Source organism: Epinephelus lanceolatus, chromosome 11 (genome assembly GCF_041903045.1).
Source record: "Epinephelus lanceolatus isolate andai-2023 chromosome 11, ASM4190304v1, whole genome shotgun sequence".
NCBI classification, from domain to species: Eukaryota; Metazoa; Chordata; class Actinopteri; order Perciformes; family Serranidae; genus Epinephelus; species Epinephelus lanceolatus.
Window position 1 is genome coordinate 18,182,494 of NC_135744.1, and position 253,632 is coordinate 18,436,125.

The 253,632-nt window shown below is 41.1% G+C and overlaps 9 protein-coding genes and 2 long non-coding RNA genes across 24 annotated transcripts in view; 7 read left to right on the forward strand and 4 right to left on the reverse strand.

The window, feature by feature from the left end:
• Positions 1-9,754, reverse strand: part of LOC117265484 (rho GTPase-activating protein 24-like) — a 10,770-nt gene extending 1,016 nt beyond the window's left edge. The window contains exons 1-9 of the mRNA XM_033639999.2: positions 7,475-9,754; positions 6,757-6,870; positions 5,999-6,206; positions 5,776-5,908; positions 5,217-5,290; positions 4,762-4,883; positions 4,047-4,281; positions 2,713-3,675; positions 1-2,589 (exon numbers count right to left, since the gene is read on the reverse strand). The exon at positions 1-2,589 is cut by the window's left edge and continues 1,016 nt beyond it. Coding sequence (XP_033495890.2) covers positions 2,349-2,589; positions 2,713-3,675; positions 4,047-4,281; positions 4,762-4,883; positions 5,217-5,290; positions 5,776-5,908; positions 5,999-6,206; positions 6,757-6,870; positions 7,475-7,526 — 2,142 coding nt within the window. The 5' untranslated portion in view covers positions 7,527-9,754 and the 3' untranslated portion in view covers positions 1-2,348. The remainder of the gene's footprint in view (positions 2,590-2,712; positions 3,676-4,046; positions 4,282-4,761; positions 4,884-5,216; positions 5,291-5,775; positions 5,909-5,998; positions 6,207-6,756; positions 6,871-7,474) is intronic.
• A 994-nt stretch (positions 9,755-10,748) lies between these two features.
• LOC144464582 (uncharacterized) lies at positions 10,749-11,620 on the reverse strand. Its single transcript, XR_013492269.1, has 3 exons — positions 11,524-11,620; positions 11,094-11,260; positions 10,749-10,998 (listed from the first exon to the last, which is right to left on the reverse strand). It is a non-coding gene; the product is annotated as an uncharacterized LOC144464582 (long non-coding RNA).
• Positions 11,621-19,473: 7,853 nt separating this feature from the next.
• Positions 19,474-35,833, forward strand: LOC117263180 (dual specificity protein kinase CLK2-like). Of its 5 annotated transcripts, XM_033636382.2 has the most exons (14): positions 19,475-19,632; positions 26,152-26,257; positions 27,949-28,060; positions 28,429-28,490; positions 28,782-28,938; positions 30,705-30,771; positions 30,907-31,020; positions 31,106-31,272; positions 33,432-33,526; positions 33,653-33,782; positions 33,876-33,958; positions 34,037-34,116; positions 35,179-35,269; positions 35,354-35,833. In XM_033636382.2, the coding sequence occupies exons 3-14, from the start codon at positions 28,024-28,026 to the stop codon at positions 35,504-35,506; spliced, it is 1,236 nt and encodes a 411-aa protein (XP_033492273.1). In that variant the 5' UTR covers positions 19,475-19,632; positions 26,152-26,257; positions 27,949-28,023; the 3' UTR covers positions 35,507-35,833. The 5 variants fall into 5 exon arrangements, with proteins under 5 accessions (XP_033492282.1, XP_033492273.1, XP_033492255.1 ...); XM_033636391.2 differs by lacking the exon at positions 26,152-26,257 and having other exon boundaries at positions 19,474-19,632; positions 35,357-35,833; XM_033636364.2 differs by lacking the exon at positions 26,152-26,257.
• Positions 35,834-37,789: 1,956 nt separating this feature from the next.
• gpr119 (G protein-coupled receptor 119) lies at positions 37,790-42,318 on the reverse strand. The gene is made up of 3 exons (XM_078172326.1): positions 42,171-42,318; positions 41,437-42,049; positions 37,790-39,939 (listed from the first exon to the last, which is right to left on the reverse strand). Exons 2-3 carry the CDS (start codon positions 42,002-42,004, stop codon positions 39,254-39,256), a joined length of 1,254 nt encoding a protein of 417 aa, XP_078028452.1. The 5' UTR covers positions 42,005-42,049; positions 42,171-42,318; the 3' UTR covers positions 37,790-39,253.
• Positions 42,319-45,930: 3,612 nt separating this feature from the next.
• LOC117245794 (uncharacterized) lies at positions 45,931-50,165 on the forward strand. Its single transcript, XR_004500629.2, has 3 exons — positions 45,931-46,096; positions 46,944-47,060; positions 47,856-50,165. It is a non-coding gene; the product is annotated as an uncharacterized LOC117245794 (long non-coding RNA).
• Positions 50,166-50,542: 377 nt separating this feature from the next.
• slc25a14 (solute carrier family 25 member 14) lies at positions 50,543-70,821 on the forward strand. 4 transcript variants are annotated; one of them, XM_033643337.2, is made up of 9 exons: positions 50,543-50,695; positions 51,256-51,400; positions 52,258-52,396; positions 53,907-54,001; positions 59,624-59,709; positions 59,943-60,038; positions 61,275-61,399; positions 61,682-61,895; positions 63,615-70,821. In XM_033643337.2, the coding sequence occupies exons 2-9, from the start codon at positions 51,337-51,339 to the stop codon at positions 63,654-63,656; spliced, it is 861 nt and encodes a 286-aa protein (XP_033499228.1). In that variant the 5' UTR covers positions 50,543-50,695; positions 51,256-51,336; the 3' UTR covers positions 63,657-70,821. The 4 variants fall into 4 exon arrangements, with proteins under 4 accessions (XP_033499228.1, XP_033499220.1, XP_033499211.1 ...); XM_033643329.2 differs by having other exon boundaries at positions 51,299-51,400; XM_033643320.2 differs by lacking the exon at positions 50,543-50,695 and having other exon boundaries at positions 50,738-51,400.
• A 3,478-nt stretch (positions 70,822-74,299) lies between these two features.
• On the forward strand, positions 74,300-78,032 carry btg4 (B-cell translocation gene 4). Its single transcript, XM_033640568.2, has 4 exons — positions 74,300-74,810; positions 75,496-75,633; positions 76,110-76,401; positions 77,499-78,032. The coding sequence occupies exons 1-4, from the start codon at positions 74,638-74,640 to the stop codon at positions 77,709-77,711; spliced, it is 816 nt and encodes a 271-aa protein (XP_033496459.1). The 5' UTR covers positions 74,300-74,637; the 3' UTR covers positions 77,712-78,032.
• Positions 78,033-84,157: 6,125 nt separating this feature from the next.
• On the reverse strand, positions 84,158-92,246 carry LOC117261500 (heterogeneous nuclear ribonucleoprotein A/B-like). 3 transcript variants are annotated; one of them, XM_033633925.2, is made up of 10 exons: positions 92,129-92,200; positions 91,258-91,331; positions 90,810-91,029; positions 90,288-90,456; positions 89,595-89,753; positions 88,992-89,123; positions 87,713-87,818; positions 87,096-87,242; positions 85,546-85,636; positions 84,158-85,106 (listed from the first exon to the last, which is right to left on the reverse strand). In XM_033633925.2, the coding sequence occupies exons 3-9, from the start codon at positions 91,004-91,006 to the stop codon at positions 85,566-85,568; spliced, it is 981 nt and encodes a 326-aa protein (XP_033489816.1). In that variant the 5' UTR covers positions 91,007-91,029; positions 91,258-91,331; positions 92,129-92,200; the 3' UTR covers positions 84,158-85,106; positions 85,546-85,565. The 3 variants fall into 3 exon arrangements, with proteins under 3 accessions (XP_033489816.1, XP_033489807.1, XP_033489822.1); XM_033633916.2 differs by lacking the exon at positions 91,258-91,331 and having other exon boundaries at positions 92,129-92,246; XM_033633931.2 differs by lacking the exons at positions 84,158-85,106; positions 85,546-85,636; positions 91,258-91,331 and adding an exon at positions 86,374-86,874 and having other exon boundaries at positions 92,129-92,246.
• Positions 92,247-93,920: 1,674 nt separating this feature from the next.
• Positions 93,921-104,861, forward strand: LOC117247184 (protein spinster homolog 3-like). Its single transcript, XM_033611518.2, has 13 exons — positions 93,921-94,216; positions 94,722-94,953; positions 95,060-95,125; positions 95,301-95,437; positions 96,987-97,138; positions 98,130-98,196; positions 98,288-98,430; positions 98,637-98,789; positions 98,874-99,063; positions 100,914-100,979; positions 101,073-101,171; positions 101,254-101,425; positions 103,372-104,861. Exons 2-13 carry the CDS (start codon positions 94,743-94,745, stop codon positions 103,440-103,442), a joined length of 1,527 nt encoding a protein of 508 aa, XP_033467409.1. The 5' UTR covers positions 93,921-94,216; positions 94,722-94,742; the 3' UTR covers positions 103,443-104,861.
• A 7,717-nt stretch (positions 104,862-112,578) lies between these two features.
• On the forward strand, positions 112,579-124,797 carry LOC117247174 (SPNS lysolipid transporter 3, sphingosine-1-phosphate (putative)). 3 transcript variants are annotated; one of them, XM_033611495.2, is made up of 13 exons: positions 112,579-112,712; positions 116,603-116,834; positions 116,931-116,996; positions 117,182-117,318; positions 118,444-118,595; positions 118,733-118,799; positions 118,893-119,035; positions 119,183-119,335; positions 119,420-119,609; positions 122,156-122,221; positions 122,313-122,411; positions 122,515-122,686; positions 124,317-124,797. In XM_033611495.2, exons 2-13 carry the CDS (start codon positions 116,624-116,626, stop codon positions 124,421-124,423), a joined length of 1,563 nt encoding a protein of 520 aa, XP_033467386.1. In that variant the 5' UTR covers positions 112,579-112,712; positions 116,603-116,623; the 3' UTR covers positions 124,424-124,797. The 3 variants fall into 3 exon arrangements, with proteins under 3 accessions (XP_033467386.1, XP_033467395.1, XP_078028453.1); XM_033611504.2 differs by having other exon boundaries at positions 112,597-112,708; XM_078172327.1 differs by having other exon boundaries at positions 112,626-112,712; positions 116,581-116,834.
• A 21,450-nt stretch (positions 124,798-146,247) lies between these two features.
• Positions 146,248-243,426, forward strand: spns2 (SPNS lysolipid transporter 2, sphingosine-1-phosphate). 3 transcript variants are annotated; one of them, XM_033640843.2, is made up of 13 exons: positions 146,248-146,805; positions 173,779-173,844; positions 197,006-197,142; positions 203,936-204,087; positions 207,411-207,477; positions 210,941-211,080; positions 212,413-212,565; positions 212,860-213,049; positions 216,613-216,678; positions 218,184-218,282; positions 222,774-222,937; positions 227,253-227,289; positions 238,094-243,426. In XM_033640843.2, the coding sequence occupies exons 1-13, from the start codon at positions 146,574-146,576 to the stop codon at positions 238,106-238,108; spliced, it is 1,518 nt and encodes a 505-aa protein (XP_033496734.1). In that variant the 5' UTR covers positions 146,248-146,573; the 3' UTR covers positions 238,109-243,426. The 3 variants fall into 3 exon arrangements, with proteins under 3 accessions (XP_033496734.1, XP_033496742.1, XP_033496751.1); XM_033640851.2 differs by having other exon boundaries at positions 146,249-146,805; positions 227,253-227,299; XM_033640860.2 differs by lacking the exons at positions 146,248-146,805; positions 173,779-173,844 and adding an exon at positions 193,380-193,535.
• Positions 243,427-253,632: the final 10,206 nt, after the last annotated feature.

A 253,632-nucleotide genomic window follows, 5' to 3' on the forward strand; every position in this document is an offset into this window, starting at 1 on the left:
TTTTGCATCTGGCCACAGTTATCTATGTGGAAAAGTGTAAATGTTGCCTTTGTGTCCAGAGCACAGCAGGCAGAGCGATGGCAGAGAGAAAAAGAAGACATTTTCAGACCGCCAAATACAGTCTGACCAACGAGGTTCAGAGGCATTCCTCAAAACTTCAGGCAAGGAACTATATTTGGGTCAGCGCTGGGCATAACACCTCTCATAAATGCCCTTCAGTTAACACCATCTCTTTTAAGACACTAATAAGTTCACTGTAACTACGAGTGGTGCTGATCTTTGTGAATTGGACTGTTGTAGCAGTCTGGCTCATTTGCATAGAAAGGGACCAAGTTTGCACCGAATGAATGCAGGTAATTACCTAATTCAAATATGTGCAAGTAGCACTGTAGCACTGAGATACTTTGTTTGGCAGCGCAGTCCGCGGTGCACTTCACCCTTTGTGGGGCTTATCGAACTCTCTTTTTGTCTAATTTTAGATTTAGTGGGCACGAAAATAGTACAATCATTTTGTGAATTCACATAATTTTGTATTTTGGCATTTATCAACATGTAAAAAGACTGGAGTTTACAGTGTGTCTATGCCTCTATGAGATGAGTCAGGTAAATCCAATGCCTTAATTTCCAACCCGGTCTCACTCCGAAGCTGTCGCAATCCGACGCTCAGTCAGTGACTTCCAGCATCAGACACCACCAAAAAAAGCCGTCCTTTCACATCGGTGTGATGCACAGCCGGTTGTGCAGCATCAGTGGGAAACGTGATGGGACAACAATGACAGTTAAGGTGGCAGAAGTCTGAGTAGGGCAGGTGGGAGGGGTGGTGGGTGGGTCCAACAACCACTGACTTTCACCCGGGAAGCCAGTGTTTGCTTCCAGTGAGATAGTAAAGCCAAACCCTGTTCTTTTTTTCTTCAACCCAACCACGTGCTTTTGTTGCCTAAATCCAACCACGTGCGTGTGCCAACATGTGTATTTTGAAAACAGACAATACATGTAACAGGCAGAAGTTGACATGGCATCCCAGAACATCAACAACCAATGCATCCAGGGTACCTTGCACCTCCTATCTCGACGTAGAAAGTCCATGACCAAACGTGGAGATGTGATGAGGTAGGAGTGAGAATGTGTTGGAATTTTCCATGTGGAATTCAAACTTGAAGGGTCATCCTTTCTATTTAGATGACAGAAACTGAAAAACTTCTCTGACATCTCTCGAAGATACTTTTTAATTTCTCTAAAACCTAATGCAGACTACACAGCTTTGGCTGTGCTGTCCCAGATAAACTTTTGAGATCTGCAACCCTTGTGTCATAAAGGAATCCATGCTTTGCCCCGTCATAACAGTTTGTCTTGTCTGAGCCATTCTAGGATGCATCTTGACCTAGTTATGAACTGTTCAAGACACTACAACAGTAAATGACCCAAAAAGATTGTCAGGAAAACAAGGGTGCGGAAGGAGGGAGGCAGCAAACACTCCAAAACAACACAACATGGCTTTAAAGAAGGCAAAGACCAGCAATGGTGTTTTCCATGTCATGTGGACACAAGAGATGGACTGATGGACTCTGAGCTGGCATTCTGGCATCATGCACTTCAGTCAAAGTTCTCTACAACTGGAATAATTTTGTAATCAGTAAACGTCATCTGAGATCAGTTTATGTAGGTTGTGGATGTCAACATTACGACAGTCTGCAACAAAACATCTTGTTGTGAGCAATATATAGTCTGGACAGGCTTTGAGTTTGCTTCCTCTTCTAGATCTTTTAGTTTCCAGTTCTTTTCTAGACCTTGTTTGTCCATGGTTAGTTCTGAATATTTGTTTGTCAAAGGAAACCTGGGTTTATGTTAAGTAATGCCTCACCTCAGGCTCCCCATAAAGACACAGTTTGGTGACTTTGCATAAAGCAGGAAGACACTTATAGTGTCCATCAGTTGCTCGGCTAAACCGATCCAACAGTCAGGTCCATTTATTCACTGCACAGGTGAAGAAGCTCGCCTACATCCAAAACTGTTCCTCAAATTCAAGCTGTCTAGCCATCTTCTAGAAACTGTGAACCAACTCAGCCTGGTTAAAATGACACACACGATCTTATTTCTTTAGACTGTCCAATGGATCAGACAATAACTCATTACATTTCTTGCCCTGACTGTTTCCTGTCAGGGTTTGATGCCCTCACGGTCTTCCTTCAGAACCAACTCAGAGGAGTTGTATCTCTCGTCAAGATCATCTCTGTCCATGCATCCCTTTCATCAAGCTCTGTGCAACAAACCCTCCCTTCCTCTTTAATATCCTCTGACCTATCTGTATACTTCAGAAGAATTCCTCTATTTTCTCTTTCTATCAATCTTCAGAGACTCCCTCCTCCTCTTGCTCCTTCACCCCCTCCTCTTCTTTTGACGTCTCCATACATCTGAAAGAACAGCTCCATCTCTCTTTGCAGCGTGTTGTTTCGGAGGTCGGCATCGGCTTTGGCTCGCTCCATGTTGCGGATCTTGATCTCAGCGACACTTCGACTGCGCCTCTGCTGCTCCAGGCTGACCCGCAGTATGGCAACCTGCCGCTCCAGGACATCATTACAGCGCTCCAACCTGCAATACGCATATATACCATACAGTGTATACACTTATACAACAAACACTTGCTAGATGTCATACTTTTGAAATATCAGTTAAAATAAGGGCCACTTTGAGTATTTATATATATTGTCTCACCTCTGTATCCTGGCCTGGTATTCAGCCTTCTGCCTGGCCATCTGGAGCCGCAACTCGGCCAGGAGTGAGTTAGCATCCCCGGGCTGTGATTGAGGCTCAGGGTCCTGGAGATCTGGAGGACCAGAGGGTAGGAACACATCTGAGCTGCCTGTGCTGAGAGGGCTGTCACTGAGTGCACAACCGGAGGCTGGGGAGTTAGGGTGGTGGACATCATCATCATCATCATCGTCTTCATCACTATCATCATCGTCATTGTTGTCTTCATGAGCGTCATTATCACTGCTTTCCTCTTCTGCTACCTGACTTGATGGTAACCTTTCAGGTCTCTTTGGTGACACATCAGGACTAACCCCGCCCACGGCTTCACTGCCTTCATCCAATGGTAGACCCTCGTAAGAAGACCATGAAGAAGATGAGTCCCTTCTCGGCCTCGCCTCCTCTAACCTCACCTCCTCCTCACAAGCTCCAATATGGCCTCCTGGATCATTGGTTTCTTCAGTGACACCTTCCATCCTCTGACATGGAGACACTCTGTTCAGGTTGTCATAGGCTGAAAGGTTGCTATCCTCCTGATCCTCACTGCTGTCCCTGCTGGCTGTTCCTGGCACTGAACCCTCTTCCTCTGCAGCACCACAGGTCCAGAAACCAGGGCTTGTCTCTGCAGGGCCAGGCCAGGCCTTTGCCCAGCCCAAGAGCATCGGTCTGGGACTGGAGCCATCTGGCAGTGGGTCTTGTAACTGGAGGCTGGTTGTAGAAGATTGAACATTTGCAGGGGACAGTCCTTGGCCAGCGCGGTGCTGGTGATAATCTAGGTTCTGTCTGTCAGAGTGGTGCTGCAGGGGCTGACTGGAGGAAGGTAAAGGGTAGAAGCAGTTCTCTGGGTGAGAGGAGGTGTAACGATGCCCAAGAAATTTCTTCTGGCCAGAGGAAAGGTCTGATTTGGCAGCAGCAGAGTAAATGCAGCTACAGAAAGAAAGAAAAGGGAAATTAATTATTTCAAGATGATCCACTCAAAGATTTTCTCTCGACTAAAGTCATTTCTCTAGAAAGGACCACACTAAAACAGCATGTGATTAGAGGTTTTGTCATGTAAGGTAGAATTGGGCATTGAGGATGGATGTGTGTCAGAAAAGGAGTGAACATTGGAAGAAAAGGTGCTTCACTATGTGTGTGAACAGTATCCTGTGACCAGTATGTGTAGTCTATCCTTTTTCAGGTCTCCATGGTGGAGTTGCCAGAGCACCAAAACAGAACGTGAGTCCATGGGGTGTTTGCATGAGATCGTCTGAGATCGTCGTCTGTGGAGAAGCTTTGTTAGAGCAGGTCTGCTGTACCTGGGGTTCTGTTCATCTGCAGCAGGCTGTCCTGCCTCTCTGGAGCGCTCTACAATCAGAGGCATAGAGAGCTGGCGGAGGCAGGGCGACGGGTGGAGATGAGGCTGCCTCAGAGCACTTGGTGATGCGTGCGGACCTCCAAGTGGACGGGCAGAGATGGGTGGGGGGACTTTAGCAAACAGAGACTCGTGCTCTCTGATCAGCTCCAGCATTAGCACCTGGACCAGTCCTGCACCTAGAACATGGATAGAGAGATATTCTTGACAAAGAAGATACTCGTCAAAGACACATTTTGTTCTTTTAGGTTTTTTATCATTCACTAAACCAACACTGAAAACCCTGACCCATGCATCACTAGTGGAGGCTATGGTCAGCTTGAATTGATACATCTCTGCAGCATGGTCCAATATTGCTAAATACAATGCTTGTGTATCAAGTCTCATTTCTCAACTTCTAGAGCTAATAGGTAAGCACTTAGGTTGTTTTCAGCCAAGGCCGCCTTGTGTACTTCTCATTAGAATATTGCTCTAATGAGAAGATAAAAAGACATAAATCAAAACTACTGTGTAGCTTCTTCTATTTGGGTAAAACATCTTTCATATCATTCCAATGAAATTATTTTTTTTTAATGTTTCCAAAAAAAAACATTTTTACATTGACATCACAGATGCTACACAAAACACAAAAGAGAAATGAATCACTCTGTGCTTTCTACCTCCCATGATGCTTTGAGGATCTTCAGCTTTGCCACGGAGGATGTTTGGCCCGAACACTGTAGCCAAGTTCTGGCCACTCATCTTGTTACTGCTGGAGTAACTCTGGACCTCATTTAGAAACCTGCACACATTCACAGGAGCCTTATTAATACTCTCTGAATGTTCTTCCTGTCAAGGCTGGAAAGCCTCTGAAACATTAATAGTCCTTTACAGGATTAGAAGAAACCCTGTTTTTGAGGTGATAGATTCTGCATTTAATCTATAAATTTGGATTAACCTTCTTACTTGCTGTTGTTTTGAACGCATTTACAGCAGCCACGTAAAGCATAAACAAACATTCAGGAAGTCTCAAGTTTACCCATTTACATCCACTGTTTCCACCCAGTATTCCATAGAACGGGACAAATGATTGAATGAAAACCTGGCTATATAATAAGGTAGAAGGGAGTCTTACTGGCAGATAAAGTTGAGTAGGTTGAAGTTTGCAACTGGCAACTCATGAAGAAGATTCCTCAACTCCCCCAAAACCTGAGAGAGGAAGCAATGGGGAAAAATAAGAGGATGTGAGGATGGGAGCCAGGAAGGGGGGAAGAAAAGAAGCATTGGTGCTACCATACTAAAAGTTTTTTATATGTTTACTGGAAGGATGTAAGTAGCAAAAAATGTTGCACAGAACCAGCAGAAGCCAGGATGGGGATAACATGTAAATAAAGCAAAACACTTTTATAAAAGTGGCTTTGCAATTGTGTTTTGTTAGTCCTGCAAAATATACCAAAGGTAAAGATGACTGTACCATTAAAGAATGACTTAACACCAGGCTGAAACAGTGTTTTGTTGCACCTGTAAACACACTTAACAGTGATGTCACAGGGCCCCGCAGTGCACCTACACATCACTGCAGTCAGGTGAGAAGTTAAACCACTGATGGTCAGCAAAGACACGATTTTCAGGGGGTGTTATGTTGCTCTAACTAATGAATTGTTTGACAGCATTGTGGACAGAGCTGCAGTTACCAGTGTGCGGTTGCTCGACAGCTTCTGGCCACAGAGCAGGAAGTCCTGGTAGCGGCTGTAGGGAACCAGAGGCTCTGGCAGCTGTCGGAGGTAGAGCTTCAGTAGTGATGCTACTGTGTGGACGTCTGTACTACTGCAGGCAGAAGAAACAGCAAGCTAACTACTTTCACAAAACCGACTGAAGAACAAGTGAGTGGAAAACAGTACAGGCCAAATATTGTACCTGTCAAAAGACGGTCTTTCCCCTGCATCAAAAGCCTCCTGCAGCTCTTTGACCAGACTGGCCCGTCCGGGCTGGCGAAACAAGCCCACTTCATGTAGGCCACGCTGCCGAATAAAGGTCACACACTGCTCCACCACCAGAGGAACCAAACGCACCCCATAACGTCGCTCATACAGCACCGTCTCCTCCAGTCGCTGACCAAAGACCCCTGCGATGCAACTGTCACAGTTATCCTCATAATGGACATTCACCACAATCAAAAAATATACAAGTAAAGATACTAATTATGCAAAATTGTCTATTTCTGAATAGTATATACTATATAACTGGGTTATAATTATGGATGCATTAATATGTTTGTAACTTTAATGGTGCACCTGGATAAAGGTGGAGTTAATATAAGTATACTTAATATATTGCTGGGGCGGCATGGTGGTGTAGTGGTTAGCACTGTCATCTCAAGGCAAGAGGGTTCCTGGTTTCAACCAGGAAGGAGCCCTTCTGTGCGGAGTTTGCATGTTCTCCCTGTGTTAGCGTGGGTTCTCTCGGGGTACTCCAGCTTCCTCCCACAGTCCAAAGACGTGCAGGTGACTCTAAATTGTCCGTAGGTGTGAATGTGAGCGTGAATGGTTGTCTGTCTCTATGTGTGTTAGCCCTACGATAGTCTGGCGACCTGTCCAGGGTGTACCCCGCCTCTCGCCCAATGTCACATTTTAGGAAAGCATCTGAGCACCATGTGTGTGTCAGTGTTTGTGTACCTGTGAAAGGGATCCAGACTCCTTTGTTGAGGCTCTTTAGCCACTCGTCACCCTGACCAGCACTGTTAGATAGAAAGAAATACGAGCCTGGGCTGGCCAGCACATCTCTGTTACCTGCGTATAGACAAACATGGAGGGGGCTCATCCAAGTCTCAAGCTTTTATAACCAAGTCACAATGCAAGTCAACATGCAAGTCTGTCACCTCGGACCATAACAATGACATAATGCTAATTTCTTTTTTTTTTTCTATTCCTTTAAGAAAGTGACAGTAAACCCTTAAGTTGTACCTGAACAAAGAACAAAAAATGAACATGGGAACACTCAGCACCTATCAAACGTATTTTAAGCCCCACTATCAGCTACCATTAACACATTCACACACACACACACACATACAGTACATTTTCTTCCTCACCCCTTCTCCCTATCTTCATCTCGTTAACACACTTCTCCACCATGTCCCATAATGCTCTGCTGTCTGTCCTCCGCAAAGTCACATCAAACGCACACAGACATGTACAGCACATGTATGTATGAAACACACACACACACACACTGTCACCTCAGATGGAAGATCCTGAGTCAGCATTTAACAGATGTCACTGAAGGGCAACACACACAACTCGAGTTCTGGAGGGATTAACAATTAATATGTTGATGGTTTGTGTGTGTGTGTGTGTGTGTGTGTGTGTGTGTGTTGGTGTGTGTGTGTCTCACCTTTGTGGCCTGTACTGTCATGTTTCCAGGACTTGAAGCAGCTGAGTCCCATGCTGCAGCGCTCCTGCTATGGTTGCTACGTTAATGGTTGTAGATGCTCAGTGCAAATTACACACAATAATGTGAACTTTTTTCTTTTGATGCCAACATTTCTTTAAGATAAGAGGACAAGACAGCAGCGGTGCATAAAAACCACATCAGTCATGGTTTTTCTTTTTTATCACCCTTCAGTTTTAGGTCCTCATTACCACCCAGAGTCTCAGTTTCAGCTTGTAGCATTTAGACTGAGTGTGGAAAGCTCCTGGTTTCTTAAAATCCTGGTAGATGTATGGCCACAAAGAGATTTTCCTGGAGGGGGAGGCCTTAAAAAAGAGATTTTCTCAGTGGATATGGACCCTTTAATACAGGTTCCTGGGTATTTCACCTTCACGGATGGATTCAAGTAGATACTGTTGGTGGATAGAGAGGTCCTTGGTAGATATTTAACCTCAAGTTCCTCATGGATATTGTCTTAGAAGAACTTAAAGAGGTTCTTGGTTGATAGTCCCTTAAGTATAGTGTATCTCAGAGGTTAAAAACCCTTAAAAAGAGTGAGAGGAGAGCATATAAACCTGAAAGAGAGCTTCCAGGTAGTTATACAGTTCCTGGTGGGTATTTGAGATAAAAATACAGTATCGTGTAGGACATTCAGACATTAAAACATTACCGAGAGGACCCAGAAGAGGATTTCCAGTCGGAAAATGGTTCTTTGCAGATGTGTAGCCTTGCAGAGAGGTTCCTGGTGTTCATGCTAACCTCTAGTTAGCCTAGATGGACAAAAAGTGTTAAAGAGAGGATCGTGGTAGATACAGAACCTTAAAAACAAGCTTTTTTAAAGGTTTCTTATCATTAAAAAGAGGCTCCTTGTTGATAAAGAGAACTTTCTTGTGGATATGAGGCCTTACAGGAAGATATTAACCTCAAAGGGAGGTGTGTCTGACGGACGCCGAGCCTTAAAAGGAGACCTTTGGATTCAGGATCACACCTTCAGGAGCGATTCCTGGTGGACAAATCCTTTATGCGAAGTTCCTGGGTGATGTAAAGTCTTTAAAGGGGGTTCTGTGTGGAAATGCACTGTAACAAGACGTTCCTGGTGGATATGGGGAGAAAAGTCCCAGGATGCTGCAACCTTTCCCAGCTTAGCAAACACACAACTCTTCTCAAACCATTCTTAAAACATTTTTCCCTTCTCTCCTTGGAAATCTCCATTGGCCTCGGATGCACAGACAGTTTCTGATTTATTAGGTAGAGTCAACATTTGATTTCCAGCATGTGTTTCCAGCCTCCTCCTCACAGGACCCATCTCTCCAGGTGCACCGCGAACACAAATGTCCCTCTGGTTTCCAAATAGTTCCTGACAGAAAGTACGAAGAAATGGTCTCAACATACATGTGCCTTCAAAATGTTCCAAGTTGCTCGTTGTAGGAACTTCTTCAGACTAAATGCGCCGGTTCTTCTTAGTACAACTTGGACAAGGTACCTCAAATAATTTTGGGTGCATCAGTCCACATCCACTACCCAAGATACCCAATCTTCATTTGTCCTTTAGGTGTTTTAAAGGGGACAGACTTTGTGGAGAACACACCCATGAACTGAAAACTGTCTCTGGTCCGCTAAAGCAGCAGGAGTGAGATGTCTGACTTTGGCATCCTATCTTTGGAGTATATCATGATGGCTGTCTCAGCATAATTCCACCTGTCTGTTTCTCTTTATTTCTGTCTTTTCAAATTATACTTCTTCTCAGCAGCTGTCAAAAAGTTCAACCATCCTGAAGGAACATTATTCTTTTTCTTGTCTCTTCCGCCGGCCATAGAGTCAAGCTACTCCATCCAGAGAGACATTCGTAGCACTCCCTCCTGCATCCTTGTCTCCCTCTCTGTCCTTTGCTTTATTAGCTCTCTAAATGGACGCCCTGCTCCATCTCCAGAACACAGTCTACACATCTGAATGTCCACATCTTCGTCATCCCCATCCCTCTTCTTCCTCTCCTCCTTCACTCCGTCCCTTTTTTCCTTCCTATATGTCTCTCTCCGGTTGTCCCTCCCTTTGTCCCCGTCTAGCTCGTCCTTCTGTCTCGTTCCTACTATCCTCACCCTCTCTCTGTCTCGCTCTCCCTCTCTCTCCATTTCCCAGCAGTGTGTGTGCCCCCTTGTTGCCCCCTCCCCATTTACCTCATCAATAACCATGCTGTGTGTGTGTCCGTGTGTGTGTGTGTGTGTGTGTGTAGGCTGTGCATTAGGAAAATTGGTTCTCTGCGACGGAGCGCTGTTTTACCAAAGTAATCACAGCTGATGGTGAGAGAGGGAGAGAGAGAAAGAGAGACAGAGAGAGAGAGATGATCTGGCTCAAATTCTGCTGCTGAAGTATGGTCTGCTGCTGCAGCGTGCGCGCACACACACACACACACACACACACACACACACACTGTCACCATGATTCAAGTGGACATAAAAGCAAGAAAGGCTGGTCGGCCCAGTCAACTTTTGAACTCAATTAAAGTATGAGGAACCTCTCCCTCAGTACAGTCTAATTCAATAAACCTCATTGCCCTACAGTATATTGCTAAAGCTTTGATAGTAATCAACATATGCAATCAAATATTACAGTAACACCTGTTCCGCCTACATGCTAAAATACTTACCAAACCAGTGGTGGAAGAAGTACTCACATCTTCTCCTTCAGTAGTAGTGTAGTAGTCGAGTATTTCTAAACTGTGACAAAAGTAGTGTTGTCACAGTTTAGAAATACTACAAGAAAAACAAGAAAAAGTGCTATTGCCATGCTGACTGCAGGAATGTTCGCCGGAGCTGTTGCCTGTGGACTGAATGTTCATTTCACTACCATAAGCTGTCTCCAATGCCATTTCAATGAATTTGGCAGTACATCCAACCAGTCTGCACAAGTCAGCAGACGAGCTTCCCTGAGATGGCTTTTGACAGTTTGTGCAAAAATTCTTCGGTTGTGCACGAATTGTTGCATCAGCTGTTTGGGTGACTGGTCCCAGAAGATTTTGCAAGTGAGGATGCTGGATGTGGAGGTCCTGAGCTGGTGTGAATAAACGTGGTTTGTGGTAGTGAGGCCGGTTGGATGTCCCGCCAAATTAACCAACAACATTGGAGATGGGTTATGGTAGTGACATGAACGTTCAGTTTATGGGCAACACCGCTGGTGGACAACCCTGCAGTCAGCATGGTAATGGCACGCTCCCTCAAAACTTGTGCAAGAGGGGGTGTGCTGGTGGAGGAGCTCAGACAGGTAGGGGGGAGCCAGGTCATGGAGGGCTTTAAAAGTGATGATGAGAAGTTTGAAGTGTATACACTGGGGGATGGGGAGCCAGAGGTTATGAAGCACTGGGTTGATGTAATCACGGGTGCGGGAGAGTGTGTGTGTGTGTGTGTGGGAGTCTGGGGGTCCATGTGGAGGAATGAAGGTGAAGGGAATTGTGTGGAGAGCAGGTGAAGCTCGCAGACAGGTGAATGGTGATCCTGGAGCACAGGAAAACACAGGTCAATGGCACAAAAACACAAAGATGCCAAGTTACAAGAATAAACTTAGTCAACAGTGATGCGTAGCTAGCTACCACAAAAAGTTGAACCACAATCTGGTGGTTGAAGAGCAGGGATAGAAATGCGGCATGTGGATGAACTGATGAGAGGCAGGTGTGCTTGATGAGCTGATAGCATACAGGTGCATGTGATGAGCAGAGCCAGGAGCCAGGGAAATCACAGAGGGAGACCACGCCCACACCTGCACACACAGACAAAAAACGTCAAGATGATGTTGGCATGACACATTTGGAAGATGTTTTATTTCAGTCACTCAACAACACAACTTAAAACCAACAAAATATAAACGTCATCGGTCGACAGTGTTCTATGTCATATTGACATTGGCATTAGATGTTGTCCTGACATTGAATTTTGGTCACCAGACATCACAACCTAAATTCAACCAAGTATCAATGTCTAAGAATGTTGGTGGCCAACTGGGTAGAGGATGTTTTTACTTACAACCCTGGAAGAAAACCTGGAAGACAAAAAAAAAAAGACCTGTTTCAGAACAGCTATAGATGATTTAGCCAAAATGGAAGCCAATGTTGACTGTTGGTAGGAGACTAAATGCAATGGCAATCTCTGGTGTCAAAGGCAGACGCTATGTTAGCCTGACTCAAAGGGTTTGCAGTGATGTAACAATGTCTGACAGACAACCAAAGGTCATTGTCAGGTAAACAAAAAAAATAGGTCATTTTAAAAGTGACAGACTCACAGCCCACTAAATATCAAGGCTGTTCTGTACGTCCGCTTGTTTGTGTGTGTCTGATAGACTGAATTCTAATCACAGCTGAGAGCTTTCACATGTGTCTGTCGATACAACTGGCATACTCTTCATTACAAAGTGCTGCGTGTGTGTGTGTGTGCTCTCCGCTAAATGAAATCCGTCACCTCCTCTCCTCTTCACCGTGACTGCACGTCTGTAATGAATCACATGCATGGAAATATTGCTAACCAGGAGCATTCACTTTGTCTCTGTCAAGAAAAATTGACCTCACTGTCTGCAGCTTGGAGAGAAAACACAAAATCCAACAGCAACGCCCCCAAGTGGTTACACACTATAACTACAATATGAACCACTTGAACTATCCAGTGGAAACAATGGATAATGATGGAAGACCTACTCTGATCTGTTACTCATAATACCACATTGTAAAAATACCCTATTTACAAGTAAAATCACTGCATTCAAAATCATACTTTAGAAGGTATTAGCATGAAATGTACTTAAAGTATTAAAAGTGAAATGCAAAATTAAATGTGTATGCATCCACACAAATGGGTATGTACATTATAGGGTGCAAGAGGGTAGTTATACGCACGTCACTTAGGTGCAAGGCTGGCACAAAAACATGAATGAAAAAGAGGTAAAGCCTGCACACTTACGCCATGCCACAAAGCAAACAACGTTTCAATCCCAGAGGGATCTTCGTTAGGTCTGAATGTACATTATATAACCATGACCACATGCACACATATATAGAATGATCATAATCTCAACAGTGCATGCCAGAGTTTGGGAGCCCTGACAGCAAAAGCCTGAGCCCCTCTAGTTACAAAATTTGTCCTGGGAACAGCGAGAGGTAGCCGTCTCAGAGCATGTTCAGGCTCATAGGGTGTTAAAAGATCCATTATGTTCTCTGGAGCTAGTCCAAGTTGTGCTTTAAAGGTGGGTAATAAAATTTTAAAACTAATTCTAAATTGTAGACGAAGCCAGTGCAGTGAAGCCTAGGACAGGTGTAATGTGCTCTCTTTTGTTAACAGGGTGTGTTATATACATGGAGTTAATTTTAACAACTTAATATATTGTTATGTGCTTAATTTACAAGAATGCATACTATTTTATACACTGATATGATGTTTTACATGTTAACTTTACATGTTAAATACAGCTGTCAGATAAATGTAGTGCAGTTAAAGTACAATATATGCCTCTGAGATGTCGTGAAGTAGAAGTATTAAACAGCATAACGTGGAAAGTACAAGTGCCTCAAAATTCTATGTACTTAGTTACATTCTACCACTGGCACTGAACCAGGTACAGCTATTAAATTGTACCTAGTGTTAATACAGGTAAATACAGCATGTGCAGTAAAAATGCAATAAATGTGGAGTTTTCCTTTGTTTTCATGGAATTTTCTGGTTTCATTTCACTCAACATTAACTGTGACGACAGTAGTGGCTCATATGTATTTGGCTCCTGTAAAAAAAAAAAAAAAAAAAAAAACCCTCTTCATCTGCTAAACATTGACTGCACCATTGAAAAACAGTTGGACATAATTTAACGTTCATTATGAGGACTCTTCTAGTCTCTTGGTTGTTTTGCCTGGCCTGGCTCTCTGTCCCAATCATCTGAATTCCTCCTCTACCTGCACACCTGTTTCCACTTCTCCTCATCAGGCCTGCAGTTTACAGCATTGACACTCCATGTGCTTTGGCTTTAAAGCTTCTGTAACCTGAAGCTGAACTTTAACCTGGACGTGTATCTGCCTGACCCTCTGCCTGATCCATGTGCTGTAGTCAAACAGTCAGAAAATATATACAGTACAGGCCAAAAGTTTGGACACACCTTCTCATTCAATGCGTTTTCTTTATTTTCATGACTATTTACATTGTAGATTCTCACTGAAGGCATCAAAACTATGAATGAACACATGTGGAGTTATGTACTTAACAAAAAAGGCGAAATAACTGAAAACATGTTTTATATTCTAGTTTCTTCAAATAGCCACCCTTTGCTCTGATTACTGCTTTGCACACTCTTGGCATTCTCTCCATGAGCTTCAAGAGGTAGTCACCTGAAATGGTTTTCCAACAGTCTTGAAGGAGTTCCCAGAGGTGTTTAGCACTTGTTGGCCCCTTTGCCTTCACTCTGCGGTCCAGCGATCCCCAAACCATCTCGATTGGGTTCAGGTCCGGTGACTGTGGAAGCCAGGTCATCTGCCGCAGCACTCCATCACTCTCCTTCTTGGTCAAATAGCCCTTACACAGCCTGGAGGTGTGTTTGGGGTCATTGTCCTGTTGAAAAATAAATGATCGTCCAACTAAACGCAAACCGGATGGGATGGCATGTCGCTGCAGGATGCTGTGGTAGCCATGCTGGTTCAGTGTGCCTTCAATTTTGAATAAATCCCCAACAGTGTCACCAGCAAAACACCCCCACACCATCACACCTCCTCCTCCATGCTTCACAGTGGGAACCAGGCATGTGGAATCCATCTGTTCACCTTTTCTGCGTCTCACAAAGACACGGCGGTTGGAACCAAAGATCTCAAATTTGGACTCATCAGACCAAAGCACAGATTTCCACTGGTCTGATGTCCATTCCTTGTGTTTCTTGGCCCAAACAAATCTCTTCTGCTTGTTGCCTCTCCTTAGCAGTGGTTTCCTAGCAGCTATTTGACCATGAAGGCCTGATTCGCGCAGTCTCCTCTTAACAGTTGTTCTAGAGATGGGTCTGCTGCTAGAACTCTGTGTGGCATTCATCTGGTCTCTGATCTGAGCTGCTGTTAACTTGCGATTTCTGAGGCTGGTGACTCGGATGAACTTATCCTCAGAAGCAGAGGTGACTCTTGGTCTTCCTTTCCTGGGTCGGTCCTCATGTGTGCCAGTTTCGTTGTAGCGCTTGATGGTTTTTGCGACTCCACTTGGGGACACATTTAAAGTTTTTGCAATTTTCCGGACTGACTGACCTTCATTTCTTAAAGTAATGATGGCCACTCGTTTTTCTTTAGTTAGCTGATTGGTTCTTGCCATAATATGAATTTTAACAGTTGTCCAATAGGGCTGTCGACTGTGTATTAACCTGACTTCTGCACAACACAACTGATGGTCCCAACCCCATTGATAAAGCAAGAAATTCCACTAATTAACCCTGATAAGGCACACCTGTGAAGTGGAAACCATTTCAGGTGACTACCTCTTGAAGCTCATCGAGAGAATGCCAAGAGTGTGCAAAGCAGTAATCAGAGCAAAGGGTGGCTATTTTGAAGAAACTAGAATATAAAACATGTTTTCAGTTATTTCACCTTTTTTTGTTAAGTACATAACTCCACATGTGTTCATTCATAATTTTGATGCCTTCAGTGAGAATCTACAATGTAAATAGTCATGAAAATAAAGAAAACGTATTGAATGAGAAGGTGTGTCCAAACTTTTGGCCTGTACTGTATGCTATATCTTTTCTTTGTCCATGATGGAAAACGTCATGGAAAGATGTGAAGACTTAAATAAAAGACGTAAATAACCACCATGCTAAGACAATCTGACTTCACTTTGGCTACATAGATATACGATGACTGATGTTACTGAAGTTTGTCCGGCATGGTGAAACTATAATATTTAAAAGAAAAAAAATATCTTACAGTGCATCTTAGATACCGGTTGGAATTGAAATTATAAAACGAACATAGGCTACCAGCCGTTACATTGAGAATGGTTGCTCATGCTCACCTACCTTTCTACTCATATGTATAGACATGAATTTCAATTAGTATGATTGTTTGCAATTAATTGTTAAATCTATGCAAGATAAGATGTTAGGAAAACATGTTTTGCTAATGGCTGAATTGTGTGTCACTTTAAATGTTGCTGCATCAAGGAACTGTAGGACGGCATTATCTCCTTTCCTTTCATAAACAATGGTTCGAGTGTACCCTATGATAAACAAGTTAAAGGAATGGAGGCTCCTTTCTTTGGCATTTTAAGAATTCAGCTAGCTCTTATTATGGCTGTCACCATGAGTCATTTCACTCAGTTAGGAACCTTCCTGGTTTTGACCCATGCCCATTCACTCTTGTACCCTTTTATTTGATTAATAAAGCCCTGAACTCTATCAATCTGCAAAGTAGTCTGCATTCTGGTCCTCCTATCTGTTAACCTGCTTCCTTCAGCTCGGACACTGTTTGCTGTTTAGCATGTAAGAAGAGGACATTATTCTGCAGGAAAAAGTCAAATAAAATTTTTAATATTATTATTATTATTACATTGTAAGAATGAGAACTAAGTCAGAAATCTGAAAAACTCTGAGTCAGTAAAATTCCTTTTCGTCGGAGAAGAACACGTGTGCTTGTGACGGTTTAAGCATCTAGTTTCAGAATTTGAACTATGGTAGTTAAAGATGGGGGTATTTTTATTTTTTATGTTTAGGACAGAAATACAAACACGTGTTGGTAATGGATGTGCGTCAAAGCCACAGTAAATACTCCAACTGTCACGTCCTAATACCAAACACCTGGCTGTTGGATAAATTGTATGCTAAATATATGGAGAGTTCTTCATTGAGACAACATTAAAAAAATGCCACAATTTGATTTTATGTTCTTTGCTTTCCAAACTGACTGCTTTGCTCAAAAGAATTTGCAATTTAGGGCCTTACTACAACATGAATATTAGAAGCTACTTACTTAGAAAAAAAATCAAATTGTACTTGTTTTAACCCAGTGAATGAAGCCTGACAAGTCTGTTCCAACACCTGAGGGAAATATCTGCCTCTTTAGCTGCTAAATGCTCCACTATGCTCACCAGCTTGTCTCTAACTGTGTCTCTCTGCTGTCTGCTGCAGCTGAAATTGAAGCTAAGTGTGAGAGTGAACCACAACAGTAAAGTTGCAGCCCGACAGCTGAATTTGAAACTCAATTTAAGGCTCTGTAAAGCCGAGAAGAGCTTCAGGTTCAGGTGATAATTCTCTGGGGGCTCATTATTACAAATGACCCCTTTTACATTTCAACTTGACACACTGTTGTTCTTAAAATATAAATTATGGTTTTATTATGCAATCTTTTATGTTTTTAATTTTTAAAAACATTTCCCACTAAGAGAATTAATTCCTTCTACAGTATGGGGAGCCACAAGGTCCCCAGGTAAGCAGCTCAGCCTCGTGTTCGATTTTACCCAGTGGCCTCTTGTATTGCAGCGAAAAATCCCCTGGAGCACAAAACCCATTTTCTCCATTGACCACCATTAAAAAAGAGATGTCTATAAAACTGTTGACAGGACACCTCGAACTGCAAGGTCAATTAGGACTCCCTGGATTTTGCTCCAGGATGGTATGTTTCCAGGGTGCCATGTTTCCAGGGCACCATGTTCCCAGGGTCCCATGTTTCCAGGTTTCTATGTTCCCAGGTTATTTTCCCAGGGTCCTATATTCCAGGGTGGTATGTTCCAGGGCGCTTTGTTCTCAGGGCCCCATGCTCCAAGGGTACTGTGTTCCCAGGGTCCTATGTTCCAGGGTGCTTTGTTCTCAGGGACCCATGTTCCGAGGGTACTATGTTCCCAGGGTCCTATGTTCCAGGCTGCTATGTTCCCACGATTGGTGCTTTGTTCCCAGGGTCCTATGTTCCCAAGTTCCTATATTCCCGGGGTCCTATGTTGCAAGGGTGCTATGTTTACAGGGTCCTATGTTGCTAGGGTGTTTTGTTCTCAGAATGTTATGTTTCCAGTCCTATGTTGATAAGGTGCTTTGTTTCCAGGGTTAGGGTTAGGTTATGTTCCCAAGGTCCCACATTCCCAGGGTGCTATGTACCCAAGGTCTTATGTTCCCAGGAAGCAATATTCCCAGGGTTCTATGTTGCTAAGGTGCTTTGTTCTCAGGATGCTATGTTCTAAGGGTGCTATGTTCCCAAGGTCCTATGTTCCCAGCGTGCTATGTTTCCAAGGTGCTATATTCCCACCATCCTACGTTGCTAGGGTGTTTTGTTCCCATGGTGCTATGTTCCCAAGGTTCCAAGTTCTCAGGGTGCCATAGTTCTCAGAATGCTATGTTTCCAGGGTCCCATGTTCCCAAGGTTCTATGATCCCAGGGTGCTATGTGCCTAAGGTCCTATCCCAGGGTGCTATGTATCCAAGGCGCTATATTCTCAGGGTTCTGTGTTGTTAGGGTGTTTTGTTCCCAGTGTGCTATGTTTCCAAGGTTCTACGTTCTCAGTGTGCTATATTCCCAGGGTCCTATGTTACTAGGATTTCCAGAGCTATGTTTCCAGGGTCCTGTGTCTCCATGGTGCTATGTTCCCAGGGCACTATGTTTCCAGTTAATTGTTGGAGGTCTCTTGATCTAATCTTGATTTCCTTACCCTAAAATGTTTTGTTTTTCTCCCCTTCTTTTTTAATTGGTTGACTAATTGCTGTTATTTTGAACTGAAGGCTAAATCATGTACAAAAAGAGTAACTATTGCGGTAGCTCACTGGGCAGAGCATATACGTTAGAGTGTATGGAAGTATGCCCATTTTCAAAAGTCATACATATCATTCCTATGGTCAAAGACAGTCCAAAAATACTAGTAAACATAAAAAAAACTCTCTCCAGAAATTAGAGTGCTAAAACTCAAATCACTGATGTCATTGGTTATAAAGTCTAAAACTGCTCCTCTGACAATGAATGAGAAAGGTGACACTAAGAGCACCCTGAGACATGTTCTTGGTATATGGGCACATTTTCTGTTTCAGAACCAAGAGCATTAGAGTAGAATAAAGCTCATTTGGGTAAAACAAAAACAACAAACATTCTGCGGGTCCACAAAATCAGACTCCCATTCATTATCTAAGGAACAGCTCTAGACTTTACACCTTATGACATCACAAGTTTGAGACTTACTATTCTTGTTTTTGGCTTTGAGAGAGAGCAACTCATGTTCACAAATATTAACTGAACTTTATCAGGCCATGGAAATAACATACTGAAATTATTAATTTAGGTGGTGTTCCCCTTTAAGGTTCAGTCCAGTACAATTTCATGACTCTTATGTAACTCGTGATTATAGTACCCCAATCTAACCCGAGCCTATGTCACATTAAGAAAATACAAAGCTGGGCAACATCTTCATCAGGTTCCTGTTACGTCCTATATAGAGCTGGGGAACATATGAACCTGGGAACATAGAAATGACCCCTGTTTGGGCATGTGCAGCAGAACACTCCAGAGCTTAAAAATAAAGCTGTTACAGAATGAGCATAGGATCCAGCCTAAACATTTCATGACCAAATAAAAACAAGAAATCATTTGATGTTATACCACATTACAGGTTGTATCTCAAGAATGAAAACAACATTGCTCCAGCTGGTTTTGATGACACTGACATGGGGTATGGATGTCCAGGCTCTTGTATGAACTGTGATTACACTGTGTTCACATGTCTTGTGTCCTATAGCGTACATCATGCAATCTCCTTCATCATTTTGCATCGACGGTTCCAGATCAGACATGGTACACTATGTTTTCTCCTGCGGGATGAAAGAAGAGCTCCTCCTGGGTCAGGCCAGGGGTCGAGGTTGGAGCAGTTTCCCGTGTCTCTTTTCACTGCAGCTGGCTGAGGATTTTACAACCTAGAAGTGTGTAGGAATGTTCACGTCTTGGTTTTCTGTGGGACATTATGTTTTATTGCACCACGGACGCCATATCTGTCTTTCCTTGTTTGGCAACTATGCAGCGTGACAACAAGTGTTTGCATTACCCCTGGGGACACTGGCAGAAGGAAGCTGACGAAGAGGAGGGAAAGTTGCTCAAATAGGAGACCAAACAGTAGTGAGCCAGAGAAGAGAAGCAGGACACGTCACAGCTTCAATAACAGACAGGTAAGCAAAAAGAAACTCTTGCACTAAATACAGCAATACACCTGAACGCCACCAAGAGCCGAAATCACTCTGGCTGACATCAAGGATTTGAGTGTAAACTTGGTTGTCATTTATTTTTGCATAGCATTTCAAAGCTGCTTTTTCTTGGGATGTCTGTGTTATAATAAGCATGCTTCATGAATTAGAGCTGCACCGAAGAGTATGCATTGTGGTCAGCAGGCATAGTGCTCATCATTAGAGCTGTGTGGGCTGTCATTAGTGTACTTTAAGCCATATCGGATAAACTGTTAAACTTAAAGTGATAGGGCCAAATAATCCCCTTCAATTAAAAGGTATCAGGGACCTATCTCAACCATCTGCATTGGAATTAGATCATACTCCATTCAAAGTACAAAACACATGGAGCCAAAGCGTGATCTTAGACAGTCAGTTAGTTTGTCCCACACTTTGGTCTAGTGTTAGTATTTCCCATGGTGATAAACAATTTATAAAAGACAGTAACATAAACAACAGTTATAAAGGAGAGCATAAGAGTGTGGCAGAGAGACTGGGCTGTGTTGTAGTAGTATAGTTTACATATGCCGATAAAAAAAAACATGTACCCGAACATTTTGATGCAATGGATTCAGGAAAAGGTAGAATAAAATTATGAAAGAGTTGTGGGAACATTGTGAAACGTCAGGAGCCAAGTCAATAAATAAATCAACCAGTGAGAGAGACATTTATTTGAGAGGTAGAATTTGATGCAAAGTTTTCTATAAATCTGTTGTATAAAGCATCTCAATCACTTTGAACTTTGGCAGCTACATTGCAGAGTTGTGTTATGATTACAAAAACAAAACTTTCAGAAAGGATTAGAGTGCTGATTTTATGGTTCTGGTTCCTTTGCAGTGGCAGAATTTAGCGCCATTCAATGTAGAAAACAATGTGATTTCCCAGTGATGAGGTTCAGACATTTAACAGCTCTAACTAAACCTGACCAATTTGTTTTAACCAGTGTTGGTGAAGCTACTTTGAAAGCAGCGTTTTGTAAGCTACCAATTACTTCATGATGGAAAACGTTGAATTGCAGTAAAGCTACCTAAGGGAGAAATCTAGTTTGGTTAAAGCTACTCTGAGAAAGTAGCTCAAACTACTTTGTAAAAAGTGCTCATATTGACAATTGACAATCTAATTTTGTATGTAGTACAAAAAAGTCACATACCAGTATAAAAAGCCCCTCATTTTAGTTTATTACAAAAAAAACCTGTTCACAGGTTTTACATGAAACAAAATTCATGGGCAAGTGCAGGAATGTTAGTTTTGTTTCTGTATACAATGTCCATCAGTCCGACACCAGCCTTTCAGAGTCCAAGTGGGGTTGTTGCACCAAGCAGGATTACTCAGTTAGCCAGGCAGGGATGCAACACCAGATTCTGGGCTTCATGCACAAGCAGTCCCTGTGGGCCCCCTGCCCCTCCTCTTTCTTTTCTTTTTTTTTGTAATTCCAATTTCCCTTTCTTCATTTAGCTTTGCTGCTTTTAGAGACCAATGCTAGTGCAAGGGTGGACCAAACCATTTTGTTGCCTTAAGGGGTAAGAGGAGCCTCAGAGAGCTTCCACTGTTTTTTTATACAACTTGATTATTTCAGCCAATTTTAATCAAGTTGATACACTAATAACTTAGAAATAAAAGACTGCAAACAAAAATAAAGTTTCCAAACAAATCCGATAGGGATGAGGCATAGGCAGAGTTAATTAACAGGGTAATTCCAGAAAAAAGAAAGAAAAAGACACAGGGAAACAAAAGGCTGGAATGCTAGACACACAAGGAGCTAAGGCGATCTGAGAGAAAACAAGACACACTAAATACTCTTGTGAGGGGAAAGATAACGAGACACAGGTGAGGCTAGTCAGGATGGGACAGACAATCAGACACAGGTGAGGACATCAAAAGAGAGGGAAAACACACAAGGGCAGGAAGTGAAGTGATCTTAAACGAGAGGAGATGTGAGTTTCAAAGTAAAACAGGAAACAACATGAATGAATGAAATAAAAAAAACATAACCTAAGAAACTTGAGCTGTGACAGAGTTCAATTACAGTAGAAAGCAATGTTTAAAAATATCACTCCTTTCCTTTAATGGCCCAAAATTGTTTGTAGTTTCAATAGATAACTAAACAAAAAAAGGCACTAAAGTAAGTTAACTACTTGAATCGCTACGCAAATATAACTGTAATTGAACTATCCACTAGCTACTGAAAAGGTTTAATTACATGTGGTTCACTACTCTGCAACACTGACTGCTATGTTCCTGTGTTGAGTTACAAATGTAATGGATCAAATTTCAAATAAACTTTAAGCTAAATGCTAACATGTCCACAGTGACAATATTGACATGCTGATGTTTACCAGGTTTAATGCATAGACTGCATAAATAATGGATGTAGCTACCGTGACGTCACTCCTTGGTTTCTAAACCGCTGTTTTGAAACATCGAGTTTGGCATTTCGGCTGTCGCCATCTTGGTTTTTTGTAGCCAGAAGTGACCATATTTGGGCAAGAGGCTGGCACTATGGAGAAGTGAGAGGTGGATCTGACTGAGAGCTGAGGACACTATCAGCATACAGCCTGTCACTCAAGCAGCCCACCCTTAAATATGTACCAGGCTGTAAACATGTTTATTTCTGCTGCAAAGTTGGGCATTTTAGCATGGGGGTCCATGGGGATTTAATCTGTTTTGGAGTCAGCCTCAAGTAGCCATGCGACGAACTGCAGTTTTGGGTACTTCTGCATTGGCTTCTTTTTCAGCTTCAGGGTCAACAAAAGGGATCATTAAAGTTATTACAGCTCATCCTGAGGGGAACATGTGTATTGAATGTCATGGCAGTCCTTCAAATAGCTGCAGAGACATTTCACTCAAAACCACAAATGTCAACCTCATGTTGACACTATAGAGAAAAATGTCAGTATCACTAAAAGTCATGTGGATAAGTTTGCGAACTATAGATAACTGTACAAAATGTTCTGCCTACATATCTTTAGATATTATTAGTGAACATATGGACCTGCCTGTTATTATGATAGTAATGCTCTTCCCTCTTTTCCACTCTATAAAACCAAAATATCACAGGGACCAGCATTGATCCCTGAGGAATACCAATCCATTTTTTTAGTATCCAGTATCCATAGCCCCCCCATGTTCTGCCTATCAGGTTGTATGCAGAGTGAAACCTTTTACACTCCTGGCAGAGGCTGTTGAGTAGTGTGGACTGGTGGATCTTAAGTGAGTGACAACGGTCCTGCATGTTGTCAGCAGCAGTGAGTCGTCCTCAGCGCTGATTTACTGTCGTTCAGGGACAGCTGAGCCGGGAGGCATGGAGACACAGATCTGCTCGGGAAGGTCTGACACTCCTTCACATTGTTGGCTATAAAAAGCAAAGCCCCTCGGCATTTACAGTATAGGCCAGTCAACCAAAACATTTAAATATTTCAATAACAGCACAGCAAAAAGAATTTATTTAAAAGGCATGTATTTAAAAAAAAAAAAAGTTTTCTTAAGTGGATTTCAATGTATTCATCTGTGAAAAGAAAATTCTTGCTAATTGTTTAATTCCCCTTGGAAAAGTGTGAACAAATCCAAATTTTACATCAGGCAATCAATGCAGGTTCTAGGTGGCACTGATGCTGAAACATCTTATCTGAAGGTACAAAGATAGCAAAAGCAATATACTGCAGGGGCGGCAGAGGAGATGATGAAAAGATAAATAAGAAATAACGCAGAGGGCGAGAGAAACCCCCCTCTGCTAATGGCATGTCTGCTATTTGTGGAAGAGGGACAGGGAGAAGTTTTCATTGCATGAAGATACAGTAGAAGCAAGCTGTAAGCTTGTGGACATGCTGTTGTCAAGATGTCCATCATCTACTGAAAACCTGATTAACCTACTTGGATTTTAAAGACCCAGTTTATAAGATAAGGGCGGCAGTATTGTAGTCATATTAAAAAAAAAAAAAAAAGTATTGTCTGTGTATCTAAAGCCTGACGTGTGTTCCTCCTCTGTGTCATAGTTATCCATTGTTGTCCAAGAACATTGAAAAATACAGCACTTAGCCACACTGTTGTCCTGGGTCACATGTTCCAGGAACGTGGTCACACTAGTTTATTTTGAGCTGATCCCACACACACTGTCCTGTTGCCGGGGAAACTAACCAGAGCACTAAATGCTAAAAATAGTCCCCTAAAATATGCACTCTTTACTAGTAATGTTTGCCAAAAACTACCCAACTGAATAAGAAAATTACGTTTATAAGTGAAACTTCATATTTGTGAGCTTTTTTCTGTCAGTATTTTTCTATTTTAAACAATAGCAGGGTGATGCAATACAAAAACCCACAATGACACACATGAAACACATGAAAATAAAAACAAACAAACAAAAATCAGCGATAGCAGTAATCATAATCGGTGGAATTTACAAAATGTTGTCTTTTCTATACTTATTCTTATACTGGACTCTGGGCGGCAGTAGCTCAGTCCATAGGGACTTGGGTTGGGAACTGGAGGGTCGCCTGTTTGAGTCCCCGTCCGGACCAAAATATGGAGCGTGGACTGCTCGTGGGACCTCACCAAGGGCAGCCCCCTCACTCTGACATCTCTCCACTTTGTGCATATATAGGTCCTGTTTGTGCATGTGTGTGTCTTTCAGACCTGTGTGTAATTGACAAGCAAGAGTGAAAACATTGAATTTCTCCTCAGGGGGATTAATAAAGTAAATAAACTTAAACTTTCAAGTATATTGATATTGGGGCCCAGTCTCTAACAGTTCCTCTCAGCACATGTGATAATCTCTCCAGTGGCAAGATAGACAGTTTTACATAGTTTTACATACCACATCGTAATATCAGGGGGCTCTTCATCCAGCCATCTTTGTAAAGCTGTATTGCATGCAGCATACAAAGCTGTTCTAAGGATGTATCTGTACCTATGTTCATAGCTGTAATCTAATCCCAGAACAAAATGATGTGGATTTATTGGCATATCAATCCCAAATATTTTCTTAAACTCTCCTTTGACTGACAGCCAGAAATTATTTGTGAACTTTTAAAGTTTTACAGGAGGAACCGATAGGCATGGAGCTGAGTGCCACAGTCAGTGTTAATATTCTCATTTAGTGAAAGAGTTGCATATTTTAATGGTAGCTAACTTTAAATCATCAAATCATTTAATCACCAGTTTTTGAATGTAAGTAATAGGGATGAGAGAGTACTCCATAATCTGTGGGGGGAGTTTAAAGTGGAGGTGGGTGGGACATAGCTACCATGACATCACCCATTGGTTTGTGGACTCCTGTTTTGAAGCTGGCATTTTGGGGGGGTTTTTGGAGCCTGAAATGACCACTTTTGGACAAGACACTGGAACGAGGGGTGGATCTGACTGAGAAGTCAAGGACACAATTGACAGCGTGTCACTCAAAGTGGCATGCCCTTAATTATGTGTAACTCAAAGCCTTAATAAATGTAAACAGGTGAGTTATATATAAATTCACCCCTGTGCAGTTGCCGTAATTGGGAAAATTAGCTATAGAGACCAAAACCATTTTTTGTATCATTTTAACATGGGGGTCGTTGGGGCTTGAATCTCCTCTGGAGTTGGCCTCAAATGGCTGTTCAAAGAACTGCAGTTTTTGGGACTTCCAAATTTGGCTTTATTTTTCAGCCCCAGAAGTTACCGCTTGGTGGCACCTTAACAGAAGTTGTTATTTTAAGTCTGGAACCGATATGGGTTGACCAGAGGTTGATATATTTGTTATTCACTGGATAACTTTTCACAGAACGATCTCAGAATTGAGACAAGAGTAAGAGATTATTCATTAATTTATATTTATTATTCTGAAAAGGGCCTCTCTGCATAATAAGTACATTTAATTTTGATACTTCAAGTTTATTTTGATGCTGATATTTTTTAGTAAGATTAAATGTTGGACTTGTACTTGTGTTTCTTCACTGTGGTATTATTACTTTCTGATTGGAGAACTTCTTCCACCTCTGCAAATCACATGAATAAATCAACATCAAATCAACTCTATCAAGAAAGAAAAAAAAAGTTTACTCAGTGTTTTTATTTGTGTTCCATTTTACTTTGCCATATCCAATGGCTGCTCTAAAAACCTAATTTCCCCACTGGGACCATTATGGTTTCATGTTATCTTCTCGCCTGTGGAAGGTGACCTGCTTGCTGGGGGGTCGTAACTAAGCCTCCTCCAAAAGGCCAGGGAAAGATAGATTGAGAGAGGGAGCCCCGGAGACAGAGAAACAGTAGGTTTGTAGGTTGGAGGGATGTCACACTATGTATAGCTCTGGAAACAGAGAAGAGGACATCAAGGGACGAAGGAGACAGGAAAATATTTGCCCCTGTAGATAAAGGGCTGTGGAGGCAGGAGGGTTGGAATACCACAGCAAAGCCCAGAGGGCGAGCTGTGTGTTTCTCTGCAGCCACGACACATTTAGTTGGTTTTAAATGAAACATTTCCACCTTTTAAAGTGTGGCAGAACAGCAAAGAAGAGGGAAAACACCAGAGGAAGAGACTGAAGAGTTTTTGACCTCCTATAGGAAGCAAGTTCTTTCTTCAGCTGCAGCAACAGATCTTGTAAGTTATAACGCTCCCCTGACTATTTTTAGAAGTACTCAGCTTGTACCAGTATGGAACAGCATGACTCTAATCCAACTGTGTGTTAAGATATTCAAGCAATGCTTTTTTGTTTGTTTTCTGAGCCAGGGTTGGCAATAAAGGCCAGTCGTTGAGTCTGTTGGTCCAGTTTGATCCAGAATGAAATATTTCAATAATTACTGGATGGATTTCAGTGATATTTGGTACAGACATGTTGTTGCCAAGAGGAGGAATCACAGTGGCTTCCTAGCTTTTTATTTGTTGTAAAAAAAAAAAAAAAAAAAGATGATGCAGTGCCATATACTGTAAGCTGGTCCCCTTTTTATTGTTTTCACAGACAGCCTGAGTCCGCTACTGATTTCCATTAAGATCCAGAGTGTTATGTTAAATACAAAAAGTTAGCATGCTCAGGGTAACTCTGTCTTTGGAAAACGCCAGCCTATTTAAGCTGATAAACTATATTAGCTTACATTATGTTAGCATTATATCTCTTATATGTAATATTTGCCGGTGTAGGTGGGCGTGTGTAGTGTCCTAGAGCTCCCTCAGTCAGATCCACTTATTGCTCCTCCACAGTTCCACCCTCTTGTCCAAATATTTGCATTTCTTTCTCCAGACTTTAAGAAGCTGCTCTCATTTCCTCAGTCTTTCCATGGGAAGCACTCCAAAGATTCCTTTGAACCATTTCATTACGGATGGGTTTTTTTTATTGGATCTAGTTAAATGCATTTATTTGGTAGGAAATGAAGTTTACCTGGCAACTTAAGATTTCCAAGGCTCTTAGACTCCTGCTTTGAAGGGCAATCCAGATTAAAACTAACCAGGATCTTTACAAATATTACATTTACATGACCATAAATACTGTTTTTAGAACAAGTTACGTTTTCTATCAACATAAAGAGGAAATGTTGCTAATTAACACATCTGGCAAGCTGCAAAAATGATGACACTAGATGTATAAGCGAAATATTTACTGACAACATATTTATTTTTATGTATTTTAGGTGATTTTTGCCCAATATGTGCAATCTTGAAATGCAGTGTCCATTTTGCCATTTTTCATTAACTGAAAACTGAAATCAAAATCTTTCCCCAACAGCAACCAAAATGCCTTTTTGCTTAAACCTAAGACAGGAGTCTCGATGTGAACCTGAAGCTCTGGTGACAGGGTCCTGCACTTTGTACACCTGCCGTCCTTTTGAAAGCTTACATTTAATGAACGTAGGTTTTCATTACCTGAAAGAAGCGTTGTCTCTAACCGTAATCTTAGAGCATAATTTCTTGGAGACAGGGTTGGTAATGCTGCTGCAACGAATAATGAATTAATTACTTTTCTGGCATGCTCATTATCAGATAGAAGTTCAGCCAAGTCTTATATATCACACGGATATGGAGTTTCCTCTGGCACCGCTCTCAAGCCAAACTGTACATTTATTGCTCCACTAGTTATAAGAGGGGTTATCCTTATGTTCCCCAGAGTCCTATGTTCCCAGGGTCCTATGTCTCTTGATATAAACTGAGAATAAATTAAAGAATTAAAACAATCTCAAAGTTATCTGCCCATGTTTTATTATGCATCCAGCCACTTAATCAGCTGTAAGAGTTGCCAGAGTTGCTTTCAATTCTAGTGTGGACTTGTTGCATCACTGAATCTCTTCTGATGTGTTCAGTAATCACCAGACCTGCAGAGACTGGAGCAGAGGGAGCACATTGGGGTTACACAGCCCAGCGTGTACAGCAGTACTATGGGCAAGGAGGACAACGGATATGGGTCTCGGAAAGGTAACCTTATATTCCACTAGTGTTTTGGTCGTTTAACTAATGCTATAACTTAAACTATATATCATAAGCTGTGTGCAGAAAGAACTTTTACTCAAGGACATGTCAACAAGATATATGAGAAGAAAACAGTACGGGTTTTTCCTTACAGATTTAAATTGTGCATTTTTTTCTCATTGTAAACCCGCTGATTCTGTGCATTTACTGTTACCCATACCTGCTCATAGGGTTAGGGTTATACTGACATTTAAAGTAAATCATTCAGTTATACAGCAAGAAAATTAGGCATAAGCTCTGCTAGTGTTTACAGTAATAGTTTCAAATGTATTCACAGCGCAGTAAATCAACTCTGTCTTTCTTTCTGCTGGTAGACGGCGATGACCCTGAAACAGACACTGACACTGGAAGCTTCAGCCAACACACTGGTAACTCGGTATGAATCTCGTACTCCTGTTTATCCTCCTCTTCTTGTTTTGATTTTTTGTCACAGTTTGGATGGAAATATATCTTGGACCATTATTCGGATTGTGCATATAAAGTAAAGTACAAGTATCTCGAATTTGTACTGAACTTAGTTACATTCCACCACTGTTGTTAAACTGTCTTCTCTTGCACTGTCTTGTCCATTTGTCTTGTCAACCTGAATGTCTCAAACACAACCACCAACACCTGCCTTCATCGCTTCATCTTCCATTTGTGGCACGCGTGTCAACACTAAACTCAGACTGACGACAACTCACTCCAGCTCGAATCCCCTTTTCTCGATGACAATGCTGTCAGTGCTGACGATGATGGAGTGAAAAAGAGTCGTGAAGGAAGGGACTACGATGACGAAGAGGGACACCTGGTCTATCATGTTGGTCTTGTGATGAAAGGAAGATGTACGTGACACCAGCCTTTGTCTTTACTGTCTTTTCTGTCCTTGTCATAGCTTTGATCCTGTGAACAACATTAAGGTGATTGTGCACTCACACCACAAGCAACTTCAGAACCGATTTCTAGTCACTTAAGTTCCTTTGTCTGTGCAGAAGTCAGTTCTCATGCAAACTGTCAGTAGCTCAAGCTTTATCAGTACTGATGAGGTTGCCTTTGGTGTGAAGATATTTTCCATAACCGCTTATTCTGTTAGGGGATGTGGGGGGTCTGACGTGCTGACATGCTCACACATGACATGACGTGCTGACATGCTCACGCTCACATTCACACCTACGGGCAATTTAGAGTCACCAATTAACCTGCATGTCTTTGGACTGTGGGAGGAAGCCGGAGTACCCAGAGAAAACCCACGCTGACACGGGGAGAACACGCAAACTCCACACAAGGGCTCCACCACCCTGGGTGCTGACACCCCTCACTGGGTTCAAACCAGGGACCCTCTTGCTGTGAGGCGACCATGCTAACCACTGCATCACCGTGCCGCCATGTAGTATAACTGCAAGAAAATTTCCATCATTTGTAACCATGTAAAGGAAACCTGCATTCATGTGCTGACGGAAAGTGTCTGAACATGTTTATCCACCACAAACTGGATTGTGTGAGACTTTAAATTTTCTTTTGACAATTGTTAAAATCAGGTTAATTGATCAATTTGGGTAAGAGTGTGAAAGTTTCCCATCTTGCACCAGACATCGATATGACATCAGAAAGGTGCTGGCCTCTTACACTGGACAGACGTTAAATATTGATTGAATGAAAATCAGGTTAATGATATTTTAAATGTCTAATGATGGTAGAATTTCATATTGTGTGGATGTTAAAATTATGATGTTTTGCAGAGGTTGGGTTTTGTTCTCCATACCTTACAACCAAATATCTTTATTCTACATCAAGATGACACTAATATGAGAGGTTTGGACGTCATTGGAATCAAGTATCAATGTCATTTGTCATCGGTATTTCACCTCAAATTGACGTTGGCAGTCGACATCCTAAACAGAACAAAAGACACACACATCCAAACGTCCAGCGGAGCGGGTGCTGGACCAAAGAAACATCTGGCAAAGTAGAATACAAATATGTCCACACATCAAGCAGCTCCTGTTTAGAAGGATTTTAATGCAAACTAACGTTTCAAGCCTACGGCTCTTCCTCAGACTTTTAATAAATGACAGTAGAGCACCATCTTTATATATATGTGAGATATAAGTGTACATGCTGGTATTTTCCCCTTATATATTTAGCAAAAGTAGCTCTGGTACGATACTGGGGTACACATTTACATGGTGTGGCACATCACATGACTGGCTCAGGCACTATGGGTACGGGAAGAACGATAGGCCCGAAACACCATTCTGCATTAAAATCCCTCTAAACAGGAGCTGCTCAGTGTGCCGACTTGTTTGTTTTCTACTTTGCCAGTAGACACCCTGACACTGAATTTTGGCCACCAGACATCACAACCTAAATTCAACTAAATATCACCATCTATCAAAGTTGGTGGCCAGCTGGGAAGAGTGAAATGAGAGTCATTTGCTGACCACAATAACTGGCTAGAAATCCTCTGAAAAATATAAGTCCTTGTTAATGTTTGGCCTCTTTTACCTAAACCTTTTGTGGTGGGTAGAATATTCTCAATTTTCTTTTGCACCAATATTTGCCTTTTAAGATATTGGCTGACCCAAAATAAATGTTTCTCTCTCCTCCCCAGATGAGATAATACTTACTCTGGGTGAAGGAGCCTTTGGAAAAGTGGTGGAGTGTATTGATAGAGACAAGTAAGCATGCTTGCGGAATGAACCTTGAACTCCTAACTGTTGGGTGCTGCTTGTAATGAGATTCTCAAATCCAAAAAAAACTAGAATACAGAGAATTCATTTTTGTCTGTGTGCACTTGCTGTTTGTGTGTTCAGACAGGAGCATGTGGCTGTGAAGATTGTGAGGAACATTGAGTGTTTCCGTGAAGTAGCCAAGTCTGAGATTGCAGTGCTGGAAGAGATCAACAGCCTGGATGATGACAACAGATTGTGAGAGTAAATCCTCTTTGTCACTGTTTTACCTAATGGTGATACTATAAGCCTCGTGTTTATGGATTTCTGACTCTCCTGCCAGTGCCTGCGTACGGATGCTGGACTGGTTCGGGTATGAGGGTCACATCTGCATCGTGATGGAGCTGCTCGGCCTTAGCACCTTCGAGTTCCTCAGACAGAACCATTTCCTGCCGTTCAACGTGGAGCAGATCAGGCACATGGCCTTCCAGCTCTTCAGAGCCGTCTGCTGTAAGTCATGTGTTTGTTAACTAGTTTCTACCAGCTCTGCACCCTCTGACCCCTGACCTCGTCATTATTGGTAACTTTACATGATGGGGATCTTGGAATTGGAGCTTCTTGTACTAAATGAAGGTTGTTTTTGGTGAGAGAATCAACAATATGATTACAAAATGTAGGGTCAAGATGTCTCACTCACTGTTTACAGCATGAAAGGGTCAGTTTGGTATTTTTCAACTTGTTTACATATACATATTTTTAGTGTGTAAGTGACTAATGGGAACAACATTTTTTAAAACTGGTCCACAGCGAGACTGCTGCAAATGGCAGTGGTGAAGCAGGCTGCAATGTAACCACTCAAGGCAATTACGCACAGTCAATTTACATCCACTAGAGGTGCTTGTTTTTGCCATTAACAGGCGCCGATTATTAACCCAAGTGTCTAAAAATGTAAGGAAAATATCCTTACAGAGATAGACTTTTTGTTAAAGAGTAAAATCTGTCATGTTTAACCAGAGAAGCCCCAACATTGTTATTGCCAAACCCAGACCCCCAGACTCTATTTAAACGAACAGTTATTTTATCACTGTAAAACACACTTCACTCAAAGTTGACAGAAACAAAATAAAACTCACAAAAACTGTCTTGGTTCATCTTCCACTGTTCCAACAATCACCAACTCTGATTCGGTTGAAATAAACCCTTACCAGCCCAGTTAGATGTGAAAATATGCTGACTCTATACACGCTAAAATTACTGTTTATTTAAATGGAGTCTGGTGGAATTGGTGAAGGTGATTTCTGGGCGGTTAAAGATAAAGGATCTTACTCTTTAACAAAAACATCTATCTCTGTAGGGATCTTTCCATAATGTTGTCAGACACTTAGGTTAACAATCTGAGCCTGTCGGTGGCAGTAACAAGCATTTTTACTGTGCGTTCAGACCGGAGAGGCCAAAGAGGCAAAGTCTGTGGCGGACGCCCAAGAAGCACAAGTGTCAAAAATATTTGTGGCAGCTTTGGTCGCTCTAGTCGCTCATCACGTGAATCATTGGCATTCGATCGTGTTTGTCAATTTAAAGGAGCCGCAAAGTGGACTACTGGCTTGAAAGCAGTGTAGTTGCTGCTTGCTGTTGTCCAGTCAAAAAGCTCATAGTTGGCCTACAGAAAAGCTATGTTTGGTCAATGAAAACAGAAAACGTATGTCATCCCATTCAAACCAAGCAAGGAAGACTTGCATGCCACGTTGCAACATTAGCCTGCAATTATCTCCTCTATGACTAACATTACACACTTTAAAACTTAGACCAACCAACTACCTCCGCAACGCCGTCCCAAGCCTCATTTTTTTTATTTTGGTCTCTGTAACCGAACAGCGACACATTATACAGGACTGAGTGGGCACGAACACAAATAATAGACTTGTCGATATCCATTGTCGGAACAAGTGTGCTGTAGGAACCAAAGTTACATGGCTTTTTCTCTGGGACCTGCTTCATCGAAGCACGTCAGCACGTCAGAGCTCATAACCATAAAGTTAAACGAGTTTTAATTCGGACCCCTCGGTCACTTTGGTCGCCCAAGACCCGTGGCTGACAACCAGGTCACCCAAGTTGCCCAAGTCGCCGGGCTCTCATTGAAAATGAATGACCTCTACCACTTTCGAAGCTCTGGTCGCTTTTGGTGTGAACGTACAGTTAGGGACATAAACTGACAGTGCAAACATGCCCTGAGTGGTTACATTGCAGCTTGTTTTGCTGCTCCTGTATCTACCTGTTTTATTGCAGCACCAGAAATTACCAAAGTTGAATTATCACAAAAAAACTGAAGTGGAAAGTTTTGTACTGGTTAAAACATAAATGTTGTATTTTCATCATGTTTTCCACAGTTTGAGGTGTGACTGTTGCTCTTTTAATTATTTCAGTATTTCAAGTGTATGGCATCATAGCGCCCTTTTTTTCTGCAGAGCTTTAATGGCACCCAACTGGAGCATTAGTGCCACCAAGTGCTCAGTCTTTATCTCGATGCTTCTACAGTCATGGATTAAAACTTGCCCTAATTCACATAGTCTTTTTATTCAATTAACTTGACCCAATCCTGAACTGTGAGAGGACGGAAAAACTTTAAACAAACACACAATTACAGTGTGTGTGTTTTTGTGTGTGTGTTACAGTCCTGCATCGTAACAAGTTGACCCACACAGACCTGAAGCCAGAGAACATCCTGTTTGTCTGCTCCGACTATGACCTGGAGTACAACAACGAGACGGTATAAGTTTTGTAAAGACAATTAAAACATGTCATGCTGCTGTTTCAAGGTGTGCCAAGTGGTGATAGGTGTTTAGCAGTGTGTGTGTGTGTGTGTGTGTGTGTGTGTGTTGTGTGTGTGTTTCAGAAGTCTAAGAAGAAAAAACCAAGGAGTCTGGATGTGAAGGTGGTGGATTTTGGCACTGCCACATTTGATCATGAACACCATGAATCCCTGGTGTCAACACGCCACTACCGAGCTCCAGAGGTCATACTGGGTACACACACACTCCCCCATGCACACACAGAAATACTAAAGCTGTGTGTCAAATGATCCATGTAATTTGTGTTAACTGTTTGTTTGTGCACAGATTTGGGCTGGAACCAGTCGTGTGACGTTTGGAGTCTGGGCTGCGTTCTGATGGAGTTTTACTTGGGCCGCACACTCTTCCCGGTAAACACATACAGACACACATACACACTCAGAAAAAAAAGTAATGCTTTTTCTTACCCTGTCCGTCTTTTGTTTCAGACTCACGACAGTAAAGAACATCTGGCCATGATGGAGAAGACTCTGGGGCCGATTCCCCCTCATCTGCTGAAAAAGACCAGGTAACCAGCTACCTTGAAGAGACAGTTCAGCACACTGTATGTAGTGTTCACCGCCCTTTGGCTTTCTGTGGTCCCAGAAAAACGTTTCTATCAAATGGCATCAAGGAGGGCAGAGTGCCTGAAAAATAAAAGCATATCAGTGCGAACAGACTTCAGTGGAGTCCAAACAACAGACAGCAAGACAGGTTACTAATTAAAAACACCTGTGCTGCTTTATCCAAGTGTCTTGTATCAATTTGTAATAGTTTAGCAAAAATAGTTGTATCATATTGAGAAACAGCAATAATATCTATATGAATGTGCTGATTATATTTTGAATTATTAATCTGAATCTGCAAAGTGACTGAAAACGAAAGCATTCAAATAAATTTAGTGGAGATAAAATGATAATGTTGACTTCCAAAATGTAGTGAAGAAGAAGGAAATGGGGGAAAATGGAAGGTAAGTTCAAGTACCTCATAATTTTTACTTACTTTCGTAAGTGGGCTTTCCACCACTGCTGGTTGGGAGGAAGTGAGTTGAAAACAGACTGTATAAAAATAATGGACGTAGACGTAGTCATCATGATGTCATCCACTGGTCTGTGGACCCTCATTGTAAAGCCTTGAGTTTTGCATTTTGGCTGTTGCCATCTTGGATTTTTGAAGCCAGACAAGATCATATTTGGACTGAGCTGAGGAATAGCAAGACCGTTGTGTTGCCTCACAGACAACCTGTCACTCAATTTTGTGTAACTTTAAGCCTTAATAAAATATAAATGTGTGAGTTATATAAAAGTTAACCTCACCTACAGTTTTCATGAAGGGGGGAAATTAGCTTTAGAACTGTAAACCTGTTTATTGCTGCTGTAGAGTTGGGCAGTTTAATATGGGGCTCAATGGGATTGACTGGCTTTTGGAGTCAGCCTCAAGTGGCCATTTGAGGAACTGCAGCTTTTGGCACTTGGCATTGGCTCCATTTTCCGCCCCAGAGGGTGTTGTTTGATTGAAAGAAGCTGTGTCTTCTATCTCACCGACAGCTAACTCCTATATGACTCATGTGTATGTGCTGTATTTTGTGTAGAAAGCAGCATTACGTGCACAACGAGCGTCTGAACTGGGATGAGCAGAGCTCCTCTGATGATTACATCAGAGCAAACTGTCAACCTCTCCAGGTAAACACAACACTCAGTTTCAGCCAGTCAGCTGCAGCCGTGATGTGGCAGCAGAAAAGTCACAGTTTACTGTCCATCTTTCAGCAGCACATGCTCAGGTGCAGCGAGGACGAGAGGCAGTTGTTCGACCTGCTCGGCTGCATGTTGGAGTACGACGTCTACAGACGGATCACCCTGGAGGAGGCGCTGTGGCACCCGTTCTTTAGCCCGCTGAGGGTGCAGAAGCAGCGCAGCTAACACACACGCGCGCACACACACACACACACACACACACACACACACACACACACACACAACATACAGTATACCTCAGACTGTAATGTAACTGTTTGGGTTTGTAGTTCTGCGTTGATGAGTTGGATGATTTTGTGTTTTATACAGTCACAACAGTTTCAGAGAGCATTCCTGTCTACTTGAAATTATTTTTTTTGAAACATCCCATCATGATCTAGCAGTCCGCATGCTATTGTAAAAAGTCAAGTGTAATACAGAATATTTTCGTGTTTTCCTTTATTGATTTTTGTTGGCAGTTTGTTAATAAATATTGTGCATTTTGTGTCTTTATTTTGTTTAATATCATGCATTTCTACTGCTTTTTACTACTGCTCATTCACCATCAGAGGTGGGTAAAGTAGCCAAACTCAAAAATATTATTGCCATTACATGAAGTCATTTTGACGTTGCAGTGTCAACTAAATACCTAGAAAATACATACAATAGAAGAACAAGAAATCATTTTTGTCATTTATGATAACAATTTTCTCACTGACGTTATTTCTTTGATCTACATGATTACATTGCTACAACCATCTGGCGTGACACCCAGGCCGAGACTCCTGTTCAAGACCAACAAAAGCGGGTATTTCTTAACGAGACATCAGGACATTTCCAGATATGTTTGTGGCAACAAAGGCAGGTGTTTTTAATGAGGCATTTCCAACTGTGTCCGTGGCGTCAAAAGTGAGTAATTTTTAGTGAGACATCGGGACATTCCAGCCATGTTTGTGGTGACGAATGCAGGTGTTTTTAACGAGACCATGGGACATTTTCAGCTGTGTTTTTGGCAACAAAAAGGGTGATTTTTTTAAGAATACGTCAGGACATTTTCAGCCATGTTTGTTGCGACAAAGCAGGTATTTTAAATGAGATGTTGGGACATTCCCAGTCATGTTTGTGGTGACCAAAACCAGGTATCTTAAGCCAAAATAGTCTTTCCTAACTGAATAGTTTTTTTGCCAAAACAAAACCACATTAACCACAGCACTGTCACAACATACAGTAAAAATGTAAAGTATCAACATATTCGCTAATGAAATGTATAGATTTCTATATCCATGGTTTGCAAAGAAAGCAGAATGCCAAAATTTATTCTGGCAACTGGTGAGGGATGGAAAAACATCTCTTTTTCCACCTTGGAAGTGTTCATGCATTAGTCCAAGGTGGTTAGACACAGTTATATGTTCCAACCACAGGCCTTTTTTAGGTACATCCACAGACAGCATTATCCTGCAGGGAACTACTAAAAGCCTGCTTGTTACAGCATGACGAGACACATGACGAAAGACGTGAAGGTACATTAACTCTATTTCCAGTTCAGCTGATTATGCTTCATGTAGACACGGCAGTCTGTTAACTATCTAACCCCATGTGGAAATCCCTGACATCACCGGACGTAACTGCTTTGTTGATCCAGACTGCTGACACGTTAAGTGGACGTTTTTATATCAAGATTTAAACAGCTGAGGAAGTGTCCATGACTGAATAGTTATCCAGCTATGAAACATTACCTGCTCGGATACACAACCTGCTCTCATTTGCTATCTGAGAACCATCGCTTTTAAGCTACTAAATCACATGCATGCTATAAAGCAGGATAAAACAAGCAGGTCCGATGGCTAAAGCACGCAATTTATACAGGTTCCAGTCTGTCTTGTGACCAGTGCTGCACGTTATCTTTATATCTGCCTCAATGTACTTAGCAAAGGAGAGATAACATAACAAAATACAATAACTTATTGAGAAAACAATTTATAACTTTATGAAAAGATGTGGCTTACATGACTGCAGTTTTTGTCTCTATGAGATTATGGGTGGGAGATTTAGGTATGTCTGTTTCTTGATGAGTGTTGGATGCTCTATAATTTTGAAATGTTTTTTCTCTGTGTAGGATGTGTAAGATATCTCTTTAATCAAAGAGCACAACCAACCAAATTCCTGGAAGCTGTCAATTCAGCAATTCTAAAAATTTCCTGTTGCATTGTCTGTCAGCGAGACAGTGGCCCATATCAGTGAGCAGCCAATAACGTGAGTCCTGAACAGTGTTGCCAGATTGGACTGACAAAAAATAGTCTCAGTCACAGCCTAAAACCCATCAAATTGTCATAAAAGTAGCCTAATTTTAATTTCACAAAAAAAATGAACGCAAACAAAGTCAACTTCTTCTTTTCATAGTTACAGTTTTTACCAACAAAAAAGTAAACAAGTCAAACACAAAGGAAGCATATACTACTGATTCTACCACAAATCCTTTATTTTGAATTTCACTTTCTTCAATCATCCGTTTATAACACAACAGCCAAGTGCCTTTTGGGTTTTCTCCTCCAGCTGCACACAGGCAGTGTCCTCGACAAGTCTCTGAGGGATAGCAGACTTGCAGTAAGTGTGCATAAAGGGTTCAAAAAGTCAGTGAGCACCCCTCGGGCACTTATTCCACAGTGGGACGGGCCTGAACCCTTGCAGACTTATCAGGAGCTCATGTCAAAGTCTGTGAAACTGGACCGCTGAACTCTGTTCCTGCTTCCTGCTGCCTTTGACCCTCCAGCTTCACTGGGAACTGTGAAGCAAATCTTTAAATGACACAGTAGTGCTGTCACTGTTATGTACGGGGGCGTAATGAATTCACTTGAGAACAAAACAATCAAAATTACTCTCTCAGAATTATGAGAAAAGTTTTCATGGGAAAATAATTTCCGAATTACAGCTGTTAATTTGCAATAACAAGCATGAAAATTTATTAGAATTCTAAGATAATAATCTTGCCATAATAATCTTGTTCATTCTGAAAAACATGGCAAATATACATACATTTTTTTCCTCAAATGAATGCATTATGCTTATGTAGTTATGAGTCTCCTTCCTTCTGTCACTCAAACAGCAGACAAGTATTACCCTTACACAGAGCCATGTCACTAGCATGGCTAAAAAGCGGGCCGTAATAAACCAGAATTATGATATTTGTTATTTCTTTACTGCCACCATATAGATTACTAGGGGAGACCGGGAATGGTTGTAACATTTGTGACATTTCTGTCTGTATCTTGGAGCTCTTATAAACCAGTGTGTTCAAAATGATGCAGCTATTATCTCCGTTACACAAACAAAAAATGCACACTTCAGTCTCAAACACAATGAGTAAAATGTTAATATTCATGCCATAGTCCGGGTTAGCTGTGACCAGTGCTGGGCAGTGACTGCAATAATATTGTTTTTTCAATAACAGGTGGTGAAACTAATTTATCATTACTTTTGTTGGATCAGTGGATTCATTTTCGTAATCATCACACTGTGCATGCACGCCACAGAGCAGTAAGCTAGTTTGGAAGATGAAGGCGATTGGAAATATTACGATTACTTGAATTTTGTTGGAAGGAAAGATAACAAGAGCATTATTGTTCCAGGTAACGTTAGTGGTACTAAGTGAATCAGATGTGTCATAGCTTGTTCCTGGTTGGAGAAATTGAAAGTGTCACAGCTATCCCGTGTTACAACCGTCCCTGGTCTCCCCTACTGAATATATCATGTGGAATGAGTAAAGAGTAACAAAATAATAAGTCTACCATTGAAAATTTAATATTTAATACTTTATATTAAATATAATTTTATTTTTGGCTTACAGACCTCTATTCCAGAACATCACATTGACTAAACAAAAAAAAGCACCACCTTTTTATTGTTGTTGTTGTTGCCTCTATTTCCAAGTGTCTCTCACAGGCTGGTTGTGGCAGATCGTGGCACAGTGTGAACCTTATCGTTGCTGATAATTGGCCGCAGCAGCGAAGGGTTGAGGGTGCCTCCAGCAGAAGCACCAACTGGAGTCAGCACAGTTGGCTGCGGGTCACATGTTTCTGTGACACCTGGTGGTCCAGCAGCCAATGACCTGCCTGTAAAGCAAGAAAACATGGCTGCCAACTTCAGCCGTACCTCCCTTTGCCAAAAGGCGTACACCAGTGGGTTGATCAGCGAGTTGGACAGTCCCAACAGCCACAGATAATTCTCCAACACGTTGGTGAGTTGGCAGCTTTCACACAGAAGGTGCACAATGCACGCCACAAAGAACGGGCACCAGAGGACCAAGAAGCAGCCCACAAGCACCCCCACTGTCCTCAGGGCCTTGACGTGGCTCCAGTAGTGGCTCCTCAGCTGCTGGTGATGATGCTCATAATGTTGATGGCTATGGCGGTCAGCCGTCCTGGAACCAGCTTGTCTGACTTGGCAGATCTGCTTCTGGTGGCTGCAGGCAATCTTCAGGATGTCCAGGTAGATGTAAATGAATACAGAGAGCACGGGGAAGAAGCACGCGCTGAATAACACAATCATGCCCACCTTGTGAATGACGGAGAAAAAGGCGCAGAAGCCGCCGTATCCTTCTGTCTGCAGCTGCCGCACCATGACTGAGGAAAAGAGGACATGGGTTATCTGCCACATGACACTCCTGCTACTTACACTCTTAAACTATAAAGAAAATACTCTAAAGCCTAGTTCACATTACACGATTTTCACTGCGATTTGGCGTCACAGAGGATCTTGAGAGCCACCTTGGGTCGCAGGTGAGTCGGCAGATAGTCTGCCATGGCGAGTCCTCATGTGTGAACAAGCCTACGAGCAAGTCGCCCCCTCGTCTGTGACTGGGACTGGATATCTGGCATGCTAGAAAACTGGAGAAGTCTGACACGACTGACAAAGAGCATCAGCCAATGAGAGGCGGGATACGTCCCACGTCAGCACACAGGAGGATGGAAGAAATGTGAGGAGGACAAGCCGCAGGGTTACCAGGTCCGCTTATTAGCCGTGACTTTGGGCTTGTTTTTTTGTAAAGTCGCTTACAAATATTGGTAGTCGCAGGTTGCGGTATTTTGGGTTTGTTTCTAAAGTGGAGTTGCTTATTTGGGCTTGCTCTCTAAACGTCGCCTTTCTCTATATATATTCGTTGCTTCTTTTGGGCTTGTTTCCATAGCCCTGGTTGCTTGTTTCTCTCCCAAGATCTGGCAACACTGATGAGCCGGCAAGCAACAACAACAATGGCGGCGTCCACAGGATCACAGGGAGCGTGATCCATGCCTTTACGATGTGCCATCTCCAAGTTAAAAAACGTAGTTTGGTGACGTCATCGCGTTATCTGGGGCTCTGTCTGCGAGGGCTCGGTGGAGAAATCTTGTGGTGTGCACACACAGGTTGTAACGCAGTTGGCGAGACTCCCGATGACAGAAACACACGTCGCCAGGTATGAACACTCAAAAGATTACGATAGTCTCCACAGCGCAAAATCGGGGTGAAAATCGTGTAATGTGAACTGGCCTTAAATTTGTTCATGGCACCAGTAAATCCTCTCTGAGAAACCTTAAAAATCACAGATATATTACTCATAACCTTTTGAATATGGCATGCCACAACATTATTTTATGCAGTATGCAGTACTATTTTCTTTTACTCTAATACATCAGAATTAGTGTTGGCATTGAACATTTCTGCAAACCACAACTATGTTACTCTTACATGTTTATATGTAACAGATACATTACACTTTTCAACAACGCCGAAGTGAAGGCATGGTGACGTTATGCACAAAAACCACTTGGTTATGGTTAAGAAAGGATCATGTTTTGGCTTAAAATACTCCATTTGGGAGTCATAATCCTGGCTAGAAAAGCAGCAATGTCTCGGTAAAAAACAACCGCTTTTTGGGCCTAAAAAGCTGCAGGAAAATCAGCAACACGTTGCTACAAAACACCTACATTTGGTGCCTAAAAAGCCACTGAAGATCACTTAAGAAACAATATGATACGTATGAAACCGATGTAACATATTCATGATTTGCAGAAATATACAATGCCAACATTTTTTTCTGCGACTGGGCTGTAATACGTTAAAAATTTGTTTTTAAGTCTCACCTGGCAAGAATCCCACAGTGAGGGAGCTGATCCACAGAGCCAGCAGTGACCCAAGTGCTGTCCCCTTCCCAGACAGCTGGGAGTACCGCAGGGGCATCTTGATGGCTGCGTAGCGGTCAAGTGAGATCAGGAACATGGACATGATGGAGGCTGTGCAGGGCGATGTCACAAAGGCCATCCGCATCAAACACCGGGTCTTGCCCTGAGCAGGAGGGGTTGTGTTTGTGGTAGGATCAGAATTAACGTAGCTCAGCTGGCTCTGACTGATGTTGTTGTTGTTGAGGTCCTCTGTGGCCAAGCCAGTGATGGCCACACCCACCAGGGCATCGGCCAGTGCCAAGTTGAGGACAAAGCACCAGCTCTGGCTTCTCTTCTTCAGGAGTAGCTTAAGAAGAGCAACTGCCACCAGCAGGTTGGTGGAGATGATGAGGCAGGAGGCGATGCTCAGGATCACCCCCATCACCCGAGGCCTCACCTCGCTTGGGGTTCCCGGCTCGCTGGAGTCCATGCTGTCAGGTGTCATCCTCACAGTGGCCTCAGCGTTCACATGTCCACTCAAATATGACATGGTGATAACAAGAATCTGATGATTTTAAGGTAAAATTCACAAAGCCTGTGTGCAGTTGAGATGGGATAACATTGTTGCATTCAGAAATTTGTTTTATCCTTTATGGCCGTATTTGAAAACCATTAGAAACCATTAGAAAAAATGCACAGAAAATAAGTTTGATTACCACAAGAAGAAGAATCTTATCAGCCAACATTGTCCAGTTACATCCAGTATCGTGTAATGTTTCCACAGTGCCTCATAGTAGAGTTAAGAAAGTTTAACTGTTGCTAAAACATCCAGCTCGATCTCTCTGTTCTCATCAGTGTCCTTAAAATGCCTTCAACTAATGCAGAGGGGCAGAGACACTCACAGTGTTATCAGGTCTCGCTTGTCCCTCCCCCTAACACACACACACACACACACACACTTACAGTCACACATGAGCCACTGCTCATCCGTTGCTGTTGTTGCCTCTCTGGGATTGACCCATGTCCCAGCTGCCTGCCTGCTGGCTCACTGCCGAGAAAACAGGAAGATAAATTACTGTATTTATCATTTTTAATCAAGAAGAATTTCTAAACTAAGGCTTGATAGGGGTTGATGTCCCAAACCTTACATAATTAGGGAATAAATAAAAAAACATAGATAAATGAACTCAGCTTTAAATGGCTCAAAAATGAAGCCGAGACAGAATTTCAAAAACTGCAGTTCCTCTGATGGCCAATTGAGGCTGGCTCCAAGAGTGAGTCAATCCCAACCTTACAGCTGAAATAAACATGTTCACAGCATGGTACAAAAACAATTTTAGTCTCTTTAACCAATTTCAACATTAATGCCAGCAGTACAGGGGATGGCTTTTTAATAACTCACCTTTTTCAATTTTATTAAGGCTTAAAGTTATCCATAATAAAGGGCATGGCAGCTTTGAGTGACAGGCTGTTTGCGAAGTGTTAACTCAGTGTCTCAGTCAGATCCACCCCTCGCTCTTCCACAGCTCCACCCTCCAAGCCAAATAAGGTGACTTCTACCTGGGTCACTTGGCTGTCAAAAAGTCCAAGCTGGCAATACTACCTTTAAATAACATGTTTCCATTAACTCCTTTAAAGCAAACAAATTAAAGAAAAGATTATCTTATCAATCAAGCACAGTCATCTCTGATGCATGATGGGATTTGAAGTCCCTGTGAAATGGAAGTTAGAGCACCTTTAGCTACTGTACTGTTACCAGGCCTGCTCAGCTACGCAGCCAATTTTTCCCAGTGGTCACTCATGGTATTGCAGTGAAGAACATCTCCTGCTGCCCAAGAATCATTCTTTCTATTCTGAATTTTTGGGCCATGGTGGCTATATTTTTAAAACTTTACTCAAGCTAAGAAAAATTATTTAAAAATCTGTGACGTCATCACAATGTAAAGTCTATAAGTTGAGGGAGAACTTGCAGGCTGGGCCAGTGGGAGAAACACTACTGCACATATTCAGTGGGACTGTTATAATATTATGATCTCATTAAATTATAATTGCTCATGCATTAGTTGGTTGAAGGGGAGCTCATTTTGAACTATTAATTAATGCTTATTTTTATTATGGATTAATCTGCTGATTATTTCCTCCATCGTTTGATTGTTTGGTTTCTATAAATAGTAAAAAATAGTGAGAAATCCCTCTACAATGACCCAGAGTCCAAAATGACACTTCACAATGTTTGTTTTGTCAAACCAATAGTTCAAACCTCAACATTATTACTTCAATTATTACAATTATTAAAAGGAAAAAAAAACAGTAAATCTTCACACAAGTTTATCAAAAATCTATACAGTAATATAAGACACAAGCAGCTAAGCTGTGTCTATGTACTGTACAGGGCTAAATGGGTTTAGTTAAACTCTAACCCTGCTGGCTGCTGTCCCGCTCCGGCCCCAGAGGCCCTCAGGAGAGACATCTGGCGTGGTGGGACCATTTTCCACTAAGATTCACACGCAAATAGATTTGGCTAATGACGCTTTCTCGATGCACACACTCGAGACATCACCTGGTATCACGTAAGCGTCTAAAACCAGTGAGGAGCTGCCAAGTCGTTGACCAGAGACATCCCTGCCTAAATTTAATCTGGTTGCCAAAGCAAAATGTTGGCATTGTACATTTCTGCAAACCTAAGATAAGTTACATTTGCAAATTTTATATGTATCATATCAGCATTTCTAAAGTGATGTAATATTTGAACTGACTAAGGTGGAGGGGATGGTGGATGGTGTGTCACCTACAGTGGGGCGAGAGCCTGCAAAGCTGCAGACCACTGTTAAAGACCAACAAACAACAAAACCAGTTATGATTTAGTGAGTCATTGCTGTGTTCCCACAAGGGATTATTTCACAAAAAAGTGGTTGTTTTTTTTACTGAGACGTCCCTGCATTCAACACATTCTTGCTCCGAACTCATCACACATAACCGCATAACAGCTCTATTTCCTTTTTTTTAGCCTATTTTTTATGCACAGATGGAATTGTATGCATCTTACATGTTGTAGTTGCACACACAAAATATGGTGAACTGGGTTTTCATTATTGTTGTGTTTACAGACATGATTTATAACTGTTGTTAACTTGTTACACTTCCTGACCACTATGTGTCACTGTGAGACTGTGTGCACTAGATAGATGCAGGTGCTGTGTGGTGGAGGGATATGCTGAAAGAGAAGTACAGAGGTTGAGATGTATGCCACAAGTGTTGAGCGGTGTTAAATAAAGCGTTGAAAAGAGTACGCCCACTCCTTATTTCAGTTATCACTGTGACCACGTTTACAAGATGATATCACTATTTAAAGGACTTGTGTGTGGGGGTTTAGGGCAATATATTAACAGAAATGGAATATAATACATTAAATATGTTTTCTTTATAAACACCTGAAATTAAGAATTGTTGTGTTTTGTTATCTTCAAATGTGCTTTTTATATCTACATATGGAGGAGGTCCTTGTCTATGGACTCTACAGTAGCGCAAAATGGACATACCAAACAGTGGCTTTAGATAGGGTGATGTGTCATGTTGGCTACCATTTGCAGCCTCTGCAAGACGAGCTGAACAGCATTGGAAAAACACAGATTTTTAACATGAAACTGCTTAATTTAGTGTTTTTACCAGTTTAAACTAGAAGGTCCATTTGTTTTGGAGTGTAAGAGACCTCTGCAGATAATTGGGCTCCTGGTAAAAACCTCCTGAACACCTGGATCTGAAGTTATCAGAGAAAAAAGGTAAGCACACATTAGCAGGTGTTGAGCTAGTGGCCCGTCTGCAATGAGCCAGACAGCATTGGAGAAACACTAATGTGTAACATAACTACTTTATTTTGAGTTTTTACTGGTTTAAATCATCTGACATGTTTGTTTTGGAGAGGAGGAGACCTCTGGGGATAATTCTGTTCCCGGTAAAAACCTCTTTAACGATCAGCACTAAAGGAATCCTAACCAAGGGTTCATGTTCGGCACATGGTAGAAGTGTCAGTTGGTTGCAATCTGCAATCCTCACCACTAGATGCCACTAAATTCCACACACTGCTCATGTAACATTTATTTTGCGTACCCCCTCACTGAGTTGCTAACATGGCTGTAGACTTTCAGTCTTGGTAGAAGATTTTGATGCATTAACCCAGCATCCCATTCAGTCACACAAAGACATCCTCAATCCCTAACAGCTCTAGCCAGCCTGGAGCAGCAGAACAGAGTTTCACCGGGTTCAATATGAGTCCAGAGCAACCTGAGAGGAAAGATCCTCTTTTTAATACCTCTGCCCCCCTCTCCCTCCCAACAAACCAAAATAGCTCCAACAGACACACAATGTAGGAATGTTATTCACCCCTGCTAGACCTTTCAGGACCTTTCAAAACAAAGCGTGGGTCAGCAGTAATTGTGCCCAGTGCCCAGCAGCACCCAGGGAGCCGGGATCCTGTTTACACCTCTGCCAACGCCATCCTCCAACTGCTGTGACCAATTCTTGTAACTCCACCTGGGCCTGGGATCTGTTTCGAAGAAGCCTCAGAGGGTATTTTTATTCAAAAGTGAAGAGTTCTGGAAGATCAGTCTGTCAGGAGAGAGTTCTTCTCGAGAGGATTGTTAAGGTGATGATCGTGACGATGTGTGAGTGATGATTTCAGGGTGATGTGTGGAGCAGGGATTTGGCTTTTGTCTCCCATTGTTGTCACATGTCACTGTGGCCTGCAGCTGAGTTTGAGGTATATCCGAAGTCTTGGGTCTTGTGTCTGTTTTGTGACAAACTGACAAGAACAAAAATGGTTTTATAGATCTCCTATTTCACATGGAGTGGATTCAAGTTTCATAACCCAGATCATGGTGATTCATGACTGAAGTCTGCAGTTCTGCACTATGTATTCTGGAATAATGTATGAGACAAATGTCAATTTGAAACAATACATTAATACCAGGCATTCACACGGGTCCCATGTCAGTGCGCTATGTTAATGTGAATGTTTGTTAACTGCACTCCACACTGTCATTTTGGCCTTTTGTTAAAGAGATAGGGCATCTCAAAAGATTTCCTGGTTTATTAAGGGTTAGAGAAATAGCTTCCTAGCCAGCTAAAAACATAATTTGACAAGCTGGAAAACTGCACTTTGTTATAGTGCTTGGAACTTTTCTGAGGACAATGAAACTCTCCCAGGACTCCTTCAGTCTACGTTTAATTTAGATCTGAGACTCTACTCCCAGATCTTTTAAAAGGCAGTAGTGTGAACAAATCTTACAAACTCATAGTCTGTGAAGAGCAAGAGTTTTATATTTCATAATAAGTTTGTGTACTAATGAGATCTCAGGATCTTGAAGTTCTTGAGTTCAAGAGAGTGTGTTGTTCCTTTCTGCTTTGTCTGTGCGTACCAGCCACCAATGTACACACAGAAAGTGTTCCTCATAGATGACTGTCAGAGTGGTTTGCATCTGTGTTTCTATCAGACTGAAGATGTCTTTAAAGAGACGGCTGCTGTCCATGTTGTTGTGCTGTGTTTACTGCGTGGCCTCGCTCTTCTGCCTCCACCCAAACCGCAACAACTGCTTCTCTCTCGGAGCTCGGTGAGTCTCTTTATATCGGTTTAGTATGTAGACATCAGTACATTTAAAATGCTATGAATGCATAGAAGCTGTTAATCCAAACTTTTTGCCCTCGTGTCCCTTCAAATTGTCCCACATGCTCTATTAAAAGTTATAATTGAACCGATCTCAAAAGCCCCGTTTCCACCAGGCAATACGGTACGGTTCAGTTCAGTACACTTTTTTTCTGTTTCCATTGTGAAAAGTTGTGGATGGTACCAATGGAACCATCCGTACTGTCCCCATTTTTGGTCCCCACTCTGTTGGGGTACCTAGCACACAGATCTGGTACTAAAAGGTGGAGCTGTGAACACGGCACTGATTGGTCAAAGGTTATAGCTAACATTAGCTACATAAACATGAACTTGAATCAGAGGCAACCATGAGCCTTTGGCGACAGTTAGCAGTAGGGTTAATGCTACACGTTTTAAAACCTTTTCTGTTGTCTTTCATTCGTCCTCCATCAAAGTCTGTTTGCACTGATATGCTTTCATTTCTTTGGTGCTCTGCTCTCCTTTCTTGGACCATTTCTGGGATCATAGAGAGAGCCCAGGGAGGTGAGTACTATGTACACTGTATATTGTTCAGGGTGAACTATTCCTTAAAGGAGTTCCAGGACCTTGTATTGTGCATGCTGGCTCACTTGAATGGCTTTTCGGCACAGCCTCTCTCTCCTTTTCCCTCTCTGCTGTTTTAATTCTTCTTCTTTATTCCCATTATTCTTTCTCGCTCTATCCTCTTCTCTCCCCATTCTTCACTCTTCTTAACTTCTCTCAGGAATATGGTGTCAGTCGTGCAGCAGCTTTACCAGCGTGTCATTCGACTGCTGCGCCCCACCCTCTGATCAACAGCCTTTTAAACCAATAACTCCGGACCTGTCCTGCCACTGCGGCCAGTCTGGCTGTTATCAAGCATGCTCTCTGGAAGCGCATTACCAACTGAAAAGAAGAAGAAACAGAGGAAGAGGAATGGAGTGACTCCATTCTCGGACTGTGAAGTTTCCACCAGCTCAGTTTTCTCTGCACTGGACTCCAGTTGCTGTGCTGTGTTCACTGCTGCAATCCTTTGACTATATTTAAGATGAGGAGACAAAGAGTAGGCCAGTCTAAAAATGTTTATTTTTTTACTGATGTGGATTACTATTGTGAGTATCTGCTGTGTGAGATGTGAGTGAGGTGAAAAGGATGGTCATCTCTTAAATGCATTTTGAGGGTTCATTGCGAGCTTGGCTGCTGTGCTGTGTCCTACAAGAGCAGAACATTGAAGCTTAAAGAAACAGGCTCATTACCAGGAGGTCACTGGTTGAAATTCCTGGGCGAGATGGCATTATTGTTGTAGTGTGTGATGGTGCAAATCTTCTTCCCTCCGTTTACAACCACCACAGAGCACGGCAAAAAGTTTTCATTGGAGCTGTTTTGTAGCAGGCAGTAGCAGCTGTGGTGTTAGTGAAGTTATAACAAACTTATTCGAGGTCCAGAATTTAAGAACACCTACCTAAAGCCAACCTGCAAAGATCTTAAAAGAGACTGGTTTCAGAAAGGGACCTAAGATCCAATCCAAAAAGACCCAAACACAGAGAGTAGGATGCTCCACTAATTAAGGTGCAGCTGTTGTCGAAAAGAGTAGCAATGTCATTTCCCATGAAACACCATGTGATCAGAGTTTATTGTCCTCTTACAGACCTGAGACCTGCGGAAATACCACCGGGCCCTATCTTGTCCAAGTTAGACCCTTAATCTACTTAAGTACACATATGCCACGTCAACACTTGGCTTGTACTTTGCAAATATGTGGCACAGTTGTATAAAACAAGTATTTACTTCTTTGTGGAGGTGAAAGAGCTCTACAGGGGTAATACAGCAAGAGACATGTCAAATTCCATGACCTTGTTGTTGCTGCAATGCCCTTAACTACTATTGTATGAGTGAAACCGGTGACGAGAGTATATTGAGACGAGATCAAGACTTTGAAGGGTTGAGATCGGGTCAAATCTAACACCAGCACAGTATGAGTCCCACACGGGGAGATCCACATTCCCATAAAGACAGCCACAGAAAACAAATGAAGGTTCTTCTTCATTCACCTCTTATATTGCCTTGTGCTGTATTTGTGTTTGTAGACGTTTACCATGAGAAAAAGGGTTTCAAAAGTAAATTTTATGTGTTGGAATTTTCCTTTGTTTTCTATGAGCAAGCAAATGGAAGACAAACCCTATGGAGCCAAAAACAACTTTGCCATCTTTATTATTATTTTTTTTTTTTTTTTTTTTTGCACTGGCAATTAAGTGATAACCCTGCAGTCTTTGTCTTGACTGGTCCTAAAATAAAATCCAGAGTCCTCTTTTCCTGAGACAAGGACAAGACTGAGTAAAAATGCAGTCGATTCCAAGACCGAGACCTTCAAAATGTGGTCTCGAGACCGGTTCTCGAGTGCTTCAACAATGTGTGAAACTAAACAGCTCTCGGTTGCATCGTAACAAGAATTTCAGGTGTCAAATTGCTGCACGCAACATTGTGTACTTTTACTTTTTCTTAGCTACATGCTTTCATGCTTTGGGCTTAAAAAGTATTTTGTTTTGCCAAATCCAACAGATACAACAGGAGCACACCGCAGCAGAAAAAGATGAAAACTGGCTTTTGACAGTGCAGCAGAAATGTGTATGACAGTGAGGTGACAATGCAAAGGAACTGACTGATTAGGTAATATTTTATAGCCTTAACTCTATAAACAGTACTCTGCTGCAGTGATTTGTTGCACATTTGAGCATGACTCTGGTCAGGCTGTGTGACTTTTTCCCATGTGTAACGTTCCCTCCATCACTATGATGGAGGGAACGTTACACATGCTTGGAAAAAAAAAATTAAGAAAAATCCTGTGGCTGGTGGATGATGGTGAATAAACAATTGTCTGTTGAGGTGACATGATTGATGACTTTAACTTGAGGTTCTATTTCTCACTGCAGTCAGTCATTGGGCAGTAGGCTATGTAAGGACATGCAGCAGGTGTGTCTGGATCCCTTATAAATTACCTGATGATGCAGATCTACTCTGATATTTAAGAAAACTAATAAAATAAAACAAGATTAAATTTCTTTCAAAGCCCATGTGTCATTTTATTTACCCCATTTATCTGACTGTCTATCTAGGTTGTACTTTCTCTATAATCTGTACTTATTTCCATCCCTGTGACGCTACCAGGGATCAGTGGAGGTTTTAATCTTGTGTAGGCTATCTCAGTATGATACAATTTAAGTCAACAGAACCACAAACTACAGAGTGAAAAGACATAATGTAAGAAATGAGAAGATTTGGGCTCACAGGAGCAGAATTAAAGGTGGAAGTGTCTGTACTGTTGGGGAAAATCTGATAAAGCGGATCCTGTAGGAGTTAACTGAGTCCACAAGATGGCGGCATTGCAACACCAAGGATGTCAGCTGCCGTTAAATCTCAAAGGAGAAGAAGAAGCTCGTTTGTGGCGTTTGACATTAGCTGAAATGGGAAGCTAACAGCGGGCGAGAAGTTTTCTGCTTGCACTTTGATTAAGTCAAGCTGCGGATATTTATTAAGTCATGGAAGACCAAGTGAAGTAGCAGGTTTCGGATTTTATCGACACTACAGGTACGTGACTTTTCGGCTGACTAGTTGCTAACTGATAAACTCGCTTAGCTGGCTACTAACGTCTACAAGTGTTAGCTGACTAGCCGTTAGGCTAGCAGGAGCCATCTGCTGTAAGCTAAACGTCAGGAGGAGTTGGGACGGCCATCTCTATGTAATAAATTAAAAATTTCTTCTTTTTTTTAAAAATGTACATCATAACTAAAAATGATTATTTATATATTGTTAATAAAGTGGCGTCTCTGTTGATCATATGACAAGCGTTAACGATTATAAATAACTTAATTTAATTCTCGTGACACTGTTGCTGTCACAGAGCTGTCAGTCATGGCTTGCCCTCCCGGCGCACCAGCCAATAGAATCGCTGAAGCATTTGATTGACAGAACTCACAGCCAATAGCAACGCCACAACAAAACACGATAGCTCCCTGCTCCGAACTGTGCACAGGGCGTCTCTTTCCGGCGCAGTATGCTGGGATGCTGATGCTGAGGAGCCTCGTTGATCTGTAGCCCCATTTGGATCTCAAATGTTTATCGCCATGTTGTATTGTCTGAGGTTGCAGCACTGTGTTGACCTCTGTCTGGGCTGCCTGCTGTTGTTTCTAGCGGGGCTGCAGCAGGTGGAAGCAGCCGCCGCCGCGGAGATGGCAAACTTGAACTGGAAGCCGTTCATCTACGGAGGGATGGCCTCGATTGTCGCAGAATTTGGTAGGCTACGTGATGCACCACGACATGCATAGTCCATACCGTTTTGTAGTGTTACTCTACATGCATTGTAATGCCATGGCAGAACATGTTCTTGCGCAGTCTTTTGAATTGAATGTATTTTCAGACATAGGAAAATTCTGCATCAGCACCTGCTCAGTGATGGAGGCTTCATAAAGGGGGCGATGCATCCAGCTGAATACATATCAAAGCTCTTTTTGTGCACATTATATTTGCTGCCCTGCAACTACAGATAAGTTAGGATTCAGACAGGTTGTGGGTACACATCCACACTGCTTACTTTATATTTTGCACAATAGACAGCTAGTTTCACAGGAACACAGTAATTAACCTGGCAGTTTGCCCCAGTTTGCACCTCTTAGGTACAATTATTACATTTCAGTCACAAAGCTAGGATCAGTTATAAATTATGATTATCTAGATTGCCTGCTGCATGATGAAAAAGCTATTTTACCTATTTGTTGTGACTCTTTTTGGTAACCGGGGCCCTAAGCCAAATATATATTCATATGGTTTCTATTTATGTGTCATATTTGTCATGTTTTTTACAAATTAAGAAAGGCATAATGTAATTTCCAGTACCTGAATAGGAGCTATAACTTGGCAAACAGGTTAGAATATTTTTATTTTATTATAAAATGCATCATTCTCTGACTCAAATTTAATGATGATACATAGGAGGTCAAAACTGGTGCTGCCTGGCAGTGTGAATTTGACTGTAGTGCTAAATTTCCTCTATACCTAATCACTGTACTCAAACATTTCTATAACTCTAATCACTTCATTTTCTTATTTCTAACCCAAACCCCCCTCATATTTACTTATATTTTAATCCCTAGGGACATTTCCCATTGACCTGACTAAAACCAGACTACAGGTCCAGGGTCAGTCTCAGTACACGGAGGTGCGTTACAGGGGCATGTTTCATGCCCTCTTCAGGATTGGCAAAGAGGAGGGCATCCGAGCACTCTATTCTGGGTAAGGATATTTTTATTTAGACTCTGTATCAACATGATATTCGACGTGTACACACAATTTGTCACTGCAGCTTATTTTTTAAGATCAGATCAAGTGTCTTTGGACTTTGGAGCACAGTAGCAAGATACAGTGTGTAAGGAAGTGAAAGTGTGTAAAAAAAGTAAGTAAGATAAGCTTTATTTATTTGGCACTTTTTAAAACATACAGTCACAGAGTGCTTCACACACATACATGAAAAATATAAATAAATGAATAGAGCAAGTAAACATACCATACTAGAACAAACAAAGACATAACACATAAAGAAGCTCTATAGAAAGTCTTCCCCATAAAGGTGGGTTCTTCATAGCTGTTTCAAACAGTCCGAAGATTCGGTAAATCTAATGGACTAGGAAAGATGTTCCAGAGGGTTGGAGCTAAAGCAGCAAATGCATGATCACCCTTTGTTTTGCGATTTGAGCAGAGGATGGATAGAAGGCCGAGATTTGAAGAAGAATGACCGCTCTGAGAATGAGGAACAAGAAGATCAGAAATGTAACTGGGGGCAAGGCCATGCAGTGCCCATACAGGCTTAAATTTCCTATTAGTGCGACACTAAATGGAGATGAATTGCTGCTGTATTCGCTGAACTATTGCTGTACTGGTAGATTTACATGAAATAGACGGTATGGGCATGGGTGGCATCAATAGCACCAGTACAGTTCAGTTGATGTGCTTGTTAGACGGAGTAATGGTGTAAAGTTAATACAGGACAACATGGTTCAACCTTGCACAATCTGCTCTGGACCACCACTCATGATACTGTAATAATAACTAATAATAAGATTGCCGTAGCTACAGGAAAGGCTGCCTGTCTACTCTTCACAGTTTACCTGTGGATCTTTGTCAATGGCTTTAAACTAGATTCAGTCATAAATTTTAAGGGGGGATTCTTAGAAGAGGTCATTAGGATTTCATTAGACTTTCAGCAGTAGGAACTCTTAGTTCCAGGAAGGAGTGTGAATATAACCCCAGATGCCGTGCCCCCAGAGGGAGAGAGCCTTCAGTTAAACACCTGTTAGGTAAATCTAGCGACTTCTGTTTGCTACAAGCTTGCGGCATGCTCCATGCTGATGGAGACAGCATGTGCTCAATATGATATGCAGTAATAAGCTTTGCAAAGAGAGCTGTTACACTTTGTGGGTGGCTGAACTGTGATATTGCCGAATCCAACTTGAAAGGAGCCCAGTGGGACAGGAAATGTATTCCAAAGCTTCTCTTTGACTTATAAAGCAGCAGGTGTGATTCAAGTGTTTAGCGTCTACAGTTATTAAGATTAATCTCTGCTTTTTAGGTAATAGACAATAAGCCGGGATTTCATGCTCCTCACTAAGACTGACATTTTGCATCCTAAGCCACATGAACATAGGCAGGTGAGGGAAGCAAATGATGAGCACTCCTTCCTCTGCACCTGCCTTCAGTTTTACCCCTAAGGGTAAAGACTACTAACATATTTTACCTCTCCTCTCAGGATTTCTCCTGCTCTGTTGAGACAGGCATCTTATGGGACAATCAAGATAGGAACCTACAACTCTCTGAAGAGGCTGTTTGTCAGTCACCCAGAAGGTGAGTGTTGACCATTTCTGCCTCTGACACCCTGTCTTCTACCTTTCTGCTAAACTCTTTTTAAGGCTCTAAACTTACAGTCAGCCTTTTTAATTCACAGGCTTCAGTTAGTTAGTGTCACAGAAGTCCTGTGAAACCTTGAAAGCATTTTAACTACAAGATATTTGTCTGTAAAAACAGTTGAGCTCAGCTCATATTTGCATTGTGGCTTTGACTGGTTTGAGGCCGTCTCCTGCAAACCACTCCTGGTCTTTAAGCATCGATTAAAGCCCTGACCCAACTATAAAACCCTCGTGGCCCTCCAGCACCACAATGAGCAAAACTCTTTCAATCCAGCTCAATTACAGTCGAAGAACCAACCCCAAACAGCTGAGGGAAGAGTACTGTAGCAGCAACAGCAACGAATTTGGCAGTAGTAGCCCCTAAGTCATTTTCTCAAATTTACATTTTAGTGTGTTAACTGATGCTGTTATCTAGAGTGAAGTATCGTACGAATATTGTTGAATACTTTGACAAGTAGCCAATTGTGCAGTGGTGAATGGTGCACTGTTGATTGATGGCTCTATCATGCAGTAAAGGTGGCAGATAACTGTCAGCACTGCTATATACTGCACTACCTTTATTTTGTACTGATGAATGAATGCATGGGGGGTGGGGAATCTACCTTTTTTGGTCCTGCTGAAAATGAAAACAAGTTAGGATGTACTTCTCAATATAGACTGACACTTATCAGGACTCACTGCAGTCAAATATGCACAATTTATATCCAGCCAAAATATTTTAAATGTATAGTATGGTATAATAAATAAAAAGCACGCATTTGAAGTTGATGTAGTTTGTAAAATTGTTCTTAAAAGTACCAGCTGTAAATGTAGCAGTGGTGGAATTATCCGCAGAGGTCTCTTCCTCCGGAAAACAAACAAGCCAGGTGATTAAAACCAGTAAAAAACACTTAATAAAGCAGTTTCACGTTAAAAATGAGTGTTTCTGCAATGCTGTTCGGCACAGCAGGGGCTGGAGCTGAACTGCTGCTAACATTTGCTCAGCTTGTTTCTCTAGTAACTTACGATCCAGATGTTAAGCAGGTTTTTACCAGCAGCCGAATATTCACAAAAGTCACTTCTTCTCCAGAACAAATGGACTCAGTGATTTAAACTGGTAAAACCACTGAATAAATCAGTTTCATGTTAAAAAATAAGTGTTTCTCTGATGCCGTTTGGCATGGCAGGGGTTGGAGCAGAGCTGCAGCTAACGTTTGCTAGCTAGTTTCTCTAATAACTCAAGATCGTCAGACATCCAATGACTGAAATGCAGCCTAAAACTAGATTAAAAATAGTCAAGTTATGACAGCTTCTGACAGACACTGCAGCCCTGATGCATGCACAAAGAGGATATAATGCCACTGACAGGCGATGCTGACTAAATGGCACATGATTAAAATTAGATTTCTCTAGGTTTAAACATTGTCAGAAAGTTCTGGGATGATCTGAGTATGCAGCTCAAAAATATACAACATTGGTGTAGTTGTTTCTTATCATATCTTCTTTTGGCTTTCAAAAAATCGTTTTTTTAAGCATGTTTATATCGACTTAACAGTCAAAAAGTTTATTTCTGATGCTGCTTATATTGCATTTTGCTTCTCCTTATATCTCACACTGGGATTCTCTCTTTCTCCTTCCCTCTGGTTAGACTCAAAACAGCTTTGGTGCCTTAAACAGTACAAACTCCCCGTGGGCCTTCTCTCCTCTTTTGTATACATTTGGCTCTGCAGGCAGGTTGAGTGTTTTGGAGTCACTCAGTGGGTGGTAGGTTGCTTCTGGTTGCATTGCAGAGATGGATGAAAAAGAATGTAAGGTGTGTTTCCCACAGTTACAGTCATATGCAGCAGTAAAACTGTATGTTCCTTTGAGTGTATGGCTGGGCTGCACACCCCACATCGGGACAACCTGTGTTAACCTGCCCACAAGCAGATTGAGCATGTTAACCTGCCGGCACTAATTTGCAAGCTAAATAAGAGACAAAGAGTCTCTAGGAAGGAAGGGAGAAATGGAGAGATGGATGGATGGATGGAGGGGGAGGAGTGGAGACAGAGAGAGAGAGAGGCAAGGGGAGGGGCGGGGAGAATGAGAGAGTGAGTCAGGCTACATTCACACTGCAGCTGTAAGTGCTCCGATGTGCTTTTCCCCTGCTATGTGACATCGATCTCATATGGAGCACATATTCTATATGTTTAATTGAAATGGAAATCTTCCATCATTTAACACTCAAAGAGCCGACGTGCTGCTCAAAGAGACACTTCAAATCAGTCATAACTTCAAGGCTTGTAGCATGGAGAGAGATGGAAAGAAACCAGCTTGATTTATATAAAGTAGAGCTGAAAGAATTAGTTCATTAGTCGATCAGCAGGTGAAAAAAATGCTAAACATTGTCCGGTCTCAGCTTCTCAAATATGATGATTTCCTGCTTTTATTCATCATACATAATTTTAGCATTGTTCTAAATTGAATATCGAGCAAAACAAGACCTTTGAAGATGCCACACAGGACACAACACAACAAAATGAGTAATTGATAAAATAATAGAAACACTAATCAATAAATAATGGTTGGTTGCAGCCCAAAACTAGAGCACTTAATTGTCGGTCATTACCATGTGGCTTTTGTTGCCATGAATAATAACTATGTAATTAGGACTGTGCAGTAAATCATGCAACTCTTTGTGTTTTGAGCATGAATTCTAAAAACATCGAAGTGGATCAGTTTTTGTCATTCATACTTTGCATATATGTCATTTTTTATCTCTGTTTTAATTTCTGCACTGCTTTATGTATTAGAGTCACATTTTTAGTTGCATGATTTTCTTTTTATACATATTTAATGAGAATTGTCATTGCCAACAACTGCTTGTGCAAATTGTGCACATATCAGTAAAGAACTTGAAACTTTGAAACAGGGAGCCATTTCACTCATCAGCCAGATGAATTTGCGGCACATTTAATAGTGATTTGCCAGCACCGGAATGTTTCTGAGACTGACAGGAAGTTTCTTCTATTACGTCTGCTTTTTTTATTTGTCATTTCTCTTTTCCCATTAACTGGTCCATCTGCCTTTCACTGTCTCTGTCATTTCTTTGTTGTCTGTCTTCCACTTTCCTCCTGCTCCTCTCAACATTTAATGGCCAATTAGTGTACATACAGATAATATGAATAATAGAGTAGATCAAGGTAGGAGAACAAATCTGAGAGATTGACTGGAATGAAAGAGTGGAGCTGGATGTTGTTCTGCTGTCATAACTCAGTTTTGACCAAATTTGAAGTTACTGTAATTAGCAAGCAGTTAAGCAGTATACTATACTGAAATAGGCTCATATAATGTGAAAAGTAGATAAGTGATGGTAGCAGGAGGGAAAGAAATCAGGGGGTGAAGAGTTTTGTTCTTAAGGCTTAACTTTATCTCTTAAGTGTGTGTGTGTGTGTGTGTGTGTGTGTGTGTTTTGTCCAAACACAATTTTTGGGGGGTTCTGTTGATTGTTCTGCCCTCTGCCACAACATTGCCACTCTGTTTTTAATGCTTGTCCTGATACAGGCTTTGCTTTGCTCTGCGGTTGTGGTGGGATCGAATGCATCTCTCACCTGCCCAAAAAAAGAGCGGCTCCAGGACAGCCACACTAACTGTTGTACAGGTTGATCAAGGATCTCTGTAACTATTGCTCTAAAATTATTTGTCTCCTCCTCTTTTGTAGACACCATACTGGGTAACTACTAATTAGATCCACCGCTGACTAACAAACTCTGCCGAGGCTAATTGCTAACAATGGTTCCCGTCTGTTTAAAGCCAATGTAGAGAGAGTGCATTCTCTCCAATCATGAGAGTGAGACCACTGTGGGAAATAAAAGGCTGTTGTTTAACATACAGTTAGCTTCACCCATGTGGTGCTCCAAGTAGGTGCAAGCAAATATGACCACTAAATGAGATGTAATGATTTCTTAAACTCCCATAAACCTCTGCCTGTGACCAAAATACTGCAAACTTTTAGTAGTAGACGATTATGCTTGAAATAATTGTCTATAAAATGCTTTTTGTCCTTTCTTACTTTGTTGTAGCAACATATGTTCAGAGCATAAAAGACAATCATAGAATGCTTATCTCTTGTAGTGTCATTTTCAACACACACAATTTGAGTCTTGTTTGGGTCTGTTTATATTTATTTATTTAAGTATTAAGATCCAAAAAGTGCATACCTACCACAACAAAAGATTTGATGAACTAAAGCAAAGATCAGATTTAAATCAGGTGATTAAAGCACATATAAGATGTTTTAAGGGGCTGATTCATGTCTCATCCCTTTACGTTGGTCTTCTCATTACTTATTTATTTTATTTTACTAATGTATTTGACAGGGCGGAGACGGTCTGCACAATTTTAAGAAAGGAAAAAAAATCAGTCAGTCAGTGGTTCCTGTTGTTCTTTGTTAGTTGGCAGGACTCAAGTGTGTCCACATATTTCTGTGCTGATATTCTCAGACATTATTAAAACCAAGATATCTTTTGTAACATTATTTTGCCTACACCCATCTGCCAAAAACGTAGTTCAGCAGGGGTGTGTTGTGTTGAATAATTACACAAATGCTTTGTCCCAATCCAAATCAACTATTGTATTGGGTTGCAAAATTCCAGGAATATTCAAGGTGCAAACTTTCCATGAGAACTGATAAAATGTACAGGAAGTTGTGGGAAGAAAAAAAGGAAATATGAAGGTTATTTGCTCAGGTTGTATTTGCCGTTTCATACACAGATAGGAACCTTTTCCTATATCTTATGCAGCCATAATTCATTAATTCGTCAAAAATAAATCCACAAATTAGTCAAATTTGAAATGTGCCATGTAGTGGGCTAGCTAGTAAATTTGAGCCAACACTGTGTGTGCAAATGTAGGGTTGAAAGTGAATAACTGTTTTGTAAAATACATTTTTTACAATTAAAAAATAATGGTGTAAACTCCTAACTTAGCATGCACAAGCAGAAACAAACAGAAGGTGTTAAGTAATAAATTGTGTACTTTTATCTGCTGGTTAACTAAAATATAGCATAAAAATATGAATATATAGATTCTCCTTTCATGGGCTGCACATGAGATAGGACAATGCATTGTGCTTGCAGAGGGTTGTAATTTCACTAAATTCCTATTTAATGGGATGCTGGTAAATCGCCCTGCACATGTGATAGAAGAATGTGCTGCTGAATGCACTGCAATGTACAATTCAATTAACAAGGCATACTTTCAACCAAAACATGGTATGTTTTAAATATTTTCTTGCATTTCTTTCCCCAATAAGTTCACTATTAAAAGGTATGCTTTTTATATAGAAATTGTACAGAATTCCCAAGCTTTACTATCCTTGGATATTTCTGGAAATGTACCAACCCTTCGCAGCTCAAATTGAAAATGACACACTGTTTCTTTAAGTGGAGAGCATGCATGATAATTTTATGATCTATGGAAATAACATATCATCCCTGTAGACTTAGTAAATAAAAGGCTAATCTTAATGTGTTTGTGTGCTTTTGGTTGCTTTTGCCCCATGTGTGTTAATTAATATACTTCCTTGTGCCTTTCCTGCCAGATGAGACCATGGTCATCAACGTCTTCTGTGGTGTCGTGTCTGGAGTCCTGTCCTCTTCTCTGGCCAACCCCACCGATGTCCTCAAGGTGATTCTCAATGCTTGGGCACAAGGCTCAGACTAAACTATCTCTTCACCAATATATCAATCAAGACCAGCCAATGTCATTCACTTTAAGTCAATGAATAGTGCAGTGTCTTTACTCCTACAGCTACTTAAAAAGTGTCCTTACTCCTAAACTCAGACCCTGAGTGAAGTGCTGGCTTGTAAATTAGGGACTAAAACACTGTCTTTGTCTGTGTGTGTTTCTTTTTGTTCCAGATCAGAATGCAGGCGCAGGGCAGCCTGCTCCAAGGCAGCATGATGTCCAACTTCATCAACATCTACCAGACAGAGGGCACCAGAGGGCTTTGGAGAGTGAGTGCTGGATGTATAGGGATGTGTATGTGTAGTGTGCATGTATGTGGAGAAGTAGTGATACTGTGTTCCAAAATGGCGTCCCATTCATTCATTTAAGATATTAATTTTTGTGACGAAACATAAACTCGTTTTTGACACTTAATTCTAAGTACATTTGTATATTTACTACAGCCAGCTTTACAGATCACATCATTAAAGCCAAACCATTCATCTTTAAAGCAGTTGAAATCTATTTTCTTATAATAATTTAAATGTGAAAACAATATGAAAGGGGTTGCTCGTAGTGATGAACCTCCAGAGAATGATCAGCTGAATCTGCAGTTCCCCTCAGCTTGACGGAGCCTTACAGTGAGTTTTGGCCAACTGCTGATCTGTCTGGCTGCTACTTTACCGTTCTGGTTCACTGTCATAGTGTTGCTCAGTCAAAAAAGCTGTAAAAACCCACTATACACCACCTGCTCTGTACTAAACAGCAGATAGATACAGTAAGAGACTAGCTGGTAGGTTCTGGTGGTATCTATTTTTTCATACCTTACTGTAACTTCACTGGGGTGTACGGTATATGACGATATTAGCTTGTGGTGCTACATTGTCCCCATCTCTGAACGTCCACTGGCGAGTTTGCTCCTTCCACAAGATCTCCCACCTTTTTCAGTCTATTAAATAAACAATATAAACTCACAAAACGACAAGATAAATTTAGTATTATCACTCTATTTTAAAACTAGAAATACAGCTGTACACCTTATGAATTCCAGTTTCACCAAACTCAGACTAACGTTAGCTTAGCTGCCTTTTTAAATTCCCCTGTTCCCTCACCACTCGGAGTCAGGGTATCTGTCAGCTCAGCCACCTGCTCCACCCGACCTCTGGTGGCGCATGATGTGCACTACATACAATGAGTTTCATAGAGAGAGGAGCGCCTGTATAACCCAGTGTAGTGTCATACCTTAATACTTCTAGCTGGTGAACATGGAGGAGCATTTAGCAGCTAATGAGACATGTCCTATACAGAGATTGGCACAGGACATGTTTAACAAAGCGCCGCACAAAGTGTTGAAGCAGGAGAAAACAGCCGACCAAAAGCTTCAACATTACCTTATTTACATGTTGTGTTATTTGATAATATGAGCTTGTTGTATGTCAACTCAGCATTTTCGTCAGTGAGTTGTACTGTGATAGTTTAACCATCAGACTTATTTTCTTCATCCTCCTCCTCCTTCTCCTCCTCAGGGTGTCATTCCCACAGCACAGCGGGCAGCCATCGTCGTCGGAGTGGAACTTCCTGTCTATGACATAACAAAGAAGCACCTGCTTCGCTCTGGCCTCATGGGAGACACCATTTTGACACATTTCATGTAAGTTTTATTTTTTATTAGTAGGGCTGGGTATTAGCTCTCAATACCTTTTTTTTAATTGATACCCAGACCTAATTCTTCAGGTCAGGGATGGTCATCCTTTGTGATCACACAGTATGTCTTTGGCTGCAGTGCACAGATGTCTTTTTGTTTTTTATTTTTGAAGAGGTCAAGTCAAACTTAAGGCGTACAGCAAATTTAAAACAACCGCAGTTCACTGAAGTGCTAAAGGTTTCTTGGCATGGTCTGATAACCTTGCTCTGTGTCTTGTTGTTTGCACAGTTCAAGTTTCACGTGTGGCTTGGCGGGAGCGCTGGCCTCCAACCCCGTGGACGTGGTCCGGACCCGTATGATGAACCAGCGAGTTTTGTCGGGAAGCCCCATGTACAAAGGAACACTGGACGGAGTGATGCAGACGTGGAAGAACGAGGGCTTCTTCGCTCTCTATAAGGGATTCTGGCCGAACTGGCTGAGGCTGGGGCCCTGGAACATTATTGTATCCTTTAAAACCCATTGGTTGTTGGTATTTTAAGTATATTTTGATACTAATACTTTTGTATTTTTACTTATGTAAAATAATGAATGCAGGACTTTTATTTGAGTATTTCTACATACTGATACTTTTATTCGCGTAAAAGATCTGAGTTCTTCTTTCTCCTCTGATGCCATGAGACAATATAATATTTTCAACTGCACTATTTGCAATGCAGTTTTCCTGAAATAGCTCTGCCTTTATTATCTCTAGTTATTACATACATTGTGTTGCAAATCAATTAGGTGTGCTTCATTACAACATAGTATTTTTATATGATTTTAGCTGTATGACATATGTTGGTTTGACAGATATTTAATCGGCATTCCTAGCTGTATATTTTCAGAAGCAGTTTTGTAGTTAGTTTTCTGTAACTCAGTTTCTGTTACACTAATATTGATAGACATAGAATGAGCATTAAAAAGAGGGATAGAAGCCATAATTCATGCAAAATAAGACAGGACATAAACCCCACTCAGTAATAATAGTAACATTACATGCACAGAGTGCTTCACGTGAAAATAGACAAACATAGAATGAACATAAAACAACAACAGACAACAAGGCAAGTCAGTATAAAAGAACTGGGGCTTCTCCTGAGTTTTAACTGTGAAACCAGTGACTCTAAGAACTGTGCGTTCACACTGCTTACACATGACTTCTTCTGTTCAGTTTCCTGTCAGACTGCCCTTCTGCGTTACTCATCAGTAACAAGAAATGGAGCTCTAATTAATTAGTGACCTAAACACTTGCTTAAACAGCAAACTGTGGGCTCCTCTGTCCATCAGTGCTTAACAGTCTGCAGTGGCAAACTGTGGGTTGTCACTTGTCATCAATGCCTAACAGCAAACAGCATATTGCTAGGTGATTTTATCCATTTTGCCTGTTCCTTTGTCAGCGTGTCAGTGTTAGATTTATTTAATTGATTGCTCATCTTAGTTTTTGAAAAGTTTACTTGTCCAGGCACTCTTGAGGCTCACTGGGGCTCCTCCTTTTTCCTGGTGGGGTTTAATTGTTGAAAATTATAATTAGTGAGTGACGGCCTTTGTAAACTGAGTACACACATGCATCTATATGCATTTTTAAAAAAAAATCATACGCAGAGAAATCTTGCACACTGAGTCAGATGCATTTTATTGTTTTATTTGTTGTGAGAGAGATAGTGAAAAGACACATTTCCTCCCATGCTTCTCTCCACTGGAGATACCTACCTGGCTGGCATCACTGTCTCGCTGTATCTTGCATTTGGCACCACAGCTACATGAAGGAGCTGAGCTGTCCTCTCCCTCAACTCTTTGACTCTCTCTGTCTGTGTGTCCTCCTCCATCATCAGCCTGCATATTACTCTCTGATCTACTGAAGTAGCCTGTTTGAGTAATGAAATGATGCTGTGCGACCTGTTATCCTGTCTTGTCGAAGACGTGTCACACTGCCAAACATCTCTCGAAAGGCATGTGACTTATGTGTAAAACATAGAAAATCAAACCTGAATTTATCTTGTGACCCATAACAGTACAGAAAGTAAACGCAAATGCTCAGAAATACCTTTTTTTTTGTCCATTAAATTGCAAAACTGTATGCAGCTATGCTCAGTGGCCATATTTCAGACGTTGTGTTTGAGCAGCTTCAGCCCGTTTACTGTTGTGATAGAAATCATGACGCTTTCCTTAACACACATCTCAGTTCTTCATCACCTTCGAGCAGCTGAAGAAGCTCCCATTTTAATGGGAACAGGAAGTGGGACTTCACTGGTCTGTTAAGACTGTGTCGGGCATAAGTGGGGTGTGAGCACGGCAGCACCTGGAGTTTTGGCACCAGTATATTCACACTCCCTTCAAATTCATACCAATGATACAATATTAGTCATCTGCCCATGCTCATCCAAATCTTATGTTGATTTCTCTCTCTCTTTGCAATGTGTTTTATTTATTGTCACTGGTTGTGTTCTCGTACTGTTTTAAGGACTGTTGCTTTGGTGACTACGCTCACCAACAGCGACCTCCGACACTCCCCAGGCAGCTAAATATTTGGTTGTAGCAGAAGACTGAAAGTTTGGAAGACTAGGTTCATTTTCCTCGGGCTGATTGGGTGAGTGGAACCTTGTGAACTTTGGCTTATCTTAAAAAGACAAAGAGAGAGGACACTTGTGATTGTTTGCTCAGGAATCCTACACAGAAAAACATGGGAAATAATTTTAATAATAAGCTTAGGAATTGCAGAATGTCAGGTCACACATATGCAGGTTGTGGAGTTGTTGTTTTTTTTTTTAAAAAAAGAAGAAGATAATGTTAAATTTTAAACTGAATGACATGTAGGAACGCTGTATTTTGAATGCACAGGCACTACATGAAACATGCTTGGATTTTACTGCTGAATGTTGAGGAACTGTTTGGAAGAGTGGTTCAAATAGGAAATCAGCTGTTACTGTTAGTTACTGTACTGTGAGAGAGAGCCGGAGTAAGACACTGACAGAAAGTAGGAAATGAACAGGTCATTAGTGCTTAACGTCTGTATGGAAAATGAAACTCTGAGATATCTTGTGATCTCTGGTACATTGAGGTGTTAAGAAAAGGTGTCGCACAGCATCTGACGTGCAGTTTTTAATCTTTAAATGGGTCAGTTGCCAGAAAATCACTCTGAATTTTAAAGTTGAAGAAAAAAATAGTCAGAACTTTTTTATTTATTATTTTTTAGGAGGAGAAATTTCCACATAACACAAATTCTAAACATCTAAAGAAGACACTGAAGTTTTACTTGAAAATATCAGAAATCTGAACCAAAGCCTCTCATGACAAAAGGGAAACACTTTTACTCATATTCACAACCAAAAGGTCTTTTTTTCCTTTGTTTTATTTAATTTCAAGGAAATACTCAATCAAGAGCAATCACTCCACTTCACTTTTTTTTGGCTTTGTTTTGTTCTCCTCCAGTCTGCTGCTGATTCGGAAGCGAAGCTAATGCCATTATTAACCCACATGACAACAATCCATTACATACTGTTAATCGCTGTACAGACTCAATCACACAGAGAGGTGGATGTATTTTATCCTGTCATGTCCAGGTGCACATATGATGCCTTGTTGCGCTATTCTTACTGTTGTGTTCCTCCTGTTAGGTAAAGTCACAGCATGAAAGGAGGCAGCTGGTGTGGACAGAAAGTGCAAAATAGTGCATTTGTGCCAAACTGGGTTTGATTTTATTTGCAGCTACTCTGAGTCCACATAAAGTTTTGTTTTCAGAAGAAACTCGTAGCTGGAAACTGTCAGACACTATAGTTTGAAATTGAAAACATATTTTAAATTTGTGAATAATATCTTTAAATCAAAACAAATGCAGTTTTAACCACTTGAATTTTTATTTAGTTTACGAGGATCCACAAACAATATATGTGTTTGACTTGTACAGAACATGAGTGCAGTTTCCACGCCAGGTTTTTTTTAATTATATTTAATTATTTTGTAGCAGTTTTGATTTTTGTTTTTAAAGTTGAAGGTATTTATTTTCTGACATAATCAAAAGTTTCCCATTGTGGCAGCAGTTTTGTGTGGCATCATAGCTTGTCATCAGATGGGTCTCCCGAAATTATCTTCATCTTTCTTCTTTATTTTGACTGCACAGACATGCTGGACTCTATGACTGAAGGACATTAAAAATACGATTTATAGCTTCAACAGAGCTGGTACTTCTACATATGTACTGCTGTAGGCAACTCTGCTGTTTAGCTTCAGGCTTGTTATAGTTTAGTAGCAGACTGTAAAGTAGCTTGGCTCTGTCTTGGTCATAATTCACTGGATCACCTTATAGTTTGCTTTTATCTATAAAGGGATACTTTTGGATTTTGCAAATCAGGTTTTTCCTCTTCTTCTGCTCTCGATTAAAAACGCACATGATGTCCTTTTACCCTGACGTACATCAGCTGTCATCATAGCTGCAGAAATGTCACAATGTTGTATTTTTTTTAATTGAACCTGACTGCAGAATCCAAATTAAACCCAGTGTAAACCTTATTTCTTAGTATCATTATTTCAAAACTCTCCAGTGGGATTTATTAGTTCATCCTCTGTTTCCTCAGTTATGGTTTGAGCTGGCATTTTAGCGTGCAGTCAGGACACAACTCTCAACTTTTGTGCTCAACAGTGGAGTGGGTTTGAAAGGCCACAAGGTTCTGTGTGTGTGTGTGAGTGTGTGTGTGTGTGTGTGTGTGTGTGTGTGTGTGTGTGTGTGTATGTGTGTGTAATAATAATAATAATAATAATTTGCACATAATGAGGCCCGAAACACATTTTAACCAACAGAGTGAGGACATTTTGGGAAAGTGAGAACATCTTTGTTAGTCTTCACTTCTTCAAACACTTCACTTTTTCTGTTTGAGGGTTAAGACTTGGCTTTAAGGTTCATGTTACTGTAAAGGATGGACACTTTAAGGAACTTCCATGTCCCAGTCCTAGCTATAGATTATTAAGAGTACTTGAGTACTTCCTTAAAAAAATCTAATGTAAGAATAGGAAAGTAAATTGGCTAACAACAAAAAACAAATGCAATTTTAAATGTATTTATTCACTCTATTAAACTATAAATTTAAAGTTAACATGATAAAAATCAGCAAACTTTCTGTTGCTGCTGTGACATAGGTTAGACATTGTGCTGAAGGACTGTCCTCAAGCTTTTGTCCTACTAGTCAGTTCGACGTCTGCCCGGTTTAGCACAAACTAACATCTGACTTTGAGCCATTTAATGGTCCCAACAAACTCACACTGACACTGAAATGGCTCGACTCAGTCCCATTAATAACTGTTACTGACTCTTACTGTTACTAATGTTAGCTGTGTAAAGCTATCACTGTGTGTGTGCGTGTGTGTGTGTGTGTGTGTTTGTATGGGCGGACCTCATGGGCAGAGCTCACATTCCCACAGCAGTAGTCTCATGATAAATGCAGGAAGGAAGGAAACGACAGCAGGGCAAGGATGCAAGTACTGTTGTCCAAATTAGTACTTAAGTACTCACGCCCATTTCTAGTTGCAGCTAGGTTTAGGTAAGGGTAAGGGTAAGGGGCTAGGGAATGCATTATGTCAATAAGGGTCCTCACAAAGGTAGAAGTACAAGAATGTGAGCGTGTGTGTGTGCGCGTTGGGGTCTATCGTTGGTTTGCCTTTCTGGTGATGTTGGCGTGAAGTTATTTTAATAATAGAGTCCTGGGAGAGTTGTACTGTTGCAGCCTTATGCTTTACAGTGGTGACCTGTTAATGATATCACTGATGCCTCATTAACATTGAGTGTGTGGGTTTTCCTTTAGATATTGTCTACGGATTTTAATCACAGTTCTCACTATTGAAATTAAACTATTAAGTGCATCTGTGAGGAGATGTGTTCGGTGTTACCTCAGCTTTCCTGAGCCATTTAAACAGTCGGTTAGCAATTCTGCATATTACTCGAGTACAGCAGAGTATCAGGATATCTGCAACCTACGATTAATCTATTTATCTATGTATTAATTCACCTTCCTATAAAGTGCGTTTAGACTCGGATCATGTTTATTTGAAGTTTAATCGGCTTGTTGAGTAACCATAATGTTACAGAGTTAATCTGAGTGCAGGGGTTTATCACTGGAATAGAGTGGGTTTTTTTAGACTAAGGTCCAGGTTGAAAAATCCTTAAGATACCCTTAAACATCATTCTCAAATGTGTCACATTGGTGTGGACGTTATTGAACGTGTAATTTCTGCCAGCCAATAAGTTACAATCATGTCACAACATATACGCACAATGGATGCTGAATCTCAAATTACATATACTCAAGAAATCGTGATTTTCATTTAATGGAACTAAATTTACTTCTATCAGACATTTTCAGCCTAACATGTAGAGAAGATGAGATACAAAGTTCATGCTAACCAACAACTTGCTTTGTGAGCGACTTTGCACAGCTGTCAATGTAAATACTATTGTGGTACTTGGTTTATGTTTATGGAAAGTTACATCAGGAAACTCGGCACAGCAGGCGGCAGCATCTGATTTTGTAGTATCTCTTGTGGTGTTTTTAGTGTTCATAAATCAATTTTCTTTCAAATAATGTGTTGTCAGCTGATCACTCCAATGTCATAGCAGTGTACTCACTCTCTGTCCAGCCTTTCAAATGTCCAGAAGGATTTCCATTGCTCGTCTTGCAGCTCAACCCTGTGACTGTGTTGTCAAGTTTTCATTTTGGCAAAATGACTGAACCATATTTAGGGATTTTGTGTTTTAAGCTTTAGTAGATTTTTATCTATTTTCTAATTATTTTTAAAGAGTTTTGCTTTTTATGTTGATCTGATTTGACCTCAGAATGATTCATCTATTTATTTGACTGTGCTGAATGATGCTGCTGTCCATTCCTGCTTATTATTTAATCCTCACGCTGGCATGTTTGAATTTTTGTTCAAATGTTTGTGTTTTAATTTGAACTGTACCCGACTGAATCTACTATGTTAACAACTCATCACTTATTTGCCTAGTGTTTCATTCCCTTCATTATGTAATGCTTATGATAAACAATAGTTCACCCAGTAACATAATTGTTTGTACTCACCTCCCTAAACTCTCTGTGGTCTCAGAAAAAGTTTTCTATCGGAGAGCGGAGATAAGCAAACCAGTGAAAAAAGACTTTGTTGTGGCCAAACAAAAGAGTAAAAGAGGATATAAAATGTCTGAAAAACTGCCTGACGTTTCCTGTGCAGCATTATCCAAGTGTCTTGTATCCATTCATGGGCTTATGGAAATCAGAAAACTACAAACCGTTTCTGCTGAACTGTTGCTAAACAAAGTATTTTTGGATTGTCCTCCTATGAAGGGATTTGACTGTGTGCATGCATGCATACTTGGATGATCGCACAAGGTGCTTGAAGTGCTTGGATTTTAAGGGGAAAAAATCAAGTGCTAAAATCACTTGAAAATGACCCCTAACAAAGAGCTTAAAAATCCTTGAAATTCAAATAAACCAAAAAATCGTGACTTATGTTTCAGCCAAAGTTTGATAATGCCTTGCCCAACATCATGGTTCATTTTTACTTCACTTCACTGTTATAACCCTGGCAAAACCAGAAGGCCGATGTTGGCATGACAAAACTTAATATGACTCAGCTTGATGAGCATCTCACCGTAATCTGGTTTGCTGTCTCTTCAGCAATGCTCTGATGCTATTGCTCTGCCGAAAACTTGTGAATGTGATTGGTAACTTTTCACTGAAAAGAGACACTGATCACATAATTTATGTTTGAGCATGACGTCCTTAAAAATGAAAAAACATAGTGCACTGATCTGATTCAACTATTCGGATGTTCCACTCTCCCTAACATTTTTTAGTGGAGTTTAGAGAGACGAGTACTGTACACAGTGTCTAATGTTTTTGGTTGAACTATACCTTTAAAGAATAATGGAGAAAATGGTGCTTTGTTGCCTTCTTTGGTCGAACATTTCAAGCTTGCTTCACCTCTGACCACACACAGAATCACCGAGTATGTTTACATGCACGAAAAAGACAATATTCCTACCAAGCTGTTTACATCACTAGTGAAAAAGAATATTCCACCAATAGTCCCGTTTACATGCAGCCGTGCATACTCACATTAACATGTCCTAACGTAATTTATCATGTCGAAATATAGATAAGTGGAACCGCTGAATCATTTTGCTTCTTCGCATCAAAATAGGATCCAAAGGAGCAGGCTTCAGGGTGGACTTATTCGACCGTACGGACGTGGCCTCCATCTTTGATTTAGTGGGCAATGCAGGCAAGAGGCTGTGTGTCACCAACTGAGACACATATTCCAAATACATGTCCAAAGAATACTGTTTAACTCCGAATAATACCGGCAGATCCCACATATTAATCAGAAAATGTTAATTTTGGAAAAAGGCAGGATATGCTGTCATATTCGGAGTAATAGTGGAATGTTAGTGTGCATGTAAATGTAGTCGCTGATGGGAGTTTGCTCACTTGAAAGCTCCAGAAAAGGTGAGAAAGTGGTCCTTGAGTCAAGATTATTTTGGCAAATTTAAGCTCTGCCTTAGTTTTGACACCAGTTTGAATCAGAGATTGTTTGTTGAGCTCTGTGTATCACACTCCAGAAATAAAGGAAGTAGATCCACAAAACTGCGCTGTGCCCTAAATTCATACACTGGATATGAAGATTTTTTGAAAGGTTTCATCAGTGTATTTGTTTAATTATTGATGCTTTTCTATTGTTTTACCTCAAAAGGACTTTTAAAATGATTCACAGTCTACACACCCAGCCTCCATTCATGTTTCTGCTTGTGACTGAATATATATTGTTTGTCTTTATGTTTCTGTGCCATGTTCAACAAAGCGAAAAAGCACTGTTACACTCGTCAAATGAAGATATTGGCCATTAGTTTTGTATTGGATTTTGGCCAGCTGGGATCATTCCTCCTGATCACATTCTGAAAACCAGTGTGGGAAATAGTTTTCTCTGGGCATTTCAGTTTGATTGTTCGGTGACACTTGATAAATTAACTGTTCATTTAAAGGCCGAGGTACTGCATCCTCTACTGAAGAAACCTCATGTATGTTCTTTTAAGGTGCTTCAGAGGCATCAGTAAAAAGAAGTTTCATCATTCTGATTTTAAAACACTTGATAACTGACAAATCTGCATCTGTGTGGCAGCCTGACAGGAGAGGAAAATCTATGAATATTTTTTGTAAATTGCCACTTACTTGCACTTTGGTGTATCATTGCTGTCTATAACCTTTTACGCTTGTTCACACTCTGAATTTCTATGGTGGAGGTGTTAAACGGGGAGTATTATTTTGGATTTTTTCTTTGACAGAATGGGTTCGGCTTTATATGAATTAAATGTTCACTCAAATAAAATATATGCTGTGATTGTTTCTGTATCGGTTTGTTTCTTCTTGCTCAGTAGGTTGGGTTGGTGCAGTCAATTTTCCTGGATTTCAATATTTATCCAAAAAAAATTCTTTGCCAGTGTGCGTGTCACCTCATGTTCACTTGAGACCTTGACATGGTGAAACAGGGAAATACATACATCGCAGTTTTAGAATTATAACCTAAAGCATGACAGTGTGTCTGCAGGTCCTTAAAATGCCTTGACTTCAATTTAATGAATATGAGACCTTAAAAGTAATTAGATAGTCTTACATTTAATAATAATAATGACTTTATTAAGGACACAGGGAAAGATCCATAGCATAGCACACAGATAAAATAGACAATCATCTATGTACAAAAATACGATATGGTAAATACAATATATACATATATTTAAAAAAAGACAAGAAATACCCAACACTTCATCATACAAGTTCATAAAAATGGACACAATTCAATAAAGTGCACACACAAACAAGCTGGAGAGCCACTGGCCCCACAGTCTGAATGAAAACCTGACTGAGTTCAGCTCAGCGTCGGCTAAGGCCTGGATGATACCATTTTCTGAGACAGAGAACCTGCACATATATCAATATATAAGATTAGAATATACGATGAAAGCAGGGCAGGTGGGCACAGCAACACTTACACACATTTGGCTGGCACTGCACCATCATGGAAGTTTTAGTTAGGCCACATTAAGTCTTTGCATGTTGCTCTTCATATAGGAGCGCCGGAGTGCAGAACACATACACATACTAAATTTGCGAGCAAGTTCATTAGCTTGTGCATAGAACTTGTGACACTGTCTGTAGATGTCTTTATCATCAGATTAATCATTGACACTATAATGCCCAAGATATTTAATCTCATTACACACTTTAAGAGCAACACCAGATAAAAAGAATTCAGGAAATACTCATTTTCTGTCGTCTTTACTTCTAACAATCATAATTTGATGTCACAATCTGGGCCATAGTCAGAGCAAACCTTCAGGAGCTGTTGTAGGCTGGCACCATATGGGCAGAAGATAACTAAATCATCTGCATACATATGATGACTTATTGAATTTTTGCCAACAATACACCCTGTGTTACATGCATTTAACTGTTGGGACAAGTCATCCATGTGCACATTAAAAAGAAAAGGAGACAGAATGCCACCTTGTCGAACATGAAATGATTCTGATACAGAGCACCCCCATCTTACCTGCACAGACTGATGAACACACCAGTAAATGAGAATTCTAATTATCCATTTAGAGACCCCTCTGCAATGCAATTTACTGAATAATATCTTGTGATTAATGCAATCAAAAGCCTCAGAGGCATCTATGAAGCACATAAACATTGTGGAGTTCTGCTGATTGTATTAATCTAAAATTTCCTTTAAAGCAAAAGTACACATCAGTGCCATGTTTACGTTTGAAACCAAACTGGTTTCAATGTGTGAGGTCTTAACTGCCAGAGACATTTTGTCCATTTTAATTTATCCATATTTTAATTTCTTTCTGAGTGTCAAGCTCTTGTGCATGAAATTCCACATTCCTGATGTTACAAATCTTTAAACCTACAAATGAACCTAGTACTGTGTTTTTACTATAGACTTCATATAACATGTAGATTAATCTAACTCACTCATAACTAAATAATACCTACCTCTGCAACAGCCACATATATACAACTTAACTTTATACTTTACTGCAATGGTTGAATAAGAAACTGACCAAAATCAGTCTTACGTTTATTTAAAAATGATCTTGAAGAAGTCTTAAAAACCATAAAATATAAAGATATATTATGCAGGATTGTCGGTTTCTGTTTGTAAACATACTCGCCAGTGAAAGTGAAAAAAGCCAACCCTAGATTTTCTCTCGTTTGCCGTTTGACCTTGCTATATATGCAGTTTTTCATTGTTGTGTCTTTTGGATGCCTGCTGCTTACAGTCAATAAAAAATGTGAGTCTTTCATGATGATAAGTGTAAAGCCCTCTGAGGCAAAATGTGATATTGAGATTTATAAATAAAAATATAATTGAACTGAAGTCAAAACTATTGGTTCAGTATTTCAGAGCATAAATAAAACACAAAATTTAAGAAATAATAAGACGCTTTATTACGATCTTTTTTATATGTACAGTAATTTTATCACAATTCCTTTTTTTAATAAAGTCATGTACTGTAAATAAAACATGCCCTGTGTATTCACAGGTGAGAAGACAGACTCCAGAGGGTAAAGCAAGATAAATATCTGACTCAAAATGTAATGTTCCAGGAAACAGGATATCTTTACTATCCCCTCGGGGCAATTTGTTGCGCAGTCAGTAGTATCACAAGCACATGAACGATTTTTAAAAAGTACAAAATGAATAAAGAAATACAGAAAATACATCATGCTGTGTTAGTAACAAAACAAATATATACATTGAAAAACTCAGGTGAAAGGGTCAAGTGAGATTATCTAAGAAGCCAGTGGCTTTTGGGACATTTTTTTTCCTATTTGTCCTGCAATATCTACAGCCAAATGGAAGCAACCTGAGCTCACTGAATAAGGGGTGACCGGGGTCAGCCAGGACTGACTGGGCCTTCTTCAGCATTCTGATCATGTACACATCAGTCACATTGTTTCATAATACTCACAATCACATAATACTCACATCGTTGGTATTTAGGTTTTTTATTGTTGTACTCTAAACTGTAATCAACTCTGTAACTTTTTTCGCTGCTACAAGCACTTTGTCGACAACCAACAACAACACCAGCACTTTATCTATGCACATTCCTGCCTTGCACTTCATATCAGGAGCTGCTACTTGGACTGCCTTTTAGTGTTTTGTAAGTTGTTCCTCCCTGCACTGTAACAACTTGGTTATTTTAAATGTGGAAATTGTATGTCTGTATTGTCTCTGTGCTGTCCTCTGTTCATCTGTATTTAAGGTTTCTTTGTTTTTTAGATTGTGGTCTGTGTATATTGTAAATTATATGTTGGGACTACAGATGGAAATTAGCAGTTATTGCTAAATCTGGTGCAACCATCTCCTCATCTCTTGGAAATGATTAATGCTATTGCACACTGTCCCTTGATAAACTAAACTAAACTAAACAAGAAGCAGCCAGGTCCAAAGAGAACTATGTGTTCCCAAGATTGAATTTTATGAAGTTTTGTTTCACAGTGAGGGGGTGACTTAATTTAAAGAAAGCATCTCTGTGTTTTAACTTGAGCTATTCATTGGCAGAGAGTCACATTACACAGATTTTAGTTAGACCAGAGTTATGATAATTCTGTTCCAGAAAACATTCCACAGACTTCTTCACATTTGGCACATTTCTGTGCAGTATGGTGTTAGGTACTGTTTGATTTTCTTAGACAAAAGTTATTTTCACCTTTGATGTAAGCAGTCAATCACTCTCACTCTCTCTCACACATACACACAGAGTCATTAAGTCAACCAGCTTCAGGTGTGTGAGCTTGTCTCACAGCTGAACTGTGATTTTATTAAACCACAGGAGCAACTGAGGAGGAAGTGACTCTTTCAGTGTATGAGGCTTTCACTCCTGAACAAGCTGCTGCTTCACACACACAGACTAAGATATATTTGTTAAGTGTTTTTATTGTCGTAAAAGCGTTAGAAATCAAAAGCTGAGTTCTCTCTAGAGCTCCAGCAGCAAATATGTTTGCTTAAGTCATCTGGCTTCCAGTTTGTCTTGTTAGTTTTATGTTCTTCTTTGCTTTTCTATAACAGTAGGACCATCCTACGCATGTTTTACGCTCTGTAGAGATTTTAACAGGTCAGGTTTGTTGAGCTCGAGGTTAGAGAGTGCAGTCATGAAGGAGGAGATCGCTGCTGCTGTGTTCTTCGTGGCTCGCCTGGTGAAGAGATATGGTTGTCTGGATAATGACAGCAGGGAGCGCTTCGCCGCTGCCCTCACCTCTGTTCTGTTTGAGAGCTACAAGAACCACTGGCACCTGAATGCACCCACCAAGGGGCAGGCCTACAGGTCAGTGAATCTCAACCTCAAGTACAATTTTAAAAAAAATCAGTGCACCAATAGTAAATCAATGAGGAATGGGCAATTACACAAAGACTAATCTGGAACATATAGTGAGTAACACAAGTAAAATAAGTCAAAGCAGTACAAGAAGTGAAAAGACTAATGGTGGTAAATGAAGTGTAGACTAATCCACAGCCAGTGAGTTACATATATTAGATGTCAGCCAGCATGCCCCCAGTTTAGAGAAGCAGGCTGGAGTCCAACACAAAATCTAAGTAATGTGTTGCTGTGTTGGCAACAAACTATATTTTAACCACCTAAAAATCAATTCTAGTTTAAGTGTACGTTATATTGAGAGTATTTTCCCCACTTTATCTTTTCATTAGACAGCCTGTCCAGCGGGGAAGCCATTAAACGTGTCGGTTCCCATGTATGCTCTTGTCAAAACCACCAGACTCTATTGACAAAAATTAGTGATCTTAACTTGCTAAACACAGGAGCTGCTGGCTACTACTGCTTCAGTCACATAGTTTGCTTTATTGTTTTGACTCTGGTGAATCTGAACTAATCCTTTTTAAATGCCAAAGTCACACAATAACTGAATGAAACTTTATTTTTCAACAAGACTTATGATGGTGAAAGATATCCTCATATCTAATACTGTGCTGCACATCACTGCTGTGTGTTTCAGGTGTCTCCGTATGAACCGTGTGCAGCTGCAGGATCCCGTGCTGCAGCAGGCCTGCGAGCGGAGTGCGGTGCGGTACGAGGATCTCGGCCTTCCACACGAGCTGACGGTGTGGGTCGACCCTGGAGAGGTGTCCTGCAGGTTAGGTCACTTCACTCAAGTCTCTTCCGCTACTTGGTGGAGATTCTAAAATTAGGTGCCTGGCCAAAAAATGGTTCCAGCACATAATTCCCCGTAAAACTACGTCTTGCATTTACATTCTTGATTTAACAAGTGAGAAACTACACGTTAAATTGGTGAGCTTCAGATAAAACTTTGGAGAAAGCCAGGCTGGCTGTTTACCCCTGCTCCAGTCTTTATGCTAAGCTAATCCTCTGCTAACTCTAGTTTTATGTTGAGGGTGGGTTAGGGTCAGAGACATCTAACATTAGGGACATCTGACTATTGGCAAGAAAAAAAGTGTACAGCCCAAAAATGCAACACTCCTTTTAAAACATGACGGGACCATATGAGCAATGGCAAGTTGATGCAGTTGATGGTGTGAAAACCTGCTTTTTATCACTAATAAAAAAACTGATTTCAGGTTTTTTTTTTTATTTCTGTCTGTACCTCTCTAGGTACGGCGAACACAGCACTCCATTCTGTGTCTCAGTGGTGGACAGCTGTCGTCGTGGCGATGGGGAATTTTCCCGCCGCATCCACGATGCTGTGGAACGGGCGAGCCACGACATTCGATCAGGAAGCTTCTCAGACGACGACACCGAGGAGGAGGGGTGCGGAGACAGCAGCATGAGCAACAACAGCATGAGTAGCAGCAACCTATCAACTCTCTGCCCGGCTCCGATTCCGCCCGCCAACCCTGAGCCCAAGACCATCCCAACTGTCAGCAACCCCAACAGTGTCTACAGGGTAGGTTCAATACACAAAGGGTCATCTGAGCTTTAATGCCGAACGTACACCACAAGAAGTGAGTTTTTCTTCACACATTAACATTTTGCAGGGTCACTTTGCAAGACTACAACTAGATTCTTTTTTAGATCATTTTCCATCCTGTCCCTGGTGGAAAATATTACGCCAAACTCCCTTTAAGAAATATGACACATTAACAATTATGTGTCTGCAAAACGCATAACGCTAGAATCACAATGTAAAAGGCGTCTCATGTAGACTCAGCATCAGTAACAAACTTAACATTTTGTATTGTTGCCTCAACTCGCTACCAGCCTCTGTTGCTTTACTGCACCATTTTAGTGGGAGGAGACCATGGGAATAATTTAATTTAAATCTAAGATTCTTGCTAAAATAAGTGCTGGTTGGTGGATCAGACACCTTGGTTCCTTCCCCTCCCCGGAGTCCCCTCCATGTTTACTGTCTCCTTGGATTGCTTCTTCCTGTTGGATGCGGAGAGCGCAGCTGTTGGTTGTTGACAATGGTCACATCATCGGACTTATTTGTATAAACCAAGACTAAAAACTCACGATAATAACCACGTTCGATTTTGTCGGAACATCAAGATGAGAGAAAAAAAGACAGCTCGGACTGAGTTTTATGACCACCTACACCAAACAACCGAGGTCACGGGAGCTTGTACCAGCTGAGGTAAAACTGATTTTATTCTGGCATCGACCAATTGCCTGACAATAAAAGGACTTAGAAGTTGGCATTGTTTGTAATCTTAACTGTACCGCAGTTATTATGCAAAGAAATTGTAAAGAATAGAGAGTACTTTAAAAATGTTGGATGTAGTCTGGACTTTCTCAAATGGTTCATCAATATTCTTGTCTGACGATAGGATCGCATAGCTGGGACTTCATATTTTATATTTCTTTAAGTCCATTAATGTGTGTCTAATCTTTTGACTGCACAACATTTTAATTTGCTAAAAGAATCTTAAAGGGAATTTAGACATTTTCTGCTTTTCTTGGGAGCAGTCAAGAGCTGTAGCTTTTTTTTTTCTGAAAGTCTTTCATTACTGCCCTCTAACCCTTTGCTCCTCTCGTCCTCAGTTCAGTGAGTTTTCTCCAGGCGCCCCTCAGACCTGGCTAAGGGAGAAGCGGAAGGCCTTTGCTGCGGATCCATTCCCACCTCATCCTCCCCCAGTTGGAGGTCCGACCTCCCAGTTCTCCAGCCAGAAAGGCTTCAAGTCCTATCGAGCCACATTCACCTTCACCGGGCCTCGTGTTGACAAGTACCACTGGGTCAGCAAATCCAGATCCTAGAACAACCGAGCCTTCAGCCTAGAAGCAGAATCGGGTTACTGCTTGGGACAGCAGCCATAGACACTGTGGTTGGGGGAGAAAAAAGTTTCAACGCAGTTTACGTATCTTTAAGGGATAATTATTATTAATTGCATATGGTTTAAAGTGTTCACGATTTAAAGTAATGCTGTTTAAGCATGTTTTTAAACTTATAATATCAAGTATTTTAAGCAGTTCTCCTTCTAAATGTGTTTTTAAACTAAAAGTAAGTGTGAATAAACATTGAACTGTCATTGAAAAGAAATAAAAGCGTCTGTGTCAGCTCTGCTGGTTGTCCGAAGCGGTTTCCTCGTTATTTCATATTTTGGTTCATCTTAAACAAAACAGGTTCTGGTTACACAAATACTGGGCTGAATTAGCTATCATGCATGTCCTCCTCCCCAAACAATACAGGTAGAGCTTTACAATTTACAGATACATTTTTATTGGGCAAAACACGACAGCGAGATGGGACAAAATGAATCAAAATATTGCAGCCATAAGGAGAAACAGAAAATATGAGAGAAATTGAGAAATATGAGAAATTGTAACTATGTATGGCTATAGCACAACTTTCTTTGGGCTTCACTATCTGATGAAAATCTACCAGTGGCCAACTGTGGTACTGCAACTCCTAATTCCTTGCAGCCATAAAAGTGCCCCAGGAATGAATCCAAAAACCTGAAAATGAGTGAGCATTTTACCACCCACCGTTCCCTCTTAAAGTTAATGGGTTTTTGGTTAGATGCCTGAAATGAGGTCTGTGGTTAACACAAGCTAAAGAAACGTTTTACGTTTTGTTCTACAACATAAACTCCATGAATTTTAAAGCTTTTCTGTGTCTTAAAAAAGGCAGTTGCTAACAAGTGGCTAAATGAGACTACAGAACGTCATCGTGCCGACCATGGCTTTACAGCTGTGCTATGGGGGCGTTAAGACTTGCAACCATAGTGCAGTTGAATAGCCTAACATTAGCTTTTTCCTTCATTGCATTTAGGCTTCAAAAATTTCCCCACACCTGTAAAATGGGTGGAGCAGTTTCTATTTAAACTCAGTGTTGTGAATTATGGTGTTGAACACTTTTGACGAAGGTCCAAGAAGACTGAAACGCTAGTGTTACTATCTACTAAACATGAAAGCATCATGTTTGTTTGCCACGGAGCTTATTTTCTGCAATGATCCTAAATCCAATGGAAAAATCCCACTGGCTTTTTGACAAGGGAACCAGGGCAACACTAACTTCTGTGTTGGCCTACAAAAAAAATCCCTGGAACACTATAGACTTACAGTAAAGAGGCCAGTCCATAGTTTATATTTCGTAGCCTCTGTTTTTTATGTGCATCGAAATGTGGTGTATGTATGTGTGTGTGTGTGTGTGTGTGTGTGTGTGTGTGTGGTGGTGGTTGTACTGGTAGTGTAGTTAGTGATTGGTGTGTAAGAACAATCAGCTAACAACACTGCCTACACAGCAACCCCAATCAGGAATCCGTAGTACTGCAGTAAATGCTGTGAGGTGATGCGTGACATGACCGACATAGATACTAACAGGTTTGCTTTTGCATGAAGGATTTTACTCGGAGACGGTCTGGAGCATCTGGTCAGGCGAGTCAGACCCTGCTGACCATCTTCATTCTGGAGTGAAGAGAAACTTGATGTAAAATATAAAAATTAACTGGTGATGACAAGTTGTCCTGAAATGCTCGACATTTTGGGAAATAATCATGTTTTCTTTTTGGGGAAGACTTGGATGAGAATTTATATTCTAATGTGTATATGGTTGACAAAAGGCTTTAGCCGGTTACCTTAGCACAAAGACTGGAAACAGATGGAAATAGATCATCCCCCTCGGTGCGCCCATGTTCAGCAAAATGCATTTCCTACAATAGAGAAGGCATGACCCACCCTACTCTCACTCTGACTGGCTTGTACTCGTTGCCTTCGTTGGTTGGACTAATGTGGTTTAGGCAAGAGGAGTGAGATTGGTTCAGTAAATGAATCAGAGGCAGAGTGAGGCAGAGGCCTGTACTACGAAGCCACTTCAACTTACCCAGGATATCTTCTCGTTATTTGGCTTGACTAACCCTAACATTGGCTGTCTGGATAACTGGTACTATGAAGCTGGTTATCAACTAGATCAGTCATCAAATGTAGAAATACTATCCAAAAAGTCACTGTTGGCCGAGTCTTAAATTATGTGTAGGTATCACTAGGCTATTAATGATGTTAGTATAGAGTATTTTTTGTTATTTAGTTGAACGATGATGATGAATATGTCACATAAAACACTTCAGACTGTTTCTGCTACTGAAGTAAAGGGTGGAAAAGTAGCCTAGTTAATGACTGATGAGGTCTATCTGACCAAAATATTGCATTTATATAATAATGGGAGCCAAATATCAGTGTGTGGATAATTTTACTGATAAAATATTATCCGTCTTATCCTAGTTCTCATCACACAGGTGTCTCATGTCATTCTGAGCTGCAGTGATGGAATCAGAGTGTAAAATAGCATCGCTGTCACTGCGGACTGAAATAAACGTTGCATAAGTTGAAATACAGCAGAAGTCATGTGTTTAGTGTGTAAACGATCCCTGTGTTTGTTAGAAGCTCTGTTTTAAAACCAGTGGAAACAGAGCCCTGAAACAACGAAATGACCTAGTATTACTACTTACCTCTAGGTTACTTTTTTTTATCTGAGACTCCAGACTTTTATCCATGGATACTTTTTTCTTCAGTGATCTGATTGGTCAGAGGTCGGGGTGTTGACAGGCTGTGATCCGACACTTAAGTTAACCTGCTCCAGAGCATGTTAGTTGTTCAGAATAAGTTGCCACAGTGATTTATACCAGTAAAAAGCAGACAGATTCATAGTACTGAAAACCCACAGTTAACCTTGAAATTACCTCGCTAACTCCAAATCCTGCTCCGTAGTACAGGCCTCAGGTCATGCCTTCACTTTGCAAGGAAAACCAACTTTGCCTCTGGGATGCCCCTATGGCAGATAAAACATGATGAAGTGCCCTTTCAGAGGAGAAAATTTGATGAAGTGCCCTCCATGGTGCCCTTTAAATTAAGGAAACACGGTGCAGTGCAATATAGGCTTTATTGCCTTACCAAACCCTCAAGAGCTCCCTGACTGGATCATTTCCCTTCCAGTTTAAATCAGTGTTAATTTGTTACCGAAGAAGAATATGTGTGAATTCTCTTATAAAAGTATCCTGAGTCCAAATTCTTTCTTTTTGGAAGCCCTGCTGTCACTTTCATGCTCTTATACACTTGGAAATAATAGGCAATAGTTGGCCTGTTTTTCCAGACTATATAGCACTGGCATTTTTAACAACTTAACAACCAGCAAAGACTGATTAGCAAATATAAATTACATGTTGGGGAACAATAAAATGACTTTACCGATGATCAAGGCTGATGGGCTTTGTGCGAACTCTTCTGCTGACTTGCTGATCATGTCGCACACAGTGCAGGCTGGACGAGCTGTCCACATCCGTATGATTGGATACAAAACAATTGCAGACTTTAAAAAAAAATAAAAAATTGTACTCACATAATCAATAGCAGTGTCTAAAGTTAACTATTGGTGTGTATATGTGAATGGATGAGTGCTGTGATCCTACCTATCATCGCTACAGGTCCCACCGCTCTGTTTACAAGTGACCACTGCTGGAGAAACACAACCGTCTCCACAGCTACACTTTACTCTGTGTGTGTGTGTGTGTGTGTGTGTGTGTGTGTGTGTGTGCGTGTGACCATGTCTCAGGTCATGCCTTGACTTGCCCCTGGCTGGCAGGTATGTTGCCTGGGTGAAGCGGTCAGTAAACTTACCCTGAGCCCCCAGGGTTTAACAGTTTCACTCTGTTTCATGTCACCGCAAAGTTCCCTCTCTCAAACTTTGCAGAGCCCAGATCTGTTACTGTCGGGTTATTACTAAGGTTTGATATGATTCACCCATATACACTTAAACAAGTAGGCTACTGCAGAAGCAAATGCAGCATGCCACACTACAAAAACTGTTAAGAAATGGCCTGTAGAGTGTGACAAGAAGCTCAAGGTGTCGACCCGGCTTCTAAATTTCCCAGGTCTTCATCTGTTCAAGGATTCTTGTGATGTGCCGGTACCCCAGATGTACCCCTAATCCAAGGTGGGGCCTCCTTGGATCAGACTTGGCTCTGACCTGTCGAGGCATGGACACAGGATCTCTGGGAGTGTCCTGCGGTGTCTGGCACCAGTGCGTTGGTGGCAGATCCATTTAGTCCAGTGGGTTGTGAGGTGGGTTAACATTGACATTTTGTTGAGAGAGAGTTTCCATTTGTCAGACAGGACAGTCAACTAAAATCTCAAACTACAAACAACGAACATGTACAGGAATATAGAGAGAAATGGAAGGAAAAGGAAGAGAAACAGATGGTCACAAAACAAACAAAAAAACATTAAGTAAATACAGGACAGACCACCTGCAGGTACGTAGACTATTCACATATTTTTTAATGGGTCCCAGGTTTTGTAAAATCTCTTAATGGAGCCATTGAGGGTGCATCAGATTTTTTCCCAGCTTGATGTTCTGCATCGCATCTATGATCCATTGGCTGTGTGATGAACGGTTTACATCCTTCCATTTAAATAGAGCTGAGCATCCAGCTTATTGGGAGCAAAAGGCAAAGAGTGAGCAGAGATACTGGAATCATCTGGAACTGAAAATATACCAAAAATACCAATAGTAGGAGAATGCATAATATTACAGCCCAAAGTCTCAGGAATAGTGTCAAAAAATGATAACCAGAAAGAGGCCAAGTTTTAAACAAGACCACAACATATGGTAGATGGGGTCTGTTGACACATATGGGGCGTACGTTTGGGAATGTTCTTGCAAGTTCAGCTTTTGTTTCGTTGTATAAAGGCATGTCTTGATGTCTTGAGCATGTTGAAGATGAATGAACCTTAGAAAGAGCCACGTCCCATTTCACATCCGACAGCAGAACTCCTGTTTGGTTCTATTTTAAGGTGCTTCCTGATTTTTTTTTTCTGTATTCACTGTGCTCCACCTTTTTTTTGTACTCTGTAACACTGTACATAACTATAACTTTAAGGTACTTGTACTTTTTCATTTTCTTCTACTTTATATTTCTGCTCTGCTTAATCTCAAAGGCAAATATTGTTTGTGAATTTGACCACATTGGTTACTTTTCTTCTTCCAAACGTAACTAATAAATTATGGTGTATTTTTTGTAGATAAATCCATCATGCAGTATATATAGTGGTAATAATTGTAGCATATTGGGAAATTGCCATACTTGCATAATTATTTAAAGGGTGTTGATTCTTTGATGAAAGCACCTTGTGTTTTAAGCATGCATGCTATTAGGATATTGTATTAATGCTTTCATAAGTAAGTTTAAGTAAACTTTAACCAGCAGCAGCATGTAGAGTAGCACTTTAAATCACCAGGTTGAATCATTCTAAAAGATTTGTTTTCATATATTAAAATATACTATATACTAAAATATCACTGAAAATTTTATACGTAGTTCTCTATTGTGCACATGCTGCAGCAAAGTATTCTGTTTCAATTTGTTTGGGTAAGGCTAGATTCAAACCAAGTATCTTTTGGGAACAGCTTCTGGTCCAGAAAATCGGTGCTTCTCAAAGTCAAGGATGGATACTTGAACAGCTCCATTTCAAGAAAGCTACATCGTTGAATCCTGTTGGATTGTTCCCATGTCAAGGAACTTTAGAGGTCTACAGAGGACCCAGTCCTTCCTTCAGATAATTTTCAAGATGCATGTATCTTCAGAAGCACCCATTATTGTTCACACACCATTTGCCAGAATTGAGGGCAGGGCCTCTTCAATGTTGTACACCTGGGCACTTGATAGCCTGTTCCAGTGTGTATTCACCAAATGCTAGGGCAGTCTTGCCTAGCCTCTGTAGGACCTGACTTGGAAGGATTCCTCCTACCAAGGAAGCATCCTTGACTTTGAGAAGCACCAGCTGTCTTCCACACCTATCATAGTGAGTGTCAGAACTATTTAGCCTAATTTACTGTATTACTAGCCAGACAATGCAGATACTTGCTCAGTATCTGCAGTCTGGGAGGTATGAACCTGAATGATTTTGTCATCCAACCACCTGTAGACCTGGGGGGGGGGGGGGGGGACTTCTGAATTTGACAAATCCATGTTCTTTGCATAATGAGGTCAAACCTAAAATTTCTGGTCACGTGAAAGTATAGCATATAATAATCTGTAACAGTTAACCTTTTTCATACTTTTGTGGGTAGGAATCTTTTTCTTATGCACCGTCTTGAAAACCGAGCATGATCGAGCACCAAATTTACTAACTTAAAACAACCGATTTCTACTTTTCATGACTAGGATCATGATTAACAGTAACATTAAGCATTAGAAATACACAGAACATTACAAACGAGAATGTTTATTACTAATAAATTGCCAGACACTAGCTGAGGAGACTCCAGAGGCCTGAAGTCCGTCCAGAAAACAAACTAAGCAGACATTTAACTTCAGAGCGGTTATTTCTAAAAACCAGTGACACTTGACAAACACAAACTAAACCAGCATAGAAACTTAACAATTTGCTTGTTATGTAAAAGGTGTGATTTAACAGGAAGTCCGCAGTTGCATGTGGTTAAATCATTTTTGCCCCCACTTAAATCCCACACACCTGTATGCTTTCAGATGTTTAAGTCCCTGGTGAACTCATTAAGCTCGCAGGCAGTCATTCCAATTTGACGGAATTATAACTAGAGTAAAAATGATTCCACATAAAGGGGGAAAAATACCAAATGTGTCATTTGAGGGGACGTGAAACAATTCTTCAGTTACGCTCAACATTCCTTCATTACAGATCATTGGATTGTGTGGCGACACAAAGACCGATAGAAATCAATGTTGAAAACTGAATCTGAATCCTTAATCTATTTGACTACTTCCTAATCTTCCAGCCCAAAACAGACCCCCCCCCCCCCCAAAAAAAAAAAAATTTACTGAAAACTGTTTATTTGTCAAAAAAAGCTCCTTTACAGCGCCAAGATTTTCAACCTGTAAAGCCAGCAAACATGTAAAATACAAGCCTTACAATACATTAGAATCAAAACAGGTACCAAAAAGTACAGTAAAAATTACACTTCCGTTGATGGAAATGTGGAAGGGAAAAAAAAGGAACACCAAAGGGAAAAGTAAAACCTAAAAATGATAGAATTAAAAAAAAAAAAAAAAAAAAAAAAAAAAAAAAAAAGAAAAGTTACATTTCAGATGTTTTCTGTACAAATGGTCTTCTGTCATAAAAGAGGTCGAGTCATGCCCAGTGTGTCCGTCTTGCTGTCGGTCTCGCCGGATCACTGGAGTCCTGGGGGAGAACACACAAGAGTCACACATTTTTAAACCCAAATACTTCAGATCTAAAACATTCGAGTTGCACCAAAAGTAATTTGTGGGGATAATGTTCTTCAACATGACGTCTGTCATTTACATTTCCTGCTACTACGCTACATCTCAAAAGGAAAATATTGTACATTTTACCATGGGACAAACATGTCAGCTGCCTAGCTCTAAGTGGAAGAGGAGCAGATAAATAATGGTTGAATTTAACGAGCTACAGTAGATTAATACGGACACTTGCACTTCAAAAGCAATTACTCTGGTTTTCTGTGGGATCAGATGAACAGTGTTTACCAGCTCTGAACTGCAAAAGCTCAACTATGGCTTCATGTAGTCGGGCCGAAGTGTCCGTGCTTACAGGCATCATGACAAAATGTAAAAGGAGAGTAGTTAAAGCCACAGCATACCTTGCGCTACCACATGATCATCAGTATGGCTTGTAGCCGGCCTGGTGTGCCCCCCGTCTTGGAGTTTTCCCGTAGCTGCCGTTGCCCTGGTCTGTGGGGCAGAGAGGATAGGCACGTCAGACACACAGCAATCAGGTTTAAACTATTTAGTGTAATTATTAGAGCAATATAAGATGATTGATAGCGTGATTTAACTGTGGCTCAGTGTGAGAGCAGATTATAGAAGATCTAGAAAGATGAGATTTGGAGTTGACAGCTATAGTGAGAACTTTTAATAAAGCAAGAAGAGGTAAATCAGTAAACACAGTATTTCTGTGCTGCCTTCCCAGATGTGTGGGGCTACCAGCTGTGGTATGTGAGCAAATCTGGCAACCCTACTGTTATGACAAGACTTTGGGATGTTTTGCACAGTCACTGCATCCGGATGCCACACAACGGTTACGCCACCAACGCCCTCTAAAATGACTAATTTGACAAAATCTGTTGGTATATTTAGATTCAACATGTGAGTCAGCTTCAGAAGTGTTTGCTGGGTTTTTTCCACACTGACGTATGCCAAGATAGCCAATACCTTCCTGCTTTATGTTCTTATATCAAGCTAGGCTTACAACACCCTAACTCCTATCCAACACACAGACATGAGACAGGCAAATATCTCCTCGTATCGCTAGAGGAACATTTTTGGAAATCCATGCATTTGCATTCTGGTGTGTGTATGTGGCTGAAGCAATTCCTTAAATTATATATCTACATGTATTCCTGTTCACATGCTGTAGTAAGCTGGAAGGACATTTGAGTACACTATAAAGAAATAACACAAACAAAGTCTTAATTTGGCAACGTTTACTCTGACAATAGTTTGGCATAATCAGACAGTCATGGTCGTGCACTGACACAATATACTGAATCTTATTCAAACTAATAAACTATTAATCAATCCATAGGATTCGGTATGAGACAGTTTAACTGGTGCATCCCTAATGCAGGGTTTCAACAGTTTAAGGCAAGTTTGAATGAAGACTTATCAATGCCATTCAGAATTAAACGTAAGACCAATTTTTACAATAATCAAAACTGTAGGGAAAAAACATGAACTAACATGAACAGGGGACAATATTGCCGACATGTTTATTGCAACATAAAACATGACTTTTTTTGGTCAAGTTAAAGTCAGATCTACATTAAATGCTGGAAAGGTTTAAAAACTTTGGAACAAGTGGCAATTAATATATTAAAAGTATCCATATCCATTGACTGGATGTGATAGATGTACATGAGTATTGTTGGCTCCTCTATCCTGATCTTCATGATGTCAATGCCAGAAGCATTCTGTAAATTATTTTAAAAATAGACATTACCAATTATTTTGAGATTAACAATACAAAGACAGAAAAAGTATCCTATTTCCCATGTTTTAGCATTTAAAGACTGTTGAAAGAATGAGTTAAGACATTTTAAGACCCAGTAAGGACTTATTTTTAAAATCATGAATACTGAACTCCATGCAGCTATCATCTTCCATACATGGTGGTTTGCGTGTGTGTACTTACTGTAATCATATCCGGGACCGTATCCATAGTAACCAGAAGAGTAGTCGTAGTTGCCATAGCCACTGTATCCACTGTAGCCATAGCCTTGGTTACCATATCCCTGGTTCCAGTAGTTTCCGTAGCCCTGGTTCCAGCCCTGGCTCTGACCTGAGACGCACAGAGTGCAGAGTTCACATGAAGGTTTAGTCTCAACAGCCCAAAGACAAATTTTCTGACAATTATAAACAACAAAATGCCTGAAACCCCATTTCAATTTTCCTGTACAGTCACTAAATGTAGGCCAGACACAGGATTAGGGCATCTGCTTAACAGCTGATAAGAAACTCAGTGGGTACAATGCAGATATGAACAGTACATCAAGGCCCCAACAGGTGGGTATCAGCCAACAACAGAGTGTCAAAATGTTATATTTCTCCCCCTAAAATACCATTCTTCTCTATATTACACCAATCTTGTGGGCAAAGAGGCATTTTTATTAGTTTTTACATCAAATTTTGACATTGCCGTCACCCTCCAGCCTTTAACATGTGGTGCCAACCACGCATCCTGTACTAGATCAGACCCAGAGACCCTGCAAACACAGACTGGAAAGAAAAAAGGAGATTGTGCATCCTTACCTCCACGGCCCCTTCCTCCCCGGCCACCATAACCACCACCACCACGTCCTGCTCCATACTGCTGCTGCTGGTACACCTCCTTTGGCTGGGCGATCTTAAGCTCACACTATGGAGGACAAGCCTATGTTAAATTCTGACCTCAGACCCAGCAGAAGTGGAAAAAGCAGTAAACTAATAAAGCAGTGCCACAATGTTAAAATGTAATTTACTCCAAGAGTCAAATGTACTGACAAAATATTTTATTCAGAGTAAAACTCTTCACAATTTAAATTCAACAATGCTTTCATCATGTTAATATTGTAGGTCATCACGGAGACACACACTTAATACACAACGTTGGTAGTAAACAGTTTAGTCCAGCTGGTGCCTGCAAATACTCCTCATTTGGCTGCTTAAAATTTTCAGTTCAGACATAACTTGATTATGATTGCTCTTTTCAGCATGTCTAACTACATGATGAAAAAACTTAATCCATCATGATCACCTGTCAGGTTCCACTATGGTGTGATAAAAAGGTATGAACCATCACAAATTCCTCACTAAAGCCCCCTTTTATGCTGCCTGTTCAAGACAAGAAGTTTGCACTTATTTTGCCTCGCTATTCTGTATCAAGGGTAAAAGGGTGTGAAAAGGGTATTCACATGGACTGGGGAGGCATTGCTGTTAACTCCTTTAAGACAGCAGTAGATGCAGTAACAGCACAGAATTGACATTTGTGTGAAAGTAGCAACCAGCAGGACGGGACAGAGTGATGTTTTGATGATATATTCTGGTGTATGTGGCACAGATTTAAAAAGCAGCTGGCAGCAAACTTAAAAGAATAAGAGCAACCAAAAATGTCTACAAATAGGGACGCAATGAGGTCTGGGAGCTCCTTACACTGAGCAGAGGACGAGGTCAACGCATGTAACAGACAATGTAAATTATTGCCATTTACGCTATTGTTACTGTTTAGAGAGCTGCCAGACATGCATGTTATACATCACACTAGACACCAACCCCTTGCGTCTTTTGCTTCTTGAAGCCAGCGTGCCATTAAAAAAAAATAAAGAATTCATACACCGAGGAAGCTTTATGCCTGCGTTTGGTTCTGTTTTGTTTTGTTTTTTTTAGGGAAAAAAAAAAAAGCAAAGCCGGTGTAATGAAGGGACTTTGTTGCAGCAATATTGGAGGATCTGTGTAGAAAGGGTTTATGGAATCGGGGGCTGCAAGGTAGCGTACGTGGTTGGTGTCATGAAGCATCTGGCTCTGCCGTGTTTGTGTGTGCATGCGTGCTTACCCTGCCGCCCTGGATGTTGTGGTATTTCTTCTCCAGACACTTCTTGACGCTGGCTTCTTCTTTGTATGTGATGAAGATGAAACCCCTCCTTTTCTTTGATTTGGGGTCAATTGGAAGCTCAATGGTTTCGATCTGGAAGAGAAGAAGGTAAAGACTCTTGTGTTACAATCTGGTGCAAAACAATACATATTTCTGAAACTGAACTTGATTCTTGTTAAGATGTTTAACAATTAAGTGGCATTAAAAATTCTGGATGACGTTATTTTACATAACATTTCTTGTGTAATTTAAGTGACAAATGAAACAGATTTAAAGAAGAGTTAATATTTTCCCTATTCAGCACATGAGGCTTAATATTGTTAGTGTCTTAGAGAAAGAACTTCTGATAAAAAGTTATCTTCCACATAAACTATCCTTCCTTCAGAGTTCTGTAATATGCACGTGCCTAAATGTGAGTACTTAAGCCATCAGTTCTTAAACTGACCTCCGGCTCTGTAGATGATATCAGCCGTTGCCCACGAACAAACACTATCCTTACTCGCTGCTCCGTTAACACTTAACTGTTCACTACGTTTTTTCATGGCTCCATCTGGTCAAACTTACCTCTCCAAAGGCCCCGAAATATTCCCTGATGGCGTCTTCAGTCGCCTCGGGATTCAAACCCCCAACAAAGATCTTCTTGACGGGCTCCTTCTTCATGGCCATCGCCTTCTTGGGGTCAATGGGACGTCCGTCCAGTCTGTGTTCTTTCTGCTCCAGCACCTACAGACATATTATTATTATATTATATTATATTATTATAATATGCATGGAGTGCTGATACACAGTAATGAAGGGTCAAAAGCCTTTAAATTTTCCTTTCATCATCTGACATTTCATTTAAATGTCTACTGCAGTGAGCATTTACAATGTGGCCACAAGTGCAGCACAAGAAGTGAAACCCAAGTCAATTGTTTTGAGCAACAGAAATGATCTACATGATCTCTTCTGTCTATGCTCTATTTTAACTGTATGCTCATAAAAATTTGATTCGGACAGATGTAGCAAAAGAATCAGCTAGCAACCAGTTTTGTTGATGTAAAAGCCTGCTGTCTTTGTATAAAAACAGTACACTGCACTTAATTCACACCACAATCTTTCTAGTGAACACCAAGAATCAACTTACCCACAAATTAAAATAACTGTTAACAAAGATCCAGGTGTTAATCATGCATCATCCTCATCTGATCATAAAAAACCACTATGGTGATGATACATGTGAACAAACAAACAGTCAGGTCAGTCAGAGTGGCTCACCTTTTCAACACTGGCGGCGTCTTTGAAGAGAACAAAGCCAAAGCCTCGGGATCGGCCGGTGTTGGAGTCCATCTTGATGGTGCAGTCTGACACCTCACCAAACTTACTGAAGTAATCCTTCAGGTCTTTTTTACTCGTGTCCCAGCTGAGGCCGCCCACGAACATTTTACTGCAAACACAGAGGACATATTGCTGTTCATTTCTTTTGCTTTTACATTAGTTACTGCACAGGTAGTCTTCACTGATAAAAAATGCTTAGCTATTATTAATTTTAAATTATTCATTATTAATATAGACTCAAGCACAGATTGCTACTGAACAAAATCAACTGGTAACAAAAGACTTATTATACATTCGCATTTCTGTTATCCTGTTATGCCATCTCCTGGCATCTTTTGTTTCATCCTGTGCACATAAACTCTTATTGTGAACTTTATTTCACAACACTAAATTTTTATTTAACAACAAAAGATTCTCTTACATAAGAGTGTGGTGGGTCTTGAGGGGAAACTAAACACTCACCCAGCATCCTCTTCTCCTTTGCTGGCATCAATCTTGCCTCCATCTCCACCATTGTCCTGGCTTTCCTGGCCATCTTGGCTTTCCAGGCACTCGTCCTCTCCACCCATCAGCTCCTGCTCCGCTCCATTCTGGTCCTCCTCACCCTCGGCTCCGTTCTGGTCCGATGTCTCCATGAGGAGAGTCTCTGCATCTGCCATTCTGACGGTGGGCTCTTAAAAGACTGAGATAGGGAAGACAAACTTAGTATGATCCTAGAGATGGATGCAAACTAGCCAGTGCTGAAACATGCTTCTAAGGGGTGAAACAAACAAAGCCCCAGAGTCAGGACTCTGTGTGGTATTGTTAACAGTTGCTTTGTGGGAAATTGAAAGAATAGATAAATGTTTTTCTTAATGACTTAAAATTGTTCCCATATATCGTTATTTTAAAATATTTTGCCAAAAATTACCAAAATGCAGTGCGCGTGAAGCTTTTGGTGGAACCTCAGGTCTGGAGCCAGAGAGTAGTTGCCCAGTTGTTAATCTAATCTCGCATAAACACATTTATTTTTAAATGCAAAAGAAGCTAAACATTAAATGATATTATTTAACATTTAGCAACAGTCTTACTAATTTCTCCGCTTACACTTAATTGCTTATTTTAAATGACAACATAGAGTGGAACACCACGAAAGCTAACAGAAAGCTAACAATAGCTGCGGCTGTCGCCATGCTAACATATCGTTTCTTTACAAAGGTATGGTGAGTAAATACTACATTTTTTTTAAAGAAATTACAATATCCTTCATAATTGTGTAGTCAGAGAACTATATTAACGTCAATGTTATGGCAGTAATAGGTGATAAACACTGTTCTAGGTCTACGCGTACATTGAGTACTTTGTTAGCTAACAAAAAGAAGCAGTAATCCGGCGTGGATCTCCATGTTCAGTGTTCAAGCGGACCGCGCTTTACTTCGTTGCCGCTCGGTACAGAGTCAGGCCCGGCTAGCAGCCAGCCAGCTGAAACTGAATTAAATAACCAGTTATATTACAGTATGCGCAACATATAAAAAATACCAACAAACGCTCCATAAGCATTAATGTCCTAATCTCTACTATAACCCACAAATGAACTACTCAATGAGCGCAATAACCTCGCTAACGTATTTAGCACCGCTGCGGCTAACAGTCTGCTAGCTACATTTACTGCTAACTAGATAACACATTACACATGAAAAACAGCGCCATAGCGAACACAACAATGAAAAGAACCGCGGTTTGGAGCTAAACGTATTCGCCGCAATTTAAATCAAGCTGTACTAACAAGAAACCGTGCTTACTTTAAGGGGGAAAATAACGGAGACGCCGACTCGCTGCTCAAAATGGACCCTCTCCAAATTCGCCGCTAACTCGTGGCAAAATATATACGACCGGATGTGAGCAAGCGCTGGGGGACGTGTGAAAGAGACGGTCCGCGATTGGACACGTCATTCCTTTGTGTGCATGAAGACGTTATGTGATTGGCTAATGGGCTGACGCAGTAATGACAAAGAGGAAAATACAGTAGCCAAATGTCCTTCCTGCTTCCTGTCCTCTCACCGCTACTCCGAGCTGTTGATATTTAATCACGTTTTTTAATCGATGCACAAATGTGTTACGACCAGCATATTTGTCAATGCCTTTATTTTGCCCGGTGAATAAGAAGAAGCCTCAAAAGTGAAACAGTTGCGCGGGTTTCTTCCGTTGGCGCAGTTTCTATTTTAGTAACAGTAACAAAGCTAACATTACCTGGGACCCTCAGCCCGATATTACAGAAATCTATGCATTTACTTGAGGATTTACTTGCTCTTTTTTGTCTGAATCAGCCCTTTAATGTCCACACTTATCAAAAAGCAGCGGCTTATTCTGTGCAATTATATTTCCTTGGGGCAGTAATTACATAATCTTTGTTTTAACAGACCCCATAGCTTGAGATGTCACTTCATGGTATTTGTAAATTAGAAAGAAAAAAATCTAAAGTACAACCCATATTCTGTTATAATGCTTGTGAAATGTTAGTATGCCAACATGTATAAATTTGCTACTGTGGAATTAGTAGTGCTAGTTTTATATCTATGTATTTATTCTAGATATATACCATCATAGTATTCATATGAAAACATCTTAGAAATAGTGAAAAATTATACTAATATATTTTTTTCATCCAATTTATAATTGAATAACATTAAATATATGGTCTTAACAGCTGTTAATATTCATCCTTTTTTAATTTTATAAAAAAAAATGTATGTTTATTATCTTCACTATAAGGACAAATGAACTGTTAGGTATAGCATCTTTTTGTTTGTTTTTTGTAAAAATTTCACCCTGCATTTTTTGTATAAAACTACATAAATTTTTTCAGTAAGACCTCTGAAACTATACCATGTGGAAAATTCTGAGATAATCTAGTTAATTCAGAAAGACAGGGCAAATGTTTTTCTGAGGGGAATGCATTGCGCTTCTGTACAGTTCAGATAACCTACCTGAATTCTGATCAAGCTGCATTATGATGGCCATGTCTGATTTTTGTTAACTTTTTTATATACTTGTTTGCAGCTCTTATTTACAAAGAAATTAATTTTAACAGAAGGGAAAAGGGGGAAGACTGCCTGGCCGCTAACTCTCACGTATTGAGACTTATGCCAATACCACTAGGCATGGATGGATTACTCAGTACTCAACAGGCCAACCAGGCACAGGCCAACGGGCACAAAAAGACCACAAAGAAATACAAAGAAACTGCCATGAGACATCAAATAACTACAAAAATGGGCAAAACAACCACAAAGAGACACTAAATGACCAAAGCGACACAAAAATAACCAAAAAGGAAACAAAATAACCCCAGAGAGACAAAAAATTACCTTAATAAGACACAAAATTATCTCAAAGAAACCCAAACAACTAGAGACAAAAACCAAAAGAAAAAGATGAGACCTGTGTGTCTTGCACCTATGTAAGAAAGGAGGTGGGGCCCTTTGCATATCTGTTTCCAGGGGCCCATTGTGTAATAATCTCCCTGTGCAACTAAGTTAAGACAGTCACGGTGATGCTTTCATGACATATTATTAAAAACCAGCTGAATTCTGAATGAACACAAAAAAACTAACATACCTGAAAAGATAATGTATGAAACATATTAATGGTAGATGAAATATAAAGTATATGGCTTGTTTACAGAATTGCATCACAATGATACACAGCGGGAAAGCATATGACCAACCCAGAGTGGGCTGGTCCCTTCACTAACTGAAAGTCTCTTGAGATATGTTAGAGCCGAGGCCTCTGTTAGCTTCTTCAAGCCTTAAAGGCACACAGGGAGACACACCTCTGCCAACTGCAAATATGGAATGAACTAAGAAAATAAGATAAAAAGACACAACTGAGTAAGTGGGTCTTTTTTTGCCTACAATTTTATTTATAAAGACAGTGTTAACATTTTAATCTGTATGATATGGATACATCAGCAGTATCATTTTGATTGATAAAAAGAGCCATGTCTTAAGTTGATGTAGCCAAAGCTTTAAGACTATTCCATATGTTGTTTAGGTGGTCTCATGGTCATCACTGCAATGACTCTAAACTTTCTTTTATGTACAATATTATGTCTTTTAAACTTCTGACCTAAGCATCCTATTATACAATAGATTTACCTTGACAATATTAGGATTGTAAATTGTACACCCAAAGTTTTGCTTATTTCTTTAAAAATATAATGAGATCGAAGCTTTTTCCATCATCTATTGTTCTATGGTGTTGTAAGAACTGTAAAATAGCTGAAAAATGAAAACCCTTCTCTTCCACAGGGCTTTAAAAGCAACACATAGGGAATGTATTACACTTGTCACCATGCACCATTAGCTTGATAAATGTACAGTTCTCCATTTCCAGGTGAAGAAACAGCTGCTCACGATGGAGCCAAAGGACACACCGATAACTCCATGCAGCCTGGGCCCCGGCTCTGGTCTGGAGTTTGGCTCCTTTGTGAATAGCCTTTCATCACTTACACCAAAGACAGAGGAAGAGGAGAAACCAGAAATATCAAAGAGACGCTCCTACATAGCTGTGGCTGTGCTTTGCTACGTCAACTTGCTCAACTACATGGAACGGTACACATTAGCAGGTTAGATTACCTCTTGTGTACACAACAAACACACACTGTAAACAAACACCATTTCCTGCTTCTAATTTGGTTGGTTTAAGCATGAATTGTCTTTACTGTCTTATAGGTGTCCTTTCCAACATTCAGAAGTTCTTTGATATAAGTGACAGCACAGCCGCACTTTTACAAACAGGTATGATGATGATGCAGGAACACACACATATTTTAAAGGAACACATTTTATGCAACGTGGACTGCAAGTGAATTGTCGAGCAAGACAGAAATGTAAAATTAGACAGACACATACATGTGTGTAGCACTTTTTGCTTTTAAATCTGTGAAATTAATTCTTATTATTGCACTTACAGTTTTCATCTGCAGTTTCTTGCTCTTGGCCCCTCTCTTTGGTTACCTTGGGGACCGCTACAACCGCAAATACATCATGATTGGTGGTTTGAGTGTGTGGCTTGCGACTGCAGTTGGCTGCTCTTTCGTCACTAAGTCGGTGGGTGAGAACAGATGTGTTTACATCACAAAATCTTGCTGCTAGTAGTTTTTCTTCCTCTGTCATTTGACCTCATCATCCATCTACTCCTTTTGTGCAAATACTCCAGGGGGTGTATTCACAGAGCTTCCTAGCACTGAGTTGCTCTGAGAGACAAAATTCTAAGACAAAACTTAGAATTCCCCCGTAAAGTTAAGACGAGGTCCTTGTAAAGATAAAAGTTATTCACAGAGCATCTTGGAAAACTTGTTAGGAGTAGAGAGGAGGACTTTAAGAGGCTTAAGAGTTTCTTAGGCAGAGGAGAAAATGGTGGAAACACAAAGAGGTCGGAGAAATATTCTCCAAACACTGGGTGACAGTGAGTAAATGAAATGCTACAGATTAGATCATGTAGGGATAATGTTTGTGGTTGATCTCATTATGGGTACGCACACATTTCCCACATAACGCTGTAACGCCAGAAATGAAATGATCACAATACTGAGATATTTGGAAAACTGGAAAAATGCAGCAGTGCAGCAGTGATGACTTGGGTCTGTCTCGACCTTCCATCAGCAGAGTGATCACACTAACAATGAGAACACTTTCAGTCAGCAGTTCATTTCATTTCCACTGGGTGTCCACACCTTGCAGGCTCACAAAAAGGCACATGTCTGACAACCAACCACATATGTTAAAAGAAAGCATCACACCTAGCAGGGGGTCAAACACACACCTTCTGTCCCTTCCTTACTCATAGTTGCTCTGAGAACTTTCCTAAATCACTCCTAAACTAGGACTACTTACAAAAAACTTTAGGCTAATTAAGCATGAGGCGATGTGCGTAGTCTGCTACACAAGTATAAATCCTGCTAAAGTTTGGAGCTCTCTGAGAGTGTTCTCAGAATGTTTGTGAATACGGCCCCAGGTTGTCAGTGCAAGGAGTATAGAGGGGAAGTTTTACCACCAAATTGGCGCTGGTTCTTAAACTAGTTCCATTCATGACTGCTGGAACCTTGGTGCTATCTACTAAACCAAATCGCATTTCCACCAGTTTTGAGTGTTACCCGAAAAACAAGCATGAACCAGGTATTACTGAGACAACTGCACACTTTTTAACAATTTCTCACTTAGCGCCTCCATTGCGTTCTCATTTCAACCTGTAGAATATGACACACCAACTGATCACTATTCACACCTCAGGTCAGGAAAAACCCGCTTTCTTTTGTTCTAGCTGATAACCAACTTTCTGAACCAGTTTGTTTTTGGTCAAAATGCTCTGAACGCTTCAAAATTAGGTGCGGGAAGCAGAAGAGAGCCGGTGTTGGTGTAGAGGGGGTATTTGTGGTTCAGGAAACGTATCCTTTGGGCTACAGATATGCAAAGCTCATGTAAATACATGCAAACATTACATGAGACAACACAGTATTTGTCAAACATCTGAGTAAACACAGACCTCAACATGAAGTACAACAGATAAATAAGAGTGCCATATGTTAAGAGGATATATGTGATGTTTTGGACGGAATCTTGTTGAACTGCTTTTGTCCTGTTGTCTTAATGTCTTCAGCAATTCTGGCTCCTGATGCTGCTGCGAGCCATCGTTGGGGTCGGAGAGGCCAGCTACACCACCCTTGCTCCCACCATCATCGGTGACCTCTTTGTTGGGGATAAACGGAGCAACATGATCTGTGCCTTCTACGTCATTATGCCAGTTGGAAGGTCAGAAACAAAGTCACTATAAGTCCGCCACTACCCCCCCGCTACGCTGATTAGTTTATGCACACTTGGCCAAATTTTAAATGAGACGTAGAATTAAGTGATTTTAATGAAATATCACTGTTCTCAGTTTTTTTATATAATTTTTTTCCTTGACAGAAACATTCGTCACACATTGTGTGTCCGAGGACCACCAGGAATTTGAAAATCCAATGATAACTTTTGTTTTACAGTTTCTGGCAATGACAATTGGTGTCATTTTGGCAATTTCTATAGAAAGCATGCCTTCCAAACTTGTTGCTGGTGCATTTGGAAGTCATGTTGGATATATTATTATTATTATTATTATATTTTCAGACACTAAATTTAATTAATTTTTGGAAACAAACACAAAAAACTGGGGAGCAGCCTTCCTGTAGTAACTCTGAGGACTCCCTAAGGGTCACAAATCCCCGCAGAAGACCCAGGGTCTAGAAATTATGCATTATTGCATATGCATCTTATTATAAATTCTTAAAAGGCCAAAAAAATTACAACCCAAACCACTGGTCCAGATCCAGAACTCTAATATAGTCTAGGTATTTTTTATTCTTTGCTGTGGTGGCAAAGATATAACCAGTGTGCCTATTCATATTAATGGACTAATGGCCAAAAAAGAAACACAAACATTAGACCGACCAGTGATGAATGTTCATCACTCAGTAATCCACTCACTCACCCTGTGACAGACTTATGCATTTATAGGGCTGGCCCCCGCTTAACTGCGCTTAAAAATGCTGCTGGACAATCAAATGAAAAAAACAGACATTAAACAACCATGCACCTTATGAAAAGGACGAAAATCAAGATAATCTAAATCATGGTTCTTTAACCAGCTCAAAGTAAAGATAATATTTTTCTTCTGTGAATACTGCTGGACAAGTGTATCCTACTGTTAAGCTTGTTTATGTCATCATGATCACTCAGATTGTTTTACCATTATGATTGTTTTCAGTGGTCTTGGATTCATGGTAGGTGCGGGGGTTACATCTCTCACCGGAGACTGGCACTGGGCTTTCAGGGTGAGAACATTTTAATGAACAGCTGTAAATGTTAGCTGATCACTGACAAATAAAATATGTTTGATATCACAACCCTTTTCTGTGTTAACAGATTAATCCCATCTTGGGTTTTGTGGGACTTGTCTTGTTGGCTTTCTTATGCCCCAACCCACCCAGAGGTGCTGCAGAGACACATGGAAGGGGAGTCACAGGGAACAGCTCTTACCTGGAGGACATCAAGTATCTTCTGAAAAAGTAGGAGAAGGATGGATGGAAAAGATCAATTATATGTCAGCCATTATTCTTTGTTTTTTTCCATGAACACATAAAAAAAAAAGATTTCAGATTTATTGTTCAAGCTCCAGTTAATGCTGTGATCATTTGTATTGGTCCCTAATGTCTACAGAGATGATTTTTGATGAATATTTACAATCTTTTCTGTTGTGTTACTCTAACCCTAGTAAAAGTTATGTACACTCATCATTTGGAGTGACATCCACGACGTTTCTCGGCGGAGCCCTGGCTTTCTGGATGCCCACTTTTCTGTCCAGAGCTCGGGTCAGTCAGGGCCTCCAACCGCCGTGTGTCAAAGGGCACTGCAACCACACAGACAGGTGCAGCATCACCCTTCATTTACATCTTCTTCAAAATTGAAAAATAGTTTTATCATTGCTGTCTGCCTCTTTTCCTCCATACAGTTATATCTTCGGTGCTATTACGGTGGTGTCAGGCTTTCTGGGAGGATGTCTCGGCAGTGCTATATCTAAATGGTTTAGGGACAAGGTCCCAAAGGCGGACCCACTCATCTGCACAGTTGGCCTGCTAGGATCGGTTCCCTGCCTCCTCATCACGATCTTTGTGGCATCAGCAAGTATCCCCGCCACTTATGTAAGAGACAAACTTAAATCTTTGCTGGTGTCAAGTAGTTAAAATGATAATTTTTATATATGGGTCTAAACTTTAGAGCCACACAATGATATATATATTTATGAGGTTAGGTATTGTGTGGGATTTTGCTGATACTGGTGCTAAAACAGTACTTTTGAAATGGTGCCAGTACTCGATAGTACCCGAAAGCAACAATGGTCAGTGACATTAAACTCCTTTTTTTTATTGCAAAGGCAAATCTGAACTTGAAACTGAACAAAGTATTAACTCTTAACAGTTTCAAATATACCTAAATATATAAGTTTGAATAAATATAAAACGCTATGAATAGTTGTAAAACCCAACCCACCTCCAATCAATTAACACTAAATAACAGATACAGTACTATACAAAGCAGTGTCGTAGTGCTTGAGATCAGTGTTGGTCCTGAGAACACTTTTTGAAGGCCACGTCTTGGACTCAGCAGCATTTTTACTCGGTCTTGTCTCAGTCTTCGACAAAGAGGACTCTGGATTTTATTTCAAGACGAATCAAAACCACAACTACAGGGATATCAGTGAACTTCCTGTGCAAAAAAGGAGTGCTGAGTAAAGATGGTTTAGTTGATTATACAAACAAACGAGGTGAATGAAGAGGAATTTTCATTTTCCACCTTTAGATACGAGGAGGGCCTATGGTTCCCCATTTAATCCTAAGTGTGTCATGCAGTGTGAGCCTTTCACTCCTCAGGTCTTGACTCATTGTCAACCCCTCGAAGTCTTGATCTCGATCCTTGACTTGACTTGGTCTTGGTGTAGGTAAATACATTGAACAAAATTTTAAATACAACACTTGTATTTTTACTCACTTTTTTCACAGGTTCAAGTCAAAGATCTGAGACCTTCATGCACTCAATAGAAATATTTCTCTCAAATTTTGGTCACAGTTTTGTTTGAATCTGTGTTAGTGAGCACTTCTTCCTTTCTAAAATAATCCCTCCACCTGACAGGTGTAGCATATCAAGATGCTGATTAAACAGCGAAAGGCACACCTGTGTAGTAATGATGCTGTTTAATCAGCATCTTGATATGCTACACCTGTCACCTGTCAACTGTAAACAGTTCAGTAATCCCAGCATGCTGCATATACTGTATATATACTGTTTATACATATGGGTCCATGTCATTGGTCCGACAGCCCATTGGTCCGACATCCCATTAGTCCGACAGTCCGCAGTGCTGAACGGCTCCTGGCGGGCGTATTTCTACCTTAATGGTGCGCCACGACCGGCTCTGGGTCAGCTGGGAAAGGCTTGAGGCGAAGCAGGCTTACGGCTTATGTGTTTGTCACTTTCTTTTTCATTTTAACCCACACCATGATCTTTTCCTGACCCTAACCAAGTGGTTTTTGTGCCTAAACCTAACTAGACCTTAACCACAGGGCATCATGATGATTTCGGAACAACGGGACTTCGGAACAATGGGTTTAATATGGTCAGACCAATGGGCTGTCGAACCAATGGGCAGTTCCCAGACATATATCCACCTACGTCATGTATATAAAGTTACATGCTACATTAATAATTTCTTATTTTTTCCAGCAGGCTTTGCACTCTTCAATGCTGCACTAATGTCCGGCTGTTTACAAATGTAATTGTGTCCTTGTTTTTAGCTGTATGCCTATTCTGTTTTTGTACATTGAGAGCTACAAAAAAAAACTGAGTGAAATTTCTTGTGTACTTGGCAAACTCGGCTGATTCTAATTCTGGTTTAGCTAGAGGTAATGCACTCATAGACTAAAAACAAGAAATTGAACAATTAATTTATCACTTGATGAGTCTCTTACTCTGTGTCTTAAACGTCTCATTTCAGGTATTCATTTTCATTGGTGAACTGCTGATATCACTCAACTGGGCTGTCATGCCTGATATCCTGCTGGTGAGTTTGAACAGCATGTGTGGGAATAAAAATATGAAACCATCTGCTGAAAGTTGAAGCCAACAGATTGTTTTTTGTTACTTTTTATGTAAGTATGTTGTTATACCGACCAGACGGTCCACAGCTGAGGCCCTCCAGACAACACTCTGTCATCTCCTGGGTGACGCTGGGAGTCCCTACCTAGTCGGAGTGGTGAGAAATATTTCCCATAGTCAACTTCTTTTTTCTGTTTCATCAATATGTGAGCTTGAGGAAATCATTTTTTTCTGTGCAGATCTCTGATGCTATACGCAAATCCAGATCTGCAACACACCAATGGAACTTCCACAGTCTGCAGTACAGCCTTGTCATCCTCCCATTTGTTGGGCTCCTGGGTGGACTCTTTTTCTTCTTGGCTTCCTTCCACATTACAGAAGACAGGAAGGCAGCTGTGCTATCAGTTGAAGGTACTGTATAGTTACTGTTCTTTTATTCTCTATAAACAGTGATATGGTGCAACCATGGCCCCAACAGAACACCTTTCTGCACACTCTACTGTTCTTGTGAGCTGTGGTGACATACTAAAATCAACATATTCTGAGAGGGTTTGTTTGTATTTCTGTGCAGGATTACACGATTAAGTCCTTACAGTTGTGTTTGCATGTTAATGTCAGTGTTACACATACTGGAGAGCCCTTCCTGAGCAATAGCCCTCTATTGAACTCACTTGTACTGAACAAAAATGTCAAAAACACTTTTGTTTTTGCTCCCATTTTTCACAAGTCACCTGTCAGGTGTGGCATATCAAGATGCTGATTAACAGCATCATTGCTACACAGGTGTGCATCGGGATGGTCACAATAAAAGGCAACTCTAAAATGTGCAGTTTTATTTTGGAAAAAAAGACAATTGTTAAGCACTCTGAACTATGAATTTCACATGACTAGGGCTACAGGTATGCACTTATGGTCACACAGGAATTATCCATGAAGAGAATGTTTCTCCAAAGTGCCAGATGCCATTGAAGTTGAGCAGCTGCCCACTCAAGTCGGTCACGACAGCAAACTGCTGTCAGGTCAAAACCCTGCTGAGGATGACGAGCATGTTTCCGACATTTTGTTCAGAAAATTTTCAGTTGTGCAAACCAATTGTTGCATCAGCTGTTTGGGTGGCTGGTCTTGGAAGATCATGAGGTCCTGGTGTGGCTATGCAGAGCTTAAGACTCATTTGTACTCCCTTTACATATGATTATAGATTCATCTGTTTCAAATGTTGTAAACGTCACTGCCCTCATACTTTTTGGGGGCATAAATACAGCCAATAGATGGAGGACAGAGTCAAAAATTTCACACAGCAACGAATTAGGCGATAGTGGAGGAGGTTGAAATATTTTACCTTTAAACGGAGGCAGCATTGTAGACGGCGATGGTCTATCTCACTTGAATTACACTACACTACCTCCACGATCTCTGCTCTGTTTCATCTGTATCCTTAAACTTTAAGAAAATGTGCACAATTCCGGACAAAATGAATGCAGAGTACGGACAGAAGGTTCCGTCTGTCTCCGTCTCCATGTCTAACATTGAGCACAGATAAGTCCTTATAGTAGTGAAATGAACATTCAGTTCACAGCTCTGGTGGACAGCATGCCAAATGCACGCTCCCTCAGAACTTATATCTGTGGCATCGTGTTGTGTGATCAAGCTGCACATTTTAGAGTGACCTTTAACTGCGACCATCCCAGGGCACACCTGTGTAGTAACAATGCAGATTAACCAGTATCTTGATATGCCACACCTGTCAGGTGGATGGACTATCCTGGCAAAGGAGAAGTGCTAACATGGATTTCAACAAAGTTGTGTTCACAGTTTGAGAGAATTAAGCTGTTTGTGTAGCCGGTCTGGCTTGAAACTCCATTTTGTTAAGAACTCTGCGCTGTGTTTGTAGATAGTGAGTATGAGACAAGGACAGCTACTGGCTTGTCAGCTGAGATTAATTCTCTCAAAGGCTGTGTAAAAAACAATGATATCTGTGGATGGGGCTCTCGTATAATCTTACCACTCTTTAGCAGGGCCTGCAGCTGGAGAAAAGCGCCAATGTACAGGAAGTGACACTGCCAAAATGTCAAAGGTCACACAACAAAAACTTCATTAACAAAATTAAAACTCACCGAAAAACACAGAAATAACAAGAAGAATAATAACAAAATGTATATTGATTATTGATGAAATATAAACCCTTTACAGACATCAGTACTGTGCATAGAAAAAGTCTCAGACATTTTATTTCAACTTGCGAAGCATTTATTTTTTTGTTCAGTGTACTAGATTACTTAGTTTCCATGTTGATCTAATAAGTGCTCAGTGTCAATACGTTTGTGTGTGTGTGTGTGTGTGTGTGTGTGTTGTACCAGGAGATCTCCCACCACAGCAGGGTCCTGGATCTGAGCCCCCGGTGGAACAGAGCAATGGGGCGATTGAATAAAGCTGGACAAAGGCCTCAATGCAATTAATTTATTAGTAAATATTTGAAGTTAAACTGCTGGTGCTGAAAGCAGGATGTTTAAGGTGTCTTGAAATATTGTATAGGCCAGTATTACAGCTCTCAAATTTGCCTCAAAGGGATGAACAATCAGTACAACACCCTTTAACCTTAGACCAGGGGTGCCAAACTCATTTTAGTTCGTGGGCCACATACAGCCCAAATTGTTCCCAAGTTGGGAACCATAATCTCTCAATAACACCTCCAAATTTCTGCTTTCTTTTAGTGTAAAGGAGAACATCCTAAAAACATTCATTAATTTACAAAACAGATGGTGAACAGCTGGAGTAAGTGCAATTTCAACAATATGTCTCAGCATGCATGTCTTCACAAACTCAACCTTTGATGCTGATGCTATTTTGTGAGCAATAAGGTAGCTTTCTGTTATAGCTGTTTGCACACCCAGCACACTAGCTTCCCATTTACTTCTATAAAGAAATAAGAATGGGTGCATTTTATTTTATATGCAATTTTATTTATTATTAATTAATGACCCTTCTGGCCCATGGCTGTACACTGTAAAATATTTGAATGGTCTTTCACAGTAAATTACTGTGTCATTTTACAGTAGAATGTTGTGAAATGACAGCTATATACTGTGATCTTGCAGCAGTTATGCCTGCATTTTACTGTGATTTGGCAGTATGCCCCTGTAAATGACTGGATTTAACTGTGACTGCACAGTTTATGTACATTTGATTACTGTGATTTAGCAGTACGCTCTCATAGAATTACAGTATTTCACTGTAACCTCACAGTTAAACTGCATATATTGCTGTGATTTAGCAGTAAAATTATATTTAACTGCATGAATTTCCCAATAAAACTGAATTTGGTTAAAAATCACAGTAAAAGCCTGTGAGGTAATAATAACGTAATTTATTGTGAAATATTACAGTTACATATTGTAACGTCCTGGAGTTAATTTGCAGTGTATGCTTGACACACCTGCCTTAGACCCTCGATTCTAGTAAGGACTTTCTTTCTTGAATTTTGCTGACAACCATCTACACTCATGTGGCCAGTTATGAATGATCCTCAATATGGGGGAAGGATCCATATTGAGGATCATCAGATTAGCCTCTACATCTATGAATGTTCCAGCTAGCATGCAGCTGCTGCCTCCTAATGAGGACCAGAGGGGCATCAGGCTGGAGCACAACATATGCACATAATGGTGTTAAATCTCTTATTGTAATATTTGCTGGAAATCCATCTGAGAATTCCAGTTTTCCCACCCATCTCCATGGATCTACCCTGAAAGTGTCTCAAAACTCTGTATGTTGTCCATGCACTGTTGAAAAATGTAAATGTGTCTCTATTTAACAAAAGTAAATATAAAGTGTTTTTTGTTCAGTTTCACTTCAGTTTGTTTGAGTTAGTCCACTAGATGGCACCACTGCACTGCTGTAAAACATGCCAGCATGACTGATCCCGGGTATCTTTTATAACAATGGATTTGCCAGATGTTCAAGGGACCGCCATTAGAACTACCTTAAAGATGTTCATGTTTGCAGCCACCAAGGCAGCATGTACATAATGTGCAGGTTTACTATAATGGTCTTTAATAACACTCTGTGTCTTGGGCCATTACATGTAAATATCTTATTGTAATGATATCACTTAAAGGTCTCATTTTTAGGTTCAAATTTGTATTGTGGGTTTCTTTAAGAACATGTTTACACATCAGTGTTAAAAAACACATTATTTTTCTCATACTGTCTGTCTGAATATACTTGTATTCACCCTCTGTCTGAAACGCCCCGTATTGGCATCTGTCTGTTTAAGATTCCCTCCCCAAAAAGTCCAGTCTGTTCTGACTGGTCAGTGTTTACAGGTCCTCCACATCTCAACAATCAGGAGCAACCCTACATGAACCTGCACAGTTTCTGTCCAAGCCCAATGTGAGTCTGACACAGCAGCAGCTTTGGGCCTGAGCCTGATTAAAAACCTGAATTTCTACTGTAAAGTAAATATGCTGTATATATTTTAATACTGAAACTACAAGCCAAGGGCTGTTTTTCGCACCACCTTTCCTTCTTCTCTTCCTTATTTCAATAGTCCATCATCTTGTGCATGAAAGGTTCAGCAGAGCAGGCTGCACCCCTTGGTAAGTCTACTGCACATGGCAGTCCATGGCGATGTGGCATGCAGGTAATGATCACTGCTCTTCACTGCACTGTTACGCACATCTCTCCCACTGCTGGGGAGGCAGAAAGAAACACTGCCAACCAAGTGGCCTTGCAGCCTCTCTTTATTGCTCTTTTTCTTGTATTTTCTGTCCCTCTCGCGTGCGCTCTCTCTTTCTCCTCTTCTCTTATTACTCTGTTTTTCTGACACTTTCCCTGTGTCAGTCACAGCCCCTATTCTCCGCCGTCATTGCCAACCCAGTCTCACTCCGAAATCGTCAAAATCTGGCACTTGGTGAATGACTTCTGGCATCAGACGCCGACAAAAAAAGCTGGCCTTTCATGTCAGCATGACACACAGCCGGTCACTGCTATTGTTTAATGGCGCCTGGCGTCATCAGGGGGAAACGCAGGGTGACAACGATGAAAGTTAAGGCAGCGGAAGTTCGTGTGTTTGCAAAACATAACCACGTGTGTTTGTTGTTGAAGGAAAAAAAAACTCACTTCGCATGCTGTACTGACATAGTACATTTATTTTGAAAGAGACTGTATGCAAATGGTCCATTTCCTGTGAACAAGGAAGTGTATTTTGAAAACAGACAATGAACGTAACAGGCTGAACTTGACACGGCACCCCAGAACGTGAACAACCAACACACCCAGGGAACCTTGCACGTCATATGTCGACGTGGAAAGTCCATGACCAAACATTGATAGGTGACAAGGTCGGAGTGAGAATGTGTTGTCACTGCAGCCATTTAATGACTGTAAAGCCCCTGTAGCGGCAGTTTTTGCCTTTATATAGCATAGTTGTGATATCACACCTTCATAAGTCCTCACAGCACATTTAAAGGCACAGTTTCTGAATATGGACTCTGTGCATTTCTCTGTGGATTGAGCATTTTGATACTTTCACGGTATTTATATACTGTAGCACCTGCTTTATATTAATAAAAACATGGGAATCTAAGTTAACCACTTAACCACTTAACTCTAAGTTATTAGCATCCCCATCTGAAAGAAAATTGCAAGACAATGTCAAACCCAGCAATGACAAGGTCAAGGATGAATTCATTCATTTTGGTGTAGATAGTGATGGTATGATATATTTTTAAGCTCACACACTTTTCTCTTCACCTCTTACCATGGATATTAACTGCGATGTTCTATTTTTACACAAATCGTCTTCATCTGAAGGTGCGAAATGATCTCACACTTGTGTTCAGAGTGAAGGAGGAAGTCTGTTTGTAGATTTTGATCACAAATTCTTTCAGCTATGATGTGGTGGATGAGCAGGTACCTGCATGTTTTTTTGTTTTTGTCCTAGAGGCTGTTGTGCTTCTATTGTTGGGCTAGAAAGCCACTGAATAAGCTGACCCTGTGGCGATGCCTGAGGGTCAGTTCATTTTGTAGGACTGTTCACCCACTATAAAATCTCACTCAGACCTGAGGAAAAGCAACAAGGAGGTAGCAGATTTCTTGGTTAGTTGGACCCACTGAAAATTCCCCAATTAAGTTGCCCATTAAGGCAATCACCTCTACGACTTTAATGAGGACTGTTTTAAAAGTAGAAGTTACAAGTTGTTTGGGTTATGGTATCTGTTCCCCAGTGAGACAGAAATTTGGTTTGACACATCCTAATGTATTCAAGGCAATAGCTCTTAAAACACTTCCTGTGGCAACAACAGCAGTGAAGCCACTGATGAAAATAATAACACATTCATCTATAGGTGACCACCCACATCTATCAGCCCTTTGTCCTTCTGTTGTGTGAGTTGTGTGTGCAAAGCTGTTAAAACTCATCAATGAATGAGGCCAGTAGCAGCATATAATGTTAGTTAACGTTATTATTATTTCTTGCTTATTATAAGATAGAATGACACACTTTCCCCTTAATAACCTCCTAATTATGGCCTATTAATAGGAGGTAAGGAAGTTGTTGTTCATGAGTTATGATCTTGATATGTTTTGCTCAGAGTGGGACTTGTAAACCGGTGGTACCATGTTCTCCCTTAGTAACACTTAATAAAAAAACAATGACACGAGGCATGGCCCAGTGGTTAATGATTTTCTTGACTGGTGCAGTAAATCTTTCCTTGAGATGAATATTTCCAAAACAAAAGACATGATCATTGACTTTCGTAAAAACAGGGCTTCAAATCAAGAGGCCACAGTTTTAAAAGGTTAGATAGTGAAGTATGTCAACACATACAAATATCTTGGAACTGTCATCGACAACAAACTGAACTTTGAGGCAAACTGCGAAGTTGTGTACAACAAGAAAACTGTCCACTTTTAACATTGACAGGACCATGCTGACCTTGTTTTATCGTGCTTTTATTGAATCAGTCTTATCTTTCTGTCTTGTTTCATGGTTTGGAAACGTGTCCTTAAAAAACAAAAACTGTTTAAACCAAATCGTGAAATGGTCTAGCAAGCTGATTGGAGAGTCTCAGCTTCACCCAGAATCCCTGTATGCTAAACAGCTACAGAGGATAGCTAACTTTATTGTAAGAGATGACTCCCACCCTCTTAATGGTGAGTTTCAGCTGCTCCCATCAGGTCTGAGGTTCACGGTACCTGCTTGTAAATCCAGACGCTACAAAAACAGCTTTGTACCAGCAGCCATCAGTGCTATTAACAAGTGAGAGAAACTGTAACATAACTTATGTATTTATTTCTTGTACTGTTTCTTTTATCTTGTTTTTATGAATAGCACATCTTTATCATTTGGCTTGGTTTGACGCATCCCTAGGCCTTTTTATCTACTGATGTTCTAACTTATTTTGCTTTTTATCTTGGGGCTGTCCTCTTTGTTCTTTTAGCCTAAGCACTGCCGTCACTTTGTCTTGTCTTGTGGTGTTCTGTGTGTTCACAATACGAGATGACTCACTCACTGTAAACCGAATTTACCCAAGGGTACAATAAATATTCTGAAGTCTGAGGTCTGAAAATATGGTGTATTCTCATGTAACAAAACACAAAACTGTAAGTGTTAATAGTGTTCAAAAAATCTGAATTAAGTCATTCTAACTCAGAGTATTTTCCCCATTCTTTAGTGATGGCTACACCTTGAAAAAACAGAGGTCTATTGAGATGCACAGGTTTGATTTCCATTCAGTGGTTAAAGAATAAAGTCAGCACAAGTAGAAATACTTCATTTATTAAACGGACGCTTTAGAGATTGTCAAACTTGTCTATTGAAAATGTATTGTCTTATTACTTGAGTATAGGGTCTAGTTGTGTGCTATTGGGCCGCACCTAACATTTTTTTAACTGATTTATCTATATAACAACTACTTTATCAGTTATTTTGAAGATGTTTTTTTATTACTTGATTATAATAACAATTAATTTACCCCAATATAAACATCAAAACATGTCTCATTTGTATTAGATATTTCTATTCAATCATTTTCCCTTAAAAAATAATGACATTGGTGCCATATTCTGCGATTAGTCTAATTTCCACATCACTGCTGTGTTATGATATTAATAATAATGATAATCTGTAAGATGCCTGATAAGAAAAAATACTGGACCTCAGATTCACAAGGATTGCTGTGATACATAAATTGATTTAGTCACTGTATATCATAGCAGCCTTTTCCCTTAACTGGGAAATCAGTATTTCTACGTTAGTATTTGACTCAAACTTAAAATGGACATGACATCAATTTATATTATCACTGGAGTAATATGCAGTTGAGATAGTCACTGGCAAATGTATTTTGCATCAATGCATGGGGCAAGGAAAATAACTGAAATGATTTTTACAGACTGTAAGCAGTCTGTTAGTTTAAGCCATTTTCTCACTCGTGCATGGACGTAAAGAGTGACAACATTAGATGAGGCCTGGTCTAAGTGACTACTACTAACAGAAACACGTTTGGCATGTTGACATTTCAAATATGGCCTGGATGCAGACAAACAGTAAACAGGACGGTGCTGTCTGCTGCCATTGTTACAAAGCACTCTGGCGTGCTTTTGCTAGTGTCTGTGCAAAGCAGCTGCACTCCTGTGAGAAGTCATTTCCAATTTGTGGGCGAGATCATTTTGCTGCAGCTTGTTCTCTGGAGGAATCTTTTTATTTACTCCTCTACTCCATGTTTTTTTTTTCCACATAGAAAACGTGTGTTTAGAGGTAAACATATGTGAGACATATGAGATATGTATATATGTACGTTACATATATTATTCTATTTTGTTTACTCATTTAATTACCTATTTTACTGTATTGACTAATACTGATCAGTTGTTGATTTCATTCACTGCCCTTTAACAGTAACTGTGCTTTGGCAACATGTCAAATGTCATGCTAATAAAGCCTACTGAGCCTATTGGCTGCAGTTCGTCCAGGCCACACTGCCTCCATGTGGCTTACAAGGCTCCTTAACAGAGTGGAGTGCCGGCTTTTAACTGTGGAAATGCATTCGCTACAGCGGCTATATATGTTGTCTGTATGAACACTGCATACGTGCGAGCTGCATCAGCTCATTGAAGTAGTCGTCACGTGCTGCACAGGCAGTTATGTTGATGAACCGCCCCAGCTCGAGTGTGATATAGTATATACAGAGTGTGAAGAGAAGGCAACTTTAGAATAGGGAACCTGTGAGGGTAAATGGGCGTCAAACCACCGGTGAATTAGCTTTGAGTGAGACCTCACTCAAGAAAAAGGAACACATTCTGAGTTTAAAATACGTAATTTAGTTATTTGGACACTATTAACATGTTGGTGAAGATTCTTAGTCATCGAGGTCATGGTCATTCTTAGGCTGTTTTCACACATGTAGTTCAGTTCATTTGGTCCACATGAGAGGAAAAAAATACATAAAGTACATTGTTGCTTTATACTTTTTGTCTGGTTCCTGTTCACACTGACTTTTTGCAAACGAACCAAGAGGAGTAAATACTAAGTTCTACCACCTGACAGGCAACTTGTGCACAGTTTTGGCATTTGTCATCGTGCATCATCAGGACCCATGTGGGGAAATCAAATTGTGGTGACTGACAGACGTTGATGCTGCAGCACTTTAATGTTTCTAAAGTGTTTGTATTTATGTTCTTTGGTTTCATAAAGAGTTCATAGAAAAATAATAGATTGTACGCATTATTAATGGGGTATTATTGGACTGCAAATCAATTGCATGTTGTGAATAATGACTAACATAGAGACAGGATGAAAAGAAGGCGTCCTGTACAGTAATGATTCAGGGCGTAATACAGTGGGATCACTGTTTCACACTTTTTAATGAACTTAATGAACAGACAAAGTACACAGGGTCTGATACGATGATGAGTTTTAACAGCTGTTTAATCATGGAAAATACCGTCACTGATGTGCATATGTGTTACCATGGGTACATGTATGCATTTGCATAAATAGGTTATGGGATGTACATGGTTGGTCCTGGACAGATTTCACAATCAGCAGATGGTTTTATTTTTGTTTTGGCTGTTGCTAAAATCACATATCTGCTATCATAAAATCCTGCGGTTGGTTCAGTCTCTTTCACACCACAAACAAACTGCACCAGAGTCAGTTTGGAAGGGGACTGAGACCCACCATTGTGAGCAGTCAGTCTTGGATCGGTTGCCTGGTTCGGGTGTGAGAGCACCCTAACTGCTGTATAGCAGGCAACTGGACATGATTGAGGTTCTTGAAGATGTTTCACCTGTCATCCAATAGGCTTCCTCAGTTCTAACAGACTGGTCAGGAGTCGCAGGCTTTAAACCCTGTGTGGGTGTGAACCCTTACAGAGTCATTGAGGTCGCATGTGAGCTCTGAGTTTCAGAGTCGTTACGGACAGATGTGAGTCGTTAGGGTTAGATGGATCCAGGTGTGAATGGGCAGCATTGTAAGTGGCTATTAAGTGACGTTGTATGGCACCTCCCCTGTTTGATGATGGTCCATCGCTGGACGACGGGACACTATAACATTTGTAGTTTTGTAAGGTGAGATAAGGTAAGGTATACTTCATTGTCCCACAGGGAAATTTGTCTTGGACTCAAAGCCACTGCGTCATACAACAAACATACATAGGTACACACATAAAGACATCATACATACACACACTTGCGTTGACATGCCTGAGATGATTCATTCCATTAATAATAAAAGTAATAAAAACAATAGTTTTGCATAATAAAACCAGATAAAATAAGACGACTTGAAACGTGAAAACCATTACACAACCACATCAAATCAGCTAGTTTCAAATAGTAAAACCAAGTGTAACCGTATCACATTATAAATGGTTAGGTTGCATTATTCTGGTCCCTGAGTCAAAGTGACTTATTTCTGGTGTGTATTTTGATGGAGGATGGAATGAATGATTTTTTTTAATGGATTAATCTACAGTCTGTTCCACATTTTGAACCATTAGCCTGACGGCAACAGCTGAAACTCAGGGTTCAGGTTGTATGTTGTGTTGTTCTGAATCTTCTGTGCCTCCCTAAGCACAAATTTCTCACAAAGAGGCTGAAGATAATGATGTTCCTTTTTCCCTGTGATTTTCATGGGTGTTTGTGGAAGGCGTATGAGTTCAGTGTTTAGCTGTGCCAACATTTTGCGCTTTGTTACAGAGAAATAGATCATATTTATTAAGTGTTATTGGGGTAGAATGACTATGCTTGTGGTCATAATTCATGTACTACAACTTCTTCACTTACTGTCAGTAAGCTGCAGGTTATTGAGGGAAAACTCTTAGTCAATGACTGAGTAGTTGTAGAATATGATCATGCAGAATAATGCATTAATAAGTGCTTTATAGTGACTAAAACATGCATGCTAATAAGCAGTTTCTTAATGGTGACTATGTGCACCTGAACATAAAGTGTCACCCAAAACAAAAAATGAAAGAAAGACAAGAGACACATAAGGGTTGTTTACAGCATTGCATCACAGTGAAGATCTGTGTGAAAGCATATGACCAACCCAAAGTGGGCTGTCCCCTTCACTAACTTAATATCTCTTGAGCCGTGTTAGAGCTGAGGCCTCTGTCAGAGGCACACTGGAAACCACACCATCCTGCAAACATGGAATAAGCTGAGAGGACAACATAAATCAGATATCATCAAGTAGGTGAGTCTTTGTTTGTCTACATTTTACAGAGACACTTTTAACATCTGAAAGGTTCAACCTGTATGATATGAATACAGTATCAGTATAAAGATAAAAAGATCCACAATAGTCTCATTGTTGTCACTGCACTAACTCACTCGCCAAGACAGAACGCACAGTCTCTTCACACCTCATTTAAAATTATCCCCTGAAATGCTTTTATTGACAGTATTACATCTTTTTTATTTCCTATCTTGTCACTTTATTATCTGACCTAAGCGTGCTTTTACACAATAGTATATAACTTGAAAATATTTGTTAGGTTTTTACATTGTGAACCCAAAGTTTTGCCTATTTTCCTTAAATATATAATAAGCTCTAAACTCTTTACATATTCACATTATCTAGTGTTCTGTGGTGTTATAAGAAGTACTCACTGTAGCTCCCCTACTGTAAGTGCACTTTATTGGCAGATCCACAAGTAATGTTTTGAGCCAGCGCTCTTCTATATGCTTAGATTGAGATAGAGGTACCTCTGTATTTAACATTGGATGTCTGAAAACATGTTGAAACAAGAATCTGCAATATCCAGCCCACAAATATTCACAACGGAGAGGAACAAGATATACATCTGAAGTAAGTGGCAATCACTTAATGTTTAGAAAAGGAAAACAAATCCATACGACATACGCCACAAATCACATCAGACATTACGAAAAGTGGATGCAATGCAACATATCAATCATCCCCTGTTACATTCAGTGGTCGACCCAGACTACTTAGAAGCTACATTTTGATTTAATAGGTTGACAGACTGAGAAACACGAGTTCCTCAATCTGTTCAGTTGAGCCCATGGGACTGTAAATCTCCTGTGTCATGGCACAAGCTGATGTTCTTCAAATAACGTATGAGAGGGGTCAGTCAGATGTGATATTACCAGCCAGAGACAACATCCTTTAAATATATGCAGTTTGGAAACTTATCTCAATAAGTGCTTGACCCATGATCTTTAAGCGAATATGCGGCAGCCTAGTCAGTCTAGCTTTAAAGGAAACCATGCACTGATTCCATACTGCACAACACTAGATTAGACTAGATAGATTGAAAAAAGCGTCCACATAGATGCCCAAATATTTATAGGAGGAAACTCGTTCAGTCTGTATGTAATGGGCAGTAACAGGTGGAGGATACAAGTTCAATGGAAGACCCTTTGAAAGTATTTCCTTATTGGCTGTGAGGGTCCAAGGACAGAGGGATGTCGTATGCTGCGAAGCCCTCTGAGGCTAATTATGAGTTGTGATATTGGGCTTTATAAGTAGAATTAAATTGAACTCAAATAATAAGTGAATGCCTCTCACACCACTCCACCAGTCTGTCCGAACAATACTGATGAATACTGGGATCATCTTTGCCAGACCAAGATGACAGCTTAGTATCATTTTAAAACTCTAAATGTATTTGGAATATAAGTTTTACAGTCGTCTGCGTATCGTATAATGAAAGCTCACACAACACTGCGGTGCTCCTGAGTTTGTACCAATGGAAACTGAATATATCTGATTAACTTTTAGTATCTGTACTCTATTTGTAAGAAATGAATCATGTTTAATGCTGATGTAAAATCTAAGAGGAGAGCCCTAGCTGTAGTTTGAGGCTTGTCTAAATGCTTCAGTATTAGAACCACAGACTTAATGAGCTGTTGAAACACCATCCCAATGATCTGATAAAGTCCATAGAAACCAACATAATCTTAATGATCTGATCAAGTACTTGGAGTCTAGTATCATCCTAATGATCTGATCAAGTCCATAGACTATTTTATGTTGGCCTTTACAAATCAACATAACAGGAAATCCTTGTTTCCATTGTTTTATCAGACATGACGCCCCTAATCTTACAGATTTCAGATGTGAATGGGGCTGTATGGGCTTGATCAGATCATTAGGGTGATGCTGATCTCTAAGGACTTGATTAGATCATTATGGTGATGTCCCTTGGCTGGGTATTGCTGGTTCCTGTTCCTGTATGTTTTAGGGACATCCTACTTTAAATAAAGAGGCACCTCTAGCTAGATATAGCCACACAGAAGGTAAGACGGCTACTGACTTGATGTTATTCTTTTGTGCTGTGCGGTTCTTAGCTATATCTTTAATGTATTATGGGTTTTTGTTAACATGTGTTGGTAATTTAACTCATCGATATGTGTGGGTTTAATGTTATACCGTGATTGTCACGTGACTATCATGACCAGAGTGCTTGTATTTGGGAAATTCCGTTGAATCAGTCCAATTTGCATTCAACTTCATGAAGGTTTTTGAAGGTTTATTAATGGAAGGTGGTTCATAAAGTAACAGGACTGAAAGTGACAGTGGTTTACCAAAACTATCTCTGAATAAGAAAACCTAACATGTGAGAAACAATTTAGGCAACAGGGCGTTATGCTGAGATCGATATTCTCAGTCATACTTACAATACGATCAAAAATACAGAAAATTAAGTGAGAAAAGTTACTTTTGGTTTTCCCATGGCCTTCAGGGATCTCAGATGATACTGCTTTCTGTTGATCATGTGACTTGTGTAATGTCCCAGATTTTTTTTTGGGGGGGGGGGGGGGGGGTTCGGGTTAACAAGAATGAGTGAAAACCTCGGGGTGCAACTAAAATGTCTATTTTAACAAACATATTGTACATTACTGATGAGAAAAATGCATTTTTTTGTTTGAATTTGAAATTACGAATTATGAAAAAATTGGAATTTTTAAAAGTTTAATCACATGGTAGTACATCTTTTTCTCAGGAAATTATGACTTTATTCGCGTAATATCACAATTTTTTTCCTTGAAATAGTATGACCTGAGAGTCTCATTAAATCATGACATTATTCTCATAATATTTAAACATTTTTCTCTAAATTACAACTTAATTCTCATAATATTATGACTTTAACTTGAAAATCTCAGATTTTTTTTCCAATATGGCCCTTATCTTGTATCCAAAGAAATAAAGTCGCACAATAATACAAAATAAATTAAGACTTGTGAAGGATTCAGATCATTATATATCCTTTTTTCTATGTTCAAGTTATTTTTTGTTAATGTTTTACGTGTTGTATCATTAAATTGCCATTAGGACAAATTGCTTGATAATATAATGTATTATACGGAAACTTTTCATGCATATTTATGCATGTAATAACCTGGGGATGGAGAGGGCACCAGTTGGTGGAATGGCCCATTTAAAGACAGCATATGTGTATAAATAGCAAAGTCTGAAAAAGAGCATTAGCTCAGAACATCACCTGTGAATGTGCCAATAATTTGCACTTGAGGGAGCGACAGCATGCAAACCATTCAACCTTTGTTTCCATCTCTGTTTTCACTTTCTCACACCTGCCTTAAACAGTATGTGGATGTGTAAAACCATTATGCATTGCTTCACGTGAGAGCTGTAAAAATAGCTGGAAAACCTTTTCTGAAACCCTACTTCTCCATTTTCTGACATTTTGACATAGTTGCAATGCTTTGTTCTTACGCAGTTGTGTAATTGCCTTTTGTGTCATTGGGACTATTTCTAATGTTTCCACAAGCCACACTAACTGATTCCTCACAAACTACAGTAGTGCATGGCTTCAGAGGCAGCACAGGAAATGTATTAGACTCCTTTTGGTTGATGAATGTACAGTGGGATAGAGGGAGTCACGTATTGTTCTGTGATGTAGCAGACTTCATTTTGAGGAGGAACTGTAATTTATATCCACTTCCCCCTCTCTGTAGAGTATAATTCAGTCCTGTCACTGAGCTTTATTGAGTTGTTTTGTAAGACTTTATATTGTACGCATGCTGCAGTATTATCATCTTAGGTGAGAATGCAGAGGGTAAATGATTTCTAGGTCACACATTCTCCATTTCCAGGTGAAGAAACAGCTGCTCACAATGGAGCCAGAGGACAAACCAAAACCTCGATGGAGTATTGGCTCCAATTCTGGTCTACAGTATGGCTCTTTTGCGAACAGCCTTTCCTCACTTACACCAAGGGCAGAGGAAGAGGAGAAACCAGGAATATCACCTAGACGCGCCTACATAGCTGTAGCTGTGCTTTGCTACGTCAACTTGCTCAACTACATGGAACGGTACACGATAGCAGGTCAGATGATCTCTTGTATGCACACTCCATCAACAACCACAATTTCCTGCTTCTAATTTGGTGGGTTAACACTTGAATTGTTTTATTGTCTTATAGGTGTCCTTTCCAACATTCAGAAATTCTTTGAAATAAGTGACAGTACAGCTGCACTTATACAAACAGGTATGATGATGCACATATTTTGAAGGTCCTCATTTCAGCCTGCATTACTTAAGATACAGTTTTGCAACATGTGCTGCAAGTGGATTGCACAGCACTGTTGGTTAATGCAAGACAGAAGTATAAAGTAAATAAGTCAACTTGTCTCATTATAAAGAAGGAATTAATTCTCATTTATGCACTTACAGTTTTCATCTGCAGTTTCTTGCTCTTGGCCCCTCTCTTTGGTTACCTTGGGGACCGCTACAACCGCAAATACATCATGATTGGTGGTTTGAGTGTGTGGCTAGTGACTGCAGCCGGCAGCTCTTTCGTCACTGGGTCGGTAAGTGAGAACTAGATGTGCTCACACGCACTTTGCAAGAAATAAGAAGCAACGCGATCACAAGGTGTCACTTCATGGTGTTCGCAGTTGTTCTTCCTCTATCATTTGACCTCATCATGTCCCTGAGTGCATGGGTTGATTGTGAGATAATGGGGCCCTGGGCACAGATATGCAAAAGGGCCCCACCACCTCTCCTACACGGGAGCATGACACACAGACTTTGTGGTGGTTTTGTCTCTTTTTTATTGTTGTTCTGTGTCATTGTAGTTGTTATGCATCTTTTTGTGTCTCTTTGTGGTTGTTGTGTGTCTCTTGTAGTCATTTTGTTTCTCTTTTAGATAATTGTGTGAGGGTTTTCTTGTCATTTTTGTCTCTTTGTGGTCATTTTGTGTCTTTTTGGTCATTTTTGTCTTTTTTTGAGGTTGTTTTGTGTCTTTTGTGTCTCTTTGAAGCCATTTTGTGTCTTTTCATTTTTGTCTTTGTGGTCATTTTTGTTTCTTTTGGAGGTTGCTTTATGCCTTTTTTTAGATATTTTGTGCCTCTATTGTGTCTTTTCGTCTTTTCTTCTTTTCTTTGGTCGTTTTTGTCTATCTGTAGTCATTTTTGTTTCTTTTGGAGGTTGTTTTGTGTCTTTTTGTAGACGGTATGTGTCTCTTTGTCGTTATTTTGTGTGTTTTTTGACCCATTTTGTAGTTATTTTGTGCCTCCTTACAGTTCCTTTGCATCTCTCCGTGTTTTTTTTACTCTTTTCCTAGTTAGTACATGTTAATTTCAGCGACATTTTGCAGGTGATGGCCAGGGGGGCACTGACACTTCTGGCTGGCATGAATGGTTAGGTAATCCATTCATGTCTGTGTGTCAGTGCAAGAAGTAATCGATGGGAAGTTTGTGGCTCAGGAAACTTATCCTTAGGGGTAGAAACATTAAAACCTTGTGTAAACAGATGCAAATATTTCAAAACAATACAGTATTTGTCAGACATTTTTGCAAATTTGTTTAATGGAGAATATGAACTTCAACATGCAGTAGAACTGACAAATAAGAAAAATAAAACTGAGGATATCTGTGATATTTATGATTAAATCTCATTCAATTGGCTTGATGCTTTTGTGTTTATTTCTCCAGCACTTCTGGGTCCTGATGCTGCTGCGAGGCATGGTCGGGGTAGGAGAGGCCAGCTACTCCACCATTGCTCCCACTATCATCGGTGACCTCTTTGTCGGGCCTAAACGGAGCACCATGATCCTTGTCTTTTACATCTTAATCCCAGTCGGAAGGTTAGAAAAAAAAACTAAATATAAACTAACAATAACACAAATACTTTTTTTTTGCACCTTTATTAAATTTTATAATTTAAAATCATGTATTGTTGTGTGGGAATACAATTGATGCAATTTACCATTTGTGTTTTCAGTGGTCTTGGATACATAGTCGGGGCAGGGGTTGCTACTCTCACAGGGGACTGGCGCTGGGCTCTCAGGGTGAGAACATTTTCATACACAGTCATATAAATGCTAGCTGAGCACTGACAGGTATTGAGTGTTTAATATCACAACATTTTTCTGTGTTATCAGATCACTCCCATCCTGGGTGTAGTGGGACTAGTCTTGCTGTTTTTCTTATGCCCCAACCCACCCAGAGGTGCTGCAGAAACCCATGGAGAGGGAGTCACAGGGAACAGCTCTTACCTGGAGGACATCAAGTATCTTCTGAAAACGTAAGACATGGAAACTAATACTGGCTTAATACTGTGTCCTAGCTAATAATAAATGCTGTGACACCTTGTATCGATCCCTAATGTTTATAGAGATATGATTTTTGATTGATATTTACTGTTCTTCTTGTTTTTTTCCTCTGACCCTAGTAAAAGTTATGTGTGGTCATCACTGGGCGTGACAGCTACGGCCTTCCTCACTGGAGCCCTGGCTTTCTGGATGCCCACTTTTCTGTCCAGAGCTCAGGTCAGTCAGGGCCTCCAACCGCCATGTGTCAAAGAGCCCTGCAGCCCCACAGACAGGTGCAGCATCACCCTTCATTTACATCTTCTTCTTCAAAAAATCTACAGAGTTTTAACAAAGCTGTCTGCCTCCCTTTTCTGTAGTTATATCTTTGGTGCTGTGACAGTGGTGACAGGCATTCTGGGAGGATGTCTCGGCAGCGGTTTGTCAAGATGGTTTAGGGAAAAGGTCCCAAACGCGGACCCCCTCATCTGCGCAGTAGGTCTGCTGGGATCAGCTCCTTGCCTCTTAATCACCATCTTTGTGGCATCAGCAAGCATTCCCACCACTTATGTAAGAGACAAACTTCTTTGTTTGCCCGTGTCCACTCGCTAAATTATAATTTGTATGTATGTCAGTCCATTATTTTAGTCCAGATGGAAATATCTTTACTATTGGATGGATTGCAGTGCAGTGTTTTGTATGGGCATTCATGTTCCCCAGAGGATTATTCAATCTGACTTTACCTCTAGAGCCGTCATGACATTCACATTGCCATAAAATTTGGTACCTAAACTCATGTCCTAATCAAAGTGAAAAACTTTAGTGAACACTTACCTGGCAACAATTGTGCAGTACTTATGTTTATGACCAATACCTGCAAAATTAATGACATCCTAAGCAGCTTCAGCTGTACTTTGTTTTAGTGCTAATTAGCAGTCGTCGCTGTCGGATGAAAAACACGTATCTCCACTTTTGACGATTTTGACTTTCTACAAGCTTTGATGGACACTTCTGACACCCAATGGAGATACGTGTTGAATAGATGATGTTATAGATGTCTTTCCATTAGTCATTTGGATATCCAACACTAACGGTTGCTAGGGATTATGGACTGTAGAAAGTCAAAATCGCCAAAAGTGGAGACACGTGTTTTTCAGCGGACAGCTACGAGATGTAAGATGTTGCATGTAACTTTGTAGAAATGTCATATTTAAGTTCATAAGAGGACCCAAATGCAGGACTCAAAACAGGCAAGTTGAGTATACAAAAAGCAAGCTTTAGAGGCCGTTTACACGTACACGGTGATTTTGATAAACGGAGACATCTTCCTTCGTTTGTGCCCTTCGTTTACATGCAAACGGAGATTTCTCCTCTGAAAACAAGTCTTTCTAAAAACTCCAGCCAGAGTGGAGATTTTGGAAAACTCCAGTTGCGCGTTTGCATGTAAACTGAGATAAACGGAGATAAACGGAGTTACAGGCGGCAGCCGACGTCACAGTATGTGCTGGAACTTGCGCCTGTGTCAAAAGTGTGACCTATGTTGCTATGGTGACAATGGATACATGGAAGGCTTGAGCTTCTCATTACACTGCCACCTACAGGTTTGCTCACCATCCACCATTCCCTATGCTCTTGTGTATATATACGCGGGTAAGTGTAAACGAAGATCTTTTTGAAAACGGAGACGGTGAAATGTCCGTTTATGAAAATAGCCGGCAACATGTAAACAGCCTCACAGACTGCATACACAAGGGAAGGAGGGTGTAAACGAGGGACAGGTGACAGCAAGGTTGATGAGGAACAGGTGAAACGAATCAGGGCGGGGCAGCGATCAGGCAGGAAAACCAAGGATCATGACAAGAAAAAAAGGTGATTGTCTCATTCCCAGGTCATCAAAAACCAACGCTTTGGGTTGGAAATGAACAATCAAATTCATTCTCCAGCATTACATGCAGCAAAATTCATTTTAAAATTCATACATTATTCCTATAGTCTAGGACAGTCCAAAAGTATTAGTAAATATGAACAACTCTCCCAAATCCAAAAACTAGAGTGCTTAAACTTAAATTTGTGATGTCTCAAAGTGTAGAGCATGTGGAGCTGCTCCATAGATGATGAATTAATAAAGATGTAGATGTAGGTGACACTGAGAGCACCCAGGGGAATGTTCTGAGTATACGGGTACATTTTCTGTTTCAGAACTGAGAATATTAGATTGATCATATCCGGAAAAAAAGTGCAAACACAAGGGCCACTTTGAGTCCTGAAAATGTAAAGTGAAGAAGTAAAAAAAACTCACTGAGAAAAACAAACCCATCTTCAGTCTGGAGGAGCGGAGTCAACAAATGGCAAACGTTAACGTTGAAGCATCAGGTTAAACATGCCTCAAGTTGGATGCAATACTGTTCTGAGACAATTTCTCTGTGTTTTTCGCCATGACCTAGATGTTTAACGGTGTTTCACCAGACCTCTGGGAACTGTTGACCTGGCAGGTAGAAAATAGTAGCTAAAGTTATCAGCAATGCATGTACAGAGCTGAAATATAAAAGACAGTTATACACATTTACTCACCTGGCCAAAAATAAGACAGCTGTCATTTCAGTCGTGGGCCCAAAACACAAAAAAATTATAGCCCACTACACTTTCATCAGCTTGCCGTGTAACACTAGTAACGTTAGGAGCTCTGGAGGACAAGGTCCTTTCTAACAACAATAGTGTCCACATGGTTGCAGGTAAAATTAGACTACTTTCCTACAGTTTAAATTTTCTGATGATACCTGCTGCCTTCAGGTTCATCAAACCCTCTATATGCATAGTTGTATTCCTCCGTTTCCAAGTGGCACAGTATAAGGATTTTTTCACTTCCTGTCTTCCATCTGAATTTCACGCATTACATAGCCACATGGTTGCAACCAAGCTATGGAATAAAGTTCGTTTTGGTATTAAGTCAGTATAAGTGAGTGTGGGTTTTCTTTGTGTTCTCCAGCTTCCTCCTAAAGTCCAAAAGGGGGGCTCTAAATTGTGCAGTTACAGATAATGAATGAATCAATGCATAATTAATTCATCACTTGATAAGCTGCTCACTTTGTGTCTTAAACGTTTCATTTTCATTTCAGGTTTTCATTTTCATCGGTGAAGTACTGATATCACTGAACTGGGCTGTCATGGCTGATATACTGCTGGTGAGTTTGAACAGTGTGTGTGGGAATAAAAAACATGAAACTGACAGCTGAAACTTGAAGCTAACATGTTTTGTGTTACTTTTCCCTTTAGTATGTTGTCATACCGACCAGAAGATCCACAGCTGAGGCCCTCCAGATTTCAGTGTGTCATCTCCTGGGTGACGCTGGGAGTCCTTACCTAGTAGGAGCGGTAAGAAATAGTTCCCACTGTCAGCTTTATTTTAACTGTAGTGTTTCAACAAGAAAGCTTAAGGAAATTACATTTACTGTGTATCACTGATTTGTCTTTGCAGATCTCTGATGCTATACGCAGATCCAAATCTGCAACTCACGATTGGAACTTCCACAGTCTGAAGTACAGCCTCCTGGTCTGCCCATTTGTTGGGCTCCTGGGTGGAGTCTTTTTCCTCTTGACTTCCTTTTACATCATTGAAGACAGGAAGACAGCTGCACTGTTGGTTGAAGGTACTGTATGTGCAGTTACTGTCCTTTGTGCCTCTAAAAATGGTGATACAGTGCAACCATGGCTCAAGCAGAACACCTCTCTGCACATCCAACTGTTCTGTTGAGCTTTGGTTACATACTGAATTCAACATACTCTGAGAAGGATTCAATATCTGTGCAGGTCTGTGTGGATGACACACTGGCAGTCCTCACCATTGTGTTTGCATGTTCATGTCAGTGTCACGCATGCTGGAGAGCCCTCCCTCAACAACAGCCCTCTGTTTAACTCACTTGCTACAAAATAGCACTCTTCCTTATGCAGTTACGGACAAATTCCCCTTTTCTGCACACGTGCCCCAGTAACACACTGGCAGGCTAGTTTTTCTGGTAACACAGAGGCAGAGATGGGCCAGGCTTGATAAAGATAACATTGTCCTCCTACTTTGGATCTGAGTTTACCGCATTCTCTCCATTCTGTTGGACTGTTAATTGGTGTGAGTGTGTGTGTGTGTGTGTGTGTGTGTGTGTGTGTGTGTGTGTGTGTGTGTGTGAGGCAGCTGCTGCACCAACAGGGCAACTTATTTGACAGTTGACACCTTAGCAGATAAGAGCTCCTGACGTGGTGTGATGTTGCATAAACTAGTGTGTGTGCAACACAAATCGCAAGGAAAAATATTGGCATTGAACATTTCTGCAAACCATGCATACATTTTGTACGTTATTATGTAGTGGACCTGCTTTAATTGTGTATGTAAATATAGGAGTATTTAATGTGCTATTTTTTTTTATTTTTTTTTTTTTAGTTGATTTAAATGGCAGAAGCTTACTTTTTAAATTGCGTATATCTTGTGTCACTTGGCTGTACTTTGCACTTTTTAAATTATAAATCTTTTACCTTTGCTGTATTTTTATAACCCTATAGAGCACACTGGTGTATAAAATGTGCCATACAAATAAAATTGCCTTGCCTTCAACAGCACTGTGTGGTGAGGTTTAGGCACTAAAAACACTTGGTTATGGATAGAAAAAAATCATGTTTGGGCTATAAAATCAGGTTTTGGTGGTTCATTCAAGGCTGGAGATACTGTTGATGTCTCTGTAAAATACAACCGATTTTCATGGCACAATCCCAGCGTGAAACGCAGCGACGTCTCAGTAAAAAACTACTCACATGTGGAACTATCCCAGCCGGAAACGCAGTGATGTCTCAGTGAAGAACTTTGCGTGCAACACCCTTGTTTGGTGGCTAAAAATCTGATGGAAACACAGCAATGACTGGCTAAAAACACACGGTTTTGCTGTTTGTTGGTCTTGAGCAGTGGTCTGCAGCTCAGCAAGTGTCACACCGAGCTGACACACCATCCACCATTCCCCTCCACCTCCTGATGACAAAGTCAGCTCATATACTACATCACTTTAGAAACATTTATATGGCACCTACCACATACCATGAATATGTTATGTGGCACCTACCACATAACATATTCATGGTTTGCAAAACATACAATGCGAACATTTTCTTCTGGTGACTGGGCTGGTGTGTGTATACCTATACTTGATCGCTGTACTTAGCTTCCATGTCACTGTAATGAGTGCTCCACGCTTCATTTTCAAATGTTTAAAATACTTTTGTGTGTGTGTGTGTTATTAGGAAATCCTCCACCACAACCGAATGCTGCATCTGAGCCTCATATGGAGCTGAGCGTCGGGAACAAAAGCAGCCATGCAAATAATTTATCTGTAAATACTGAAAGTTAATTTACGAACCGCTGGTGATGACCGCAGGATATTGGAGTTTGGACTTGAAAAAGATCCATTTTTGTCACTTTGCAGCCACAGACTGGTGACAGAAGTTTTATTTTCTATGGTAGAAGTCATGTTGATTTTATTTGTACAGCCCAAAATAACAATTAACAAATCTGCCTCAAAGGACTTTGCAATGTATACAGCGTCGAGTCAGACCGTTCCTCCCAACAGGAGAAAGTGGAAACTTCACAGTACTTTTAAAGAAATATGTGAACTTGTTTCAAGTGTTATGTGAATATTATGTTCCATTCATGGGCACTGCGCAGCTTATTTTTTTAATGGAAATGTTGTTTTTCATTTTGCAATAAATTTTTAAGCAAAACTTCTTCTGAGCATTCAACTTTTTCAGCCTTTAAGATGTTTGTCCGTTCTATTACCTGCTTTTTATGTTTATATCTAAACTTTGATGTCACTGGCTAATGTTATGAATCCCTCAACAATCAAAATGTACTAGTAAGAGGTTAATTCATAAAGAGAAGTTTGCATTTTGCTTATCACAATAGACCTGGCTGTTTTTGCTGAATATTAATATTAACAGTAACGGGCCGCCAGAAACTCTTCCAGAAGGAAACGTTTATGAGCTGATGCACATTTTCCTATTACATTAAGATATACAGCTGAAGAAACCTTAAAGCTTTCCTATACACCACTCCTAATACATTGTTTTGCTGACACCGGAATTTCAAAATGCCTTCATTTAGTTGTGTATATCATCCACTTGTTTATTATTTTTTAATGATTCTCCTGAATTTTGCTGACAGCTACATCCCCCCCACCACCCCCGTCTCCAGCTCAGACTTGTCCATAAACTTAAGGCAGAGTAAGATGAATTTGTCCACATTGAGGATCACCAGATTAACCTCTCTGTCTATGAGTGCTCCAGCCAGCATGCAGCTGCTGCCTCCTAATGAGGACCAGAGGGGGCATCAGGCTAGAACACATCTTATGCACATAATGGAGTTAAACCCCGTATTTACAGTGATATTTGCAGGAAATCCAGATCATTATTCCGTCCTGAGGGAATCTCAAAATGCTTTATGTTGTCCATGCACTGCAGGAAAATGTTAATGTGTTTCTATTTTACATAAATAAGTAAATGAGTTGGGTGGGTTTTTTTTTTTTGAGTGTGTCCACTAGATGGCAGAACAGCACCACTGTAAAACATGCTAACACAAGGATCCCACTTGTCTTTCATTGAAATGGATTTTCCAGATGTTCACTGGGACCTCCAGCAGCACTAAAAAAATGCTCATGTTTGCAATCACCAAGGCAGCACGAGCATAATGTGCAGATTTACTGTTATGATCTTTAATATCCCTCTGTGTCTTGGGCAGCACCATTACATGTAATGATCCTACTGTAATGATATTACCCAAGGTAATAGCATTCATATAGGCAAACAGATTGCAAAGCAGTATTATACCCACCCTAGCAAACACTTTTTGTGTTATTGAATTATGAATATTTTATTGATTTTGCCTTTTACAAGGGAGAAGTGATAAGGAAAAAGTATTTAAAGACACGAAGGAGAAGAAAAATGTGCCATGTTACACCACAAAAACTACTCAGGAATGGTCTAAAGAACGTGGCATAGAGGTCAGGGCCTGCGCATTTCCCATATCCCAAACCGATCCAGCATCCGTAGGATATGCGTCCAGGTCCTGTGTCTATGTCTCGACATGTCTCATATTCAGTGAGGAATTACATCTCACAGGTGTTAGTCGTTGTGTTTTTTCTTTCTTTCTTTTTTAAGAGCAGGGGTTCCATTTTCCTCTCAAGGATCATCAATTTTCATATTGTACAGTGAAGGCAGGTGTGATATTAAAGGCTGGAGGTGACAGGGATGTAACATGAGCACAGCACAGGCTGCAGCAGGTTTGGACTTCTGCACTAGCATGAACCCCCCCATCACTCATTAACCATTTCTCTCTGATGTTAGAGGCATGGACAGGTTATGAGACAATGGGCCCCTGCATGCAGATATGCAAAATGTTATTTGGAGCAAGACATGCAGACTGTGGTGGTTTTGCGTCTGTTTATAGACATTAGGCATCTTTTTATGTCTCTTTGTGGTAATTTTGCGTCTCGTTGTGGTTGTTCTGTGTCTGTGGTCGTTTGGGTCTCTTTGAGATAAATTTGTGTCTTTTTCAGTCGTTTTGTGTCACTCTATAGTCATTTTGTGTCTCCTTGTGGTTCTTTTGTGTCTCTTTGTAGTCATTTTGGCCTCTTAAAGGTATATTTGTGTCTAATTGAGGTAAATTTGTGTCTCTTTGAGGTAATTTCTTGTCTTTTTCGGTTGTTTTGTGTCGATCTCTTGTCATTTTGTGTCTCCTTATGATTGGTTTGTGTCTGTTTGTAGTAGTTTAGGTGTCTTTAAGATAATTTTGTGTCATACTGAGGTAAATTTGTGTCCCTTTGATGTCATTTCATGCCTTATTTGTCATTTTGTGTTTCTTTGTGGTTGTTTTGTGTCTTTTTGTGGTTGTTTTGTGTCTGTTCCTAGTAGTTTAGGTCTCTCTGACGTGATTTTATGTCTTACTGAGGTAAATTTGTGTCTCTTTGATGTAATGTTATGCCTTTTTGTCATTTTGTGTTTCCTTGTGGTTGTTTTGTGTCTTTTTGTAGTTGTCTGGGTCTCTCTGAGGTAATTTAGTCTCTTACTGAGGCAATTTTGTGCCTCTTTGAGGTAACTTTGTGTCTTTTTTAGTCATGTTATGTTGCTGTGTTGAAATTGTGTGTCTCCTTGTGTTTGTTTTGTGTCTGTCTGTATTAGTTGAGGCCTCTGTGAGGTAATTTAGTGCCTTATTCGGGCAAATGTGTGTCTTATTTAGGTAAATTTGTGTCTCTTTGATGTAATTTTATGCTTGTTTTTGTCATTCTGTGTCTCTACTTGTGATGATTTTGTGTCACTTTGTTGTCGTTTTGGCATCTTGCAGGTGATTTAGTGTCTTCTTGAGGTAAATTTGTGTCTCTTTGAGATACTTTAGTGTCTTTCTTGGTTGTTTTGTGTCTTTTTGTAGTTGTTCAGGTCTCTTTGAGGTAACTTTGTGTCTTATATAGGTCATTTTGTGCTTTATTGAGGTTAATTTGTGTCTCTTTGAGGTAGTTGTGTGTCTCCTTCTTGTTTTGTGTCTCCTTAGGATTGTTTTGTATCTTTCTGTGGTAGTTTTGCATCTATTTGCAGTTCCTTTGCATCTCTTTTTGTCTGTCCGTGGTCATTTTGAGTCTCTTCCTGGTCAGTAGCCTACTTGTTAGTTTAAGTGACATTTTGCAAGTGAAGGCTAGGGGAGCCCACTTACACTTTAGGCCCCTGAGCTTGTGCTTGGTAGGCCGGTTCAGTAATCCATCCATGGTTGGAGGATCTCCTCATAAATAAAAACTGACACTGATGCCTCCTACAGTTTGTCTGAGCAATGTGTTACTATGTTAAACCAACCATATCAGTGTCTACCTCTGACACTCCGTTTGAGTGTTTACCTTTGATATTTGCTGAACCCGAAACTGTGAGTGTAAGTCTGTGCCCTCTGCTGAGTTCATGGAACATGATAGGTGCTAACATTCGTCATCTGAAGCTTGGCTGCTCTTATCAAAGACAAGTACAGAACAGACAAACAGGACATATTTACATACCCCAGTGTGACAGCCACTTGTCACTCAATTTCTAAACTCTCCATGGTGCTGCTGCAGAGGCGTCTGATGTCCCTGAACAGCTGCATGTCATTGAGTTTCCCCATTGTTTTGTACTGGAGTAAACCATGCAGGCAGGTCAAAGGGTCATTGCCCTTCTCTCTCTCAGGCACAAGGTCATTCAGTAATTGGGCTGCATTGTCATGATGTTAGTGGCTATTTTCAAGAGTACAAAGGGACACCTTGGCTGAGACGTGTAAGAGAATTTATTTGCTGATTTATGACCTTTCTGGCCACATATCAAATATTTCCTGTTAAAGCGTCAAAACCGAACTTGACATTTACAGATGGATGAAAGCTGCGGTTCAAGGCCGCTGAGCCATTGTTCAAGGTTTCATTGCTTTATTGTGGAATTCACTGGAATTTCCTTTTGTTTTCCCACATTTCAGCCGTGATTTTCCAGAAGTTATGTGATTACTCAGTATGCTGAGGGAATAGATGGCACAGCAGGACATGTATGTGGAATTACAAGTGAAAACACACACGCACACCGAAAGGTATGTGGCAAACATTTTGGAGGTAACAGTTCAACCTGCAATTAAAACACAATAGGTATTGTGCACCGTGTTTCTGAGCACTTTATCTGCATACCTCTCCGTTTCCCCTGTCGACCCTGGCTGTACAGGAAACTGTCACAATGGCTAATAAATTGTCCAGGCCGATCAATGAGGGAGCCAGGAGCCAGGGGGAGAGCGGATACGCTCAGTGTTTACTCAGGGATGGGGAGCACTTTAGTCACGAAAAACAGCCGTGCTTCAGACGCAGTCACACGAAACAAACATGCTGACATATACAACTTGGGAGCAATCAAAATGCTGTCATGATATCAATAATAACAAGAAAAATGTCTTGTGTGCGTCACACATATTTACAGTAACAGAAGAGACAGCCTATCTTCTCCATGTTTGTGTTATTCTCACCCTTCCACATATCAGTCGCAGGACAATGATAAGAGATGTCAAACCACATTTGTGGATGTGAAGTTGCACTCTTTCCCTTATCACCAGCAAACTGCTGCAGTGACATGACATCATATAGAGGAAGAGCCCTCTCCACCCTGTGTACTGCCCCTTATTTGGACACTTACATCATATGGGCTTTCCTGTCTTTACACCACAGCTTGCCGGCACAAATGTGTATATCCTATATTTTATTTTACCGTAAAGTGTTTGGACAAAAACAAGAGCAGTGTTAGTCACACACACAAGACAATGAAATTGTAGGATTATTCTTTGAATGCTGATACTGGGGTGTTAGTGTTACTTCTATAAAAATGTACAGCTGTGTGTGTGTGATGGGTGATAAAAGAACAAATGAAAAGTGTTGATTGGACTGTTGGGGCTGATAATTTACACAGGCGTACACACATGCAAGATTTTTAATTCATACAGTTTGGTGATTGGTCTTTTCAGTTTGATGAGAAAAATGTGTGTGATATTTTTATGTAATATTCACAGAGCAGCTTCATTATTTTATTCTATTTCATTTTATTATTGATTTTTTTTTTAATTTAATTAAATTTTTTTTGTTAGGTTTTTATATCATGTAGCTTCCCAGTAGTGTTCCTAATGTATTCAAACCAGAAAATTAAACTTTTGGTCAAACTATTTATGTTTTAGCCATAAATTCTACAAACTTTTACCCATATAACGTGACAAAGGTTTCTGCTTGATGTTACATAAAAACCCACTTTCTCCCATGGACGCCATGTTAATTTGGTTTTAAAAGGCACACAACAATCCCTATGTGCTGCCAGATAAAACTACTGTTTCTGTCAATGGAGTCTGGTGGCTTTGAAGAGATCAGTTCCGGTAAAGTGGTAAAATAATCTTAATATAGTGTACACCCATCTGATGTTGATTTTATGAGGTGGTCCTTTTATTAGGAAGCTAAAATACATTTTGCTGCTGCTCCTGTCCTGTGCCACCAGACCCCTTTTGACTGAAACAGTCATTTTACGTAGCAGAACACAAGTTTCTAGTTACCACCACCTCTGGATGATTAGTTTGTGTTACTGTGTGACTTTTGTAACTGAGCTAATGTGGCGTCCTTCTGCGCCCGATACTGCTGTCTGCTTCTCCAGACTGGGAGTGTGCCAACTTGCATCTAACTGACTGCGGATCTATTCATTTTTTAGGTGCAAATGCAGCATCATGTTAAATCTCAATAGGCCTCATTCACAAACACTGTGTATGCACATATCTGTGCTTCTAAACTGTGCATACAAATGTTTCACTAGAAATCTCAGATGCATCAACATTTTCTTACCTGAATTTGTTCAAGCTGCCTCAGACCTTACCTATGCACACATAATGAAGATCCAGCTGTCTTAGAAAATAGAAACACACACCTTTAACTAAATGCATAATGTATTAAAACAGTATTCATTTAAAGAGGCAATATTCAAAATCATTAATATACTAATGCATTGGTCAAATGTATTGAATAACTATAAAACTGACACCCTTTAATCCCCACCAATCATAAATGAAAACAATAATCTATGAAAACAGAGTGTCCCACTTTTTATTTTATAGAAATTGTGCATATGTTCATTTGTAGCCAACTGGTTAATTGGTAGCCTATTAATAGGTATGAATAACCTCTGGTTTAACTTGGATGGGGTTTAAATGATTTAATTGTGCAGCTCTTCTAGACTGTCTGAATGTGCCACATTCTGGATTTTGTTATGATATTTCCTGTTTTATTTTGAAGTACTAACCTCTTCTGTCATTGCAGTTTCCTGTGTTTTCCCATCAACCACACCTGCTGCCACTTACTCACCTGCCCCTGATTCTCCTCTTAGCCATCCCTGTGTATATATACTGACCAGCGCCACATGCCTCTGCCAGATTGTCTTTGTTCCTTTGCGTCGTAGCTTTCTAGCAATCACTGTGTTTGATTCCCTGGATTTTTTTTTAACGTTATCTGTTTTGGATTTAAGGATTTTTTGCCTACTTCCTGTCTGCCTGTTTGTTTTGTTGGCATTTTTTTGGACTCTTAACTTTTTGAACTGAACTAAAGACTGTGCTTTTTCTTTTAAACCCTACTCTACCTCCTGTGTGTTCTGCATTTGATTCTGAGTTTTCACCAGAGTTACTACAGAATCGATCAGATCCTGATACGAGTCATTTCATGGGGGTTGTGACACTCAAAAAAATGTATCCACTGATTTACAGACGTTTCTTTCCCGATGTAAGTCTATGGGAAAAAGTCCTTTTGAGCTCAGTGGCATCACATAACAGACCCTGGAAAGTGTAGTACCACTATTTGGCCACTACGAAAATGGCTTCAAAGCTTGGGGCACTTCCTGATAGCCTGGAGAGAGCATATCAGAAACTGATGTTTTAACATTTCTGAAAAGAAATCAGCTATATATCCAACTGCTGTTGCATTCACAGATGCTCCCTGACAGTCCAACACTGATGTCAGAGCCTTAATATGTGTGTAAAAAAAAAAAAACTTCACCGCTTTCTCCATGTTACATCTCTGGGCAAACCTGTTTCCTTAAAAAGGGAAATGGGGACACGGCAGTATGCTGATTGCAAATAGCGGGCAAATGCCTGTCAGTTTAGAATGATTCTAATTCACCAGCATGCACACAGTGGTAAGAACAATATCAGCAGGTGCACGTGTCATGAATCTAATGGTGATTTTGCCTTTGCACTTGTTTTATATGCCGAGTAAGAACATTTCTACACACATATTAGTAAATGAGTCCCAATGTGTCTCTACCTGGTTAAATGAGGGTTTAATAGCACCATCTTTAATACCACCTCCAAGCTCAAATCTTCAAACACTTCTCGCATGCCGTGCACTGTCAGAACAGCATGTGGAGACGGTTGTAAGTAGGGGGATCAGCGCTGTAACCCAACAGTTGAGTGGGAGTTTCCATTTGAAAAACATGGAAAAGAATGCAGATGGACACGCCCTTTAAACAATGCTAATTATTATTCCTTTTTGTAGCAGGGTTTTCTTTTTCTGCATAGCAGATCAATCAAGCCTTTTTATCATTGTTATGCAAATGACTTAGTCTGGAGCAGGGAGTACAAATGTGGACTACAACAGAAATGCAGCCAGATCTGAGGTTTGCCCTATAATGGCATATGCACATTCTGGTCCTATGTATTTAGCATTCCTGTTTCAGAGGCTTACTGGCCGCTGGGCTGGAGAAAGCTGATTCACAGACACAGCCATGGCAATGGGGTAATTACAAAGACCCGTGCAGTCTATAAATATGAACTGCATTACCACACAGATCTGGTCTCGCTGCAAGTCAGCCACATTGCAGCTCAAATTTCTCCAATTAGGCAGAGCTTGATGAAAGTGTTTCAGTTGCATTAAGAATGCAGTCAGAGGAAAATGTTTCAAAGGAGATCAACATGATGAAATCGAGGCAGACAGTGGAGTCGGGGATGATTTTTACCTCCCAGACAGATCGACTGATGACCCACGACCGAGGAGTCCAGCTTGGATGGAGCTGTCGAATAAATAATTAAATGAGCAGATAAAAGACGCCGTCTCGGCCCCTGAACACTATATTTAGTCACTGCTGTCTCTCTGCCTCCTGCTGCTGCGCTGTACAGTATAGCCCCCAGATCAGACTTCCAAGGAGCGGAGACATCATCCCAGATCTATTCAAATCCTCAGCTGCTCTGCCTCCAGACACTCTGCTGAGTGTGTGGCAGGAAGGAGGGAGGGGGTACAGGAGAAGCCACTGTCAAGCACAGACAGCCAAGAGGTCGGGAGGTCAGAGCGGATAAGAAAAGGTCAGAGTGGCAGAGCCCACACCTCAAGACCGACCAAAGCCTCGACGGCTCCGGCTCCAACAACAATGTGAGGAGGGCAGCAGTGGGGTGGTCCGGTGCCACCAGACATCATGTGTAGATGATAACAGCTCCCTTTTAACATGGACTGTCTTGTTGAATGTCCCTTTAGTTCTCTCTTGGGCACATTAAAATATTCTGGCATTGGTGTAGATTTCTAGGAGGACACAGAGGGGACATCCCACTTAATATTCAGAACATGTTCATTTGTTGCCCCCAATTCTGACATTTACACCATCAGTTTATGAAGAAAAGCCAAACATCGGTGCATAAAATTTCACCAGAATCCAGGAAATTAAGTGTTTGATGCTTAAAACTTTCGGGCAGAGGACCCCCCAAAACCCCCAGTGTTGAAACCTATGCCCTTGTGTTCTGGCATCATTAAGGCATCAGTCTATTAAAGTTGGCCTGTGTGAAGGCCATGAGTTTGACCTCTTATGAATGATTGGAGTAAGATCTGCCCTAGTCCCTTCTGCTCACTGGCCTGTGTGAAATAAGTCCAGTTAGATGCTTCATTGACTGATCACTGAGTCAACCATTTCTAATAATTGTATGAAGTGACGACATGCTTCAAATACAAATGGAGCAAGTTAATTTCTCTTCCAAGAACAGAACAGTTGCAGAGGATTGGATACATTCAATTTAATAGAGAAATAGTAAATTAATAGAATTACATAATGAATTACTAACTAAACCAAAAAATATGATCCTTTATTTACTTTTTATACCTCTGTGCTGACAACAGCTGTAGTCAGAGGCTTTATTTATTTCAGGTTGTCTGTCCAATCCGTCCCATTCTCGTGAACGCATTATCTCAAAAATGTCTGGAGGGAATTTACTCTAAACTGGCATCCACCTGTACTTAATGGTGAACTAATAAGAGTTTGGTGGTCAAGGTCACTGTGACCTTGCCATAACTCAAGAAGTCATACACTAATCATGACAAAATGTTACAAATAGGATAAAATAACAAAGTAGTGACATTTTATATCCAAAAGGTCAAAGGTTAATGTCCCTGTGACATCATAACGTTCTGCAAAAACTCTTTTCCGGTCATTATTCAACGCCATATCGCAGTTGATGACACTAATCATGAAACTGTGCTGATTGCATTGATCTTGTGTTCTGCCGGGTTGAAGATGTGTGTGAGAATCTACGTTTTAAGATTTGTAGCCTCTTTGCAGCAACATCCATAGTTGAAGCAGGTCAGCTGTCACAGCTACATATGAAGCTGGACAGACATGTATGTCAACTGTAGCCCTTTTCAGAGATCGTGCTATAGGGCTGCTATGAAGTCCCTTTTTGAAGTGCCTTTGCATTTTTACACAGAACCAAATGATGGCTGCATTATGCTGCCCCAATGTATGATTTATAACAGCATCGCACAGCATGGACCTCGAGTATAAAATAAACTATAACAATGGCATAACAAGGCAATAACAATAACAATGGTTTGCAGTTCCTGTTATATGGCGGCTGATTTCGTCCTCTGCCCAGTGGGTAAGAAGCTCCTGCACCTCATGGCTTTCCCAATTTGCAGATATTTTTGGCCACTGTTTTTCTTCTTTGAGATAGCTGCTAACTGCTATCAGCTACTTTTTAAACAACATATAAAGTCACACCCATGCCCCCCATGATCTCGTCCTGCCGGCTGTCTTGTCCACACAGACATCGCTTTAATGCGGTTACTACCTCCAATGCTGGCTTAAAGGCAAGACAACTCTGTCCCCTAATTCCGCAATGGAACCTTTTATACAGAACAGCGAGATGGCATAACAACGTGAATTCCCCACCTTGAAGAGGCAGTGTAAAAGGGGGATGTAACTCCAAGTTGAGGCGGTAATTCCAGTCTATTTATTAATGTAAACTTTATTCAATCAGGAGAGTCCTGAGAACCTAAAGTATTGTCCAACACTTTTCTGCATTATAAAGACACACAGGTAGTATAAGAGCAGTCAGGAATTGCCTTTTATATTATAGTGTATCATTGACAGAGCCTACGGGAGGCCAGAGCAGGCCGTTCTACCTGAGATTATAACTCTCAGTGAGCCAGAGCTTTACAGTCAGCAATGAACCTCAGGGAATCGTGGTGTGATTAAAAAGATACTTCAGAGTTAAAGCAGTACATTTCCTTGCAAAGGATGTGTGATGTCGAAATGTTTTCCATTAAAACTTCTCATCTCCTCTAAAAACAACGTTTGCACAACACAGATGTACAACTAGTTGTTTTGTCCTCAGCTGAGCCAAACATCGAAGCCTGCTCATTCTCTCCATCCGGATCTTTGACGTACATAGTGTACTCGGGGAAACTGAGACACTTGCTTCTTGGTCCAGGAAGAGGAAATGTGCATACTTAAGTGGACATAAACCACTCTGATCAAGACAATAATGGGAGAGTCACAAACTGTTGTGTGATTACTACACGTAAAAAAATCCTTGATTGCTTTAATTGCTTAGAATTTTGTTTATTTACTTCAATCTGCATTTATTTTCAGAGTCACAGTTCACAGAAGGAAAAGCTAAAAGATGGAGAATAAAACAGATATTTACATACATAAAGACAACAGCAATCAGATGAAAACTTCATCACTATCAATTATGCATTCCTAAACTGTACACAGACAGACTCAGGGTGCAGCTTTCAGGGGGGATTATTTATACCAACAAATAAAAAGTGAACACAGAGAATAATGTTGGACATAATTTGTCTAAAAAGCAAAGATCTCTGTGTGCTCATCTGAGATCTGGTATTTTACCCTTGCTATTGAAAGAGGACAGTGTGTTAACCTAGAAGAAGAACTGCCCAATGCGCTGTATATTTATGTAATATTTTATTATTACTACCAGTTCTAGTATTATAGTATACTGCATTTGTGCATGTTTATTTATTGCATATTGTATAGTGTACTGTAGGGATGAGTTAGTGCACCACTGTTAAACTGCATCTGTTAAACCAATTTAATTATCTGTGTCTGTATATGTACTTGAAGTGGGTGCGGCTTAAATAGGAAGTGGGTGGGACGTAAACTAGATATGGGTGGGGCCTAACTAGAAGTTACAAGTTATTTCAAGCCTGGGTTGATCAGAAGTTTCTGTATTTTTATTCACTGGATAAACTATTTACAGAACAGCCTCAAGATTGCGCTTCAGATCATTTGTGACCACAAGAGTATGAGCTTAAATATAGCTACTCAGTGGTGTGATGCAGTGGTTCCCAACTGTTGGATCAAGTACATAAGTACAGTGAAGTGCCGTTTCCTGCTGTAGAGTGAGCGAATGCCGAACAACTTCTTAACAGAGACAGCAAACTAGCTTGAGACATGGCCCAACATAGGTCTCCCACAAGGCTATGCCTTATAATCACATGTGGGATGGGCCAAAGAAGGCATGACACTTAAATAAGAATGAATAAATGAATGGATGATAGAATAGTCAAGTCATCTGTGTTCAGAAAATGACAACAAAAAACACAACCAGTTTTTCTGACATTAAACTGACTGGAAATGTCATCCATATACAAGTTAAACAAGTTAAAATCTTTCCTAACCCCTTTACTGCTCTGAGAAGAGTCAGCTACAGCACTACATCAAACCGTATTAGTTTAAAAGAACTACTTGATTACTTGATTAGCTTGGTTGCAGTAAGAACATGAGAAATATCCTTGCCGAAGACACTGTATGTTCTTGTGAACTTCAAAGAGGTGGAGACGTGTTTACAAGAAGCCCAGCTGATAGACACACAGCTGATAGACACGTGTCACTGGGACATTTAAACTTTCTTAGCAGCCACATGTTAGAATGCAGAAAGAGTCGGCCCTTATCGTACTGCAGGCGCTTCACCCAGCGATTAGCAGGTTATCTCCCATCCTGCACTGGAGGCTCTGCCCTAGCTGAGACAGGAAGGAAGGCCGGGGCAGTGACTCAGTGGCTCCGGGCCACATTGCAGAACAACACGAGAGATAGGTCCAGGTCCACCAAGCCATTCTGCGCGATGGAAAAACACACAGGATCCCACAGACATGACCAGCATATCAAACACATCCCAAAGAATGAGGAGGGGAGGTGGGGGCTGCAGAGAGGGATACAGGAACAACTGTTTACTGGGGCTCCCTCCGAAGCCCTCCGCGTGAGGCCACTGGTTGGTTTGGCCCCTCTTCTCTTTTCCTGCATCCTCTTATCCTGGATGTCAGTGTGCAGCGCTACAAAAGCAACTCTTGTCAGTATCACTTGATCATTTTCTGCCGAGCCTGCCAGGCTGCACTGTTTGCATCATACTTTCCAGATTCAAACAGAGGGGATTTTCAGACATCAAACGTTATTGGGAAGCAAGTGGATGATTGCTTTGAAACTAGCTCTGCAAAGCAAACGCCACCAGGGGCATTAGGTTTTGCTGGTGGAACTCTAGCATATCAATCTAAATAAAACAATACAGGTCAACTCAGTGCATGCAGATTCCTTCAGACCTCAACTCTGATACCCTTGCAGTGCCAAATGCCTGAGCAGAGCCAGGCAAGCACCCAGCCTTCTTCCAAACAGATGCCAGGACTCAGCCTTACATATTTTCCTCCCTTCCAGATTTTTTTTAGCCTTTCACTGGTTTAAAGGTCCTGTGTGTAGGATTTAGAGGAATATATTCGTAAAAATGGACAACCTGGTCGCTCCCAACTCCTCAAATGCAAAGACACACCACACAGAGGCAACCTTTAGCGATGAGACAACCCGGGTAGCAGCATTTTTTCATACTCCATGCAACTGCTGCAGTATAAAGAAAAAGAGTCTGCACTGTGCAGCCGGGAGTTGAGGTGAAAGGGTCAAATAAACTCCTGACTTTAAAACTGGAGCCCGCTGTCCAGTGTGACACCAATAGTCAATAGAGTTGTTTTAATGACGATGAAGTGTGCTAGTATGTTTAGCATGCTATGCTAGTGACTTATGTCACATGTCACATATTTATTTTAAGCCAAACCGCCATGTTTTTTTTCTAAACCTAACCACATGCAATGTTGCCTATAACCAAGGAAGTAAGCCTAAAAACAATAGTTTTTACTTGTCTTTTATTTTTAATTTAAAGATTATTTTGGGGGGCTTTTTATATATTCATTAAATAGGACAGACAAAGTGTGAGAGGGGGAGAGAGAGAGGGGAAGACATGCAGCAGGGGGCTGAAGGCTGGAATAGAGCCTGTGGCCGCTGTGGCAAGGACAGTGCTTTTGTACACGGGTGCCTGCTGTACCCACTGAGCTACTGGGTGCCCTAGTTTTTACCTATGTCCTAGGTATATTTTTTTTTAAAAAGACTATATGCATTTAACGAGCAGAAACTGTGAATTTCCTGTGAAAACAGAAGCTGTTTTTTGAAAAGAGATGATGCACATGAGGAGTGTAAATTGACACATTGTCCCTGAGCATCTTAAATTGATGCAGAGGGGTACCCAGCACATCATAGTTTGACATGACAGGCCATGATAGTGTATAATCACATGGAAAAAAAGGAATGTGTTTTTGTTACCTCAGAATGAACCGTTTATATCTACATAGGAAGCAGCGGGTCCTCTTCCAAGGAGATGGCTATGTTGCACTGCTATGTTTTTACAGTAGCCCAGAACAGACAAACCAAACAATGGCTCCAGATAAGGCCATACGTGCTCTCACGTCCACCCCTATAGTTAAAAGCCACCCTGCAACAAGTAGCATCAGAAAAACACTGATTTTTTTAACATGAAACTGCTATATGTAGTGTTTTTACCAGTTTCAAGCAATTATCCCATTTGTTTTAGAGAAGAAGAGACCTCTGTGGATAATTCAGTACCTGGTAAAAACCTCCCAAAAAATGAACACTGAGGGAGATCTTACTGGGGAAAGTTTCAGCTGGTTGCAATCTGCAATCCTCACTGCTAGATTTCACTAACTCCCCATAAATTTTACACACTGCTCCTTAAAAAGCTTGCTCTTATTAACTTTGAAGTTATTAGCATTTGGCTGTATGCTTTAGTGTCTGCAGTGGAGTATATGACAGAATAAAACTCACACAGTCATTCGCAGCCTGCAGTTCATCAGGAATAAGAGCCAATGTCCCCTCTGGCTTTCAGCAAAATCAAACTGCACTTGTCAGCAATGCCCCCTCAACACACCCACCTTCTACTTATTCACTGAACTCTGTACTCATGCTAAACCAACAACATCTCAGCTTTTCTTGCTCTGCCTCACACCTTTCTGTTCAAATTTCTTCAGTGCATCTTGGTTCAGAATTACAACACTCAATAAACTCTGCTTTCTGTGATATATATACTAGCTGATCATGCTGGGGATAATTTAAGATTCCTGTCTTGGCAAAGTCAGTGTAGCTCTGTGCACACAATGGGATAGTTGAACAATTAGCTGGAGATGTTTTGGCTCCTTTCAGGCAGAACACAGATGGCCCAGGAACCCTCATCTGCATGCAGGATTGGACCTGTCCCAGCCATTCAGAGCAAGCTCGTCTTACTCTGGTGCCACTATCAACACAGATGTCTGTAGTTCATGAAAAGTCATCCCACTTAAAAGTCACTGAGGTGTGAATGCTTAGCAATATTTGACATCAGACGACAACATAATGTGTAATGCTACAGGGGACTGTCACCCTCTTCAGTAGAATTTAAACCGTATTATTGTAATTAGTTAAAAACTCGGCTGGTTTATATCCAAACTTTGTAAAGAAGAACAAAGTCTCTGGAGTCATTTAAGGCTTTCTATATCTTAGCTTGCTGCAACCCAATCACCAGAATAAATGTTGACATCATAAGTTTCTGCAAAGCACGGATATGTAACATTTGTTTGTTGGTATGTAGTGGATATGCTGAAACCTTATGTCTTTTACATTTCAACAACGCTGTGGTTAACGTGTGGTTAGGTTTAAGCTGAAAATCTGCTTGATTGTGGTTAGGAAAAGATCATGTTTGGGCTTGAAATAGCCAATTTTGGTGGCAAAATAATAACTGGAAATGCTTCCAATGTCTTACCAAAAAACACCTGTTTTGTTTTTTACTGGTCTCAAGCAGTGGTCTGCAGCTTGGCAGCTGTAGATGTCACGCCATCCGTTATCTCCTCAAACTTCCGATGGCAAAGTCAGCTCATATGCATGTAATCAGAACTACATCACTTTAGGAACATTGATATGATAGGAAATGTATAAATGTATCTGTGGTTTGCAGAAGCGTACAATGCCAACATTTTCATTTGGCTGCTGAGCTATTCTCTGCCATTGGTTGTTATGAAGTTGAGGGCAGTGGTTTGCTCAGATGAGTACAGAAACCACTGACATTGTCAGAACTGAGTCAGTTCCATTGCGTTCCTCTTTTCTTAACCGAACCAGATGAGTTTCTCCCAAGATTTATTCTGTAACCACAAGGAATGCCACAGACAAACATGTCCAATCTTAGGATTCATCCAGCGTCACTGCTTCATTCTCCCTTGACCGCTGTGCCCAGAACAGCTTGTTGTGATGAAGATGTTTTTGTGAAAAATGATTTACAAGTAAATATGACCAACTTCATTGTTTGCAGACAAGACCAGACAAGGTGACATTTGGGTCAGAATGAAAAATTAGCGCTCTAATGGGTCTGCTATGCTGGTGAAAAATAATTCATGTAAATTTTAGTGCTGCAATTACAATAATCAGCTCTTTTCAGCCTCCTCCAGGGAGTGTTTAAACCACTGCTGTTGTCTTTTGTGTAAACAGCTCCTAAATGTGTGCAGTGCACAATGCAGCAGACAACCAGGAGATTGAGACTGATCAGCACCTCGGGCTCAGACTGACAGTAAATCATTTGCCCCGACTTGTACTGATAGGTAGGATCCTCTTAAATAACATTCTCCCCAATGTGGAGTCAGTGTTTGCTGTGGGCTCCGAGTCTTAGTAGTTATTCTCCAGCAGCTTTTGGCCTATTGCTCAGCACATTAACAAGGATGCTGCAAACCCTTTTTTTTAGTGTCATACAGGATGGCATTATTCAACTGTCAGTAGATAATTATAAAGGGTTTGCGCATCTGTGAATTATTTTGGAATCAGTGTGTCACAGTATAATATTTTTTCAACATGTCATGTCACTGTATACTAAAAATCACTGGTCTGGGTCAATACTGGGTTAAATTTACCAAGTACAAATGGATTGTTTTCATCCTGTGATAGTGGATTTTTTTGGGGCGTTTATCTATTCAAACCAAAATTCACTTATTTTGACTGATGTTAGATACAACAAGCTCAAGTCTGACCTTAAATGTGTCACAGATGTGTTATCTGTACGAAATGATGGGCATGCAAAGGATACACATTTCCATGGAGAACAAGGAAGTCGTGTGCTGGAGGACCGTCTTTTTCATATGAGACTCAAGAAAATACGCAGGCGCTCTTGAAGAAAAGGGTCAGCACATGGGAAGAAAAAATGAACTTCGGGCACTCGTGTGAGGAGCAGGAACAAATGCATTTGAATTAAGTTAAAAATCCTTTATTTAAAAAAAATTGACACGCCTCCACAAGTGTTCAGCAAAGGAGAAAAAAACAAAAAGACCCCCCATTGTAATCCATTGTTATCACCCACCTGTATTCACTTAGTAATCAGGATGGGTGACATCCCTTACCAAGCTTTTAAAATGTGTTGCTTGACTCCTGTCGACCCTTATGCACCTTGACGAAGACCTCAGGGTTGAAACTGGTTGCTGTTTTAATGGAAGCAGCCATGTTTTTTGGACAAAAACTTAATTCAAATGCATTTGTTCCTGCTCCACGCATGAGTGTCTGAAGTTCATTTTTTCTTCCCAGATCCACATTTCCATATTAGTAAACAATCTGTAAAAAAAAAAAAAAAAATACTGACCATAGACTGCAAAAATAATGGATGTTGCTCAAGTGATGTCACCCATTGGTTTGTGGTCCCCTGTTTTGAAATCTCAAGCTTGGCATTTTGGCCATCAACATCTTGGATTTTGGAGGCAGAAGTGACCATATTTGGGTGAGAGGTGGAGGCTGTAAATGTGTGGGAGGTGGATCTGTCTGAGAAGCTGAGGGCACTATCAGCAGACGGCCTGTCCCTCAAAGTAGCCTGCCATTGATTATGCGAAAACTTAAAGTCTTAAAAATGTAAACAGGTGAGTAGAAATTAGGTATAGAGACCAAAACCAGACTGCAAACATGTTTATTTCTGCTGTAAAGTTGAACATTTTAACATGGCTGTCTATGAGGATTGACCGGCTTCTGGAGCTAGCCTCAAGTGCCCGTTAAGTTTTTGGCACCACCATGTTGGCCTCATTTTTCAGCCCTGGAGGTTGCTGCCTGACACTGACATGTGAGTTTAAAAAGTTGATTACAAAAGTTTGCAACCATAACAGTCATGTGAAGAAAAAATAACAATCACATTGGGTCAAAACAACCCACTGCCTTAGGTACTGGGTAAATGAACCCAGTATTGTGTTGGTGTTTTACTGGCCCAGTGGTTTTTAGTGTGTGAGATTATTTTGGTTAGAATTATGGAGTTTGCAAATGGTTATTCAGAATGCTTCCAACTTTTGAGACGATATGTCGACGATATTTGATTATATCTGCCCTCATGTGACAGCTTCATGGGAGTTTAAGATGCAGAGTTACTCTCCACTGAAACTCTCATTTCTCCTTTCTGTTTTATTGAACAATGGAGTGACATGTGTGCGGACAAATTATAATTTCCACATATACAGTGTGTGATTACGACATCTTTAAGAGGTTGTGTCATGCTCACTGTTATGTTTATTGGAATTCCAACTGGCACTACTCTTCCTGTGGCCGTTATTCAAAGAAAATGCAATCACCACGTAGTGCACTTACACCACTGTACACACAGTAAATGTATTATTTTTCCCTCATCAGCACAGCGGACCAATTAGAGCACTGACTTCTCACTCTGACCCAAATGTCACCTTGTCTAGGAAGAAGCTTACAACATGACTGTTCATCCGACAATACGCGAAAGCTCCAGTGGTCGGTTACTGTTGAAGGTCAGTTGCACTTCTGGCAGAGCTCATTGTGTGTAGTGGGAAAGCCCAGTAACCATGTGGGCTTTTTAAAAATTTCAGTGCTGCACATCTTGACAGACGTTCCTGTAGACCTGACCACACCAGGTTATTCATTAAAGCAATCTGACTGTTTCCTAAAACTGTATATGCAAGGACATTTGTAGCCTAATACTTATCAAATCAAATCAAGTTTATCTATATAGCACATTTAAAAACAAGTGCAGCTGACCAAAGTGATGTACAAATTCAAAGAATGACACACAAATATATAGCAATATAACATGTACACAAATATAAAACAGAATAAGAATGATTACATATGTGAAAAGATTATAAAATACTCAAATATTAAAACCACTAACAGCAACCAAAGGCAATTGAAAACATGTTCGCCTTAAGATTTGTCTTATAAGTGTCAATGGAGGGGAAGCATTTGACTGACAGTTGAAGGCTATTCTAAAGTTTTGGTGCAGCTACTGCAAAGGCACGATCTCCCTTACCCTCTCGCCTCGATTGTGGTACAGTTAAAAGACATTGTGAACACATTATGAACACGCAAAATAATTCACTCCACAATATAAAGGTTTAATACACATCTTTAGTAAATCAGTTGGACTTCAGAGACACCAAAAATATTGTGTCAGTGGTGAAACATTTGCCCTTAAAAACTGCCACAAAAACTTGAATCAATCAGAAATGAAGGACAAGAGCGGAGCTTTAATGATCATACAATGTGCCAATAAACATGACACACTTCTTCTTCAATTTCACCTAAAGTAGGCCATATAACAAAGTGTCTCCTCTTCAGGGAGGCCAGTAAACCTGCCTGTTTCTGTGGTGATGGAGCTGAACATATCTGTGAACAGAAAAATATTTCACTTTCAGTCAAAAGGAATACCTCAACCACAGAACTACCATTTATATATCAGTTACTCACCACGTGTCATGATTTCATGGAGAAAACTTTTTCTTACATGCCTCCATGGTGAAGAAGGAATCCAAAAAAGGTGAACATTCTTCACAAGTCAAGGTAATGGAGTCCAAAACTCCAGCAGAGTTTGCATCCATTTACAAACTCTCACACAACTCGTGCAGTGTAATCCAAGTCTCATTTATCCAGTTGTATGCTCAGTACTTCCCAAACACATATGCTAAAGGCTCTGCACTGTAGTTCATGAATATGTTGTAAGCTACACCCAGTATTAAATCAGTCTCTACACAAACACCACAATCAACACTCTCAGGCCTCTGTCATTGAATGTAAACTCCGTGCAAGACAAGAAGTCTTGTTGTTATCTTGATTCTGGTTTAGAATTTTATAAACAAATCAACTCTGCCGTCAGCACGAGATTAGATCACTTGCTGAATTGAAATCATTCCTGCTCTGCTGAGAATTTGGAGAACATAGTTTTTCTTATCTCATCTACTTGCAAATCAGACAGTCTTGTCTCACCTGCAGCTGGTTCAGAATGCAAGAGAGAGAAGAGTGACCATATCTCTGCTGTACTGACCTGTGAAGTAGGGAAGAAGAGGAGTTTGAGATTATTTTATTTGTCTTTAAAGCCCTGCATGGACTTCCACCAGGTTAAATCTCTGCACTCCTCATTGTCTACTCCACCTCCAGACCTCTAGTTTGCAACTCACTATTAGAGCTCCCCCTCCTGATATCTTTAAAACCCATCTGAGGACCCATTTCTTTTCTTTAGTCTTTTTAAATTGGTCATGATGAAGAGATAACTGGTCTCACACTTTCTATTTGTTTGTTTTTATTTATGTGTTCTCTGTGCAATGCTGTGTGTTTTCATGATTGTATCCAGAATCATGTATTCTACATCTTTATTGATGTTTTTTTTTTTATCTTTATAATTCTGCCCATGTGTTTTTATTTGAATGTAATCATCATATCAAAATCTCATCTCTCTGTAACACACTTGGGTCAACATTTGTTGTTTTTAAATCGCTCTGTAAATAATTTACTTGACTTTATCTTTTATTAAAATAAAAAAAAGTTCGAAACATGCTATTTTCACTTCAACAAATGACTGTCAGTATGACAAGGTGAGGACCTAAACTAAATCAATTCAGTTTTGACATTTCAGATTTGTGGAGAGAAAAAAAAGCAGCAAATATAATTAAACAAATGGGGGCGCCACAGTGAGAGGAAAATTGGGACTGATAACCCAGCGTACCAATGGGAGGGGGGCCCTCGAAAAGCCTGGGATGAAAAGTTCGGTTTTGTTTGCATTTTATTATTGTTTGTTAATGGGGTCTCATTTATAATTATATATATCTAGGATCCATACTGTATGTATGTACATATACGGATAAAAGCAAAAAATGGGAGAAAAAATATTTGACAATTTCTACACTCAGGCTTCCACCTCACCGTCTGCATCCTCATCCCGTCTCTAAAATGTTCATAAGCATGGGTCAAAGTTTCTCCCTTCAAGTCTGTTTTTATAGATTACAGCTTTGGCGTTGGAAGCGGCGTACGCGTCTTTTTGTGTGTACGCAGTGTTTATAAATGAGACCCCGGTCCACTTGTGTTGGAGAGGAAGAGACCTTTGTGGATAATTCAGCTTATGGTAAAAAAAACACCCTCCTGAATAATTAACACTGAAGGAATGCTAACTGAGAGAAGTTTCAGCTGGTTGCAATGTACAGTCCTCACCACTAGATGCCACTAAATCTGCCAAATCTTACACACCAGACCTTTAAACTGCTCTTTTCACACGCTTTAAAATGGATTTTGAGTATCTGTTTCACTCTTGTAAGGCAGTGTGCTCAAATCAAGAGCTGAGAAAGGGAAATGAGGGTTCCAAAAAAGAAAAAAAGAGACAGCAAACTGAGTTCATTTCAAAACTTGTGTGAGAGAGATATGGATCAAGACAGGAGGGGCAGGGGGCCCAGGCAGAATTTGGTGCTACGCCTCTGCAAATAAATCCAGAGATGTATTTGGGACCCTTTACTAAAAATATGAGCAGCCCAGGGGCGGTGCAGCAGCTTCATTTCATCTCTAAATGTGTCTGTGCAACATACTTCAGTGACCTATTTCTATTCACCAGTAATGTTTTCTCAGTCAGCAGTCGTTGCTCCCTGATAAATGCGATGAAGATTAATAAATATATAGATAAATAAAGTCACACCCACCCACCCATTTCCCACCACTGTCAGCTTCCTCAAATAACTGAGAGGTTTTTCCAGCCGCACTACACTCAGATTGCAATTCCCCGACATCTGCACCACAGTATCAGGTGCGGCTCATTCGCTGCGGGGCTTCATGGGAGGAGTTTTTTACAGCCAGGTCACACCCCCTGCACTATAGCGCTCCGTACATAGAAAAAAAAATACTAAGGAGCGCAAAGCCCGGCCGTCACACTGCTAGAAAAACATGATCCAGAGAAGAGCGACTCCTGCGCTTCAACACTTGAGACAACAATTTCACTGCGAATAATTTCAAACCCCACAGACCATCGCTGAGTCTGCTCCGTGCTCAACTATTCTCCTCTCCATTCTCTCTTTCATTTTTTTTTTTATCTTTCCTGCGCTGGATCTTTCGTGCCAGAAAATGTGCGTGGAGAGCGATGGATGCGAGATTGAAGGCTGCAGCAGTTCGGATGAGGTGCGCACGCTCTCGGGCAGCATGAGCCCAGCGCTGAAATCCAACCCGGACCTTCACCCGTGCAAACCGGGGCAGAAATTCCGCGCGGCGCTGCTCAGATGCCGCTCACCGGCTGCTGCCGCCGGTATCCTCAGTTTTGGGAACGTCCTCAATTACATGGATAGATACACTGTAGCCGGTAAGAGACCTGACTTCTCCCTTTCTGTTAGAGCTGTGTTAGAATAATGTTATTTTGTCTGAGGGGCTCCAGCAAACACAGCAGAACAGATTTCTCTCTTTGCTGGAGTGATTGCGCTAATTGCCTGTGAGCTGGTGTAGAGCAGCCTGCACACCTCATCTGAGACGGGCGGAACAATGGGGCTTGCCCGAGCGCAGTGGACAATCTGCTGAAACCACAAGGCTGGTGTGTGTTTGCATGGGTTCAGACTGAGTGTGTTGTGGTCAAATCAGATAGATGTCTTCGCTATCACTCGAGGAAACTGCTTGACAGTAATGATTTTAACCCGGAGCTGGCAGATAATTGCAGATCGATCAATTAAGGCGATCAACTCTCCATCCGCGAACCTGGCTGCATGCTTTTGCAGTGTGTGTGTGTGTGTGTGTGTGTGTGTGTGTGTGTGTGTGTGCTACTGCAAAATGAGGGAGAGGAAGAGGGAGTGTATCAGTGTGAAGAATCAGTCATTAGTTCTTCGTCTCTTTCTGGGAGCCATTTAGTCCAACAGCATCTCACAGGCTGTATTTTGTGCGGGCAGGCAGCTCGCTGTGTGATGCTGTGTGTGATGAAGCCATGTGGTGTTCATCCCCCTCAAGTGTCCGCATTTTTCTCACTATAGCTCCAGATCCAGGGCATCATTATTAAAGCTGAACACTGTGTGCACATGGGAATTAAGCTTGTGTCTTAGAGTGTATTCTGCATTTGTTGTGCAATTATGGAACTGATGATGATGATGATGATGATGATGCAAAGTTTAGTAGGATAAATTGCAGATTTTGAAGAGTGACAGAAAAATGTAGGCAGAATCAAATTATTAAAATTGTCCAGTGTCTCCTCTCACACCTTGTTTCTATCCAGGTATCAAGAAGCTGCTTTTGCACAATCATTTTGTAAATTATTAAGGATTCCTTATTAATGATTCTGTGCACATTAAAGTGTTACACCAGACCAAGCTGACATTTTATCCTCAGCTTGTTTTTTTCAGTACTTGCCTACTGGATTTACTTATCAAGCCTTTGACTGTGGCACTGAATGAGTTAAAATTATTGCTGCAGCATGGAGAATGGAGGGAAGCGTGTTCACGGGGAGACTCTGTACAAAGAGATGCTTCCTGGTTAAAGTGCAAGTTTCTATTGATACTCTGACATACTTAAAGTCACACAACACGGGCTGCCACAGACGATTATTTCTTGATTAATCAATTACTTTGGTTTATAAGATGTTGATTGGTGTTTCCAAAAGCCTACACATGTCTAATATATTCAGTTTATCATCATAGAGGAGCAAAGAAACAGGAAGATATTCACATTTAAGACACTGAAATCAGAGAATTTTGACTTTTTTCCCCTTAAAAAATTGCTCACACCAATCAATCAAAATCAGATTAGTTACCGATTAATTCAACACACAACAAAAGTCCACTTGCAAATCTTGCATTTTGTTTTTTTATGTCTTCACGCATAATTTGCAACATAATTATCTGCTATTAAGATTCTGTAATTGATAAATCAGGGGGAAAATGATGGGCTTCACTCCCCTGGTAGAAAGAAGGAGTGGCATATTCAAGCAGAACAATGTGTACACTTAATAGCCACATGCCTATGGCTCATCACCCTGAGGGCTTCAGGTCTGGTCTGTTAAGAGTCAAGCTACAAACCCTCAGGCACCTGAATGATCATCACGGCGGGACGGCTTTAGCCGCTCGACCTGCAACCAAGAATGTGTTGATGTGACATATCTAATCTCAGCATCTTTAAGCACCACTCAGTCACAGCAGATAGCTTTAAAAGCCTCATCCCCAGTCGAGGATGCTTCGGTCTCCCTCTACAGTGGCAATTTGTACTCCTGTGTCCTCATACCTCCTCATGCTTTGATCAGAGGAAACCCCTCATTAAGGGGCTCAAAAACAACTCGATCATCTCCATCATGATCCCGCCACTATTGTCTCTATCTCGTCTCTATCTCGTATTGCAAAGCAGAAAATCCTCTGCAAAGCCGTTAACTTCACCGGACCTACGAGGGCTTGCTGTGCTGTGACAGGAGGAAGAGAGATGGGGAGAAAGTGGGGGAAAAGGGAGGAGGAAGGGAGCGCAGGATGATGGGGTTGGGGAGGGGAGGGTGGTTGCAGCAGCCTGGGTGAACCCTCGTGGGGAGAGGCTGTGCTCGGTGCATGTGGCGCAGAGAGAGGGGTCCCTTCCCCTCTCCTCCGTGGCACCTAAACGCTGCTTTTGCATTATGCATGGGCAGCATGTGCGTCGGACCCTCGCGCAGATTGAGGACCGGCGACCATGTGCATCAGACACAACTAATACATACAGCATGAGCTGATCTGCTGTTCTCCCTCCTGCTTTCCTCAAGCCATTCTGTCCTCTTCTGCTGTGTGAGCTGTGTTGCAGTAATAGATGGTGGAAGCAGTGCATCTGTGTTGAAAGCACAGAGGGTGCTGTGTGTGTGTAGAGCTGTATTATGTGCTATTTAATTAGATATAATGGGGGATTTTGGTTATTGTAAAACTGTAAACAACACATTTAGCTTAAATGTTGTCTTTTCCTGATGCAATTTCTGATCTTATTACATTGTTCTAAGAAAAATTAAGTATTGATTTCCATTTCCACCTCCTTCTTCCATCTGCACCATCAGGACTCAATCTCCCATTAGCTCTCTGTCTCTTTTTCTTCTTCACTCTAATCACTCTTTGCTTTCAGCCTCTCCGGCTTTCTTGTTCTCTTTCTTCAGCAGCAGGTACCCAAAGCGCATCCCAACTCATAGATCTTAATGTCAATTAAACAAGCATGAGCACACACACACACACACACATTCGAAAAGACTCTCCCCACCATTTCAAGAGGGGGCTGAATGAGAGAGGGGAGTTGCGAGGTGAGGGGAGGGGCTGGCTGCTGCAGTGGAAGGCAGTGGAAGGGGAGTGGACGCAGAATGCAGGCTGAGCCCAAGCGATGCCATTCCCCCTCCGACGTCAAAAGGTCTTTGTACCAACAGCCGTGACTGTAGTGTGTGTGGATCACTAAAGCATTGTCACAGAGACAGAGGGTGACCATTCCAGACACCGGGGCTATTCTGCTCCACAACAATGATGGGAAAATTGCACCCACTAATGCAAAGACTCAGATCTTTCTGTTAATCCCCAGTGTCAGAGGTGAAGCCACACACATGCACATAAAAAAACACACCACCTACAAACTGCTTTTTATGATTTCCAACACTTGACTTCTCCAAGATGATGGTGAGAACCACAGAAGAAGGAAGAAGCCACAATGTCTTTTCGTTTTTACGAGAGGCTGTTTTGTTCCGGATTTGATAGATGCACCGCCAATATGTGTTTTACAAGACTTGAATTTTTAATGCCAGCAGTATGCGAAGAGGGACAGCTTCAAAACAAAGTCATTACATGAGACTTAAGATGCTGTATATTGGAGAGAATGTTTGGGCTCTAGAATGAGTGGAAAACAAACTTAGTATTGATTGTGTCGTCCTTTAGATTTCAATAGTGTGTGTGGGAATGAAATTTAGTGTAATGCAAGCAAATGAGTACATTTCTGTTTTTCCATCCCTTAAAGGTTCAGTGTGCAGGATTATGGGGGATATATTGACAGGAATGGATAATAATAGAATGTTTTATTTAGTGTATAAAAAGTGTATAATAATTTTAGTAACCTTGGAATGAGCCGTTTATATCCACATGGGGAGCGGGCTCTTGTCCAGGAAGTCCACCATGTTGCACCACCATGTTGCCCAGAATGGACAAAGCAAACACTGGCTCACATTTTAAGGGTTTAAATCACCTGGTCCATTTGTGTTGGAGAGGAAGAGACCTCTGCGGATAATTTGGTTGATGGTAAAAACCTCCTGAGCAATTCACACTGAAGGATTTCTAACCAGAAGAAGTTTCAGCTGGTTGCAATATGCGATCCTCACCACTAGATGCCACTAAATCCCCCTAAACCTTACACACTGGACCTTTAAACTGCTCTTTACACCCCCTTTAAAACACATTTTGAGTATCTGTTTCACTCTTGTAATGTGGTGTGTTCAACTCGGGATCATCACAGGACGACAGACAGATTAAATTTCTGCAATTTCCATGTTTCTATGATGTGGAACTGGCAAAAGAGACAGCCATCTGTTTTTTGTCAAGCACACTTATGGGCCAAAACCAAGTGTGAACAGGCTACTATTAAGTTTCAAGGGTGCTGAAGAGAATGAGGGTGTGAGAGACAGCACAGCAGTCAGCTACAAACCGTGTGCAGTAAGTTGGACTTCAGACTCAGCTGTTTAGTCGGTAGGTCATCCCTGACCTGGAGTGCTCCTTTAGAAGCCTGTGCTTGTTTTACGACTGTCTGTGATGCAGACAAATGGGGAGCGTCTGGGACATTTCAGGGTGTCCCTATGACTGCTTGCTGCATTTCAGGAAAGCAGCTTGCAGGGAATTGAGATGAAGACCTTCCAAGATTGGAGTGGAGGCCTGATGACTTACGATGCACCGGTTGGGTCACTTGTGTCTGGCCTTTTGGAAGTAGCCATTTAAACCACAGACACTTATATTCCATTTGCTTTTTAGAGTGCATAAGAGCTCTGAGATTTAGAGGGCCACCATGTTTAATTTAATTTAAGGTGGCTTTGGAACCTTAAATCCCAGTGTCGGTCTCCCTGTAGTCCCATAGCAGACAGTCCAAGCTCCTCGACAGCTTATCATAAAGAGGGGATTAAGCATTTTTTTCAGAGAATATGAGGATATGTGAGGCAGACACTCAGCACTTTAAGTTATTTGCTTGGTTAAGTAAGTAAACCCTGGTGTGTGTGTTAAATCTAGCCAACCCCCCTGTGTGCACCCAGGGCCACCCCCTTCTCAGCCAGCAATGGGGAGATTTGGGGAGTGGTAACTAACTGACTGCAGCCTAATCTGTGGTGAACGGAAATGTTGGGGAGCTGAAGATTAGCGTTTCTTCCAGGCACTTTAAACTGAGTTGTCTCAGTCAAGCTGTCATTCCAGGAATGCTAGAAAAACATGGTCACATCCAACCCAATCGCCACACTAAATGTTGGCATTGTGCATTCTGCAAACCATGGATATGTCATATTTGTACGTTATTATATGGCATTTTAACAGTGCTGGAGATAAGGTGTAATTAGATTCAAGCACAACAACAACTTGGTTATGGCTAGAAAAAGATCAAGTATTGGCCTTAAATACCCAGTTTGGGTGGCACCATCCCAGCTGGAAAGGCAGGGGTGTCTCAGTAAAAAACAACTGCTTTTTATGCCAATATCCCATCAGGAAACCAAGCAATGTCTCAGTAAAACCTTGTATTTTTTTAGCACTATCCTGGCAAGTAATGCAGAGATGTCTTGTTAAAAAACACTGATTTTCATGGCACTTTCCCAGCTGGAAATGCAGCAATGTCTTCCTATAAAACAACCGCTTTTTAAGCACTATCTAGGCAGGAAATGCAGTGATGACTTGGCAAAAAACAGCCGCTTTTTGTGGCACTATCCCTGGTGGAAAACAGCGATGGGTTGCTAAAAAACACCCACGTTTGGTGGCTAAAATGAGGTTGAAAAGGCGGTGTTAAAAAACAACAGATTTTGTTGTTTGTTGGTATCGAACAGTGGTCTGCAGATTGGCACCACCACCATCCCCTCCACCTCCAAATGACAAAGTCAGCTCATATATAAGATCACCTTAAAAACATTGATATGATACATATGTACAAATGAAGTGCTTTGCAAAAATAAACAACGCCAGTATTTTATTCTGTTGTCTGGGCTGTCATATCCCAGTGGACAAGTTCAGAACCCTTGCATGTGAACTTTTGGCATCTTGCATATAGACACAGATGACCGTGTGGGAATAATCCTCTTAAAGACAAGCTCTTTGTCGCACTAGCAATCTTTCCAGTCTGACAGGCTATGCAGATTAATTCCTGACAGCATTGTGTCCAGTTACTTTGTGGCTACTCATTATCACCGTCCACATAAGCCTGGGGCATCCCTTTCCTCATGAAGCAATCAAAGGGTAAATGCTGAGCTTATCTTCCGTCTTCTACATGTGTTCCTGTCTGCTGTCACAACCCAACGCACTCTTTCTGGAGTGTAAGTGCTCAAAATTGAAGAAAGGGCACCACTTTCAGTTCCACAGAGGCTGGAAAAGAAGAGAAGTGAAGATTGTGTAGGTGTCTGTTGGGACATTGGGGAATAAATCAAATTCTACGCAAATCCAGAAGTAGAAAACGGAATCACTGCGAAACAACCCGGAGTGTAGAATGACATTTTTTTTAGCTGCTGGTAGAAACATGTCATCACAGATCTTCCTCAGTAACATGAAGTGTTGCAGCGGAATATGTCAGGATTAGACACACAAGAAGTGTCTCCTCACTAATAAACTGTGTGTGAGAGGCTGTACGCTCGAGCTGCTTTGGGGTTTAGCTGTGGGTTGTTTCACCCTTCACACTTCTCCCTATTTCACCCTCTCTCGTTTTATAGCATTGACATTAAAGGTCCCCAAACAACAGCAGAGGCATTAAAAAGATGGAAGGGCCTCTAGTAATTTATTTTATAGGGTTGCTGCGTCTTTCTTACCGAGCTTTTTCCATCTGATGTTGAGCTGTTTTGAATTAGGCTGTACAGCATGAAACGTCTCTTTGAATTTGAACATCGCTTCTCCGCTTCTTTAAGACAATCTATTTCAGCGTCTTTCAGAATCTTTCATTTCACTGTTGACAGCAAAATATTGACACTATTCAACAGATGTTACACAGGGGCATTAACAATTACACGATATCCTACCAAGTGGACTTTTCCAGACTGGTTTCCCACAGATATCCCACTAATCTCTTTATGTCTATATCCTGGCGTGCCGTTCCCACTGCTGTGAGAAAACAGTCTGTGTGTTCTTTAGGCTCCGATTTAGCCGACGTCTGTAATAGTAACCAGTGGAATTAGACGCAGCCTTTTCCTCTGCCAGCGCAGACTCTTTCATGTGGCCACTCCAGATTTCACCATCGTGCAGACGCACTTCCCTCGCAGCAGCTTTCACCCCCGTGACCCCCCGGCTATGAACGCGTCGCTTCACGGCTCTGCTGATGGTCACTTTGTTGTGACTCTTTGACTCTTTTTCTCCGTACAGCTGTTATTTTGGCATCGCCCCAACCTTGCATCCGACATCACTCATCACAGCTATGAGTCCATTACATATGTTGCATTCTAGAGAGGATATTTTTACATACTGTGCTGCCCATGCAGTAGAGCAGAGGTTGTTAAACTGTGGACTGGAGAGAGATGTGACTTAAGGATACTGTGTGAGGTGAGAGGGACAGGTGGATGCCAGAGGAAACAACAGGAGGTTAGTTATTGTAGTTTGGTCTGTTGATTTGGCCTGTTCACCAACATGGTCAGCAGTTGGAGCTGCAGCAGTGACTAGTGCTGCAAGGTGTACTAATACTATAAAGGTATTGCAATACCCTGACGACTATAGTGCTATATCCCATTTTATTAGTACTTAAAGAATGACAGTGTTTTAATAAGAGCCACATTTCTTATGAGTTGTGTTGATATGCAACCACTGCCCACTGCAACAGTGTGTGTCTCTAAAAACATCGTGGGAGAGGCATGGCTGTAAGTACAAGTGTTCATGCCTACCGTCACCCCGGCCAGACTCACAATGCGCCAAACACCGGCGCTTGGTCAGTGGCGATCAGTGGTGATCAGTGTCAGATACAGACGCATCGTGGTACCCTGTAGTTGGAGTATGGGACGCACCGGGTGATGTCATTTTTTGGCTTGCTGGGCAACTACCTTAAAGAGCAAGTATGTGTGTGTAGTGGGTGGGAGCGGAGGTGGGCCAATAACCTTCAGACTTCGGTGGTTCGATCTCCAGCTTTTCCAGTCTACATGTCGCAGTAACCCTGGCCAAGATACCAATCCCCAAATTGCTCCCTGTGGCTGTTCCATTGGTGTTTGAGAGCTTGTGAATGGTAACTGAGTAGCAGGTGGCACCATGCATGTGTGAATGGGTGAAAGTGACGTAGTGTAAAAGCGTCTTGAGTGGTCGGAAGACTAGAAAATTGCTATACAGTTTACCATTTACCATTTACTTTCACCCAGGAGCTTGCTGTTAGTGTTCCTTGTAAACCAAAAGTCAGTGGAGATATTGTAATAACAATGTAGTGTTCTATTATTGTGTAGCATGCTGTGCTGTTGACAGATGTCAGATGATGTATGTCACATGATGTGACATTACGTTAGTAACAAACATACTTATTTTAAGCCAAACATGATGTGTTTTTTGTAAACCTAACCACATACTTTTGTCGCTTAAACCTCAGGAAGTAAACATTGTAGCAGGAACTCTACATTTTCTTTTGAAAACAAAAGTTCATTTTGACAAGACACAAAGACTATAGCTAGCATAAATTGACACACCATCCCTGAGCATCCAAAACTGATACACAAGGCGTACCAGAGTGTCATAGTTTAACTAGAGCGTCACTTATACACAGACCAAGGGAGTCAACACATCCAGCCTTACAAAGAATTCAAAGAGCGACAGGTTGCTAATGTGATAGATAACACAATTACATCATGCCCATGCCCTCAGGTCAAATGAGTGTGATTTATTTTGTGATAAGTAAGCTTTTTTCAAGTTTGATAAGGCAGTAAAGGACAATCTTTTTAGCTTGCTTACCATTGCAGCAGACATCTCTACATGCAAACGCAACGTTCACACTGATAACACTAACGTTACCATGACTTGCAAGCTGCCAAAAACAAAAGTATGCAAATCGCATTCAGTCAAATTACTTCCTCTGTAGGTTTTTGCCATGGTATCATTTCAGTATCCGCATTGTGATATTTAGGCAGGTATCGTATTGAAGTCATAATTTTGGTATTGGACACAGCGCATGGCAATTTGGTTACTTTAACCCGAGTGCCTGATTACCGCAATTTGCATCTAACATCTCACATTCTTCCTCTCTGAGTCATAACTCAGCTTTTGGCAGTTGTCTCTATTCTGTGTGTGTCAAACTCTGCCACATCAAAGCCACACATCCTGTTTTTAACAAAATCCAACATTAGAATAGAATCTGAGTGGTTCTCTCAACACACAGTGCCTTTGCTTATCATTCAACGTCTTAAATGGTTCTTATCTTTAAACTTCCAGTAGCTTGACGAGTCCACTTGTAAACAACAGCAGTGCTTGCTCAAGCTGCCTGTTGATCTTTGACACGTGAAGGTGAGTGGTAGTCTGATAATCGCTGACCTCCCCTCTGTCATCAGAGGAGTGTGTGTGGACATAAGGAGGGGCGGTGGTGTTTTCTTTGGTGTTGTGTCCTCCGCCTACAAGTTTGCTCAAGGATTAAAGCCCTGAGATAAACACAGTGTCCGTTAACTTCAGTCCAGATTTTAAGACATGATAGAGTGACAGCGAGATGAGTCATGAGCAGAGGGATTCTCCCGGTCGCCATCCGGCCCTTTCATACACCCATTCGCAATTTGCCCCCATGTTAAAAAGACGCCCCTCCCTTCCTGTCTCATTATCCGAGAAGATTGGGGTGTTTATGTGAAGAAAGAGCTGAAATCCATCTCTTCAGGCAGACAGCAAGATGGCAGGAAGGAAGGAGGAGAGATTTGGCACTTTGCTGTGTTTGACATGTTGTCAAATTGCAGCTCATCCCCGCTTATAAAAGGTGATAGGACAAAAATTTGCTTTTCTCACTCCCTGCATTCCCTCTCCTGTGATTATCTCTGCAAACTTTAACAAGGAAATGTTGGAGCTGCGATGTTGTTGAAATGAAAATATGTAGGACTGTATCACTAATGTGTTGAATGGGAACACACTAAGGAAATAGCACAAGCAGTGGTTGTTAATTTGAGTTGTCAAAATCACATAAACCTGTTGTTTTTTTTGTGTTCTTTCTTGTAAGACGACTTTTTCATTCACATCCATTTCAAGGAGGGATGTCAACGGTTAATTATTAATCAATTCACCAACGGCAATATTTTTGACTGGTTACATATGTCGGCCTCAAGGTTATTTTGCTACATTCCAATTGAACGCACCATGCACCAGCCAGGTCTAGTGGGAGCTAATGGTATTGCTCATTCGGCAGTGAGGCCCAATCACACAGAGAGCATTTTGCAGGTTGCAAAACATGAGGTGCACCACACTGCCTTTTTTTATTTTGATATGAATGCCACCAGTAAAAAACGTTTGCTGTGCCTTTTTAGTGTTGCCAGACAACCACCCCATCACCTACTTACCCTAACGTCCCCGTGTAATCAATCTACCGTTTATTCCGGCCAGCTGAAATTACCTACTTAGACCCTGAGACCCTAAAAAAGGAGGGTGGATCACAGGAAGTACCACCAGTTTCTCCTCCATTTTTTACCAACTGTTAAGTTGTTGTCGTGGCCACCACAGAAGGCCCACCTCTCAAATCCTCCAATTAGACAACACAATAATAGTGGAGATGACGTTGGGCACTTTTCCGCTTGAGTTATGGGGTCCGCAGAGCAAGCGCACTAGAGACTTACAGCAGCCAAACGTGCCTGAGTGTGGGCGAGCATCTTACCTCTGCCGGCTGAATGGCTAACTCAGTTTAGCGCTTTGCTAACTTGAATAGTAATAAAGTATTTTAATCTCGTGGCTCTAGATTCTCTAAAATCTATGGAAAAAAGTCTTTCTGGGCCCCATGACATCATGTGATGGATCAGGACGGTGCAGTTCCATTTTTGCCTACTATGTAAAATTAGCTTTAAAGCTTGTCGCTCTTCCTGAGAGCCTGGTTTCTGCATGTCAACGCAGCTAGCCCGCTGTCTGTCAGCAAAGTCAACAGGAAATAAAATGAAAGGAAAGAGATTTACATTGCAAAACATTAAAATTTCAAAACCTCTGAATGAAGAGTTCTTTGTAATGTGGTGCTAAAGCTCACTGAGTCAATGTGGCTCCGGACTAAAAGCAAAGGCCTCTTGTATTTCACGTCGTTTTGAATTTCAGCACACACAACAAAGCAACACAAACAAGTGAAATTTCTGTGTTGTCATATTCTAATGTTCCCGTGAGTCCAGCGCTCTGGGTGAGACTGCTGATACATGTGATGGAAAAAATGCAAATAGAAGACAATGCAATCCATTTATTTGCGAAACACACAGACACTGAATATTGATCAACAGAGTAGCAGCTTGAAATTTGTTACAAGTGATGAAACTGTAGTATCCTGAGACGCACTGAAATTGGATTTTTCTCTGACACATTAACAAGTTGTTCCTGAGAGGATTGGAATCTAATATTGACCTGCACAAGCTGCAACCAGCGGTTGTGAGAGCAGACCTTCAGCTAGCACTGATATTAGCTCTCGGCTCCTGGAAGCTCTCACAGCTGCTAGAATAATATTTGGAGTGCTTATTTACAGCAGCCCTATATTTGAAAAGGCCCTCCCAGTTGAGAAAAAATTTAATCTTTTTCCCCCCATTTACATGTGATGGAGTAAATACTGGAGCCTGGCACAGGGATTACGTAATCTTTTATATCCACTGATCAGGCCCAGGATAAGGTCCTGTGTGTGTTTCCTCACATGTTTCATCCGCTCTTGTTTTGATTTCATTTGCGGATATCTGTCATGTTGTCAGAGCGAGATGAGATTGCAGGATTTTCATTACTGTGTTTGGTGTATGCGTTACTGAGTTAGTGGGAAGAGGTGGGGTTGAATGAGGGCGCTGACCTCTGTCAAAGACTTAGATCTTTCTGTTAATGCCCCGGGTCAGAGGTGGACACACACATGCACACATGCACACACAGCCCTTAGTGTGTTTTTCTGTTGTTAAAGGTTCACACTTAGGATTGAATTCCTATGAGAATGTATCGTTGGTTTTGTGTTTCCAAGACGTCATTGCCATGGGTGGATAATGAGACAATGAGCCCCTGGGCAGAGACATGCAGAAGGCCCCCCCACCTCTCCTCCACAGACGCAACACACACATTTTATATTTGTTTAGCCTATTTTTGTTGTTGTTTTGCACCTTTTTAATAGTTGTTACACATCTCTCTGCGGGTTTGTGTGTACGTTTTTGCCCCTTTTAGTAGCCGTTTTGTGTCTCTTTGTAGTTGCTTTCCATCTCTCTGGAGTCATTTTGCATCTCTGTGGTCATTTTGGGTCTCTTAGTAGTTGCTTTTTCTCCAGCTGTAGTTGCTCTGCATCTTTTTGCAGCCGTTTTGTATCTCTTTGTGGTTGTTCTTCTTTTCTTTATAGTCTCTGTGAGTCTCTTTGCATCTGTTTTGCATCTCTCTGTAGTTATTTTATGTCTCTTAAGAATTGACTCTGTGTGGTCATTTTAAGTCTCTTCCTGGTCAATACGTGTTAATTTGAGTGACATTTTGCAGGTGAAAGCCAGGAGGGCCCCTGACAGTTTGGAGCCCTGGGTTTGTGCCTGGGAGGCCCGTTCAGTAATCCATCCACGGTCATTGCTGTCACAGGGGCGACATATATTAAACTAAATGTTGGGCTGGCAGCAACACATTATCTTATCCAATCAGTCGAGCCCCTCATTTAAATTCTGGCTAATTCTGCACCGCACAGCTTGATTAGCAGGCAGGCAGACTTTTGTATCTGTGTTTATTCTCGGCTGCACTGTGGGAGAATAGCTTATGAGACAATGACAGGCTGAGTTTAGGTGTTTGTTTCTGCAGTGCAGTCATACACCAGAATGGTTGGTTACGCCTCACTGCCCAGGGAGGGTTATTACAGCGTTCTTTTGATTCTTTAGCACCGTAAATGTTTACTGGTCCATGTTTAACTACATAAATCTGCTCAATCCTGTCAACACACCACTACAAAACATTTTGATTGCATGGATTTATAACACTGAATATATAACACTATACTTTATGCTGAAGCTGCAGCTGAATGACTTACATGTTCAGTGATGTTTAGGAGACAAACCCACAGCCTACTGCAACATGTCTTCATTCAGGTTGTTGATGTAAGTATCTGGGCAGCGCACCAGTGTAAAGCCTCATGTGCATTTTTCTTATTATAGTTAAATGACTGACTGATAAGTGCATGAGGCCTGAGGCCATGTACTGCACTGTAGGTATGTGGGCCATTCTTTAATGAAACATGCCTGGTATGTGGAGGAAGTCGTAGGAACAAAAAAGGATGCCTTGGTGTGTTTTCCCACGCTAAGAAGAGTTCACATCACAACTCACTGTTGAGAAGTCTGATTGAAAAATTGTAGAGTTCAGTTTTGGAAATGGGTTCACAGCTTTTTTTTATCATGTAAAATGACTTCAGAAATCAAACATTCAATAATAATTTCCCTTTGAGGAGATTCAAACAGGCCTCTGAGGTCATTTTTTTACAAGTTTGTGCAAAAAGACATATTTGGGTTTCTCAGAGTGTTTGATGAAATAGCCGAGGAAGTAATGAGATGCATATCTAATTCATGAGACAGTGAAAGATGAACCCAACGGCCTTAACTAAACTGTCCGCCCCATAACCGGCATGAAATTGACTTGGAAATTAGTGTTTTTTCTCTTTAAACGAAGACACAGTGTGAGAGAGGCATCGGTAGGATTGCTTTTGAGTAATGTTGAGAGGTCACCTTGACAGCATCTAAGAATGAAAATGCTTTTGTATGTGTGATTGGCCTTCCCTCTGGTTGGAGTAGTGATGGGAATACAGGAGGAAGCCTAAAGATAGAAAAAACAGACTTTCATATTTACGCATCTCTAAACTCCCAGGAGCCATTATTAAAGTAGCTGTTATAAACACTGCAGTACACACACAGTATGTTGCCAATTGTATTGGAGAGCAGCGACAGATATCCCATTAGCTATGGTCCAAATGGAGTAGTTGTGGCTGCTGTGGAGAATCGTGATCGATGCGTGGGAGGAGAGACAAATTCATTTGTGACAGATGTTATCACTGCGCACATAAAAACTAAATATGGCAGAGGGACCTTCCTTGTTTCATCAGTCATACTTCGGTATGATGCAGTCAAGCAGCAGCCTTGTAACAAAATGGACGCTTAATTGCAGCAAGATGTGGTGACATCCCAAGGTCACATTTAGTTCTGAATGGCTGACTGGTTATGGGACCCTGGTGGTCCATGCCATGGAAGCACTGGAATAGGTTATATGCAAGAGTCGTAGTTTATTGTTTTGCTGTTACCAGTAAGTCTCTTGAGATGGAAATTTCTTTTCTGAGGAAGACCTGGCCAAGACAACATACCAGTTAGTTACAGTTTAAAACAGAGATAAGACACAACAACTGGGTTGGGAGAGATTTACTGCCTCAAGTGTAGGAGTTCAAGTATCTTGGGGCTTGTTTATGAGTGAGGATTAAATGGAGCCTTAGATGGACAGGTGATTTGGTGCGGCATCTGCAGTGATGCAGGCGTTGAGCAGGAAGAAGCTCTTGATTTACCAGTCCATCTACATTCTGACACTCACCAATAGCTTTGGGAAGTGACCGAAAGAATGAGTTTGCAGATACAAGCAGCCAAAATGAGTTTTGCCTGTAGGGTGGCTTGGCTCTGCCACAAGTGATAGGGCGTGGAAGAAAGACATCCAGAGGGAGCTTGGAGTAGAGGGGTCAGTTAAGGTGGTTTGGGCATCTGATCAGGATGCCTCCTGGCCAAAGAGGTTTTTCGGGCACGTCCAACTGGTAAGAGGCCCTGGAGCAGACCCAGAACACAGTGGAGGGATTATATATCTCATCTGGCCCAGGGACGCCTCAGGATTCCCCAGGAGGAGCTGGAAAACGTTGCTGGGTAGAGGGATGCCTGGAGCACCTTGCTCATCCTGCTGCCCCCACAACCTGGCCTGGAAATGGGTGGTAATGGATTTTTAAAAAGAAAGGGAGAGAGAGGCAGGAAATGCAATCATCAAACACACAAGGAAGAGACTAAAAAACAGTTGCATTTATTAGTTACATGGTCTTTTAACATGGCTTTAAATTTCCCAAAGGGACTATTAAGATGTAGTATGCTCTGCAGATTATTCCAAGCCCGAGGACGAAAGTAGGAGAAGTGTTTTTTCCCCAGCTCAGTGCAAAGCCTTGGAACTAGTGAGAAAGCCACATGGTGGAACGAAGCTGAAAACTGCTGGTCTGTGTCATGAGTGGATTTTACCCAGAACAGCCTTGTCAACAAAAATGTACAAATGAAGTTGTCTATGTAGACTTAACAACGGCCAGTCTAGTAGTGTACAATGATGAGTATGGGAGCTGGTCTCATAAAGCACTGTGATACACAGAATTTAAGAGGTCGCATGCATGTAGACATCAACATAGTCCAAAAACAATTCGAAAGGTAGCTTGCATTAGTTTTTTTCCTGGCTAACATGTTAAAAAAAAGCCTTATTTTTATGATTAAAACCTCTTACAACGGATCGGTTTAAACCCAATTCTGCCTATTTTCTATGTCTTTACACACTGGTGGTGGTTTTAATGGGGTATTTAATGGTATGTGACAGATTTATTCATTATTGATTTTCCCAGTTTTACGCAATTTCAACCCTTTTTGAGAAATAGAAACTCAAAATAAACAAATTCCTGGATGTTCTTTCTTGAAAAACAGAAATAAAATATAATGTGCCATATAGATTACCCATATAGAACCAGCTGAGCCCCTATTTGCCCCTTAATTCTCCATTTTGTGGCGCCTGAGCACGGTGATTATCCAGAGAAGATAGCTGGGCTATAGCCGTTTGATGCTAAATTGAGCTGAAAATACAAATCTTCACCAATTTTCTTGTGTTTTCATCATGGCTCAGGGTCACTTTCCACCCTCTATTTTTGTGAAACAGCGCTGCGGTCTAGACAGTCAGTTTGACAGCCTGTGGACATCTTATGCTTTCCAGCTCGCACTGCGAGCGCATCAAGGGGGAGTCAGATGAAGTGGATGAGTCAGGTGTCAAGGCGAGAGCACATAAATATATTCTTTTAAAGTACATCAAGTATCAGGTATTTAAAGTGAATATACCAGCAGCATTTTAGAGCTACTTTATCTTTGAATAATTAAAGATACTGCGTCTAAATGAGTGTCATTAAGCAAGACAAGAAAAAGGATTGTCTCAATTGTACGTACACTTTATGGTAATTATGCAGCAAGATGTTTAGTGTTCCCCACAGTGGATTCTCCTCATAAAACCGGAAAAAAAAGAGGGAGAGAGGAGAAATGAAATCTCATTAAAAACACTACATAATGACTTTAATCCTCCACACTGTTACACTGTTATGTAAAAATAGTGCTGGGATTACTGACAGGATTTTTTCAAATTCACATGTGCTGACACTGGTGCGCACACACACACACACACACACACACACACACACACGCACACACAGAGCGATGTACTGTGAGTGAACTCGTAGGCTGTTTTAACGAACAAATTGTCCCTACCCTGATATAACCCTGCGTGTCCATGTATCACCACTTTGGTCCTAACTGAAATATATCAACAACTATTGGAGGGATTGCAATGAAATTTTGTACAGACATTGATGATCCAGAGAGGAACGATCCTATTTAGTTTGGGGATCTTTGGACTTTTAATTTAGTGTTACCAGCAGATCAAATTCTATACATATCCAGTGAAATGTCTATATAGATTGGCACATGTTTTGGTTCAGACATTCATGTTCCCCAGGGGATGAATTGTAGTACCGTATTCTGTAATTTTTCCTCTTGCAGCATCATTAGGTCAACATTTCACTTTGTTCAATACTTTGGTTTATGACCAAAACATCTGATGACATTTCCATCAAGTTTATGTATACTTTGAGGGTGCCATGCTGTTGTTCTGATAGCTCATTATTCAGAAGCCTTAATGGTCCAAAGAATGTCCCATTGCACAGAATTCCATATGTCCAGCATCCCGTTATCCCAAAAACAAATTCTCATTGCTCCATAGAGTTGTTTCTAAGAAAATACTCTACACACTGTCTCAAACATATGCACATGGCTAATTATGATGCAGATTGACACTGCTATTGCAAAGGCATGACTCGCTCTGCTCCACGTCTGATTAACTTATCACGATATTCTTACCTTAACCCTAACCAATCTCTCTCCTCATGCCCAGACCTAACCAACCCAACCAAGGTGTATTAGACAATCAGAGGCAGATTACAGTGGGTGATGTCTTCGTCATAGTAGGAGGCTCTTATGACAGCTTTTGGTACTTTCTTTGAACTATTGGGGCTTCAGAAAAATGAGCTGTCGGAACAAAGGGCTGAAATGAATGTGCTGATTATTTTTTGGACTAATCAATGAATCGTTTGGTCTCTAAATGTCAGAAAATCTCTATCCCAGTTTCCCAAAGTGTAAGGTGGTGTTGTTAATGATTTTTTCAGCTTTTGCCTTTTTTGGACAGGACAGATAGATTTGAAAGGGAAAAGACAGATGACAAATGAGTCGACATGAAGCAAAGGGCCACACATTTGACTGTGATGTCTTTAAAGTCTTGTTTTGTCAGATCAAAACCCCAAAATATTCAGTTCAATATGATATAAATCAGAGAAAAGCAGAGCTTCAACATATTTGAGTGGCTGTAAGCTGCATTTTCTGCCATGAAAATGATCAAAGTAGTTGATGATTATTTTTCTGTTGATTGACTAATAGCCCTACTTTGTTTAGTGTTAATTAGCAAAAGCTAGCATGCTAACATCCTCAACTAAGATAGTGACCACTGTCAATGTTATCTGCTCAACATCAGCACATTTGCATTGTCATTGTGAGAATTCTGACGTGAGCATTTAGTTCAAAGCATGAGATCAAATGCCATTGTGGTTAGTTCTTTTTGGATTGATATGTTTAAATGATCCAGGAGGACTCAGCCAAATTGAATCTAAACCTTAAGGCATTTTGTGAAAGGGACAATGTCCATATCACTTCTGCAGTAAATTAAACCAGACACCGTTTCTCTCAGTGATTCTCTGCCAGTTAACATGGCTCCTTTTCAAAATTCCACATAAATAACACTCCTCCGAGTCCACATTCAAGGTTGAGTTCAACTGCTGTTCAGTATTCCTGAGAGACGCTGGTGTGAACGGGTGCAGCTCATGGAGATCCCCTGGCAGTCAGACAGTCTCATCTCATCTCAAATACCTTTGCTCCGCTTCGCTGCATCTCTTTCCAATACATCTAATGCATTATCTCATACGAACAAGTGGGCTAGCCCTGGATGTATTATGGATGAGCTATAGGTTTAGTCTGCTCTCCCGATGCTTTACTATGCGTCCTCTCCACTACCATCAAATATTTAGCACGTACTGGCTGGGACTAATGCACCGCAGCCCTTGAGCTGAATTCAAGCTTTTGATTAGTGAAAGAAAATTAGGTTGGAAAAAAAAGCCCTATTAATCAAAGTGGTAAGGCTGGCAAACCTACAGGCCTTTAATTTGATTTCGCCCCAGTTTGGCTGTCACAAATTTAGAAGATTAGAGTGAAAGCTGTCTCAAATGTCATAGTGGTTGTACTGCTGAAATAACAGCATATTCATTCTCACACACTGGCAGGAGTTCTGATTTCTTATATTATAGTGATGTGTACTGTAAACTGTCATCTTATACAAGTATTTCACTGCTGAAAAGATGGTCTTTAACAAAGTGGGCTGCCTTAATTGTAGAAAGATGCCATTACTTTTGAAGTTGGTGCTACATGACCAGAGAAAACAGAAGGAAAAGGTTATAACATTCACTTTTACTCAAGAGAAAAACCTACAACTACCAGAATGCACTCTGCCGCACCAGACCAGTGAACACTCCCACTGGTGGGTGATGTAATGCAGCTTGGCCGTTTGGTCTTGAATTACAGTTAAACAATAAGCTAGTATATGTTTCTAAAACATTTGAGGCAAGAAATAGGCAATATAGTAACAGAATATTTGTTTATATTTGATCAGCGCTGCTTAGTTTTACCGTCTCATCTCAGTTTTTTCAGCCTCCATTGTTCACAATACAGGAAAGAATGTTGTGCCCACTTCCTGTTCTCATATTACAGCCAAACAGTGCACTGAAATATGTTTCTGAAGACATTTTAGGTGAGAAATAGGCAACACAGGGACAGAATCTTGGTTTATATTTGAAATATATTTGTTTCTATTGTCCATTCATTGTCTTAACAATTTATTGTTTATAATCTGTGAAATAAAAGTAAATAAAAGCTTAGTTTTTACTGAGGTTTTCAGCTAACAAAAATACACAGGAGGTCTACATAGCTGTGATTTGTACTTACATTTCTGGGGAGGTGCATGTCAGGCTACAGCAGAGGGTACGGCGTCGATTCAGTGCAGAAGTAGAAATCCTGCTGTACAGCCCAATCTACGTCGTAGCCTGACGTGCACCTCCCCATAACCTCCTGGCTTTTTGTTATCACCTGAAAACCATTTCCCTCAGTGGAAACAAAGCTTTAATTTACTTTAATTTCACAGATAAGAAACAATAAATTGTGAAGACAATAAAGCCTCCATAAAATAGCATTCATAGCATAGTCTTGTGTGTCATTTATCCTGGCTTCATATGGGTTGAGGAGATCGAGTCGCAAGGCTAAGGGGCAGGTTTCTCTCTCGATCCGCTTCTATACTCTTTGTGTCCATGGTGTAAGGCATACGAAAATGCCTTAGTAGCTCAAGAAATAGCCCTGCAGCAAGTGAAAATTTGAGTTGAGAGATGAGCAGGGAGATCTGGGCACTGGGAAGATGGAGGGAAGTTAATTTACACACACAACGTACTTTGTCACGAGACAAGGCTGATTGAAAATCTGCACAGTGTGCCTTTTTAGTACTTTCACTTGCATGATATGAAACCCATACATCAAAGTCAGAAAAATCAAAAAAGGAACATGAACTGAAACCAGTAGTCTAATTTATTCACTTTTACTTTTACTTGCAGTAGACCCACTGTATTGTGCATACCCGTGTTTGAATATTTGTGATTTGTGGGTTTCACAAACAGTTTTTATCTTGGCATGATGGGAAATTGTCTGAAATAGGATTTGCGCTGTTGTGGGTGTGTTGCTACAGATAAGAAGATGAAAACGATCCAGGAAGTGCAGTCTGAGTTACACATCCGTGAGTTAGGATTGCAAACTGAAAATATTATTAGGTGTAATAACCTGACTGGGACAACCTTACTTTAATTTATACAATCCACATCATGCAGGTATTTAGATGGGTTTCTCTCTTCTACATCAGTAGTGTCAAAAGTAAAAGTGATTTTACATCTCACCAAAATGCACTGTGTGCATATTTGAGATCTAACAGAAACGAAGGTCATATTGACTTCCTCATAAAACATCTGCAAAGTGTGCCAGCACGTGTCTGTGCATCCCCCTTCATGTGCATAAACAAACCAAGAACTCATAAAAACATTGCGCCACAGTGGTCAAAAAATTCCACAGAGTACTTTTACTCAACATGACTCAGCTCTCAGATTGATAATATGTTATTTCTGGCTTTAAAACAGTAGCCTCTAAGCTTGTCAATAGAAAGTCTTGCTGTATTTTTCATGCAGTGTAAAGTAAAAGTTGTTTTCGGTGAAGCAGGACTTGAACTTTTTAGCACTCACTCACACACTCCACATCTCTTGCTGATTTTATCCTCTTGTACAAGTTATCCCGTGCAGGCAGCTCGACACTGTTTCCCAGACATTTGCAGCACGTTTTCCTTTCTGTGTGGCAGGGAAAGGAAGTGGAATGGAAAAAGTGCTCCCCCGCCCACTGCGGCCACATGGCAAGGGAGGAGAGCAGTCGGTCAGGAGCCCGCCGGCCACAGTCGGGCATATTTGTGGTCGGCTTTCTCCTCGCTGCAGTCTGAGACGCTCTGCAGCGCGGCCTGCCTCTGCACTCTGTTGCTCTCTCTCCGCACTCTTTCTTACCATCTCCCACACGCTTAAATCCAAAAATTGGTCACGAGAACAACCAGAAAAGATGCACTTTCTCCTCACTCATTATGCCCCCCCCCCTCTTCTTCCTTTCCCAGACTATTTATACTGATGGGGGTTGACACATGAAAAGGGATCACCCCTTTGCAGGAATGAAGGGGAAGGATCTGGCCACATCAGCAGAGTGGTTCACCGCTGCCCGTCACACTCTGGCCAGAATGAATGACTTCCATCCATTGGCTCCTTCTCACTCAGACACACACACAGTAAAACCAGGGGAAAGGGGAACACACACACACACACACACACACACACACACAGATATATATATATATATATAAACAAAGGAAAAATATCACTTTACAAAACGGATCCAGCCCAAACTGACCCGCTTGTAGCCACCACCTATTTCTTTGCTCCTCATGACTCCTCTCCTCTCTCTGCATGTGTCTCTCCAACACTCGTCACCATTAAATTGGACCGCTATTCTCTCCTTCCTCTTAGCCTAGTTTCTATGAGCAGAAATAGAACCAAGGGGGGCCAGAGATCCACGCGCCTCTGTTGGGGATTTGATATGAAATCTGTCCTCTCTAAGCTGATGGAGTTCTGCGTGTGCATATCTGTGTATGGCTGTATGGGGTGTGTGGACGTGTGTGTGTGTTCACTTATGGTGTATTTGTGAGTGTATGGCGGTCCCAGAGGAGTAATGCTGGCAGCGTGCGTCACTGCACGAAAGCTGGCCTTGCAAAAACAGCATGCTGTATCCTCATTTAAATGTTTCCTCTGGATCACGCCATCATGTTGACTGACTTCGGACGCTGGGTAATTTAACCTCCAAAAACGTGTTGTGTTCTTTTTGCAAACATGATGCCAAAGAAAAAAAGTATGTTATTCTGAGCTGCATTAATTTATCCACAAACCCTTGCCTGTACAGTTAGTGAGCAGCCTACTAGTCGTCCTATAATGGAAAAAGCAAAGACTGAAAGAAAGTACTATTCATATCGAAGATCATTCACCATTCACTGCTCTAAATGCAGCATTTGTGGCGTGTTCACCAATTTGAGTCATTTCTTCTTAAGCTGAACTGTGGTCATAAAGGCGGACTTTATGAGAGGGTGGAATAAGTGTCAGCTCCACACTGGCCCCCCGACTCTGTGTCAACTCTATGTTTTGACTGCGTGAAGCAACTGTCTGCAGCCGCATACTGTGTACAGTTCAGCATCACAATAAATTCATGAAAGGGTCCTTAAGTGCCAAAGAAAACATAAACGCAGCTCTGGAGTGTGTTGTTACACATCGCAGGACAAGTTGGTTATAATCTGCACAAACCGGAAACAAACAGACCAAAGTGCAGCTGTGTGTTCAACGTCAGAACATTCTGAACATCATGTTTCCAGTGGTATAAAGGTAAACTAAGGCTTTGTCCGGTGCGCTGTGTGTGTCAGAGGGAGTGGCCTGCAAAGTAGCTGTGACTGTGCTTTCCTGTGTGAATGCTGTCACCTTTAATGAAGATGGAAGTAGCTGGTGTTACTGTTGTGAGCTGTCAGGAAGATCCACATTCCTGCCATGTTTCTTGCTTGGCATCATGTTCAGATGCGCGTATAACCCTCGGAGGCCCGAGACTTGAGAAGCTCATTAGCGTTGTACAATTAAACAGCCCAGTCAACAGAGGAAAATATTGACATTGTTCACTTTTTGCAAAAAAAAAAAATGGATACCTTACATTTTGTAAGTTTCACATCAATGTTTCTATGGAGACAAAGTATATGAGCTGACTTTGTCACTGGGAAGTGGTGGAGACGGTAAGGGCGAGACACCTGCCAAGCTTCACATCACTGTTTGAGCACAACAAACAACAAAACCGGTTATATTTTAGCGAGTCATCGCAGTTTTTCCAGCAGCTTTTTAGCCACCACCTATGGGTGTTTGTGGTGACCTGTTGCTGTTTTTCCACCACTGTTTTTTACAGAGAGACCACTACGTTTAATGCCAGGAAAGTGCAATGTAAAGCAATTATTTTTTAACAAGACATCACTGCGTTTCCAGGTGGGCTAATGCCACGAAAAGCATGTTTTTTAATGAGAAATCACTGATCCTGCCAGGATTACACCATGGTTGTTTTTTACTGGGACATTGCTGTTTCCTGCCGGGATAGTGCCACGAAAAGCAGTTGTTCTCCAAAATATGATCTTTTCCTAACTATAACCAAGCACTTTTTGTGCCTCAACATACCCATAATATTGTTGAAACATTAACTTGTAAGATATTCCCTACATTATTAAACACAAATATGTATCCATAGTTTTCAGAAACATGCAATGCCAGCATTTTTATTTTTGTAACTGCGTTGAATTAAATGCATCTGTGAGGTTGTATTTGCAATGTTGTCCCAGCCACAGTGGTGCCCCGATATGTAGCTATAATATAAAATACCCCTTTTTCCAGTGTAAGGTGGTGGTATTTCTGCGTATCTTAGGAACATGTGAGCAGATGCTGCATTGTGAGATGCAGCTGTAGTGAGGATCTTGGTATTACAAAAAAGGCAGCTTGGAGATTTGGAAAGCTGAGCTCCTTTGTGGTCTCTTGACCTTTATCTCACACAGCATTGCCATGGCAACCAAACTGGGTGCCGCCAGCTTGGGTTGTGGTACCTCATCATCGAATACATTGCTAAATCTCTCTATCGTAGAGAGACATGGTGGTTACATCTCCTTAAAAACATGAATCTCAGGCTGACTAAAGGAATTTAAAAAAAAAAAAAAAGGAACGAGGAGACACAGCTTAAAGGCTGAGGAAGGAGAAATGTAGGAGAGAAGAAGAAAAGACAGAGTTTAATTGCCAAGCATTAAAAGCCCTCATTGAGAGTAGAGATGATAGTTGTGATAGACTGCGACACAAACACAGTGCTGCTGGCTCTCTGTAATCCCTTACAGATTAACACAGTTCATTACACAGCTCATTGCACTTGAATCTAGCGCAATATACAGTGTTGCTTTGATCTGACATCCACCTCTTATTTAAATGCACGATTAGCTGCTGGAATAACAAATAAATATCATAATAACTTCTCACACAATATTTTTATATGTTTCTAATAGATCTAATCTTATGGGAGGACTTTATCGCACTAGTTTATCTGACATCCGCAGCTGTTCATCTAACATCGTGCCAACTCTACCTTTATTAATTCCCTGTTAATTGTGCGGTAGGTGTAGACGGGTGTGGCTCAGACAAATGCAGACTCTGTCCAGGAGGGACGCTCCACCATCTGGTGTAGGAATCCCCCTCCCAGCAGGCTGTATGGGTGTGTGTGTGTATATGTGTGTGTGTGTGTGTGAACTTCTTCCAGGCTAATTAGAGTACAGCCGCAGTTGTACACTACACTGTTAAACACTGTTGTCGCTGTTTGACAGGCTTGACAGGGAGGGGGGCCGAGTCACTGTCTGCCAAGGCCATGTAGGGATGACAACGTGATGTGTTTCATGATTACATGTGGTTTCAAGTCTGTGTGTGAGTGGAGGGTGGCAGATCAGATCAGCAATCCCCTACCTGCTTTCTTATCTTGAGTCTGTCAAGATATCTGTGGCAGGCAAGTTTGTTTTGTCGACTTACAACATTCAGATCCTTTAGACATCATTGATCGTGAAAGAATGCTGCCATTCAGTGTTCGATATATTTGCACAAAAATATGCACAGTAAATTCACAGTTTTGAATAACACTGTGGCTTTCAAGGAGCCTTATTTTTCGGGGTTGCGTGAATGCGCCCATATACGTTGGTAAGCAAGACACGGGAACTTTACTTGGGTCTTGAGGAGCTGTAGTGTTTATTCATGCACAAGCTGTTTAATTTCTTTTCTTCTTCCATCGCCAAGATGCTTGCTATGATCCACCGTCTCTCAAGCAAACAGTCGCTACGTGCTGGGCTATTCCTCTACACGAAATTGATGCATGAATTTGAAACATTAATCTATGCGTGAATGTATTGGTTAGAATTTGGTAAACTTCAACTGTAAATCAGATCGAATAATGTTTTATCAAGCAGTTCCAAGCGACCTTCAGATGTGTAGCTCTGTCAAATCATACACTAACTTTGCTAACGTGTCTTTTCCTTGTCCGTACAATTTTAGCTGCCTCTGACAACAGTTTAATTTGGCAGCTGGCGGGTGCTATTTTCAGACTCTACCTGAGATGCATAAAGATATGATCTGAATTCTTCTGTTATTCACCCTATCTTGGACTGGATGTGATCTGAGATTGCTAGAAATGTAAATTGAGCCTTACTTGCCTTGCGGCTGTTGCTGCATAATTCCCACATTGTGCGCTCCGACTGCCGTGAGAGCTGCTAACGAGAAACACCACATAGTGATGCAGAGGTGATAAAGCAAATCCAAATATGTGATTTTGGGGAATGCCAATTTAAGAAATTAAGGTTCTCCTCATTTTTGACAGTGTAGGTGAGTGACCTGTTGGTTTCGCTGAAACCGGCTGATAAAACACACCTTTAAGTCTCATCATGATGAAAGAGAAACCAGGCAAAGACTTGTAGCGTTTGAACTGGAATGCCGCTTGTAGTGTGAGAATGTGAGCAGGTGGTTTGACTCACATGACAGGAATCTGACGTATGTCTCAAAGTTCAATCTGCACCTGCCTTTGCATCGCACCGCCTTTAAAGCATTCTGCGCCTCCCCTGTTGACAAATAGACAAGTGATGCCAATGCCAAGGACAGAAGAATCAACATCTATTACAGTATGTTGAGTACAGTTATTTGCCTGTCTGACTGTCATGTTTCTCATCATCCTCCAAGGCAAATTGACAAGGACGTGATGCATGAGTTATTTCTGAAAGTTTCTCAGGTGCACTAGTCTAGAGGTCAGCTTATGTGAGGTCATACTGGTCTACTGGGCTCAGAGGAGACGAGCAGACAGCCAGCTTTTTAAAATGTTAGTCATGCTGCTGTTCCATTTTCATGAGCTGTGTTGCAATCCCCAGGACCAGCCTGCCAGTTTTGCAGAGATTCGGCTAGCACTACCAAGCACACCACGTTGCATCTGGACTGCAGCTTATTCCCTTTCTCTTTTCTTTTCACTTAGAAAATAAGACTTTGAACCTTTCCAAGCTGGTGGTGTCAAGAGGAGCAGAATTCATTTGATGAGACTTGTTGCTTCTTGTTTAAAATTGTATGGTAGTCATAAAGGGATTTCTTTAACCCTAATTAATCACCGTCTGATCTTCTTCTTCATCTTGATCGTCTGATGTTTATGATGTTTTAAAAAGTTTATGAGATTTCATCTGCATGCTTCACAAGCTGGTATCATCAAACACACAACATTCAGCCGCTCCCTCTGCTACCTTTGGCCACACACCAGGTGCCATTCACTTCATTAAGGCATTTGAGACATGAACAGCAAGTGAATTTCCTCCATTCCTGCATAACTGCTCTTGAGTTGCAGTAACAGGATTAACTTCAAAGACCTTGCGGTTTCTCACAGTGAAGCGATGTTACGGTGCTGCTGTGTGTCTGTGTGACTGATGACAGTCACCAGAAATATTGACCTCACACAGTCGGTCGCGGTGTCATCTGGTAAAGCCAAAATCAACTCCAGTATCTGCACTGGAGCTGCACCCCAGAGCTGTTTACATGAGCCAGTGGGGAGCTAATGGTGGAGAAAGTGTGTGTGTGTGTTATGGAAGTGTTTTTGTGCATTTTATGGAAGGTTTGTTTAGCGACTTAACATTGTTGATATATAATACCCTGCAGTGAAATCTTTGCAATCATTTACTTAAAGTTATCCACTGTGTAGCAGCCAAGAGAGCACTTATCAGGGATATTGCATTGCTCTTCAGGGATGTAAAGTGAATGATAGGCTTTGAGTACTGTCTATCCATCATATCCAACAATATCACAAGCCACAAAAGACGACCATAAAGCCAAAATCAATTTAGCTATAAATCAAACAGAGTCCAGTGCTTCACCTGTGATTATGATTATTATTATGTCTTGAAACCACGTTTATGTTTCCCTCTCCTCCTGTTTACAGGTGTTGTGCAAGACATCCAGCGGCATTACGGAGTGACAGACAGTGGAATCGGCTTGTTGCAAACAGGTAAGTCTCTTTTAATCCTGTAATTGCAGGTGTGAAAAAATGTAGCTCAAACCCGGAACACATTTTCCATGTGATGAAGGCAGGCTCGGACTGGCCATTAGGCAATTCTGGCAAATGCCTGATGGGCCAGACCATCTTGCGGGCTACAAGGCCACCACCAGTAATGTTGAAAAACCTACCTATACTGTAAGGCAGGTGCAGTGGTACTGGTCATCATCACCTCTCCCGACACCTTCAGTTGGATCGGTCTGTCATGTAATGTCAGAGATCAAGTGGGAAAAAGATTAAATCAAGATGGAACGAGTGGAGTATGTGAATGAAGACATAAATTAAATAGATAAAGGAGCTAAATAACAAAAAGGAGGAGCAGAAAAGGTCAGAGACAAAAAGAAAAAGTCCTCAGAGCTGATGCTGCAGAGTAGCTGGTAGAGGGGGCCGGTCCAGAGGAAAATACCCAGGGCTGAATTAATTTTGTTCAAAGTCTGACTCTGGATGAGAATAATTATTGTGTAACTCTGATATTTTGGTGTTGGCTAAACTGGGTGGAGCAATGAAAGGCAGAGGCTCTGACCCCGAGTCCCAGTTAACAGCAACAATCCTCTTGTTACACATAAACAATAAAAGGGGTTTTACTTTGATAGATATATTGGCAGCCCAATTTACAGGAAGTAATGGTAAACATTGTGGAGTTGATTTACACAATCAACCCACTAATGATTCACTTATACCTCTAATCTTTCTCCTGAAGGTGCTCTTATCATAGGATTTAAATATAAACCAATAAAAACTGGCTCAACTTTGCACCTTGCTTTAAAATGCGCCTCATGTCCAGATTGTATCTTGATATGTTTTGACCTGATTATATTTACACTTGGTATTAATATGTGTCTCCAGTGTGCACACTGAGATCCATCCAGCTCAAACAATCAAATGGTTGTAGTCGTTTGCCACTATTTGCGTAGCCATTGACTCATAAATATCTTGGCTGCAAAATGAACTGCCAAGATTCACTGGTATATTTTTGTCGGACCAAATTAAAAGCAGACACTTGGTCTTCTCTTGACTTTGGCTCATAACCCCCGCAGCCCTTGCAGTCCAAACAGGCCCTCTGCCTGTCAGCAACTATTACTGTAAGAAAAAATAAGTTTTTATTATTCTTAAAAATAATAGAATTGCTCTAGGTGCACATCGTGATATTGTCTGCATTTTCAGAGGCAATATGCACATAAAATATCTTTGCAATACGCATCAGAGTACAGTGTTACCGTGCTCCCTGACAGCTTTAGCATCGGATGAGGGTGAGCCGCTGCTACCTCGCTGGTTTGGAACAGTTGCACGATTACGCATTTCCCATATTGTCGTTGTATGTGGGATAAAAGCACAATTCCATTTACACTTGTGTTTAATGTGGTCACAATGTGTCCCGGGCAACTTACAGGGGTTTGGCCGATCCAATCACAACCCAACCGCTGTGCATTTTGGGTGCATTCACAGCTGTAGTGTCATGTGGTCAACCACTTTCCGACTGCGAACCCAAAATGTATAATAATGTAAGGTGTAAAGGGGGTCTAATATTTGTTGATCTTTTTTACATTTTACATTTACTATAATATCTGTATGATGTGTTTGCAAAGCCAAAACAGACACAGATTCTTGTTGGTCACATTCTTTTAAATTACAAGATATAACACTACCTCATTTTAAACAGAAAAGGTGTAGAATTTATTTGCATGTACATTGATTGAAGAGTATCTGAATGTTAATTACCCCAAATTTTTAAGTGTTTGCACATTTTTTCATTCTAAATGTTTATAAATTAAAGCTGGTTATCTTTACTCAGCAGCGCTGTATCACAGGCTTAATTGAGGGAGTGATATTTCCTCACAGCAGCAGCAGCAGAAAGGAAAACATCGTCAGGAGCCAGGCAGGCTGTTCTCCTGAGAGCCTGCATGTATGCACCCAGTGCGTCTGAGGACTCTGGCCTAGGGCAGGGTTTCCTGTTCCACTCTAGACCCCAATGAATTCACCTTTTAGGGAGATACCTTGTGCGGCCCTCTCATTGGAGGACAGGACCCAGTCTTGTCTCCGTGTGCCCTCAAACTCATTCAGACACCAACAAACTTGCACACAAAGTGCCATTGAGGGCAACCAGGCAGGTTTTGAGTTTGAGAGGGGGGAAGAATACAGCCCAGTGTTTTCCTCCTGCACTTGATGTTCTTAGACTAACTTTAGGTGAGCTGAATGGCGTGGTGAGGACAGAAATATCCAGCGGGAAAAAAGAAATCAGTGTTCTGTTGGCGTTTTTAGTGAATAAGCCATTTCATCAATTCCAGATCTCATTTCCACCCAGTTTGACTGTAGCATGAGGAATCCATATTTCACTTTTCCTATTAGAAACTCCTTCTTCTTTACACTTTTCTCTCTCCTTCATCTCCTTCTTCATGTTTTTGTCAATTTTTTTTTTTACAGCAAAGATGAAATAGTCTGGTGTTTCAAAGCAACTTTTTCATATGACGCCTGTGCAGACTTTTAATGGTGCTGATGTGCAGAATCAAACACGCTTCATTAGTTTTTCACCATGAGATTTGTATGAAATCTTAAAACAGGAAACTGTGAAGGGTGTTTGACTCGTAATTTTGTTTGCATTGGCTCATTATTTGGGTTATGCACACTACCGCACCGGCACAGACTCACACACACTTAAACACACACACAGTATGTTAGTAGAGGAGCACGTGTAGCACACAGCTGGCCAGGCTAAAAGCAGGGCTGCTGTGTGTTTGGTTTGCCTTGCCTGTCCCGGCCTCTTATGGTTCAGACTCCGCTTGGCCCCTGATCCCCAGGCGACCTCTTTCTCACACTGGCCTGAGGAATGCTGGGTGTCCGGGCCTCGAGCTGTGAGAGCGGGTAGGCCCAGACAACGAGCCTAGGTGTGAAGAAGAGGTTAAGAGGTTGACGTAATCAGGGAGCTGAAAGGCAGAGTCTCAGTGTGTGCGTGTATTTGTTTACAGTATGCACATACCTTCCGGTTTCGCCCACCCCCCACTTCCGTGTCCAGAGGGAACAATCCCTGCCTCTGTGAGCACCTGCAGGCCAGGCTGACTCTGCCTTCCCCGCTCCCTCTGTCCTGGCAGAATCACGTCCACCTGGGAAAGCAAACTGCCAACGTAGGTGTTTTACAGGCGGTGGGTGTTGCGTGCGCTGAGGCTTTCTCTCTTTCTCTGCTGCCAGGTCACCCTCACACTGTTAAAAAACACTAACCACACACTGCAGGATCCAAGTCGTAGAACAAACACACGGCTGAGTCAGAACCACTTTATGAACTCTGTTCTGGTTCAGATTGAGCAAAGGATAGCTTTGACCCTTTTCTTTGGCTCCTGATCAGAACTACTGGAATGAAAAATTTCCCATATCTAGAAGTTACTGACAAGCTGTTTGCTTCTGGGAAACACTATCCTGGCTGTGTACTAGAGGAGCAACTTAGACCTGCAGCAGTGTTTCCATTTTGATTGTTGCACTCCCAAAATTGTCTATATTTTGTCTCTTTTTCGACACTTATTGTTATTTTCCAAGAGCAAGCCCACAATCTGTGAGTGGCATTAGATAATTGTAGTGGTTTCCAGTGAAGTGCAGTAATGAAGTGTTTCACTTTGCTATTATCCACAGAAGAAATATGCCTCTCCCTAGCTTGTTTGAAGATACTGATACTCATTTAAAGGTCCAGCGGTTTAGGGGGAGGTGAAACGTCATCTGGTTAGAATTCCTTCTGTGTTCATTGTTCAGGAAGTTTTTACTGGTAGCCGAATTACCCACAGAGGTGTCTTCCTCCAAAACAAACAAACCAGGTGATTAAAACCAGTAAAAACACCGACTAAAGAAGTTTCACATTAGAAATCAGCGTTTCTCAAATGCATGTCGGAGGTGCTATCCCAACACCTGCTAATGTGTGCTCAGCTTTTTTCTCTGATGACTTCCAGACGTTCAGAAGGTTTCTGCTTTTTAATTCAGCTGAATTATCTGCAGAGAGCTCTTCCCCTCCAAGAAAATAAAAAGTAGAAAGATCACACCTCCATTCTCAGGAAAGAAACATAGGTCTTGAGACTGAATGTCCTGGTAAGATGAATACTTTCTGCAGTGTGGTGGGTGTGAACTGGTGTTTTCATGCTAAAGGACAACGCACGGAAAATACCCTGTGGTGAGCTCAGCCTCCGCAGCACCAGCTATTTCTGTTATTTGGCAACTCCAACCCTTTCAAAAGCAGCTTACACAACACAAATTGACATAAGGTATGTGCTCACTTCTATTGTGCTTGTGTTCGTGTGCACATGTGTCATCATTGCCTGAGGAGGCGAGGTCTCAGCTCTCTGTGTAAGAGGATGAGGTGTTATAGCTGTCAGTCAGGTTGGGGTTAAAGGCGTTGAGCCTGGAGCTCTCCGGCCCGTCCGTCAGCATGCCGACATGGTTCTCACCTGAGCTCAGCAGACCTGTCAGAGCACTAGAGTTCTGCTCTCCCACTGGAAATGACAGGCCTTCGTGCTAATGGCCCCCGAGCAGCAGCTAAGTGAGTGACGCTCACACACAGCTGTGAACAGGACCAGTCCCGAGGGTACAGAGGGCACCAAGGTTAATGGAAGAGAGTAAGAGGAGAGGGGGTTCACCTGGATGGTATTACCTTTGGTTGGGGGGAGTTTTGAGCACTTTTGTTAACCAGAAGGAGAAATCTGAGAGATGGCTTTCTCCTCCTGTTAACGTGCTATCATTATTGTTCTGAAGTGCTCTGAGGCAAGTCAGAAAAAAAAACTCTTAATGGGTTGAATTATCCCTTACAATGGGAGCTTGCGTAGTAATTATCCGCCGCTGGTTCAGCATGGAAGCAGAGTTATTGGGGTCAGTCCAGCTGGATGTACAGTGGGGCGGCAGCTTAATAAGGAGCCGGCGCTCAAAACAGCTCGCAGACTGTCTGTGCCCTGTTCTGTGTGTGGCTGCCCACCTTGTCTGAAACATGACACCAGCACACACACCAACTGACACTGCCTCAGCCTTAACATGGTGTCAGTCTGCCATTCAGCCAGTATGTGAGCTGTCAGGAATGAGGCCACAGGTGCTGTGTAGGACTTCAGGCTTGAGCTCTGCTAACACATCAGACTTAGGCCAACCCCATTTCAGATTTTTACCCCAATCCCTTGTTTTAAGTGCCACCTTGCCTCTCAGAACAGAGTTACAGTGGTTGAAATCATCGCCGCACTTCGTCCTCTATCCCAATAAGAGTCGGGACACCCTATCCCCAGACGTAACCGTGCAAAACAGCGGGGTAAGGGCTAAGTGGTAGGGGCAAAGGGTGCATTGGGGTTGGGCCTTATACTGCATGTAAGAGGCCTCATGCCTAAACCGCAAGAAGTCAACACTGTACTTAGTGGCAGTCAGGTTATTCATCCATCATGTAGCTGTGGCAACTTGTTATTTACTGGGTCTGAGGTGTGTGGCTAGTTGTGTAGGTTATGGACAGTTTCAATAAGGCATCTGATTTCCTCTTACACAGAGGGAAGTTGTGCTATCAGTGCTTGATCAGCTGTTTTGGCCACTCACAGCTGCTCCTATTTTGTCTCTTGCCCTCGTTGGTATCCCTCGGTACCTCCTCTCTCTCTCTCTCTCTCTCTCTCTCTCTCTCTCTCTCTCTCTCTCTCTCTCTCTATCAGCACTTTGGCAGCTGTTGTTGCCTTGTTGTCACTCCCACTGGCACCTTATAGGAGTTAGCGGAGATGGAGGGATGAAGGGAAATGCAGGGAGAAGAAAGAGCCACCTGTGACTTCCTCTCTCTGGTCATGCATGGTGGCGAGGTTTAATCTTCTCCACTATTGATTCCCAAAGCCAAATAATTGCACTGCAATGGTGTTCGGCGGCTTCTCTCCTGCTGAGACCAGAATAGAACGATGACTTGATGTTGCGTCGACATCACAGCAAGCGCGTGTGTGTATGTGTGTGTCTCCATCTCAGGCTGTTTTTATAGGCCATGTCTCGGAGGAGGGCAGCTGTTGGGCGATGACTGGCACCCCGCTCCCCGTCTCCTTCCCCCTCGCTTCCTGTCAGCGAACCGACAGCACTGCCCATGAGTGATTGCCAATCCAATCAGGATTTTAAGGCCAATTTAACAAGCACGCTGTCAATGCTGCTTCATGTAAATGTCCTGTCAGATCTCTGATCCCCTTATTTTTAAGCACCACAGAAACTGCACAAACAGTGGGGAGGTGGGGGTGTTGTTGTAGAGTCACAGATTTGAAAATAGGCCTGTTATTTCTTCATCTTTTTTGGTCATCATGGGAGTGTAGGAGCATTTCTCGCAGCAAGATTTTGGGTGATATTTTCTCCAGCTTCTCAAAAAACAAGGCTGAACACCAATCAATTTCCTGATGCCACAGGAGACTGCTCCACTCTTTCTGCTCCGACTGACATCAACAGATCAATTAAAAACACACACACAGACACATACACAGACACACACACACACACACACACCTCCTACTCAAACATACATGCCCTAGTAAGTCAAGGTCAAAGATAGGTCTGCTTCTTGCTCATCTGGTCTGTTTTTATGCCTCTGCACTGAGACAGCTGTGACCTGAGGCATGTTTTCAGGTTGTCCTTCCGTCTGTCCCATTCTCATGAACGAAATATCTCAAGAACGCCTTGAGAGAATTTCTTCAAATTTAGCAAAAACATCCACCTGAACACAACAATGAACTGAATAGATTTTGGTGGTCAAAAGTCAAGGTCATTGTGACCTCGTCTGTCTGTTATTTTTGTGAATACCTTGAAGAATTTTTTCTCATTTGGTGCAAACGTCCATTTTGAGTCAAGGATGAACTGATTAGAATTTCATGGTCTAAGGTCAAAGTCACTATGACCTCATCCATGTCATTCTCATGAATGCAATATCTCGAGCGCTCTGAGAGAATTTCCCCAAATTTGGCACAAACATCCACTTGGACTCAAAGATGAACTAATTACAATTTAGCGATCAAAGGTCAAGGTCACCATGACCTTGTGTTCATCTCATTCTTGTGAATGTAATTTCTCAAAAATGCCTTAAGGGAATTTTCTCGATTCTGGCACAAACATCCACTTGAACTCAAGAAGGAACCAAACAGAATTTGGCGATCAAAGGTCAAGGTCACTGTGACCGCACAAAAGATGTTTTTGGCCATAACGCAAGAACTCAATTCTGACAAAATTTCAATTGGTGATCAAAGGTCAAAGTCACTATGACCTCATCCATGTTATTCTCATGAAAGCAATATCTCAATAAGGCTAAGAGAATTTCCTCAAATTCGGCACAAACATCCACTTGAACTCAAAGATGAATTAACTACAATTTAGTGATCAAAGGTCAAGTTCACCTTGCATTTTTTTGGCAGTCACTCATGAATTCACACGCTAATTATGCAAAATTTCACACAAATGTCTGATAGGATAAAATGATGAAGTGATGTCATTATATATCCAACACGTCAAAGGTCAACTTCACTGTGACATCATAATGTTCTGCAAAAACGCTTTCCTGCCATTATTTAATGTCATATCTCAGGAACAGAAGGGGAGACATTTGGTCAGATGAATTGTTGACACTAATCTTGGGTGTCCATCTTGAAACTGCGCTGATTGTAGAGATCCTCTGTGCTACAGAAGGGGTGGATGCGTGTGAAGCATCCATATTTTCACAGATATGGATGTGAACTGTAAGAGAAACTTGACTGGTTCACAGAGGCACACAACAGCAAGACAGTAATTCTAGGTTCATCATTAGAGGAGCGTGTGGATATGTAAGTAAATTGTTCCTGTATGTGTGTGTCAGCCTTAGTTTTCATATCCCATTAGTCCCAGTAACAAGCATAGCACACAAGAACACAAACACAGACAAGCAGGGTCCTCTGTCATTTCAGCTGAAGCTTGTCATTAAGCTGGCTGCTCCTGTAGTTACAGCAGGAGAGAAAAACTCCTCACCCTCTCCGCTGGATCTCAGCTCGGTGCCATGTCACCAGCCGCAGGAAAGTATCCCTGGGAAAAAATAACTACATGTTTTTATTAATGCTGCAGCCTGGATCGCAGTCTGGAACTTAACTTAATTTAAATCTCACTACTAGTTCTTGTTTTGAGTACAGAAGCAAGCACCTCCCTCCTTTATTATTACCATATGTGTTTGCTTACAATACACGCTGGTAATGTGCAAAAGATGATGTTCCAGTGCACATTTGCCAGCCAGCCTGGTATTTGTAGCAGCATGTAATTCTCCCCAGCTGCAGCTCTCACACTGAGCAGGTAGCGCAGCTGCAGTGACAAGCTATCAGCTCTCAAAGTAGCTGCAAGATTGAATTAAAGAAAAGGGGTTTAAGTTGGCATTAGGTAGCACTCGATGGCAGCTTCTGCAGGAATTAGCTGCTGAGTTTGACAGAAGAGTGCTGCACGGGTATTTCCCAAGCTGCATGTGGCATTTATCAAACAGTGTTGGTAATCCAACACGGGTGAAGTCTGAACGGAGAGGAGAATTAGCGGTGATCAGAAATGTGAGGAATGCAGCAGTGTTCGGGGCGCTACGTGAAGGGGAATCTAGGAGGCAGAGATGTGATGTATGAGAATGTCTGAGTTAAGACGTGTTGGTCGGCTTTGGTGTCCAAGTCAAACTAAAGTTATGTGTCACACCCTCCACAGGCAGCCCCATTAATCACTAGAGGAAGAAGAAACAAAGGGGCCACTCCCACCAGTACTGAACACCTGATAGAAAACACAACACACGGTTGCCACAGTGCACTGGTCACTGTTGACTGGTTGGGAATAAAGGGATATAACTGTTTCCCTATTTTGCACTCTGTTTCTTCTCTTTGCAACTTTTTTCACCAGTAGCAAGATAATAAAATATATGTAACTACCCAACCTCTGTAGTAATGAATATTGATTTTCTCTCATTCTCATTCCATGTGAATATCACAGCGAGCAGGCAGAGACAAGAGTAAATTACTCTGCTCCATATGGATACACACTGGCCTTTTATGAGACCCAGAACTCCAGTAAACAGTATTAGATTTAGAGCCGTGTTAAACAGAATACACCAGAGACAGCAAAAAAACCTCCAGGCTGCAGTCTCTTAAACAAATACATGCTGTTAAGCGTCCACAGCAGCTTACCATCCAATTTCAACCTCTTTATTATCAGAATTGGCCTTTTGCATTATAGCAATTGTCAAATGTAATACCATACTGAATGTGAGTTATCAAAAATAGCAGAGGTGGGACCAAGTCATTGTTTTGGAAGTCACAAGTGAGTCTCAAATCGAGTCCAAAACAAATAATAATGGGCTCTTAACCAAATGTAATGCCATTTTACACAGTAATACTTAATTAGCTAACTTAATTATAAAAAAGAGTCATTTCATAGCATATAGCGCAATTAATCTGTATTACAACAGAATAAATTTTGTGTGTTTCCGTGATGTCTTGCTGTATCTATTTTGATGTCTTGCTGTATCCAGTATTGGAAAAATGTCTGTAGTCATTTGTTCTTCAGCTGTGAAGAACCTGGTGATGCTGCCGGGTTGAAGCGTGGGGGAACCTGTTTCATCTTCCCTTCCCAAAATGGCTTGGGGGAAGGTATCAAGTATTTTTAAGTCAAAAGGCTCAAGTCGAAGTGAAGTCACTGGCGTTAGAGTCCAAGTCAAGTTGTGAGTCTTCATTGATTTTTGTCAAGTCGAGTCAAAAGACATCAAATTTGTGACATGTGACTCGAGTCAACACCTCTGCTAAACAGAATTTTAAGGATCTGAAAACATTATATAAATTGCACATGAAATAAGTTTCTAGGGAGTTTAGGGAGTATTTTAAGTGTCTCTTCCTTCCTAGAAACAATGAGGATTCCTCTACCTGTTCAGAAATTCATAAAGTGTTGCCTCACATGTCTCAGAGGAAAACCTCAGGTACTTTTCCATGTGTGCAAAAACGTGCACCATCAGCTGAGGAATCAAAACACTTGTGGCTGTTTCATCTTCTCACCTGTTTCATCTTCTCTCCCCAAATTGGCTTGGGGGAAGGTATCAAGCATTTTCAAGTCAAATTGCTCAAGTGAAAGTGAAGTCTCAAGTCACTGGTGTTAACGTCCAAGCCAAGTCGTGAGCCTTTTTTGATTTGTCAAGTCGAGTCAAAAGTCATCAAATTTGTGACTCGAGTCTGACCTGAATCCTAGTCATGTGACTCGGGTCAACACCTCTGCTAAATAGAATTTTAGGATCTAATAACATTATATAAATTGCACATGAAATAAGTTTCCATTCAGGGAGTTTTTTTAACTGTCTCTTCCTTCCTAGAAATAATGAGGATTCCTCTGCCTGTTCATCAGAAATTCATAAAATGTTTCCTCACATGTCCCAGAGGAAAACTTCAGGTACTTTTCCGTGTGTACCATCAGCTGAGGAATCGCAACACTTGTGGCTTCTGTAGAGACTGCAGGCTTTATTACCACAAGTGCTTAAAGTTTCTCATTTAGAATTAGCGCTTTCATTATGAAACGTTCACCCTGTTGAGAAGAAGCTCAAACAGAATCTTGTTTTGCCACAGATTTAGTGGGCGGTGTTGTCAGAGATGTGTCAGCCAGCAGCTCATGCCAAATACACAGCAGTGGCAATCCAATATTACAGACACGTTCATTCATTCGGTATCTCCTGATCAGTCGTCTCTATAGCTGTGCCCCTGCATCTGTGCTGTCTGCCGCAGAGTGGAAATTTTATGTAACAGACTATATGGTATTATGTTCCTTTACTGAGAAGGGTTACATATGGCTGGAGTGCCTGACATTCTGTGTGTGATGAGAGCCTTGACAGTTGTGTATAGGGTTACCTGTTGTATTTTACACAACACTGACAGTGCCTTTTACACAGTGTTTGAACTGTTAACATTAAGGGTAATAATAAGTGTGGTTCTCATATTGTATTTAAACTACAAATTTATTTTATTATTGTATCACCAGCAGAAAAATCTCATCTATATTTGGACTGAATGGCTCTCCCCTTTGGTACGCTGTATTGTTTACAATTAATATCAAGCCGTTTGAAGCAATAACTTGTGCAATTGATTTTTTTGTTGCAAAGTAATATCAATAACAGTCCTCTCACACAAAGCAATATAAAATTGATTATTTAATCTGTATGATAATAGAGATAATATTGGCCCAGACTTTCTTGGACAGAGCCATTATGAAAGTGAAGACAGAATTACAAAGCTGTTTTTACTGACTATCACTCATGACGCCTCCAGTTGCACTGAGCAGATAACTCTGTAATGACAAAAGGGGCAGAGGCACAAAAGACCGAAGAGGGAAATTGTATTTATGCAAACGGTGTGTTTGTGAAGTGCTGAACGCTGACACCTAGACACACACCTCGTCCACAGTGCACAGGTCAAAGTGACACTTGGCGGGGCTGTAAATGGCACTGAATGACAACTCCTAGCCTGCAGACATGTGCAGACCTGCCGATAGGATGTGCTTCTCCTGTTCCTCTAATTCTGTCTCTGGCAGCTGAAGGACGTTGAGATTCCTTGAACTGCTGTCCCTCTGTTAAACTGTCTGTCCTGGCTGTCAGGTTTCACAGTGGCAGGGATGAAAGAGCCTTCAGCAACGGTGGGAAATATCCTTATCACAAGCCAAAACAAAAACAATTTAAGATGACAGGAAAGCAGGAATTGACAGGGATTCCCAATTGATTCGATCTGCCTGTAGGGAGGTAGAAAGTCATACACAGTAGGAAAACAGTGGAGGTTGCCACCATGATGTCACCCATTAATTTGTGGTCTACATTTTGTAGCTTCAAGTTTGTATTTTGGCCATTGCCATCTTGGACTTTGGAGCCAGAAGTGACCATATTTAGTTGAGAGGGTTGCGCTAACCGTAATGCTAGCTTCTAGCTTGATTAGCATGGTGAAATTACAGCAGGCCCCCGGGAACACCACTTAGCTTTGCTTTCCATTTTTTCCAGTGGGCATTCGCGGTATTGCAGCAAGAAAATTCCTTGTGGCCCAAAGAGCAATTTTCCCTGTAGACCACATTATAAAAGAGTAATCTGTAAAACTATTGACAGGACACCTTGAACTGCAAACAAGGTCAATTATGACACTGCTATGAATTTTTGAGCCACGTTGGTTTTATGTTTGTAAAACTTTCCTCAAGCTGAGAAAAATGAGTTAAAAATCTGTGAAGTCATCATAATGTAAAGTCTATGAGCTGAGGGGGAACATGTGGGCGGGGCCCGCAGGAGAAACACTAATGTGCATATTTAGTGGGCCGCATACCGCTGAAGTAAAACCAGAAGTTCGAGACAATTTTTGATGTTAGCGCCAGGCAAGCACCTACCTGTATCTAGCTATTATTATACATCTGTGAATCACTGTCTGTGATAATGCTAATGGGAATTTTCGTCAGCATAAAACAGGCTTAAAAGCATTAAAACAAAATTTACCTACCGTAAAGAACTAAACATTCAACTTCTTAGAGGGTCTTTTAGTTAAATCCAACACTGGACCAGACTTTTTTTTATGGGACCAAGACATTACAATTAATTTTCATGAACTGAAAACAATTAAATGAACTGTACTCTATGAATCTGGGGCTATGTCATGGTTACACCAAGCTACCTTACCAACATTGTTGCCGTGGTAGCTAGCAACTTGTTAACAGATAGCACCCAACTGTAACTCAAAACAGTCACGTCTCGTAATTAAGCATAACTTTAAGCCTTAATCTAATTTAAACAGGTGAGTTATAAAAATTTCACCATCCTACAGTTATAATGAATGTTAGAATTAGCTATAGAGACCAACACCGTTTTTTGTATTAGGCTGTTAACATGTTTATTTCTGCTGTAAAGTTGTGCATATTAACATGGGGGTTTAAGGGGATTGACTCACTCTTGGAGCCAGCCTCAAGTGGCCATTAGAGGAACTGCAGTTTTTGGCACTCTTGCGCTTCATTTTTCAGCCACGGAGGTTGCCACTTGTATAGAGCACAATAATGATGTCATTTATTACCAGATGTTATTACCTTGCATCCCATGCTGGTAACAAATACTCTTGAATGTTAAATTTTTTCCCTCTGTTGAACCTCTAGTGGTTTTTCATTTTCATTTGTCCCTGAAATCCTCTATTTTGCATTCTGCCACTGCAGCACCAAGTATTTCTGTGCCATTGGATTTCTATATTAAATATAAAAGGATTTTATTTTCTAGCAGGAGCACTTGAATCTGTGACAAATTATATTTACTTCAAAAGTCTAATCTCAGAGGTAGCAGCTTAAAGGGAGCAGCAGAATACTTTCTGAGTCTATCTGCAAGGGGATTAAGGTGCCTTTCATTTTCAGTTTTTCAATCACTGTCAGTCACCTTAATGTGAAGTATTCCATATACAAGTCTCTCAATACCTTTTTGTTTAAAAAAAAAACAAAAAAAAAGGATCAAATGAGCTGCTGGTATCCCACGGCCGGATGTAGAGCCTCACAGGTGCTCTCTTCAGGGGGAACTCGTGTTTCATAGGGAAATGTATCTGTACAGGCTCCGTGAATATCAATCACACACACACACATGCATGCACACACTAAATATACGTGCATCTCCTCCTGAGGCTCTATTCACAGAGGCATTGATTCATAGGGTGGTGAGTCATCCCAGGAGGTATTGTTCTGCTGGCCAATCAAAGCGAGAGCTGGACGTCCGGTGTTTCTCGTCTACCTCTGTGTGTGGCAGGAGGAAAGTGTGTGTGTGTTTAGGGGGGTCTGCCAGTAGGGGTGCCGCTTGCTCTGTTGTATTCAGCTTTTGAGTTACATTCAGTGTCATTACCCGCTTCTGGAAGGCTCCACTGCACCATATTTATGTGCTCTGTTGCTGTGTCTTAATACTTGCGAGTTATTTTCCCGTAAAATGTCTCATAAAAAGAAAATGAAACAAAATCCAACATCAGACCGAACTGAACCATGAAGACAAAGCGTAATTAGACCAATTTAAATCACTTTTAGAGTATAATGCTTCAGTGATGAAAGGTTTTGGTACCAGTGCACCATGAGACTAATGATAAAAGGTAATGAATGATGATGGTGGTGATAATAAAGGATGATAAATGATTACGCCAGGATTCAGTGACATTTACTGATCATAACTTAAAAGTAGCAGTGAGAGTGCCTTCAGTTTTTATGCCCCTGTACTGTAAAACTCACCAGCCCTTTTTACATTGAGATCTCGCAACACGGCCACAATGAAGACCCTTTATTATGGCGCCTTTTCTTTGTCACACGCAAACAAACAATGCAGGCATAATGCCGCCCTGGTTTGTGATTTTAGACAGCATGCCAGCGTTCTGAAAGCAAAAGAGGCCTGGTGGGTGTGACTTGTAACAACGTCGGCCTCTAGTGTGACATATAACATAAGCATTGAGCAGCACCTGATGAACAATAACAATGGTATAACATGGCAACATCTCACCCTCTGCTTGGAGGGTAAGGAGCTCCCGGACGTCATTGTCAGACTGTTGCTAGCTGCTTTTATCTCCCAACGGTGGGTCGCACACATTACATATTGTCAAAACTTCACACCCGTCTCGTCCATGGTCTCGGTTACCTCCACTGCCGCCTTAAAGGCGAGGCGACTGTCCCCCCGTTCTGGGATCATGCCTTTCATACAGAACCGTGCAACGGAATAACCATGCAACATTCTCTCTTTTAACAGGCTGTCTGACAGAGTCTTATGATGGTGGCGTTTCTAAAGAACAATTGGCGTGTAACACACCAGCTTTTGGCGCCTTTCAAAATATCCAAGGTCACAGTACAAAGCAATGGCATAACATCTTAAAAACAACAATTTACTGTCCCTGTTATATGGTAGTTGATCTCCTCCTCAAGATGCTACTGGACCTCATTGTCTCCCCTATTTGTGGACATTTTCAGCTGCTGTTCTTCTTTGAGTTAGCTGCTAACTGCTTTTAGCTGCCTTTTAAGTCTCCCAGTGGTGGGTCACACATATGACACACCATCAAAACATGACACCCATCCCTTTCTGCTCGCTGTCCCTTTTACACAGAGGTCAAAAGACCTGTTACTACCTCCGCTGTTGGCTTGAAGGCAACTTTTTTAAATTTATTTTTACTTTTATGATGTTTCAATGTTGTTACAGTATCGACTGCATGTTTTTCTGAAAGGTTGTTGTTTATCCTCATGAGAAAGAGGTAACCAGCGGACACATATAGCATGATTCACCTGTGTCTGACATCCCACTGACATCTCAGTAATGCCAAACTTATGACTCCAGTGTCTCCAGAATACCTGTAATTGTGTCTACTTTTAGACTTCTCGCACGGTCATTGTCCTCTCGTGGAATGTACTAAGACGATGGTAATTGATGTAATTTGCTCACTGAGAGACTGTGAGAAATATGCACAGCATCTTATGTGGAATTTGAAGAACATCAGAACCGGTTTTGACTCTCACACCTGATGCACATAGAAGACCAACATTAGAATTCATCGTATTCTTTGTGGCAATTTTTTAGTTTTTTCAGTGGATTGCTTTTATATATTCTGTCAGAAGTACACAGAGAGTTCAGGAGACTTTTTTGCTCTGGCTACAAAGAGAATGAAATAGTTAGGATGGAATAATGATTAATTCATCTCTTCTATGGATGCTTTAAAATACAAAACCACCTCCACCAGGCCGGCCTCAAAGGGGTCCCTGCAGTCAGATGAGGCGACATTAATAAATGACCTTACTTGTTCAAACAGCTCAGTAAGGTTACCGGGAATAGTCTCCATATTCACTGCATGGCTTTTTGCAGCATTATAATGAGTATACATAATAATGAAGTCACAATGTCCTTGCCATTAATTAACCGCACAACTTGTTTTCTTAACTTGTGCTGATGGTGTGGAATTGACAATTCCTCACAGCACTAAGAGGAGGGAGTTATGAGATAAACAGTGGTTTTAAAAGAAAAGAAATCCGTGTTTGTTGAGCTAATAGCAGGGAATGTGTTACATAAGCCCAAAAATAAAGGCATGATGCCAGGCAGAGCTGACACTGTGGGGCTTGTTTAAGTTCCAGTCTACGGTTGAGTCACTTCCCTCAGAAAAAGATCACTATCATGATTACAGCAGTGAAAACTGTAATTATCAGAATTAATGCCTTCAGGAATATGTCCTGCCTTATTATAAAAAAAGGTTTGTTTTATCTGCAGCACTGAAAAATCACATTATCGGTGCATTTATTGTGTTGTGTTCTCCACTTTCACAAATGGATCTCATCTAATTTGTGTCAAATGTTAAATTCTTAGACGCAAACAGAGGTGTTTTACATAATTTGGAGCTCAGTAATAAAAGGAAATTCTGCCTCCACTACATTGAAAATGCAGCTTGAGTCAGCCACTGTCTGGAAAAGTAGTCAAAGCTGACCATTGTTCTATAAAAGAGGTTACGACAACTTTTCCTCCCCTTTGACCTTCAGTGTAAACATCCACAGAGTATGTCTGCTCCTCACTGTAAGGGCTTTCCTGCTGCGTATTTGTTACATATGCACTTTATTTATGAGAGATTGCCATCTGTGGCTGTTAGCCAGGGCTTATCTCTGATGGCACTGTGGAGATCACACAGACATGTGGACTTGTGGTGTTCCACTGCATAAACAAGAATAAACAAAAAGACAATGGTGGTCAGCGGAGGAATGTGACTTGTTAGCACGGGCAACATTTTATGCATGTTTCATATTGAGGAGCTGTTTACTGTATGTCAATCAAACCTTTCTTTTCATTTCACTTCTAGGGAACTGCGTGTTAAACAAAGATGTGTCAGACTGCAGAATTAGAAGTGTCCTCTGCAGAATGAGTTAGGAATGATTAAGCTTTACCTATCCTACGTGCACTGAGAGTTTTGGGTGTAACCTGGCATCTGTAAAGAATTATTGTTAGTCATGGTTTGTTTGTCCTTTCTACGGTGTGTTGAAACAGACTGAACACTTGTATGTTCTTTTCACTGAGTCTATTCTTTCTAATGAAGCCAAACATATCTTCTGCACTGCCCAACCTTTTGCACGCACAGCCCAGTCACCAGAGTAAATGTTGGCAAGAATACATATCATATTAACATTAATATGAGCTGACTTTGTCGTCTGGAGGTGGAGGGGATAGTGTGACACATAGGCGAATCATCTGCCAAGCTGCAGACCATTCCTTGAAAACCAACAAACACCAAAACTGGTTATTTTATAGCTAGTCATCGCTGTGTTTTCAGCAACTTTTTAGCTACCAAATGTGGATGGTTTTTAGCAACTGTGATTGTGTTTCCAGCAAGGATGGTGCGATTAAAAGTGATTGTTTTTTACTGAGAGATTGCTGCATTTCCTGCCAGGATTGTGACATTAAAAGCAATTCTTTTTTTTTTTTACAAATGAAGTGGCTGTTTGTTATATATAATGCAACAGTTTTTTACTCATAAAGTAGTCGTTTCCAGCTGGGATTCCGCCTCAAAAAGCAGCTGTTTTCTTACAGAAAAAGCGGTTGCTTTTAACTGGGATATCAGTGCATTTCCAGCCAGAACTGTGCCAAGAAAGACGATTGCTTTTTACCAATAAAGCTGTTATTATTACCTGATAAAGTAGTTTTATTTAATGAGACAGCCCTGCATTTTCAGCTTGGATTGTGCCATGAAAAGCTGTTGTTTTTTACTGATAAAGCTTTTTTTTAACAGAGACATTGCTGCGTTTCCAGCCAGAATTGTGCCACCAAAAGCAGATGTTTTAAGTCAAACGTGATCCTTTCCTAACCATAACCAAGTGGATTTTGTGCCGAAACCTAACCACACCTTAATCAGTGTTGTTCAAACAGTTTCAATGTATCTGCCAAATACTAACGTACAAATGTAACATATCTATAGTTTGCAGAAACGTACAATGCCAACATTTATTCTGCCAGTTGGATTGTGCATCCGTAACATTCAATAAACACGATGCCTCTTTAAACTCCTGAAATAAATCATCACCATATATTATGTGATACAGTTTCGTTGACAAGTTTTTTGTGCATTACATACCGGATCCCTCAAAATGAGTTGCACACAGAGGAGGAAATCATTGTTTCCGAGCATGACAGATTTCTTCATTTGGGCCTTTGAGCGTTTGCAGCTTTCACAGAAGACTGACAGGAGAACAGTGGGGTCGTTTTATAGACAGTCTTTGTAGTGACAGGGCATTTCCTGGGAGCAGATGAGCCCACATAAAGGTTGAATGTAATATCAGTGTGCATCCGCTCTCTGACAGCATGTGTACACAATCTGCTAAAATATACAGTTAGATTCATTACATCAAAATGACACCATGAAAGATTCCTTTTGATTTGTGTTGAGTGAAAAGAACCAGGTGTCTCCTTTGTGAATCCATATTTTACTGTATCATTCGTTGCAATAACGGGTTTAATCGACAGTCAGGCAACACTTTTACGATGTGTCCTATTATCATTCTAAACAAATACCTATTTAAAATATATTATTCTCTTGTGGATCTATGAATAAGGTCAAAGCAAATGAGACACCGTCTCTCGATCCAGATCTGCAGAGCACAGCAGGGATGTCAGTGCCGACTCTGATTAGAAAGAATTTGATTAGAGAGAATGCAACAACGCAAACTGTTTCTGTGGAAGGGTGTATCTGTTTTGTTTGAAATAAACAACCTGACAACATTCCTCTATGATACTTGTCAAGTAAAGAAATTTGTTTGTGACAGCAATTCATCATCTTCTCATTCTGTCACTTAAAAGCAGCGCCTTGACAAAATGTTTCTGACGTCTGCCCTGTCAGGTCGCGCTGTTGACATTACACCTGCGTTTTTAAAACTAAAAATGGTTTTATAGACGTTTGTTTTGTTTTTGCCAAGTTCTGCACCAAGGAGATGCAGCAGCGTTATCTCCTTCTGCTTAGTTTTGCTTACTGAAGCTGAACTCACACCAATCATGCAGGATATTAAAGCAATATAAACACACAGCTCCCCTCCCTTGTTCAGAAAGCAGCAAGGTTAAAAACGCAGCAAGGTTAATGCTAAATAAGTGCAAGCACACTGTCAGGACCTGACTTCATTCCCATGTGCTGACACTGCAAAGAGGCGATAATGAGTCCTAAGAAAATGGCAACAAATCAGAAAATTACACGAAAAAGGGCACAGGGAGGTATGCTGCTGTGTGGTCCTGCTAATGACTTCAAATAGGCCGGTTAATGATGTGTAGATATGCATTTTTGACAAGCTGCTAAAAAGTGAGAGCAGTGAACCTTGGCTTTTAAAACCCACGTGGAAGCAGCTGGTAGTGAGTGATTGTGGACCTCTCCCTCATCTTATCTCCAGTTTGCACTGCAGAACACCCCGCTCTGTGTGTGTGTGTGTGTGTGTGTGTGTGTGTGTGTGTGTGTGTGTGTTTACTGTATGTGTGCATGGTTTCCCCAGTAGCGCAGTGGCTGCAGGGTGAGCTGGTAAAGCTCTTCAGAGAGCTGGACCTACACTGAGCAGTCATCAGTGTCATTTAGCATTACACAACAGACCTGCAGCACTTAGCCACTATAAATGCTCACGATGGAGGCTGCGGAGAAGGAGAGAGGAGGAGGGATGGAAACAAACACAGGCAACAAGAGGGAGAGAAAGAACAGGTGAGGTGAGGCTGAGAGTTAAAGAGGGAGTACTGTACTGAGGTGGGAGAAACTCATTAGCTGTAATGAGCAGATAAAGTCATTCCAGCACCTGTGAAAACCCAAACTGTAATTGATTCATTCATTAATGATAATTTAAATGAGATTTAAATGAGATTTTAGATTACATTTCATTTTCTGAAATGAGATTTTCTTTCTCAAAATGAGAGAGTGGGGCCACGCTGGAGGATACGTGTATTTTACCAGTGTGGTTGTTGTATGAATATGATATTACTTTATAAATTATTAATTACGATATTTTATTTTTTGAAGAAATAAATATAAAATAAATATCTGATTATACAATTAACATTTCAGTATAATATTGATTTACATTTTAAGACTAGGGTTGGGAACTGATAAAAATGTTATGATACCAATGCCATTATGGCATGGTGGTGCAGTGGTTAGTATTGTCGCCTCACAGCAAGAGAGTTCCTGCTTCAAATCTGGGGTGGGGGGGTGCGGAGTTAACCCTGTGTCATCGTGGGTTAACTACCAGTGGGTACCTGGAGAAAACCCACACTGACACGGGGATAACATGCAAACTCCGCACAGATGGGCTCCCTCCTGGGTACGAACTAGGAACCCTCTTGTTGTGAGGCGACAATGCTAACCACAACACATCGTGCTGCTGCATCATACACTATTTATTTGTTTGTTTAGCGTCTTATGCTATGTGTGCATGTATCTGCTGCTTCTGTAGGTTTTGCTCCTTTTTCAGTGTAAGATGCTTTTCTTTTTTGTATGTATACAGAAAGATTGCAAAACAATAAAGCAGCAGTATCAAAGACCGCACTGCAAATAGCACTAACAACAAAATGAATTAAAGGTAGAAGTGAAAGAAATAAAGGTAGTGAAGACAAAAATAAAAGAAAACATGAGTGATGTTACCACTGCATAGTCCTAAAAGAGAAATTAGAGCTGAGAGAATAAATCGATCAAATAAAATGTGTACTGATGGGTAAATGTGTTCCAGTGCATAACTGACTGAAATACCTGCAGCACAGTAATGTAACATGATTGCTTTTGCACTATTTTTAGGTAACTCATCTGCGAAGTATGATTACAAAAGGACATCTTTTCCTTTTTTATCATGCCATAATATCACATGTTCAAAACTACAGTTATGCCATAATCTGATTATTGTCCCTTATCTGTTTGGTTGGCCACAGCAGCTGTCTTATATAACACCCCCCTCCACTCTTTGCTCTCTCATCTCCTCTCCTCCCTTCCTCTTCTGTATGTTTATGCTGATGATGTGTCAAAACACTCCAGCCTGCCTCCCTCGCTCCCCTTGCTGCTGCTGCTGCTGCTGCTGCTGTCAAGAGTAACATCTCTGCCCTTTCCCCTCTGCAAAGACGCAAAACTCAGTTTGAGAGCATTAAAAATTCAGGTCTGTTTGGGTCGGTCCGCCTCATAAATATTGACTAAAAGCCCTGAGACCGAGGCGTAGTTGTCCAGTCAGCAGTGGGGCAATTAGGAGCACACTTTAAAGCACTTGTGCTCCTTTCACTGGGACACAAGTTTGGTTGTAGAAATTAAGATGGAGGAATTATTTATGGCCACACCACAGTCCTCTGGTGCCAGTGTGAGACATACTGCTATTAATCTCCTTGTATCTGGTCACCTCAATTGTAATTCCAGCTGTGACATGTTTTTGTTGTTTCTTTTCCTCTGCCAGCTTTTTGATTTGTTTGATCCCAACAAACTGACAACATGCTATCTCTATCTTACCCTCTTTTCTCTCACTCTGTCTCTACTGTAGCTACTGTATTTGGCCACTTTCCAGACTGGAGCTTTTCCTACAATCCCTGCACTACATTTGTTCAACTCCTCCCCTCTCTTCTCACAAATTAAATCCTTCACGACCCACATCACCTTTCTCCGTGACATTTCCCGGTGATGTATCATCTGTATTTAATATTCCTTTGCCAGGTTTCTTGTAGTAAGTGTAGGTGAAGTTTAATGGAATCCTAATTGGTTGGAGTTGAATGGAGGTGTCCTCTGGCAGTCCTTCACTGTATCTCTGGCCGACTGGTATCACACAGTCAATCTGGACAGGTCTTGACTTTATAATAAGTGGACCTGAGAGCTGAAATACTTCGCAGCCCAATTGGAACGCTGTAAATAGCTAAATCCAGGCTGTAATACATATGTCCACATCAGTAACAGTCATTTTGATGCCTCTGCGCTGTGGCCATGGCCAGAGGCATTATGTTTGTGGATTGTCGATCTGTCTGTCCCATCCCCATGAACACAATATATCAAGACCTCTGTGAGGGATTTTTTTCAAATTTAGCACAAACATACACATGGACTCAACGATGAACTGACAAGATATTGGTGGTCAAAGGTCAAAAGTCAAGGTCGCTGTGATCTCGACTGTCTCATTATTGTGATCGCAATATCTCAAGAACACCTAAAGGGAATTTCTTCAAATTTGGCACAAATGTTAGCTTGACTTTATAATGAAGTTATTAGAATTTGGCGGTCAAAGGTTAAAGTCACTGCAACCTTGTGTCTGTCCCATTCTCATGAAAGTGAGATCTCAATAAGGCCTTGAGGGAGTTTCCTCAAACTTGGCACTAATGTCCACTTGGACTCAAGAATTAAATTAAATTTGGTGGTCAAAGGTCATGGTCACTGTGACCTCACCAAACATGATTTTGGCCATAACTCAAGAACTCAGTTATGTCAAAATTTCAATTGGTGGTCAAAGGTCAAAGTCACTATGACCTCATCCATGTCATTCTCATGAAAGCAATGTCTTAACACTCTGAGAGAATTTTCTCAAATTTGGCACAAACATCCACTTGAACTCAAAGATGAACTAACTACAATTTAGTGATCAAAGGTCAAGTTCACCTTGCATTCATCTCATTCTCATGAACATGATATCTCAAGAAAACCTCAAGGGAATGTTCTCAATTCTGGACTCAAGAGTGAAGTCATTAGAATTTGGTGGTCAAAGGTCAAGGTCACTGTGACCTTGCAAAACGTGTTTGGCCATAACTCAAGAATTCATATGCTAAGTATGACAAAATTTTTACACAAATGTCTGATAGGATGCCATTTTATATCCAACAGGTCCAAGGTCAGCTTCACTTTGACATCATGATATTTGGCAAAAACAGTTTTCTGCCATTATTCGACATCATATCTCAGGAACAAAAGGGGAGACATTTGGTCAGATACTAAATTGATGACACTAATCTTGGGTGTCCATCTTGAAATTGCGCTGATCATATAGATCCTCTGTGGTGCTGGGAGGAAAATGTGTGTGAAGCATCCATGTTTTTACAAACACGGATGTAAATTATAAGTGCAATTTGACTGGTTTGCAGAGGGCATACAACCATGAGTTGGTAATTCCTGTCTGTCACTATATCCAAAGTAACATTTTCTCCTCTCCTTTTTTCCCTCTGCAGTCTTCATCTGCAGCTTCATGGTGGCAGCTCCCATCTTCGGTTACCTGGGCGACCGATTCAACAGAAAGGTCATCCTGAGCTGTGGCATTTTCTTCTGGTCCATTGTTACTCTGCTGAGCTCCTTCATCAGCAAAGAGGTACGACATCGTTCTGACAGAGCAGCACAGCCACTCCAGCGTTACTCTATTAGGCTGCCATCCCTGTGATGCGGCCCATACTGACGAGCTAATTATTCTGTTATGATGTGGATATGCTTGATGTTAAGGCTGGTGAAATAAAATGACACGCTCATTAAGTCAGACACCCTCTTTGCCTTTGTAGACATTCTTTATGTCTCCCTCCCTCTCGTTCTCTCACTCACTGGCCACCAGCCAATCAACTAATGAAGGTCCATGCCTCAGACTTGTCTCAATTACAATGCCTTAGAAGATAAGACCTTGTTGTTTCACTGCCCCTTGACAAGTGGATTTAGATTTCATATCTCTAAAAGCCCCTGCACGCTGGGCGGAGTTGGATGCATTAAACAATAACATTATTCCTGGGGGCTGTGATGTGGGAGAGGGGTGTCCCGCTGAGAGGAGCCATCATATTACAGAAAAAGGCTCTGCACATGTGGAGGTGTAGACGGACCCCATTATACAGTCTTGATGGACAGTCGTAATAAAAATCAAACAGATTGGCAATTTGAAGTTGCTCGACTTGCAGGGATATGTGGCATTAAAAGCTACATTAGTTAGATTTATGCAGCATGTGGCATGTCTGCAGAGCAACGTCATGGTGTCCCGCAGAGTCGTCTCTCCAGTGACAATGCCGAAGCTCTTCAGCCCAGAGCTGTGGAAGGGAATGACAGCTCAGAGACGTCTCAGGAGGAGGGCGTCCTTTGACTTAAATCCCCTATAGACTCATCTGCTTGGAGACAAGATGGCAGCCATTTGCCTAAGCAGGAAATACATTCATGCTGCTTATGGCTAAATTGAAATTAGAGGCCTCTTCCCCTCTGACAGATGCCACAAAGGCCGCTGATTGCCATTGAGGATATGGGGACTCAGCACCTGCAGTCCTTTGCCCCCAACTTTAACTTTACCCTCTAGACATGTTCCAGTCAAATGAGACAAGAGTAGATGGCTCTTATGTAATAGCTCCACAGCGCTGTCGCCATGAGAGATGAAAGACATGATGTGTAATGAAATGTTAATGACCACTTACAACTGAGTCCTATCATTACACATTTAAGACACTCTTTTGAAGGGATTTGCAGCAGATACGGAGTTCAGATCTTATGTAATAGAATTCTGCTGTAAAGTGAAATTGCACGCTTTTTTCTGCATGAGCACAACAGATTATGGTCGTAAAATGATCACTTGTAGGGCATTTGAAATTAGGAGCACATTAGTGGCAGTCTATTTATAATTTCATCCAATGGAAAGCATGACTCATTTCATTCACTTTCATCTTGTGAATATAAAGAGGGTGAGACAAGGATAATGACCACTGAATTACCGTTGTAATGCAGCCTGTCTGCGGATTGATGTTCCCTTATTCCTATCAGGACAACATATGTTTATTTTCATGACTGTCATTTTTATAGTTGTATCTACCATCAGTGTGAATGTTGAACACACCTTAGATTGTGTCTCTCAACTGTCATGATGTTGGTACAGTCTCCATAAGTTAATAAGTTAATAAGTTGTTGCAAACCATGAATACATTTGCACATTTCGTGTGTATCATATCAGCATTTCTGAAGTGATGCAGTGTATGAGCTGACTTCGTCATCAGGAGGTGGAGGGAATGATGGATGATGTGATATGTAGGCCAGACACACGCCAAGCTGCAGACCACTGCTCAAGACCAACGGACAACAAAACCAGTTGTTTTTTAGCAAGTCATTAGCCCTTTTTAAACAGGAACTGTGCAAATGTGCAGGAAAGCCCAATCAGTCTTCTTTCAGCATTGACAGTATAAAAACAAAATCGGGGAGTGCAGCAAAATGCCGCCTGCCTACTTTTGTTCATACAGAATTTGCCTTTTTCGGGGCAATGGAGGGCGTGAGCAAGTAACAAAACGTGTAGCTCAGCATGTGGTGTAAACAATGACGTACACCGAGGGAAGCTGCGGCTGGTCAGTCCTTTGGCGATTCTCTCATAAGTCGGCCCGTTCCTCGCCGTCCCCGTTATTTGGCAGTTAATGGCCTCTTCATTAGCGAGGACAAGGAGGGCGCGCAATTCCTTGTCTCCCCAGTTGCTCATCTTCACAGTGTCTGTCAGGTTTGCGTTTCCCTGCTCGCTAATTCCTGCTATCAGCTGTTTCCTGTTTATCCACCGCCAGTGGGTCGCACGTGTGGCGTCATCAACAGCTCCTCCCACAAGTCATCAACAGCCCCTCCCGTGGCGGAAGGGCTCCTCGGCCTGTTTAAACCAAAAAGGTTCCACCAATATGTCTACCTACGAGGAGGAAAATTGGGCAACTCGGATCAGCTCGCCAATCCGGCTGTGTGTGTGTGTGTGTAAACGCTCGCAGCTTGCCGGCAAAACGGTCCAACATTTGCCGAAAATCTGGCAGTGTAAAAGGGGTTATTGCTGCTTCTCCAGCAGCTTTTTAGGCTCCAAACGTGGGTGTTTGTAGCGATTTATCCCTGTATTTCCATGCTCCAAATGTGGCTGTTTTCCCAGCGAGGACTGTGGCCCCCAAACTGGGTATTTTAAGCCAAAATATGATTCTTTCTTGACCATAACCAAGTAGTTTTAGTTCCTAAACCTATTTACACCACAGAGTTGTTGAAATGTAAAGTTTCAAGGTAACCACTACATAATACTGTGCAAATGTAACATCGTGGTGGTTTGCAATGAAGGACAATGCCAATATTTTCCAGGTGATTGGGTTGTGATAGGGGCTTCTCTACCAAAAGTCATTTTTTTAGTGTAAGACATTGATGTCAAAAGAAATACTATTGATATCGATTTAAAATAATGTGAGTCTATAATGAGTCTAGCAGCGGTTACATCCCTCACATCTGACCTGTCAACAAACCATTTCCGCTCCATCTACATGCAAACTGTGAGAAAATGAGTCTGTGTAAGCACTGAAGTAAGATGTAGGCTGAAGCAAAGTGGCTCTTCCCAGCCTTATTATCATAAGTATCTTCTTCAATGCACTGAAGTGATTATGTCGAGGCTGTAAGGACAGATTATACCTTCTAAAGTCAACATAGCATAATCAGATGTGTCAAAGCAACACAGTAGCACCACTGTATTTATGTACAGCCTCATAGAGCCGGTGGCATAGTACTTTATTCTTAGCTTTGTTGGAAAATAGTTCAAAAGTGTTGTCTTTTATCTCATCATAGTTTTCAATCTGCTTTTACAACCTCATTTTTGTGGCGCTTTCCTGGCATTGCTGCTTTTTGTTGTTGTCACTGTTCCTGGCGTTTCTGTTCCAAGTTCCAAGTGGAGATGATAGTCTGGTGACCACACAAACAAAAAGGACTGCCATCATGATCCCACTAAACGATGGGCCATTAAAAGAAAATAGACTGACTGTAAATCATTTGGAACAACATGACAAATACAAAGAGATATACGGCAGAGAGAGCTCAGCTGTGATCCATCATGAACAGCAGCTCATATAGCACAAAAGGAAAAGCAAGAAAAAGCAGTTTCAAGGGTACCTGTTGTGCTTTTCCTTATTTTCTGTCAAATACATAATGTTATGTCAGATGGTTGTAGTAGACATTACCAAAGTTTCAGATAATGAGGTACTTGTATGTAAAAGTAATCCCTGTGAGCATAATCCTCTGGCTTCAGACTGCTCTGAATACTCCATTTCCAACATTGTTTTCTACTTTCAAGACAAGTTGACATCAGATCATGACGGATTTCTTTATATCATCATCTGCTCCAGGCACGCTACTGTATGTGTTTACATTACATACACTGCTACATGTAGCTACACGCTAATGTGAAATGCAGTAGGCCAAAAATACTGGGATGTTCTACTGCATTTGGTCGCATTTTGCTAAATGGAAGCCACTATGCTTTTCGGGCTGTTCTGACCCACAATCCTCTGCGCAGCTGAAGAGTCGTCACATTGACTGAGCCAAAAACAGATGACAGTTTGACAGCTCATTGACAGCAGTCAGAAGCCGCAATGATGGATGACAGCACGTTCAAGTGACTGATGACCAGCCAAATAATAATAGCCCAATAGGAATATTAATTGTTTAAGTAAACAAAATAATCATAAAGATTACCAACAAAAAAATAAAAATAACAATGACAGGGAAATGCACATTTAATTTTACTGTCGTATATATATTATGTTAGGATCTACAACATATGTAGTTTTAACTTAAAAGTTAAAACTATACATATTGTAAAGTAACAACAGACAGACCTCCATCTCGGGCGAGCTTGAGGAAAGGCGCTTTGTTTTACCTCCTTGGTAATGGATATATGAACAAGAGGGTCAAAGTTCAAAGTGCAGTGTTATGACGAAGTAGTATGTCCTGATTGTGTGCCTATTGCATGCAACCATACGTAATTTATATGGTCATCTGCTCCTTGCACGCTAATGTAAGTGTTTACATTATATAGCCTATACTGCTACATGTAGCTACATGCTAACATGGTTGGTTGCAGATGTTGTTACTTTCCCTACGATTTCGGATCATATTCCTGCTAGAACATGTTTGGTTGTGTCTAGAAGCTTTTATTGGTGATTTTTAATGGTAGAAAGTGACGTTACTCCATCTCAGTTATTCCCTGGCTACAATGACGGTACAGAGAGCACATATCATGGATGTATACAGAGAACTGGATACAGTGTTTTGGAGCAAGGGCCACATTCATTTCTATGGAAGCTGGTCAGCGGTGTATGAAGCCAAAAAAGCTTCCACAGTAGAAATCACCCAGATATTCTGCATTGTTGGACCATAGAGCAAGCACACCTAGAGCGGCCGAGCAGCTAACTTCCGGTTTAGTATTCTGCTAACTCACATGGGGATAAAAATGATTTAATCATGCGGCTATTTTAGACTTGAGAAATGTCATTGGACCGAATGTATTAAATCCCAATAGTGAAACGAGTCATTTTGTGTCAGTTGTGGCGTTTAAACAATGTATCCATTGATGTACAGACATCTCTTTCATAATGTAAGTCTATGGGGAAAGGCTTGTTGGGCCCTATGGCATCACTTGATGGACTTGGACATTGTTATTCTATGTCTGGCCACTATGTAAAATTTGCTTCAAAGTCTGGCGCTGTTCCTGGAGGCTTGGCACAAATGCAGAAGACCGAAAATGCTAACATTGGGCTTTTTTGGGGAGGGAGGCTTAAAAACAGGTGCTAAAACAGAGCATGTCATTAGGTATTCCAGCACAGAACGTATGAGGAAAATAAAGCATGTAAACATGTTCTAGTAGAAACCCAAAATGCAAGTACGAACCTAAACATGAGCATGAAAGCTCCCCTTTGAGGAAGCTGTAAATAATTTGTGTGAGACAGTTTTGTCATTTTAGACCAAGGCATGTGTGTGTGGTGTGGTCTCCAGAGCATATTTGATGACTGTGTGCATGACCTCATGACACGACGTCCCATCAACCTACAAGCATGAAGCCAAGCATGAAGCCTGTAGTGTCGGCTGAGAGCTCAGGTCAGCAGGGATCACCGTCTCAGCTCTGCCTCTGCTACCTATAGCACCGCCATTAATCTCATTTTCTCTGCTGACAAACCCTACAGAGTGTAACCCCATCACACACACACTCTCACATTGTTAGGACCCACAGTGTGCATGTTTAAGGTGGAAATGGAAAAAATATCCCAGATAATATAAAGAAATGTTAATGTATAAAAAGCTAATTATTCTCACACATGGGACCACTGAATGGACAGAGCTCAAATTAGTGGCCAACATTTGCAGTGTGCGCCATTTCAGTGTGTGGGGAGAACCAGATTTCTTTGTAGCTTCACAAGCAGACACGGGAGTCTGTATCTAGTGAGTAGTGGTCGCCATGGAAACAGTTAACAATCCAGCTGCCTACACAGGTGCCCCCGCCACTCGCGTGCATGCTCCTATTAAAGCCTTTTTAAGTATTCATCTTTTCATTTATCAGTTTATTACATCAGATGGGAGATGATACGCAGTGGTAATTTAATATGGCTAAATTGGATTAAGCACATTAAATATGCTGACGTGACGCTGCTGTTTCACATTTTCATTAAGTAGAATTTGTTTTGGTCGATAGAGATAACCTTGCCAACTTTCTGGAGCAAGTGTAACAAAATCTTGATGTTAAAGTCAGTGTGATAGCCTTGAATTGTTCATGAAAAATGACGTTGTGACATGCATAGGTGTAAGTGTAGGTGTGTTTCAGGGAGACGCAAGAGACACATCCTCCTCAATATTTAGAAGATGTGCATTTGTCCCCTGCAATAAAAACACAGAAGTAGCAGAGGATTTTTATTTTGACAGTTAAAGACATTTTCACCATGCATTGATGCAGAAAGTGGCACTGAAAACATTATATTAAACAATGTTTAACCTGTATATTTTCCAAATGTAGTTCAACATATCGTTCAGTTTGTAATGCATACCAAACTGAAAGCCTCGTACCAAACAGTTCAATATGCAGTATTGTTATATCCCTTCAGCTTATGTTAGAATACACACTTGGTGAATCAGCACTGAATCTGTATCAGCAGTATGTGCTTTGTAAGCCTGATTGTAATGACAGTATCGGCATTTACAGACCTGCTGCTGAGGAAGTCATCTCGGGGCTAAAGGAAAAGTTAGAATGTTTTGTGCTGCAATAAAAAGTTGGTGAGGAAAAAGACTTTTGACCAAGAAAAATAGCCATTGGTTTGACATTGTGCTCTTTTCTCTGGAGCTTAATAACAAAACTCCTGCTTCTTCTTTCTTTTGTCTCTCTCCAGTATTACTGGCTGTTTGTACTCTCCAGGGGATTGGTGGGTATCGGAGAGTCCAGCTACTCTTCCATCTCTCCCACCATCATAGGAGACCTGTTCACTAATAACAGCCGCACCATGATGCTCTCTGTCTTCTACCTGGCCATCCCCCTGGGAAGGTAAGACCCAGACAGATCCTGCAGTCTTGAAGCAGACACCAGCAAAACAACAAGATCTATTTTGGGAGATGTTCATGCAGGCATTTTTGAAACTATAGCTCGGTAATGATATTAAATCTGTTGAACTTTTCATCCAATCAAGCTAGTTGTTAAATCCAAAGGGGCAAAGAATTCAGGGGAATTAGTATTGATCATTTAAATTAGCCAGACTCGCTCCTGTCTCTTTCTTTTTTTCCCAGAGACAGTCACACAAAGAGCCGAGCCCTCTGCAGAAGGAAAAGCTGAACTTACAATTGTGAAGCTTAAAGCCGGGCAGGAGGCTTTTTTTGGGGATGTGGCTTGTGGGGGTGTGAGAGTAGGAGGTATTATTAAGCTCGAATCTCCAGCCTTTTCAGTTCATTCAATCAGAAAAAGGGCCATGGGGAGAAAACAAACAAAGCCAAGTAATAAAAGATGAATGTGCCGTTGGATGCAGCGCAGGAGCCACTTGAGGTTTATCGTTATATACAGTGCTTAACAGCATGTGCCTGAGCTGCCGCATGCTGCGCTGTTTTCCAGCTTCTGCATGCAGAATCACACACAAGGAAATGCTAAGCAAAGGGGGGACGAGCTGCAGTCTGCACGCTGTAAACATTAGAATTAAATGTGTGTATAACATGTCAGTTAAGTTTGACGTTGCAGAGCAAACCACATTGATGAATGGCGTTTTAAGTGTACCAATCATGCACATTTTAATGGCAGATTGGAAACAGTATGACAAATAAGGAAAGGAAAGTCTAAACTGCCCTCTGACTGGCTGTGTTATGAGCTGCCAAAATGTTTGGGTCACAGTAAACTGCCCAGCAACACAGACAATAGAAGGTGAAAGAGAGGGCCTCAGTAAAGTGCAGTCAAACATCCTATCCAGTCTCCCACTTGTTTGTCTTTACTGAGGTTGTTGTGACCGTTTCCAGGAAATGACCTCAGGAATTAGACCGGATTCACAGGAAATAGATTCCCCTACTCTCCTATTTTCCCCCCTATAATTTAAACACGGCTGCAGAGACATGTTTCTGTGCGACGCCGGTGTTTGATGTGAGCATGTTTTTCATGCTCGAGTTTTATTGTTGGTGTTGAACTTTCCAAACACTCTCTGGGTGGACTCTGATAAGATTAGCTGTTAGTCACTCACTGGAAATATCATATGCTGTCTGAGCCCGTTTGTACTGCGGTGTTATTTTTGGAGAACTAATCATGGAAGCACAAACGTAGACTGTTTCCCCCTTTGCTCTGAGTACGTAGCGGTGTGAGTATGTGTGTGTGTGTGTGGAAACCCAGTTAAACAAGTTTCGGACCTTTGGCAGCCAATGCTGATAAGCACCCACTGTAAAGTCATCAGCTCCATTTGATCATTATTCTATTGCTGTTCTAATGGAAAACAGAGGCTCCGCACATGCAGACAAACAGGTTCTCTGAGAAAACAGGAAGTCTGATTGACAATTACTGATGAAGACTATTGAAGAGGCTTAAAAACTGCAGGAAGAATCAAGAGATGGATGACAAATTAAAGAGAAATGTAAAACATAGCATGTCTTACAAAATTATTGGGTGATCTCTGAACTCTTTGGCTATCGGTCTGACGATGATACAGTCTCTGGGGACAACGGCCAGTTTTTCAGGGATTCCAGTGTAGCCAGAGGATATTCAGCCAAGACTTCCTCTTCTGTGAGGGTTCCTCTTGAGACAGGTCCAGACAACCTTTCAGCTTATCTCTATAAACAAATATCCGCAAGTGAAGGCAGCCAAATTCGAAAAAATCGAATAAAAGGCTAAATTTGCGTTGGACAATAGCAAATGGATTCAGAGATTGCATTTGCGCCAGTTTTGCTCTCCACGCAGACTGTTAACCTGCAGGCAACAAAAGCCAGATAATTTGGGACTGCCTTCAATTATCTTGTCCTGTTGCCTACAGATTCTGCACACATCTGTAAATATCTGTTTTTAGTGAGCAGGTCTTGGGCCACCTTCAGCATCTTAGATAAAATCAACATTTTTTCAAAAGATACCCCCTTATTTGGTGTTTTGATGATGATGGCGGAGAGCGCTGTCACTCAGAATTGGTCATCGCACATAAATCTCCCATTGCTGTTCAGTTGGGTTGATCAGGTGACTGTTAAAGCCATATTATGTTCACATCACTTTCAAACCAGTCTGTGATCCCTTATGTCCTGTATGGAAGCATCTAATGATCAGATCTTGAGTAACCGGGTCATGATTTCTGGAGAGAGACATTCCTGTTGATTTTTAAATGTATTTTTTGACACTTTGAGCACCGTAAGCCAAGTACCACCTAGTTCTAATGTACTGGAGAGAAGGCAGACACCTCTACGGCCGATATTTCCTACACTCGGAAACTCACTCCAGAACAATCTAGACTGATAAATAGCACTAGGGGTAAGAGGAAAAATATGTGCTCTTCATTTTGGGGGAACTGTCCCTTTAACGGATGGATGGTTTGGGCTATCAAATGGCAAACATTATAAAAGTAGCACCACAGTTGTCATTAAACTGTCTATTGTCTGACCAACAGAAACTTAAAATCGAAAAATCTTCATTTTATTATCACATAAGACAAAGAAAAGTGGCAAATCAAAACTGAGAAGCTGGAAACATTGAAAATAAGTCAGGTCATAGTGATCACTAGTAAATATCAAAGACTAATCAGCTCTTTATTTACCATGTTGAAGATAATGCTCACATACTTACCTATCAGTCCTCTGCAGCTCATACCATCAGCTTTATTTGAATCCTCTTTGTCCTTTAAGTGCTGATGCTATCTAGCCGCAGAGGCTTATCACAGCATAAGGGCCCCTTTATCTGATCTGATGTGATCTAACAACATTTCCCTCGAAGCATTCCACTGTTATGTCCTTTTATGAAACACAAAACAGTCTTCAGCTCAAGTAAAATGCGGTGAAATTCAATTACACTGTGACAACACACAGCCGTTGGCCCTCAGACAACCGTGTTAGTGTTGCACTCTGTCTGCTCGTGGGCGGTAACTTTGCACCTGCAGTTTGTGGCCATGTGCACAAATCACACTTCCACAAATAGACCAACTGGCCAAGTTGCTACCGGTGCTTTGATCAGTTACACTGTCAAAAGCACTCCATGTCAAGTGCCCAAACACTTGACGCAGCAGACAAACAGGATGTTGTAGTGTAGGTGTATAGACTCAGGACACTGACTCATATACTTAATATATATCATGCACTGATAGACCTCAGTGGAGCGGATACAGAGTAATGCATGTGATGTTTTGTGTTTGTCTGTCTCCTCTGCAGTGGGTTGGGTTACATCCTGGGCTCCAGCGCCAAGGTGGCTGCAGGGGACTGGCACTGGGCACTGAGGGTAAGACCATCATCATCCTCCAATATTGTACACAAATATGCACACAATGACAGATGAAGAGCCCCTCCTACAGGCCCTGGTGATGTCTTAGATCCAGGGTCAGAGGGGTCGTTGGTGGCAGAAGCACCGGGGGAACACAGGCCCTGACAATGTAGGGAAGTGACAGAGCTGAGAGAGCTAAAGGCGGAACAACTCTCACATACATCCACATCAACTCAGCCTGCAGCCTCCTACAGAACCCTAAAAATGTTCCTAAAAATTTTAACATCCAACTCCAAATACGTGTTAAAGCTAAAAGGCTGTGTGTGGTAGTGGTTCAGTTCTGATCCGATGGCTGCAGCAGGGAAAGTGGATTTTTATTAAAGATCAAGGCTCGCTGTTTCTTTCTCAGCTGCTGTAAACACATTTATCTTTCATTACACTTTGCTCACGGAGGTCGTCTCCAGTGAAGCAGGATCAATGTGTGCCTCAGTGAAATAACAAGGTGTCAGAGCTTCCTCAACCTGTGTGTGGTGTCTTTTTCAGTGCAGGGACTTAATGACACACAGCATCAAGGCACATTTTGGCCCTGCTCAGGACGTAGTACTCAGTGCATGTTCCCAGCCTGTGCTCATCCACAGGCCATCGAATACAGAGGCTTTGTCACGCCCCTCGATATGTGATATTAACGCCAAGGGCCCACTTTGGCATCTTTATGAGTTACATCAGACTTTCAGCTAACTCCAATATGAACCCATCAGCAGCAATACTTGACACTGAGAGCAATGGATGTAGTAAAAGGAGCAAAAAGGTCCACATAGCGTGGGAGGGAGGGGAGGTGCATGGGTCAAACAGAAAAGACTTTTACCCAGGAGACCGCAGTTTGTGTCCTGCGTCAAACCAAAAGTGACCATTGTTTTAAAGGTCCAGTGTGTAGAATTTAGGGGGATATATTGGCAGAAATGGAATATAATATAATAAGTATGTCTTCTCTTGTGTATAATCACCTGAAAATATTAATCCTGGTGTTTTCGTTAACTTAGAATGAGCCGTTTATATCTATAGGAAGCAGGTCCACGTCTACAGAGATTGCCATGTTGCACCGCTATGTTTCTACAGTAGCCCAGAATGAACAAACCACACACTGGCCCTAGATAGGGCCATTTGCGTTTTTGCATCAGCCACTGTTGTTAGCAGCCCCTTCCCCATGCACAGCATCAGAAAAATCCTGGGTTTTTTTTCAGTGTTTAAAGCAGTTTCAGTCAGTTTGTTCTGGGGATGGAAGAGACTTCTGCAGATAACACGGCTCCCAGTAAAAACCTTGTGAATGTTATCGGAGAAAATAGGTGAGCACAGATGTGTTTCAGCTGTGCTGCACATAGAGATGCTCAACAGTGCTCTATGTGATGCTATAATATTCCGAAGGGCGTGACAAAGTGTCGGTATTTGATGACCTGGGAATGAGAACAGGTTTATGTTTCAGGTACTTTCAGGGCTGCTGGCTGTGCTGTTGATTGTGATTGGTCAACCAAAGTGTGTCATTACAACAGAAAATATAGGTGCAGCCACAAGAGCAATAACCATCAGTTTACTATGGCATCTGCAGCAATAATGTTTTTTTATGAACAATGGAGAGCAATTGAAAGTGGAAGCAAAAATCACCTGTAAGAAATGTGTACCAGCGAAGGCAGTAAGCCTCTGTGTGAAGCAGTTTGACCCAGCACTAAGATTTGTTGTTACTACGTACAGGCTCACAAAATGCCCTGAAGGCTCCAGAAGCATTAAGCTGGATCCCTTTTAATTAAAGGCTGATTTCAGCTCTCTAGAGAAATTTATCTGTAGAATTTTGCTGAGATGTCCCACCGTGATAGGGCAAAAAAATCCTTACTGTTACTGTTTTGCAGTAGAACACTTAGAGCGTACTTAGGAGCAGACACAGGTGTTAAATAAGGAGCATAAATCACTGTTGTCATAGCACTTTTTTTACTGGGACTCCAATGAGTACTTGAGACAAAACATTTAGCAGTCAACAGCTCTGTAAGGCATACCAGCGGTAATGAAGAGGACCAATGAAAGGTCTAACAGGACTCCCCAGGAGCTGCTGACTTCAGGGTCAGCTTTTAAAATGCTTGAAACAAATTATGACTCTTCTTATGAACCGGCCGACATTTTAAAGGAGGACATTAAACATCCTCACAGCATGTCGTGGTGGAAGAAGAGATTCCTGGATGTGACAGCTCGCTCGGGTTTGAGGAAACAGGACGTCGATTTTTTTCTTGTCTTGGTGGAGCATTAAAAAACACACAAAGAGCAGGGCAGTTTGTTCCACAGCAGCCACAATGACATTCCAATAAAACAGTCTCGAAGCCAATTAATCAGCGGTGTGGCATGCGGAGGAAAACAAATACCAAGACATGAAAAGGGTTCAGTGCAGCCGTATCCTGCTTTAAGGAAAAAAACATCTCAGTGCTTCCGTTTGTTTTCGCCAAATGTGTTCCAGCTACTGTCCTTGTTTAGCAAAAATGTGGATGATAAAAAGGAATAGGGACGGATGCATAGAAATGAGGAGCAGGAGAGGGCAGGAGCTAATTTGTTTGATTGCAAATCATCCATATAGGAAGTGTCTAATGTGCCCTGTGGGAGTCAAGGTCAAAGGTCAGAGACTCCTGGTGTCTTGCTGAATAATGATGAGTGCAGAACAGAGCAAATATTTATTTTCTTCAAGATGAGATATTTTCCATTAAGCCGCCTCTTGCCGAAAGCACATGATAAGATTCTGATGTAGATGTCGAGCCAGTTAAGTTGCTCCACACAAGCAGAGGAAGATTGGAGAGAAGACACAATATGGGAGAGAAAATGATCAGTGTCGGTGTAATCCTCACACCTTCGAGACCACTGCGTTGAGCCACATTATCAGCCGCATTATGAGCCACATCAGACTCAAAATTACTCCTCCATGAAAAACTTGCACACACACACATACATTTCACAGCACATAAATGGCTTTATAAGCTACAAAATAAAATATGATGAATTTCCCCTGACAGCTGAAATTGGTTTTGCTTTTGTGAGTAATTTGTATTAGTCGAACAAATCCTCTCCCACACATCCCATCCTGCCTTTTGTCTTTGTCTCCCTAAACACAGACGCACACATGCACAAACCTGCTACCTCATAGCCCATAAAAGATGATAGTGAACATAATAGGAGAGGTTTTTTACCTTGGTGCAGCGCTCACAAAGCAGCTCTCAAAAGCTCACATAAACACACACACACACACAGTGGCAACAGAGTAAGCAGAGGGAATGTTTTTAGCTCCAGAGGACTTGTATAGGATGTCAGGCGTATCGGCAAACACAGCAGCCGTCCTTTCAGATTGTAAACACACTGTTCTTTGTCCCGCATCTCATGTCCGCCCCCCCTCCCACTATGAATATCACGTCAGTGTGATGTGTTAACTTGTGGGTCTTTCTTGCCCTGGTAGGTGTCTCCAGTTTTAGGGATCACCGCTGGAACTCTCATCCTGCTCTTTGTGCCGGAGCCAAAGAGAGGCAGCGCTGACCAGATGGGACGCATCAAGACCCGCACGTCCTGGCTCTGTGACATGAAGGCACTCGCCAAGAAGTAAGGCGTCCCATCCACTTCAGGGAAAACACCAGGTTTTGGGGGGGATTTACCTGTTACCTGTGCAGTGATGAGGCCCCAAAATCATCCATTTTTTCCCCCAAGAGCCATGCATGCTAACAATTACAGACTAGACTACAAGACTACACTTGTTGAATGATGGGCAATGAGCATGGTATTTTGGATCTTTTGCCAGTTTGGACACAAATAAAGCTGCAATGATTTGCAAATTAAGCAATTAGTTGATCAACGTCAAATGAATCAACTATTTCAATAAGGTGCTTCAGATATTTTTCTACTTGGGTATTTTTTAGTTACCCAAGTTTCTTTTCCCAGTCACTTTCAGCCCCCAAACTTGGGTGTTTTTAGGGACTCCTGGCTGTTTTTCCTGCTGCTTTTTAGCGCCCAGATGTGGGTGTTTTTCAGCGACCCATTTCTGCCTTTCCATAGGGTATTGTGCCCCAAAAAACGGGTATTTTAAGCCAAAACATGAACTTTTCCACACCATAATGAAGCAGTTTTTGTGCCGAAACCTGTTGTGAAACATGAAATTCATAATAAAGTGCAAATGTATCGTATCCGTGTTTTTCAAAAACATACAACACCAATTTTTTTCTCGTGATTGGTCGAAAAAATAGTTGGCAGATTGATAGATAAAACTAAAATAACAATAATATAAAAGTTATCCTAGAGCCCTAGAGTCAAACACACACTTATTTGTACACATTCACCCATGGGTAGTCTATAGTAGCCATTAGAGGCATGGAAATGTCAACACAAGACACAGTGAACTAGTATCATTCACGCACCACCACTCTGCAATACTGCGGAACTGTGAAGGGAGCTATGCACCCATGACACTGTGGGCCCTTGTTATTATATGACCTGTGGGCTACGTTTCTTTAAGAAATGTTATAGACTCTCTACAGCTACTGTGATACAGCCATGCAGGTTTATGGGAACTATTTTAGGAGAGCAACCACATATTCATCACCTACAGAGTGTGACTTTTAGTTGTACGCATTCACGACTAATGGAACGCGTTGAAGTGTTATTTTTGTTTCCTTCATAAAACTGTCAACTGCATGTCGTTTCAGTTTGCTTACCATTTAACACAAGAGCTGCAATAAATTCTCATTTCCTCACCTTTGAGACAACACTAATCCCCCTAAACTCCTGTCATGTTCCTTTATTATCTGATTACCAAAAGAGACCAAGAGATGTTTGAGATTGTGTAACAGAAACAGCAGCTTGTTTATGTTTGCCTTTTGTAAGCCAAGATAATCACCTGTTTGAATGTGTGTTTGTGCGTGTCTTTCTTTGTTCGGCTAGTCGGAGCTATGTGTTCTCCTCCCTGGCGTCCGCGGCAGTGTCTTTTGCCACAGGTGCGTTTGGTATGTGGATCCCTCTGTATCTGTTCAGAGCCCAGGTGGTGCAGAAGACGGCGGAGCCCTGCACAAACGGGATCTGCAGCAGCACAGACAGGTAAGAGGTTAATGACTAAACGCAGAGTGCAGGCTTTGAAGTCACTGGTGTAATCTGAAACGTTGTAAAAGGTAAAGATACCAGCAATCTTTGTGTTCAAAGCTGGATGAACTGGACTGAACTGCTATAGCTTTAGTAGTTCAGTCCAGTTCATCTGTTTATATCAGAAGTATTTCAGTGTATAATAACCAATACTATTTTTAAATGTAAACCTTTATTTAAAGGATTGCACACACTAAAAACTTGCATGATATATATTTATAACAACACCCTTGTCTCTGCTTTCCTGTGTAGCCTAATCTTCGGGGCGATCACCTGTGTGACGGGTCTGTTAGGTGTGGTCATCGGGGCGGCCACCACACGCCTGTGCCGCCAGAAGACAGAGCGAGCCGACCCGCTTGTGTGCGCTGTCAGCATGCTGGGCTCGGCCATCTTCATCTGCCTCATCTTTGTGGTGGCCAAGAAGAGCATCATAGGAGCTTATGTAAGGCCCAATCCTATTTCTTATTTTTACCCCTACCCCTCGTTCTTGAGTTCACGTTGTGTGGACTCACCACTCAACATCACAACGTAAATTCAACCAAATATCAATGTGTAAAGATATTGGTGACCAGCCGGGAACACCTCGCCCTACTCCTCTATCCCAACAAGAATCGAGACACCCTAACCGAAGACATGAACCTGCAAAACAGAGGTGGAAGGGCTAATTCGAAGGGGCAAAGGGTGTATTGGCAATGGGCCTAAGAGTCACTTCCTGTAACTGTTTCTAAGAATCAACAGTGTCCTCAGTGAAAAATGTCCCTCTAACTAAGAGCAATTACTATGTTAATTATGGATTAGCCTCAGGGGCTGAGAATTAAAGGAGAAAGTCTGGTAACCAATCTAACAAGAGAAGGCTTATCGGGTGGGGTTAATGTTTGAATCAGGAATAAAGCAGTGGCAGGACACCTTGCTTGACGCCAGTTCCTTTCAGGCCCAGAGGCAGTGAGTGGGTGTAGCTCCTCATAATGAATAGCCTTAATTGCAAATTAGATTGAAATGGCCTCAGGAGGTGCTGCAGGTGGCTGAGGCTCATACCTCGTCTGGCCAAAAGTTAAAAGTCTCAGGCGAATGCCCAGAAAGCTTGTGTGTCTAATTGCCTTGAGAAGCAGGAAAGGGTGCAACTTAACAATCCTTGCCCTGAAACAATGCACTCTGGGCTGTTGGACTCACCAAGCACAAATTTCTCACTCTTATCAGAGACAAAGGAATAGGAACTGACTCTCAGCAACTTGGGCGGTAATAATGCTGGAAGGCTGGAAAAGATAGGAAATATTTCCCATGCGTGTAAAGGAACATAACAAACAGCCTCCCATATCCTAAATATGTGACCTTGGCTGACCTTGGCATGTTTGACTTATTTAATGTATATGTGAGGTGTGTTGTTTTTATGTTCAGGGTGATAAGCCACTGCGATAACACGCCCTGTCAATCAAGAAAGAATGGAAATATTAAACAATAACCTTAATTAAATGCTCCATGATCCATATACTGAGCAGAGTATTTTCAACAACGGCTATACAAAGGAGTTACTAAATGATACATAATTACTCGCTCAAGTGGTGATTTTGACTTAATGAATGAATAAACTCCCATGAGGTCGAAGGCACACAGTTATTAGGTGTATCACAGAGGCAAGACTCAGTCAATTAGACCTGAGGTGTCCATATTAATTACATGATTACAGATCTGTCCAACTCAATTTTAGACAAAAGCCTGTGTGACAGAAAGGGCTTTTACCCATGCACTCAAGTGACACCAGTTTTCGAGGTGCATGATGCACTCAAATATTTTATTATCTCAACAAAGAAGAATAAATTCTGAAAACATACAACATCAATAGTAGTTCCTTTTAACAAAAATGTTGCTAAACAGTAGCCAAAAGCAATTCTTTGGCTCATAATCACTAGGGAACCTGTTTTGGCGCTGTATGGCACCCACTGTAAAATAGTGAATACAACACAGTCCTGTTTGGACAGCACTGGTTTAACTGTGCGCCCATGGAATCAGTAACGTTACATGCTTATGAAGTGCATCCACTGTCACTAAAGCACTAGCATTAGGGCATTGTGTATGCCCACACTGATATCTAATGTTTGCAACATTTGAATACAGAAATCAACGCTGTGCTAGGCTAACAAACCTTAAACGTGTTAGACATTTAAATTAAAGAAACAATTAGCATACCTTGGAATGAAACGTTCAGCAGCTTGATGTCAGACTGTAAAACTAAGGTGACTGCGACATCATCAGAGGTGCCATATAGTAATATAGTGTTTTTAAATTTTGGAGCCAGGGGCCCTTGAATGATGCCAGATAATACCTTAGATGAGTCAATATGCTTCTAAATGACACTTTTATTTAAAATATGAACAATTTTTAATAATTTATCTCTGGAAATAAACTTTTAGTAGGCTGTTGTGGTGTTTTTATTTTTATTCTGTCAGCAGTAAAGTAAACTAAACTAAACTGAAGAACCAGAGGAGGACCTCTAAAGAACAATATAGGGGCTTAAAAGGTTCTGTACTGGATCTTCAGCTTACATTAGATTAGTTGACTAGGGAAAGAACTAGTAGAGAACCTCTGAAGAACAAACATATCCTCATATTACGCTTTGTATGATATCTAAAAAATTAGCATTCAACGAATGGCATCATGATGTTACGTATTTTATGTAAAGTTAAGTAGGTTAGGTTTACGAAAAGAAACTAGGTTGGATGTTGTAACATCACATCCTCAACGTAAATTGTTTCCTACATACCTTAAAATAACACAAAGTTCACTTGTTGTCACACAGGACACAAACACCGGTCTCTCGGGGGAAAGTCCTGTAATTGTTGGGCCCATCCACCACCCCAACGTACCTCATCAGTGCACTAGTCACATGATCGCAGCCTTCCTAATTAAATGGGTTATATGCAAATTCCGGTGCATTACTTTCCATAGGTATACATACAAAGAGTGCATGCACCTCAACCCATGCCAAAGAACCGCTGAGGAACCAGTTTTTCTGTGCAAGTATTACAGACCTTAACTTTCAACATGTGACTTCACTTTTTCACAGACTACTCTACTGTACTATATTAAATCATCGTACAGTACAGCAGCAGTTGTTAATGATCAGCTCAGGTTTCACGGCGAAGTGCTGACAGATGTGTCATATTATAAGGCGTGACGTGGCCGTAACGATTGACCTCTCGCAGCTGTTGTCTCGTCAACACGCAGCTAATCTGAGGAAAGGCCGGGCTTCTCTCTCCTGAGAGGCAACATGTCGGTCATGGTGTCTGGTTCGCAGCTCTCAGAACAGACTTGTCTACATCTCCTCCGTCAGACTCCTTCTGTAGCTCTCTGTACTGCACTGTAGGTCTGGCACACCGGCAGAAGGGTTATTCCCCAGCAGGAAACACACATCAAGGGGCCATGTTAAAGTGTGCCAGACGAAACCAGCCAATACAGACACATGAGATTCCACTGCAACGAAATCCTTCTGGGTCTGTTTTTAAGAAAGTGGCCAAATAGTAACACCAGCTGGTACCAACCCGTGTACATACAGCAGCCCACATGCACATATAGTAAACTGTATGACAGGTCAGCTATGTTATTTATGTTTTCGGTTCCACCCATTCAAACATAATTTCAAATCTCGCAGCTGGATCTAAACATAGAAAGTGTTAAAATGTTTCCACATTGAATACACGGCTTTGACAAGAATAAACAGCCCTTATCATGCTGTGTTGTTTTTCAGCTTGTAGGCTAAATACTCAGCTCAATGGGACCAAAATGAAGGCCTTCATCTCCACGTATAATTGGGCCACGGCATAATAACATGTTTTTAAACCACAGCAACCAAGGCACTTTTATTCAGCAGTAGATTCCCACACACACAGTAGCAATATCTGCAAACCTCCTCTTTTGGCTTCATGTCTGGTTACCAGTCCTTTGTGTAGTGGAAATGGGCTGATCTTAATTAGCACCACTAAATGGACTTTTTTTTTCTGCTTTATTTAGGTTTGCATCTTTATAGGAGAGACACTGCTTTTCCTGAACTGGGCCATAACAGCAGACATTTTAATGGTAAGTACTGAGAACCTATACTTATCCACTGGGTCACTGGAAATTCCTGCAACAAACTGCGCCCACTCAATTAACTACAGTTTTGTGAAATGTGTGAGTGGACAACAGTTTGGGTGCAGCTGATAATTACTGTCTCTACCAAGGCTACATCCACCGTAACAAATTTTCATTTTAAAATGCATAACTATTGCTACGTTTACACCTAGTGTCCACACTACTCCAGCATTTTGGAACCCCTTAAACGAAGACCTTTAAAAACCCTGCTGACCTTGTTTCAGTTTGAAAACTCACCTTTTTGTGTCGGCCAAAGAGTTGCACCTGAACACACCACAAAGACTACAGCGATCAGCCAACTAGCACGTACCTTCTGCGCTTGTGTGAGAGGTAATAACTCTCCATACCAGCCAGCAGTGGTAGTCTGTCTTCGTCATTTGAAAAGAGAAACTGAAATACCGATAGGACGGATTCAAGACGCTAGTTAGCCAGTTAGCACATTAACAACAACCCGATGTTGAACAAGAACAAATTAAATTTACCATGAGCTAGCGAACAGTAACACAACAATTTCAAACAGTAATTACGAACACGCCCTCTTGACTTTAGGTGGTTGTTGGCTTAACTGCCAATCACAATGATTTCATTCACCGACTGACTCTGCCACCAATGTTGATTCAACATGCTGAATCGGCCAGAAAAAAGGCTGACAAGGACCAACAGTGCGGGACACACCACAAAAACTGTCAGCCTGGTGTGTCAGGGCCCTTAGTCTGGAAAGGCGGAAACTGAGACTTCTTAAACAATGAGGCACACCCATGTTCGCTTCCTGAACGGGTATTACCAGTCATGACGTGTCAGGCCAAAACATTATAGCTAGGTCTACATATCTTTTGTGATTTTACCTTTTCTATTGTTACTGCCTCCTTTGACAATGGATAATTATGTCGGTACCGCTCTGATACCTCACCATATTTGCCTGTTCTGTTTTGTTACTTTCAGCTAACTAGCTTGTCGTCAAGCCAAGCAAGGAAATCTCTGGTTTTTCTTTTCGCCATCTGCTTAGTATTTTCTGTAACTAAGCCAGTTTTCAGGCATGTCAGCATGAAACTGCTAAGTATCCCAGAGTGGATGTAGCCCAAGATTCATACACTGCTTGTGGAAACAAATGGAGGGGAGCCCTTTCTCTGATGTATGTTTTGGCATCTAAAAGTGAAAAGTGAGCCAAATTAAGTTAGACTTTGAGTAAGGTGGGTGCACCGACCAGTGCTTTAATTTATAATCAGGTTGGAGACTGTGGTGAGTATGTAGAGACAGAGATAGGACATTTTAACTGTGACTGACAGGTCTGCCTGGGGTGTTCTGACCCAACGAGGTGGTCACTGCGTGCATAATTGAAGACTGCAAGAGTTGTTTTAACACAGCTGAGTGAGTCTCCCTACCTCTGTCACTTCATCACCTCAAATCATCTCATATATTTTTCACCCTCTTCTTTTTTTCTCTCTTCACAGTTTGTCGTTATCCCCACGAGGAGAGCAACGGCGGTCGCCTTTCAGAGCTTCACCTCTCATCTCCTGGGTGACGCAGGAAGTCCGTACCTGATAGGCCTGGTAAGACTCCAAAGAAAAACGATGTGTGAATGGAGGACTTATTTAAGAATTACCCTATGTCGTAAATCCCAGCACATCTTTAGTGAGCGCCACATTCATACACACCATCAGATACCAGTTTAGCTCTTGCTTTAAGTGGGCCAGTGCGAAGTGAAGTACAAGAGGAGCTTTTAGCACACGTCTCAGGAGGGCTGGTGAACAGAGTTGTGATTTCACCACTGCTCTTCAGGCTGTCAGTGGTGTTTTCTAGTAAATCTGGTGGTTCCCAGGAGGGGCCGGTGTTACTGTATGTGATTGGTCAGGAGATGAGAGAGTGGTTCTTACTGGGAAGCGAGGCCTCTCAAGGTCACTCAACCCCCATCAGCCCCCCCGCACCATCCAAACTGCATGCATACATCCAGGAGGCCGGAATACAAGAGCTGCTTGCTATTCAATGAAGTGTAAAACAGGATCCACCTCAGACTGTCAAGCAGCATTCTTCTCATTCCCAGCAGAGTTAAATAGTAACTCTACTGAGGTACACATTCTGTAAGCCTCAATTAAGCATAAAGGTATAGGCGCTTTTGTATTGACAACACACAAAAACATGCTGCAGTGACATCACAGCTATACTGCACATCACAATCTTCACATCACATCCTAATGTTTAATTTCTAATATCAGTGTTTATGATGCACTTTGGTGCCGGTAAATTGCTGGAGAAAGAATAGACTGCCTTAGTGTCATGTGTTTACATTTTGTTTTATTGTTGTGCCTCTGGCTCACAGCCTAGGTCATGTTCACAAAGGCAAAGTGGAAGTCTTTGATTAGTGAATCAAACTGATCCTCGAGATCCTCCGCCGGGGCCTGACAGGCTGGCAGCAGACGCAGCTGTCTGTCGGGATGCATTCAAAGTGTCCTGTTATTCTTTTCTTCCTAAAATGGAAATGTTGAACTATTGTCGCAGCCAGATAAAAGGAGCAGTAAGTTATCTCCGAGTACTGACAAGCTCTTCAAAAGACTAAACAAAAGTGGCATTTACGAAAAAAAAATAAAATAAAAAAATAAAAATTCCGGGAAGCAGAATTTGGCTCAAAGACTCACGCTGTATTGTTTCTGCAGATCAAATATAACCCAGCGTCATCTTGTATTCTACAGACCTCCCTCTGAAACATTAAGAGATGCAGCACTTTGAAATACAGTGTGACTCAGTCTAATTCAGTTCAGTTCCTCTGATGTAAATATTGCAACCAGCCAATTCTGCCGCACAGGCTTGTTGTTCAAAATTTACTATATACAGACCACTACACATTATCGGTTAGTTAGGCAAGTTCACTTTACATGATGCAGGACTATCAAACAGTATGTAGACATGCACCAGGCAGGAGCTATGCAGGCGAACTAATGTGTTGTCATAAATAGATGGTAAATAAGCAAACAAGTAGTTACCTAACAGCACACATTTCCTGCGAGGCAGCAGACATGGTCACATTAAGGATGTGTGAAGTCGATAGCGAGGGCTGCTGCTCTCAGGAGTGGTGAAAAGTTGAATAAGGACACTTTTTACTAAAATCTGACATTTCACAGATTCAGCAATTAAACAGATTAATGATTAGTTAATGATGAAAATTACCATTAGTTCCACCTTCAGTTTCAACCTCACACCATGATATGTGGAAAAGGGAGACTACCTATATGATTTCCTTTCTCTGTCAGAATAATAACACCCACACACACATACACACACTGACATGGCCCCACTGTCAGCCAGTCACTCCAGATCTCCATCCAGCCTCCGGGGTCACGACTCTCCTCTGACTGACATACCAAATGTCCGGGGGTTTCTCACCCCTCCACAAACCCCCAACCAACGAGGCTCAGAAAGCTCCAAGTGCGTCACCACTCACTGCCTCAGTTCCTGAACTGAGGTTTAGCACGCGAGTGTGATGGACGTGTCGTGACGCACACAGATATACAGTCACCCATGCAGACTGGCACAAATCCTGTGAGTGAGCAAAGTGCAGAATCTCAAGAAAAACAGACGAGTGGTTATTGCTAAGCAACCACAGGAGAAAGTGAGTGAGTGAGTCAGTGCATTTGGTTCACAACTGGGTTTTGACATGTGTGCCAAACAGACCTGAGGATGATGTGCTCATCCCTGCAAACCAATGTGGTGCTCCCAGTGCACCATAGTTGCTTTTTGTGGGAACGCCTGCAGATATTGGTGCCTGGATGCCACATAACTGCCACTTTCTGTTGTGTCAAAAAGTGCATCTGAAATTCTCTTGAGCTTGAGCCAAGATCCTCCTCCATCAGCACGTAGACCAATGCAGTTGTCACATAAGAATCCCCCGAGGACCGCTTAATGGACTCCTCCTATACTGTACGAGTAGGACATGGCCGCAGGCAGAGTGGGTGGCAGGGGAACGCCAGGAACAATCTCTCAGCAATCTCCCAAGAAATTGCCTTCTAGCTTGATAATTAGACATGCAGCAGTTCACCATGTATTTTTAGCTAAGCCGCGCTGTGCAGGCAATTTATTGTACCTGATGAAATAGCTCTGCACTGGCCACACACACAACTGCTGGACCTACACCAGACTTTGTCACACACGTGTATTTTATTAATTTCCTTCCACCATCCTCTCTTTTTCACAAATTGATCCTTACTAGGGATGCACTTAATTATTATATTAGTTAATTTTGCTTTCAATAGCCTGACACCCATTAACAGGTGGCTACCCACTTAATTTGAAAAAAAAAAGATGTGAATACAAGAGGCCTTTCCTTTTTGTCTGAGCTTTAGCATCACATTTCAAAGCGCTATCCATTTAGAGGTGGTGAAACTTTAATGTTTTGTGATGTAAATGTCCTGCCTTTTATTTTATTTTCTGTTGGCTTTGCTGACAGACCAGTGGCTTGCTGCTTTAACGTGGTGCCTACTGCCCAACATCAGGTCTCCACTAGTTAACCTTGGCCGCTTTGCACTGTGCACCACCCGGGTTGGATGGGAGCTATAGCGGCACCACTCATTCTGCGATTACCGCTGGTAACGCCATCCTGGTGGTGGTATAGCGTTGCTGCAGAAACCTTCTGGTGTCCCTCCGGATAGCCCTTGTGAGTAAGGAGCTTCATTTTGAGCCACAAAACCCCTTTAGCACTGTTGTGTTAGCACCACTAGCCATGCTAGTCTGGGTTGCCACTGGGGGAGACCAGAGCTTGGCTACCATGTTTCCGCAACAACACTGTGGGGTCAAGATGCCACTATTAGCAGCAATGAAGTGCACCTCAAGCTAGCTGCCAACAGAAGTTTAGAACACAGTGCAGTAAACTGAAGAGTAGCTAAATTTAACTAAAGACCGACATGCATAACTGGCATAGACTGTTAAAAAAAATTGACTTAGCCACCATAACGTCACCCATTGGTTTGTGGACTTCTGTTTTGAAGCCTGGAGTTCAGCATTGCCCATATTTTGGTGAGAAGGTGGCGCTATGGAGGAGCGAGGGATCTGACTGAGAAGCCGAGGATGCTATTGGCAGACAGCCTGTCATTTAAAGCTGCCCACCCTTAATTATGCCTATATGCCCATAGGGATTGACTCACTCCTGTAGTCAGCCTCAAGTGGCCGCTCAAAGAACTACAGTTTTTGGCATGTCCACATTGGCTTCATTTTTCAACCCTGGAGGTTTCCACTTGGTAACCAGTAAAAAATATTGTTGGCAGTTAACCAATTAACAGTTAACCACTGACATTCCTTTACTCCTCACGATGCATTAGTGCACAGATGAACACAAACTGTACACACATGGCCACTCCCTCCGACATCCTCCTGTCAGCAGTTCTCCAGCTCTCTCCGTAGAGAATCCCATTCTGCTGACGCTAACATATAATCAATGTGCTTCAGCCGGAGTGACCTACGACCACTCAGACTCTCACTCACACATGGACAAGAAGCCCCCTCTTGTTCCTGCTGTGCATACATACACATAATCTGCTAAAAGCTACCATCAGCAGCCTCCTCTCCATCACAATTGTCAGCACAATGATCTATGTGTGTTTGTGAGCTGCCTTATGAGTGACATCGGGAGGCAGAAATGGTCACTTCACGCTCACCATTCTCCAGCTGCTGTTTTCCTCAGCGCACGCATGACAGACTGAGTGTTACTCAAAACTTCGACAGCAATATGAGCTATTAGCTGTGAAATCCTGCCTCTCTTAAAACAAAAGCAGGGCGTCTTACATCATGCTGTGTGTCACTTTTCTGTGTTGCTAGGATAGAATGCAGAATATGAATTCCCTCTGCATGTGAGTCAGCGTGAGCGTGAAGCCAGCACAGCATCATGTAATGTGTGAGAGCATGACTGGATATTTTAGGAACTTTCGGTGGATGATTAGTTTGAATAAAATCTCCTCTCTTCTCTCTGTGTTTGTCTGTGTGTGTGGTGGTTTTGGTGATGGTGGCGTGGGATGTGTTTGTCATCGTGTATTGTGGTGGCGTGCCTGTGTGTGCAGATCTCTGACGCCCTTCAGGAGAGCTACGCTACGTCAGCGCTGTGGCGGTTCCTCAGCCTGGGCTATGCCCTCATGCTCTGTCCCTTCATCATCGTCCTGGGGGGCATGTTTTTCCTGGCCACTGCGCTGTTTTTCCTGGATGACCGGGAGAAGGCCGAGAAACAGTAAGTGACTCAGACGTTGTTTGAATAACTCATCATTATTTCATTTGTTATTAAGTCATTCATTCTTTAAATATTTAAGACATGCTTGAGATGTCCTCCACTGACTCTCTGAGTAAGAGCTCCAAAAATTCAAACAATCCACCTCAGAGCAAGAGGCTGAAGAAGGAGCAATGATCTTGGTGTTATTCTGAGCATAGATAAAGAAACATAGATGCCTCATAAAATGCTTGGCTGATGATTTTTTTTTTTTTTTGTTGACCAATGCAGAAGTTAGCGTCACCCGGTTCCCTTGTCAAAAAGCCTTTTGGATTTTGTGTTATTGCCGAAAATAAGCTCTGTGGCAAATAAAAGTTTGATACTTACACATTTTGTTAAGCAAGATAATTTTCATTTAGGATAAAAAGCACTATAACGTTTGTATTTCCCAACCAACTGCAATGATTCATTTTTATATTCATGAGTTTATGATCTAGTAGGAAAAAAGTTTTGCCTCCAGTTAATTAGAAGCTTTATTTTAATGCTATAATTGCTGCTTGATGCTCAAGAAGAGGAGTGTGTGTTAGGGTTACATGAACTAAATAACCAAGGTGGTGGAAAATAATTTATTGTATTTAGGAATTATAAAAGCTCATGTTTGTAAATCATGGATTTGGCTTGTTTTCCTGCAAGTCTTGCTCTCTGTAATATGGCGGTGATGTTGACGTATCACTGCAGCCGGCTGACACAGTCAGTGTCTACATATATATGATTCTGAGTCATACAAACACAAAGGTGTCAGAAATCTGGAGAATGCTATACTCTTTACCCAAGTGTTGGAGTTTGACGTGTCTGGGTCAAGTAGCCCAGTGGTGCCAACAACGGTGCCAACCCTGCTAGACTCAGAAATGCCCGAGAGCCAATAGAAAGTCCCAGTCAGCTAAAAGTTCTCTGGAGCTGACACAAGCTGTTCTGGCCATCAGTTTCTTTAAGTGTGCTTACTTAAACTTTTACCAGCTACCGCCTCATCTTATTCATGCATTCATAGTTTCCTCTTTGAAGCACAAAAAACGTGAAACCCAGAGGGCACGGTAGCTGGTCATGGCCTTAAAAGGCTAAAACAAACACACGCATCCTCTTTGAGATGGTGAGACATGACTTCTTGTTTCTTTCTGACTATTTTTTCCCACTTTTTTATCACATTGACTTACTCCCCTGGTGCCAGCGCCCTCAGAAATGACTTCCTTCCTGTTGAAGATGAGGGACATTTTTAGACAGGATGGCAGTCTGATGTCTGACGTCTGTCTGCAGTCGCCTTGTCTTCACCCTGTGGAGTTGGGCGCTTGTTGTTCCCACGCCAGTACCCCTCAGAAAGAAGAGAATTTAGTGCACATTAAGCCCATTTGTAGTCACATGTACTGTGAAAGAGAACCTAAGATTTACAAAAGAAATGTGGAAACTGAACTTCAAGTTTCAGTTTATAATCCTGGGTACAAGCTACTATTCAGGCTGTTAATATGTCCTCTGTGTAATGTTAATAGCTTTAAAGAGGTGTCTGCAAAGGCACCACTAAGCCGTGCTGTGGCCCCTGTTGGGTTTGCTCCAGGAAAAAAAGGGAAGAAATGCGAAACAATGACTAAAAGAAAAGTCACACTCTTGCCGCCGTGCCAGTAATAGATACTAGTTTGTGGTCCAATGTGTGGCCCAAGCTATCTCACCACATTATTGCACAGTGTGGGCAGATGGCACATGTTCACTCAAACTATATGTAGCCGCAGCCCTTTGACTTTCACACTGCACGCTCTAGGGCAAAGCTAATAGAGCAACAGATGGAGTGAAAAAAGTCTCAGATATGAAACAGAGACACTTGGAGGCATTGAGGTTATTCCTGTATGTGCTTTTTCAAAAAATCCTTAACATACATGTGTGAGGGCTGGCTTCATTTCAAAGCCAATACACCATCTTAACTTTTGGTGTTTTACTGTATTATCCACAGAAGTCTCCTCCTCTTCAAAACAAACAGACCACATTATTTAAACTGATACAAAAATTGAATAAAGTTGTTTCACGTTAGAAAATTCGTGTGTCCCCAATGCTGTTCGACTTGCCACAGAGGAGCTGCTAGCCCAGTTCCTGCAGATTTGTGCTCACCTTTTTTCCCTGATAACTTAACATCCAGATGTTCAGAATGTTTTTAGCAGGAGCCGAATTATCCAGAGGTTTCTTTCTCTCTAGACCAGGTGCTTTAAATTGATAAAACCCTAAATAAAGCAGTTTCATGTTAAAAATCTGTGTTTCTCTGATGCTGTTCAGCATGGCAGGGGCTGGAGCTGAGCTGCTGCTGACGTTTGCTCAGCTTGTTTCTCTCGTAATTTAAGATCCAGCCATTCAGTAAGTTTTTACCAGGAGCCAAATTATCTACAGATCATGTGATGTGGTCCATGGTCAGGATGGTTTGTGCAATTGTATGTCCAATTTGTGGGTAAGGTTCATGAGGGGAAATGAATCGCATCGCATCGCATCGTATGGTATCGTATCCGTATCATATCTTCCTCTCCAAAAAAGACTGGTATAAAAACTGAATAAAGCAGTTTCACATCACAAATCAGTGTTTGGTTGGCATGAGCTGGACATTTGCTCAGCTTGTTTCTCTGGTCATTTAAGATCCAGACGTCCAGTGACTAAAATCTTTAATCTGGTTAAAGCATATAGATAAAAACCACCAAGATCTAAAAAGTGTATCTTAAAAATGTGACTTAAAACTGGATAGAAAGTCAATTTATGACAGCTCCTGGCAGACAACCACAACCCTGATTTAAGCACAAATGGGATATGACACCACTGCAACGCTACAGTGAGCAAATGACACAAACTATGTCCTCGTTGAAAATTACTGTTTACTCTGGGGTTGAGTATTGTAGGCATTGTCTGAGATAATGTAAGTACACAGCTCAACAAAATATATGACATTGGTCAAGTCATTTTGTAGACATTTTAATGCAGAAAAGATAGTGTAGACAGCTGTCAGGATGCAGACCACTCTTTGAGACCAACAAACAACAACACTGCTTGTTTTTTAGCAGGACATCACAGCATTTCCAGCTGCAATTGTGGCACCAAACTCGGTGTGTCAACAACCAAGTGGTTTTTGGGCCTACGCATGTCAAACATGCCTGTGGTTAATGCCACATGTTAACCACAGCGTTGTCGAAATGTAAAGAAAAGTAAGGTTTTGACATATCCGCCTCACAATAACATGCAAATGTTACATATCTGTGGTTTGCAGAAATGTGCAATGCCAACATCTGGTCTGGCGATTCAGTTCATTCATGCATCCAGTGCAAGTGCATGTTTAAATTTGATGTCAGGACTTTATGCTGAGAATACACTCAAAAACGTATGAAATACTTATTCTCCTGTTTTACTTAAATACATTTCTGTATCTACCAAAGATCTGCCTGATAACAAAGTCCATGTTCACCTCTACTTTGCGTGTGTGCCTGACCTATAGATGGGTTAATCATACACATGCTTGTCAGATTACATCCAGGCGTACATATGTAAAGTAAACATAGCGTTGCATTCCTCACATAGTATACCAAAGGCCTCTACAGAACTGTACAGATATGTACTTCACATCCCGAGGAAGAAAAACCTCAAACTTAAACAGCAGCAGCTGTTATGTAACAAGCTGCAAACAGCACCTCGGGGACCAAGAAAGATGACAACATCCACAACTTTGTACAATTAGGGTTGCTTCATGTCTGTGATATTTATAGATTCCATTCACGCTATAAAACCCCCAATTTATAAATTCCCCCTGACTTTACAGAGCGCTTTGTGACTTTTTTTTCCCCCCTCTGAGTGTGTCCTCAGATACTCAGCACTATTTTTAAAATGCGCGGAGCCGAACGAGTTACTCACTGGAGCGCGCCTTTCTATTTCCAGCCTTAAAGAGTGCTTTATTATTTCTAGGTTGTTAGCTTTTTTGGGCTGCAGGGTTGCCATTAATAGCTCAGGTTCAGTGCGTGTGTCCCTCCTCCCACGCATTCACCCAGTCCACATTTACACTTAGTGATGTGTGAGAGCAGAACTGTCTCATCTGCAATGCCAGTGCGCCTTGACAATACTGATTCAGTGTGGGTCAAGGCAGGCTGAGCACTGCAGCCTGGAGGACCAGCACATTTGACAGACCGAGAAAGACAGTTAGCATGTGATGAGTGAAATTAGAGGAAACTGCTGGAAAAAGAGAGTAATAAAGGTTAAGTGTGGTTCAAGAAGACCTGTCTGAAAGTATCTGTGCATTGTCTAATCCCTGAAACCATTCCTCTCTCCTCAGGTTGAGCCAGCTGACACGGCCACCCTCCTCAGTCAAGGTATGACCAGGTAAATTGCCTTTTCTCCTAAAGACGCTTTTACACTTTAGTGCTTTTCACATCAGCAATTTAAGTGGTTATTAACAAAGAGATGGTCTTGGAACATTAACATTTATAGGGCTCTCTTCTCATTACCTGGGAAGCATCATGTTGAGCTCCTCTCATTAGAAGGAACAACGATAAGATAAGAAAAGAAGTTTTGTTAGGACTTAAAAGACACTTTGACCTGAGACTATCCAGAGCTTTAAGGGTAATTTCAGTATTTTTTTTAAACTGGTCCAGTATTGAGTGAGAGCACTGCAGCCAGCAGCTGCAAAACAGGCTGCAATATAACCCTCAGGCCATCTGCACTGTCATTTTTCACTAAGAGCGCTTGATTTTGCCACTGATAGGCTCAGATTGTTATTACAAGTTTCTGACTACAGATAGACTTTTTTGTCAAAGAGTAAGATCTTGTTTGTTTCACCAGAACAGCCCCAAAGTCATCATTGTCAAACTCACCAGACTCCATTTAAAAAAAACTTTAATTTAAGCATGTATAGAGCCATCATAATTTAACATTTAACTGGGTCAATTAGGGGTTTATTTTAACAAAACCAGAGTTGGTTATTGTTGAAACAGTCAAAAGATGAAGCAAGATGTTGTTTGTGAGTTTTATTTTGTTTCTGTCGACTTTGAATGAAGTGTTTTTTTACAATGATAAAATTATTGTTTATTTAAATGGAGTCTGATGTGTTTGGCAGTAGTGATTTATGGGCTGTTTCTCGTTAAACAAGGATCTTACTCTTTAATGTTATATCTCTGTGGAGATCCTTTCCATAATGTTGTCAGACATTTGTAATAAAAATCTGAGCCTGTCAGTGGCAAAAACAAGAAATTGACGGTGCGCAATTGCCAATTAAGGTTACATTGCAGCCTGTTTGGCTGCTATTGTCTGCAACCCTCTCACTCAATACTTGACAAATTCCAGTAGTTGTTGTGTCTGTTAGTCACTTAGACACAAAAACATGGGAAAACAAGGTCCAGGTTAAAAAATACGGAAGTCACCCTTTAATGACAGCCTAAATTCTGGATGTGATAAACGCTAACATACCCAAATGATTGATCTATGATCCATTTCCCGTCCCATTGTGCTCGGGGGAGTGTTATGGCATTCTTGGAGTGGTGGTTATTTGACCAGCTATCTGGCATCTTATCAAGACCTGAGCTGCCTTCCCTCCTTCCTGCCTTTATCAGACTCACACACATGGTACAAAACCTCTCTAATTATTAACTGAGGAAAGAAAAGACAATTATTGGCAGCACACCAGCCGACTTTGCACTGTAGGACAATGGGGGGCTACTGTAGTTGCTGGTAAAGAATAACAAGATTAAACTCTGACTCACTGATTAGAGGGACAAGGAATCTGTTGTGACTTATTTGTAAAGGTTATCATGTTTAGCGGAAAGGTCAAGGTTTTACCCCTTCTTAATCACTGCTTTATAACCCTGTCTGCGTTTATTTGTCCTACAAACATTCATCAAAATACTGTATGTACACAGAGTGCAAAAAAATAGGTCACGCGTGTGTAAACTGCTGAGTTTAGTATCACCACGTCCTGATAATGCTCTGCGTGCGTCTTCAGTGGGAAATGTAGAAGGTCGGAGTGATAACTGTATGACAAACTAATCACTCAGTAGCTTTCCTAAAAATAGTTTACTCAGATAGTTTATTTCTCGGTTTCCAAGGAATAAAATATGTCAACAAAGGTTTGATCATGAGCTCACTACTCGGGTTTTTCATGATAAAATTGCACCAACTTGCGAAAACCAGGAAATTGAGGTGTGTGGGATTTCTGTTAGATTTCAGTTCAGGAAGCGGAGTGTTCTGCCAGTTGCAGCTCCCTGCAGTATTTGAAGGTAACAGTCGACTTGGCCGAAAAACTGTGCGAAGGTGCAAATTCCTGCAGGCAGAAGACAGGATGATCCCATGAACTACAAAAAACACTTTATATCATTGCTGACTATTTTCTCAAGGGCTGATTTGCATTTTTAGATCCTTCTAGCCAATCATTTTTGGTTCGTATGGTCATGAAAAACCTGGAAAAGTCATGGAATTTGTAAATAGGAATTTGCAGGTCTAGAATACATCCAGAACGTTTTAAAAAAGTAATAGAAATGTGTTTTACAGACACCTGTATAAGACAGTATGTGTGGCTCAGTTAAGGTTGACTGAGACATCACGTTATGCCATTCCCTGCATGGGCCATGTTCTTTGACGAGATGTAAGTTCATGCAACACCAAGAAAATATCGATTAAATAATGTCTGGCTTTACTTGAACAAGTATAAAGCATGGCTTGAGAAAGACCAGGACCCAGGAAGGCAGAGTTTGGTAGCAAAATTTTTGACATTTTTAACATGGGAGAGGAAGCGCTAGCTAGCCATGCTAAGCGTTTCAGTTCCCATCACCAGCTTTTTTACCCTGGTGAGCAACATGACGACCGCTGCCAGCTGCGCAGGTTCCCTCTGGTCCACCGGCAGACAAGGGACCATTTCGGATACTGTGTCCAGAAACGAAGCCCTAAATGCAGATGTATTGTCGGCACTAAAGGTGGCTAATTCTCGTTATTCTCTCCCAAAACACAAGCCAGCCTTTTTTAGGTCATGTTCACCGAGAACCAGATAGCTGCCAGATTTGCATGCATTGTATGCAAGTGCTCATTTACATTTACTTTTTCACATCCTCCATATTTTAAGAAGCTGACTGGTAAATTTCAACATGGGTTTTTATTCATGTTTTTCATGTATGCACAGAGGTTTCAGAGAATGTATGGTCATTAAAGTCATAGAAAAGTCATGGAAATTTCTTGGTAAAAATGGGTATGAACCCTAAACGTTAGCTTCCATTGATTTCACTTTGGAATAAAACAACTATTTTTAGGGGCATCCTGATGTTCTATTTATTGATCAAAAGTCAGTCATAACCACTGTAAAGAACATTTTCCTTTTTGCATTCAAGGACTCTGATATCTGACATTTTAGCATCGGCTGATGAAAAGCATTCAGGGTTCAAGGTCCAGCTTTATTGTCTCATTGTGCAGAGCTGTATTGAATAACAATATGGAATTGGACACAGTGGTGGGAAGGGTACTGAAAGTCTACACTCAAGTAAATTACTCCCATAAAAAATGGCTCTAGTAAAAGTGAAAAAAGTACCTGGTTAATAAATTACTCAAAGTGCAAGTTACTCTTCATTTTAGTATTTTTTTAGGGTGTGCAAAATTCTAGCAGTAGCTTATTCCTTGGTTCTGGCTGTCATTTTTCTTTTTCCAATTCATTTTAACTGAGTGCCACAGGAGTTGATTGGAGGGTGATTGAGAACACCTGCTGCACAGGGTGTGGGGACTGATTCCAAAGTAAGAATTGAGAGCAGCTTGGTGCATTTCTCCTCTGGGTCAATCAGGGTGTGACGACGCCCTTTCCCAGGGCTTAACAGAGGTAGAGAATTGCATACTCAGGGCATTCTGATCCTTCCTCAATCTAATGCAGACCTCATGTTGTAGATACTGTCAGCCAGAAACTCTGGAAACTCTTTGCCCTTTTGAGGCTTCTTTACTGTCTGTTGCTGCTCTGTTTGAGGTTGACTTTGTGCATTCTTAAACTGAGGTGGAGGATATATTAAAGAACACCTTTCCCCTAGGTCACCTGCATCAGGGCCGTCCTTAGTGTTTTCCTGGTGCTGGTTTAATATTGAAGCAGCATTTATTTGTCATCATTATTATTATTATTATTAAGGAGGCATTTTTTCATTATGAAGGCTCTTGTGAGATTTGTTTCTCCAACTGAATACCTTTTATATTATGTGGTTGGGACGGTTGGGCATTTTAACATGGGTGAGAACTGACTCGCTCTTGAAAGCAGCCTCAAGTGGCCATTCAAGGAACTGCAGTTTTTGGCACTTTGACATTAGCTTTCTTTTTCAGCCTTGGAGGTTGCCACTTGATTATTACCCACTTCTGATTAGACAATGAAATGCAAAGACCAAAAACTAATCTAAGATTGAGAAAGAAGCTAATAATTCACAAGTTATATTACTGGAAATACAAATAATAAGCAAATAACTCCATAAAGAAATAAATATTTCCACGTCAAGATATGATGCGCAAGGTACTCTTGGTGCCTTGGTTGTTGATGTTCTGGGATGCTGCATCAACTTCTGCCTCTTACAGTACATGCATTGTTTGAGTTAAAAAATACACTTCCGTTTTCACAGGAAATGTCCCGTTTGCTTACAGACTTAGACAGAGTTTCAAAATAAATGCACTACGTCAGTACAACACTGCAAATTGATTTATTTTTTTCCTTCAACTACAAACGCATGTAGTTACATTTTGCAAATATACTCGTGGTTGGGTTTAGGGAAAAAAAAAGGACAGGGTTTGGCTTTACAATCTTATGGGAAGCAAACACCGGCCTCATGGGTGAAAGTCATTGGTTGTTGGATCTATCCACCACCCCTCCTGCCCGCCGTGATTGGACTTTTACATGTTTTCCCCTGACACCGTTAGGCGCCATTAATCAATAACGGCAACTGGCTACATATCATGCAGACGTGAAAGGACGGCTTTTTTAGTTGGTGTCCAGCAACAGAAGTCACTGACCATGTCAACAACTTCAGAGAGAGAGACTGGGTTGAATCTGCATTGCCTATAATGTGACAACAATGAGCCTGTTTCCAACACTTTGTGCTTGTCGCTGCACCACCACATAATATAGCCTAACTTTGCCCCAAAAAAGTAATAGTCTGATGGATCACCCATCACAAGCAACTTAGAAAGCTCTGCAAGTCGATTTGCATTGTGCACTGATGAATGAGAGGCAAAGGCTGTCTTGAAGGCAGGAAATCAATCAAAAAAAAAAAGTTGTGCCATGCTTTAAAAAATAGTCTGGAGAAATATCAAGGATACAAGATTTGTAGTTAATGGGCTACAATATGCAAAACCAACAGTGTGGTCTTCTGCTGCAAGTGCTGCAGTGTCATTACCACTGGCAGGGCGACATTAGCATGCACAGCTAATGACAGGTGACATGAAAGGCTCCCACACGGCTGCCACACATATTAGGTTTCAGTGGCAGTTTGTGCTCTCAGCCTGAGGGTTTCGTCAGGTCTCTGTCGCACACAGCAGCTAAAGCATTTTCTCCCTGCTGTCAAACAGGGCTAATTATAGAGAACAGTGATTACAGCTACATGAGGTCAGAGTTGAGTATGCCTGCGAACTGATCATTTCTATTCCAAAGCGAACCACCCAGACGCTTTGTGGTGATTGATTCTCAGCAAATTTGTTTTGGAGGATAATCCAATCAGTGACAGGCGATATTTCCTCCCCCGAGTCTGACTCACAGATCGATACAGTTCACAGTTCATCCGCTCTCTGATGACAAGTATTCAGTCTTCACACTCACTCTGACTACTGCTCCCAGGGGTACAACACACTGCTCTGAGATACAATTAAGAAAGAAACGTGGGTATATAGCATTGTGAAGTGCAGTGGTAGATTAAGAGGACTACATGCATTGCAGAAAAGTGTTTGGCTCTGACAAAGAGTGGAAGTGAGGGAGAGGAATTTAAAGGAGGAGAGAAGAGACACACGACTGCTGTATAAATGAGGATGAAGACAAGCAGTAATCGCCTAAGCTGTTATACATCGCAAGCTATTAATCTCCGCTGATGCAATCCCAGACGGAGATCAGATACACTGAGATCCAATTAACTTCCTCTGCAGGAGGAACCGGCCTCCACTGACCAGATTCACCCAACACCGCATGATAACCAGACGACATCCCCAAGCTGGGGGCTGTCAAAAGATCAGCGTGAGATCTGACAGCGGAGCTTCACACTCATTTATTCAGTATCCACAACCCCACACTACTCGAGGTGGAAGCTCTCATCACGAGGCAAAACTCTGATTTAGTTGCCGTTGTCCAAACTTTAACTGTTATAAGTGTTTATACAGCTGCAGGCACATTCTTTCCTTCTTCACACTCTTATCATTCAACAAAAGCTCTGAGTCCTCAGTCGGCAGAGTGGGTTCATGGTGACACATGCACATACACACACACACACACACACACACACACACACACAGGCTGTGTTCACATTACAAGCAAATGTGGCCCTCATGTTTTACAGATCAGATTTTTCCAGAGCAGTGTGGACACAGATATACGATTTTTTCCAGTCAGATCTGGGCTACTTACATAGGTGGTCATAAATCTGATACTGTGAGAACAGTTATATCAGAATTCATGTGTGTTCTTCCCAAACATCCATGTTTGCCTATTTGCTGTGACAGCGTTGTCGTGAGGCTGTTTCTCCATGAAACATTACATACATTACATCGCGGCCCCACCAGTTCTTATTCCCCTCCCAGCCGCACCTACACCTCTCTCCGCAGAGGGAGCAGTAAGATTAGAGCAGATAGATAATAGAATTAGTAGGCCCAAAAGCCTGTTCCAGAGGAAAGGAACATTCAGTATAAGATCTCTTCTTCATCCAGCCTACTTATCCTAAACATAACTGAACTCAAAACTGACCATTTTCTCGTACTTCTTAAATTGAGCTACCAAAAAGTAGCCTTCCCTTGTCTCTGCCCGATCTTAATTCAAAATCTTAAAATGTTCTTTTTTCTCTCTCTCTAATCTGTATTTGTCAGAAATAATCAGCTCTTGAGATAACAGTAAGATACAAATGAAAACTTGATTGGCTTATAAATAAGTCTGCACAGTTTCAGAAATTTGTCTCAGTCATCAAATTCAAGTCTCGTCACCGAATACCACTGCTTTGTCAATGATTTCAGCGTCAGACACCTGACACCAAAAGCCACCTTTCTCCGCAGTATGATACTTGGCTGGGCGGTGTTAGTTTGCATTGTAATGATATATACCCGGTTGGCAGGGATGGCACCTGTTGCATTGGTATGATACACCACTGGACGGCGTCTGGTTGAAACTCTGCTTGTCACAACTAATATAAGGAGCTGGAAAGTCCCATTAATGTGGGTGGGAGGGGTGGTGGATGGATCCAACAAACCCCGGACATCCACGTGCTTTGGTTGCCTCAACCCAACCATGTGCTTTTGCTGATGTCCCAGTGTTGGTAGTGTGTCCTGGAATGTCAGCAGCAGATGCAGAAGGATACCTTGTGCATAATATGTAGACATGAAAGGCCTCTTACAAAGTGGTAATATGAATGAACGTGTTGCGTGAAAACAAACAAAATATGAGGGATCAGGAGGAAGAATTCTATGACAAGAGACAGAAATGCATATTTTTATGATTTTCTCAAGATCAATAACTGATTGTCTAAGAAATATAGTCTGCTTATCAGCTGAGCAGCATTTGACTTCTCAACATAGAATGAAACACAAAAACATGTTATGTCAGAAGAGCATATGATGCCAACTTGTTTTCCCGTCTTCAGCAAACAATCAAACAAACAAGCAAACAAAACAGTTTACAGTGATCAATATTAAAAATGATGAGTTAGTGTTATACAAAAAACAAGTAATTTCCCATTAAAATGACAATCTTTAGTTCACTTTTACAAAATATTCTGGAGATGAACCTTGCTCCGCTGTGTCATTATTTTTTTTACTAAATGCCTGTTTTGCAGATGTGTCCCAATGCGCATGTGTGCAACATTATTGGTTGCATGTGTGGCGTTCAAGTGCATAGATCCGTTCACAGTGATGTCAGATATGGATCGCTTTAAACATGAACATGAACTATCTAGGCAGATCAGATTTGGGAGAAAAACATGGAATTAAGCAATAAGCCTTGTGCTAGGAATAGATAAAAAGAGGAGGAACGCAGTGCTGTCTTTCCAGTTGGACTGGCACAATATCAGATTTTAAGTACAGGATTATTGTAGCCAAAACAGTTCTCGACTACTATATTATCACTATGTTTATAGACAATTTGAAGGAAAAAAAATCCTGCTATAGTCAAACTTATCTTTAACTTTGTTTATTGTGCATTTTGTGTTTTGTTTGGCAAATGCATTACACTCCAAATACAAAGGTAGGGAGGTGGGAGTCTGTTACTATAAATGTGCAAAAGCGTGCACAAAGAGCAATTACACTTAATGGATAGTGAAAAGGCAACCAGATGGTGTTGGGGGAGAGACAAAAAGTGAAAACAGAAATAAATGATTTTAGGAGGCGCTGGATTATTTACATAATATCACCATATGTGTATAATTAATATGATATCAATATTGTGGTTATCGTCAATACCAGTATATCACAACACCCCCTACTTTACAGCAAAGCATGTTTGGTCTCGTGTAGCGGACCATTCACTGGTTTCTCCATCCGCCCTCGAGTGAAAATCCCAGTTAGATCTACAGCAATGTCAGGCCTCACGATTTGCATCATCCCAGCCAAAAACCACTACAAGTCAGTTTGATTAGAGTTTATTCTCTTGCCAGACCAGTCAGTCCTCCCCTTTGCTTCAGAAGCCAACACTCTCCACAGCACAGCAATAGTGAAGCTGCTGAGGAGGAGGGCGGCCAATCTCACACATATCAAAGCATTCACAGCTTTAATTATCTCTATGTCACGCTGGCATTTGAGCAATTTAATTCTGAGTTTGGCTCATAAACAATTCACAGTTTACGGCAACAACTGACACTAATAATTGAGCGAAATGGTTTGTCCCAGAGAGGATTGGATCTGCAGCTACAGAAGCAAAACACATTGTTTTTGGGAATCCTCTAATCCTCCTGTTTAAGCTATTACCCTATTTGTATGATGTGTGGCTGTTGTTTTTTGGGAACACAGTAGTGTGTCTGCATGCATATATATGCAAGTGTGTACGTAGATGTCTATGTGTGCACACTGTGGGTCTGTGGGTGTGTGTGTGAATGTGTTTTTGGGAGTATGAGGCATTAGCTCCGCCGTGCTCCCTGCACTAATCCCATTGTAGCAGCAATAGTAGCTTGTGTACTGGAGCATCCAGGGCACCGTAATGACAGACTCCAAACAAACAACAGGAAACACTGCCACCTCTCTCATCCAATCTCAGCGATCACAAGTGTGGCTCTGTGAACGCTTTATGGTCTAATCTCCAACTGGAGTGTCATCTTCCCCTCTGGTGTTGCATTTTCCCCTCACATGAGCTTTGCTTATGTGTACTGCAGCAGCTGGAGGCAGTTCAAGACAAACAACAAATAATAATACAGTTTTATTCTGTATATATTAGTCCATGTTAAGATTTTTGTACTTGCATACATTAACTAGAGAGGCACTTGGTGCACACACACCTTCAGTACGGCCAACAATCTGACCTTTTATGATATGATGTTAAAATTTGGTTGTGCCTAGCCAAAGTCTCATCATCTAAGCTGTGTGTTTATTATATTTCACATATTTAAAATCCATTTGTGAAAGCCAGAAAACACTATCATGTACATGCGTAACCTGTGTACTCTATTATTGTCTATGTTATGTTGATGTGAAGAGGCCCAGACTGTGGATATCTTTGGAGGCGATCTCCATTAATTCCAAACAACTCTGACGGCAAGAGGGAAAAACAAAATCCTCCGTCCATTACGACCACATAACTCGAGCCCCTCTCCCATGGAGTACAACAGCAAAAACTGTGGCCATGTTACATTCAGTTCAGTACAATACAACACAGAAAACATACCTGACAGCAAGAGGTAAAAACAAAATCCTCCGTCAATTACAACCACATAACTCAGGCCCCTAAACAGATTAAGTGACACAGGAATATGTCAGCATATTATACAATAAGTTTAGGCTGAAAAATGAACTTTAAAAACAGCTTAACAGCGCTAAAACACGGAAATCACTACAAGAGCAACGTCGCTTACCTCTCCCATGGAGTATAACAGCAAAAGGAGAGAGGTAAGGCGGGAGACACCCCCTTATAGGTGAGGTACCCTCAAAGGTGAACGTAGGGATACAGAATACAGAGTATCAAACATTCCACATATTGACTATGGAGGCCTGAGCGTGTCACAACTGAAACAAATTTTGTGTAACTATAATACTGCTGTAACCCTCATGCAGCACATATTACTGCTGTATAATTGATCCTGTCACATGTGTACAAAAAATGTCTCTGGTGGAGTTTATTGCAGACATGATATGTGTGTATTTACGCCTCTATAGCTGTACCATAATTCAAGGAAAAAACATAAATAAAAACAAGTATTGCAAAAATCAAGAATCAGCATTTCCCACCTAGGTGGATAATTGCTCAGTTGGTCCGATAAGAACTGATCAGATTGATAGATGAGAGGAGCAGCTGCTGCAGAGGCGAGCAAAAGCAAAATTTTAGACTCAGCACAACGAACAATTAAGTTTTACTTTCATTGCGCCTGATGTTCTGCTGCTCCATCTGTGCCCAGAGTACGCTCTGCTTTCCGAGAGTGCAGTGCCATGAATACAGTACAAAGTATAAATGTATAAAAAATTATATGTGCAAGGATTAGTTTGTTTTATTCTTGCAAAAATCTGCATATCTTGAGAGACAGTATCTGTGTGTTACTGTGGCTTATAGCATGCTGTACAGATCAGGGGTGTCTGCATTATACAAACTGTTATGTGTTGGTATGCTGTGTACAGGGAAATATGTAGGTCACAGGCTGGTCCTGGTGTGCAGGCGTTATCAGGAAGGTCCTAACAGATGGCTCAGGAGCTTTCGACCTCAACATTAATTACATGAGAATATCCTGTGGTGAGGCCGGACTCTAACTGCACCATTTCCTCCTCTCTCTGTCCCGCTCCCTCTTTCAGGTGACAGCCACATGAGGAGCCATATGAAGGAGCAACCAAACCCAATAAGGATGGAGATTGAAAAGTGAGGGCAGCTGATCCACTTCTTTAAAACCACATCCATGTTCTCTTCACCGCTGTCACCGCTACGATCATCCTCCTCTTGGCTCCTGCTGCTCTTCCCTTCTACACTCTGGTGGAGGCTGCTCAGAACTGGAACAAGGGAGCGTCTTGCCCCTCCTTGAAACGCCTCCAAATCACAGGTCGGTGAGAAGGCGCACAGCAGTGTGCTGAACCCGGCCGGCTGACAGCTGGTGTCCTCTTCACCTCTGTCTGCCAGGATCCACTGAACCTTCCAGGGAGGAGGTTCCTGATGTCATACTACTGAATGCTGACCATGAACCTGCCCTGTCTGTCTGCTTGTCTGTCCAACAGTCTAACTCTATGTGTCTGTCTGTCTGTCTGTTACATCGGCTGTCAATCTGCACCAAGTGCCATAGCGTCATTACATTCCTTCAGACTTTGCACTGACCACCAACAACCCTCATGACTTCATCACTGACTATGTTTACATGCACACTATAATTCAGATGACTTTGATTATGCAGTTTGCGTATCTCTGCCAGACAGCAGAAGCAGCTGCATTTATGAACTGCAGTTTGGTGTCTCTGTTGCTCTGATGCAAATCTTCCCCAATTCATTCTGCCCTGTAAACAGACAGAAGCTGTAAAATGGAGCAAATGATGCAACTTGTTTAAATTTGCTGCAGGAATATAATTCACAAGTGGTGTTCATCTGTTTAAACAAGCCTCCAATGATATGACTAACATCAAATTACTCTGCTAATCTGAAAGGAATACTTCGCCTGCAAAAAATACCATTTGTATATCAATAATTCACCCCATGTTACAATGAATTTAGGGAAAAAAAACTTTGTATTTTGCGCCACCCTTCACAGTGAATGGAGAATCCAAAAACGAAGAAATGTGTTTACAAACTCTCACACAACTGGTGCATCATCAAGTCTCATTTATCCAGTCGTATGTTCACTATTTCCTAAATACATGCATTTTCTGTAGGGGTTCTGCAAGGACAAAGTCACGTGGTGAGTGACGCTAGCCATTGATTTACCACGTTTCATTTCGCATTGACCCCACACACTTTGTGACAGAATGCAATGTATGATCGTCAATAACTGTGCGACAAGTTTTTGATTGACCTTCACTGTCCACCATCACTGTCCCAGAGGGTTCTGTGAGCTGAGTGGACTAGAAATATCAGCTGTTGCTAAATTGTTTCTAAGGTTTATCCTATTAACTGGAGATGTAACTAATGTTTCCATCGCATAAGAACCTCATGGGGAACAGATTGTTCCAGGTATTGGGTATTAGGTAAACCCTCAGGTGTAAAGAGGTAAACCAAGTTATAGCTTCTGAAAAACTTCAGATTTTGATTGCAAAAAGCATAAAAATATTAGTGAATATTATTAGTTAACTCCACCACAAGTAAAAGTCCTGCGTTCAAAACCTTACGTAAAAGTATGTAAGTATTATCAGCGAAACTAAAAGTACTTAATGTAAAAGTACTCAAGTTTTATGGCCAGCTGAAAAAAAAAATCCTAGAAGTGTATTTTCCTGCAGAGATTCTGCCCTCTGCTTGTATTTTCTTATTTTCTGTGTTTAGGACACTGATATGTGTGTGTGTGTACCCCTGAAGCACTCTGGTGAGGTCAGGGCTTTATAAAAAGGTGGCGACCAGGTGTCAGACTGTAAGCAGCAGGCATCCAAGACACACAGCGACCAAAAAATACAAATATAGCGAGGCAAAACGCTAAATGAGAATGAAACTGGGGTTGGCTCTTACTTTCTTTTTCGCTGGCAAATGTGTTGACAAACAGTAACCGACGATCCTGCGTCGTACACCTTTAAACGCAAATTTTCTCAGTTTTTGGATTCTTCGTTCACCTTGGAGACATGCGAGAAAAACAAAGCTTTCTTCACTAATTCACAAGGCAAGTAATTGAAATCGAATGATAATTTAGCAGGTGAAGTTTTCCTTTAATCACAGTATTAACAAGATGTACTTCAAATGTAAATACAGTGTTTACATGATGAATGCAGTATTCTCATATAAGCAATGGAAGTTTGTGCTGTGCATGTAAACATAGCCGTCAAACCAAGAGCCAAAAGTGTTACTGTCTAGAGGTCAGTGATTCAGCCTTAATAATTGGAGCTTTCACATCAACAGCTGTTTCTTTTGACCCCCACATGTTTTTATTTTTAGCTTTTAGCACTTAACATCAGCAAAGACAGTGCCAGATAACATGACAGAGATGAGAGATTTCTGCACATTATTTTTCACAAGATTTCTTGTAATTTTTTTTAATTTTTTATTATATTTTTTTGTTCTGTGTGATGTTGGATTTGAAACTGGAGGTTTCTGCCTATGATTGTTTCAGAAGGACGTTGATGCAATCCGGGCGATTTAAAGTGGACACTGGACTATATATGTTTTATAATTTATAATGCTTTTCCCAAAAGTAAATGAAATGCTACTCTTTTGACTTTTTAAGGAGTAGCACTTGTCTTTTTGTGTACACAAGAAGCAATACAAACATTTTTGAGGAAACCAACCTTTTTATCCACACTGCCTTATCAGTGAGCTAGTTTTCTCTTTAAAGGGGCAGCTTTCTGATGGTTGGTTTTGAATTTCCGGACACGACACCCACACAGAGTCGCTTTTAATGATGGATTCCAGTCCAGTCCACACTGGTTACAATACCAGGCATTGTGAAAAGAGACCTTTCCCACTTGCAATTGTAGATATCCCATTCCACGATTAGAAGAAAGGACCTTTGAGAAGAGCTGGAGTCACAGTCATCAGTTTATTACTGAGGGGAATCAAAATCCCAGACAGGAACAGGAAATCCTTTCGCCCCAGGTTAGACTGATGGCGAGGAATCCCCCTTTGAAACCAGACCAGCATGTCCTCAGATGTTACAGCAGGAGCTGAAAAACTGAGTCCTCTTCAATAAATACACCAGAGAATAACATGGAGGTTTACACACAGGGTTCCCACGGTCATGAAATTCCTGAAAAAGTTATGGAATTAGAAAAACTGTTTTCCAGGCCTGGAAATGGTCCCAAAAAATGTTGAACGTTATGCAAAATACGCTCCCTGTATTACTAACTTTAAATCTAGTACTGCGCTGTCTGACTGTTGAAATGTCACAAGTGTCATATGTTACATAAAAACAAGACCAGAATTATGTCATCGCCAAGGCTATACTCCTTGTGTGGATGTTAATATTTTGACATTTTGCAGACGTTGGGTTTTGGCCTCCATACCTTACAACTAAATTACGTTCCTCTACATCAAAATAATGTTAGTATGAGATGTTAGCTAATGTCAAATTAAAACCAACAAAATATCAACCTCATCTGTTGTCAGTATTCTACGTTACATTGATATTGGCATTAAACGTCACCCAACCTAAATTCAACCAGATATTACTGTCTAACAAGTTGGGAAATACAAACTTATTTGTTTAAATTATCATCATCTAAACATACGTCAAATTGACATCTATATGATCTTTGGTTTTCTATCCCCAAAAAGGGGCGGGGCATTGATGTTTTGTGAAGTACCCGTATGTGAAGATCTGGTCTATTGGCATATGCACCTAGTTGATGGCGGGAATGTGGAATGAGCAAGTAAAGTCACCACGTGTTAGCAGTTTCTTTGTCTTCAAATGCCTGGGAAGTGCTATATTGCTATATAGGCTTATCCATTAATACTAAACTACTAAAATAAAAAGTAAATTAAAGTTAAAATAATATGGAAAAGGTCTGAAAATGTATTGGTAAAAATGTGTGGGAACCCTGTACATAAAAATAGAAGTACACAATTGATAAAACCTGGATTTGATGTCATCACTCTTTTAATCTTTAATGTAAAATCCCAGAAACAAAGCTTTAGCTAGATGCTTGTACATACAGAGATTTACGCAAATGCTTCATTTACTTAGAAGCTACCCTGAAGGATTTTGTTGTTTATTACCTGGTAGATACAATTTTACTGAAACCTTGGAGCCACTAATGGAGTCAAAGGTTTTAAAACTGGTGCATAAAAGGGAAAAAAAGCACTTTGCAGACCTCTAAGAAAACACAGGAGGAGGAGGAGGAGGATGGAGTGACCTTAGCGGAGGAATAAAGGGAAGCGTTGAGGTGGTTCTTGTAGCATCGATGTGTGAGCATGACTCACTGGCTGTGTGTGTGGGTGCTGTGTGGGCTGTGTCCTTGCTGCCAGATCATTAGCTTTAGCTTCTCTCCAACTGCGTGGAGCTCTCTGAATGTGATTCTGTCCAACCTGACGTGTTTACACACCTACATCTTCTTAATGAACTAAGCTTCTTACCTTCCTTTTGTTGATTTTCTTAATGTTACCAAATGAGGTTTTTTGTAATAACTACAATAGAGAGATATATATATATATAGCTATATCACGCAGCAACTTTAATATATTGTAAATGATGGCTTGGATGCAATGTATTTATTTGTTTGTTACCATAATGAAGAATAATCTATAAAGGGAAGTTTAAAGTTTGAGTATACCACACTTTGTTGTATGTCGTTGGGTTAGAAAATGCCTGTTTGTTCATCCTTTTGTATCACAATGAAACAACACAATACCTTTTTACATCACAAGGATTCATCCTGTTTACTGTGATCACCGATTGGACATCTCACACATATTACACACAAAAGAAACTGCAATGTGATGGATTCAAGACAACTTATTGGTCTCATGTTTAGGGTGCAATATTTTTGCATTTATTTTTGTAGCTCTTGTAAATGTTGTTGTTGTTTTTTTTTTAAACTGATCAAACCATTTTGCACACTTATTGTTCAGGGATTTATTTGAACCACAGCATCAACTTCGTGCTCACAGTACAGTACACATGCGGACATGCTGTCATCTGTCGTGAGAAGGGACGTTGGCTCTGGTCAGATGGGTCATGAATTGAGTTTCACTTTGCCAAATTTAGTTGATTTAGCAGCAATCCTTTAGAAGTATGTAAGTCCATTGTATCGAGTAATTCTATGTTAATAATCACTGAAGTGATGTATTGAGAATGTGCTATTTCTTGTCATACAAGAATCATGTATAAAGAAACCTATTTCTGATGTTGAGCAGAAAACAGAGGTTATTTTTTATTTTTAGAGCAAGTCAATACAAGAGAAGTGTAGAGAAATCAAAGGATATTATTGTAGAACTGAACTGTGATGCTCCCTCAGGGGGTTGATAGAAAATGTACATGTCTGTAAATCAAATAAACCTATTTAATCACTTCATATCACTGTGTTGTGTCTCTTCGTTCTGTCAGATGTTCATCACATCCAAACAAATCAACTTCCAGCAGTGTCTCCATTAAGAAATTATTATTTGCTTAATTACACTGAACCACGAATTTAAACACAACACTTTTGTTTTTGCTCCTGGCATCTGTGGCATCCTCCAAGGATGATGTATAGTTTGGTGTATAGTGATTATGTAAGAACTGGGATGTTTTCAGCTTCCAGGAATTGTGTACAGATCTTTGGAACATGGGGCCGTGCATTGTCATGCTGCAACATGAGGTCATGGCAGCGGATGAAGGCATGACGATGGGTCTCAGGATCACGTCACGGTGTCTCTGTGCATTCAAACTGCCATCAATAGAATGCACCTGTGTTCATTGTCAATAGCATATGCCAGCCCATACCATCACCTTACTCTGTCATAACGTTGGCATTAGCAAACTGTTTGCTGACACAATGCCACACTGTAAAAAAAATGTAGGGCAAAAACAAAAGTGTCAAAGTGTTTAAGTGTTTGTTCAGTGTACGTTCCCTTGATCTGTTTCACAAGATTTTCATCTAGAGCTTGATTTGCTTCATAGCAAAGACAAGTCTAGCCAGTAACAGTTCAAAAATGTTAGTTTTCACAGTACAAACTGTCTTCAGTGTTACATAACTGAGCCTTAGACTAGTTCTATGCTATTATGTACCACATGTATTACATACTCTGACTATGCCTTCATGACTTCTCTGACTTCAAACCAGAGATATTTGTTATTGACAAATATGAAGTCGATACCTCCAACACTTTAACTCCAAACACCAAAACAATCTAGACTGATAAATAGCACACTGTACAAGTTACGATAATAATAATGACGTCATGAGAGGAAACACAAGGAGGTCAGAGGTCATGATATTGTCAGGTCAAAGTTATCAATGCATAGACTGTTTTATTTTAAAATAAGCACCACATTTGAGATCTGGATGCCATTTTCCTCCTCTCCTCATCTCTGCAGAGGCTCTCAAAGGCCTGATTTTTATCACGGTGAGAGAAGGCCCGAGTTGAATGAACTGCTGTATTGTTCAGGTGCACTCAAGCAGGTCTCTGTAAGTCTCAGTTTGTAAAGCAATCTCACAGTCCCCCAGAGTGGTTTACAGACGCACTGACACATCACAGACATGACACATTCGTGCTGTGGATGCAGTGAAAAACACATAATATTTACCTTCACAGGAAGTGAGGAAGTCCGCAGTTAAAGGCCCTCTGTGTGCTGGCGTTCATTAGAAAGGGCAGAGTTACCTAACATGGCAGCTAATAGCACTAATGGACTTGTCTATGACAGGGCTGCACAAACACAAAGAGTAAGTATACACTGCATCTGTGACAAAAGAAAACTTGAGAAGTTGACTGTGCGGCCTTTAATTAGCCAGAGCTACATTTTAAACAGATCAGTTTGAAGAGGGTAAGATTATATAGGAGCCAGAGGAAGCTCAAAGTGGAGAATTAATGTCCATGAACGACCAGGAGAAACCAACACCCTTTCCCACAGTCAGACCGATCCGTACCCCAAAGTCAGACACTCCAATCTCAAAGTCAACACACCTAGTCATGCAGCAGGCAGGAAACACTGGGGCGTACACAGGAAAAGGGGAGCCATTCTAGCGAGCACTGGAATTTCCATTTGCACTTTGCCACTTAAACTCACAGAGGACAAACTTTGTACAGCGGGGTAAATTTAGGTTGAAAAATAGCCGCTGGTGGATGTGAAGCTTCAAAATGTCAGCCCGTTCTGGGGTTTAAAAGCAGCATTGTTTAGGGGTCATCCATTTTTTAAATGTCACAGTGGCCTGTTGTTTTGTAAACATAATACATTAGGTTTGCATTGCTTTCAGATAAAAAACAAGCTATATGCACTCACACTAAAAAATTACTTTACTTTGAATGTGGTCATGTGTTGAATGAAATGGACAAAATAAATGCAACTAAAATTCTTGAGCTATGGCCAAAAACATGTTTTGTGAAGTCACAGTGACCTTTGACCTTCGACCACCAAGATCGAATCTGTTCATTTGAGTCCATGTGAACGTTTGTGCCAAATTTGAAGAAATCACCTGAAAGTGCTCTTGAGATATAACATTTACGAGAATGAGAAAGACTAGGTGACAGTGACCTTAACGTTTGACCGCTGATGACCAAAATCTAATTTCAATCAAGAGAGACAGAAGAATGAAGTAAAGATCATATTTAATACAGAAGATGAGTGTACAGATTAACCGAAGATTTGTGCTGAGAAGTCTTTGACGCTTGGACACCAGAGGGAGATATTTTGTGATCGAGGACATCTGAGCAACAGATAAATCCCCCCATGGAGTCCAGACACTGGTGGAGGTGGTGGCTGCCGACTCTGAGACTGCTGACTGCCGAGGCAGATGAGGCTGATGAATCCGTAAAGACTAGGTGGTGATGGGGAGGTGGAGGGCACGCACAACTGCAGCAAGAAAAAACTATGCCTTAGAAAGAAGATATTCAAAATGAGGAGCAGTAAGATGCTAGGCTGACGGAGGTGTGTCGCTGTGCTATTGGTTGATTGTGAATAATCCAGTAATAATGCACTGCAGAGTGTACAACTGAAACTCATGGTGTTTTCTCAGCTTTAGAGCATTCTGGCAATGCAATGTAATAAATCCTTGAAAACTTTGTGTTCTACTTCATCAAGTGATCAGAAATAGTTTCATTTTAGGATGAGCGTCTCTAGTTGGAGTTAAAACATCTAAAGGTCGAAATAAAAACGCCCTCAAATGGTTATAATCGTAAATCAAACCTGAAACCGGCTCATCTCGGCAGACAGCATATCATTATAAAGTTAGAACACAATAGGCTTATGTTGCAGGGTGACAGCCACAGTCATATTTAATTACTCTGTGACTTTAAAATAACAGTCTGCCGAGAAACATACGTCATATCAACATTTCTTAGGTGACGTAATATACGAGCTGACTTCATCTGGAGGTGGAGGAGATGGTTGATGGTGTGTCATCTAGGCAAGATGCCTGCCAAACTGCAGACCACTGTTTGAGACAAACAAACAACAAAACCATTTGTTTTTTAGCAAGTAATATTTCTAGTGGGTTTTTAGCCACTCGTTACTGTTTTTCCACCAGGGATAGTACCACGAAATGTGGTTGCATTTTACGGAGACATTGCTGCATTTCCAGCCAGTATAGTGCCACAAAAAGTGTTTCTTTTTTACCAAGACGTTGCTGTGTTTTCTGTTGGGACAGTGCCACAAAAAGTTGGTTTTTTTATTGAGACATTGCTGCATTTCCAGGCAGGTTAGTGTTTTTAGTCTTTTTCACTTTACTCATGCCTTACCTCTATGATTATTTTATTGTATTGAATTATGTATTGCTGCCTTTTATGCACCTTATACTTCTTTAATCGTGTAAACCTGTGTTGGTGCAGATCCTAACCCATCTGCCTTGACTGGAAAGCACTTTGGTTCAACTGCTGTTGTTTTTAAATATGTTATTTAAATAAAGGTGATCTGACTTGACATTTTTATGGAGACATTACTGCTTTTGCAGGCAGGATTGAGCCCCCAAAACCAGGGATTTTAAACCATTACATGATCTTTTCCTAATCATAGCCAAGTGGTTTTTGTGCCTAAAACATAACATATCTGAAGTTTGCAGAAATATAAAATGCCAATATTTTTTCTGGTGATTGGGTTGTTGATTTATGTGTTTCCCCTGATAATGTGCCCCCCTCCTGAGCTGTAGTAATGGATTTCAGACGGATGTAATCGCTGCCTTGCTCTCCTTGTCTAAGTACCTCACAAAAGGTTTGGTTGCAGGCAAAGACGTTCATGTAATTAGACTGACCTGCTGGTTAATGCAGAGGTACCAGCTCAGCACAAATAGAGGTCGGTGTGAGAAAAGGAGACTTGATAATTCATCTGTCTCTAGAAAAACCCATGAATAAGAAGTATCTGTGGTATCACATCTCCACTGTGAATCTCTCACCTTCTCTCTGTTAACACCCACCGACTTTTTCAACCTGCTTCATACTGTGGAAGCCTTCACTGAAGCAAGTGTGGCAGAAACATGACAGAAGTCTTTCACTGCAGCTGGTGAGAGGTTTGTCATGTCCCAAGACTCATATGATGTGAATAGTTTTATCTGTATGTGAAGGTGAGATTCAGGAAGTATTTTCCAGTGGCAGATCTATTACACCAGGAGTTTTGATAGCATTTTAAGGTGGATTTATTTGGGGTTTTTTTAGCTCACAGCGCTTCATATTTGTACTCTGCAGAATTAAAACATGAATGAAACATTGATGAAATGAGCAGAGACTTTGGTACAGGCTGTATCGTGTGAAGACAAAGATGCAAACCGACAAACGAAGTCATCCACTGGCCCATGTAAGCACATATTTCTCGCTACCAACACGACTGAACATGAGGGATTAAAAGGAGAAACAGAGAACAGAGAACAACACATGACTCCCCAGGCTGTCAGTGCAATTGAGGAGAAAAGGCAAAAATAGCTCTTTGCTTCATTAGAGGTTCACTTGAGGCGGGGACGTGCTCAAGTTTTCAACCATTGTCATTACAAGAAGAGACGATGGAGCGAACAACTGTGTGACCTTCACATCACACTGATGGCAATAAAACACTACTTCTGAAAATTGGGGAGACCAGGAAGGTGTGGTTAGAAGATGTGGAAAGAAATACATTTCATACTTATACACAGCTCTATAATTAATGTGTGTTTCCTGTGTCTGATGATGCCTCTGGTGTTTGGGGTTTCTGTGAACATACAAGTTCACACAAGTAACATCACAGAGCTGTTTGATGAGTTGCAATCCTTATTTTATTTGATCGATTTGTCATTCGTTGTCCAGAACAGGTTACTTTGTGATATTCAGGACATCAGAGATAAAATGTTTCTCGTGTGTAAAGAAAAATGGTCTGTAGATATGTGGTATAAACCAAGATTACAAACTTATTGTCCCATAAAGAATAGTGTAGGGCCTTATGTGAAGTATCAAACCAAAGACAGAAATCCCTTTGTGCTGTTTGCTCAGGAACGTTACCATTAGCCTTGGAGACTGGAAGGTTTAACACCACTCCAGAGGAGGACAGACTTTCATTGCTGTGTAAGATAGTTGAAATTCAGCCTGAGGTTCTTTTTTTTTTTGTTTTACTGTCCCTCCTATGAGGATATAAGGTCAGTACTTTTTAGGAAAATTATTTCTTTTGGTTGAATAACCATGAAACATTTGAGTTGTGTTTTAGAAAGGGAACCTTTCTGAGGTAGACTTCGGATGTTTTTGGGGCCTGGGATAGAGGTATTTTGTTTGGAACTAAGCGGTAAGATAAGACGTATTTGAACTAATTACTGCAAAAGTATTGGGGGTTAGGCACACGTGTTTGTGTGTATGACACAAAAATAAAGAAATAAATCTATCAGTAATGACAAGAGATGGCCTACCATGAGTTACAATAAGAACATCCTGGTAACAGGAGTAAAACAGCAAAAGTCTTGACAGAAAGGAAGGAATAATAAATTATTAAGAATAAATAAATAACTTATATCAGCAAAAATATACTAGTTAAAGAAGATGCTTAGACCAACTTATTTTAAGCATAGTATTTTGTAGTGAATTTGGGGCCAGTAAGTAAATCTTCCATTCAATCGCAGTTTAGCTTTACTGGAAAAAGGCCATATTTTCACATTTGAACAACTACGTAATAAGGCCACCTTACTGAATTAATGGGCTTTAATTTAAAAGTGTAATAATAGAAATCACATGATGACATATAATTACTCCTAAAGGTAATATGTAGACAGTAGAGTGAGAACAGAAGTGGTTCAAGAACTAATCCTTGAGGAACACCACATATTATCTTTGTAACACCCATAGACTCTATAATAAAGATGGATGACATGACAGCTCCCAAAAAGTGCCAAAACATCTTGATCGCCCCCTGGTGGTTGTTTTTCTGATAGTTCTGCTTTTAATTAGTTATTTAATGCTATAAAAGGGGGTTGACATCATGATTGACAGCTGTGTGTGCCAATCTGTGTGCTTGGGATCAATGGCGCTACTCACAATAGGTCAGGTGGCTGTAATCCTATACCGCAGAGATTACTACTGTTCACACTTTGGCTCCAAATGTAGTCACCAGTGCAAGATGGCAGCGGCTATATCCGGGATATTTTGGCTTCATTTTTGTAGAGTGGGAGCAAGGGGAGACATGCAACGCAGTCTCATTCCAAGGTCCTCAAAATCCAGCATGTGGGCAGTGACTTGCGGTGTCAGTCACAGATGAACATAGCAGTCCTTTAACGCTGGCATGATACGCAGCCAGTCGCCGTTACAGGTTAATGGCACCTGGTGGCGCCAGGGAGAAATACAGAGAGCAAGAGCAAAAGTTAAGGCGGCCAACGTCCATGTGGGGCGGTGGGGAGGGGTGGTGGATGAGTCCAACAACCACAGATTTTCACCTGAGAGAGTAGTGTTTGTATCCTGTAAGATTATTAAGCCAAACCCTGTTTTTTTCCCTATACCTAACCATGGACTTTTGTCGCCTAAACCCAACCACAAGTTTTTGTTGCCTAAACCCAACCACGTGCATCACTGAGGGGGAAAAATACATCAATTTGTGGTGTTGTACTGACGTGGTGCGTTCATTTTTAAATAGACTATGTTAGCTTTAAATTTCCTGTGAAAACAGAAGTGTATTTTGAAAGACAACAATGCATGTAACAGGCAGAACTTGACACGGCGTCTCAGAACGTCAAGCACCCAGGGTACTTTTTATGTTTAATGTGGATGTGGAAAGTCCATGACCAAACATTGATATGTGACAAGGTTGGAGTGAGTGTCTTGAGACCAGAGTTGGGTATAACGCATTCAAATACTTTTTGCACTTTTAGAACGCTGGTCCTTCAGCTCCGAAACAGCAACGGCTGTCGTTTTGGTTCTAATAACGGAGATAACGTTAAACCTATCGGTCTGAAAGAAACCACGGAGCTTGTGGCTCGCTACGTGGTCGGAGAAATGCTGCTGTTGTCTAAATAGGTGAAGTAGGACTCGCTGACAGACGTATTTCAGACTCAGGACTTGTCGTCTTTCACGGCGTGTGTGATGTCATCGGGTTATTCTTGTCCTGTTTTTATTACTTTGACTATTATTTGAGTCACTGCCAGAACTGTCTGTTCCACAAACTGTATAAAAATATATGCCAGCCGACATGTTGTTGTAGTCACCTAAAAGCGTCAGCAGATGGCAGGAGCTACATTTGAAGCGCCATATGTAAACTGTCAAGCTACTGTATCTTCCACAGGAAGTTCTGACAAATGTTTCAGAATAAAAGCATATTTAGAAAATGGAGGGATTCTCTAGCCGAGGTTATATGGGGCTTTTAATTTGAAAAGTGTTGAGTCTGGAATGACGGTGCGATATGTTAACTTTACAAAGACAACGGAGCAGATAAAAAGTAAATATATAAACACACAGAGGGATTAATAAATAACAGACCGTCTATAATGTAGTTTGTTTCAAATGAAGCTGGGAGCCTCTGCAGTTGTGGTGAGTAAAAGCCCCGCCGCTATTTGTTAATGTTATTACTTTATGTCCGACCGTGAGGATGTACCATTGTTTGCTAGCTTGATGCTAATGACAGTAACGTTAACTCAGCAGGTTGACAAAGTGCCTCTGCTGTTTCACACCATCATTTCCCCCTTTTACTCTGTGTGGTAACATCCCTAGAGGAAATATTAAACGCTGGGGTGTTGCTGTCATACAGTTGTCTACGGCAGCAGATCGTTGCGTGTTTGTACTGGTCAAAGTGACGGCTGTGATGGGAGAATTGGATCTCAGTGAAGGGCAAGTGGTCCATAACTTTAATTTTGGAGAAAAAAAAATGTAGGCGTAGCGCCCTGTGGTCCATTGCCCAGTAGGAAATGTAGAATACTCAAAAGTACTTTAAAAGTACTGAGTTACTTTACTCAGGGAGTAACGCAGTAAAGTAACTGGTTACTTTCTTAGAAAGTAACGTAGTAACATACTTTGATTACTTTTAAAGTAACCCTTACCCAACACTGGTTGAGACGTGTTGTCCATCTTTATATTCAGTCAAAACAAACAAAAGATGTTCTTATTGGTAGATTAAATAGTATTGCTGATAAGAGACATGGTGTTCATTATTTAATGTAACTGGTACATTAATAAGAAAGCCATCAGCAGCTGTTTTAGGAGAAAATGGACAAAGATAAATTGACATCAGCAAATTTATTGAACAGACGAGGTGCCAGATTTGTTGCTTTGTAGCTGAAATATTTTCCTCCTCTTCTCCCTTTCCCTTTGTTGAGCAGCTCTTCTTGAAGCATCACTTCTTTCATGTGTGAATGGACAGCCATGCCCGAGGAGCCAACTAACCCTCAGCTGTCAGAGTCTGCATTAATGCATGGCTCTGCATGCGTTACTGTGTCATTAAAGAAGCCGACACATGTTCCAAGGGAAGCGTGAGATGTCCTCCTCCTCTTTACTGTCTGCCCATGTGGAATAAATAAGAGATGTGCTTCATGGTGGGTTGAGCAATGTCAATGAAGGGACCAACGCCAACGATTCAAGAAGACATGAATGGCAAGTAATGGTCAGGCCTGCTGTCATTGGAGCCACGGTAGCAGAAGACGTCATTACCCCACAGCCAGTTCTAATGATCACTCCTCGCCTCCCATCAGGCCTCGAAGCAGCGGCTTCACTTCGAACTGTGCCAGTGAGGTCCCCAATGCGATAAGGGATTAATTTGATTTGCATGCTTACTAACAAGGATGTGATGTAAATTGACAGTGGAATAGTGTTACCACAAATGAGCTTGTTATGTGCCGCAGTGGGTTCAGTGTCCCGGGTGCAGCAAGTGTGAGTTATGAATACCAGAGTTTTCTGAATTAAACATGAGCTTACGCTTGACTTGGCAAAGAGTGAATGATGTTGGTTGGCTTTAGTTGCTGTTTTTAGTTCGCATGATTCTATATTTAGAACTACTGTTTCCACTGCAGCAAAAGCTGATTCAGAAATACCACCAAAGGCTATTTATGCATGCGCCTGTGTGTGCACAGCAGCATCTGCATCCATGTGTTCCACACGTGAGGCAGAGGCAGGGAAGGAGCTTTGTGAATGACTTGCGTGTATGGCGCAGGCTGAGGCGATGAATGGCAACAGCTCTATGTGAATGGAAGCAGAAGAGCATGTATGTAAGTGCCCGCTCAACGAATAATGTTACACAGGTGTGTGCAGCCCACATATACACTGGTTCACACGGATAGATCAAACAGAGCACACCCACAAGAACACACAACTGCAGATGCACACAGGAAACCACTCTTCTACAAGAGGTCAACAAGTCAAGTGGGTTAATTTCAGAGCTTGTCGTCATTAAATACATTATTTTGTGCTGTGTAATTAAAAGTGCTTCAATAGGGGAATGTATTACACATACAGATAATATTAGATCTCCCTGGTAATTAAGTGCTCTCCAACTGGGCTGAATCAGTTATGCTCTAATACTTTGCTGCAGTTGATCTGAATTCCTACAGCACACAAAGTCCCATTCTTCAAACCAGCAAATAATTACAGTGAAACCTCTTGGTGCTTAAACTGACCAGTCAGACAAGCATCAGGCCCATATGTGCCACCCTTCAGTAAAACTAATTTTTCATGCTTACACTAGCAGCACTTTTGTCCAGACTGAATTTTCATGGTCCCCAGAAGATGAATCCTGAGTCTCATTTCACTCACTGAGTTTCAAGGACTTAGTTCACTGATCTGACACTAAAAGATGGAGCTAGAGATACTGCAATCCATCAATGGGTCAATGGAGAATTGACACTCTTGCTCAACTACAGTGGAATGCAGCCACTGTTCCCACAGTGGGAATTTACACACATTGGTCAACTGAAACTATAAAATAAAAGAATGTTCTGCTGCTTTTTCATCTTCATAGTACATATCCTTACAGGTTATGTATGGTTCTACGGGGACTGGGCAATGTCATACTTTAGCAACCCAATCACCAGAATAAGTGTCAGCATATGTTTCTGCAAAATTTAATGTTTCTGCATGTTTCAACGACTCTGTGGTTAACGTGGTAAGGTCTAGAGACAAAAAACACTAGATTATAATTAGGGAAACATCAAGTTTGGGTTCAA

Coding starts and splice junctions, on each gene's coding strand:
- LOC117263180 (XM_033636382.2), top strand. CDS start 28,024: ATGGGCAAGGAGGACAACGGATATGGGTCTCGGAAAG. Junction 28,491..28,781: donor GCCAACACACTGGTAACTCG/GTATGAATCTCG, acceptor CACTAAACTCAG/ACTGACGACAACTCACTCCA. Junction 33,527..33,652: donor TGGAGTACAACAACGAGACG/GTATAAGTTTTG, acceptor TGTGTGTTTCAG/AAGTCTAAGAAGAAAAAACC.
- gpr119 (XM_078172326.1), bottom strand. CDS start 42,004: ATGTCATATTTGAGTGGACATGTGAACGCTGAGGCCACTGTGAGGATG. Junction 39,940..41,436: donor CACTGTGGGATTCTTGCCAG/GTGAGACTTAAA, acceptor TCTTTTCCTCAG/TCATGGTGCGGCAGCTGCAG.
- spns2 (XM_033640843.2), top strand. CDS start 146,574: ATGTGCGTGGAGAGCGATGGATGCGAGATTGAAGGCTGCAGCAGTTCG. Junction 173,845..197,005: donor AATCGGCTTGTTGCAAACAG/GTAAGTCTCTTT, acceptor TTCCCTCTGCAG/TCTTCATCTGCAGCTTCATG. Junction 207,478..210,940: donor ACTGGCACTGGGCACTGAGG/GTAAGACCATCA, acceptor TTGCCCTGGTAG/GTGTCTCCAGTTTTAGGGAT.
- btg4 (XM_033640568.2), top strand. CDS start 74,638: ATGAAGGAGGAGATCGCTGCTGCTGTGTTCTTCGTGGCTCGCCTGGTG. Junction 74,811..75,495: donor ACCAAGGGGCAGGCCTACAG/GTCAGTGAATCT, acceptor TGTGTGTTTCAG/GTGTCTCCGTATGAACCGTG. Junction 76,402..77,498: donor ACCCCAACAGTGTCTACAGG/GTAGGTTCAATA, acceptor TCTCGTCCTCAG/TTCAGTGAGTTTTCTCCAGG.
- LOC117247174 (XM_033611495.2), top strand. CDS start 116,624: ATGGAGCCAGAGGACAAACCAAAACCTCGATGGAGTATTGGCTCCAAT. Junction 118,800..118,892: donor ACTGGCGCTGGGCTCTCAGG/GTGAGAACATTT, acceptor CTGTGTTATCAG/ATCACTCCCATCCTGGGTGT. Junction 119,610..122,155: donor CAAGCATTCCCACCACTTAT/GTAAGAGACAAA, acceptor TTTTCATTTCAG/GTTTTCATTTTCATCGGTGA.
- LOC117247184 (XM_033611518.2), top strand. CDS start 94,743: ATGGAGCCAAAGGACACACCGATAACTCCATGCAGCCTGGGCCCCGGC. Junction 95,126..95,300: donor AGCCGCACTTTTACAAACAG/GTATGATGATGA, acceptor TTGCACTTACAG/TTTTCATCTGCAGTTTCTTG. Junction 100,980..101,072: donor TCATGCCTGATATCCTGCTG/GTGAGTTTGAAC, acceptor TTTTTATGTAAG/TATGTTGTTATACCGACCAG.
- LOC117261500 (XM_033633916.2), bottom strand. CDS start 91,006: ATGGCAGATGCAGAGACTCTCCTCATGGAGACATCGGACCAGAACGGA. Junction 89,124..89,594: donor ATTTCGGGGCCTTTGGAGAG/GTAAGTTTGACC, acceptor CTTCTCTTCCAG/ATCGAAACCATTGAGCTTCC. Junction 87,243..87,712: donor GGGAGGAAGGGGCCGTGGAG/GTAAGGATGCAC, acceptor TGTGCGTCTCAG/GTCAGAGCCAGGGCTGGAAC.
- slc25a14 (XM_033643320.2), top strand. CDS start 51,220: ATGTTTATCGCCATGTTGTATTGTCTGAGGTTGCAGCACTGTGTTGAC. Junction 54,002..59,623: donor GTTTGTCAGTCACCCAGAAG/GTGAGTGTTGAC, acceptor CTTTCCTGCCAG/ATGAGACCATGGTCATCAAC. Junction 61,400..61,681: donor ACCATTTTGACACATTTCAT/GTAAGTTTTATT, acceptor TTGTTTGCACAG/TTCAAGTTTCACGTGTGGCT.